At 39.9% G+C, this 288,358-nt stretch overlaps 6 protein-coding genes, 1 non-coding gene and 1 pseudogene across 26 annotated transcripts in view; 5 read left to right on the top strand and 3 right to left on the bottom strand.

Annotated features, from left to right (window-relative positions):
* LOC101969696 (5-hydroxytryptamine receptor 3C) overlaps positions 1–21,283 on the bottom strand; it is a 99,854-nt gene extending 78,571 nt beyond the window's left edge. Inside the window, 2 exon segments of the mRNA XM_078041165.1 lie at positions 9,501–9,648; positions 21,048–21,283. Coding sequence (XP_077897291.1) covers positions 9,501–9,648; positions 21,048–21,283 — 384 coding nt within the window.
* Abcc5 (ATP binding cassette subfamily C member 5) lies at positions 20,871–97,977 on the top strand. 7 transcript variants are annotated; one of them, XM_005331062.4, is made up of 30 exons: positions 20,871–21,018; positions 24,547–24,729; positions 45,939–46,096; positions 46,289–46,444; positions 47,087–47,234; positions 52,017–52,250; positions 52,377–52,550; positions 53,142–53,289; positions 55,730–55,878; positions 56,194–56,301; positions 60,275–60,631; positions 63,189–63,260; positions 65,602–65,726; positions 65,846–65,918; positions 67,366–67,569; positions 68,006–68,149; positions 70,793–70,895; positions 73,937–74,121; positions 74,924–75,070; positions 75,331–75,460; positions 76,784–76,937; positions 77,028–77,156; positions 79,063–79,249; positions 80,129–80,218; positions 82,152–82,341; positions 85,424–85,583; positions 92,471–92,549; positions 93,544–93,657; positions 94,322–94,486; positions 97,478–97,977. In XM_005331062.4, the coding sequence occupies exons 2-30, from the start codon at positions 24,601–24,603 to the stop codon at positions 97,577–97,579; spliced, it is 4,314 nt and encodes a 1,437-aa protein (XP_005331119.2). In that variant the 5' UTR covers positions 20,871–21,018; positions 24,547–24,600; the 3' UTR covers positions 97,580–97,977. The 7 variants fall into 7 exon arrangements, with proteins under 7 accessions (XP_005331119.2, XP_013216511.2, XP_021586023.2 ...); XM_021730348.3 differs by lacking the exon at positions 20,871–21,018 and adding an exon at positions 21,360–21,557; XM_078043788.1 differs by lacking the exon at positions 20,871–21,018 and adding an exon at positions 22,955–23,080.
* A 15,696-nt stretch (positions 97,978–113,673) lies between these two features.
* Positions 113,674–120,365, top strand: LOC101970264 (cytochrome P450 2J5). Its single transcript, XM_005331074.2, has 5 exons — positions 113,674–113,838; positions 114,426–114,567; positions 115,303–115,490; positions 119,885–120,026; positions 120,123–120,365. Exons 1-5 carry the CDS (start codon positions 113,674–113,676, stop codon positions 120,338–120,340), a joined length of 855 nt encoding a protein of 284 aa, XP_005331131.2. The 3' UTR covers positions 120,341–120,365.
* Positions 120,366–128,783: 8,418 nt separating this feature from the next.
* Parl (presenilin associated rhomboid like) lies at positions 128,784–176,149 on the top strand. 5 transcript variants are annotated; one of them, XM_013361060.4, is made up of 11 exons: positions 128,784–128,958; positions 138,490–138,690; positions 139,621–139,816; positions 140,456–140,596; positions 143,895–143,943; positions 161,471–161,566; positions 162,078–162,227; positions 163,487–163,557; positions 170,124–170,225; positions 170,359–170,456; positions 175,818–176,149. In XM_013361060.4, the coding sequence occupies exons 1-11, from the start codon at positions 128,834–128,836 to the stop codon at positions 175,927–175,929; spliced, it is 1,341 nt and encodes a 446-aa protein (XP_013216514.2). In that variant the 5' UTR covers positions 128,784–128,833; the 3' UTR covers positions 175,930–176,149. The 5 variants fall into 5 exon arrangements, with proteins under 5 accessions (XP_013216514.2, XP_005331120.1, XP_077899913.1 ...); XM_005331063.4 differs by lacking the exon at positions 138,490–138,690 and having other exon boundaries at positions 128,785–128,958; XM_078043785.1 differs by lacking the exons at positions 128,784–128,958; positions 138,490–138,690; positions 139,621–139,816; positions 140,456–140,596; positions 143,895–143,943 and adding exons at positions 150,464–150,740; positions 151,227–151,309.
* On the top strand, positions 160,243–160,315 carry Trnaa-ugc (transfer RNA alanine (anticodon UGC)). The gene has a single exon. It is a non-coding gene; the product is annotated as a tRNA-Ala (tRNA).
* Positions 171,061–172,400, bottom strand: LOC120884446 (small ubiquitin-related modifier 2 pseudogene; annotated as a pseudogene).
* Positions 176,150–178,590: 2,441 nt separating the features above from the next.
* Map6d1 (MAP6 domain containing 1) lies at positions 178,591–186,121 on the top strand. The gene is made up of 3 exons (XM_005331065.4): positions 178,591–179,050; positions 182,833–182,950; positions 183,573–186,121. The coding sequence occupies exons 1-3, from the start codon at positions 178,671–178,673 to the stop codon at positions 183,651–183,653; spliced, it is 579 nt and encodes a 192-aa protein (XP_005331122.1). The 5' UTR covers positions 178,591–178,670; the 3' UTR covers positions 183,654–186,121.
* Positions 186,122–187,396: 1,275 nt separating this feature from the next.
* On the bottom strand, positions 187,397–276,577 carry Yeats2 (YEATS domain containing 2). 10 transcript variants are annotated; one of them, XM_078043775.1, is made up of 32 exons: positions 276,371–276,573; positions 270,922–271,158; positions 258,382–258,500; positions 254,445–254,542; positions 253,786–253,878; positions 249,465–249,710; positions 247,328–247,443; positions 245,694–245,855; positions 241,390–241,501; positions 236,107–236,151; positions 232,498–232,678; positions 230,979–231,215; positions 229,156–229,314; positions 227,600–227,703; positions 226,911–227,018; positions 226,102–226,284; positions 220,878–221,136; positions 218,526–218,687; positions 216,229–216,413; positions 215,296–215,454; positions 209,693–209,869; positions 207,312–207,498; positions 202,968–203,096; positions 202,394–202,492; positions 198,616–198,718; positions 197,562–197,635; positions 195,859–195,938; positions 194,990–195,191; positions 193,120–193,346; positions 192,219–192,293; positions 190,894–190,967; positions 187,397–189,080 (listed from the first exon to the last, which is right to left on the bottom strand). In XM_078043775.1, the coding sequence occupies exons 3-32, from the start codon at positions 258,479–258,481 to the stop codon at positions 188,972–188,974; spliced, it is 4,245 nt and encodes a 1,414-aa protein (XP_077899901.1). In that variant the 5' UTR covers positions 258,482–258,500; positions 270,922–271,158; positions 276,371–276,573; the 3' UTR covers positions 187,397–188,971. The 10 variants fall into 10 exon arrangements, with proteins under 10 accessions (XP_077899901.1, XP_077899904.1, XP_077899900.1 ...); XM_078043778.1 differs by lacking the exon at positions 270,922–271,158 and having other exon boundaries at positions 190,871–190,967; XM_078043774.1 differs by lacking the exon at positions 270,922–271,158.
* Positions 276,578–288,358: the final 11,781 nt, after the last annotated feature.

The following is a 288,358-nucleotide window of genomic DNA, read 5'->3' as shown; positions in this document are numbered from 1 at the left end:
AAGAAGAGAAGGAAGAGAATAAATCTAGCTAGTGAGGTGAACAGAGCAAAAGGGAGGGAGAGAAGGACAAAGGGGAGTTGTTGGAAAACCTGTTCAAGTCATAGGGCTCCTTCGTGACTTGAAAGGGTTCACTCAGGAGGCAAGTTAGGATTTGGCAGCATAAGGAACTGGCAACAGGGGCAGCAGGGGCAGCCATCCAGACTGTAGATGCTTTCCTAAGCTGGGAAGCCAGGCAGCCTTACACACAGTGTACCTTTAAGGCTACCCACACGTGGGCTTGGGACAGATCTGGAAGGCCAGGTATGTCAGTGGCCAACCCAGGAAGTAGGTGAAAGCAAATGAGTTCTTAAGTCTGAGACAGCAGCAAACAAGATCCTAAGAGCTTGCGTTTGGGGACCAGAATACAAGGCAGAGATTTGGGGGACCAAAACCCTTAGGAAAATCGGCTATCATTCAGGATGGTTCTCTGCTTCAAGGAAAGGGGCTGATTATGACTGGACAATCAGGCAGAAATTGAGCACAGAGTTGAAGGACTTCCAAGGGAGAAATGCAGGAGGTGTCCACAGTTAGGCTGGGCTACCAGACCTTGGGTGCATGAAAGGAGGGTTAACTTTAAGTCCTCTGAGAGGGGCCTGAAGATAGTTGATGTATATCTTGCTTTCTTTTTTTATACTGAGGATTTACTCAGAGACACTTTACCACTGAGCTACTTTCCCCAGTCCTTTTTATTTTATTTTTTATTTTGAGAAAGGTTGCTGAGAGTCTTGCTAAATTGCTGAGGCTGGCCTCAAGCTTCCGATCCTTGTTGAGATTGGCTGAAAAGCTGGAGTGACCTAGATCTATACGTTGCACTCGACAATAGATTCAGTAGACAGGAAATGAAGATGATGGAGGCAGGAGAAATAAGGCAGCAAGGCCAGGTCTTATACCCTACCTGATTTCAGCTCTGGAAACCTCAGGTGGTATCGCTGTTGCTGGTGACAGCTGACATACTGAACCCTTATCTATATGCCAGACATTGTGATAAGTGTCTTACCTACTTTATTGTATTTAATCCTCCAAATAACCATACACTACAAATATTGGGTAAGTGTGTGTAGAAAAAGGAAATAGAACCAATTAAATGGAGAAAATGCAATTTGGCTCTGTGTTTTCTGACCACATTTTAGAAGACAGTAAGTTTGAGGAAAATAAAGATTTTGTCATTAACCAAAACAATTAGACACCCATAACTAACTATCATCATCAACAACAAAAACACCAAAACAAATGATAAATTAGAGATTACTTTCAAGTAAAACAAAAATGACAGGGCTTAAAATCACCTAAGTTGCAGATTTTACAATGCTATGGTTTATAACAAGCTATAAGAATCAAATAGTTTTTCAAAGGAAACCATTGACAGAAGGCAAGGCAACCTGCAGAATGGGAGAAAATATTTGCAGATTGTATATCTGATAAGGAATTAATATCCAGTATATATAAGGAACTCCTATAAATCAATAGCAAAAAGACCTCAAATAGCCCAATTTTAGAATGGGCAAAGGAATTGAACAGGCATTTCTCCAAGAAAAGACATATATAGATATAGAAAATGTTTCTCAGCATCACTAATCATCAGGGAAGTGCAAATTAATACTACAATGAGATATTACCTCACATTTGTTCAGGTGGCTATCATCAACACAAAAACAAAGAAAGATCATAGAGAATGTGAAGAAATTAGAATACTTGTACACTGTTAGTGGAAATATAAAATGATGCAACCACTCAGGAAAATAGTATGGCAGTTGCTCAGAAAATTAAAAATCAAATTACTTGATCTAGCAATCGCTTCATTCAAATTACTGTGATCTAGCAATCACAGTAATCACTTCATTTCTGGATATGTGTGTATATATATATATAAAATCAGGATCTCAAAGAGATATATGTACTCCCATGCTCATTGCAGTTCTAGAGTTCACTGTAGCTATTGTTGACAATACTGTATTGTCCAGAGGATAGATCTCATTTTAAGTATTTTTATCACAATAAAATTTAAAAAATTAAAAATCACACTAGGATTTTTTTTTTGCATGAACATCAGGTAGCTTCTACTTTAAAATCCTTAGGGTGGGCAGGGTACCCACAGAACACGTTACTGTCCAACAAATAAGCAAGTACTTTGGAATGCTTGCTTAGGAGGCATGCTTGCTTAGACTAGCTCTTATTTGGAGTTCATCCCAGGACTTTGAAGTTCATCCCAGGACTTTGGAGTTCATCCCAGGACAGAGTTCTTTTATACCATGATCTCAACAGGCTCTACTGGGTGAATCTGCCTCCTCCTTCCTTTTACCAGTGGGTTCGCAGAAGGGGGGGAAGTGGGTCAGCCCTATTTACACAGAGCTTTAGTAATTGGGGAATCATTTTCTAAGGCTATCAGGAGAAATTGACCCCTGCATTCTCTGGAATATCTTGGGGAGTTTCTAGGACTCCGCTTTTCACTCTTGGTCCATATCTCTCCTAAGGCAAACTATGGGATTTTGTGGTAGCTCCAAAACTCTTGGTGGGTTCAGAGTGTGGTTGCAGGAGGGTCAGGGACTTCCTCCACATTCTCTTCTTTTTCTGGGCACCACCGGGGCTTCCACCCGGGGTTTATATATCTTTCAGATTCTTGGTTCCTCAGCTAGGACATCTAGAAACAGAAGCTGTGAATCTGGGCTGTAACTGCCTCCTTGGGCAATTCTGGAACCAATTAGGATACTGGGAGCTTGCGGTTACCTAGAGTAGAGTTTCTCAGCACAGTACTGCTGACATGTTGAGCTGGACAATTCTTTATTCAAAGGGCTGTTCTATGCTTTGTAAATGTTTAGCAGTGTCTCTGACCTACCAGATGCCAGTCACATCCCCCCACCCTAATTATATCCCTTAATAATATTTCTAGATATTGCCAAAGTTCCCCTAGGGGGTAAAATTGGCCACAGTTGAAAACAAATGATGAGTCCGGCAACTTGGGATCCTAGGAATTTTACACTTCTTAAAATCCCAAATGTTAATAGAGTGGTTACCACATCCTTTCTTCTCACTGCCTGTTCTGACTGGCAGGATAATTTCTGGCCTCTCTCCATGGAATGTTCAGTTTATATAGTGAGTAGCCACTTGAGACTCCTTTTCAGAATTCTTAGGATTGGCATCTGTGGTCCTGTTGGCTGGCTCTCTGGTGGATCACTAATGGGAAGGTTGAACAATAGAATCCTTAAGGCTTCAGGATACCAACATGAAGCATATTCGGCAGGGCCAAGAGCACAGACACTGGGTTTAGGAGCCCAGGTGAGATACAGTGTTCAACTCAGAGGCAGGGCCCCAGCCTCCAGGTTTGACGGCAGGGTCTGTTTGAATAGGCTTCAGAACTTGCTATCCTCTGACATGAGGGCAACTGTCATCTTCTATCAGTTTTGTAAAACCTGTGGAGACACCAGGCAGGTGGTGGGTTGGCCCAGCACTCATAATTGGTTCTGGATGAGGGTTACCTTCAGTGTAAAGAGTCAGAGTCGGGGTATTCCAGGAAAGGTAGAGTCTGGGCATGGGAGCACTTGGACCTGCAGGGAGGGGCTAAGGGAAGACAGAGATGGTTTGAGTCTATGTTAAGGGCATGACTGGACTGGGTTCCAAAACCTTAAGGAGCAGGTCTGGATTTGTTGGAGGATACCATCAAGTGTGAGTTGTTTCTAGAAACCTTTGTTTTCCTTGGCAGTCCCTATACCTTGTAGCACCTCTGCCATAGCTATCCCCAAGTCACCTCAAAAATATTTCTTTCAGTCTTAGGTTGCCCATCCTCTAGGTGCCCCTTATTTGGAGAACTGTCAATCCTCCTTGGAGAGTAGAAAACCAAGGTGAAAAATCTCACTGGCAACTATGGTGCACTGTCCAAATCTAGTCACCTCTTTTGTGATCTCGCTTCTAGTTTGGCATTTTCTAGATTATCATCCACAGTGCCTGCAGCCTGTGTAGTTTACTTGAAATACAAATCTGACAATGTTTTTCTTATCCTTGAAAATTTTCACTGGCTCCCATTGTCTATAGCAGATATATTATGATTGCTGGACTCAAGAATTTGCATTTCCATCAAGCTTCCAGGTCATGCTCCTGCTCCCTGTCTTGGGACCACATTTGGAGAACCATAAACCTAACAGGATGAAATCTAGCTCCTTAGCCTGGTATAAAAGTCACTTTCTGATCATTCCCACCTATCTCTTATCATTTTTTTTTTGCCTTGGATTGTACATTCTAATTAGAGTTGTCCTTATCTTTCATGTGTATCAGAATTCCCACAAGTGCCCTAGCCCCACTCTTCTGGCCCTAAATCAGAATCTTAGCCCCAAGTCAGAATTGCAGGCAGTAGTTCTTTGGAATTTACATTTTAAACTAGATCCATAGATGATTCTAATATAGTTGGGCCTTGGACCACACATGAAGAAACATCACAAACTATTCAGCAGCCCAATCATGTAGTGTGATTTGGACAGGGTGGTGGTGGTTACTGGTGTTGGAACCCACTACATTCCCAGTCCTATCTTTTATTTTGAGACAGGGTCTTATTAAGTTGTCCAGGTTGATCTTGAACTTGCAATTCTCCTGTCTCAACCTCCTGAGTTGCTGGCATGAGCCACAGGGCCAGTCATGATTTTTCTTCTTTATAATTTCCTCAATCTTAAAATATAACCACCATTGTTCTCCTGACTTATTAGTAAATTTGTAAAGAAAGATTCAGCTTGACTTAAGCACCCATTCTATGAAGGCTTTCTTTCACAGTCACATGTGTGCACATGCTCACCCATAAACACACACAGATGCAAATAAACTCCTGTACTCTACCATGACCCTTAAATTTAAAACATCTTTATATGTACATCTCCCTCCAGCTCTGTAACCTTTTGGAGGGCAGGAAACTTATCATCTTCAGACCTCTAATATATGGTATACAAGAGTAGGCAGTAGAAATATTTTTTGAATACTTTAGTTCACCATGGGGAGAGGGGACACCAATGCTTTAGGCAGATATAGAAAGGTGATTAGGAAACTCATGGGAGTCCTGATACCATATCAGAGAATTTTTAAATTTACCTTTATTTTTTTTTTTTTGCAGTCCAACCTTGGGAATCCAGGATCCCACACATACTAGACAAGTGCTCTACCACTCAGCTGCATCCCCAGCCCCATATCAGAGAAATTAACTACTCGTCCCATGGTGTTTGTGTCATAGTTTGTGTCATCTGCCCTATACTTGTTAGGCACTTAAAGTATTCATGTCCTCATGACTGCTTTGAGAGATCATTTTATTGTTAAGAAAACAAAGGAGCAGAAAGGTTTAAAAACATTTTGTTCAGTAGATGTTGGCAGAATCCAGATTCAAAGCCAGATTAATCTGATTATGTTATTCTTTTCTCATTTTTTTCATTAATCCATAGCTAGAGAGTCTCGTGGACTGGGAAATTAGGCCCCTAGGTTTCCATCAGAGAAATCCCTGGGCTTAGACAGTGCTTAGAGCCAAAGGTGAACAGTGGAGACAGTACTATTTGCTGCAGTTGTGCAAACAATCACCAACACCTGTTTCCTCAGTTTATTCCAAGATATCACACTGTGTGGTCCGCCTGCTGGCCCAATTCATCTGGGACTCTGGGAGATTAGGTTTGGGATAATGCTGTAATTTGGGAGCATAGAATTTGATGCAGAAGGAGTTGGTAAGTGAGGGTCTCCATTCTGCAGCCCAGATGGAGGGCAGTCATATACAGAGGCCACTGGCCAGGCAAGAGAACCAAGAGTACAGAGGGTAGCTGAAGAACCCCCAGTACAGGATGGGCCACTTAGCTGGGAGCAGGCTTCTGTGCCGCTCAGGAACAAGAGAGCAATAATCCTGGGACTCCTGAGAAGCATCTGAGAAACAAGTACCATGGACAAGTCTTCGCCCGTGGCTGACGCCTTCACAGACTAGACTCTGACCCCAGGCTCTGTTGAATTGTGACAACCTGTACTTGTCACTTCATTTCTCCCTACTTAATTTTTCTCATCTAAAAACTGAGGGGGCTGAGCTAGAAAATCTGCAATTCTTTATGTCTCTTGCCTCCCGCCTACAAGTCTATTTTGTACTTTAGGTCTCAGCCTGCATGAAAAATGAGTGCTCTCTAATATTGCATATTTAGCTTTTTGGTTTCTATAAACCCCAAAATGATTTTTTTAAAAGGTCTATTTTTTTTCTCTCTCTCTCCCTCTCCCTCTTCTCTCTCTCTTTCTCTCCCCACACTAGGTATTAAACCAAGACCTTATACATGCTGGGCAAGTACTCTATCACTGAGCTATATCCTCCAGCCCATAAATAATTTTTCAAAAGCAATAAACTTAACCTGTGTTATTAGCTCTACTTTAGGCAGATACAAGTGGCTTAACTTTATAAGTTTAAATTTCTTCATTAGTTCCAAGGTTACCCTATCAAGTGATGGAGTCAGATTAAAACCCAGGGCTGTCAATTTCCAGTGTCTTTCTACTGTACCTTTTCCCCTTACTGTGGTAGAAGAATTCGTAGAGCCAACGAATGATTAAATAAGAGAGGATGTTCAAGGGAGAATCAGAAATTGGAGGTGAGAAAAAGAACATGCTTGAAACAGTCTGTGACTTCACATCCTATGGACCTGAAGGAAGGGAGAGTGGGAGGCAAAGGTGGTCATGAGGTAAAATATTCTAATGTCAGGCTAGTGTGGAACCAAAGGGAAATGTGGAAAACAGGAAGAAGTACTGCTTACAATGGTTTAGGGAACACGAAAGTGAACAAAAATAAGTGCAAAACCCACAGGACAGCACTATGCATGGATGGCCAAGGTGTTGGGCAGCTACTTGGCAGACAGGTCATCACAGGCCATCCCCTGCAAGATGACAGAGGACACAAATTGCCACAAATTGCCATAAATTGCCTTGCAGAACCTTTCAGGGATTTGCCTGATAACAAAAGGAGAGTTGTTAGCACAAAGTGTGCTGATCCTGATTCTCATGGGTGGAACAGAAAGGCAGCAACCACACCTATTAATTTTGTGGGAGAGCTCTAATTTCAAAGGCTCTGTGAGATTTGGAGTTATGTGTTAAGAGCGCATGTTCAGATTTTGCTTTCGGAAAAAATCAAATCACTAAATGACATTATGTCTTCTCTTACCAAAAGGAAATATAGAATCTTAACCCATGTGTCAAAGAAGGTGAACTGCAGATTTTTCTATTCAAATAAAACTTAAAGCAACATTTTGGAAGGAAGGGTAAGAAAAGAAGCAAAGAAATATGTAAATGAAAATAGGTGCAAGGCAAATGGTGTAAACTGATCTTAAATAATTTCAGAACCCCTCAAAAGCTGGATAGATGAGCCACTCAGCAAAGAGCCAAGGCTTAGTTTCTAGGGGAGATGGCAATCTCAGGACAAGGCATAGGAGTAGAAGATTCATACATGTCTGGCAGCAGAATATATGTCAACAGCAAAAAAAAAAAAAAAAAAAAGAAAAAAGAAAATCTTGATAGAGTACAGAGGAAAAATGCCCTGCCCAGATTAGATTTTGGAATATACGCTCTCTAGAAAAGAATGGTGAAAGTGTATGTTAGTCCGTTTTCTGTTGCTACGACAGAACACATGAGACTGAATAATTTATAAAGAAAGAGGTTTATTAACTCCATTTCAGAAATCCAAGAACATGGGACCAGTATCCATTTGGCTTCTAATGAGGGTCTCATGCTACTTCAAAAGCAAGAGAAAAGCAAGTAAATGCAAAAGAAAGGAGGGAGTAAAGGAGGACCAATGCTTTATAACAATCTGTTCTCATGGGAACTACATTAATCATTCCATGAGAGGGATCCCTTGTGACCCATGCTGCATCTTACAGGCCCCATTATCTCTCAACATGGTTACACTGGGGCCAAGCCTCAGTGTGAGTTTTGGTAGGGACAAACCACCTCCAGATCACATAGTCCATGCACAATTATTACCTTTTTAAGATCTGAAATATTTCAAATTCCAGAACACATTTGACAATATGGGTATTTGAATCTATAGTGTTACATAAGGATGAAATGTGCTAATTCACTGTGAGAGCAAGCTATGCCCTGCTCTGAGCTATTTTATGTTGTATGGAATAGCAGCTTTCAGGTAGTGCTCTGCGCTGAGTGACTCCATTTTATAAAGTGTCTGTTTGCCAAGAGCCACTCCAATCTGAGAACAAGTGCTATGGAAAAATGACCTGGTAGCTCTATTGGGCAACTAGATAACCACCAGATGGGACATACAGAATTTATTGAAACTCCCCGTTGCTCAGCATCATCACAAGGTACAAACTGAAAAATGAATCATGATAATAAAAGATGACCACAAACTTATCAAATTCAATTAGCAGCTCATGGATTCATGGACATATCAAACCTGTTTCAGAGGAACCAGTCCCTGAGCTTATCAGACACACTGGGCCATGGAATGAGTTAACCCTCTCACCTGAAGCACATAAAAGGAGGGCCACCTAAGACCTGGCACAGTACTGACCAGTCATCTTATCAGGCCACAAACCCTGACTCTGTCCTGGGCTTCAACTCAGTTCCTTGTGCCTGCTCCTCCCAAATTCCTGCTGGCTGCATTTTTGCTTTGAATAACTTCTGTGACCTGAATAGCTCTGCACCCTGAGTAAGTTCTTAGGTTGGTTCATAATCTTATCAGACCACCTGCAGTGACTCTTTTGCTTTTGCATTTGCATCTTCTCTCTGCCTTTGCTCTTAATAAAGTTTCTTGAAACCCTTTATCACTGTTTACCCTTTCTTACCTTATTTAGTAAGATACATACATATATACACATACATATGTATATATATATATATATATATATATATGAAGTATAACATGCTGATGAAAGTGATGTAGCATGTGGGGTTATTGTTAATAAATCCTGACCTTGTGGAAACACACAAATGTGTCTTGTCTGCGTTGATGGCATAATGCTCACTCATGACTTGTGTAGTGCATTTAGAAGAGAACCTGTTACATATCAGAACTTAATAAACACTGGTTATTGTTATTACTGACTCCTTTCTGACAACCCACCTTGTAGTATGTGGTAAGTCGAGGAACTGCTAGAGTAATAACAGATGCAATCATTTATTTAGTTGCACCAGGGCTCTGAGCCTAGGTTATATATGTAGCAGGTTTTGAATGTGTTTTGTTTATGCCTGGAGGACTGGTGATGGGGAGTGTCTGGCAGGATTCTGAAAACTGAGCAGCCAAAGATCTTGGGGAGGGGGATCCTAAAAGGAAAATGAAGGACATTGATTTAGTTTGAAGGTCATGAGAAAGGAGCAATTCAGAACATTATAGGGTATTTCTGACTCAATACTTCCAATTCCTGCAGACTTCTGAGTCCCAACAGAAGGACTTCAAGGAAAGAGCAAGTCACAGCTGGTCCTGTTGACTCAGCATCCAGCTGGGAGCATCTGCAACCACAGGATACAGCTTCCAGTGGCTTTGGCTCTGAGAGCAGAGGTTTAGAAGGGAACATGTGGATAGGACCTTTGGTAGCCTCTGGCAACCCCATCAGCAGCTCCTCAGGTAATCTTACTATTGCCAGCTCCTTGGCAATCTTACTACTCTTCAAGCATCTACAGTGACAGAAGGGGCAGAAGACTACAAGGAAAAGCAGTGGAAAGGATATATATATATATATATATATATATATATATATATATATATATATATAAAAAATCATTTTTTCCAGTGCTGGAGATTGAACTCAGGAGTGCTTTACCACTGAAATACATCCCCAGATTTTAAAACTTTTTTATTTTTACTTTTTGGTACCAGGGATTGAACCCAGAGATGCTTAACCACTGAGCCACATCCCCAGTTCTTTTTATTTTTTATATTGAGACAGGGTCTCACTAAGTTGTTTAGGGTCTCACTAGGTTACTGAGGCTGGCTTTGAACTTCTGATTCTTCTGCCTCAGTCCCTTGTGCTACTGGGATTACAGGCATGTGCCACTGTGCCTGGTGCTTTTTTTTTTAATTTTTGAGATAGGGTCTTGTTACATTGCCCAGGATGGAATGGAACTGCCTCAGCCTCCTGAGTCACTAGAATTACAGGCCTATGGCACTGCACATGGCTGAGAAATAATGTTTAATGAGTAATGTTGTGACTCTTTTTTACTACTGGACTATTCTGACCTAGAAAATATAGACTTCAAAAAGAAAGTAGTGGAAGTTGTTGGGCATGGCAGCATACACCCATAGCCCCACCTACCCAGGAGACTGAAATGCAAGGATGGCTTGAGCCCACAGGTTCGAGACCAGACTGAGCAATGTAGTGAGGCCCTGTCTCGGGGAGGAAAAGGCAGGGGGCTGGGATATAGCTCAGTGTCAAAGCACCCTTGGGTTCAACCTCCAATACCAAAACAAAACAAAGTAAAAGAACAAATGAAAGAAAGGGAAAGAAATAATTGCTAAAAATAAAAGATTATATTTGAGCTATAATTAAGTCATTCTCAAATCTCTTTTTTTCTGAACTTTGGGAGTCCAACAAATCATACCAGAGCTCTCCTATAGAATGATACATTGAGCTTCTGTATACCTGAGGCAGCTAATGGGAGAGATGGGCCAACAAAGATTTTCAAAATTGTAGGGCCAATGCTAGGAAAAGGAATTTTCCAGTTATGTATGGGGGCATTTATGTTTCTCCCAAGTAAATGCCACTTTCAAATGTGCTTCCCTAGGCTTAATGTTCTTTTCTTAGCATGAATAGAAAAGGTAGATCAACTCAAATTGCAGCACAGACACTGAATGGTAATACAGGATTATGTTAACACTCAAAGTGCTTAATGATGAATGAGTCATATGCCAGGCTGTGACAAAAGGCCTCACTCTTTAAGCAAGAGAGGCCCTGTTCTGGCACATTATTAATTTCTGAAGCTGAAATCCAGAGTAGATGGATTTAAGAGGTTAATCTCTATTTTATTATAATTCCTTCTAATAGATTTTAGCCCCTTCTTCTCCATGCCCCTACTTGAATACAATTTTTAAAAACACACAATAAAATTCTTGTTTTGATAATTGGAAGTTTATGCAAGAGGATTCTCAACTCTAAGTTTTTTGACTGTAATATAAAAAAAAGGAAGAACTGACACCTTCTTCAAGGGTTTTTTTTTTGGGGGGGTGATTGCTTCAGGAAGTATTCTGGGAACCCGAATCCTGAGGATGTAAGATTATAGGACTTGGGGGAGGGCTGAGTGGAGCTGATAGCATACAGGAGCTATTGAAGGGCATAGGAAAATATCCAGGTGGGTTCTGAAAATGCACAGAAGAATAGGGTTGAAAACCACATGGTTGCCAGGCCAGTGAGGCTGAAATCTGGATAGGCTTGAGAGTTGGCTGGCTTTTGAACACAAGAAAAGCTCATCAGCCTAGGTGTTCCAGAGGACATTGACTGTAGTGATGAGGGAGGCCATGAAGAGCAGGTAGAAGTAGAAGATCAGAAAAAGGTGGAAGAGCAGGGTGTCCACCAGGTGGCTGAAGTTCACCCACAGTTCCACCAGGTGCTGCTTCTAGCCTTTCAGTTCCCACTGGGCTCTTGCTGATTCAGAGCTCCCATTTGATTCTGTCCCTCTGGTATTTGATACCTTCCCCACCAAGTCTCCTGGCTCCTTCAGCCCTGTGGGGAGGACAGAAAGTCAGCCATGGAGTGCAAAGTTCACCTGGGCAGGAAGGAAGTCAGAGGAGGAAAAAGGATTAGAGAAGTGAAGGAATGGGAAAAGAAAGTGGGCAGTCTGGCTTCCTCACCAGGCAGGTGGGTGGGCCTGAAGTCCTGACCCTTTTTCCCCTTCTGGGTCCCACAGGGGCAGCACCTCCTTGAGCTGATGCAGTGCCTCAGCTGGGAGTGGAGCCACCCAGGCATGGGTAGGGGCTGGTCAGGTACAGGTGATGAGGATGGGCTCCAGTAGGCTGGCTATCATCAGGGACAGACACGGAGTGAAGTAACATCTGAGGGCAATAAGTCATTCATCATAAGAAGAAATAAGCTGTAGCCCAAATCACACCCTCAGCCCCATTTTGTATTTTATTTAGAGACAGGGTCTCACTGAGTTGCTTAGTGCCTTGCTTTTGCTGAGGCTGGCTTTGAACTTGCGACCTTCCTGCCTCAGTCTCCTGAGCTGCCTGGCCAGAAAGGTCATCTTGAATGGGGCACAGTTCTGTTTTTCTGCCTTCAGGCAGAAGCTGAGGGCATCAGTGGCCACCAGAAAGCCCCTGGGCATTATCACATAGAGCCTGGGCTTGGCTCAAGTGAGGGGTGACTGGGAAGCTGCCAAGTCAGATAAGAGCAACCGCTGGGATTTATCCCAGGCCTGACTATCTAGTGAGGAAACGGCACCTCATGTCTCTTTTGGTGTCCCCTCTCTCCATCCAAAGGCATCACAGGGTTTGATTTTGCCATGCTGCTTACCATCAAATGCATCTGACTCCTTCTTGACCCTGTCAACTTTCTCCACTACCAATGTGTTCTCAGCAAGACTGTGGGAACACATGCTTTGGAATCACATGCATTTCATCTTTTATTTCTGCTTGTTCCCACTGGTAGACTCTCAAGACCAGTGGGAGGAAAACTAGACAGTGGAGATACTGAGAGTTTTTCAGGATATAGAATCATAATATTCCTAAGACTGTGCTTATAACTCTTCCCACCATATTCTGTAAAACAATAAACATGAAGATTCCTGCCCTCCAAAAATGTTCTGATAGTCCTTAAGGGAAGGGAGGTTCACCCTACTTTAAATCACTGACACAGAGACTTTGTTTTTTTCCTCAAGGGAAAAATTACTTAATGAATATTATCTGAAAATCAGATATTATTCTAGCACTAGTGATATACCAGTAAAAAATGTGACAAACCCCCTCCCCCCACAGAGTTTACATTATAATAGAGGACATAAGCTATAAATTATATAAGACCAAAACCAGGGCCCCTAAGCTCATGCAGAAAATGCATACTGGTTGGTGCCCACCATTATCTGCATTGATCTTTGATGGATCGCCAGAAGCATCCACTCCCCCTTATTCCAAATGAGATTCTGTGAGGTGTTGGAAAGCACCCTGCACTTCTTCACCATGCCAGTTCTATGTCTTGCAAAGAAGACCCAGCACAAATGCTCCCAAGCTTCTTGCCTACATTGTTGAATTCCTCAACGCTCAGCTTCCAGACCCCTTTCAGAGATTCTTTCACTGTACCCTCTCCTCACTCAAAGCCCCATTTCTGCCTCTCTACAGTCTACTTTAATGAGCCTCCCTTACTTGTGTAGACGTCAGAGCCAAAGGTGAGTTGCAGTTCTGTTCATCAGAGGGGAAAGAGATGTCCAAGTAACAGATGCCAGCCTCCAGCACTGACCTTCTATATTTGATGCAATCTTTACTGTGAACATAAACCACAAGACCTGTAGATTTCTAATCCATGTCCAGGCTGCATGTGAGACAGACAGGGAGGTGGATGCTGTGAAGTTCCCAGCAGACTTGACCTTTCTCTCTCAGGTCACCCCAATTCCTGGACTCCATCTCCACTCATCTGACTTCTCCCTTCTATCACCAAAGTCTGAGGTTTATAAGCTATTCAGTTCAGATTCTGCTCTTTTCTAAGTTGAGACTTCGAATAGCCACAACTTGTTACCGGTGCCCTTCTGTGGTTTCCTTCTTTTTTTTTTTTTTTTTTCCCCAGATCTGACACTTACAGCTCCTCAATGAAGGTATCTGGAAGCCATGGTTTCTCAGAAGCTATGATGAGCTTCTTCTTGATACCATATATTCATCTGGGTTTCACCCATTGAATGGGTTGTACCAGATCTAGAGGAAACCCCAGCATCAGATAAACACGGGTATGGGAACTGATTTTAGCCCGGCTCTTCCTCCTGCACTTACATTTCCTTTTACCATGATTTCTCACTCTCTCACTTCCTTCGCTGGTGACCGCTTGCCATGATATCACTAGCAAGTCTCACTTGATTTCTTTGGCTCTGAATCCCCTGAGATGGACCCACTTAAGTACTGGCTCCCATGAGCTTGGTTTAATGTCACCTTCTTCCTGTGCTTCATCTCTTTTCTCTTAAACCAGCAAAATAATCAGCAACTTTCTGTGTTCATTATTGGTCTGTTCAAACTTATCTATGGTATTCTTAGTGCTATTGAATTAATCTGCAAATCTGGACCTGGAATAGAAAAGGAGAGGTACCATAGTAAAATAAATAGGGAAGAAGTCCTATTTTAAAATTTAAAAATTGAAAAAACAGGGGCTGGGCCTGGGGCTCAGCATGCATGGGGCACTGGGTTCAATCCTCAGCACCACATAAATATAAAATAAAGATATTGTGTTCACCTATGACTAAAATATAAATATAAAAAAATTGAAAAAACAATTTTTATCCAGGATCATTAACTCCAAGAAGGCAGGTTTATTGCCACCATCTGCTCCTTATTCATTTCCAAGGCTGTATAATGTAGCAATTATGAGTTTTAATCAGAAACTACTGAAAACTGTACTTTAAACCAATCCAGGGTTCATCCAGTGAAAAAAACCCACTAGAAGGGTCCATTGGGAATATGTTTCTGGTGGAATATTCCAAAAGGGAACAGACTTTGCCTGCAGTGATATTAGGGCAACATTCCCTGTCATGTCTCCTTACTCATACAATGAGCCTCAAATTTTTTAAAAAAGCTTTTTTAAAAATAATATTTCCAAATTTGTATTATAATAAAATACATATAACATAAAATTCACTGTTGTAACCATTTTTAAGTGCATGGTCCAGTAGCATTAAGTATATTCTTATTGTACAAGCATCACCACCATCCATTGCCAGAACTCTTTCTGTCTTGCTTAACAGAAACTCTATACCCATTAAATAAGAACTCCCTATTCCTCCCCCCCCCCAGTCCCTGGAGACCAGTATTATGCTTTCTGTCTCCATGATTTTGACTATTCTAAGTACCTCATGTGCATGGATTCATATAGTCCCTGTCTTTTTTGTAACTGTCTTATTTCACTCAGCTTAATGTCCTATTGAACATTAATGTCCATGTTGCAGTGTGTCAGAATTTCCTTCCTTTTTAGAGCTGAATAATTTTGTCAAGAATTTCCTTCCTTTTCAGAGCTGAAAAATTTTCCATTGTCGTATATGCCACCTGTACATATATGTCTATCCACTTATCTGTCAATGGACACGTGGGTTGCTTCCATGTTTTAACTCTTGTGAATAATTCTGCTTTGAACACAAGTATATAAATATCTATTTGAAACCCTCTGTTCTTTTCTTTTGACTATATACCCAGAAGTGGGATTATTGAGTTATATGGTAATTTTATTTTCAACTTTTTGAAGAACCACCAAGTTTTTTCCTACAGCAGCTGTGTCATTTTACATCTTTACCAACAGTGCACAAGGGTTTCAATCCTCCATATCCCCATCAACATTTATTTTCAGTGTTTCCTTTCCTTTAAATAGTAGCCATCTCATCTTAATGAGTATGAGATTTTATCTCATTGTAGTTTTGATCTATATTTCTATAATGATTAGTGAAACCCAGAATCTTTACATATGCTTATTGGCTATTCATATACATTTGGTGAAATGTCTGTTCAAATCCTTTTTTGTGAGTCTCTAATTTTACAAAATCCAGAGTACCCACTGCTCACTACTAGACCATTGCAATGTGGGATCAGGACTTATCTCTTCTAGTATGATATCGCTTTCATGTGGATGCCAAATGAAAAGACTTTGGTCAAACAAATACTTCTTGGAAGCCAGAAGAGCCCACCCCATGCTAGCCTGAGAAATTGTTGGTAAAAGTTTTCTCTCTCCCTCTACAGAGCAGAGACCCTGGGAGAGGAATGCCAAGGCTGGGACCTGAGGAGTGTTTCTGCAGAGAGAAAACAAGGGACACTGGGAGAAGTGTGAGCTCCACGTTCCTGGGCCAGGGAGAGTGAAAGGTGGTGAAAGTTGACAATGTGAGCTGAATCAGAGATTTGTCCCCAAATTTTAATTTCTGTGTTCATGCAAAACTTGCTTAAATGTGTATGCAAACTCAGCCCTGTCCACAACTTTACAGTGTCTGCTATGTCCTTAATTTCACAACAGTTTTTTTCCACCTTCACGGAATGTCCTTCTATTGCTTACCTCTGTCCCTGAAACATTTGGGTGATGTCCGTAACAAATTTTGCAATCACAGTTCTCCTCACTGAATTAATAAGGCATAGATGGTCATAAATTAATGCTAAGGAAAGTAACCAGGTAGGTAGGTAGTAGGTATCTATAGGATCTTAAGGAACTCATTTTTTTTTAATTTAGTGAGTATATACTGTGTCTCAATTATGTGCTGTGATTGTTTTCTTCTGAAACTCAGTAGTCTCCATCACTGAGATGATCATAAAGAGAGTTCATTGATATTCATCTCATATCCCCTTTCTAATACTTTTGTGGTACATTATGTGCTAACATTTCTAGTTGAGTCCATTTTTATCTATCTCTGATGTTGTACTATTCCTCATTGCTCATTTTCTATAATATAAAAGAAAAATACCCAAGACTGGGAAAATTATACTGGAAAAGTTTTTATTTTTCATGAAAGATTGTCTCATCCACCTCCATCTCCTTAGCATTTCCATTGGGCCCATTTCATTTGACCTCAAGAGTGCTAAGAAAGATGATTTTTCCCCTTAACATCAATTGATACTCAGAAACCATGAAGATAGATTATATGCCTGGAAGAGGAAAGACATGTGGAGGGGAGAAGAGCCACAGAAGCATGTGGAGTGAAGCCACCACAGAAGTGCCAACTCTTAGGATCCTAGGAAGATACGAAGCTGTTAGCGTCATGGTTTCCCATGTTTATCAAAATGAACATCCAGTTGTTGAGTAGGAATAATAAAAAGTAGCCTAGCTATGTACTCTTTCCCAGTAGTTCTGTGTTTGCTTGGCTCTTGCTCTTATCCCATCTTATCTTGCAGTAGCAGCTGAAGGATGAGGCAGAAGAGGAATCCTTCTCCCTGGATGGTGACAAGAGAATGTCCTGTAGGATAAGCCACGCTTTACTCTAACTAGGTCTAAATAGAGTCTCCAAAAGTACCTGGAAAATAAATTTGGAGAGAAGGAAACAAAAATATGAGGTCACTGGAGCATTGCAAACCACCTCCCCATACTTTAAAATCACTCTGGCATATAATGCATCACCCAAAAGGCATGTACCATTTGCCACTGCTTTCAGGTGGCACAAGCAACTTTTTGACCCTGCTGCCATCTTTAAAAAAAATGAGGCTACCCTTTTTTATAATCAACTTCAGACTCTGAGGTTTTACATATGGCTTCAGTAGTATCAAATCTTAACACTTTTTAATGTGTCAGAAGCAATTTGGATCTAGGTTTACTGAATGAAGGGAGTGATTAGGGGTGTGGGGGAGGTGGGAGAGGTACTCCACTGCTACAAGAAATTAAATGCTGTTTCCAAAAAATTATTTTTTATTTCATGTTCAAATAAGGCTGAGAAATGCTGAATAATATAAACTAAATAGGATTTTAGAAATTCTGTTTTCTCAGAACATCAGGGATAGCATTCCATAGCTTGTTTCGAAGTAAACACTGTTTTAGGTAAACAATAAATTTAGAAGAAAAAAAAAGACTTGACAAAATAATTTCAGGTAGAATAGAGAATATAGAATGCAAGTAGTATGGTGTGAATAAATCAAGAAATTAAAAACATCAACTAGATAAGTTCTTTAAACTTGAAGTTTGATTAGAACTTTAAGAAGCTACAAGCAAGTAGAACATAAAATAGATATAAAATTCAAACTGTCTCTAAATCTCCAAACAATATAAACTCAGACTGTCTCAAGAAGGAATTTTTTAAAGTTTTTTCTTTTCTTTTCCTTTATATTAACGACTTTCCAACTGCAGGCTACATGTATCCACCTAGTTCTAATTTGGGGGATGAGGGTCTAAAAGAATGCTTTGGTATTGGTACTTTTCAAATATGCCCACAGAGTAACATTAGTAGTTGAAAGGTATGCTGATTTTCTCCATTGGTGGTCTCTTCTAATAAATAAAGCATATAATTTATGATTTACACACATACACTTATCTTAAAATTATTTCAATCAAAAAAGTTCAATTATTGACACACATTTATCCTAATGGGTGTCAATAATTAAACTATTTTGGTTGAAAAGTAAATGCAGTCTGTATACATTTTTAAAATTTTTCTCAAGCTGATATTCAGGGTAAACAATGGTTATTATTACTAATGTAGACCACAGTTGTTTATCTCTTCTGATCAAAAGCCCCTTTTTATAGAAAAACACTTAAGAAGTTTTGAGGAATGTCTGGGAAGTTTGCTCTATACTAAGTCTGCCTAAGAAGGCTTCTGGCCTAAGAAGGCTCTATCTAGGCTAGATTATTTGATTTGTCTGTGGTGTTTTGTGGGACCAGATCACAGAAGGACTTGTACCAAGCTAAAGTTTGGTTGATCTGTTGTCCAGTGTTCCCCAAACTAGACTAAGGCTCAGACCTCTTTTGAGAAACAATTCTCTTAAATACCTGAGGCTGACTTAAGTCACTTTCATTATAATATTACTTAAATATGTACATTAATAAAACCGTGTACAAAGTGCTTATGCTTATAGCTCATATATCACTATAAAATTAAATTTGCAAATTGTATATCAAGACTACAAATAACATTAGTTTATTATAGTGGATGATTTTTTTTTTTTTGCTAAAACAAGATCATTGCTGTCATTTCCCGCCCCCCTTTTTAGCAAGCAACTAGTGTTCGAACACCAGTCATTTTTTTTTTTAAATTTTGAATGCCAGTTATTTTTTGAGGGGGCAATTTCCTCTTTTCTTGAAGTTTAGGGAATATTACCCCCCAAAATATGTCACAACCCAGACACGTTTCAAGAAGGGCATATATTATTGTCAATATCATGTAAAGAAGTATAGTTTCTTAGACAGACCAAGACAGGGCTACAGTTTTTTGAAGCCAGGCACCAATGCTGTATAGTACATATCCATTGTTTTTCAAAGAAACTATAATAAGTATATTTGAAGCATTTCAGGGACATCTTGGTAGTTTTAAAAAATTTTATACAAAGGTATCAGATTTGCAGCTGTTGGGTGCTACAGTATTTGAGGCATGGATGGATTCTTTAGGAGGTGGGATCTCATTGCTACTTTAATTTTCATTTTCCTGATGATTAGTGATATTGGGTGTCTTCATATTTGAGAAGTTGCTCAGGTTTCTTTTTCTGTGAGCTGTTTTTCATAGCACTTTCCTTTTCTTATTGAGTTGTAGAAATTACTTGAATATTTTGTATTTTAAGTATCAGTTTTAATTTTGTGGTTTATCTTTCATTTTATGGCATCTTATACATGTTTTAATTTTAATATAGTAAAAAATTATCAACCTTCCCTTTATTTTTTAATCTCAAGAGTTTTCTCTTACTCCTAAGTTCATAAAGATGTTTCCTACTTTTTTCTAAAAGTTTTTAAGTTTTCTCATACCTGAGTCTTTGATCTACCCCAGATTTTTCTGTGCAGTATGAAGTAGTAAGTTTTTCTTTTATATGGACAATTAACTCTTCCAGTGTTATTTGTTTAATGTCTTTATTTCCCCACAGATGTTGAAGGTTGTCTCTGTCACTGATCAAATTTACACATATGTGTCTGTTTCTAGGTTCTCTATTCTACTGCATTGGTCTATTAATTTATCTGTGTTCAAGAATACACTGTAATCCCAGTGGCTGGAGAGGCTGAGGCAGGAGGATTGTGAGTTGAAAGCCAGTCTAAGCAATGGCAAAGTGCTAAGCAACATAGTGAGACTCTGTCTCTAAATAGAATACAAAATAGATCTGGGGATGTGGCTCAGTGATTGAGTGCCCCTGAGTTCAATCCCGGGTATCTATCCCCATCAAAAACAAAACAAAACAAAACAAAAAACAAACAAACAAAAAACCTACACTGGTGTCAGTAACTTCAGCTTTATGTTAGTGTCTTCACACTAGCTAATTAGTTGTTTGAAAAGGGACAAGTCACTTTACCTACTTTCAAAATCTCATAATACCTACCTACAAATAGGTTTAAGGAAAGTAAAAGCAAGAAAGTTGTTATGTAAAACACTCAATAGAGCAATCTTCATATTATGATGCTGCTGAAGGAACAGATAAAATAAAATAAAATAAAAAGGAAATGGTTGGTCTGAGAGTCCCATATCTATCTATCTATCTATCTATCTATCTATCTATCTATCTATCTATCTATCTATTTATAAAAGGTGAGTTTGCATACCACTTCTAAGGCTCTTGCCACTTTTAAAACTGTGATCTAGGCAGCACATTATGTGATGGACAGTTTGGACAAAAGTGAGAAAGGTGGACTATGCAGAATGTAGTAGGGTCGAATCAGGAGCCAGCAAACGTAAACCGGTGGTAAGTGCCACAAGAGATAATGAGGTCTGTGGCTGGGGGGCCCGGGAAGGCTCTTCTTCAAGCAGAAGCAAGCAACGATGACCTTCACAGTATTTTCTGGCACATGAAGGGCCACGCATGGTTTGACAGCTCTGCCTACGAACATCAGGTTGCTTGCGAATGAAGAGCCACCGGCTACCCTACAGGATACCCATGGGGACACACGACCTCAAAGAAGATTCCAGGCAGGCTCCCAAAGATAAGGGAAGGATGGGGCAGTACCCGGAGCGCGGTGGAAAGAGGAGTAGCTCCCACCCCATCCCGGGTGTGTGCGGTGCTTCTGGGAAATGCAGTCCTTTGCTGCATGAGGAGCCAGGGGCTCCTGGAAGGGGGACTACAATTCCCTTCAGTCTTCCGAACGATTTGTGCAGCGCGCTTGCGCGATGTGGCAGCCGATGCCGCTATAAAGGCTTGTTTTGCTCCGGTGCAGATGCTCCGGAGCGTGGTTGAGTGGCCAACGCTCCTATCTGGGAGCTGGGGTGCAGGTAGGTGACGGCTTCAACCTTACCCCTACCGTGTCCTTTGATTGTCAGGAGGATCACCCCCTTGCCTTTCCTTGTGGTGCTGCGGGCTGTGATCGGGGTTCCAGCAGTTCGCGGGAAGCTGGAGACTTGAGAAGCGAGGCCTGGCCTCCTTCTGTTCTCCCACTGTCCTCTTCTTGTGTCGCGCCCTCAGGGGGCTTTCGATGGGGTCTTTGCGTCTGAAAGCAGGCAGATAGGGTTGGAGTGAGTGGTCGGGTGCCGGCTCCATCCCCGGGTGCGGCCACCAGGGGGTGCTGCGTTCCCGGGCGGTGGGTGTGGGTAGCAATCGCACCGCCTCGCCTAGCCTCGCCAGGCCCTTACTGGCGGTGGGAACGCCCTAAGGCAGGGGCTCCTCCAGCGAAGCTGGCCTGAGAAAAGACTCTACCTCAATGGTTGTGGGCGGGAGGCCTGGGCACCGGTCTCAAGCCGCGGACCGGAGATCGCGCTATCAGCCACCTCCAAAGTCGGTGATTCCCTTCGTTTTTGCAAACGGGTAAATGGAGGTACGTGACATAAGCAAGAACAGCAAGCCCGTGGCAGAGCCGGGAATGGAACCCATTTCTCTTGACTGTCATCGGGTGCCCTTTTCACCTCTACCACACCGAGCTGTGCGTTGCTTTGTATTTACCACACAGGGTCATTTGGTTCGGCACAAACGTGGGAAGCTGGAGACAGGTAGGCGCAGGAACGATTGGGAAAGTTTCTGAAGGTTTTGAAGGAGGAGATGGATAGCTTATACAGTGGTCTTTAGCGTAAATGAAAGGCTGGAAGCTTGGAGGCACAAGTGGATTGCAGGGGGCGTGGTAAATATGTATCCTTTTAGCTTCAGGGTTTCCTTGTGCCAGCTTCAGGGCCTGGCCTCTGAGGTACTGGAAACTACTCAGGAATGTTGTGATAAGGCACTTGGAAACACCAGTCTGCCTGGTTACTGTTCTTGTAAACCTGCGCAGCCCCCCTCCCTCTTGCAATTGCGTCTGTGTCGCTGTGCAGGGAGAGTGTCTACCCTTTTATCACTGGCAGGAGACTTCTTGATATAAAAGGCAGCTAGCTGACCAGCTGGCCTCAACCCAGTCAATTTTGAGTCTAAGCACTTCATTGGGGTTCCCCCACATTCATTATTATTGTTCTGCCCTTACCCAGCTCTGCCGCTACCTTTAAAATCCCCTTCTTTTCATTTACCCTTTATAGCTGAGACAAGTTAGCTTTTGAAAGACTTTCCAACAACTTCAAGGTAGAACAGGAGGAAAAAAAATATAAATAGTATATATTTTAAAAAAAAGTCTGATCTATCCTTAGCTGCTTCAGAGTAGGGTCTTGTTTCCCTCCTAAATCTATTTGGCTTCCTTTTGCTTAGCTGACCTCCACGTGGAGTGCCCTGTCATATCCCGGAAATACAGAAGATGGTGTCCTCCGTATGTTCAAGGCCAAGAGGAGTAAATTTGTGCCTACTCAGAGCCTATCTACTCTCATGACTAGCCCTTTTTCCAGGAAATTTTGAGATATGGAGGTGTTAAAGATAATGGAAACAGTTCCTCATACCTTTCATATTTAGAATAACTTGGTTCCTTAGAACAGGATAGTTTAGGATAGGTCCCTTAGGGTAGCTCACTAGGGTCCCTATCTTACACCAGTCACAATAGATACAACAAAACAATAATTATTTCTATCATAACAGAAATAATTTCATCCCTGCCACTATCTACTCAAGAGTTCTGCTGATTCTGCTCTTCCTTTGAAATAAAGTAGTTGAAAGCATTTAGCTATCCTGGATTCTTAGGTTATTGAGCTGCTCTTAATGTGGGATTTGATATTGTGAATGAGTTGGTTATCTTGGCCCAGCCTTTTTCAAGCTCCCTACCTGTCTCCATTCCTGACTATTTAAAAAGTAGCACTAATCCTCTTCAGATAATCTGCTTGTGTAGGGAACCTATGGAGGGGAAGGTTGGACTTCTGTGATCATGGTAACAAGAAGGGTTCCTCTGATCTGCAGCTACAGCTGGACAGTGGGGACACTGGCAGATGCCAGGTCTGTTTATAGTTTATCCTTAATGAGGTCTCAATGACGTGATCGCTGTGCTCTTGCTTAGTAAGCTGGTGTTCTTTATGGTGCACTTTGTCATTGGACAAGGTGATTTTTTTTTTTAAAGATAAATAACTTAGCAATATCAATTTAAGGTACTTGAATCCGGATTTTGAAAAGAAGAAATCAAGTTTTCTTTGTGCTGGTAACCTGTCTCTGTGGAGTAGATTTAGTCCTCTTTAGGTAGAGGATTAGTAAGTGTTTTTCTCTTTTTTTCTGATACACTTAAAATGAGTTATAATTGTCAGAATTTTGTGCTGCTTGGAGGAGTTGTACTTCTAAGTCACAGGGAGAGCCCTGGATTTGTGCTACATTGTAATTTCTAGTGAGACTGCTGTGGAAGATGTTTTCTCAGCTTCTATCTGGGAACTTGCAAACCTTCAGAGTGGGAGAATGTTTTAGAGAGGCTCTTATGTGTTTATTTTTTAAAAAGTGACCAGAGTTGATAGAGGAGTATTGATTAGAGTTAACCAAGCAAGCGGTGGTTTAGAACAGAGGTTCAGGTGGAAATTAGGTAAGAATGGGGAATTTATTGTTTTTAAATAACAACTTTACTGAGATTTAACTTATTATAAAATTCATCCTTTTAAAGTATACAATTTAATGTTGTTGGAGATATATATGACATTTTTAATATCCCAAGGGGAAATTTATGTTTAAAATTTTATCCTATTATTTTGTATTTTAGCTGTGTAATTGCATGGAGCTTAAAAACAATATGAGCTAATCTATTAGCTAATTATAAAACTAAGGAGATAGGATTTATCATTGTAGGATAAGTGTTTTATAAGTTTTTATTTAATAAAATTTGGTAGAAGAAATATCTTTTAAAATTATTGAGTTTATAATGTTTAGAACAAATAGATTTTTCCTAGAAAGTCTGAAAAAGAAAAAAATTATCTAACTGTTCCATCTATTGCATTTGAATGTAGTTGAAATGGGTGGATATTTCTTTAGTAGTGTGTTTATTATGTTTTTAAAAATTTTTCCCTTGGGGGTGGGAGAAGTTAATTTTTCTTGATTCTGTTATGCTGATTTTTTTTTGTTTAAAAAAATGAAATGATAGTTCTGAAATTTTGAAAAATCACTTTTATAGCTTAATACCTTTTATGGCTGTTTTCTTTTCTTTTTTTTCCCGGGGGTGGGGGGGGGTGGTACTGAGGATTGAACTCAGGGGCACTCTCTCACTGAGACACATCTCCAGCCCTATTTTTGTATTTTATTTAGAGACAGGGTCTCACTGAGTTGCAATCCTCTTGCCTCAGCCTCCAAGTAGTTGGGATTACAGGTGTGTGCCACCGTGCCCAGCTTTTTATAGGTTTAATACTTTTGCCCTTTTTTCCAAAAGTATTTTAGAACATGTTTAAACACAGTGTAGGAAATATCTGTTCTTGTTGAATTTTTAATTTCAGAAATTCTGAGTGAAACCAAGAGTCTGTGAACCCTGGCACCTCCACTCAGCAAAGATGAAGGATATTGACATAGGAAAAGAGTACATCATCCCCAGTCCCGGCTATAGAAATGTCAGGGAGAGAAGCAGCACTTCTGGGCCGCACAGAGACCATGAGGACTCCAAGTTCAAGAGAATTCGACCGGTCAGTGTTTCTTTTCCTAGGTGTCCCTTTTCCTTCTGCTTGTTGATTTAGACCACACCTATTTTTTTTTTTGTATGGTGCATAATTTAAACATCTATTTTTCTTTATTGGCTTTAGGTCATTGTTAAGAATTTATGTTTATGGTTACTTGGGGCAGGGAGTGTAGCTTGGTGTAGAGCAAGCACTTAGCCTCTAAGATGTCCTGGGCTCAATCTCCAAACTAACAACAAAAACAACACCCAAAAGCAAAAGCCAAAAAAACAAGAACTTATAATTACTTGTGAAGGAGTCGCTGGTTCATAGTAAACACTTAATAAGTGGAAGGAGAGTGTCCTGCAGGCTCTTATCTATTTCTTCCTTAGTGTTCTCTTTCATTTATTCCATTTTTGATGTCTTCTGAAGAACTTTAGCTTAAGAGAAGCTAACTCATAAGGGGGCAGGGGACAGAATGAATTTGAACCATTAATCTTTATTCATTGTAATTTGGGGATTTTTTTCTTTTACCTGTGTTTTTGTGTTTAAAATATGAATCATTTGGAGAGATTTGCTGAGGGTGATTGGAATAATTCTAGATATTTGAAGGATAATCTGTAAGTCTTTCAGGTGAATTCATGAATGTAAAGAAGTCTTTAATAATTATCTCTTTCCTCCAATAGAAATAATGAAAATATATTTCACTGGAGGACATATGTATGTGTATATATATATTGTCTGAGAAAAAGCATTATACCTTTTCTTGAATTGCTAAAGAAACTAATAGGTCAGAGTAGGGGTGACTAGGTTTAGGCAGTTGATGTTTATGTTCATGTATTTGTTATGTGAAAACCTAAGAAAGATTTGGACTTTGCAGTTGATGGTGGGTGTTTCATTAGCCTGACATTACTGTTCCTCTTTGGTGCATGAAAGCCTTTGCTTTCTTAATCAACATTGTCTCACTCATAGGTCTCTATCTCAGTTACTTAACTAGTGTAGAATACATTCCCATTAGGCTTATCTTTGGAAAAACAATTGCAATGTAAGCGTGTCAAATACTTCTTTGGTGCCTATTTTGTAACTTCTTTGGGTCCTTTGTCTAGACCTTATGTTAACTAAACATTTATTGAATATATTCTGACAACATCAGTGTGGCACATGAAATCACAAAGATAACCTTGGAGTAGGGCTTTGGAGGGTGATTAGGTGGGAAGGTTTTTGAGGTAATAAAGACCCAGAGGCATAGAAAAAGTACATGGCATGTTGAAACCTTGGATAAACTGCATCATCATGCCTTAGTCGTTTATATATAAAATGGTGTCAACAGTGATATTTAGGGCTGTGATTGTGGCTCAGTGAAGGAGCACTTGCCTAGCACATGTGAGGCACTGGGTTTGAACCTCAGCACCACATATAAATAAAATAAAGGTATTGTGTTCACCTAAAACTAAAAAAAAAAAAAAAAAAGAAAAAGAAAACAGTAAATTTAACTCCTGGGATCATTGAGAATTAAGTGAAATAATATACACAAAATAATTAGGATTATGCCTGGCATATCCAGTGATCAGTAAATGTGAGCTCTTAGATCTAGTTGTCTAGAATGTAGGATGTGTAAAGGGGGTATAGGTCAAGAAAAACTGAGCATGCTGTGCTAAGGAATCTTTTACTGTGGACATTGCAGAACTATTGGAAATTAATGAGGTTTCTTTTAACTCTTATTTTGAGATAAGTGTAAATTCACATGCAGTTGTAAAAAAAAAATACAGAGTGATCTTTTATATTCTTTATCCTGTTTCCCCCCACCAAAGTAACATCTTGCATAATTTTAATATAGTATCTCAACAGGATAGTGATTGGCCTTGATCCAATCATTTGACTCCATTAAGTATAGTTTTACATGTAGTAGTTGGTTATGTATGCACATGCATTCTATGCAGTTTTTACCACAGTCAAAATACCAAAGTTCTATCACAAGCATCTCTCATGCTGCCTTTTATAACTACCTCGCCCTACCCACCGGAAACCACTACTCTTTTTTTTTTTTTCTAAAAGCTTTAAAAAGTTAAAGTTTTAATGTTCAAGAGAATTTCTAAAGATGTAAATCAAATTGTAATGCAGTAAAAACTAACACTTATAGACCAGTAAGCTAAAAATATTCTCTGGTTCTAAAAAGTCTCCTAAAGTAGTTTAAAGATTTTTTTTCTCATTGAAATGGACATGATCAAATATTTATTTGAAATAAATATAAATTGTTTTAAATAAAATATAGAAACATAATAAAAGTTATTTCACTGAAAGAGGGTTTAGTGCCACTTGAACTCTTGTAAATATGTATCACTGACTAACATTAGGATCAACTGGACTGAAAGATAGTTCACCCAATTAGAATTTAGCAATACTCTCACATTTCCCTAATAACACAAACCCCAATATTTTAAAAACCCTATTAATTTTAGAAGCACAAATGCTAGTAAAATGATCACCAACTTACAATGGTTTGACTTAATAATTTTCAGCTTACAACAAAGTGAAAACAGTACACATTCAGTAGAAACTGTACTGCAGATTTTGAATTTTGTTCTTTCTCAGACTAACAGTATGATCTGATGATCTCTTATGCTGGGCAGTGGCAGCAAGCTATAGTTTACTACCAGTCTCATAGTAACAAGGGAAAAACTAAGACTATAATGTAACTGTGTTGCTAAGCTAGGATGTGCATGCAGTAGGTTAGGTGTATTCAATGCATTTCTTATTTAAAATATTTTCAACTCACAATGTGTTTATAAGGATATTTATCAGCAAGTCAAAGAGCATCTATTCAGGAAGTATTAGTTTTAATAGGTGTCTCACAGTGTGATTTAGATTAATTGAAAAAGAGAATTATAAATTATTGTAGACTTCATTTTAAAAGAGTGTTATACTTATTGCAATATCATCTGTGCACACAATAAATATGATCAGGAGAATACAAAAAGCATAGGGGCTAGGCCCTCATTAAAGTCATACTCCTCTCTGGACCCTGGCAAATATCATATTTGTTGAGCAACAGCCAGGCTAGTGCATCTCTAAGGTTTCAGGAGTCCATATGAATTTTATTTTCATTACTCTTGACCGTTTTCCTAAACTTTTAAATTTGAGTACTGTTTTCTTGAAACCACTACTTTTTTCTTTGGGAAACCTCTACTCTTTTCTTCATCTCTATGATTTTGTCATTTTAAGAATGCTATATATTGGGGCTGGGATTGTGGCTCAGCAGTAGAGCGCTTGTCTAGCACGTGCAAGGCCCTGGGTTTGATCCTCAGCACCACATAAAAAAATAAAATAAATAAAATAAAGGTATTATGTCCAACTACTTCTAAAAAATAAATGTTTTTTTTAAAAAAGAATGCTATATAAATGGAATCATATAGTGTAACTTTTGTTTTGATGGGTACTGAGGACTGAACTCAGGTGCACTCAACCACTGAGCCACATCACATCCCCAGCCCTTTTTTGTATTCTATTTAGAGACAGAGTCTCACTGAGTTGCTTGGTGCCTCTCTTGGAACTCTAGATCCTCCTGCCTCAGCCTCCTGAGCCGCTGGGATCTCAGGCACGCACCACTGTGTTCAGCTTAATGTAACCTTTGAGATTGCTTTTTTCACTCAGCCTAATTCCACTACAAGACTACCTCTTGTAGTGGGCCTTAGTAGTTCTTTTGTTTTTAATGCTGGATAGTATTCTGTGTTATAGAAAAACCAATTTGTTGAACCAATTATCACTGAAGGACATTTGAGTTATTTCTGGTTTGTAACAATGATAAATAAAGGTATTTTAAACATTTGTGAGCTGGATTTTGTGTGAACATAAGCTTACATTTCTTGGATGAATGTCTAGGACTCTAAATTACTGGGTCATACGGGTAAGAGCATATTTATTTTTATAACAAACTGCAATACTCTTTCCCAGAGTGGCTGTATCATTTCACATTCACACCAGCAATGATCCAGTTTTTCCGCATTCTTGCCAGTATTTGGAGTTACCATTATTTTTGTTGTAGACATTCCGATTGGTATTTCTGATATCTCATTGTGGTTTTTATTTGCATTTCTCCAATGACTTTAGATTCTGAAATGAGAACAGATTTTTAAGACTAGATTTTATTTTAGATTAGTCTTGAAACAGTGCAGAAAAACCTTATATTGGAGAGAGAGACAAAATACAGGAGCCATCAGGAGGCTGCTGTGTCAGTTCCTGTCAGAACGTCCAGGGTGTAAAAGTGAGGCTGCAGGAGGTGGAAGAGGTGAGGGATATTTCTGGAAGGGGAAGGAGGCCTGGAGTGTCTGGGATTGGTGGTAAGGATTTAAAACTGTTAGTGGACATAGGGCAAGAGAAGGAGAAGATTTGGTAGAAAAGAATGAGTGGTTTTGTTTGCTTCTTGGTCTAAGATCCAAATGAGTGATTTTGAACATGTTGAATTTGAAGTGCATCCTGGTAAAATTATCAGTTAGGTAGAGCACGGACCAGAAGTAAAGAAGAATTTTGGACTCATTAGTGTGCCCATGTGGATGAAGCCATGGATGTGGGCAAGCTTGCCCAGGGTGGCTCGTAGAGCAAGGAAAGGTAGAACCTGTGCAGCTAAGGTGTGGACATGTGAAATTCCTGGGGACAGGAGCCTGTCCAGTTTGTTGAGGTTGAATTGACATTGGGATATGCAAAGGCAGCAGCAGATTCCCTCCACAGGTGGAAGAAGTGCAAACAGAGTCAGCCATTGTGATAGCTGGCTTCCCCCTGTGACGAAACCTGATGTTGAGCAACAGCAAGGCTTGTGCATCTATAAGGTTTCAGGAGTCCATATGAATTTTATTTTCATTACTCTTGCCTACTTTCTAAACTTTTAAATTTTCTTGATTTTTATCATATCATTTACCCTCTGAACAGTTTTTACTTAAAGTATTTCTTTTAGTCTACTTTCTCTCTTTTTCTTAGCCTTGACCTAAGCAGTAAAATCAAACAAAAAAATAGGTTTATTCATCCTATTTTTGTATATACATTAAATGAGCTACTAAGTGATTTTAGAAGTTCACATATCATCTAGAATCCTCTCAAATACCACCATCAAAAAACACAATTTCTCAGATACATTTATCTTGAGCTTGGCTCATATGTTAATAAATTTACTCACAGAAGGAACCAGCAAGATGATAAAAACTTTCTAGCCTGAAATTGTATAAAAGTAGATCATTCAAGTTGTTAGGAAGCAGGACACCTGCATAAGAATATTGAGTTTTTTAAAAAAGTAAACAGCTAATTGGGCAGAGATTGTAATTTCATGTCACATCACCATCATAACAATCATTTCTATAATAGCTGTTAGAGAGGTGATCTGGGACAGGACCTCCCAGATGCTAGGTATGCCTGCTGTCAATCAGAAATTAAAAAAAAAAAAAAAAAAAAAACAGTACCTTTCAGTAACAAAAGATAAGGACACATCTCATTTTCTGAATTGGAAAACAAAGTTTCTTTCACCATTTCGCCTTTGATAGGTCCAAGTAATTGGAAGCACAAAACTGTATCAAACAGATGTCAGAAGCAAAGGACCAAAGAAAAAGTTCTGATTTTAAATAGGTCAGTGCTGTAAACAAATATTCTGTGTACATAGTGTGGTCATTTCTTAAGTATTGTGACCAAATCTTTCTTTTGGAATATTCTGGGAAATTTTTCTGATCAGTCATGTCTTTAAATATTTGTAGTTTCCTACATCTGCTTAGAGATAATAAGGACAAATTTGGATGCATTTGCACACCTACCCTTTCTTTAGAATAAAGTTAATTTCTGTGGCACAACCAATCTTTTGCTTGGCTGACACCCTTTAACCCTGATTGTTAATAGTGGTGCTTTCTGTTGTTGTTAGTTCTTTGAACTAAGAACTAGCTTTGACCAGCATTCTTTCAACTTACTTAAAGATTTATATCTAGACCACTACTGAACACTGTTATGGTACCTGAGGTCTCATTTTTCAGGTATTAGCTCCCTTCCTTATAATTATATTCATATCTGCACATGTAGATCATATGACTCCATAAACTTATATACATATATAATTTTTTTTTTTTTGCGGGTGCGGGGGGGGGGGGCTCTTCCTAATGGTACCAGGGATTGGACTCTGGGCCTTGCACATGCTAGGCAAATTTTGTACCCACTGACCTACATCTCCAGCCCTTTAAAAAAATATATTATTTTTCTTTGAGACAGGGTCTTGCTAAGTTGTCCAGGCTGTCCTGGAACTTGTGATCCTTCTGTTCCAGCTTCCTGAGTAGCTGGGATTATTGGCATATGTCATGGCCCTGATTTTTTTCCCCCTTTTTAAGGTACAGTGTTGATCATTTTATAATTCAGCAAACATTTGTGCACTCTTCAGGATGTAGACACAGTGCTTGTCCTTTAGTAGATGCTTAAACTCATAAACATGAACTTTTATTACTATAATTTGGGTGCTATGGAAATTGACAAAAAAAGAGAAATGCTTCTCTCTTAGGGAAGACTAAAAGAGGAGCATTTGACTGGAGGCTTGATGAATAGGTAGCATTTGGAGATATCAAGAAAAAGCCAGGCAGAAGAAAGTGTTATGGGTAGGGACCACTAGGCCCCTTTGGGATTAAGCATGAAGTATGTGGATCACAAATAGGGATAAGTCAGTGGGCTTCAGATTATAATGTTCTTGAATAATAAGTAAAGGAGTTTGGGATTTTGTTGCTTTAATGTTTAGAAAAAATAATATTTAAGCCAAAGCAAGACAAAGCTAGAGACGTTTTGATAAGCTTTGATTGTGATGGTCCTTTTTCCTAGTGCTCTCAGGCCAAAGCTAAAGATGACGTGTTTTTTACTGGCATGTCTAATCTAAAGATGGAGGAAGGATGAAGAATGAGTAGGAGTCAACGAAAGTTCATGTGCCATTATTACCGCACTATTTTTTTTTCTTTACCCAGAAGTACTGTTGGTGGAATTTTCCTCCAAGTTAGAATATTCTGCATCTAGGAAAAGTAACAAAGCACAAGTGATCAGAAAATCCAGGAATCTTCACTGAGCAATTTTAAAGTTCTGTGTGGGGCTGATTCTTTAACCTTGCTCGGAGTTTTTATGATTAGTTATTTGAAATATTTTGGTGAATTGAAATTTTATCTTAGGATAAAGGATTAAGGATGTGGGTCTAATCTTACCAAAAATAATTCTATATTAGGAAAGAAATGGGGGCTCACAATGGAAAATGTGCAATGTGTGTAAGATTAGAACAGAAAAAATATATCACCCTAACTCTTCTACTCACAGACACTGTTGTTTTCATAAAATAGTTTTGCCAAGTAATGTAACACTTTTAGAGAATTTGACCCTGAAAGCTTTTCTTTTCAGATTAAGGGTATATGAGGTTTTTTATAAATGCCTTCATATTGTCAGAGTCAAGAATATTACCTGTGTTTGTACTTGCTCTTAGGAAGGAGAGCAAGATGAAGGAGATAGTTTTTTTGGTTTTTTTTTTTTTTTCCAGTTCTGCATTATTTTTCTCTGGACTGGTGCTCAGTGACTTAGCAGATTTTCTGGATAGTGTTAAGACCAGTAAGAACACTTCCCCCCCACCCCGCCCCTGTTCCCTCCTCCCTTTGCTTTCCCTCCCTATAGGCATCCGTAGAGCTTTGTAAGGCTCAGTAGTCTGTGGGTGCTGCTGGGTGCGATATGGTATCTGGCCTATGGCCAGGTGTTGGTCTCCAGTAGCAGCCTAGAGCTCTCTGGAGGAGATGACAACAGCGCTGCTATTGGTGCAGAGCCCAGGTGACTGTGCCGCTGGGGACAACATGATAGCTCCCCCTCGAAGAGGCTCCTGAGGCTGGCCTGCTGCCTGGATCCTGACCTCACACTGCCAACTGCAGCAAGACTGCTGCTGCCTTCCCAGGGAACACTCCTACAGGGAAATAAACACAGCTACTGGCCAGAGTTTAAAGAGCTTTCTGTCAAAAGGGAAGAAAAGTGTTGAAACTGGCTTCCTGTTTTCAAAGCAGTTTTAAGTGCCCAAGTCTTTATTTTGTTAACTTTGTTAACTTATAAATGGCCAATGAAAACTTTCAAGGAAACCTTGTTTCTATTTTTAGGTAACTTCTGCTAATGCTTTCTTTAGTGTCTTGGCATTTTCTCCACTCTCTTAACCAAAAATAAAAATATCAATGTCAAGAACAAGAAACAGGGTCTCCAAAAGCTTTTGCAATGGTTGAACCAGACAGCTTTCAAACTTACTAACATGAAGTTTATTTGATACGTTGACACTCACAAATGAGCAGAATTACCCTCCTTTTAAGGAGTTAACCATCTGTTAAATGTGTTTTAATTATTTAAGATTATTTTCTGAAATATCTGTTCAAAGAATCAACTTAATTTTGTTAATCGATATCAGATGAAAACTTACATTTAACAAAGCCTGCTCATAGAGACAGAAAGGAAGATTGATTTATAAATGTGTGTACTTTAAAAGAGAGATGGGATCATAAAGGCTATCCTGATCAGCTCCCATTTTATCTCACTGGTTTGTGAGTAAGAAGTAAAAGAGAGAAGTTTGCTGGGCAGATTGGGCCAGACTGTGTGCTCCTCTCAGTGGTATTATTTCTGCAAAAAACAGAGCTCTCTGTTTCTCTTCATCATTAATTTCTGCGGCCTGCTCTCCTGGGCCAGTGTGTTGGAATGCTGAAAGGAGCATGAAACAGCAGCCAATGCCAAAGTACTGATAACTGTACCTAACTTTGGAGTTCAGGAAATGTTTGTTTTTGAAAGCAAATATTGACAAAAAGGATTCATTTGTTGATCTATGTCATAGAAATAGATATATTCAGGTTTTTAGAGACAAACTGCACAGAATGGATTTCAATAAATGACTATAGTTGGTTGCCTTTTTAAGAATCTCATGAACTTTGTAAACTTCTTTATATTTTTAGTTGGCATTGAACGTTTACTCAGTTTTCTTGAATGTGGTATCTCATGGTAGAAAGAACAGCTCAGTTATCCATGAGAGTCAGGAACTTTTGTGTTTCTTCCCATCGTGCTCTATAGTTCTAGCCTGCTCTACAGTATTGCGGTCACATATGGAACCCCTGGCTCCTGTATTAAGCATTTGACATTTAACATGCTGTATTAGGCATTGAAAGAAGTTTTATTTGCAAATTCTATTCAAATTTTTTTTTTCCTTTAAGCTAAATCCTGAAAATCTGGTTGAAGGGATTTTGTCAAGTGCAACAGACCAGCATTCTCAAGTTCTTCTATCTAAAGCAATGGTTTTTAGGTCAGGCTGCATATTAAAATCCTTTAAAGAATGTTTTTTTTTTTTTTTTTTTTAATACTGATACACCCTATCCCAGACCTGTTAAGTGAGTCTCTGGGGTAGAATATAGAACACAGGTACTGATATGATTTTAAAGTTCCTCAGTGATCCTAATGTGTAGCTAATGCTGGGAACCTCTGCTCTAGATCTCCTGGAATAAAGACTGTTTGTTTTATCCCCTCAACCGATGGTCTTCAAGTGTTTCCCCACCCCATGCATGATTCATTTTCATTTTAATCCTCTGAAACATTATCATGGTATTAACAAGGTTAATCTCCAACCCCAATGTAATAGGAACTTTGAGTAAAGTTGCTTAGAATTAAGCTTATGAAACAACGGAAAGCCCTCAAATGCCTACTGATTATGGAGTAATGCAAGATTATGATCTGCAGAAAAATACCTGTTTTACCATGGTGGTAGTTTTAAGTTATATCCATTGGCTTCGTATATTTACCCTGTGAATTGTGTTAATAGCTGGTCTTTGGAATGAGAGTTATAAATGACTGAGATGATGCCCAAGTTAATTCATTTTTCCCAGCATGGCTCAGCTGCCAAGTGGTAGTGCTGAGATTAGCAGGTCCCCTGACTTTGAATAGTATGCTCTTGCTATTATATTCTGCATCTTCCTACCATGAAGGCTAGTTCTAGAATTTTGCTGACCCTCTCGTCTGAAGTGGCTGCTCTTTGGAAGTTCTTTTAAAAAAATATTTTTTAGTTATAGTTGGACACAATATCTTTATTTTAATTATTTATTTTTATGTGATGATGAGGATCTAATCCAGGGCCTCACATGTGCTAGGCGAGTACTCTACTGCTGAGCCACAATCCCAGCCCCTCTTTGGAAGTTCTTAAGGGAAAAGCTTGAGATGATTAGGATCATGTTAACAACCCACTGAGAAGGAAAGGTGTGAGATTTAGGAGAAGAAGTATCCCAGGGTGGAAAGCCTGAAGTTAGCTACTCTTGGGAGGATACCAACTTTAAAAATTTTTTTTTAAAGAGAGAGAGAGAGAGAGAGAGAGAGAGAGAGAGAGAGAGAGAGAGAGAGAGAGAGAGAATCTTTTAATATTTATTTTTTAGTTTTCGGCGGATACAACATCTTTGTTTGTATGTGGTGCTGAGGATTGAACCCGGGTCACATGCATGCCAGGCAAGTGCGTTACTGCTTGAGCCACATCCCCAGCCCAAATTTATTTTTAAATTTAAAAGAAAATTTTAAGTTCTCATTTTTTAAACAGTTTTATTACCTTTGATTTTTTAAGGCCCTGAGAGGCCATCTTTTATATATATAAAATAAATAAATACATAAAAAAATATATATATATGTATTTATTTATTTTTATGTGGTGCTGAGAATCGAACCCAACACCTCATGCATGCTAGGTGAGCGCGCTACCATTTGAGCCATATCCCCAGCCCTAAGTTCTCATTTTTAATTTAATTTTTAATATTCTGAATCTCTTGAGCACTGTATTTGGTGGTACGACAATTCCCCTTAACCAAGTTTGTGTTTCTGAATGTTTGTAATAAAGGTAGCCATGGGCTGGGATATCCGCAGAAAGACTTTTCTGGGCTGGAAGGCTGTGTAAAAGGAGGTCGCTCGTTGTGTTTTTAAGATCTTGTGATTTATGGAGAGGAGAGGAGGACTGTACTACAGGACCTGAGGCCTGTGGATTGTGATCATACTCCAGGAAAACTTTTCTTTGAGGTGTGTGCAGATAGAAGTGCCAGATAGAAGTGCCGAGGCCCCTAATCCTCTCAGAAGCCTCCATGTAGCCCCTGGAAGTCTGCATTCAAGAACAACTTGGATGAGTCTTCAGCCCTAAGGCATAGGAAGGCTTTCCGGCTGTTGTGCTGCTGTCAGGATTGTCCAGCCTGGGGAATGATTGCTGGCCTCTGGTATCATGTCCCAGGGGCCTCATTGCAGGGAAAACCACATGGTTGCCCTGTCAGCGAACATTCTGCTCTGGCATCCTAAAATAAGATGGACATAAACGGTGGCCATGTGGCATGATAAATGCATTAATTATTACAGATACATAGATGACATTAGTGTCCTCAGAGGAGAGGAAGTCTCTTGTGTAAGCAACTCTATTTGATTGTGCATTGAATATTCCTTCTTCCCTCTCAGATGGGCATATATGTGCACATGTGATTACCTGACCTTTGAGTCTTGGCACAGTCTGAACTTCATTGTCTCTTTTTAGCTCTGCAGTGTCTCCACTGCTTCCCTATCATCATCACTTTGGTAGGGAAAAAATGCTCAGTGTCTCATAGCCACATAGTGACAGGGAAGATACAGATGGCACTAGTATTTCATTCTGTGTTCTCAACTCCTGGATCAAGCAGCGTTTTCCCCCTGGAATGAATCACCTGCTGTGAAGCCTCTCTATGTGGTTGGGCCATCTGGTCACCAAGAGCCCCACTGTTGTGCTCCTTACCAGCTGTAAAGAAAACAGGTGCCCTCATCCAAGGAGAAGTTTTAGAAAGTCATTTCAGAAAAGGATTTAAAGCATCATAATGTTTTTTTAAAAAAAACATAAAGTATTTTTCCCTAGATCAGCATATATCAAGAATATATTTAGCTGCCTAGAGCCACCTCACTACTCCTGACACTTTGGGGCCAGATAATTCTTTAGTGTAGGATTGTCCTTTGCATTATAGGATGTTCAGCACCAGCCCTGGTCCCTGTCTCTTAGAGCTGTTAGCACTCTTCCAGTAGTGACAACCACAAGTGTCTCCATATGTCCCCTGGCAAGCAAAAACATCCTCATTTGAGAACTACTGACTACACTGCCCAACACAGTCAATACAGTAGGAACTAGCCACACATGGTTATTTAGCATTTGAAATGTGGCCAGTCTGAGTTGAGTTGTGCTTTAAGTACAGAACATATACCATATTTCAAAAACAAATATAAAATTTATAAAATACCTCATTAATAATTGTATATTGAGTATGTTAAAAAGTAATGCCTTTTATATAATGTTAAATATTATTAAATATATATTTTATTGCATTAAAATGTATTAGTAAAATTAATTATATCTTTTACTTTTAAATATGGCTATTAAAAATATTAAATTGCATTTTGTGGCTTATATTTGTGGCTTGCATTTTTTTCTGTTGGACAGCACTTGAGCTAGTGTTCATGTACCATAGTTGAGCTATTATTCTTGTATTAGGCATTTAGATCCCTAAAAACAGTAGAGTTTAAATTATTTTTTTTTCCCTTTGGAAATTTTTCATTCATACAGTAAAATTATGCAGACACAGCATATGTAAAGTGTTACATGTTGCCAGTTTTTTCTCTTGAGTATCTGCGATGCCATATTAAAAATTGGTTTGGTGTTCAGATAGTGTATGTTTCTCTCTTTTTCCTCTTTCCCATGTTGGATTTTATCTCCTTTTATAAAGATGTACAGTTGTAAATTAAAATTCAGTTTCTGTTTCTTTCTTTTTTTATTGGTGACATTGGTCTATTTATTCTCTCCTGTATTCCTAGCATCTAGAACAGTACCTGAACATAGTCGGCTCTCAGTAAGTACATGCTGAATGAATGGACCAAGAAATATTATTCAGAGACTGGGGTTGTATCTCAGTGGTAGAACGCTTGCCTAGCACATTCAAGGCCCTGAGTTCAATCCCTAGTGCTAATGAGGGGAGAAAAGAGAATTATTATTCAGTAAAAGCTCACCATTTTACATATATTATTGTATCAGTTACCTGGTCATTTTTTTGTTTTGTTCTCTTCCTTCAGTAGTAATTTATGCAGAAAGTTTTCCTTTTTACATTTAAACCCATCCATTCTACCTTTGATAGGATTTTGACATTGGGGGTGGAGGGGAATGGAGACTTTTGTCCTCCTTTCCATAGCTAGTATACTATTTAATTTTCTTCTCTCTCTCTCTTTTTTTTTTTTTTTTTTTTTTTTTGAGACAGGGTTGCTGAGTTTCCCAGGCTGGCCTTCCTCTGCCACCATGCTCAACTTTATTTTGTCATTTTTATGTACCTTTTTAGGGTTAATCCCAGATGGATTAATGTACTGTGTGAAACCTGGATCTCTTAATTCATCTGCAATCTGGTATTTATTTGTCCCAGCAGTATTTCACTGACTCATGATTCTCAATCCTGCTATATTATTTATGCTTTCACATAGAAAGCTCTTATAACTTGAATATATTAAGTTTTTTCTCTTGGTTCATTTCCATTTCAGTCCATTCAACCTTAGAATGTTGATAACTTACTTTATAGAATTTTGACTCTGGTAGGATATATTTATTTTTGTCTTGAAACAGCCTTTTTTAGGGAGCCTAGAGAGGAGGAGAAGTTAGACATGCAGGCTTATAGATATAGGTATTGAGACATCTGTGCAGTTTCTGGCAGGTTGGTATAAAGTTGCTTTTTTAAAATTTTAAAAAATATTTTTGAGTTGTTGATAAACCTTTATATTATTTATTTGTATGTGGTGCTAAGAATCCAACCGAGTGCTTCATGCATGCTAGACAAGTGTGCTACCTCTGAGCCACAACCCCAGCCCCATAAAATTGCTTTTATTTTATTTTTAAATATAAGTCTGTAATGTGTCTGTCTTCTATCATCTGCTCATCTTTGGTTTGAAAATAATTAGGAATGTGCCTTTTTGCAATAAAGTAAAATAGTTTTACATTCTAGTATTCTGTCTGTGTAATTAAATTGACTTGGCAAACTACCATTTGCTTATAACGAGGTTAGGGTCATAGTTTATTTATCTGGTACTTAGCGTGGAAAAGAAAGAGGAACTGTTTGTGAAGGTATATTAAGATCATCTTGTACAGCTAATGATTTATTTGCTTGCTTTTCCTTTGAAAGGCACATGCAGAGTGATTCAAGGCAACTTGAGCCCGGCTTCAAACCCCTGCTCCTATATATGCCTCTGTTTTCTTGGCCGTAAAGTAGGGATTATAGTTCCTACACTATAGGGTTGTTATGAGGATTAGTGAGTTAATATTAGTAAATCATTCACAACAGTGTTTGCTATGTTGGTTTGTTTTAAATTAATTTGTACACATTTTCTTGTCACTTTCAAGTAAACAGTTTGCCTTCATAGTAGACACATGCTAGTCATGAGATTTGGCTATAAAATTGCCCTAGCTTCCTATTTCTGGCCAGTATCCCAGGGTAGATGGAATAGAGGTAGCCTCAGGTCAGCAAAATAGAACTGAAAGTTCTGAAGGTAGTAGCACTTCTCTTTTGCAATAATACTAGACTACATATTCTAATATTCTATAATAAAATAAGTTGGGTCACATTGGTTAGGAATCTACTAGGAGCTATACTCTTTAATCTAATAATTCAGAAAGAGAAAAATAAACTATAATTGTTTATTATACTATTAATAATAAGCAAAACAGAGACTCTAAATCAATGTGGAATGGGTAAGATCCTCAGTGGCATGTCATACAGCATTAAATGATAATTATGCTGCTTGTGAGGCAACCTAAAGGTATTTTAGTTGACATGTGACTAATAGGTGATAAACTCAACTGTGCCAGGGCCAGGGATGTAGACAAGAACAAGACAGCTTGCCTTCCAGGCACTCTCTTTGGACTCCCATCCTCTTGTGGTGCTCTAGGTTCCAGAAAAACTCAAGGGGTTGCTGGTCCTGGTGGTACACACCTGTAATCCCAGTGGCTTGGGAGGCTGAGGCAGGAGGATTGCAAGTTCAAAGCCAGCCTCAGCAATTTAGGAGGCTGCCTCAAGAAAGGGCTGGGATGTGGCTTAGTGGTAAAGTGCCCTTGGGTTCAATCCCTAGTATTAAAACAAACACCCAATCTAGACTCAAAAGGGTGGGAGAAGAAAATTTCCTGACCTTGAGGGTGGATGGTCAGGGAAGCTAAAGGAAAGAGGAAATAGTTGAGATAGGACCCAAGATTTATCAATTGATAAATTGTGGTAATATAGTTAATATGTATTAAATATTTATTAAATGCTCTTCCTTATCCTGTTAATTCCTCTCAATTTTGTGTGATAGGTGTATACACTGTGGTAAAATTGAGTAAACTGAAGTTTAAAGCGGCCCCATAACATGGTGAAGACTGGTGGAAGAATTAGAATTCAAATCCATATCTGTCTTCTAAAATTTGTGTCTGAAATCTGTGCACTTTATTATGGCCTCCAACTATGGGAAAATTCTTCCTACAAAGATGTTAATACTTTAAAGCCATTAAGAGAAAATGGTTTTCTTGGAGTAAGAATTCTATTTACTTGGGTTTTTGTTTTGTTTTGTTTTAACGTTAGCATTTGAGGGTTCTTGTCACTAGCTACATGGAAAGAGAGGATCCTTCATCAGCTCCTCTTAGCATCAGAGATTTCATTTCCCTGACATAGGCAGTGAGAAAGGTCACGACAAGGTTGACAATTGGAAAGCTGTTTAGGAAGGAATAGCAGAAATGGGGTATGACTTGGAAAGTGTGCTGTACAGAGGGGCACATTTTTATTTCCTTAACTCAACAATGTAGTCTTCTCCACACTCTTACTGTGGGGATTCCTACTCCATGTTTTGTTATTACATGAGATTTTTGAGGATTAGTGCCATTTTGGTTACTTTTATGGGGGCTAAACTTTATCAGGATAGGACAAGGTTCACTGAGTACCTATTCTAAAATCAATATATATAAGAGCCCTCAGTCTCTGTCACATTACAGGTATTTACTAATGTTGCCACTGTACCTACAATAAACCTGGGGAAATGAAGCCTCGATTGTCATTGAGTTCTTTCAAGAAGGCTTTGATTTTGGCTTCCTCCAGTATAGGACATAACTTAACACTCTGGAGGTAGTATACCGTGATATTGTTATATATGGTCAAAGGAAGAAACCCCTTGCAATCAGAGGATTGTTTAGTTAAGTCCATTCACTTTCAGTTAATATTTTTGATGAAAACTGTTACTAGGCATTCTAGATAAAGAAAGTGAGATTAGCGTGCTATACAAAGAGGCATTTTCACATTCTTTTCCCCACCATCCAGAACAGTCTTGTACATAGGAGATGCTCAGTAACTTATTTGTTGGAAGAATGAGTGAAAGAAGATTCTAGTTTCTTCTTCAACATAACATGCCATTCTCACGAAAGCATACTAACGGAGGGCATACCATGTTTTCCTTTTCTGATGTTTTTCGATGTGAAAAGATGTTTATTAAACTCTCTTAATTCTTGAACTTGGTTCAACTGGAAAAACAGGAGAACTAGAATAGCTAAAACAATTTTGAAAAGGAAGAATGGTATTATACTTACTTTCCATTTAGAGTTGTCACACTACACTATTTTAAGACTTACTTTATAGCTCCAGTAATTGAGTCAGTTCTATCAGTGGAGGGATAAACAAATAGTCCAGAATGGAAGAGAATCCAGAAGTAGACTCACACATGTATGGCTAACTTTTTGACATAGGTACAGAAGCAATTTAATGGAGAAATGAAGTGTTGGAACAATTAGACATCCATAAACAATGAAGAAATAAACTTTAACCTGAGCCTTACACTTTATATAGAAATTAACTCAAAATGAATCATAGTTCTAAATGTACAATGTGAAACTATCAAACTTTTAGAAGAAAACATAGAAGATCTTAATGATCTGGGGTTGGATGAAGAGTTCGCAGACATGACACAAAATGCACAATGTATAAAAGAAAAAAAATCAATAAATTAGACTTCATCAAAATTATAAACTTTTTGCTGTGAATGGCATTATTAAGAGGATAAAAACTTGCCATAAAATGGGGGGGTTGCAAATCTCATATTTGACAAAGAATTTAAATCCAGAATATTTAAAGAACTTTCTAAATTCAAATCAAACAATCTATTTAAAAATGGTTAAAAGGGAGCTGGGATTGTGGCTCAGCAGTAGAGCACTAGTATAGCATGCGCGGGGCCCTGGGTTTGATTCCCAGCACCACATAAAAATAAATGAATGAAATAAAGGTATTTTGTCCAACTACAATTAAAAAAAATAAATATTTTTTTAAAAATGGTTAAAAGACTTGAACAGATATTTCACCAAAAAAGATGTGTTGATGGAAAGTAAGTATTACACCATTCACCATTAGAGTGAATAATAAGTTAACATCCTTCACCATTAGAGAAGTGCAAATTAAAATTATGGGGAGATCCATCACATGCCTGCTAGAATGCCTAAAATAAAAAAAAAATATGCTAATACCAAGTGCTGGTGAGGATGTGGTGAAACTGGATCTGTCATACATTGCTAATAGGAATGTAAAATGATATGAAGTAATTATGATAACAACTAATGTTTGAATCACAGATAAAACAAACCTACCTCATACTTCTCATGCTGTTCAAAGTTAAAACTCCATTCCATTACACATTTCAAGTGGGTGTATTTTCTGAGCTCAAATTATGGTTCCAAAGGTGCTTTTGGGACCTATCGAAGTACAAAAAAATACCATGTATCCTATCCATTGGGCTTGGAGTGTAGTTCAGTGGTAGAGTATGTGTTTTCCATACACAGGCCCTGGATTTGCTCCCCAGTACCATAGATGATAAGAAAGATCTGTGTATTTTGTAAATAGACAGTGGCAGTGGTTGTACAACACTGTGAATGTAATTAATGGCCCTGAGCTGTACAATTAAAAATGTCTAAAATGGCAAATTTTATGTTATATATATTTTGCCACAATAAAAATTATCTATTTAACTCTGCCATTTAGTAGTTTCTACTCAGCTTTCAAATGGAAGTGCTTAATCTTCAATACAATGATACAATGAAGGCAAATGTCAAGAGAAACACCTAATAGAATTCTGAAATGACTTCCAAGAGACAAATATGATCAATTAGAATCACATTTAGATTGATTTCAGTATTTGGCAGAACCCATCTTTGTGAAGACATTTTAAAAATAAAATTGTAAAACTTCATGACCAGTCACCATTAAGAAATGAAGATTTACAATTGATTTTGATGAAAGGGAGAACTATTTTAAGCCCCAGTTAAGTCAAATGCTACTTCCACCTAAAATAATTCCATTCTTCTGTATTACAAAAAATTGTACTCTTATTTGAATTTTGTCAATAAACATTTTGTGGGAATTTTTCTTCTCATAATAGAAATACCTATATAATATCCTTGGTTTATTTTTTTTCTCTTGGTCCACAAGACCTAAAATATTCATTTTATGGCCTTTTACAAAAAATGTTTGTGGACCTCTAGCTTTATTTTTTTTAAATATTGTTGTTGTTGTTTTCAGATTTTTTTTCCACATTTTTTTAGTGTATCATAGTTGTCTATAATGGTGGGGTTTGTTGTTACATATTTATCCATTTATGCAATATACCAATATAATTTGGCCAATTTCACTCCCCAGCACTTCTCCCCTTCTTTCTCTCTTCCCTGCTGGTCCCTTTCCTCTATTCTATTAGTCTCCTCTTGATTTTCATAAGATCCCTACCACTTTCTTTATCTTTTTCCTAACTTCCACATATGAAAGAAAACATATGACTTTTGACCTTCTGAGTTTGTCTTATTTTGCTTAACATAATGGTCTTTAGTTCCATTCATTTTCCTGTAAATGGAAAATTTCATTTTTCTTTATGACTGAATAAAACTCCATTGTGCATATATACCACAGTTTCTTTATCCATTCATCTGTTGATGGACACCGAGGCTGGTTCCATAATTTGACTTTTGTAAATTGTGCTACTATAAACGTGGGTATGCAGGCATCATATAGATGATGACTTTAATTCTTTAGGATAAGTACGAAGGAGTGACATAGTTTTGACCCCTACCTTTTAAAGCGATCAAAATTCCACTGTGGGCTCTGTTTTAGTTGCATCCCATAAATGTTGATGTATTACAGTTTCTTATCATTTAGTTCAAAATATTTTCTAGTTTGCATTTGATATTTTCCTTAACTCATATGATTTAAAAGTGTATTGCATAATTTCTGAACATATGGAGAATTTCTTGTAATCTGCTTTGAGTTCTAACTGAATTCCAAAGTAGTCAGAGTAGATACATTATATGTTGTCAGTCTTTTGAAATTTGTTGAGATTTGCTATATGGCAGTATATAGTCCATTTTGGCAGATACCCCATGTGTACTTGAAGTGGTGGGATTCTTTCAACTGTCTCCTGAAGCCGTGAATATCCAAATCAGCCTGGTCTCTGTAACTTTTTGTACAGAGTCCTGGTTTCTACTCACTTATACTAGGTGTGCTTGTATTTTTAGGGTATCTTTCTTGTTTCTTGGTCCAATTTTTCCCCTTTCCCTTGTGTTATTTGCAGCTTAAAGGTAAGAAAAACCTTTGTTGTTATGTTTGAATCTTAACAGGCTTCAATTAATTTTCCATATCATAGTCTCTAACCACTAAATTAGGTGTTCACTTATACATAAGAACATTTTATATGCTTTTTTTTTTTTTGGAGTTGACTCATTTGCCATGTTGTATTATTATTCTCTAGAAACCGAGTCTGTCTTGCCTTTGACAAAGGAAATGACTGTGCTTCCTTGGTCTGTGTACTTTCCTGCTACCAAATGGTTATCTTATCTAAAGATACTTAACTATGCTGTGAACTAAAGCTAAAACTATTCTATTTGATTAGCCCAGGCATACAGGTTACCCCTATGCACAAATTCTACCCTTCACTTCTGCTAATATTTGCTTGTGTGTGTGTGTGTGTGTGTGTGTGTAAAAGAGGTGATATTTAAAAATAGAGATCCCAGGAGCCAGGCATGTGATCCCAGTGTCTCAGGAAGGACCACAATTTTGAGGACAGCCGAGGCAACTTAATGAGATCTTGGACAACTTAGCAAGACTTTGTCTCAAAATTTAAAAAATAAATATGGGATTGGGAATGTAACTCAGTGGCAGTGTCCTTGGTTTCAAAACCCAGTACCAAAAACAAATAAAGAAGAGTCTCATCTTTGTGTGAGGTCTGTTGTGTTAGGTGCTGTACCACTTAACTTTTTCTTGATTAGGGATCTGTTGTTTGTTATTATGTCACTATAATTGCTGGAAAGATTTATGAGCTTCACTGCTCAGAGAGAAGAAGAAGAAAATAAGGAAATTGAAGAAAGGAAGGCTTGTGCCACAGTAAAGCATAAGTTTTCACCTGTAAATTCTTGGTCCACCCTTTTATTAAGTTCAGTTTTTCAACAATTATAAACTGTATAGTAAACTTTGTATTTCATCCCATGAGCCCTCCTGCAGCATGCTGCAGGAATGTGAGTATTGGGACTCCTTAGCTGGGCAGCCAGCTGAGAACCCATGATCTGCTCTCCCTGTTGCTGATGAGACAGGAGGCATGAGTATATTCTTGCTCTTTCTATATGTTTGCTTGGGGATGATTGTGGAGTTTTTGTCATAGAAAATGAACACTAGAATTGGAAGTTAGTAGTGAAGTGACTGACTTTCAATACCTATTGCAAAATAGAAGATGAAAGATTTTGGTGAACAAAATATATAAATTTTTAGTGTGTACAACACAAAGAGGGAACCTACAGACATTAGTTAATAATAATGTGTCAGTCTTAGCTTATCAGTTCTAACAAGCATACAGCCTAATGGAAAGGTGTTCATAATAGGATAAAGAGATGGAGAGGGGATAAGAGGTATATATAGGAATGCTGGACTCTTTGCTCAGTTTTGTAAACCTGAAAGTGCTTCGACCATCACCACAAGGGTCTGTTCACTTAACAATTTTAATAGCTGGTTTAAAAATGTCCTTCATAGATTCATATCACACAATTAGTGTTTAACTGCCTCACCCTTGGAATTTCTCTTGGGACAAGTGATGTGCAGTTTGAGCTGATGTCAGATGGATTTGCTGCTCTTGTCTTTATCTCATGTTCATGAACTGCTCTTGTGTCTCTCTCTCCCTGTTGGGTGGAACAGTTGGAATGCCAAGATGCCTTGGAAACAGCAGCCCGAGCGGAGGGCCTTTCCCTGGATGTCTCTATGCATTCTCAACTCAGAATTCTAGATGAGGAACATCCCAAGGGAAAGTACCATCATGGCTTGAATACTCTGAAGCCCATCCGGACCACTTCCAAGTAAGAAGCTCTGCTGGTTCATGACTTATCCGCAAAGCACCAAAATCATTTTTGAAAAATAGGTTAGGATTAGGGCAGTTGGGGAGACCCTGTTTTTAGTCAAGGGTTTCATTTACTGAATAGTGTATTTTAGATAGTGACTGACTTCTCAGTGCATGTTGACAGTTTTGTGATTTGGGTTTCTCGCCATAGACACCAGCACCCAGTGGATAATGCTGGGCTCTTCTCCTACATGACTTTTTCATGGCTTTCTTCTCTGGCCCGTGTGGCCCACAAGAAGGGGGAGCTCTTAATGGAAGATGTGTGGTCTTTGTCCAAGTTCGATTCTTCAGATGTGAACTACAGAAGGTAGGCATCTGTGGTGCACCCTTTTCTCCTACTTCTCCTGGGTGCTAGGGCCTGAGCTAGGAGGGTGGCTGCAGAATTGTGAAATCCACATCTCTGTGTCCTTTAAGGAGCTGAGCTGTCCTGGGGAGGGTGGGTAACCCGGGGATGGCTCTCCCTTTGCTCTTCTGCTTTGTCTCCTATTTTAATCAAATCCTGTTTTAACCTCGGGCTTTCTTTCTCTCTCTCAGCCCCGCTTCTCTTCCTGAGTCTGCAGGGAGATTATGTCGCTGCCTTGTGACAGAATACATTTTTGTGGTAGCTGAATGTACCATTAAAATCTAGTTTGCAGCTTTGCATTTTACCACAGGATCCTTCAGAAAGGGTTGGGACCCTCAAGAAAGGAAATTCTTATGCACAAACAAATTTTATTCAGGGGTAGACCTTTTTGATGGGGGTGGAAGGAAAGGGGTTTGCTCTCATCATTTTCTTTGTTTATCCAGAAAGGGTATTTTTCTCCAGAGGTGAAGACTATGTGAATAGTTTTAAAGAAGAGGCTTGTGTGTGCAGTGACAGGCTGGAGACCAAAGCATTGGCAGGAGGGAAGCTAGGGTGTGTCTCTTCCCCTGGGGAGGTTTGTAACAGAGGACATGTGCCCTTGTTAAGACTAGAGAGACTGTGGCAAGAAGAGCTGAATGAAGTTGGGCCAGACGCTGCCTCCCTGCGAAGGGTTGTGTGGATCTTCTGCCGCACCAGGCTCATCCTGTCCATCGTGTGCCTGATGATCACACAGCTGGGCGCCTTCAGTGGACCAGTAAGTTCTAACCATCTTTTTTGACCGTCTCCAGGGGCCCGGCCACGGCCAGCTCTAACTCTCTCGTTCTGTTGCAGGGGTTGTGCTCACCTTTGGGCTAGTTAGCAGCTTTAGAGATGCCTCCAGACCTGTTGAAAGGGTTCAGTGGATTTGGGAGGAATGGAGGTGTGTCATCAGCTAGGAGGATGGAGGGGCATGATTGTGAAGAGCTGGCTTGCTTTCCTGGGGTTGGGTAACACTGAACTGATCCTGGTTCTACACAGGACAAGGCTTCTTGGTTGTATGTTGATATGAAGTGACAGTCTCGGTCTGGGCAGATGTGTCTTGGCAGTGCTGTGAGTGGGTGAGCGCAGTGTTGTGTGGCATGGGCTGGTGAGCCAGTGTTGGTGACATTCTGAGTACTTGGAGGTGGAGTTATCACATCTGACAGTCCTTTGGCAAATGAACCCTGAAGAAGTTGGAGGACTGTCGAGGTTTTTAGAGTCTAACCTGGAGTCTGTTTCAAGTGTCGGTATATAGTGGAAACCATGGCAAGTATTGGGGTGGCAGCCATGTTTTTTTTCCTAGTCTGTTTGAACACAGAGTAGGTAAGGGAGCCTTTGACAATCACGGTTTCCTGGGCGCCTGTTTCTTACACCTGCTGTGCTGCCTTACACTTGAGATTTTGATTAAATCTATTCTCTACATATTTGCCTTGAGGCATCGGAGCAGTTATACTGCTTATACTGTGCATTTTCCGTGTGTGGGTAAGCTGGAGGTTCATGGTTTTGGTAAGTATGTGCCTAAAATGCATGGTGATTAGGTAACACTAATTTACAGTTTTATTTTCATTTTGTTTTTTAAAATGTTTGATGTCTTTTTTTAAAGTTTTGATCTCGTTTTCTGAAGCAGAGGACACTACTTTTCTGGTATTATGTTTCTATATTAATTGACCAACTAACACACTTTTATGTAAGTTTTAAATAAAAGGGATCATGTAACGAAAATGTTATGTTGTTATGTTATTGACCAAAATGGCAAACATTTCCATAGAGCCAGCTTCCCCCAAGAAGAGCTTCTGTCATTGTTTCACTACAGGGCTGGTGGCTACTCTGATCCTTCATAGAATCCTTTCATCTGAGCAGCATAGTGTCCAGGCTTTCTTGATAAAGCTACAGTGGGTTTTCTTGATTCCACTCTCTTCTAAAAATGAACAAACAAACAAACAAAAAATTCCATGGATTGCTGGGATTTTAATTTTTTACTTGGGGAAAAAAGTTACCTGTGCATGTTCAGCTTGGTGTCTTTAAGGTCACTCCCTCAAGCAATCTGTGTATTCCTTAATCTCTTATTTATAATGTAGCACACTGGGATGCTAATCTCTAGAAAATTCTTTTAGATGCCAGGGAAAGCAGAGCACCTTCCTTTAACAGGAAAACTCAGCACGCTTCTCTTCTTGCCCTCTCGGGAAGAGCAGCTCAAGGCCAGTGTTCTCTCATGGGCTTCCGTCCTGGAACACCTGAGAAAGCAATGGACCCATCCATCATCTCATTGAGAAAAAGATTTAAAAGTCTAAACAATCTAGACTTTGTTTTTGGAGCTCCAGTTCTGATCCATTTCTTTCTAAATGGAAATTGAAGAACCAGGCTGGTTTTGAGATCAGTACTAGCAGTGAGCAGACCTCTGCTTGTGGGCTTCAGTCCTTTTGAGGAAGATGCATTTTAAATTTTTGCACATTTTCTAATCTGGCATGATTTTCTAACTGGCTTCATCTGTTCTTACAGAAATCTACACAAGAACAGACACCCTAAATTCTCTAGCCCCTCACCCCCAAAAACAACATCATTATTTCTTGTTCTCCCTTAGACCTCACTGAATTTTTGTAGTCATACACAGAACAAATGAAACACAATCAAGTTGTGTTTTTTTATGTGTGTGTGTTTTAAGTTGCTGGCCAGCTCATACTAGATATGCGTGCATCAAGATGATCCAAGGTTCCTGATACCAGGGGACCAGCACTCTGTGCGGGGTGCTTAAGGATCACAGTAATGTTAAACTGAGTGCCAGAATCCCTAGGGTATGGTTATGGCCCAAGATGAGGAACCATATCACTAAAGTTACAGAGATGCTTTCGGGCCTTCTTAAACCAAGGTAATTTTAAAAGACTTGGCCTGACCTAGGATCTGTGTGTAAAGAGTTAGCATCTGCCCATAGACCTGCAAGAGAAGGCTGCCTCCACAGCGCCCTCTCTTGGTGTTGCTAGCTCTGCCCCAGGGCCTGGGGGAAAGGACAGTGAAAAACCTTTAGAGAGGTAAGTTCCCACCCCTCCAACCTCTCTCCAGCTGCAGCTCGCTTGGTGCTGTCAGGATCTGGACTTGGGGGGAGTCTCTCTGTAGTGGAACCAGTGACAGAAGCTGTTCTTTAGAATTTTCAGGATGGCTGTATTCTGCGGTCAGAATGAGAGAGTCAAGCTGGGCAGAGTCTCTCGCCAAGAGTTCAGGTAAGGTAATGTTTATTCACTGGGAATGCTTTCCACAGCCAGACAGCTATGCTGACAATCTCGAGTTTTCTCCCAGTTTGTTTAGATTTAAATGACAAATGTGTAACTTTTTAAAAACTGAATTTTGTTTGGATTTTTCATGAAAACCTTCTTTTCTTCCATATGAAATAGTTTGAAATGTCGTTGCTTTTTAAAAACCCTGTGTGTTGGAACCTCTTTAATCTGCTTGTTTCCTCTTTTCCCCCCTCTGCAAGTTTTACATAGTGTAAACATTTGTTGTCTTTTACCTTCCCTGTTCCTCCCCTCTGGGAGGTGCTGATGCTCTTACCCTGTGCTGAAAAATGGCACTCTAAAGGTATGGGAAGGAAAGAACCCCAAACAACAATCTGCTGTCCTTTCACGCCTTCCTTTGGAGACTGTTCCTTCAGTGCCGCAGAATGTGAGAAAGTGCGTCACTGCACGCCATCGTACTGAGTTGCTTCACGGAAGGAGAAGGGGCTTTGGCCCTGTGACTCAGTTCTGCATTTTGGATGCATACTGGAAAAGAAGCCAATCTTCTTGCTAGTAAATCAACAGCCCAGCTGTATGCAATGGGGACCCAAACACTGGATATAAACCCAAAAATATCTGAGGGAGGGAGAGGTGGAATTCAATAGTTCTTAGAATCTGAAATCTTCTATTTGATCAGGTTATTTTCTGGGACTCGATATAAATCTGATTGGTGGGGATCTCCTACAGCCTAGTGAATATCTGGTATTGAGTTACTTTCAGGAAAAATGAGAGACACACATTCACCCAGGGAGAGTCTGTGTTCTGAAATCAGCGTTAGCTACCTCAGGACTATCATGCCTGGTCTCCATTTTTTCTGTTGCTCAGTGCTGGCTCATAGGTGTGCTGACCTTTACTAAAGGAACCAGGGTAGATGGGTGGATGGGTTTTAAGTTAATTCTTTTTCTTCCTTTAGGGTGGGGGATTGGTTTGGTCTTCTTTTGTTGTAGTTTGTTTGGTTTTATTTTTTGCCACGATCAATTTTAGCTACAAGGACTTGAAAAGACTCCGAAGGATGCCAGCAGTTTTTCCTCGAGGCTTAGAATTTTGTGTTCTATCCTGAGCAGAGGTAATTCCTCACGGCCTAATGCACCAATTGCATTAGCCATTTCAAGCAGAGTACCTCTTTAAGGAGTTTTTTGTTTGTTTTGTTTTTAAGTTCTCTTTCCTTAGCAGCAAGGTCTTTATTTCTAGAGAATCTCCTCCATTGCAGAATCATTGCAACTTCAGGAGCCCTAACCAATTAAATGCTGTCAGCCTGATGTACTACTTCGGACTCTGGAAGCAGATATTGGTTCTGTTCTGTATTTCTATTGTGTGTAGTTGAAACAACAGTCAGAGGCCAGATGACCTGTTAGATGGCCAGCCCTGTGTAACTCAACTCTGTATGTTCTCACTGTATGTTACTGCAATGCTCCAGCTCTTGTACAGTGTTTGTGAGATGCTCTTTGAAGATGGTACCTTTATATTTTTTCATTTTCAATAAAAGCACATTACTTCCCATTTCCTGGTATTTAATACTGTCGCTGAATGTGCCTGTGTGAGTGTGTGCCCCGGCGTTGCAGGACCTCAGAGCTGGAGGTGGCACTCGGTGGTTCTTGGGGGCTGGCCGCCTTCCCTCCCTGCAGGTGGTGTTAGACATATGCTACCTGAGGTAACATATTTTTGTTTTTGGGAGGGAGTGGGGCGTGGGGGGAGGGACCATGGGAGGGTCTCTGGATTTTTGATAGTCTGCTTTGTTTGCTTTCTTCTATACTATTAAACTGCTGATGTTTATTTTCAGGAATGTTTTGCAAATGCACTTCTCACTCTTCCCCAGTACAACTGTAGGTACACTGTTCCTTTTTATCAAATAAGCACGTTTGAAACAATACAAAGAAAGGTCTTAATTTCATTTAAAGAAATATATCCATGTGTGGAGATACTGGCATAAGGTCAATATATACTTTTGAAGGACCATGTGTTTAGAATTAATTTCAGCTCATGGACAGGGTTTTTGTTACATTAGAAAGAGTAATGGTTTTGACGGAGTCCTTAAGGAAAAAAGTCTCGAATTAGACCTGCCTCCTGCAAAATGCCCTGAGTAAATGACCGTAGGCAGGTTTCAGTAATATTCAGTCCTCTGAGATGGTTTTGCTTTGCACACGGATCACTGTGCCATGGATCAGCCTACTCTTTCTAACTTAACATAACCCTATGACATTGTGTGTGGGTGCCGTGGGGATGTTGACAGTGGTGTATGTTTCTCCCTGTAGGCCTTTATGGTGAAACACCTCTTGGAGTACACCCAGGCAACAGAGTCTAATCTTCAGTACAGCTTGCTGTTGGTCCTGGGCCTCCTTCTGACAGAAATTGTGCGGTCCTGGTCGCTTGCACTGACTTGGGCATTGAATTACCGAACTAGTGTCCGCTTGCGGGGGGCCATCCTAACCATGGCATTTAAGAAGATCCTTAAGTTAAAGAACATTAAAGAGAAGTCCCTGGGCGAGGTGAGTGCACTTTCCCAGTTTGAGCTCCTTCTTTTTCCTGGGGCCCTGCTTTGTCCTTCATCTTCCTCCTGAAGTGAGTGACCCATGTCCTTGCAGGCTCCCCTCACTGCTCTTTGCATCTTGCAGCTCATCAATATTTGCTCCAACGACGGGCAGAGGATGTTCGAGGCAGCTGCTGTTGGCAGCTTGTTGGCTGGAGGACCCGTTGTTGCCATCTTGGGCATGATTTATAATGTCATCATTCTGGGACCAACAGGCTTCCTGGGATCAGCTGTTTTTATCCTCTTTTATCCAACAATGGTGAGTAAGTCTCCTCGCTGTATCTTGGCAGCTACTCCTTAGGAGACAAATTATTTCCATTGGATTATAGTAGGCATCACCCTGCATTTGGAATTTTCCTCAAAGCAGGTATCTGGTTTGGAAAAGTCTGGAGCTGTATAGTGCTCAGTCCATACAGACAGGATTTTGACTAGACAGGAAGCAAGGTGTCACTTGTATAAAGGCTCCCAGTGACATTGAAAAAGAGTCTGAATGAAAGTCAGCAGGTAGACCCTACCCCAGGTAACACAGGGTTGAATTACTCCATCTTCAGTTGATGCTCACTGATAGGGTGCTCCTGCTTCTGCTTGGGTAGCACTCGGTACCTATGAGCACTATGAGAATAAATAGTTATTTGTCCTCACTGCCATACAAAAAGATATGAATTGAATAATATTTGATTATAATTCAATAAATCACTTCTATTTAAAAAAATAGCATAACTAACTACATGAAATCCGGTCTGTCCCAGAAAACAGGATTACTTGCTTCATTTAAAATGACCTTAAGCAGATATGCAATTCTTCACTTTGAATGAGCTCTAACTTGGCATGGCATTGCTTGTCCTCTCAGATGTTCATGTCACGGCTCACTGCGTATTTCAGGAGAAAGTGTGTGGCCGCCACTGATGACCGTGTCCAGAAGATGAATGAAGTTCTCACCTACATTAAATTTATTAAAATGTATGCCTGGGTCAAAGCATTTTCTCAGAGCGTTCAAAGTGAGTTTAAAGATTTTCTGTGTGCATGGGGAAGAAGGATTTTGTATTCTTTGGGTCTGATCATTCACACTTTGCTTCCTGAGCACATTAGATGCTAGGACTTCTAATGTCTCTAATCATAATGTCCTAGGACTTCTAATATCTATGATCGTGATGTCCTAGAACCTTGATGTTTAAAAGGGGTTTTAGAGATTTGAACCCATAACCTCATCCCACAGACAGGAAATTGAGACCTGGAGAAATTGTGATTTTTCTTAAGATACCACAACTAGTTAGAATAATTTTGGTTCCAAAGCTCCTATATTCTCTCATTCTGCCCTTGTTTTTCCAACTTGGCTGTGAGAATATCACAGGAGATAATACTGAATGATGGCTAAGAGTTCCACTTTTGTCCCCTCTACACTGGTTGTGAATGTACCAAAGTTAGTTGTGGGACCCTGAGGTTTGGCTGGGTATCAGGGTGCCTGGCTCTGCCACTTACCAGGGGCTTTTTAAATTTTTTTAAATAATTGTTTATATTGAATCACAAGGTCCTCAGGGCCTGGCCCCATCCTGATCTGTAAATTCAATGCAGGCATAAACACGTCAAATATGTAAGTGCCACAAAGCTGGGAGGGATCATGATGATTAATACACATTGGGCTTTTAGAACCATCTTAAAAGTTGGAATGATGGATCTTAAAGCTGGTGAAATTTAAGAAGAATATTTAAAGGCACTTTCAAATTTAAAAAAAGAATACTTAGGTACACTTAACCTTAATATAAATGAAAACTGCATGAGCCTTTAATGGACATAATCTCATGTTGAGCTGACTGAATACAGTGATGTTCAACAGCTACTATAATTTTAGGTGGAATAAACATGCCCTGTTCAGATCAAGGCAGCTGGTGTAGTTTCATTAATTAAACCTTCAGAAACTTGTTTTCCAACTCTGGACTCTATACTTTTTTCATGAGGGCTGTTAAGCTAAGCAGCATCTAGAGGTGACTCTCTGAAGTACCCAGCAATGGATTAGGCTGCTTTGTAAAGTAGTAGTTTTGTTTCCACCAGAGTGGAACAAATGGCTTCTAAGTGGACGTGCCAGGCATGTCGGTGGCAGGATGACTGCTGATGGTCCCTGCAGGCTCTCATTCTGTCATTTTATGATCTTTCTGAGATTTCACTTATCCTTCAGTCCTCTATTTTGTATCATAATCTGTTTTTTGTCAGTTTGAAGAGGATTCTCGCTTATTATGCTTGTGGCTAAGATGTATGATCAATGTTAAAGCAATGAGTTGAGTGGATTTTTTGTTTGTTTGTTTGTTTTGGTGGTATTTTGTGGGAATCAAGTTTTATGACTTACACAGTAGGTGTGAAGATACTGTGGGCAGTGGTAATACCTTTAGGGTCAGTGCATAGCTACAAAAAAATCACTTTTGTGTTTAAAATAACTTGCCATTGTGGGAGCCCTGGCGTGTGTGTGTGTGTGTGTGTGTGCGCGCGCGCGCGCGCACGTTTTCTTGATGTTTTGGTATCGTGGATTGAACCTATGGGTGCTTTACCACTGAGCCACATCCCCAACTTGCTAAGTTGCTGAGGCTGGCCTCAAACTTGCAATTTTCTTGCTTCAGCCTCTGAGTTGCTGGGATTATAGGTGTGTCCACTGCACTGGGTTGATACCTTGCCATTTATTGCCCTACTTTCCACACCATGGTTCTAGTGTTTCATGATTGCTTTGTTAATAAAGTATCTGTTTTGTAAATACTTAAGAAAATTATATTCTGCCTATAGAAATTGTATTTCACCCATGTTCCATTTTCTGACTGCTTTTTTTGTGTGGAATTTATCTCATTGCCAACATACACCAGACATTTTAAGAAATCTAATTCTTTTTAATTCTCCAGTGCTGTTGAACAGTCTTTCTATGATTCCTGAGGCAAAAAATAAGCAACAGCCAGATAAGCAAACAAAACTGCCAGTTGTAGATACAATTAATGTATTCATTTCTTATAAACCCAAGGACTCATAAGAAAAAGATAGAAGATGATCCCTGTACTCATTTGTAGCAACTGCTCTCCATTAGATTCTTTTCAGTGACTTGATCCATTTCAAACTTCAGCTCAAATAGTAGAGTCAATAAGTCATTAGACTAATGTTTGCACTGTAGGTATTAAAGGGTCATTTATAAACTTGTTTGTGGGGCTGGGATTGTGGCTCAGTGGTAGAGTGCTTGCCTAGCATGGGCGGGACCCGGGTTCGATCCTCAGCACCACATAGAAATAAAGGCATTGTGTTGTGTCCATCTACACCTAAAAAAATAATAATAAATATTAAAACAATAAAAATAAAAAAATAAAATCCTGTTTGTGGGTGAGGACTGAGTCTTGTTTGGTTTTGGAGGAAAAAAATCCCAATGTTTCTTTTGACTTGGTTTAAAGCTGTCTTCTTTTTTATTCATAGAAATCCGAGAGGAGGAGCGTCGGATATTGGAAAAAGCTGGGTACTTTCAGAGCATCACTGTCGGTGTGGCTCCCATTGTGGTGGTGATTGCCAGTGTGGTGACGTTCTCTGTTCACATGATCCTGGGCTTCGATCTGACAGCAGCACAGGTCAGGGACCCCCCAGGGATGGGGAGCATTGTCGAGTGAGGAGCCAGCCCTTGCAGATAGTGTACAGGTTATTTTTAGTCAGCCTAGGGCTTGGGTTTCATTCTGAAGATACCAGTCAACCTATGGTTCAGATTTACTGAGATTTTAACTGAAGGTCTCATGAAAACCTTATCTTTAAAAAAAAAAATGTGACTCGTAGTAACATTTGACAGCCAAGCTGAGCCTTCCTACCACCTGAAAGGAAGTCGGTGATGTCTTCTCATTGTAGTTGCCTCTCGTGATCATGCTCAGTTTCTCCTCCTTTCCCATTTTAAGGCTTTCACAGTGGTGACTGTCTTCAATTCCATGACTTTTGCTTTGAAAGTAACACCATTCTCAGTAAAGTCCCTCTCGGAAGCATCGGTTGCTGTTGACAGGTTTAAGGTAAGTGACTCCTTGCCCCTCCTCTGTGTCAGGAGCTGCCCCTGGCACAACTCCCTGCTGCCTGTGCTCTAGGGGGCCACACAGATTAACCATACTTGGTTTTGATTTTCTTTGAGCATTTTGGCAAGTTGTTAAGAAGGAGGCATGGAAGACACTGAATTAAGGGATAGACTTTTACCCTTCCTGGATGGCTTGGTCCTGGGCTCAGCATTCCCTCCAGAGCAAGACCCTTCCTCCTAGGCCTGACCTGGATTTATGTCATAACTCACTGGGCTTTTAAGTGATTTAAACCTAGAAGACCAGAATTGCCGTGACTGTCAGGTTTTCCTCCCCTTTATCGTCGCTACTGTCAGTTTGATTGGTTGATATACTAAGTCCTTTTTTGGTACTTTCTTTCTCCTGCCCTGTGATTGCCATTCATGATGCAGTGACATGGAACTAGTCATAAATCTAGATCATGTTGGGAAGTGCAGTTAAGTAAGTACCAGTTTTTTTCCTTGCAGGTGGTTAGTTGATCATACTTTGGCAGTGTTCTTTGTGCCATCAGAATAATAGAAATACATGAAATATAAGAGGAAGATATATTTGGGAGGGTGGAGGGAGATAGATTTTGAAAGTGGTTAACACTCATTTTAAAAAGTTAAAAAAAAAAAAAAAAGCAGCACCATGTGGACTGGAATTCCTTGATGGTGACACTCTTGTGCTCCTGCTCATCTTTCTTGGCCAGTGAGAACACTATAAAAGTGATTTTGGTCCATGAACACTCGAAGCTGAGGTGTTTTAGGGATGAATATCACCCACTTAGAACTCAGTAGAAACAAATTTGGTTTTCCTGTTAAGACTAAAACATACCTTCCCAGAATGTATTTATTTATATTATCTACTTATTCGTAGTTAATCAGGTGAATTTTGTGGATCAAGAAAGCTAGCCCTCCAGAATGCACCCCCATCCCCATTTCCTTCTCCTTCCCCAGCCTGGCTGCTAGAAGGACAAGAGCCAGAGTCACATGAGAAGCAGTGGTCTGACAGCCGTCAGATGCTTCCTGCTTTGTGAACCCACAGTAGCCAGTCATGGAAGAAAGCAGATGTTTTGACCAGAAGTCTTCCCTCCCGTTTGTTTCTATATCTTTGTTAGTAGATGGGATTTGGTTGGATTTTGGATGAAGAAACAGAGTGTATAATATAGTCTTGTTCTCCCCTTGTTTTTCAGGGGTTCACTTCTCTTCACTTATTAGTGAGGACTTGGATTAGCAGGTGGCATTTCATCTCATAGTTCCTTCCTCTGTCCAGGAAGCATCAGAGTTAATAATAGCAAAATCACCCACAGCTCTCTTTTATGTCCCGTGAGACTTCAGTCCAATTCTATCCTCTGCCTCTTGGCAGGGTTTTTCCTTTCTTAAGGTAGATGCGCGGCCCAAGATAATGAGTATTTAATGCTTAATCCTTCCCCAACTCTAAGCTGTTTCTTTCTTATTATCTTCATGTGCTTATTAATTAGAATTATGTTCACTTCATTAGGATTGGGGAGAAGTAGCTGGTTTTTAGGTGTAATTCACTAGAGGAAATCTGCTTCAATCCCGGGAGACCACCTGAGGCCATCTTTTTTTAAAATTTTTTTAAAAATTTTTTAGTTGTAATGGACACAATGCCTTTATTTTGTTTATTTTTATTTATATGTGGTGCTGAGGATTGAATCCAGTACCTCACACATGCTAGGCAAGTGCTCTATCACTGAGCTACCACCCCAGCCCTGAGGCAGTCTTTTGAAATAAGACTGTTCTTGGGATTATATCTCTCCCATCATCTTCTAGGAAATGGATATGAGAATAATCAGGATGGGACTTGCCTGTTTGGTTTATTTTCTGCATATTAAAATTCAGTGATGGTGCTGCAAAAGTGCTTTCACCCTCTGTCTTCTTTTTTTTTTTTTAAGAATTTTTTTAGTTGTAGATGGTCACAATTTATTTTATTTGTTCATATTTATGTGATGCTGAGGATCAAATCCAGTGCCTCACACATGTGAGGCAAGTGCTCTGCCACTGAGCCACAACCCCAGGCTTCACCCTCTGCCTTCTTATTTTGCATCGTCACCTTTCTCTTTTTAAATGGACTTAGGGTTCTGATGGGTAAGCAAGTGTGGTATTTGCTCTATTTGATCTGCCTTGGAAGTGCATCCTGCACAAGAGCTCATTGCTTCCTGTTGAGTAGTGTGGATAAAGGATAGACAAAGGGATAAAATTTCTAGGAGAAATAACTTGTTGAAGGGCAGTTGTTTGCTTGTCACTACTGTAGCGTGGTTACGTTTTATAAATAAAAATACAGGATGCCCAATTAAATACTGCATGGGATATACTTATACTGAAAATTGTTTATTATTTATCTGGAATCCAAATTTAACCGGGTGTTTTGTATTTTATCTGATGTCTTGCATTTTATTTGTAACCCCTCTTCTGCTCAACTGATACATTCTGGTTTTTGTCTTTTGGCAAATGAAAGTAGCGTTTTGATGATCAGTGTTTCATGGTAAAGTTGAGGTTTACAGTTTGTGACCTCTGAGATTCTGTTGTCATCCTGGCAAGTGCAAATCCAAGTAGATATAAATTCAAGAGTTGTAAGACCCCCATCTGCCTCACCCTGTCAGGGTAGGGCGACCTGAACTGAAATCCTCCTGGGACAGGGCAGAGCTAATAATAAGGAAAAGTAGAGGAAGAACTGTACACATGATTAGGCACCAACATATTTCTTAGTAGTTCATTAAGGCCTAAACTCTCTTCATCCTCTTAATAACTCCAGGGGAGAGAATGATGGAAATTCTGTCAGCCTGTGGTTTTACTCAATGACGGTGATCAAAATATTTATGTTATTTTTAGCTCAATTTCTCAGGAAGGCTCTGAACAAATGAAACCAAACAGCTGTTTTCAGAAAGCAGGGACTAAACCCAAGATTGATCAAGAGTGAATATTATCTAGGAAATTTAGAATCGTGATACTTCTAGGAAGACTGGGGATTAAAAATGAGTAAAAGGTGATGATATAAGGGGGGAAGAAAGCAAGCTTAGAAGTTTAGGACCCAAGAGAATGAGAAAGGGAATATGTATTATATGCAATAGCACAAATTCTTAATTATTGGAATCTAAGTGGGGTGGCATTCTATAGAAATGACAGATTTAAGAGGATGGTCAGAAGAGGACTCAAGTCTTATGGGAAGGTCCCAGGCTGTGGTTTACTGTGGTGGTGTTTCTGGTTAATTTCAGAGACTCTTCCCGCTTCAAGCATCCCATTTTCCTTCCCTTTAATTTAACTGAGGGTATCTCTGGAAGCAGACTGGAGGAAAGGGGTCTTGTTCTCCTTCCAAGGGGTCTTTCTAGGGGAGATACCCTTTGCTTCCATGTAGGCCTGTCTTTTGTTTTGTTGAATTCTCCCAAGTTCTAAGGCAGGGCTTTGAAGACATGAGGATTTCTTATCAGGAGGAGTATACGGGAGATAGAACCTTAGACCCTCTATTCAGTTCATCCTCTTCCAACAGGTGTCAGGTTGCAGGTGAGGGAGGTGGGCAGGCTTTGTGATCTGCAGGAGTGTTCTGGAGGGAAAACAAGATGGTGAGGGTCTGTATAGGGGATCAGAGTGCCTTTAGGGTGTCCTACCTGCTCCTGAGTTAGAACAAGGGACTGCATAGCAGTTCATTGTCCTTTTGGCCCATATTAGGCCAGCAGAAAAGCAATGAGTGGCCTAGCTTAGTGTAGAGGGTTGGGTCAATGGACAAGGTCCCTGTACCTTCTGTGGTTGTCCCCATGCTCTTGAGACCCCCTTGGCGGGCCTGAGGCGAGGCTACACTAATGAGCTGCCTTTTGCCCTTCAGCTTCCTTCTACTGTATAGCCTGATGTGTTTTGCTACGTGAGTGTGCACCCTAGGCTTGTCTCCCTGGTCTTGATCCAGTGTCTCATCTTTGCACCTCTCTCACAACTCCTATCAGAGTTTGTTTCTAATGGAAGAGGTTCACATGATAAAGAACAAACCAGCCAGTCCTCACATCAAGATAGAGATGAAAAATGCCACCTTGGCATGGGACTCCTCCCACTCCAGTATCCAGAACTCGCCCAAGCTGACCCCCAAAATGAAAAAAGACAAGAGGGCTGCCAAGGGCAAGAAAGAGAAGGTGAGGCAGCTGCAGCGCACTGAGCATCAGGCGGTGCTGGCAGAGCAGAAAGGCCACCTCCTCCTGGATAGTGACGAGCGGCCCAGTCCTGAAGAGGAAGAAGGCAAGCACATCCACCTGGGGAACCTCCGCCTGCAGAGGACGCTGTACAGCATCGACCTGGAAATTGAAGAGGTGAGCTGTCCACCTCCACTCCCACCCCCTTCGCACCCACACCGTGTCTGGCATGCCTCCCCTTCTGATCTGGGAAGAAAAGGCAGGTGCAGTTCCTTTTAGCAAGGTTCTCTGTGGCTATAAATGATTTTGAACCAAAAAGCAGATTGGATCAGCTGTAATTTCAAAGGGAATATTTAAGCATTTAACAGCAGAGTTAATAACAACTGATCTCATGAGATGTTCATTTTATAAACAAGGAAATGAAGCATTCAAGTGGATTTTCCAAAATTTTGCCCTGAATCAGTTTCTGGCTATCATAGCTCTATGTGAGCTGCAGTAATTATTTCTGGTGTTATAACTTTGTGTGGGCTCCCTGTTCCCGGTAGGCTGTGCATTGCACAAGACCTGGCACAGGGTAAGTATTCTTGGTGCTTTTTACCAATGGTTATATTGTAATCATTTATTTTAAATGGAAGTGAAGCATCATTTTGGTATATGATGTCACAGTACAGGTGGTACAGGTCAGGCAGGAGAGGGGCTGGTGCAGGTTCAAAGCTTTTAAGATACAGACTAATTAGGAACCAGCACCATGTTTAAAGGGCTGTAACATTCAGAGGACACAGTCATATGCATATTCATTTCTTCAACAGCCATTTTTTGAGTGCCACCTATATGTCAGGCAATGTTATAGGACTGGGAATATAGCAGCAAAAATCCCTGCTCTCCTAAAGTGTACATTCCAGTGGCACAGACAAACAATAAACAAGTCTAATATATCCTGTGTCAGATTGTGATAAGGGCTGTGAAAAATGAGGTGGAAAGTGCTGGGGTAGGGACAGTTGGGATTGCAGTTTTAGTGGGTTACCAGAGAGAAGGTTTCATTTATTTTATTTTTTTATTTTTAAAATTAATTTAATTGATATATTATAATTACATGTAATAGTGGGATTCATTGTGACATATTTACACAAGCACGTATCATAATTTGGTCAATTTCATCCCCCATTTTCACCCCCTTTCTTTCCCTCTTTCCTTCCCTCAGGTCCCCTTCCTCTACTGGTGGGAAGACCTCATTTAAGAAGTAGACTTTTTTGTGGGGTGGGGGTACTGGGGATTGAACCCCACTGAACTACATCCCAACCTTTTTTATATTTATTTTGAGACACAATCTTGTTAAGTTGCTGAGGGTCTTACTAAGTTGCTTAGGTTGGCCTCAAACTTGTGATCCTCCTCCCTCAGCCTCCTGAGTCTGAGGGATTACAAAACAGGGAGGGGAAGGGACAGTGACACTTGCCAGATGTCTTCTCTGCACCAGGCACTTGCTTCTTTGTTGCTGTCATACTTAGTCACCAGAAAATTTGCGTTTTTCTCTGTGTAAACCTACCTGGCCTGAGCAGAGCTTGAACTGTGACTTGATCTCTCATTACCACCAGGCAGTGATCTTTCAGACTTACAGACCATGTCAAACTGTTGTTTGCTCAACATGCTTTTATTACATCCCAGACACTAGGTTTTATAGAGTAACTCCTTTCCTTGGGTGCTCAGAGTCCAGTGAGGGAGGCAGACACAGTGTTGTTTTAGGTAACAAGGGTCACATGATTAGCAGGTGCTGGTGGTTTTGGGATTCTAGTCCCCCCCTGCCCCTCCAGTGTCTGTGCTCCTTCCATACCACCCAGTCTTCCTTCCTTCCTTCCTTGGGCCGTCTGTCCTTGAAAACTTGTAAAGTCATCTGTCTATCCTTGACAACTTTCAGCACTACCTATTGGGAATTCATTTGCTTATCTGAGGATAGTCAGCCCTCTGTATTCATGCATTCCAACAAGCTGCAGATAAAAAGTATTTATTTGGTGGAAAAAAAATCAATCTATATTGAACACGTGGACTTTTTTCCTTGTCCATTATTCCCTAAACAAAACAGTATTACAACTATTTGCCTATATTAGGTATTCTATGTTATCTAGAGATGGTTTAAAGCATACTAGAGGATGTGTGGAGGTTATATGCAAATACTGTGCTTTTTTAAACATCCATAGATTTTGGTATCCTCAGGAGTCCTTGAACCAGTCCCCATGGATCCTGAGTTAATCGCAGGCTTTAGTTTCCACTTTTATTTGAAATTGATGATGTAAATATTCCTCAGATTTTTGGAAATATCTTTCAGAAAAACATATGCAACGATGCACCTACTTTCCATTGACAATGCAAACCCTAGAGAAAAATTATAATTTACAAGAGTCCCACCTTCTCTTCTAAAAAATTTAAAAAAAAACAAACATGGGTTACCAATAAAGTTGGAAAGAAGCTTTTTCTAAAAGTGGAATACCATGATGTATGTGGAATGTTTAGTCTTTTCAAAGGCTTTTCTCTGTTACCTCAGCGTATCCCCACACAATCCCTGTGAAGTAGGCTGCTAATGAGTGAGAAAACAGGTACACAATGTGTTGACTCATCAGGATGACAGTTACTGTGTTGATGAATTAAAGTTAATGCATTTTTCCTTAAAGAAGTTGCACGCCTTAGATGAGTGGTTGGTGGTTTCTTAATGATCTTCCTTTCTTGTGTGTGCTTTGTCCAGGGTAAATTGGTTGGAATCTGTGGCAGTGTGGGAAGTGGAAAAACGTCTCTCATTTCGGCCATTTTAGGACAGGTAAGATTTCTGTTATTGCCCTTGACATGTTCTGTTTCTTTCTTAGGACTCTACTTAGCAAACATCTCAGGAAAAATGAGTTCATTTGCTGAAGAGTCAGGAGAGGTGGAAACAAAGGAACCTTGGTCTGTTTCCTACCCTTCTCTTCCTCCCAACAGCCTGTTTCTGGAAGGGCACAGTTGACACCTGATGAGTGACTAATCTGTGCCCTAGCTGGCATCATTTTTTCTCTGTGCCTTCTTTTATTCAACACATATTTATTGAATGCCGTAGATATGTCAGATAGCATGTTGCGAAGTGGGAAAGAGAGGAGCAAATGCCCACACTGTAGCAAAGGGTCAACCCGCCAGGCTCCAAAGCTGGGGTGGCGCATGCCTGAACTCCCAACTATTCAGGGGCTGAGGCAGGAGGATCAAAGTTCAAGACCAGATGGGGCAACTTAAGTGAGACCATGTGTCACAATAGAAGAAAAAGAGCTGGGGGTGTAGCTCAATGGTAGAGCACCCCTGGGTTCAGTCCTTGGTACTACAAAAAAACAAAGCAAAACAAAAAAACTGGGCTGCCAGGATTTGATTGAGAATCATGGCAGCACTCAGTGTTCAGCCTAACCACCAAGGGAGTTGTCTCCTCAAGGAGTTCATGTCCAGTGGGAGGCTAGGCCAGCCAGCTAGATACACAAGCACATCACAAGGCCATGAGTGAAGAGTACACAAGCTGCCCAATGGACAGCTGTCAGCACTGAGAGAGGGGGACAAAAGGACAAGGACCCTCTGCTGAGACAAATTGTCTTTAATGTTTTTGAACCAAATAATGAGAAGAGTCCAAGGTACCTGTGTGCTTTTAAACTTGGATTCATCTACAGGTTGAGGTGGGAATGAACAAAGGACCATTCCTAGCTTTTGATAACGAGATCTTCTGAATCGCACATTCTTATTGAGGACATGAGACAAATGGGAGTGGGGGAGGGTGTTTCTGTGGCCTCCAGGTTAGGGACTATTTCCTTGTCTGTTTGGTATCAGCTGTCACAGTTGGTGACCTGTGACTCTTCTGGAGGGCAGTGTTGCCCTAGGCAGTCCAAGGAGGCTACATTCTGCTTTAGGACACTCTCCAGTCCTTGGGCCCAGCTGGAGGTCTTTGTAAAAAACTTCCTAGATGATTTCTGAAAATCAGCCAGATTTGAGTGCCAATGGTGAGGTACAGAGATGAGGGTACTGAAGGGAGTAGGAAAAGCACCATTTCTAAGTTCTGCTCAATAGTCTAACAGTGCAGTGTTTGATGCACTTTTGGGGTGCACTGGACAGTGTTAGGTCGAAACTCAGGAGGGCTTGATCCTCCTGGATCAAGTGCTGGAGGCCCTCTCTCTGACAGGGAGGCTGAAGATGTTGGTCAGCCCTGCTTCTTTCAGATTTAACTCTTCATTGACATTACTGCTGTGTGGGGTCTGTGTAGCTGCAGCCAGGAGAAGTGGGTTCCTAAACACTTTGACATGCACATCCTGAGTGTTTGCCTGTCTCTGGGTGGTTAGGTGTTATGGTCTGTGGCATACACCTGTGTATGTACTGTGAGTGTGTGTTTGAGGTGTTTGAGAGGACAAGCTTTATGTGCAAGAACTACCTGTCTGGTTAATGACACTTTGTTTCAAAGCTATAGCATCTCTAACCCAAGACAGATGTCTACTGTAGGTCTCAAAAAGAGCCATGATAAAATTGGTAAATCAATTCACACCAGGCATCGTGACTGAAAACATTTCAGAGCATATGGCTCATTGTGCAGTCCCTTCCCATTGGAGGGGAAGGTCTGTCGTCCTTACATGGGTGCCGTATAATACAAGCTTATGTCTAACCTGGAATTTTCCCCCCTTTGGTCCTCATTTTACAGAAGCAGCTGATCTAGGCAATGTTCTGGATGAATTCTGTAGATGAGTTGGTTTGCCCCCCCCCCTTGAGGCAGACATTGGCTATAAATCCTTACAACATTCCCTCCAGGGGATGTCAAGTGCAGTCCAAGGATTCCCTGGAGTCCCTCCTGGCTTATTAAAACATAGTTAAAACAGTTTACAGATAGGAAGAGTACAACTTGGCCCATGGCAATAGGCTGAGTGAAGTGTTTACTCAGTCAAGTTGTGGTTATACTGGGTTTCCATCTCACGTAAGCAAGGAGAACTTCAATTTTCTTTGCTGCTGAAACTCTTTAGAACAAATGTAGGGTCTAGACTTGGGTCCAAAAAGCATCCAAGAAAGTTGCCAAAACTTTAGATTCCATTGAGGAATGTATGGGGGTCTGTTGGCTTAGGGTGATGGTTTCAAGTTATGATGCCTTTGTATGGTGTTTGTCTCCCTAGATGACACTTCTAGAGGGCAGCATTGCCATCAGTGGAACCTTCGCTTATGTGGCCCAGCAGGCCTGGATCCTCAATGCCACTCTGAGAGACAACATCCTCTTTGGGAAGGAATTTGATGAAGAAAGGCAAGGAGTGTTTGGTTTCTGTCATGCTTTCCATCTTGGCCACGTGAAATGCGAGGCAGCCTTTCAGCAGGCTCTGCTCCAACCGTGTCCTTGACACTATGTCACTTTGTGTCCTTCAGATACAACTCAGTGCTGAACAGCTGCTGCCTGAGGCCTGACCTGGCCATTCTTCCCAACAGTGACCTGACTGAGGTACAGGCCTTTTGTATGGGATGTACACATTTAGCACATTTAGCAGGAGGGGCTCTCTCTAGGAGAGGTGGAGGGTTGGGCCAGAGCCCCCTCCTAGGATGCATCCTAAATGCTTGGGAGAAGAACCACAAGGGGAGTTTTGCTTTCATTGAGCCTTTCTGTTAAGAAAGCATTTATTCATTAGCAGAGGGATATTAACCCTGTTTTAAGTATCTAAGTTTTCCATATGTCAATTTTAAACAAAATCCTATTGTTGATTTAATGTTTTTTACTCTATTCAGATGTTTTTAAAGCCAAAAGTCAAGCATGTTTATTACAAACTTCTTCCCTGGAATTATTTTGCCAACTGCCTTATTCAGTCTATAGAGTCCTCTTCCATTAGAAAGAGACCTTAGAACAAATCCATTTTTCTCTGGTTCTCTGCACTGGAGCAGTTTCCAGAGGCATATCTCAGGAACTAGTTTTTGTTCTTCAGTGTTAAAACTTATATCCCTGAGCTGCCCTGGAGGCCCCGGGAACTGGCATTTTTATTCAGCTTTCTTAATTTAAATCGCTCAAGCCAGATTTGGCAAATGTTAGTTCAGAGTTCTCAACTCATGGTCTCCAGACCAGCAGCATCAGAATCACCTGGGAATTTAATAGAAATGTAAATTGTCAGCCCATACTCCAGACCTACTGAATCAGACATTGGCCATGGGGCCCAGTAGTCTGTTCTAACAAGCCCTGCAAGTAATTCTGATGCAAGTCAGGTTTGAAAACGTTTAAATTAATTGAATGGTTTTTTAAGGACAAGATTCCAAACAAGCTAATTACCATATGACAATAGATTTCCTTGTTTGTTCATATGGTAACATTTAGAAGATACATTGTATGCCAGTAACAGGTGCAGCACCTGCTTGACACTGGGGATATAAAGGATTAAGACAACCCTCTGCATCCTCACAAAGCTTATAGTTAAGGACATGACATACCCAAAGATGTAGGCACAAAATAATCTGATGAAAGAGAGTAAAGAGGTTAAATGGCTCTGATCCCAGGGTGTGGGAGGGGGGTGTGCAGTGGCTCTGAGAGCTGCTAGGCAGCCAAGGGCAAAGGTTCTGCTTCATATGTCCTATTTGGGTGTTAAGATTCTATTAGGGCTGTTCATTTTTAAGCAGTGGTGAAGCATGGTCAACTTTGTGTTTTGGAAAGATCTTTCTGCCATGTGGAGAACGGATTGGAGGGGTGCCCAGGGGCAGTGGCAAGGCCAAGTATAGGACTGATTGGTACCAGGTGATTCTGAGCCAACTCCCCAAGTTCCTGGAAGGATCATAGTGGCAGTTTATTCAGGCAGAGAATTCAAGAGAAGGTGCCAACTTGAGAGGACAGGTGACTGTTGACTGTTGTGGCCACAAAGCACTGTTTCAGACTTGACCTGAGGGCTTTGCTGTGCTTCCGGGCCCTGTAGATCGGTGAACGAGGAGCCAACCTAAGTGGTGGACAGCGCCAGAGGATCAGCCTTGCCCGGGCATTGTACAGCGACAGGAGCATTTACATCCTAGATGACCCCCTCAGTGCCTTAGACGCCCATGTGGGCAACCACATCTTTAACAGTGCTATCCGGAAGCACCTCAAGTCCAAGACGGTTCTGTTTGTTACCCACCAGTTACAGGTATGGTGTGCTTTTCTCTAGGCTGCTCGCCTTGGCTTGGGAAATTAGACATGGGATGGTGGGAGGAAACTTTGTGGGGCACCTGGAGATTCCTGGAATTAAGAATTTTCATTTCCTCAGCAAATTACCTCCAGTCCCATCATACCATTGAAGCTCATTATACCAGCATCTCAGTTGGCCATGTGAGTCAGAGATCCTTGGAGCATATTAGGTTTTGCATATGGGTCAGCAAGTGAAAGGGCTGAGAGATGTGACTGAAAATAGAGTTTGGGTATAAGTGAGTGGGGAAAGCAGTGTGTCCAAAACTGTCTCCAGATATCACCAGATGTCTCATGGTTGACCTAGGTCACTTCCAGTTGAGACTTGCTGAGCTGAGGTTTGGGTATTGATCTGTATTTGCACAAACACGAGCAATCATCCCTGCTTTTGTCTGCAGTACCTCGTTGATTGTGATGAAGTGATTTTCATGAAAGAGGGCTGCATCACGGAAAGAGGCACTCATGAGGAGCTGATGAATTTAAGTGGGGATTACGCTACCATTTTTAATAACCTGTTGCTTGGAGAGACACCCCCAGTTGAGGTAAGGTTTGCATGTGTCTCCTTTTTGTGCAGGGAAGTCATGGCTGCAGTGGGTACTTGGGAGAGCTTAGCTGAGTTCCATGTCTGTCTGATCTGCTGTGTGTTCCTAAGACCAGACTGCTGTGAGTTCCTTTACATACTGGATCTACTCTAGGAGAGCAGGGTGGGGAGTGGTGAGCTAGGCTTTCTGCTGCTGAGAACTTAAGAAGATGTGTGCTGTTGTGTGGTCATAGCTTAGCTTCCTAAACTCCATCAACCTTGACTGAAGCAGTGGGAAGTCCCCCCCCCTTTTTTTTTAATGGGTGAATAAGTTGCCTGGGAAAGGAAATTAAATGTGTACGTTGGGAAACAGTCCAATGGTGTCTTGGTTGCTGACTTTGCACCTATCACTAATACCTACTGTTTGCCAGTTATTGGATTAGGCACTTTATAAATACCATTTTCTATTTAGTCATTTTATGGGCACTATGTGGTCAAATAAGATTATCTCCCACTTGAAGAGGGAATTAAAGCTCAGAAAAGTGAAGCAGCCTGCTGATCAAGGGGGTTTTGACCCAGAAGTGCTGTTTGTACCCCTCCTCCTGTGCAACCCTCAGAGGTGGTGGCTTTGCACACCCTCCCTCTGGCTCCAAATTGGATGCAATCAAGGGCATGCTCAGAAGTGGTGAAGGAGACAATGTTTTCTTCTTGCCATGTGCTGTCTGACCTGGTAACCTCAGGTGACTTAGGCTGGACTGAAAACTGCTTTCTTGGCTACCAGGATATTCTGATGTCAGAGTGGGACAAAAGCAGAAAGTTATTGGGACCTTTTCTGGGAGTCTTAGCTCAGTGTTTGGGTTTCACCTCTTTTGACTTCAGGTACAGCACAGCTGACTCTTCCTGATTGATGTTTTTAGGCTTCTGACATAACTCACACCTCCAGGGTTCATCAGTAACTTCCATAGAGACCCCTGATCCAGATTTACATGTCTGATCTCTGTGATTCTTAGAGCACTCTGGACTCCTCAGGTCATTTCCTCATCACTATAGATATGGGGGGCAAAATATGAGAGAAAGAAGCAAACATGAAAATGTCCAAGGAGTAAAAGAATACTGAGTCAGCGTGTGGTGGTGGAGGGAACATCCTTTCAGCACGTTTAACTTTTTTGAGCTTTGGTTTCTTCAATTTAAAAAGCCAGTAGCATTTGCCTATAATCCCCAAAACTTGGGAGGCCAAGGCAGGAGGATTGCAAATTCAAAGCCAGCCTCAGCAACTTAGTGAGACCTGTCACAAAAAGAGCTGGGGATGTACTCAGTATTTCCTCCTAGAATTGTTGCATTGATTAAATAATATGTAACGTTCTTCTTCTGGTAAGTATTCTACAAATGTCGGTATCTTTTTAGACAAAACATATATTCAGGCACTGCAGTAAATATAAAATTTGGGGCCCTAACTTGTATTTCACATAGAGCTCTAAATTTTATACTTTTTAAGTTTTTTCACTGTCAACTTAAAGTTTAGTTTAAAAGCCTGCTGGGGACATGAGGCTGACAATATGACATAGAGTAAAATGCAGGGGACTAACTATATTAAGGGAATTTCCTAGATAATAATGTGGTAGGAACTTGGCAAAGAAGGCATTAACCCATGAAGTCCCGAGTTTTAATTCTGCAAACATAGTAATTATTTCAGAATTACCGTAAATGATATTTATTACATGATCTAAATTTTTCAAGATGTTTCACATGTAGGACAAGGAGACAAAATGGGTTAAGTAACTTCTGTTGTCTCAGGTTCAGTTTGATGAGTGTTTACTGAGTCCCGCCATGTCTTATAATGGGCACTTCTCAGTAGTAGGCCCTGTGAGGTATAAGCCTGTAAGAGATGGCCTCTGTCTCTGAGGGACTCATAGCATTCTGTAGAAGACCAGTGCTTGCATGCTTTTACAGGCAGCTATGACACCAGGTCACATAGATAGTAGCAATATTGATAACATGCTAAGGGAGAGAAGGGCAAGGATGAACTTTAGAGGAGTCAAAGTCACCTCACATTTTAATCCTTCTGAAATGGGACAACTGTGATGGAGATTGGGATGAGAGGAGGGGCATTCCAAGTGAAGGAACCAGCCTGGACAGGGTACACAAATGGGAAATTGTGATTTGGTTTCCTTAAAATCCAGTGTAGCTAGAGAGTAGGAGCATGGGAAGCAGTGAGATAGGAGAGGAACGTGGAGAACTGCCTCAGACCAGAACATGGAGGTCCTGTAAAGCAAGGCTGAGAGATTTGGGTTTCCCCTGTGGTAGCAGTAGGAAATTATCTGATTTGGGGATCTGATTTAGTAATATGGTAACTCAGATTGAAGGAATAGAAATGAGTCCAACTGTAATACTCTGGACACGTTAGAGAGGATAGCATAGGATTAAAAAGTCTTCTCTTTGGAATTCAGGTCTTGGATAACTTTGGGGAGAGAAAATGTCAGTAGGAACCCCAATCTCAAAGATTTAAGGAGTTGAGGAAATATGAGATGCGTACAGGTGCCCTTGTAACAAGTCATATATCTCTCTTCTTCTTAGTAGCCTGAGAAATGATTTGTTAATATGTATCTGGTGGACATTGATCTGGATGGCCATAACATGACTGGAGAATTTTTTTTTAACCTATTAGATTAATTCAAAAAAGGAAACCAATGGTTCACAGAAGAAATCACAAGACAAGGGTCCTAAAACAGGATCAGTAAAGAAGGAGAAAGCAGTGAAGCCAGAAGAAGGTAATGACCTTTTTGAGATTTTTTTTTTTTATATTTGTCATGAAAGTTTATCATGAGGGCTGAGGATATAGCTCAGTTGGTAGAGTGTTTTCCTCGCATGCACAAAGCTCTTGGTTCAATCCCCAGCACCACAAAAAAAAAAAAAAAAAAGAGAGAGAGAGAGAGAGAGAGAGAAGAAAGATTATCAGGAATAACTCCATATGGTAGTTCATGATGTTTGATAGCGTTGTGTGTTACATGGCCTTATATTTTTTAATAACAAAATTTGTAGAGAAGTTGGGAGACTGTGAGGCACCTTCTGTTTACCTAAACAGAAAAGGTGATGAGAAGGACCTTTGGTCCCATACCTTCCCCTTCTTATGCAGGGTAAGGTCAGGTGTAGCAGTTACAGCTGAGTCATCCTGAAGGAGGACTATTTAGTGCTGGGTGGAGGTATGCCTTTCCTTCCTGCCATTCACCTCTGCACTTTTAAAAGTCAGTCCTAGCTAAAATAGAGGGGTCCCAGTCTAAGAATGCCGTGTTCTCAGAGGCACTGTTTTGAAACAGGGTGCACTCATTGCCTAGTCCTAACAATATTGCATCAGGGCTATGGAGAAGACTTATAGTTAGCAGTTTTTCCGACTTAACTTTCCCTATCCTTGATCCTGGTTTTTAAACTTTTCTCTTAACAGCAGGTGTGGTGGCACATGCCTGTAATCCTAGCAGCTTGGGAGGCTGAGGCAGGAGGATCACAAGTTCAAAGCCAGCCTCAGCAACTTAGCAAGGCTCTAAGCAACTCAGTGAGACCCTGTCTCTAAATAAAATACAAAAAAGGGCTGGGTATGTGGTTCAGTGGTTAAGTGCCCCTGAGTTCAAACCCTAATACCAAGTAAATAAATTAATTAATAAGCTTTTCTCTTAGCAACTGAGGTAAATCTTGAGAATTAAAGTTATTTGAAATCACATGACTATTTTCATTTTGTGAATTTTAAACTGCATATCAACTTCCAAATTTAAAAAGCAGTTGTATTTTAAAACTCTTTTCTTAGAGAGTCACCTCCTAACCTGACCCTTTTGAATCCAGGGACCTCCCTGCTTGGGGCAATGGCAAACCCGCTGTCCTTGTCCTTAAAACTGAAGCAGACATTTGATGTTCGGAGTTGACATGCTGATTGATCACTCTCTGACTCTTTCTTTGAAAGGAACAAGCCTAAGTTCTTCAATTCAGGCATGATTTAAAATCCTTTATTGACACACCCATAAAGCAAACAGCACAGAAAGCTGAGACATCTGTTAGTTCCTGCCATAAACCAGAATATCACTAGGGAGCATTTGTTCTCATCTACCCAGCCACCAACCTGGCTACTCACAACTCTCTTAAGTCCCAAGTCATGGCAGGCCTATTTGAGATGACTAAACATATGGCCTTTCTCTGTATTCTCATGTCAGCAGCAATCATCTAGCCACACCTGGGAGATGTCCGTGAACCTTTTCTCTCCAAGTCAGTCAGTCACCACATTCTACTGGATTTACCTCCTGACACTCTATCCTCATAGCCTCCACCATGATTTGGACCCTTACTATTTCCTCCCTAGAGTTTTACCGCTGCCTCCTTTTAAATCTATGTTCCACGTAGACAGCTGAGTCACCCAGTTGAAAGCAAGAGACCAAAGTTGGGTATGGTAGCACGCTCCTATAGTCTTAGCACTCGGGAGGCTAAGCTGGAGGATCACTTAAGCCCAGGAATTCAACATCTGGGTAACATGGCAAGACTCCATGTCCAAGTAAATAAAATAAAATAAAAACAGACCAGTCAGCGTACTCGCCTGCATGAAGCCTTAGAGTAACTTCTCATTTTCAAAACAGTGGGGTTTTTTTCTTGGCACAGCACATGGAAAATGCTTGTTTAAAAAAGAAAAGAGAATAAAGAAAGAAAAAGAAAATGCTTTCCTCTTTAGGGGACACTGGGAGGCATAGAAGAGGAGGCTCACCACTGAGGCAGCTGGTCTCATAATGTGGCCATCCTGGGTCCACCTAGCCCAGGAGGAATTAGGAGTCAGATCTCCACATACCTACAACCCCTTCTCTCAAGATGGCCTGTCCACAGGAGAAGGCTCAGATGCCTTTGTTCCCTGGCCAGAGCCTACTTAACCAGCCTCATCTTCCCTCACACTCTTTAGGTGACCTTCGTTCCAGCTGTGCTGACTTGCCCTCTCTGTGCCTGTGCTCATGTTATTTTCTTTGCTGAATCTCTCCCCACCTGGTTGATTCTGCTTTACTTTTCAAGAAGCAATACAGATGACACAGAAAGTCTTCCTTGTGCTTGCCTGCTAACCACCCACACCCCTCCCGGGATTAGGTACCCTCCCTGGATGTGCCCATGCTGCCCTGCATACAGCCCAGTGGTCGCATTGTGCACATTTTTATCATGTGCTTTTTTATCTGCCTGATCTCCAGACTATGATAAGATCCTCAGGCAGACCCTCAATGATGGGGGCCTTGCTTCAAGCCTCTTCATTGGCCTGCTTTATCGTAGATGATTAGTAAGTGTTAAATAGATGAATGAATACTTCTGGTCAAGAGGAAATGATTCTAATGCAGAGTCCTGTGAAACTGGGCTGTGTTTGATCCTACTGCCCTCTAGGTGACTTAGTTATGGGGGAGTAGCTCGTGTTAAAAAGAAATACCTTGGACAACTAAATTGAGTAGAGTTTATTTGTGTAAAACAAAGATGATTCACCAGTCAGGTGGGTCCCAGAACCAGAGCAGGTTCTGAAAACTCCCGCCAACAATGTGGTCTGACAGTAAGAAGTTCAGCATAGTAAACAACTGTATTGGCTACAGCTCAACCAGTCAGTTGGTTACAGGTTAACTAATTATTTACAGCAAAAAGCTAATTGGCCACAGGTCCTCCTACAGCCCACCAAAGCTTAGTTATTGTTATTACTCTATGTTGGTTTGGTCTGTTTGATCCAGTGCAGGTGTCCACTTCAAATCCGAGGCCTCTGACAAAATGTAATTCACACTCTTCCCAAGTTCATGTTTCTTTCTCACTTACCTAGGGCAGCTCGTGCAGCTGGAAGAGAAGGGGCAGGGTTCAGTGCCCTGGTCAGTGTATGGTGTCTACATCCAGGCTGCAGGGGGACCCTTGGCATTCCTGGTCATCATGGCCCTTTTCATGCTGAACGTGGGCAGCACTGCCTTCAGCACCTGGTGGCTGAGTTACTGGATCAAACAAGGAAGTGGGGTAAGGTTACTCATCAGCAGAAGATCCTGTGTCTAAGAATGTGACTATCTTTCCATAGTCCCTGGCTATTCTCAGGGAAACTTCTAGTTGTCATTTAAAAGATGCAACAGAAACACAACATGGTACTGCATTAATATGTACAATTTTAGCCTGGAATGGTGGCACAATCTATAATCCTAGCTACTCTGAGGCTGTGGCAAGAGATGCTCAGTTCCAGGTGAGCCTGGGAAACTTAGCAAAACTTTCTCACAAAACTCTCTAAAAGGTTAGGGAGGGCTGGGGTTGTGTCTCAGTGGTAGAGCACTTGCCTAGCCTGTGAGGCACTGGGTTTGATTCTCAGCAGCACATTATCAATAAAGAAAGGTCCATCAATAAAAAATAAAAATATTTTTTAAAAAAGGATAGGGATATGGCTCAGTAGTAGAGCACTTGCCTCATGTGCAGGGCCCTGGGTTCAGTCCCCCACTATTATAAAAATAAAAAAAAAATGTGTGTGTGTGTATATATATACACACAATCTTTTTATTTTATATATCAATTTAAAATTTTTTAAAAAGCAGCAATTTTGATTTTCTAGGATGAAAAAGATGGGTTCCTAATGTAATCTCACAAGACATGAAAAAAATTGTTGACCAACCCGCAGAACACTGCCAGGCTGTCAGCTCTATCTTTAGAAAACAGAGGGAGAAGCAAAGCCTGCCTTGTGTTTGTGTGACCATGTCCCAGCGTCATGCCCTCTACCTAAAGGGGGACACCTGGTAGGCTTTAGAGCCTTGCCTCATAGAGCCTTGCCTCCAAACAGAATACCACAGTAACTCGAGGGAACAGGAGCTCTGTGAGCGACAGCATGAAGGACAATCCCCACATGCAGTACTATGCCAGCATCTACGCCCTCTCCATGGCAGTCATGCTGATCCTGAAAGCCATTCGCGGAGTTGCCTTTGTCAAGGTATGCCATGGTGGGCAGCCTCTGCATCTCCTCTTCCTGGTGACTGTGTGGCCATGCTCTGGCGTGGCATCTCTTGGGTTTATTCTGAGTACAGCAGGATGACCTTAGCTGAAATGACCTGCATCCCAATGTCCTCAGCCTTTGCACATTCATCACCTGTTCCACCTGACCATTTGTTCTTCCATGCCTTTAGGAATGGATATCCTGCAAAATAGCACCCTGAGTCCCTAGGTCCTGATCATCTTGTGTCTACTCTTCAGGGCACACTGCGAGCTTCCTCCCGGCTCCATGACGAGCTTTTCCGAAGAATTCTTCGGAGCCCTATGAAGTTTTTTGACACTACCCCCACGGGGAGGATTCTCAACCGGTTTTCCAAAGACATGGATGAAGGTATGTTCTCACTGCTTCTTTCTTTTATGCTCTAGAGCACAAACCAGAGCCCACTGTGCTTATAGCCTTCCCAGATGATCCCCCAGATGTGCATCTCTAACCTGAGATGCTGGTATTTTCACTAGGAACCCTTCATCTAAGTTCTCATTCTGCTTTATCTGACCTGAGAGCAAGTTCAGAGGATTGAGTTAGCAGACAGACTTTGGACAGTGACATCTGAGATTCCAGGGTTCATGTTTACTTTGAGGTAATCCATTGATTCCTAGACACCTCTATATTCTGTAAGGTTTTCTAGGTGCTGCATGGTCTGTACCTGCAGTAGAACTTCATTCTACCCATAACCCAGAAGAGTAGTGGTGCCTTCTGACCTTCACTAAGAGCTTGCTGTGCGAAAAGCAGAGTGCTAAAGTGTTTTGTACCTTATCCTAATCTACATAGTAGCCAGTGAGGTGGGCATTGTTTCTGCCATTGAATACATGAGAAGGCTGATCTCCAGAAAAGTTAAAGTAGCTTACCTAGGGTCATAGAGCTGTCAGGTGACCAAGCTGGGAAATAAGCCCAGATCATTTTTTACCCCAAACCTAGTGTTTTTAACTACTGCATCATGGCGGTCTCCACAACTGAAGTTTGTCTCAGGTCTATAGGCCAGTATAAAACCGTGGCCAAAGGTAATGAATCAAACCATCCCTGATAACTGAACTGGTGCGTAACATGTTTCCACTTGTATTACACACAGACACATACGTATGTGCACACATGCACAATTGAAAAGCAGGGGAAACAAATCAGTGCTATCAATATGTCTAGGATTTCCATGAAAATACTTAAACTAAAAAGAAAAAAAAAAGGAGGGGGGACGAATAGGGTGGGGAAACTGCCAAGAAGAATTGAAAAAATATTGATACCTATTAAAGGTTCTGTACAAATACTTCAACTTTTGTATATGTTTAAAAATTTCCATGATGAAAAATGTCTTAAATGTTAGCAGCAGTCCATTGATATTGGTAAGAATACAGATTATTTTTTCTTTTTTTTTTTTTCCAAAAATCATATAGTACTTTGTAAAGGCAGGAGATGTTTCAAAGGGTTAGGCAGACCAGTGGAAAAAAAAGCAGGGGTAGAAGATCACACCTAATTTTTCTAGTCTCAAGATAATTTAAAGCAACCAGGTTTCTAGCTTTTTCTTTGAAAGAGTTTTGAAAAGCAGCATCACAAACTTCAGATTTGGTCGAGCCTCATTTTTTCTTTTTTAAACGTTTAGCTCCATTTCTCTTCTTTATGGGTCCCAAGAGTCTGACACTTGTTCCCTTGTGGTTTTCCCAGTCGACGTGCGTCTGCCATTCCAGGCTGAGATGTTCATCCAGAACGTTATCCTGGTGTTCTTCTGTGTCGGAATGATTGCAGGAGTTTTCCCATGGTTTCTTGTGGCTGTGGGGCCCCTGGTCATCCTCTTTTCAGTTCTGCACATTGTCTCCAGGTAAATCGGAGGTGTTCATGTCTGCCAGAGCAGGGAGGAAGCCAGAGTTGCTAGTCCACCCCTGTGACACCGAATCCATTCTCTTTTCAGGGTCCTGATCCGGGAGCTGAAGCGTCTGGACAATATCACACAGTCACCTTTCCTCTCCCACATCACATCCAGCATACAGGGCCTTGCCACCATTCATGCCTACAATAAAGGACAAGAGTTTCTGCACAGGTTAGTGCTGATGGGGGCTTTGAAGGGGGAGCCAGGATCCAAGCATTTAACAAGAATCTAAGGGACCCTTCAAGGCCACAGCTGGGGATTATAAAATTTTTACTAAAGGTATTAGTGATTTTAATGGAACAATCTCTGATTAAAATTGAATTACTTGGGTGAGACTCCTTTGAGCAAATGAGAAGACAAAAGCAGATTTGGAGTCTCTAGGCTTTTTTCCCTAAAAAGCTGTATTTGGTAGTTTTGCTTTTTTTTTTTTTAATAGTAAAAGGGAGTCATTGATGTTACATTTGCATTTTATTAAGCCATCAAATATTTTTATGAAATTTATGTGCATAAGTAGTTATTCTGGAGATCTGTATTAAGAGATTGGAGCAAATTTAATTGTCCTTCAGTAGAAGGCTGGTGAACTAAGCTATAGTGTGCCCATACAGTGTATTATTCCGTGGTCCTTGGAAAGAATGAGGCAGCTCTGTGGGTACTGAGATAATATTGAAAGAGAAGGATCCAGGTGTATGTATGGTGTGTTGTCTTTTGAGAATATATTTGCAACTTTCGTGCAACATTTAGAATATCTCTGAAAGGATACACAAGAAACTATTGTGTACACTTAGGAAGCAGGTAGCTGGAGGATGGGTAGGAGAAAAATTGACTTATGGTAAACATTTTGTAAGCTTTAAACTTATTGCCTATTTGAAAAATCAAGTTTTTTAAAATTACAGTAGCAAGGTTAAAAAATCATTTTCAAAACATTAAATGCCTCAGAAAAATACTTCCTAACTTTTAAAAAAGTGGAATATACTAAATTTATATGTGTGTGTAGACATACACACAGTAAATTTAATTGAAAAAGTTCTGAGAGGAAGAAATGCAGCAAAATGTTAACTCTTGTTTTTTTTTTTTTTAACTGGGTGATAACTGGAATTTACATTTTTCTCTTTTTTGTTGCATTTTCTAAATTTTATCTGGAGAATATGTGTTTTATTGTAAGGGAGAAAAACGATTTTTTTTTTAAGGCAAAGTAGACGTGCCCAGCCAAACCCCCTGCTGGGGAGATGCGGTAGTCTATGGTACCCTGAGCCCTCAGATGGGTCTGGTCTTTCCAGCCCTGCTGACTGACGCAGCACTCCTCTGTGGGCAGAGTTATCTAAGTTCCTCTTGCTATGGTTTGGCTCACTTCTACTTCTTAGCTCTGTGGCCTTGGAAAGCATGTGCCTTCTGCCCACTGGTAGTGGGTCAGCACACTCATGCAGCTTTCCCACGTTCACTCGGAGAGTCCCTGGCCTTAGCCTGTTTCTCCTGCTTACCTTTATAACCTCTCTTTGAGAAAAGAACCTTAACCTAAGATGTCTTTCTAAAGCTTAGCACAACCCTCTTTATGCTCTCCTCTCCTGTGCTTTTCCTGGGCCATTCAGGTAGATATTTCTCCCTAATATGTTTAATGTGACACTTTTATTTTTTTATTTTTTTGGTGGTACTGGGGAGAACCCAGGGCCTTGTACATGCTAGGTAAGCACTCTACCGACTGAGCTACATGTCCAGCCCCACTTTTTTTGTTGTTGTTTTTTTGGAGGAAACTAACATTAGAAAATTCCATGTCCTCCTATGCAGAAGGCCTAGAATAACCTGCCCCCCTGAAGTTTCCATGTCATTCTCTCAGAAACAGGAAGTAGGTAATTATTTACCCTGCATTCTGTGATTCACTCAAGCTTTGATTTCATCCATGATCAGGCTTGCATGGTACTTTTTAAAAAAATTTTTTTTTAGTTAATATAGATACAATATCTTCATTTATTTATTTTTATGTGGTGCTGAGGATCTAACCCAGTGCCTCATGCATGTAAGGCAAGTGCTCTACCACTGAGCTCTAACCCCAGCCCTTGCATGGTACTTTATCTGCTCACAGGTACCAAGAGCTACTGGATGACAACCAGGCTACTTTCTTCTTGTTCACATGTGCAATGAGGTGGCTGGCTGTGCGACTAGACCTCATCAGCATTGCCCTGGTCACCACCACTGGGTTGATGATAGTTCTCATGCACGGGCAGATTCCCCCAGCCTATGCGGGTCTTGCCATTGCTTATGCTGTCCAGGTCAGTATCTGGGTTGGGGGCATCAGCTTTGCAACTTCCTATGTTAGCACTGAAGAGACATGATTGGGGTGGGGATGGGGCCGCACCCTAAGCCATTGTTTTACTACTAGACCCTCAGAGCATCTCCTGGTCTGGCCTGACAATAATAATCTGGACTTGGCTGGGACATGTCAGAATAGGAAAGAGGGATAGAATTTATGAATAAAAGGATTTAACTCCTTGAGCCCAGGTGTTCATTTTATTACTCCTTGTACTCTTGTATACATTTGACATTTTTCCATACTGGAAAGAAAAAGTAAATAAGTAGCCAAAGGAACTCCAGAAAAAGTGTGTCTTCATAGATACCCAAAGATGTCTATCCAGACACTCTAGATGATTGGTTGGGGAAGAGAGTGTGTTATATCCACTGTGCTCAGAATCCCCAGTCTGTGATGCACAAGAGCTCTGTGTTCACTTTTTTCTCAGCCTTTTATCTTTTATCTTACTTCCCTGAGAGCTTTCTTACTAGTGGCTCACAGGTTACAATTTCTGTTTGTTGTGACTACCACAAACAGGCTTAGATACCAGTCAGATACAGAAATCTTGTAGCTGCATGTGTGTTATCAGAAACATAAAGTTGACTAGAAGGCCTCAGGGTACAAGAACATAGTGCCAGCAGGACCCCAGTGCCACCTGCATTCACGGAGCAGCACAGTTGATGAGGGATGGTAGGCATGCTCTTAAATGTGAGAGAATAACAGGTCCCTGAACCAGCTGCTACCTGTGCTCAGGTAGTTCTGACAACTGAGTCACAGTCCGCTGGATAAAAGAAGTTCTCTCACATTGCCAGGCACATATCTATAACAAATTCTCTGTTGGATTTTTGTTTTCCATTATCAGTTAACGGGACTGTTCCAGTTTACGGTCAGACTGGCATCCGAGACAGAAGCACGATTCACCTCAGTGGAGAGGATCAATCACTACATTAAGGTCAGACTGCTGCAGGCCTTTTGCTGTGGTCTGACTCCTCCCTTATTTCCACAGATGGTGTGCAAGCAGGAGAATTGTTTTCTCTGCTTCACCAGCATGCTTGGAATAGAGAATAAACTACCTTAAGAGCTTCTAAATATATTGATAAATTATGTCCAGCAGAGAGCTTAGGTTCATTGGCTAATTCCCAAAATGTTCAGAATCTTCTTATTTCAGTTTAACTGACTGATGTAACATTTTCTTTGTACTGTTTGAAACCATGTATCATTGAAATCTCTAGTCTAGTCCAGTCATTCTTGGCCAGGGATGGCCATCAGTATCCTCTGTTGAACTTTTGGCAAAGACTAACATGGGCCTCATCTGGAGATTCTGATGTCATGAGTCTGGAGTGAGACACAGGTTTCTGTGGTTTTAAAAGCTCTATAGATCATTCTAAACCACATTCACAGTTTAAGAAACAAGTAAATTTAGGCAACATGAGAGTATCTAGTCTTTCCACCTTCCCCTAAGACCCCCTTCAATCTTGCCCTGAGGTGACATCTTGCTGATGCCCCAGTTGGAACTCTAAAAGCAATTTTCTGTGGAAGGAAGCAGAGTCATGAGTAGTTAGGATTCTCAAATTTAACTCATTTCTCGAGAGTCACCTGTTTTATGAATTTCCTATTGTTGACAGGAAAGAATACATTCTGAATTCCAAATAATTAAACTTAAAAACATAGTTTCAAAAAACCACCCTTGCAGTTGAGATCTGAGGGTTTGTAAACTGCACTTCTATGGGAGATGATGTGCTTCCTCACTGAATTGTTTTGACAGTGAATTTCACTTGTTATCAGGTATTTCTTAAATTTCCAAATGAATATTCTCATAAAGAGAGCCAGACAACTCTCTAATGTATCTGGCAACAGCTATTCTTTATGTTTTGAGCTTGCTGCTTTGCCCTGTGTTGTGGTCCATAGAAGACACATGTAGGCACATGTGGATATGGAGGGCTGAGTTAATATTGCTGGTAGGGACAGTCTCAAGCTGAAGAGGACAGGATGTTGGTCAGTAGGGGTGTACACTGGACCCATTTCTGATGACTGCTTTCCCACTGCCAGTCCCTAACCTGAATACCTCTCCCAACAGTCTTTCCAACTTGGAGTTTTAGGCTTCCATTTCCACTGCCCCTGACCACTAGTCTTTGGCCCTGATTTCCCTATAAGGCTATGAGCCCCATATGTAATTGCCTGAGAGTTTTGCCAGGTCATTGTGAAGTGTAGCTGTTGGTGACCAAATTACCCAGATAGTTATAGAACAGCCTCTTAAAGCTGACATGGATTCCCAAGGTCATCTAACCTAGTCCCCACAATTTGCAGATGAGAACTCAAGACCTGGAGAGGAAAAGTAGCATGTCTAAGTTATACAGCTGTTAGTGGCAAAATTAAATTTGGAATCTGTCTCCTGGATTCACCAAGAGGTGTCAAAATACCAGAATCTGATCAGATATTCAGAAAATGTTGGTTTCCTTACTTTGGGATTAACTTAGGCTAGTGGTGTTCAAATGGTAGGATTCTATATCAAGTGGGATCATTTAAAAGAATTCTGATAAAACTGTTGTTGAAGAGGGGTGAAAGACTTTGTGACCCCCCCAGTTAGGTTCTCCCTCAGCCCCCAAAGGCAGTATTGTAAAGAATTCCTTAAGAGAGAAGGCAGTTTGAAAACCAAGGCCATCTCCCGGCTGCTGCATGGTGGCCATTAGCACAGTAGTCAGGTCCTCTCTGCCTAGTTTAGTGTTGGTGAGCATTTACTGCCAAGGTGTTCTTTTGTAGCAGGGGGTCAGGGTGGTGGCTGCCTATGTATGGCTGTTGTTGTTGTTCTGTTTTTATGTCTCTGTGACAAAGCTGCTCTCCAAATATCTGCAGTCAGTTTGAACTGGCCACTTCTGTCTCCCTAGACTCTCTCCTTGGAAGCCCCTGCCAGAATTAAGAACAAAGCTCCTCCCCCTGACTGGCCCCAGGAGGGAGAAGTAACCTTTGAAAATGCAGAGATGAGGTACCGAGAAAATCTCCCCCTAGTCCTAAAGAAAGTGTCCTTCACCGTCAAACCCAAGGAGAAGATTGGCATTGTGGGGCGGACAGGATCAGGTAAGGATCAAAAAGTCCTCTCCAGAGAAACATTTAAACATTTAAAGAAACATTTAATCATTTAAAGAATCTAGTTTCCAGTTAGCATTTAATAATTTATTGAATATTGCTTTGATCACTGAAAACTGGATCCCTGTTGGATAAGCGATTAATTTCTCAGGCCTCCAAATCCAGCTTTCTAGGTTGGTTTTTCTCTTTTCTTCATTTTATTGTTTTATGACATTTTGGGCTTTCTCCAATTGTCAAAGTCTACCTTCTCAGAGCAGAACACTGTGAACATGTAGCAAAAGCACCTGAGACTCACCTACCCAGAGATAATACTGGTGACATCTTGGTGAATATCTTGTTTTTTTTTTCCTACTAACACATATGTTTACAAGAAAATGAGGTCATTTTATACCATTTTATGAACTTATTTTAAAACTATCACTATTTACCCCTGCTCCTTAATGATCACTCTGTAACGTAATGCACAGTTCTCTTCTATCGAGTACTATAATGTATATTTAACTAACCCCCAATCAATAGGGAATTGAGCCTATTGTCAATTTTTCAGCTGTGAATAGCACTGCAGTGCACAACCCTATTTTTATGAAGTCAGAGCATGTGAAGAATTTTAAGGACTGTGTGATATATTACTTGTATAGCCTCATATTTGTCAGAAGCTTGAACAACTCTAAATAAAGAACCTGTGTTCCTTGAAGACAGAAATTATTTTCTTGATCTGACGTCAATTGTGAAGAAATAGAGAAGCAGGCTTCATTTTAAATGTTTTACTTCACTCTATTCTTAGAAACGTGTTACTACCTACCCTGTAGATTTCTAGGGTCATTTCCTTCCTTAGTGACATTTTCAAAGACTGAGTCTTATCTTCTTTTACTGATGTGTCTGTCCTTGTATAAGAGGTGTCTTTGGTTCAATTATCATTAATTTCTGGGTTCCATGCTTTCTTGGCATCAAAATCATTTCAGCACTTTTTCTTGCCATGAGAAAATAAAAAAATAAAAAGAGACCTTTTGTCTTTTCTGGCCAATTTACTTTAAAGAGCCTTCTTAGGAAAGAAAAAGGCATTACCTACTTTCTGTTGGAGGGAATTATTTCATGTCAAAACAAGACACTGCCTCCAGGTGTTTCAGACTAAAAAGAAAATCCTCAGCCAAGGACATGTCTATCCCAAAGCTCTTATTTGTCCTCCCATAATGTCTCCTCTGCTATATTGGCCCCAGGGGTACATGCCTCTCCTCAAAACTGACTCATGTCCTTCCCTGTGATTTCCCTTTAACACAAGCAAGACAAACAAAAAATACTCAATAGGACGTCACTGAAAAGTAAGCAATGACAAAGAATAAACAAGAAAAATAGTAGTAAATAGTCTGAGTTACTGTTTCAACTCCAATCCTAACATGTCTTCTTCCAAGGCCCAGAGATGTGGCTCTGCCATGGTCACAGTCAGGAACACCTCTGTAGGGGTTTATTTCCCCTCCAGTCCAGATAGTCCAAATCCAGCACCTTTGGTTTAAGGGAGACAACTTGGCCATTTGTAGGAGCCCTGTTCCTTCCTTCTTACATCTTAAAGCACTGCCTCAGCCTGAGTGAGGTCTCCCTCCCCTTCTCATATCCGGGAAAGGGGCCAATAACCAAGTCCCCTGGTTCTGAATAGAGTCATTCATTTCTAGGAAGGGAACTGTCATGCTGTGTGGACCAGGTTTCCCAGCTGGTTTCTGGTAGTGCCTGTGAGGATTGCTGCTTTAGGAAGCATTAGGATGCTTGTTGTTCCTATTAGGTCATTGACAGGATTCGGCTCAGGAGACAAATCCCAACTGTAGGGATGTGGCTGCAGACATGGGGGTAAGGTAGGTGCTTTGTACCCTTGGTGACCACTGCAGAAACAGAGTCCTAGTGAGTCATTGAGGTTCTCATGAGGGGTCTTAGGAGGCAGGAGAAGGTTGTGAGGGTCAGAAAATGGGCCAAGGAAAAGTAGAGCCTGGGTTGAAACACCCTAGCTCTAGATCTAAACTAGGGTTGAATTACAGAAAGCTTTGTGGGATTTTTTTGGGTGGTTGTTTTTTTGTTCTGTTTTCATTTTTGGCATCATATGGAGAGACTTTTACATGGTTACTTGACTTAGTAATTTCAGTTCTAAGAATGTAACCCAAGGAAATTGATACATGGGAAAGTTTGAGCACTGAGATCTGTGCCACAACATTATTATAAAAAATTTACATAAACTAACTGTCCGGCCTCAGAGAAGACTAGATTAATTCATCATTGTGAATATGTTGGAACCACTCAAATTTTATCTGGTAAAGGTTGGATGAGTGCTTATTAAACAAGAGTCAGTGAATGAAACAGGGATAATATTGTATCTCTGGGATGATCTCAATTCCAAGGAAGAAACTTAAAGGAACTGTGTCAGTTGTGAGTTTATGGGAGGTGGACATTGTCTTCCTATATTGCATAGCTTTTCAAATGCAGATCAATTAAAAACTTCTGCCAGTCTTTAGAATACTGACCTCATTATTTCATCCACAGACCTACTTCTCTGCCACAGTTCCCTGTTTCAGGAAAGTCATCCACAGCCACACCTTTGCTCAAGCCAAAGCCTCCTGGCCTGGTGCATTTACCCCAGAACTTCTTCCTCTCCCCACTGCTCTGGCAATGAGAAGCCTTATCTTAGTTTCTTTCTCAGCCACAGTAAGGGGATGGAGAGAGGCAGGACCTCTTGTCCTCTGGTTTGCCCCCAGCCACTTGCTGTAGGACTGTGTTCCCCTCACTCTGCAGTCCACCCTGTGTGCCTGTTCCTGAGGGAGAACAGGCCTATTTCCACTTGACTCTCATGAACAGGAACCCATCTTTCTCGTGCCTCAGGCTGCAGCTGTGGATTTAAATGACTGCTTTGTAGCTTGGGAGCATTAAATGCTTTCTTCTGTCTCCACTGTTATTTATTCATTATCTCAGTCAATCAGTCAAAAGAATGATTGACTAGGAAGAGAAAAAGATGATTTTGCCCTGGGGATAAACCAGTTTTGTCTTCCCAGAAGTTGCTAATAGAGCTACTTTTCTGCCTGTCTTCGATCACCAGGGAAGTCCTCTCTAGGGATGGCCCTTTTCCGTCTGGTGGAGTTATCTGGAGGCTGCATCAAGATTGATGGAGTGAGAATCAGTGATATTGGCCTTGCTGACCTCCGAAGCAAACTCTCCATCATTCCTCAAGAACCAGTGCTGTTCAGTGGCACTGTCAGGTAAGGACCTGGGCACCTGCATGCTTCCTGCCTCACTTAGAGGCTGGGTGGATACGTACACTGTGCCAGAGCTGGCACCTGGGACAAGATCCCGTGACCTCAGTCCAGTGATTTCCCCTCCACGCTGTGTGTTTTATTTATTTGTTTATTCATTTTTCTGTTACTAGAGATTGAACCCAGGAGCACTTAACCACTGAGCCATATCCCCAGCCCTTTTTATGTTTTGTTTTTGAGACAGGGTCTCACTAAGTTGCTTCAGGCTTAAGTTGCTAAGGCTGGCTTTGAACTTACGATGCTCCTGCCTCAGACTCTTATGCTACCTGGATTACAGGCATGCACCACCATGCTCAGCATATACTGTATACTTTCTGTTGCAGAGACAAGAGGCAACTCTGCTGCATGAACCACTTTAACTAAGTAGGGCAGAGTGGTCCTGCAATGGATGAGAGAGATCAGAGAGATTTGGGCCAGAGTTCTTCCCCATGAATAGATAAATTACCAATCCTAAACCTGTTTCCTCACCCCTAAAATAGGGATACTTTTGTTGTTGTAAATTGAATAAATTCATACAAACAATACAAGCCCAGAGCCTGGTCAATGACAGACAAGTCAATAAATGGTGGCTGCTACCATCAGTCTCATTACCATTGCCCTGCATCTGCCTCCCAGTCCAAAGTTACAACCCAAAGGATAGTTTTCAGGCATTATTACCCCTCAGATTTTTTTTTCATTTTCTAGTGTCTCCTTGCTCTGGACCCTTTTCTTCCCTTTTATTTATTTATTTATTTATTTATTTATTTATGCCAAAGATGGAACCCAGGGCCTCCCACAGGCTAAACAGGCACTCTACAACTGAGCTGCACCCTCAACCCACTTCCCCCATCTTTGGTACTTACTCTGGAATGATGTTTCTTTCTGAAATCTAACAGAATGCCAAAGATAAAGTTCCTCTTCTTAAAATAGTAATTTTATTAAATTTATTAAAATAGTAATCAAGAAGAAAGTCATCTTTCCTTTTTGTTACCCTAAACTCTATCCTTCAGTTTCTGTCTCCTATGTGTGTGTCTATAATTTGTGTCCATTTCAATTCAAACTGTCTCTTTTTGGAAATAAAAACAGTTTTGACGATATAGTTGCCCTAGATTGGACTTCTTTAAAATCATTCTGAAAGTAATATTGCCATTCCTCTTTAATTTTTAGCAGCTCAAAAAATTAGATACCAACTTAATTTTCAATAACAATAGCCAATGTTCAGACTTGTCTTTAAAGCTAAGTGATTCCCTTCTTCAGAAATGGCATTTGAACTAATTTTTTTTTTTTAAGAAGGCTTGGTAGATACTTTGATTTGCTTAGACCACTGTACTAAAATACTGTAGGCTAGTACAATTTATTGTTCACAGTTCTAAGAACTCCAAGACTGCATCTGGTAAGGGCCCTCTTCCTATCTTATTATATTCTCATGTGGCCTTTGCTTGGTGTATACATGCAGACAGAGCAGAGCAAGAAAGTTTTTGTGTTCCTTCCTCTTCTTAGAAGGGCACTAATCCTATCACAAGGACCCCATCTTCATGACCTCATCTAAACCTACTTACCTCCAGAAGATCCCATCTCCAAATACTGTCACATTGTTAGATAAGTTGGGGGGTATACAAACATCCAGTTTATACTAGTCAATAAACTGAACTTATACCCATTTTCATGTAGAGTCAGCACTCTGGGAGTGTTTATTTTGGCATTTCTCTCATTGAACTTGGACAGTGTGTTCTGGATCCTTTGATGATAATGAGTCATTTCCTTTGGATATTGAGGTAACAAGGTCATTTAAGCAATGTCAGAAGAGAATTAGAAATCATTGAAAGGTCAGGTTTAAACTTAAGACATTGGAACGTGTTGCCGAGTCTTCTCTTCTCATAAAACTTTCTATTTTTGGATACCATAGGAACACTTTGGAGGGAAAAATGGCCTTTTATTATTTGGCCCTAGACAAAAGCACTGTATTTTTTTTTTTACTGTTGCTTTTTCATCATCATTTACAAGAGAATTAAGAAAGCATGGAAAACTTCAGACTGAACTTGAAAATGTTGCTACCAAAAAGCCTTAATTTTCTTTTTTCTTTTCTTTCTTCCTTTTTTTTTTTTTTTTTTTTTTTGGTGCTAAAGATTGAATGCAAGGGTGCTTAAACATACTTAGCCCTTTTTAAATTTTTTTATTTTGAGATAGGTTCTTGCTTAGTTGCTTAGGGCCTCCCTAAGTTGCTGAGGCTGGCTTTGAACTTGAGATCCTTCTGCTTCAGCTTCCCAAGTCGCTGGCACAAACCTGTGCCACCACACCCAACTAAAAAACCTTAACTTTAATAGCACTTTGTTTGGATTTGTGAATTGGGGGCTTCGAGAGTTTATGATTTAGAATTGACCATAGTGTGTACAACTCTGTTCGTGGAATGTGTGAGGGGCGTTGTGTGCAACTTTAGTGGAATTGGGACCATTTGGTATCATATCCAGAGAGATGTTTGTAGCCTTGTAGACAAACTGAGGAGGTGGTGTTATTGCATTCACAGTGCTATTTGGGCAGGTAGCTCTGCAAACTCAGAAAATTTTGTAAACATAATTTCTGCTGTTCTAGTTTTGGCTTGTTCAGTCAGTAGATAACTAAAAAGGTCGAATTTGAGAGCATCTATTCTCCTCCTTTTATCTACCCCTTGTGCCCCCCTGGTTTCTTATAGATTCCCAAAGAATATTTTAGTTTGTCACATTCATTTGCTTTTCTTAGTAGGAAGCCTGAAATGAGCTTCCCAAGCAAGGGCAGACTAGATAAGCTATTTCCTCATCTGCCTCCTAGAGGCTTTGAATCTGGAAATCTCATTTCCACCACCATTAACCAATGTTGAGGGCAGGTGCATCTTGAGATACCAGCAAGCAATTAAAGCTTGAAAGGAGCTCTTAGAGGGAAAGCAAAATGAAAAACAAGATCAAGCAAACTCAGAAAATCCTGAGGTCTAAATTCCTGAATTGGTCTGCATATGTATATAATCAAAATCATAGACCAGATGATTTGCAGCCACACCCCTCCTTAGATTTAACCAGAATCTCAGTCCATCCCCCATATCTGCATCCCAGTCCTCCCTCATGCTGGGCTTGGGTTCTCAGGCCTACGTTTCTGTTGCTGTTCCTTTCCTTGCCTTTTGCCCTGATATTTGTCTCCACGAGAAAAGGCCCCAAGCCAGGGCCTTAAGTGCTTTTCTAGCCTCTCCCTCCCATGGCCTGGGCAGTGCTCTGCTTTCCTCCCCCTTTCCCAGAGGTCCCTGTGCCCAGCTCTGGCCTCTGCACTTTCACCCCAGCTAATGTACTTTCTGTCCTTTGGGCTGTTTGCTGCCTGGCTGGGCTGGTGGCTATTGCTCTGAAGTGAGATTGATTGTCCCCAGCTGTCACTCTAGTCTGTCCTGAGTCTTGTTCCCCTGTGAGTGATGGTGGCCTCCTCATCTGAACAGTTCTACTCAGCATCCATCCATTCATTAGCAAGGTAGCTATGTTCTCATTTTTCTATCCAGGTGCCCTCTGACTCGTTTGATCTGTTCATTAAGTTTTCGTACTTTTAAGAAATATCTGTAGCTTTCAGCTCACAATCACAGCAAAAACAACTGGAACCATAACTGGCTCATTCCATTTTGGCTCATCCTGGGCGAGCAACTGGTACAGGAGCATCTGGGACTTGAGATGGCTTAGAAGTTGCTCCAGATTGGCTAAAGCACAGCTTTAGAATCTCAGGGCTTTTAGTTGTCTCTAAATTCTTTTCTGGCTTTAAGGAACCTCCTTTTCCTCTTTTTGATAGTCTTCTTGTCAAATTTGGGAACCCCTCTCCCCACTCCAAAAAAAAAAAATTTAGTCTCTCTATCAGAAAGAAACAGTCCACTAGATAGTATCTAACATTTGTTGAAAAGTCATTCTATACTGGGCACTGCTGCTCTTACAGTAACACAGCAAGAGTGATAGTGGCAGCTAAGCTTAGTGAGGACTCAGGATGAATTAGTTGTGCTAATTCATCAAATACTCAAAACTCCATGAGGTAGGTACTATTATTATTCCTGTTTTATAGACAGAAGAAATGAAACCCAGAGAAGTTAAGTAATTAACTAAAGAGAGCTGAAAGTGGCAGAGCTAGAATTTGAACCTAGGCCAGCTGGCTGCAGTGTCTCACTGATGCCTCCTGAAGGATGTGTTGTGACACTGCTCATAATTACAACTTTGAGGGAGAGTCCATCCCTCTAAAAAGCAGAGGCAAGCTTACCTCCCCAGGGGTCTTGACCTTTAGTGACCTTTTACAGCATCTTCAAAGTCTCCTGGTTTACCTCCCCCGCCTTGAGAAAAATTTCCACACAGTCTGCTGCTTTCTTTAGTCTTTGTCATTTACTCTGCGTTCACTTCCTTCATCACCTAATTTTACCCTTAACAACCAACAGCCAGGATCAGCCCATGTTTCTGAATAACTGTTTTGAGCTTTCCTGAAGAGGTATGTGAGTTCCAGCGCCTCCTGCTGAGGACCAAGTCTTCTCAGGAGCCCCCACCCCAGATGGTAGGACAGGGTGTTTAGTACCAGGTCTTCCACTGGATCTTTTACATGATCTCACACCCTGGGAGGTGTTCTTGGCTTCATTTAACAGTGGCCAGTAGGCAGCTTAGAAGATGCTTAAAATGTAGAAAACCAAAGATGGAAATGCACTTTTGGCAACATCAGGACCCCCAGGAGTTCAGATTATTAAAAATAAGCACCCTCATGTTTAGGGTTCTTTTTTTTTTTCTCCTGTCCATCTGCCCATCTGAGTACTTCTGATGCACTATATGCATAACTTGCTTTCCTTGCTGTCTGAGGGTCAGACCCAGGACCATCTGGCTTCTCTAAATGAGGGGGTATTTTTTCTATTCCTGATTAGCTCCCTGGTGAGAATGGTCTGGTCTGCCTTAATGTGCATATAGACCACCCACTGGTGCAAGTAAGTATTCTTTATGTGAAACCCATGGATTAGTCCTCCGAGGTTCCTTCAGCTGCTGTGATGGGCCCAGGGTTTTGGGGTCAACCCTGTCAACGTGTCTGCCAAGCTTTCACCCATTGAAAATCTGGTGGGCAGGCTGCTTAGTGAGCAGGCAGCTGTCCTCCTGTATGCTATTTGTCTGATAAGAAGTATTTGATGAATTTAGTAGGTTTGCTTCCTTCCTAGAGTTTCATAACAAAGTTCAGTCAGCCATTTGTATCCACGGGTTCCCCATCCATGAATTCAACCAACTTCAGATTGAAAATGCCCCCCCCCTCCATTGTATCTATACTAAATTGTACACTTTTTTTTGTCATTATTCCTTGAACAATGTAATATGAAACTATTTATATGACATTTACATTGCATTAGGTATTATAAGTAGTCTAGAGATGATTTAAAGTATATGGGAGGATGCGTGCAGGTTCTATGGAAATTCTGTGCCATTTTACATAAAGTGCTTAAGCATCCATGGATTCTGGTGTCATTGAGGGTCCTGAAGCTGATCCCCTATGGATACCAAAGAACAACTGTACCACAAACTAGGTGGAGTAAAACAACAGAAATGTATGGTCTGAGAGTTCTGGAGGCCAGAAATCTGAAATCAAGGTATTTCAGGCCTCCCTCTGACACTCATAGGGGAGTCCCTCTCTTTCTTTGCCTCTTCTGGCTTCTGGCCGTTGGCTTATAGATGTGTCCCTCTGGCCTCTGCCTCCACTGTCAATATGATGTTCAGAAATGTCCAGTCCTATTCCTTTGGTATCATTTGATTTCTTTGAGGTAGAAACAATCAGTACATTAAACATCAGTAATCCCCAAACTAGTAATCTGTACCAAAAAAAATCCCTTCCTTCTGAGTCACCCTTTTCCCTCTCTCCTTTCCACTCTGCCCTTCATTTTCTTTTCCTGATTGGGCCGGGCTGTCATTGGGCTGCCTGCTCAGTGATAGGGCTCTCAGCTGGGTGCATTGAGAAAGACAGCAGGGGTTGCGGTGTGGCTGAGTGGCAGAGTGCTTGCCTAGCATGCATTAGGCTCTGGGTTAGATCCCCAGTGCTACAAAAAGAAAAGACATTTTTCTATCCTTCTAAGCTTATACATATTAAGAGATGTATTTTTTAACACATTGACACAGGAAAAAATCTGAAAGGATATCTGCCAAAATACTAACAGTGTTTGTTTCGAGGGGTATCATTAGAGGTGTTTAAAACATGCTCATTTTTGTTCTGTGTTTTGCATATCTGTATTTTTAAAAAATTTCCTCGGCTTGGGAAGCTGAAGCAGGAGCATGGTAAATTCAAAGCCAGCCTCAGCAATTTAGCAAGGCCCTAAGCAACTCATCGAGACCCTATTTCTAAATAAAATATTTAAAAGGGCTGGGGATGTGGCTCAGTGAGTGGTTCAGTACCCCTGGATTTAATCCCTAGTACCAAAAAAAGTAAAAGAAAAAAGACAGAAAAATATTTGTATGACTAGTATTATTATTTTTTTTAATATTTTATTTTTTAGTTGGACACAATATATTTATTTATTTATTTATTTATTTTTGTGGTGCTGAGGATCGAACCCAGGGCCTCGCATGTGCTAATCGAGCGCTCTACCACTGAGCCACAACCCCAGCCCCTGACTAGTATTATTTACACAGTAAAAAGTTAAAGTTGAATCAAGTTTTATAAAGAAGAAAGGGAGGCCCAGTCTGCTCTCAGACTTCTTTGTGGCTGCTTGTGGAATGAGCCATCTGTGACTTTCAGGGCTAGAATCCTCTGTTCTGTGTGTGCATGTTAAACTTTCACTACTGTCAATACTTGGAGTTTGATTGCTTAAACTCTGACCTCTGAAAATTTCTTACTTCATTTCTCTCTAGATCAAATTTGGACCCCTTCAACCAGTACACTGAAGACCAGATATGGGATGCCCTAGAAAGGACACACATGAAAGAATGTGTAAGTGAAGAGCCCAACATGAGCTGTGCTGGAATTGTAAGGGGAGAAACCCAGGGGTGCTGCCCTCACTCCCCAGCCTGCTCTGGCTCCCCCTGCCAGCAGCCACCTTTCCCCCAAAGCCAAGATGTTGTGAAAGAGTGCTTTGGAGAAGAGCTTCCCAGGCATTTCAGATATATCCTAAGGGTTGGTTCCTCCTAGCCTCATTTCCCACACCACCCATGGTCATATTGCCTCATACTATCCATTGACTGTAAAGATATTAATGACAACTCAGAATTTATTAATGCTTTTAAATTAATTTTCATTAATCATAACAGTGTAATACTTTTGCAGCAACTATGTATGTGTAAAAGTCATATAATTTACTGAGTCTGCAGAAAACATGTAGTATGCATGTGAATCACAGATCTCTTAGGGCAACTCAGCAGGCCCCTACCAGGAGCCACATCCTGAAGATGGGTACCACTGGCCTGGAGTCGGGCTCTAGTTTGCCCAAGTTGAGTCAGGCTCAGTATCCCCTACCTCGATTCAAATAGATAAGCCCTGCTTTCGTCTTTCTCACTGGGCTTTCTCCAACAGTTTCATTTGAAGAATATGTTCCACGGCTTACAAAAATAAGAGTTTGACAGCCACAGGCCTGCAGCCTTGGCCTTTAGGAGTGGACTTTTGTTTACTCCATTTCCTTTTATATGATCATAATTTCAGAACCAAAAATGAGGGGCCACAATCTGACAAGATTTGTGGGACATATAAATATTGGAACTTCTGGGATGTTTTGATGGTGTGGAACTAACAGAATCCTATATTCAAAACGTAGGCTGTCATAGAAAACGTGGATTCTAGTACACGTGATCATATGTCCCTTCTTTCAGATGAGCCAAGAATTGCCTGGTAATTCTTTGAGAAGTTTCAGAATCATTTCTTTTTGCCTCTGGAAGTTGAAAAGGTTGAATTTGGATTTTTACTCTTCCAATCTTTGCTTCCCCACCCCTAGATTGCTCAGCTACCTCTGAAACTTGAATCTGAAGTGATGGAGAACGGGGACAACTTCTCTGTGGGGGAGCGGCAGCTCTTGTGCATAGCACGGGCCCTGCTTCGTCACTGTAAGGTGAGAGCACAGTGAGGTGAGGCACTGGGCTGGTGGTGGGAACAAAGAGCAGCAAAGAAGAGCTGGAGTGGGGAATGCAACCTTGCTTACGGCCATGGGTCCCAGGCTCCTATCTCCAAGCCCAGGAGCACTATCCAAAAGCATGGCCAGCGTTGCTTCTAAATTAGCCTTAACACAATTTAGTATATGGGTTTGGGGAGGTGTCTTTTATTATGTTTTTGAACCTCCCTAAGCCTTCAGAATCCAAGGACACTGTTATTTCTGGCCAGGGAATAGTTATAGCCCTGTAGACTGTAGACAGAAGATTGAACGGCTTCAGGAGACTTCCAGGTCATCAAATGGAACCCCTCTTCATTTTACAAATAGGAAAAAGGAGGTTCAGAAAAGTTAAGGTGTACATCAAAATCCACACAGCAAGTAGGATCAAGTATTTAATTAACAGTATTATGTGTGTGTCCTGTTTGTGGAAATCAAGGCAAATGTGGGTTTTTTTCAGTTCTAAGCCAAAACATATTTTTATACATGTATATCTACTTAGAAAAAAAACAATGTATAGCATAGAATTTAAATAATGAAATACATTTTAGTGAAACTGAGATTAACCAGAATGGAATTAAGGAATTAAGCATTCTGGATCCCTTTTTCTTCTCTGCTTTGCTGGCAGATTCTGATTTTAGATGAAGCCACAGCTGCCATGGATACGGAGACAGACTTACTGATTCAAGAGACCATCCGAGAAGCATTCGCAGACTGCACCATGCTGACGATTGCCCATCGCCTGCATACAGTTTTAGGCTCTGATAGGATTATGGTGCTGGCCCAGGGACAGGTACTGAGCCCTTCAGGGACTTTGGCTTGGCATGTGGCTTTTTCTGGGAGGAAAGCTGCCCTCTGCTAGTGATGGGCTGATTGCCATCTTCATGTGGTCCTAGGCATTCAGATAAGCAGCCATAGCAACACTATTCTGGTTGCCCTTGGGAGGGAAATAATCTAGAGATGGAATCAGGTGGACTCCTACTACACTTTCATTTTGTTTTAATAGTTCTTTTGTTGATTGTAATCAATGTCACTTTGAGGTAGGGCAGAGAGCACATGTACTTAGTGATTCATTCACCTATATAAGAACCACCTAAGGCATATTTGACCAGCCACTTGTGTTCGCTTTTTGCAATAATATAGTGGTGTCAAACTTCTTACCCTGTTGCTCCAGACGTCCCCACAGTCTGGTTCTAGCTTAGCCTTCTTCGTTTCCCACCTTTCTTTGCAGGCATCATTGGCTGTAGACAATCTTGCATCCTCTAAGCCTTGTCCACTCTCTGTCTTCACTCTGAGAGCTCTACTACCTGCTTATAGCCTGCCTGTCCCTGAAGAAGGACAGGGCTCAAATGCAAAGCTTTCATGAGACTCCCTAGTTGCCTCAGCCTTCTTAAACTTTATCTGTCCCTTTTTTTGTAGTCCTGTACTTCATCTGTAGTGATTCTGAGATGTTCTGTCTCCCTGGAGAGCCCCCTGTAAGCTCTCTGAAGGAGGGGTCCCACCTCCCCTTCTCTGGGTCCCCAGCAGCACTGTGTTCCACAGTTCTTCTTACGAGCAGTTGTCAAGTAAATTTATGTTGGACAAATACCTCCTCTGTGTGCCCCGGGATAGAAATAAATTAATAATTTGGTAGAAATAGGCCATTCATAATGGCTTGTCTTCTGTTATTAATGATAATGGCACCACAACAGCCACTTTTATTAAAGGTTTATTGTGTGTCATCACTGTGCTTAGAGCTTTACAAGTCATCTCGCAATGTGACTCCATTGTTACAACAGCCAGAACCAGGCAGGAGCGCTAACTCTGCTTCACAGATGAGGGAACGCGGGCTCAGGGGCCTCAGGGCCCCAGGAAGTGAACTCAGGCCCTGAAACCCAAGCCAGTGCTTTTAACCACCACTCCTCACTACTGGGGGGGTGGGCACATTGAGAAAAGCATTCTGTAGGACCGATTCAGCCAGGACTCAAAAACTAAGTTGAGAAAATGTAGGGAGAGATGATTTTTTTCCTTTTCCTGAAATTATTTTAATATTAGTATTTTTTTGTGACTGTCCTTTACATGATCCTAAATGTTTAGATTCTTTTTAATATATTAGTTATGCAGCACTACTACTGTGTTTGTAGGTATTAAATAGAACTTAATAAAATAAGGTAAAAGGAAGAAAAATTTTAAAAATAATATATGTGTGTGTGTATATTTTTTTTTTAAAGGAACACACACACCAACTGGTTGCTGTGTCTCACTCTTGAGATTGCTTGCCCCATTCTCCCTTGAATATGTGTCTACTTTCCCAGATAAACCTCTTTGAAAAAAAGGATAATAATAAAAAATAAAATAAAACAAAGTAGAACACCTTCTAGGAATTTTTTGTAGGGGGAGGGTAATGAGGGATTGAATTTAGGGGCACTAAACCACTGAGCCACATCCCCAGCTCAGTTTGTATTTTATTTAAAGACAGGGTCTCACTGAGTTATTTATTAGAGCCTCAGTTTTGCTAAAACTGGCTTTGAACTCATGATCCTCCTATCTCAGCCTCCAAAGCTGCTGGGATTACAAGAGTGTGCCACCATACCTGGCTAGGAAAAAGACAGCAATCCAGGCCTGTTTGTTTCTAGGGATAACTCAATGTGTTTTGGAGTTGGAGAACAATTGACTCTTTATGAGCACTCTGACCTTCTCTCCCCTTAATTTTTTTTCTTATTAAATAATCCTTCTACTTCCTTCTACCCTGGTCAAAGTCCCTGAGCCTGAAAAGCGAAGTTAACCTTTCTCTTTCTCAACTGTTGTGAGGATTGATTACATGTTGAGAGATGGCACATAAATCACTAAGCATAATGCTGACACATAATAAACTTTAATAAAAGAAGTTATTGTGGGCTGGGAGCAGAGGCACACACCCATAATCCCAGTGACTCTGGAGGCTGAATCAAGAGGATTGCATGTTTTAGGCCAGTCTTGGCAATTCAGCAAAGCTCGAAGCAACTTGGTGAGGCCCTGTCTCAAAAAACAGGTGGGGGTTGGGGAGTCTGGGGATGTAGCTCAGTGGTAAAGCACCCTAGGTTCAATCCACAGTACTCCCCACCAAAAAAAGTAGTCACTGTGGTACCATTATTATCAGTAATAGATTACAAGTTTCTCATGATATATAAGTTGTTCTTTCTGCAAGACATTAATTTTAGTAAAACCTAAAACACACAAAAAGGCAAAAACAAGATCACAAGTTGTTTATCCTCACACCCCCAAGATAAGCACTGTGATACATCGAGTCTCCCCTGACAGCACTTTTCAAACATCACAGACTCCCACATGTGGGATGCCCTCTGCCTTATACACATGGTGGCTTCTGCCTGGAAGTCCATCTCCAGGATGGATGGTTGACTAAGTCAATCCCTTCCTTTTTTTTCCCTGCCAATTAGGCATCCTGAGCTCTTCCTTTACCGTCTGTAGGGTTTGATTAGTTTACACAGCAAAATGGCACATGTCTGTGTGTCCTTGACTTAAGCCATAGTCGTTCCCCTGCAGTGTTAGAACCTGTTGATCGATTCCTTCATTCCCAAGGCTAGAAGAAATGGGATTTATACACAGAGAGTCTAGAGGTCTCTCTCCCTGAACTTTTCTTTACTCCCTGGGTATTTGGGAAAATGGATGCAGCAAGACTAGTTGTCTCCCTGGCTTCATCCTATTGGGAAGTTTTGGGGTGTGCCTCTCTTCCTTAGCAGTAGGTCCTGTGAGTCACCCCGACTGTCCCACAGTCACATTCTGACAGCATCTCCTCTTCTTGCAGGTGGTGGAGTTTGACACCCCATCAGTCCTTCTGTCCAATGACAGCTCCCGGTTCTACGCCATGTTTGCTGCTGCAGAGAACAAGGTGGCTGTCAAGGGCTAACTCCTCCCACTGACGAAGTCCTTTCTTCAGAGCATCGCCATTCCCTGCCTGGGGCGGGCCCCTCGTGTCCTCCTGCCGACCTTGCCTTTCCCGATTTTATCTTTCGCACAGCACTTCAGGATCGGCTTGTGTGTTTCACTTTTAGGGAGAATCATATTTTGATTATTGTATTTATTCCATATTCATGTAAACAAAATTTAGTTTTTGTTCTTAATTTCACTCTAAAAGGTTCAGGGAACCGTTACTATAAATGTATCAGAGGCCTATAATGAAGCTTTATACGTGTAGCTATATCTATATATAATTCTGTATATAGCCTATATTTACAGTGAAAATGTAAGCTGTTTATTTTATATTAAAATAAGCACTGTGCTAATAACAGTGCATATTCCTTTCTATCATTTTTGTACAGTTTGCTGCACTAGAGATCTGGTTTTGCTATTAGACTGTAGGAAGGGTAGCATTTTGTTGTTCTCTAGCTGGATGTCTCATGGTGCTGGGCTTTCTGGGTGTCCCAAGGAAGACGTGTGGCAATAGCAGGCCCTCCACGGCCCCCTCTGCTGACTTCCCGCAGCCACTCCAGGGACGGGATGGGGCTGCTGGAGGCCTGGCAGAGCGCTGTGAATTCTCAGGGCTCCTGCTTTCTGTCCTGGTGTCACTTACTGTTTCTGTCAGGAGAGCAGTGGGGCATAGCCCCAGACCCCTTTCCCCCCCTCCAGCAGGAATGAGAGTCGCAGACACATTCCTCATGGGGGGTGGGGGGGTGGTGTCTTTCCTGCCTTCCTCTTTTTGCTGTTGTTTCTAAACTGGAATCAGTCCATTCACAGAGAGTCCCACTGCCTCAGGTTCCTAAAGCTGCCCACTGCACGGGGCTGTCCAGCTCCGAGACCTGTTGGCTCCCAGCCCCGGCGCCAACTGCTGCTTTTTTTAGGTGGTACTTTTCATTTGCCTGTTCCCACACCTCCACAGTTCAGTGACAGGGTTCAGGATCATGTGGGTGTGTTTTCCTTCCTCACTGCAGCTGTCGCACAGTCTCCTTCTCTCCAAAGTCTGCAACTTTCAGCAGCTCTTGCTAATCAGTGTCTCACACTGGCGTAGAAGTTTTTTTTTTTTTTTTGTACTGTAAAGAGACCTACCTCAGGTTGCTGATTGCCGTGTGGTTCGGTGTGTTCCTGCAGACCCCCTTTGTGCTCTGGGGCCGGGTAGCTCAGGTGAGCGTGGTCGCTGCTGTCATCAGTTGTATGGTCCGTGTTGCATGTCGTGACCAACTAGACATTCTGTCGCCTTAGCATGTTTGCTGAACACCTTGTGGAAGCAAAAATCTGAAAAAGTGAATAAAATTATTTTGGATTTTGTAAAAAAAAAAAAAAAAGAAAAAAAGAAAAGAAAATCCTGGTGCATAAAATAGTTCTCTGGGAAGGGAGTAAGATGGCTTTGAATGACTTTGCAGCCTTGGATCTGAATGTCCAATGATGGAGTTAAATCTGGGAAAGGCTGGTAGCAAAGCCGGTTACTTGCAAGGGACATGGGACCCATAATGCCTGAAGTTATTGCTGCTAGGCCTTGCTCCCTGAAGACTGGATTCCTGTATATGGTCACCAAATGAAGGTCCCGTGCTGCTGACAGGAGGGCAGGGAGTGGGGAAATGAGTGGTTGTAATGAGGTGGGTTGTCGTGGTGAAACGTGTTCTTAGCATCTCAAATAATATGATTGCCCTTTCTACCAAATCATTCAAATTAACCCACTAAGAATAAGTTGCCTATGAAAAGACTAAAGTTTCTGACTATTTTCTGTTGTATGCAGACAAAAAAAGCATTTCCAGTGATGGGCAGTCAAGTCTAGCCTTTTTTGCAAACTGCTATCTTGAAAATTCAGGGACTTGATTCTAAAGTTAAAAATTTAGTTCCTCAAAAAATAAATTAAAAAATATCAGTTCCTCAGTTGTCATGTGCCATGTGCCTAGCCATATACGGCCTATGACTACTGTCACACAGTGTAGATACAGAACATTTCCACTACTGCAACGGCCCTGCTGGGCAGCACTAGTCTGGACTATAACTGCTTCTTCTCATGCCCTGGATTTGTCTTCCAAGGAGAGTAACGGGCAGCAGAGCCAGCCCTTGTGATCTCCCCACCCAAGCTTGCTGTTGCCCATAACACTGTCCTCTCTTCTTCCTATTCATTCTGTTCTTTCTTATCCCTTGCTTCTCCTCCCACCTCTCAACCTGCATCTGCCCTCAAAAAAAAAGTACTTCCCTGACTTCTGCCCACTCCCCTTTCTCTCCCTGCATGGTGACTTTCACTCCGACAGTGCAGTGACAAACTTTCATTTGTGACCAGATCCTCCTGCCTGCAGAGTGTCTCCACGGGGTGTCCCCAGGCACCAAAAACAGCATTCCTTGACTTTGTTGGTAGTGCCACTAAACTCCTGGTCTCTTGGGCAACTGTCCTGTCCTTCTCTCAAGAGGGTTTTTTGTTTTGTTTTGTTTTTCTTTTGTATTGCTGGGGAAGGACCTGGGACTTTTCATGTGCTAGGCAAGTGCTCCACCACTGAGCAACACTCCCAGCCCCCTCCTCTCCAGATTCAGCCACTTCCAGGTCCTGTGCATCACCACCACCACCACCACCCTTTCACTTTACCTCTGCCCTAACTAAGGCTCACCTCCCTTCCTTTTGATATTGTGGTTAGAGTCTTTCCTAACCAGCCTTTCTGCCTTAATTTCCCTTTCTGCACCATTGGATACTACTCTCTCAGACTAAAAATGCAAATTGGTCAAATAATTCACCCTCCAGGTACCTTTAGGCACAGATGCCTAGAGAATGGCCTGTATCAATTACCTGCACGGTCAAGGGTGTCCATTCTAGCTCCAGCCCTCCTTCAGGCCTATTATCATACCTTTAAGTCTTCACTATTTTCTCAGCCTGGAATTCCTTGATCCTGCCTCATCAAACAGCTATGATTTTTTTTTTAAAATCTCTCACACATAGACATCTCTTCAAACCAGTTTCTCTAGGTTCTTAAAACACTTTGCTGACACGTAGATTTTAAGAGTTATTTATTTTGCATATTATAATTATTTTCTTACGTTTCTGCCCATGAATATAAGCTTCTCAGAGGCAATAAATCAGCTTATTTTTGTATTCCTTATAATTCCTGGCTTAAATATTATGTTTTACACATACATAGACTTAGTAGATATCACACTATTAAGCTCACTCAAAGAGTACCTGAGATGTGGATTCTTAGTGAATATTTATTATTATGAATCCATGCTGTAGAGTTTCACTGTGGTCATGACAAAAAGAAGATTGATTGCTTCAAAGAGATAAATTTTTTTAAAAAATCTCATTGAAGGATAGAGTCCTTTATATGGAATAAATTAGGAAAGCTGGTAAATAAGAATGCCCAGCAACTGGGGAATGCCTTCATGATGTGACACTCCCTTTCCTACCCACCTTCTGATTGACCACCTAGGAGCAGGGCATAGTATTGAAAGTGTTGAGCCACAGAGACTCATATAACAGCTAGTGTGATGACTGTCTACACTGTTCTGTGCCATGATTCTTTTAATATAATTTTTTTTCTGCTTATAAGTTTTACATGCTCATTATACAAAATTTGGAAAATACAAAAAAGTGCAGTGAAGAAACAAGAGGTAACATCACCTGTAGCCCTGTTGTGGTTGGTTATATTTTCCAAAGATGACTCTCACAGTATCTCCCATGTCACATGCTATCCTGCAGTCCGACCTTGCCACTGTTCCACCAAGAGCTGGGAGTCTGTTTCTCTACCTGTTAGAGCTGGGTGGGTCCTGAGACCACCTCAACCAGTAGAATATGGTAGAGGTGATATTGTGCCAGCGCTGCACAAAGCCCTTGTGTGGCCTAGCAGCTCACACTTCCTGCCTGTTAGAAGCCAGCCGCCATGTAACAGTGCAGCTCTCCTGAGACTACTACATACTGTGAAACACATAAGCCACACAGAGAACCCGGCTCTCTGGAGACTGATACCATGTAGAAAGTAAAGCCACAGAGTATGGAGACAACAGACAGTGTGAGTAAAGAAACCATTTTGGAAAGGGAATGTCATGTCCAGCCCTAACAGCTGATGCCACTTGGATCACAGATGGACCACCCAGCTGAGCCCTTCCCAAATCCCTGAGCAAAATAAACATTCTTTAAAGCCACTGCATTTGGGATAGTTGTACAGCATTACTGAAGCTCCTATCACCAAGGAATAGCCAATGTTATATTGCTATATTCTTTACAGCTTTTTCTAAACATGTATGTTTTGCTTTTTTTTTGATTATCAAAAATATTATGCATGCTTGTTATAAATCCAATAGTCTATAAATGTAGGAAATAGGAATACATCTTTTTAAGTTTTTTTCCAATACTGTTGATTGAATCTGGGGATAAATTACCTCTTAGCTATGGTTCCCAGACCTTTTTTCTTTTTACTGTTTTTTTCCTTTTTTGGGGGTGGGGTGGGGCTGAGGGTTAAGGAATATTGGGGATGGAATTCATGGTACTTTACCACTGAGCTACACCTCCCCCAACACTTTTTGTTTTTTGAGATAGGGTCTTGCTAAGTTGCTGAGGCTGTGATTCTCCTACCTTAGCCTCCCAAGTTGCTGGGGTTACAGGTGTGCTTCACCATGCCCATGCAAAATACATCTTAATAACATCCTACAAAGGAGATAAACTTGTTAACAATTTGATCTATATTTTTCCAGGCTTTTCTTCTGAGTACAAAATAATTATTTCTAGATCAATTTTTAAAAACAAAATTGGGATAACTTACCAATCTAATTCGTATGATTTTGACATACTATAAACATTTTTCATGTCATGAAATATTTGTAAGAAACATTTTAATTATAACATTTCCTTGTAGAGATCCATGTATTTGTTTCATTCAACAAGTATTTATTGAGTATCTGGTATATGACAGGCATTTTTCTAGAAACTGACAGTACAGTAGCGAATCCAACAAAATCATCCTATATCATAGAGTTTACATTCTGTTGGGAGAACTAGCAATAAGTAAGATACATGGCACATTGGATGATGATAGGGACAAGAAGAATAACTAAAGCAGAGAAAGAGATGCGAAATGTCAGGTCTAGAGGATAAAATTTTAGAGGCTGGGCAGGAAAAGTTTAAGAAAGTACATAATTTACATGACCAGTCCACTTTTAATGGTTATTAAAGTTGTTTCAGCTTTTCATTTTTGCATGTTTTCAGTTTGATATAAAAATTTTTTTTTGTTAATAGAACTTTATTTTTATTTATTTATATGTGGTCCTGAGAATCAAACCTAGTGCCTTACACATGCTAGTCAAGTGCTCCACCGCTGAGCTACAACCCCAGCCCCCTCAGTTTGATTTTTAATGCAATTTCCATATCACCATTGTGTGCTTTCCCAGCCCATAACTGTTTCTGAGTAGAAAGATTGGACAGCAGCTATCACAACAGGCCCAAACTCTCAGCAGATCTGCAGAGGGATGGAGTAAGGATTCCACTCATGTGGCCATTCATAAACCCAGGCTCCCTCCATCTGGTCACTCTCCCAGCCTCTAAACCTGAAGTTCTCAGCTGGTTCCACCATGCTGGGTTGGTGGATCTAGGAAGAGCAAATGTGGAATATTGAGTGGAAAGCATTCATGAGCCAGGCCTGAAGGTGGTAGACTTCTCCTCCATTACCTCCATTAGTTGGAACTCAGGAGTACCTGTGTGCTGTGCACCATCCAGGCACTTTCAACACAACCGTATTTAATTTTCTCAACCATTTTACAAAGTTGATATTATTAAACACATTTTGCTATTGAAGAAAGTTTGTTGCCTCAGGCTTCCTATAGAGAGTGAATCACATGGAATTCAAGCCTAGACAGCCTAACTCCAGAGTTCAAGCTGTTCCTCTCACATCGCATGACCTTGGCTTCGTTTTCTCAGAAATAAGTGCAGAGACCAGATGGTCTCTCAGGTTTCTTCCAGCTTTAATTCTGTGGCTAATGTGAGTCAATCAATATGATCCAAAAAGCCTGGATCTTGCTAACCTCCTTTCCAAACAGCTCCAGAACTATGCCTAGTCCTTCTAGTTCCCCGTAGGGAGAAAAATGGTGCACACTGGGGGAGGATTGCTCCTTCCCTGCAATCTTCCCTGGCTCAGCATTTTCCTTGACTAAGGCAAGCTCCCTTCCACCTGATCAGGTCCCTGCCTAAGTGAGAGGTGGTTTCCCACTGTCCCGACATAGTCATCTTCCTGAAAGGGAGCCCTGTCACCCAGCTGGAACTGGCCCAGTGTCTTCCAGATACAGCTGCAAGAACAAAGTAACTTGGGCAAAGACACTGATCTGGCCTGGAACAGTTGGTTCCCAGGATTGGGGACTGGGGGCAGGGGACAATGCTCTCATTTTTTTGTTTGTTCTTGATGGAGAATCTGATGGGCGGAAGTTCTGGGATCATTCACTGGTGAAAAGCAATGTGCTAGCCCCACCCCCAGGTGTCCTTTTCCAACCTCATCCCCACAGGCCCATGAGGATGGCCTCCCTCTAGCCCTCCAGGAGTTTCAGCTACCCATTTCTCCTTCCAGGCTTATGGGTTCAATTTCTGTTCCTCATGGCTTCCCTAATACCTGTTCTCTGGTCTCCTCCATATTTTTTTTCTTTTTCCCCCAAAATATTTATTGAGCATCTATTAAAATGCCAGGTACTATGCTAGGCACTAAAACCCCCAAAACAGACACATGGAGCTTACAGCCCAAAGAAGGGAGTTTAGATAATTTATCTCTGCCTCTTTTTCTCATCCCTTCCTCCTAAATGTCTTTCTCTCTTTTATGTAACTGAGCACTCAAGGTCTTTCACCTGTGCTAGTTCCATTCCAAGTCCTATGCACTCCCTTTCCTCTTGCCTTGGGTTTTTACAGCACTCCCAATACCACCGCCCTGTACCCCACCGCCCTGGGTGGTAAAACCCAAAGGTCCAATACAAGGATAGGAACCGAGGGGCTATCAAAGTGGCCTCTGGGAAGCACCAGCCTGTGCAGACCAGCCTCCTTGACTGCCTCGTGGGGCATGGCCACAGCATGGAAGGGATCAGCAGAAGGTTCTGCCCAGAACAGCCTCTGGGAACAGCAGCAGCACAGGCTGTGCTTCAGGTAAAATAAAATTAATGAGTATAACTGAGACATCATTCTGGTTTGATGAATAATTCCACTGCCCCTGAACCTCTTTGAAGGCAGAATGCATTGGGCTGCGGGTGTGTCTGTGTGCATGTTAGGGCTTCAGGGCAGGGAGGTTTGTGGCTGCCCTTTGCCACGCCCTGCAAATACTAAGCCTCCATGAGCTCAGATTCCTTGGATCACAGCAAAGACAGGTGTGCCTTGTACTGCTGTGTCCTTTTCTTCAAACCTGAGATTGAAACTCCACTGGAACACACAGAAGAACTCCAGAAGTTTGTCAGAGGTCAACACACTTGGGACTGTTGAGCAGGCATATTTCCCACGGGAGTCACAGGTTTCTCTGTCTTCAAGAAAAGGCTTCAAATGCCATAAATGAATTCTAGATGGCAAACCATTAGGAGTTACATCCTTGTTTCCCCACCACCTGGAGACTCAGAGTCTGTGTTCACAGTGTTCGGGAGGCATAGTCAAATGCGGATACTTTTCTTAAAAAATTGTGGGGGGGCATACCAAGGATTGAACTCAGGGCACTTAACCACTGAGCCACAACCCCAGCCCTATTTTGTATTTGATTTAGAGACAGAGTCTCACTGAGTTGCTTAGCATCTTGTTTTTTCTAAGGCTGGCTTTGAACTCACAATCCTCCTGCCTCAGCCTCCTGGGCCGCTGGGATTACAGACATGTAATCCCACCGTGTTTGCCACCATGCCTGGCAAACGGGGATACTTTTTTTTTTAATATTATTTTTTAGTTATAGGTGGACACAATATATTTATTTATTTAGTTATTTTGCGTGGTGCTGAGGATCGAACCTAGTGCCTCATGCAAGCGCTCTGCCTCTGAGCTACAACCCCAGCCCAATGGGATACTTCTGAGAGTAAAATTAGACATTAATAATAAAAAGTGCAAGCCAGACCCAGGTCCTTCAGCACTGACCCTGGCTCTGGCTGCCTGAATGTGGTCTCTGAGCCTGCCGCTCCTTTGGTGAGGGATTTCTGGAACTCCAAACTGTTACTGTCTTTTGGAGACACCATGTAATATTCAGAGGGAGTCAGGCCAACCCATGTTTGTCCTCATCCCTTCTGTGCGGTGCTGGGAGAGATTGTGTAAATTTAACAAAAACATAAGATATAAAAAGCCTACTCTTCGTTCAGAGGTGTGGAGATAAGTTTGGGGTCTCTCCTGCCTCCGCTCTCCTTGTTTCTCCCATCTCCAGTGATCTCTGGGTCTCCACAGTGTTTCTGTCTCCCCTTCATGGTGGCAGGGTGGGGTCTGAGGGCCCATATGGCGAGGGGTGATCTGTTAAGGGAAGTGACCTCTGCTCTGGCTGAGGCTGTGAAACATACCCCTTATCCACTGTTTCTGCAAGAGTGTGGAAGGGGCTCTTCCCTTGAGCTGGGGTTGTGGCTCAGAGGTAGAGCGCTTGCCTACCATGCGTGAGGCACTGGGTTCAATTCTCAGCACCAATATAAATAAATAAAATAAAGGTATTGTGTCCACCACCTATAACTAAAAAATAAATATTAAAAAAGTATCCCCATTTGCCAGGCATGGTGGCACAGGCCTGAAGGGATCTGCTGACAGAGAAGAAGAAAAAGGGGGGAATTTGTCAGTTCTGAGGAGTTTTCTGGGTGCAGCATCAGACAGGAGGCAGATAGCAGGCCTGGCAGCAGTCTGAGCCCTGGAAAGGAGGCCTCTGTAGCTGGATCAGAATCTCTGGAATCATCAAGAGCTCTGGGCTCCTCACATGTGTAATCTTCCTTTTGAGAGTGCTGGCCTGTGTCAGCTGGGAGGGAGCTGTGGAGAGAAAATTGAGACAGGAGTGGGTTCTCACACAAATGGCTTCACCCTTCTGAACTTTGCATCCTTCATCTGTAAGGCAGAAGCAAAAACTTCCTTCGTGGGATTATAGAGAGAAGTAGCTTTGAAATTCCATGTGACAATACCCTGTACAAGGAAGGGGCTCTGTCAAGGCATCTTAGTTGAATGGGGTTATTCTTAGAGAAACAGAGAAGACGTGTCGTGACCTGAGCTGTCGTTAATTCAGAAACCATTGAGGCGTGATGAGGGATTACAAAAAACACACAAAGATTTAGAAAGAAAAGTGGAATCAGGTGGGAAACTGATCTCTGGTTGAGAACAGTGATCCAGAGCTGGGTCCATACATTTATTATGTAGGTTTTATCATCTACAGATTATTTGTGGGAAAGTTTCTGTAAACTCCTCAGGCTTGAAGGTCATACCACTGACAGGCATTATGGGTATCTTGCTATGCTCAGAATCCTCTATTCCTGGGAGCGACTGTGTGAGTTTCAAGGTTAAGACTGATAACTGACTGCATGAATGGTATGGCTCTACATCATGTACAACTAGAGAAATAAAAAGTTGTGCTCCATTTGTGTAAAAAATAAAATTAAAAGTTAAAAGATTGATAATTCTGAGGCTTTGCCCAGAGTTTCCTCAGGCTGGTGTTGCCATTGCAACTGGTCCATCTTAACCTGTACTTTTGAACAGGGGATTCCAGCATAAGCACGCCACAACCACAAGGCAATCAGATAGCAGAGAGGGGCCTGAGTTTTGTCTATTCCTTGGCTCAGAATATAAAGGAAACATGGGAACCCCATGGCCCAATAATACCTGGAATCATAAGAAGACCACCAAAGAGGCAGATGTAACTCACAGCTGGCTACTCTAGAGTCAGCCATTCGATGCATGGGGTATTTCCTCTAAGAGGGAAACCTGTGGCTACTGCCACCCTGTCACTGAGGAGGCCACACCTCAGTCAGACACTGAGGGCCTTGGTTAAGCAATGAGGGGGCTGGTCACTGAGACTTCCATGTCCCTGTCATGTGCCACTCCTGAAATCTGACTGCCCTATGGCCCATTGTGCCAGGAGTGTCTGTGTCCCACCCTCAGCAGCCAGAACACTGTGACCATTGGACAAGGGAGCAGGGGGAGGAAGTTTATCAGAGGTCAATACACTTGGGACTGTTGAGCAGGCACATTTCCCACAAAGGTCACAGATTTCTCTGTCTTCAAGAGAAGGCCTCAAATGCCATATATGATTTGGGTGAGACTCTGAGAAATAAGCCTGCCCAAAATAGCCAGATGAAAGCTAGAACCCAAAGGGAATATAGTCAATGGTCATGGGAAGATGATAGGCCCATCTGTCTATCCCACCTCCATCTCCAGAATCTCAGACATCATCCACACTGAAGCCCCCACTGTAAGCAGCCCCACCCATCACAGCTACCCCCAAATGGCTAGCATCAAATGCCAAAATTAACTGAATCCAGATGAACACTTAAACTATGCACCAGGGTATAGGGACGACGTTCCAGTTGAGAAAAGTCCCTGGCCTCAAGTAGCTCTCATTTCAGTAGGGACAGGAGGTGGCCAAATGAGCTTCTGGTCATTCATTAGAGGAGCATCCATGGAGGAACATTGCACACGATAGGACGGGGACTCATGAGCCACCAGATTCTTCCATCAGTGAGTCACATCACTCAATGGCAACTCACAGCAACCATTGACACTGTCAGAGAAACCCAAAGAAAGAGAGACATGGCATCTGCCTTTGAGCTGCCATACTGTAGAAAAGATGGGGTGGACACACAGGGTAGTTAGCAGAGGCAGGGACTGGACCTGGGACAAGACCAGGGGCACTGTGGGAGATGTGGGTGTGTTGGGAGGTGGAGGTTAGAGACTGGTGGAATTGGCTAGGGAAGGTTTCAGAGACTTGTAATCTCAATGTTTTGAGGAGGGAGGAACATGACTTGTCAGAGAGAAAGGCAACTTATAAAGGAAGAAGGCAGCAGTTAGTGGAAGCTGCAGCAGCAACACTACTGTGCAGTCCCTGCTGCAACCTCCCAGCTCACCTCCCAGCAGCCTGGGGAGTGGAGCTCTGCTCTCACCTCATCCAGGCCATTTGTCCCTAGAGCTGGACAGAGCTCACAGAGCAGGAGGCGCTGCAGCGAGGGGTTCCAGCTTCCTCCTAATCTCTGCCTCTTGACTTTTTAAAAGTTACAGTAAAACACTGTATACCTAACACATGATTTACCATTTTAAGCACTTTTAAGTGTACAGTTTGTGGCCTTAAGTGCATTTACATTGTCACCACTGTCCTTTACCAGAGTTTTTTTGTCTTCCCAAACTGAAGCTCTGTGCCCCTTAAACATATCCCTTGACGCTGAGAGTTTCTGGTAGAAAGGGCTCCCTGCTGTGGTTAACTTTGTAGATTCCCTGCCCAAACATCTTTTTGTTTGTTTGTTTATTTTGTTTTGTTTTTGATACCAGGGATTGAACCTAGGGGTGCTCACTGAACCACATCCCCAATCCTTTTTATATTTTTAATTCAGACAAGGTCTTGGTAAGCTGCTTAGGGCCTCACTAAATTGCTGAGGCTGTCTTTGATCCTCCTGTCTCAGCCTCCTGAGCGCTGGAATTATAGTGTGTGTGCCAGGCTACCCAAACACCTTTTCCAATAGTCTCTTGATTAAAGTATCATCAATTTACCAATTGGAGTGTGGTATCTTTCTGCTACTGGACTAGTATCACAGCTCTATAAGATAGTTGGTTATAATCATTGTGTCTTATCTCCATTGTAGAGGTTAAATAATCTGTCTAAGGTCAACTAGTAAGGGCTAGATCTGGGTTTAGATTCCAGGAATCTGCTTCCAAGCTGAAACATAAGGGCTATCAAACTTAACCGGGCTGGGGATGTGGCTCAAGTGGTAGCTCGCTCCTCTGGCATGCGTGCGGCCCAGGTTCGATCCTCAGCACCACATACAAACAACGATGTTGTGTCTGCCGAAAAACTAAAAAATAAATATTAAAAAAATTCTCTCTCTCTCTCTCCCCCTCTATCACTCTTTCTTTTAAAAAACAAAAACAAAACCAAAAAAACTTAACCACTGATAAACATGGCCCAGGGCAGATGAAAAATCTGAGCTTACCAGAAGTTGGAACAGGTGGAGACTAGGAGGCTGGAGAGCCCTCAGGAGAGGCTGCTGTGTACCAGAGTGGGAGAGAGCAGGCACAGGAGTCCAGCTTTAATCATGTCCAGCCAGAAGAGGGTATCCCCAGAGGAGACTTCACCATTCCAGTGGCCACCCCTGTCCCCTACTCAACTGAGCCATGTGGTCAGCTAAAACTGCTTGGGCAGAAGCTGAGAGGAGCTTCCCCAAGGTGAAGCTCCATGGGCCAGAGGTGAAGCCAATGCTGATGTATGAATAAGGGTGTCCCAACTTGTCCCAGGCTGGAGCCCTACAGCCCTGTTGAGCAGCATGGCTCAGGTGTGTCAAGTGTGACCAAATGGATTTACTCCACTGGGAAAAGACCCCTAGGGGTTGCCTTCCTCCATCACACTGCCTGAGAGCACCAGCATAAAAGTCAGGGCAGGCAGTGGGGAGAGGAGGGCGGCCAGATAGGTTGCTGGAAGCCTTGGGAGGCAAAGGGAAGGAGAGGAGACACAAGCCCACAGAGATGTTCTCCTTGCTCAGTGGGCTGGCTTTTCTGGTTGGCTCTTTCCTGTTCCTGAAACTTGGTACCTTCTGCTGGGAAAGGATTCACCTTCCTCCTGGCCCTTTCCCCATACCCCTGCTTGGAAACCTTTGGCAACTAAGCTTTCGACTGCACCCAGAGACACTGATCCAGGTAGGGAACTGGTCCCCAAGCTGGAGAAAGGGGTAGGCAGAGGAACCCCTCCTGTCCTCAGCCCAGGGACTAGAGGTAGAAGGAAGAAGTTGGAATCAGAAACATATGGAGGTGAATCCTAGTCCTGTTACTCATCAGCTCTGAGAACTTAAGCAAAAATGGAATGTAAAGACTTTGTGCAGAGTGTACTGAAAAGGATTCCAAGGGCAGTAGAAGTCTACTGCAAATGTGACATAAAGGGTGAGGGGAACTAGGACCGAATCTTACTCCAGGGGAGAGCACTGTTGTGAATTGAAGGCATTTTCTGAAAAGCCACTTGAGATAGGAACAAGGAGAAATGGAACTCCATGGGCACACTCCAGTACTCAAATGATCTCTGCAGAAAGACACCTTCCAGGGTAGATAGTTTCGGTGGTCAGAGGGCTCCCATTATACTGAGTAGAGTATGGAATCTGGGCTGGGGCTGAATTTCTGTTGAGACCTATGGTCGGAGGGAGACACTACCCTTCCCCATGGCAGTACTCAGCTCTCCTCTCAATCCGTGCTGCATAAGGATGTTTTCAGCATCTGGTTGAGGATGCCAGGTAATTGGGATCCCCAGGCTCCTCCTGCAGTAGAAAGAGCACTACACCAGTAATTGGAAGACCTGGTTCACATTCCTGGTCTTTTGGTCTGTCTTTTGGCCTTTGATTTCTTACCTACCTCACATGCTTACACTGAAGGTGGACTCAAATAATACATGTGAAGTCCACCCAGGGCACCAAGCCCTCAAGAAATGCTAGCTGTTATTTGTATGATCTATAAAGTGGTAGAAGATGCCCACCTCTAGGACTGATGGGACATAAGTGCTGGTCACTGACTACTCTATGTCCTGGGAGTCTGTGACCTGGGTTTGCCTGAGGAAGGGGGTGGAGTGCTCTGGGAAGGTTCATCTGACATGAGTGTTGGGAGTAAGAAGGTGGAAAATTCATGTGAAGAGGTAGGTCTCAGGAAATGGGGTTCACAGGCTTTGTCTACAGTCCTAGGTTGCCCTATCTCTCTGCAGCTGGCTCAGACGCATGGCAACGTGTTCACAGTGTGGGTGGGCCCCACACCCGTTGTGGTGCTGAATGGCTTCCAGGCAGTGAAGGAAGCTTTGATCTCCAATTCAGAGCAGTTCTCAGGCAGGCCCCTCACCCCGCTCTTCCAGGACCTGTTTGGAGAAAGAGGTAAGATTGATCCTCTTACTGGGAAGGGAAGGTGGCTGGATGGTCACTCAAAGTTAGGATTGACCCAGAACTGTGAACGGAGAGGGACCTACTAGGAGGACTTAGGTCTCCTCCAAACCTCCATGTGAGTGGAGGGCAGGGTGTGGAAGGAGCAGCACTGAGGATCAACAAGACCTGCATTCAAATCTCATTCAGCTCCTTGCTGGACTGGGTTCTTATCTATTAGATGGAGATCATGAGTGCCCTCTCCTTCTGAGGATGGGGGGGGGGGGAGACTAAGCAAGCCCAAATACCTGAGAAGGCCCATTCCAGCACCTGGTTCAACAAATGACCCTGCCCTTTCCTTTTCTTTACCTCTTCTTCTGTGTCTTGTGAGGACTCTTAAAGGCAAAATCAGGTGGGGGGACTAGGGGAAGCCATAGCGGGGCCCACCATCTGGTCAGAGTACCACCACAGAGCTGATTAGGAAGTTTGTTTTGGATCTGACTCTGGGTCTGGTGAGAGCCAGGTGATGTTGACCAGGGAGCAGGCTGGGAGGGGCTGGTGACTGTCCATCCCACCCCTTCCTCACCTTGGCTAGGAGTCATCTGCAGCAATGGGCACACATGGCGGCAACAGAGACGCTTCTGCCTGACGACGCTTCGTGGGTTGGGCCTAGGCAAGCCGGCGCTGGAGGCACAGCTTCGGGAAGAGGCAGTAGAGCTGGCTGAGGCCTTCCACAGAGAGAGGGGTAAGGACTGGGGAGGAGCTGGCTTATCCTAAGCTCTGTATGCTTCCACACAGGTGCATATCCCTGCAGAGGAAGCTGAGCCTTGCCACATGCGAGTGGGCGCCCATGAAGCCCAGGAACATTAACAATGATTTTGAACTGCATCAATAGAGGGGAGTTTCTCCAACATGGATGGACAGAGGCCCAGTGGGAAGCCAGAAGCCCTCCTTCTCTATAGCTAGGGACATGTCCTCTATCAACACCCAAGACCTCTCGCACCTCCAACATTTGCACACCCCTCAAGCTGAGTCCTGGCCCGCACCCCTTCCCTCACTGTAATAAGCCACTGCTCCACTTTCAGACCTGGCCAAAGTCTCCTGCCTTAAGAAGTCTTCCCTGAATCTCAGGCAAAGGTAGTCCTCTCCCACCCTCCCTTGTTCCCAGCTGTGACATGCCTGTCCTGCATTCTGTTGTCATTTAAACACTGTCTCTCATACTTCTCTCTGCAAGCCCAGTGCATTTCACAGAGCCTGGCTCATAGAAAGTGGTCAGCAAGCCCTGGGATGGGGAGTGACTGAGGAATGAGAATGGGTGACTGAAGAGGTAAATGAACGACTCTATTCAAGCCTGGAAGAGTGCTCAGGGCAGCTCTTTTTGTGCCTCTTTGCCCTGAGCTCTGCCTCTCTACTCTTAGGTAGACCCTTCAACCCTCAGGTCCCCATTATCAGGTCCACAGCCAGAGTCATTGGGGCCCTGGTATTTGGCCACCGCTTCCTTTCGGAGGAGCCCATCTTCCAGGAACTCATTCAAGCCATCAACTTTGGCCTGGCCTTTGTCAGCACCACGTGGCGACGGGTAATTGACATTTGGGAGGCAGACATGCAGGCTCTGGGATGGCTGGGGCCCAAGGCAGGCAGGGGCCTTGGCTAGGGCCTCGTAGGGAGGGTACCAAGCAGGCAGGAGGGGAGGCTGTGGGGCCTGATGCTGGGTTCCTTAGGAAGTTTCTTCTCAGCAAGCTGAAGCTCATGGCACCAAACCTTTGTGTAGACTCTTAGCATGGATGTCGGGCAGGGTTAAGAGGCAGGTTATAGCCTCAAAAATGCAGCTTTTTAGACCTGCAGTGTCCTAGCTAAGTTTTGAACACAATCACGCTACCGCTGCTCTTATTTCTGTCTAGATTATTCTGGGGTCTCCAAAGAAAAGGCAGCCCTGGGTCGCCCATGTCACCAGAGACTTTGGAATCTACTTTGGAGCCCCTAGTTCAGCTCTCAGCTGCCCTGAGTCGGGAGCTTGGGCCTAAGTGGGCCCTGGGTGGGATTCTTTCCCCACAGCTCTACGACATGTTTCCCTGGGCCCTTCGCCACCTCCCAGGACCTCATCAGGAGATATTTAGGTACCAAGAAGCTCTGCAGGGCTTCATCCGCCATGAGATCATCAGGTACAAGCTCAGGACACCTGAGGCTCCCAAGAACTTTATCAGCTGCTACCTGACCCAGATCACCAAGGTGAGCCTGAAAGAGCTGCAGAGAAAGCAAGGGGCTGTGTTTCTGGGCTGCTATGCCATGGTCTCAGTTCCTCATCATTGACCCAAGCACCCTGGAAGCTTACATTAAAAAGGCATTTTCTCCTTATATTTTCCCATGCCAAGAACTGGCTTCTGCAGACAGAGGTGGGCTGCAAAACAGGACCTGGATGATATCAGGGCCATAACCCCAGGGCAGTCCCCCATCAAAAATCAATGCAGTCTTGGCTCTCAGATCCTCCTGATGGATCTGACCCCCAGTGAGTTTTGGTTGCAGAAGTCTTGAGAAAAGTCAGGCCTTAAGGAGGGCAGGGCAGTACATGCCTATAATAGCAGCTACTCAGGAGTTTGAGGTAAGTGGATTGCAAGTTCAAGGCCAGCCTCAGAAACTTAGCAAGGACCTGTCTCAAAATAAAATAAAAAGGGCTAGGAATATGTCTCAGTGGTAGAGGCCTTTTGGTTCAACCCATAGTACCACTAAAAAAAAAAAAAAGGGGGGGGTTGTGGGGAGACACCAGGAGACTGTTGGGGGAGACTCCAGACCCAGAGCTGCTCCCCCCTGCTCACCAGGCTGTGGACGATCCTGTCTCCACATTCAACGAGGAGAACCTGATCCAGGTGGTGATCGACCTGTTTCTGGGAGGCATTGACACTACGGCCACCACCCTGCACTGGGCACTCATCTACATGGTCCAGCACAGAGCTGTCCAGGGTAAGGAGCTCTTGGTTATACCTGCTTGACTGCTCTGTGCCTGCCAATCCCACATGGGGTTTTTGGGCTTTGGGTATTGCCCCCATCGCTTTGCCCTGTGGCCCCAGGAGTAGGTTCTGCTGTCACCCCTGTGGTAAAGGGAGCACTGATAGCTTTGAGTCAGACGGGAGGGGCTTCAATGCCCAGCCTGCCGTATGGCTTTGGGCAAGTCATTCCAGCTCTCAGAACCAGAGTAAATGGGACAGCATGATTTCACTCATTCAGTAATAATCCAGCATCTGCCAAGTGCCAGGCCCTATGTCCACCTGAAGGTCATAGTTGTAGAGGAGCAAAAGTGGCTGCAGTTCTCTCAGGGACAAATTGGCTATGACCTAAGTTCAACTCCTGGCTCCAGTTTTGTCACTTTGGGCAAAAGGACCCACTCTGTTGGAGCCTTAGTTTTCTCATGTGTAGAGACAACAGTTCCTGTGACACAAGGCTCTTTGTGTATAGAGTACCTGGCACATAGTAGGGGCTCAATTCTGGGTCTTCTCCTTTCCCATAAGTGCCCCTGTGGGTGCAAACCCTGCAAATTCCTGTTTACAAGAAGTAGGCTCTGTCTCTGTGGGACCAGAGGCAGCAGGGTGGGGCAGTTTGATCCAGGGACCGTGAGCCTCAGTGGCTCTGGGTGGGGAAGACTGCATTGGGGTAGGATAAGGAGGCCAGGCCATCCTGGTCATTCTGAGCCACCCACAGAGAAGGTGCAGCAGGAGCTGGACACAGTGCTGGGCACTGCCCCAGTTGTCTGCTATGAAGACCGACAGCGACTACCCTACACCCGTGCCGTCCTCCATGAGGTGCAGCGCCTCAGCAGTGTTGTGGCAGTGGGCGCTGTGCGCCAGTGCGTGACATCCACCCGGGTGCATGGTTACTACATATCCAAGGTAGGTGGCCCTGCATGGCCCCATGCCCACCCCAGTGCCTGCAGACAGCACTCTTCCTGCCCAGCACAGCCATCTGCTGTAGCTTCTACCAACCTGCCAGTTCTCTACGAGTTATCCATCAGTCAGTCATCTATTATCTATCTATGGCATTGGGATAGGGGGTTATAAAAGAATGCACATACGATGGATATTTTAAAAGTTTCCTATTGTTCAGGGATAACCCTTGCATGTTCCTCTTTGCAATCTTTGTTACATATAAGTATTTCATATAGCTGTGATTGTGCTGAATATATCACTCTGAATTTTTCATTTCACTTAACACGTTTTTCAGATTCTTCTAAAACAGTGGTTCTCAAACCCCCAGATACATCAGAATCACCTGGAGGATCTGTTAAGACACATTGCTGGCTCTAGCCTCAACGTCTGGATGGGTCCTGAGCATTTGCCTTTGCAACAGGTTCCCAGGTGGCGCTGTTGCTGTGGGTCCAGAGAACACACTTTGGAAACCACTGTTCTACACCATTTAATGTCTGCACAGTGTTCCACCAAATAAGTGTTCTTTGTTTTTGTTTGGTTTGGTGCTGGGGATTGATTACAGGGCCATTTTACCACTGAGCTACACACCCAGTCCTTTTGGTTTTTATTTGGAGACATGAGTCTCACTGAGTTGCTGAGGCAACTTAAATGTGTGATCCTCCTGTCCCAGCTTTCTGAGTCACTGGAATTATAGGCATGTGTAATGGCGCCCAGCCAAATGGGTGAATTTGTGATTTTTTTTGAGCTCTCATTGGTGAACATTTAGGCTACTTACAATTTATTGTATGTTTTAAGCTTGGTCTGTATTTTGTATTATTTCCTTAGAATTGATTTCTAGCAGAAATGTCATTCTTGTTTCTTATTTCATGGCTAAAAGAATAAGTGCCAAATAAGGAGAGATAGAGGAAAAGAGTTATATATAAATATTTAGGTTAGTACAGCTATTGCACTATACAGAAAACTTGTGTCTGAGTTTCCTTAGAGTCAAGGCAAAAAAAAAAGAAAATCACAGTTATGCCTCTCATTGTGTAATGAAAGGAAGTGTGCCTATCAGGAAAGCTTTATCTTATGACACTCCAAGGAGTTTTGATGATCATCATTCATAATAGCCTGTCAACGGCCAGTGGAAAATATATTGGATAGTACCTTAAGTAGGATTTTTTTTTAATGTGGAGATAGTCTTCAAAATGGCAACTGCTTCTTGTCTCAACTCCTTTATTACTCAAAATATTTTTTATTGTCCAAAACTGATCAATTCTCTTAGAAGGGACACAGAAGCACATAGAAAATTCTTTTAAAGTTAAATTACTTTGCAAGTTAAAATGAAGGTGTTTTAGTAGTGAATGTGTACACACCTGTAATTCCAGCAGCTCAGGAGGCTGAGACAGGAGGATCTCAAATTCAAAGCCAGCCTTAGCCTTTTAGCAAGGCCCTAAGCAACTTAGGAAGACCCTTTCTCAAAATAAAAAAATAAAAAGGGCTGAGGATGTAGGTCAGTGGTTAAGCACCCCTGGGTTCAATTCCTGGTATAAAACAAACAAACAAACAAACAAAAAAACAACTTTTACTCATTAAAGACTAACGATTTTACAACAAGCTTATGTTCAAATATGTAGATGGGACTAATTACAGAATCAGACAGGATGGGGCTTCCTATTGCTTGAGATACATGTCTGAATTGTCCATAACCAAGCAGGCATTTTCCCTTCAGAAATAATTTATATTGTATCACTTCATGTTCTATTAACACAATGAAGTCCAGAGTTGAAGCTATAAGAGAATACTGTTTCTCATATATTTGGAGCTCACTCTAATAAACTATTGGTTACAGTTTAAATGTCTGCACAACTGGCGCAGTGGCACATGCCTGTAATCCAGCATCTCAGGAGGCTGAGACAGAAGGATTGCAAGTTTGAGGCCTATCTCAGTGATTTAATGAGACCCTGGGCAACGTAGCAAGACCTTGTCTAAAAATAAAAAATAAAAAGGTTTGGGGATGTAGCTCAGTGGTGAAGCACCCTGGAATTAAATCCCCAGTACCAAAAAATAAATAATAAAATAAATATAATAAAAAATACATGTATGCATAGATTTTTAAAAATCAGATAGTTAGAATACAGGGGCTACATTTGATCTTCCCACTTTTAAAAAGCTTTTTTTTTACTGGCAGGGAAATTTTAGCTTAGAAAGCCCAAATATTAACCTCTAAACACATAGCTAGTATATGACTTAACTCAGTAATTGTCTTATGAATTCAAAGATTATGTTCTTTCCAACACACACCCTGCTATCTGTGTTGCTCCAAAAGTGTGCCTCTTGGTGAATAAACGAACCGGCGAACCGACATGTTAAACAGATGTTTTACATCATCCATCTATTGATCAGCCTGGTTGGCTGATACTGAGCTGTTCTTAGCATTCATTGGCCACCAAGTTCATGGGTTTATCAAGTTTGAGGACAGGACAGAGGCATCCTGCTGCTGGCATAGCAGGAGGGCCTGGGCCCAGGTTTTCTAAAAACTATACTAAATTAGGTCAAGTTAAAAAAGAGAGAACCAGGGCTTAGATGTTCTATGCCATTTGGGATTAGAAGTTTCCTTATTAAGAGCCGGCTCTTGACAATTTGATTCTAGGAATTGCTCTGTAATAAAGACTCCAGGGGGCCATTAAAAACCTGGAATCAATATCGAGCTTTTACAACTTGAGGCAGGGATGTCTGCTGAAAGTGGAATCAAAGCTTGACAATAGATCATTAAATGTTACAGATACTTCTACACTGTTCTCATCCGTTGAGTGGTGGTGACAATAGTAGTGGTCCCTAACACAATGGTGCACTTCATGCCCATCTCTGCTCAGGCATTCTATTTGATTGTGAGCTTCAAACTGCCACTTACTAGGGAGAAACTGGCATAGTGTCCCCAGGAAACATCCAGCAGGAAGATAGTTCTATAAACTGGGGTAGGGGGGTTACATTTTGTGTGTGAATAGGTGATACTCTGAACCTGTTCCATGAGCTCATATCAGTCAGTTGCCTTGCAAGGAAGCCAGAATATTACCCAGAACAGGATATAAATAGTTCTAGAAGGAATAGAGCATCTTCCCAAGAGCCCCTTCATCTAAAGGCAATTAGATGAAGAATTGTAGAGAAGGCTGGGGGGTGTGGCTCTGTAGTAGACTGTGTGCTTATGATGTACAAGACTCTGGGTTCAATTCCCAGCATCATACACACACACACACACACACACACACACACACATTTTTGCAATGCCAAAGGTTACTTAATCCCCGGTAAAGAAAACAGGGAGAAATTCCCAGGACTATAATGGGAAAATGTGTAGAGCTCATAAAGGCAGCAGTGAGAAAACATGCCTCCCCAACTGTATGCTTAAAGCCACAGAGTGACCAGGTCTAGGTGTCCTATTGGTCCAGAAGGATAGGGCCTGGTCCCTCCCTTAGTGTACAAACTTCAACAACAACAAAGAAAAGTGCCCAGAAGTATAATATGTCAAAATACACTACGCTGTCATATATATCTAAAAAGAACAAATAAAATAAAAATAAGGAAACAAAAAAAAGAAGTGCCTTCAGGAAGTTTTACATCAGCTCGATTTCTGCTTTCTTCATTGGCTTCTGCTTTGGATGCAGGCTTCAATTTTTGCTGAGGTTTTATTACTTGGTTTTTGTTTTAAATTTCTAGAATCTTGGAGTCAGTCTCCTAGACCTCACAGAGTGGCTGATTTAATTCTATGGTGTTGAGCCATGGGGTAGGAAGCTTTATGGAGAATTCTGGAACTGACTGTGGGTTCTGGGACCATAACCAACCCCACCCTGTTCCACGCTGGCCTCCTTATGTCATCTCAGCGTCCACATGGGAAGGAGCAGACCTGCCTGCAATCTTTGACTCCTTTCTGTTCCCTCCCATCTGAGCAGTCTGATTCTGTTTTTAATCCATCAGTTACTTCTTTGAGACACAGTGAAGATTAGGATTAGGGTGACAGTGAGGGCAAGAGTTAGGGTGGTCAGGATGAAGGTGAGGATGGGTCATGCTCTCCCCGCAACCCTAAAAACTCAAGCTTTACCTTTCTCAGACATTTTTTTTTTCTCTGTGAGCCTGTCTTCTCTTTGTCATTCCTTTCTCTTCATCTCTTTTTCTATGGGTCTCTCAAATGCGGGTTGCCAGTAGCCCAGAGGGTGTAATGCTCAGGCCCCGCACTCCTGTGGGTCTGGAGGGAGGACTCCCTGAGAGCCCCCTGCCACTCCCTTCTGCACACTGCTCATCTTGAAGCTCACTTTGACCAAGTCAGGACTGGGTATTGGGTCCTCTGAGGCTCCCTGAGCCACACCAGCTCCTTTCTACAGGGCACCATCATCTTGCCCAACTTGGCCTCTGTACTCTACGACCCTGAGTTCTGGGAGACCCCGCGGCAATTCAACCCCAGCCACTTCCTGGACAAAGATGGAAACTTCGTGGTCAATGAAGCCTTCCTGCCATTTTCTGCAGGTACCAGGCCCAGTGCTGGGTTCAGGGTGGTAGGTGTGATGATGATGGGACAAACATAGGCAGCTGCCACCCTCTGACCTTCTTCTCTGTTTCCAGGGCATCGAGTGTGTCCAGGAGACCAGTTAGCCCGAATGGAACTCTTCCTGATGTTTGCCACCCTCCTCAGGACCTTTCGGTTCCAACTACCGGATGGGAGCCAGGGACTCAGGCTGGAATACATCTTTGGAGGCACTCTGCAGCCCCAGCCTCAGGAGATCTGTGCAGTGCCCCGCCTGAGCAGCCCCAGCCCAGGTCCTAGGGAAGAGGGCCTGTAGTCAGCTGGGCGTTTGAAGGCCTGTCCCCCACAAAAATCTTCCTCAGTTTCTCTTGGCCCTTGCAAAGTTAGAAAATGGGAAGAATAGGGGATCATTGAGCTCAGCTGCTTGTAGTTCCCCCAACACAAGCTCTATAGGTCACAGTGGAGAGTGAACTTATCAAGGACTCTACAAAGGTAGCTTGATTTGGTTAGCTTAGTTCTTGGGTTAGGTTAGTTATGCTTCAGCAGGGAAGGATTTTGCAAGGTTAATTAAGGTTTGACAATAAGTCAGTTCAATCATGATATAAAATGGTTCATTTGTTTTACAAAGTAGCAGCCAAGTAGTTTCAGAGGGAAAGGCTTTTAGGCAAAACTATAAATATAATAATGAATGCAAATGTTATGAATACCAGAGACTGATGAGCTGGAAAAAAAAAAGGGAGGAAAAAAAAAAAAAAAAAAAAACCCAGAAGCCTATTTTCTGCCTTCTCCTGCCCTCTTCTGACCACTGGGAAGAAATGCAGGTCCCTGATGAACCAGGATAGGGAAAGAGCTCCCCTAATTCACCAGGCAAAACCAGCAGTCGCCTGTTTCCAGAAAATTCTTCACCAAGGACCCCTTCTGCTTGCACCACAAGGTCTCCAAGCTTTGAAATATTATGCCTTCAGAAAAGATTTCTTTGTTAAAAGAGAATTATTTACATTAGGAAAATGTAGATTAAAACTAAAGTGGGCTGGGGATAGAGCTCAGTTGGTAGACTGCTTGCTGTGCATGCACAAGGCCCTGGGTTCAATCCCCAGCACCACACACACACACACACACACACACACACACACACACACAAATAAATAAATAAAAATAAACAAAAACCTAAAGTGAGATACCACTACATATCTGTTAGAATTGCTAAAAACAAAACCCTGACAACCTCAGGAACTGGGAAAGATGTCCAGCAACTGTAACTCTCATACTCTGCTGGTTAGAATGTAAATTGATACAACTATGATGGAAAACAGTTTGGTAATTTCTTGTAAGAGCAAGCATTGTGCCATACAATCCAGCCATCCCAGTCCTAGGTATTTGTTACCCCAAAACAGGTGAAAATATGTGTTCATATTATATGATTCCACTTCTATGATATTCTTGAGAAGGTAAAACTGGAGGAACAGAAAACAGTTAAATAATTGCCAAGTTGCCAAGGTCTGGGGTAGGGTTGAATGTAGACAGACAGACACAGGGAACTTTCTAGGGAAATGGAAATATTCTATGTCTCCATTGTGGTGATGGTTATATGACAAAATGTGTTTGTCAAAACTCATACAAGTATGGGGCGAGGCTGTAGCTCAGTGGCAGAGCGCGCTTGCCTAGCATGTGTGAGGCACTGGGTTCAATCCTCAGCACGACATAAAAACAAACAAACAAACAAATCTCCCTGTTCCCTCCTGACTTGAGGTCGACTGGCTGCCCACACCCAGCCCTCCCTTGCAGGAGGACAATCAGACACACCGGGGAGAATAGTCAAAGCAGGATCTCGGTTAATGAGAAAACACACAGAGCTAATATCATGTACAGGAACCAATCAGGGTAAAGGTCAGCAGGGTGGGGAGAATTTACATCTACACCCATCTTACAGGCAGTAATGGGAGACCTGAGCTGTTTCTGAGGGCAGAAGGTTTCTGAGCCTATCCTAGAGGTGGTCTGATTCTTCATCACAACCCACGGCACTGCCTTCTGGCTAACTGCTAGGTGCTCTCTTAGCCACGTGTGGCCCCAGGACTGGGAAGTGAGTAGCAGCCAGCAAGTTAAGTTTCCTCTTTTCTGATGCAACATGTCCCACGTTACATCATGCCCTACAACCTCATACAACTGAACATTTAAAGTGCTATTGTATATGTATTTTATCTCAATAAACCTGACTTGTAAAAAAAGAAATGCTTTTGGGCTGGGGATGTGGCTCAAGCGGTATCGTGCTCGCCTGGCATGCGTGCGGCCCAGGTTCGATTCTCAGCACCACATACAAACAAAGATGTTGTGTCCGCCGATAACTAAAAAATAAATATTAAAATTCTCTCTCTCTCTCTCTCTCTCTCTCTCTCTCTCTCTCTCTCTCTCTTAAAAAAAAAAGAAATGCTTTATATTTCTCTATTGTATTATTTAAAGCAGGGGGAATGTGGCTCAGTGCTAGAGCACTTGCCTGATATTCACAAGGCCCTGGATTTGATCCCCAGCAATAATAATAATAATAATAATAATAATTTTAAAATAATAAGAGAGATGAATACAAATGAAGCAATGTTTCCCACTAGTAGGCTATGGATCATTATTGCTACACTGGAAGGACTCCTAACAGAAATAAGGAAATGTGATCTATTAATTCATGACTGACCTTTCTGTAGGTAAACATAGAAGTTATCCTAGGCTTTTTGAAATTTTGAAACTTTCCAACAGACATTCTATTTTTGTGTGGAAACGTACACAAAGCCTGGGGAATCCAGATTGGGACACATTAGAGAAGTGGGGTCCCCAAAAGTAGTAGAAAGTTTGGGTTCTTATATGAGGACATTCCTGTCCTGAGCTGGAAGCTGTGACCCAGGCAGGATCTGGGGCAGAGGTAACAAAACTTGGCCCTAATTCAACTGGTTCTAGCCTTGCTTTGTGAATCCTCTGTCAGCCTCTTCCTATTAGAGACCCTGCCTGGAGCTTATAGCACCTTGAACATCCTTCACCCCCACCATCCAGCCTCCCGTCTTTGCTTCTTCCTGCCTCTATGTTATTCTATTGAAAGTTCAACTCCTTTGGAAGCTTTCCTTATGTGGGTTTTGATTTTGGTTGAAGTTGTAGTTTTGCTCTCAATACCCAACTCCTAGCAGCTTGCCTAGCATGTGTGAGGCATTGAGTTCAGTCCTTAACACCACATAAAAACAAACAGAAAACCTCATACAACTGTACATTTAAAGTACTCAGTTTCTTCCTGTGTCAAATGGAGCTGTCCCTTAGAATTATTTTGAGTATGAGCTGAGGTTGTGGCTCAATGGGAGAGCGCTTGCCTCACACATGTGAGGCACTGGGTTCGATCCTCTGCACCACAATAAATGAATAAACAAAATAAAATTTTAAAAAAAGAATCATTTTGAGTGACAGTACTCAGCATAGAGTCTGGAGTATAATTAATGTTGGTAGGATCGCTTTCTCCCATATAACACCCGTAAGGCTCTATGTATCTTTGTTTATGACCCTAAAATAATGTAATGATGATGAGAGGAGCTCTTCTCCTTGGATGAGTTTCCCTCTTGGTTTCCAAGTGATCTGTCACAGTTTGAGTGCCATGTGTGCTAGTGAGTTAACCAGGTAGCCAATATATACAAAGTCATTTAATCATTGAAGTTATCTAGACTTATAGAAATAAGAGCCAGGATCTTGCCCATGAACAAAAAAAAAAAGTGTCAGAATATCAAAAAGCCTCAGTTTCCTCATCTGCAAAGTGGAATAATAATGATACCTCATTTACTTGATATTAAGACTGAATTAAATAATATACTGAATGCAAAATACCTAGTACAATACTTGATAATACTAAGTGCTCATTAAATGGCAATGAAAATCATAAGTACTCCTTGCCAGGATCACAGTTAGATCCCTCTTCCACCAGATTCTTCCACTCATCTTCTCAGCTGAATGACCCCTAGATATCCCCTGAGGACATTGCTTCTCCTGCAGACTGAATGAAGGCTGCTCATTTTCCTATGTCAGTTCAGGTTCTGGCAGGGAACAGCACCGTCATTCACTCAAATTGAGCAACAAGGAAGAGTTTAGTAACAGAAGACAGAAACCAATGCATGTGGCTTGAGGAGGAAAGGAGTGGGAGGAATAAGTGCTCTACCTCATTCTCTGAACTCCTATTCCTGCCTGTAATTGGCAAACCCATTTGGAAGCCAAAGTGCAAGAGAATCCATTGATGTGGCCCATAAAGCTTCATATGAGAGTGATCTGGAAGAGGAAGCAAAGAATATTTAGCACAACCCAGGACCACATCCATTTGGTTCTGGAGGTAGACCACATCCTCATTGTACCCTAATGAGTCTTCCTGCGTGATTACTTGTCACTTTTTATCAATTCAGTAGTTTTGGTGGTTTCCATCAGAATCAGATAAAGGTACAACTGCTAAGAAACAAGACTTTTTATATTGGAACTTCTTGCTGGAGCAGAAGGGAGACACAGCACTGACCAAGAGAGTGTCAATACGCTCTTTGGACAAAGAGATAGCTGGTATTATTCATGTAAAAGGATGGTGGTAGGAGTGGCCTAGAGTTTTGGAATTGGATTTAGGGGCATTTCTGAAGGTGTTTTCTTTTCTTTGGTTTTTCAGCCTGGAGGGAGGGGTAGTGTGCCAGATGTTGCATCTCTCATGTTGAAGCCTCGTCCTGCATAAACATCTTTGCCCTGTTATAAGAATGAGTTGCTGTAACTGTTAAGAGAACATACAGATGGGGTGTAGAAGAAAACACAAATTGTTTGAGTAACAAGGTAAGGGTACTGGGAAATTGCTATTTCAATGACTGCTCAACATTTTTATCTTTAGGTTGTTTATCCTGGGAGAGTAGAAAAAGGCACCTATGTTCTTTTAAATTTATTTCATTTGTTCTTTTTAGTTTTACACAACAGTAGAATGTATTTTTGAGATATCATATATAAATGAAGTGTAACTTCCCATTTTTGTGGTTGAACATGATGTGGAGTTAAACTGGTTATATAATCATATATAAACATTTATGTCTGATTCATTTCTACTGTCTTTCCCAATCCTATACCCACTTTCTTCCCCCCAATCCCCACTGTCCAATCTGGTGAACTTTCTCTCTCCCCACTCATCAAGAATCAGCATTTGTATATCAAAGAGAACATTTGGCCTTTGTTTTTTGGGAATTTGCTTATTTTACTTAGCATGATAGTCTCTAGCTTCATCCATTTATAGCAAATGCCATCATTTTATTCTTCTTTATGGCTGAGTAATGTTCCATTATGTATATATACCACATTTTCTTTATCCATTCATCTGTTGAAGGGCACCTAGGTTGGTTCATAGCTTAGCTATTGTGAATTGAGCTGCTACAAACATTGATGTGGCTGCCTCTTCTATAATATGCTGATTTAAGTCCTTTGAATATAAACTGAGGAGTGAGATAACTGGGTCAAATGGTGGTTCCATAATGCTTTCCAGAGTGGTTGCACCAATTTGCAGTCCTACCACCAATGTATGAGTGTACCTTTTCCCTCACATCCTCACCAACATTTATTGTTACTAGTATTCTTTTTTTTTTAAAGAGAGAGTGAGAGAGGAGAGAGAGAGAGAGAGAGAGAGAGAGAGAGAGAGAGAGAGAGAGAGAGAGAATTTTTAATATTTATTTTTTAGTTCTCGGCAGACACAACATCTTTGTTGGTATGTGGTGCTGAGGATCGAACCCGGGCCGCACGCATGCCAGGCGAGTGCGCTACCGCTTGAGCCACATCCCCAGCCCCACTAGTATTCTTGATAGTAAGGCACCTAGGCTTTTAAGAGCTAACAAATCATAAGTTAAGGTGGGGGAGCAGGGAAAACACATACTCTTTTAATAGCTAACAAGCTATAAGTTAAGGTACCTAAAGTGCATTTGCCCTTTTTGGGGGGCTGGCTCTCATTTCCCCCTCCAAGTTTTCATTCTCTTAATCTTAAGGAGTGCTGCTTTTCATGGAAGTTCCTGACTATCTTACACTGAAAGCCTTGAATACATATTTTTCCTCTAATTAAGACTCTGCCTTTTATCTCTAACACCATTTAGCACCATTAGTTAGCACTAATGACTATCTCACCACTGCCTCTCCTTCAGTAAAACCTTAGGATTCCATTCTAAGTCCTGGTGACCTCAAATTCATGTGAATCAGTCAACATCTAACACTTAGTTTCTGGACTTCCTCACCTTCAGTGACTTCTAGTTTCTTTTGTTTTCAGTCATCAGTCCTATAGCCACACCCAAGTTCTTGACAGAAACTATAGAAGGCCCCTCTCCACTGAAATTGAGAATCCACAGACTCTTGTCAAGAACTGTGAAGGGTCTGATATTATGTCCTCCCCGAAACAGGATGATGGCCTGTTACAGTTTTAGTTGTGCTGGTGAAAAACAATAACAACAACAGCAAAACACAAAAGTCCTGGATCAGAGATTAAAGGTAATTTGTTATTCCTACCAAAAGCATTAGAAAGATTATTCAAAAATTTCTGCTGTTTTTTTTTTTTTTTTTTGAGTCCCAATCCCCATGAGCAATGCCCATGGGGCTAGATGACACCTGCAAACTCAGAGAGTGGAATTATAGGAAAGGAATGCTGAGTTTAGGAACCAGAATATTTTATAATGAGTAGTACCTATCCCTGTGCTCCATGATGTAATGCTCTTTTTCTTCCAATATTATACACAAACTTTCCCTTTGCTTTGGAGGAAAACATTATGTCTACCTTCTAAGGTTGTTAGCTGGTTTAGATTAAAAACTTAATATAAAATAGTAGATTCCTCAAGCTCACTGTTCTTCAGTCGAGATGCAAATCCATAACATGTTAACATATATCTGGGCCACGGTATTATCAGGGTGGGACTTGAAAAGAACAAGGGAAACACAGGCAAAATCGAGGGTTATGATGCTTGCTGTGTTGTGATGATAAAGTCTTTTGACTTTGACCCAGGAGTCTCCAGTCTTTGGCTGGCATCCAACCTTTTAGCTGGCAAATAAGGTAAAATCAAACCCTTGATATCTATGACATACCAAAAGTGAATTTATTTTGGTTTTTCAAACAAGTCATGCCCTAGGAGACATCACATATGTTATTCTCTCTGCCCAAAATGTTTCAGTCCTTTTCTTGTTGATCTCTGTCAGTTTCTCTGGGAAGCCTTTTTCTGCAGCCTCCCGTTCCCCATCATTTGACTGAGTTATATCCCCGTCTTCTGAATTTCACAGAGCCTTGTGTTTCTCTAATCATAGCACTTATCACAATGTATTGTAATTGTTTATTTACTTGTTCCTTTCTTCCCCAACACTGTAGGAACTTTGTGATGTTAAAGGTAGTATCTTCTAAATTATATTCCCAGATTTAGCAGTATCCTGATATATGTAGGGGCTAAGTAAGTTATTTACAGAACTAATGAGGTGTTATAGAAAATGCATAAAGCAGTATACAAGTACAAAGAAAGAACACTGAAATCAGAGTGGAGGTCTGGGAAAGGTCTCCAATCCATGACATTTGAGGCTGATCTAAAGGATGAGTTGGTTAGGTTGAAAAGCCTGCAAAGAGAAAGGTGTTCAGGCACTGAGAATGATATAAGAATGCACAGAAGTGGAAATAGTGCCTTTGAGAGACTGCCAATGACTTAGTGTGGCTGCAACTAGGGTCAGAGTGATAGGGAGGCAGGAAATAAACCGGACTGAGGAGCAGGCAATCTGGATTTTCATTTCATCTCAAGCTTGGACTTTTGGTTAAAAATAAAAGGCACATCCTTCCACGTATATTGTGACAATATAATATTAAATGGTAAGAAATAATTGCCGGGCTGGGGATGTGGCTCAAGCGGTAGCGCGCTCGCCTGGCATGCGTGGGACCCGGGTTCCATCCTCAGCACCACACCACAAAGATGTTGTGTCCGCAGAGAACTAAAAAATAAATATTAAAAATTTCTCTCTCTCTCTCTCTCTCTCTCTCTCTCCTCTCACTCTCTCTTTAAAAAAAACAAGAAAGAATTGCCATTTAAGATAACTTGGGTTTGGTGGATTGGGGAATGTAGCTAAGTGTTACAGTGCTTGCCTAGCACACATGAGGTCCTGGGTTCAATCTCTAGTACTAAACAGGACAAATAATACAAATGAAAACTTGGTTTGCAATGTTGGTTCCGAGGTTCACCCCCCCCTTTTTTTTTTTCCTTTTTTGGTACTGGAGACTGAACCCAGAGGAGCTTTACCACTGAGGCGTATCCCCAGACCTTTTTAAAAAAATTTTGAGACAGGGTCTCGCTTAATTGCTGAGGCTGGCCTCAGCCTCCTGAGCCGTCGGGATTACAGGTGTGCGCCACTATCAGGGACCAGTTTGGTATAACTTGGGGCACTTCGCTGAGCCACTGAAGCAGTGAGGAATGTATCTACTTCAAGAAGTGTTTTGTAAAGATTAAATGTGATAAAATGCCTGGTACACGGCAATACTCAATAATGTTAGTTTTCCCTTTTATTTTCCTTCCAGGCCTCGTCTTCGTCTTCCTCATCCGCAGACGACAGACGCCAAGCCGCTCTTCAGGAGGTGCTGAGACCCCGGCTTAGCAGAGGGAGAACCACGCAGCACCAGTCAGGTACGGGTACTTCGGGCCAATCCCGCCTCCGCTGCGCCGCGTGGGGGCGCTCTAGGATGTTCTTCGGCGCTCTATGGTTCTTCCTTCGCCCCGGAAGTGGTTACGCGTAGGGGTTAGTAAGGTCGGGCCATGGTGGGACAGAGGTTGGGAAGATGGCGTGGCGAGGCTGGGCACAGAGAGGCTGGGGCTGCGGCCAGGCGTGGGCTCCGCCGGGGGGTGGCCTCAGCTGCAATGAGCTCATTACCGCCCTGGCCCCGCCGCGGCTGTTTGGACGCAGGTAATGGCTTCTCCAGGCTTGTAGCATCTGGGTCCCTGAACTGTGGCCGCGCATCCTCAGGGGCAGAGGCCATCCGGGGCGTTCATCCCTTTCTTACTTACTTTCTCCTCCTCCTCTACTACTTTGGCCTTCGTTCAGTTCCTTGGTGTGCGTCGTGAGCTGCCCCGGCTTAATTCCCCGCTGAGTCCGGGCTTTCCACATTCCCATTAGAAGAGAAATGATGGGAAGAGAAGCTATCAGTTGAGGGCTAATTGCTGCCACACTTAATAATCCTGAGAGGAAAATATTGAACCTAGTTTTTAAGTTGTTTTTTAACAAGCAGTTGTATAGTTGGTAGAACAGTAAAGCTGAGATTTTATATTCCATCAGTTGGGGTATTAAGCCTGTGTTTCACTACAGCCAATTACCTTCTTTAGCGTTTAGACAGCTGAGAGGACGGAGTCAGAGGAAAACATCACTGTGCCTCTTGCAAAGTCCTAAGAGAGTCTTTTCTGCTCAATTGAGACAGCGAAGGAAAGCCACCTAACGTGCCTGAGTAGAAGCTGTGAAGAGTATGGTCTATCAGTAATTGCTGGTTTTGCATTAAGATAAATTCTAAATTGAGATGATAAATCCCTCAACAGTCCAAGAATCTAATATGTATTGACTTTGATGTTTCATCCAGTTTTTTTTTTTTTTTTGGTACTGGGGATTGAACTCAGGGGCATCAACCACTGAGCCATATCCCCAGCCCTATTTTGTATTTTATTTAGAGACAGTGTCTCACTGAGTTGCTTAGCACCTCGGAGTTGCTGAGGCTGGTTTTGAATTCTATACTCCCATGTGGCTGGGATTAGCGCCTGCCTCATCCAGATTTTTAATCCTCTTAATTTCTGACTTGGTTAGATGGTTGTCTCAAATCCACCTGATTGATGGGAGCAAGGACCTTGAGGTGTTCATCAACTTCTGAGCTCACCAGTGGTAAATAATTAAAGCTTCTATACGTTGGAGCTATTGTGTAATCTTTTTTTTTTAATATTTAATTTTTAGTTTTCGGGGGACACAACATTTCTTTATATGTGGTGCTGAGGATGGAACCCAGGCTGCACGCATGCCAGGCGAGCGCACTACCACTTGAGCCACATCCGCCAGCCAGCTATTGTGTAATCTTGAGCATTGCCTGGAGGGTTTGCAGAGTTTGTCATTTCCCAGGCTTCACCCTAAACATATAAAATCAGAATCTGGAGAGGGATAGGAAGAATGGAAGAACTAGTATTAAGTACAAGCACTCCAGCTGAATTTTATTAGGCATTTGTGAAAAACTTTCATACATTGTATTTTAGCTTAATGATACTGTATCCTGGAGCTGAGGAGATCAAGTGGAGGTAATGAGATTAAAGTAGTCCTGATACTATTTAATCTGATACTGTTTAACTCCCTTTTGAAATTCCATGATTTGAGGGCTAAGAAAGAATGAAAGAATAAGAGGCTGAGCGTGAGCTGAGGCAGGATGACTGAAAGTTCAAAGTCAGCCTTAGCAATTTAGTGAGACCCTAAGCAATTTAATGAGACTCTGTCTCAAAATATTTAAAAAGGCCTGGCTGGGGTTGTGGTTCAGTGCTTAAGTGCCCCAGCATTAAAAAAAAAAAATTAGGAAAAAATGTTTAGGAAGAATTCTAACTTGATTAATGAGGAGCCTCCAATAAAAACTGGCTTTAAAGACCATTTGGAACAACAATGAGCAAGAAATGTGTGATGATGAAGATTAACACCTGATTTTTTTAAAAGTTTGCTACTTATGTGGAAAGTTTGAAGGTGACATTTTTGTGGTTGTATATAAAAATGTGCTTTACTTGAAAATGTGAGTAAGCCTGAAATAGCATTTGCTCCTTGTCTCTGGAAACAGGCACTTAAAGTTAATAGGGAATGAATTACCTTCTATATAACCTTTATTAGGTCTGCTTTGAGTTCTTCTGGTTCTAAAATCAATGTGCAGAATAATGATCCAGTCCATGTGACTGATGTAATGGGCCTGAAGAGGGGGCCAGGCATTTGCATTTTACAAGCATTGTAGGTGGTGATACAAGAATCTACAAACTTATGCAGATCCAGGGTGCCCACCAAGAATGATTTCTACATTTTTAAAGGGTAAAACAAAAACAGTAAGATGTAACAGATTTCAGTCCAAAAAGACTAAAACATTTACTATCTAACCTTTTCAGAAAAAACTTCACGCTCTTCAAAAATTCTGTTATCAAGCTTCTGGCAGAACTTCTGAAAAACATTACTAAGGTTTGAAAATAGACCTGCATAATTTGCTGATTGTATGAAACTAAGAGAAGAAAAAAGTTGACTGTAGCACCTACATAAGGATTAATTTCTTTTTAGATTGAGGTGACAGTCTTAAATATATTTAGGTAAGACACTTGGCAAATTAGTAAATCAGGTGTGTTTCCCTGCTTAACCCATCATTATTTGAGGCTTTTTTTTTTTTTCTTATTTTCCTCACAACTGGGGATATAACTTATGGTAGAATGCTTGCTTACGTTTTCTTACCCTGGGTTCAATCCCTAGTACCCCCACCAAAAGATCAGTTTTAAGAAAATTTAGGATTTCCTCCTCAGACCAAATATATTTATTTTGTTTTAAGTGGAATGAATTTGATCTGTGTGCTTGGATACATCTTGTCTATTTTCAATATTAGGCCTTTCCTACTTAGTTTTGTTCATATAGAATTTTAGTAACAGATATTATCAACTTCTGAGCTCACCAGTGGTAAATAATTAAAGCTTTATTATCACATTATCTTCATCTTCAAACTTGTAAAAACAATTCATAGTGAAACTATTATCTCACCAGTAAGCCAAATATATGGATTTTTTTATTATATGGATATTTTCAAATATATGGACTTTTTCTATTTAAAAGTTATGGGATCATATTAAGAACAGAACCATAACAATTGTGTGGCTACTAGAAACTCAAGAGTCCAGAGCTCTGGTGGTAAAGTGCCCTGAGCTCAATCCCCAGTACAAAAAAGTAGGAACCGCTCTTACCTGGAGGATCAAATTCACCCTGCTGCAGGCCATAGTTTGTCAACCTCTAATTTAAAACTTCAGAAATGTATACTCTCATGTGTATCCTACCCCAAGACTACTAAATTGGAATGTGAGTTTAATGAGATCCCCAGGTGATTTGTATGTAGACTAAAGTTTTCCCCAAGCCCTGGCAGCACATGAGAACTACCGGAAGACCTTGAGAAAAACCACCGAGGGCCTGCCCCCACTCCTAGAGGTTCCAGTTTAATTAATTCAAGCTCGGACCATGGTATGGCATTTTTAAAGAGAAATTCTAATGTGTGATTAACATTGAAAATTACTGCTCTAGACTAAATCTTCAGAATCTTAAATGCCACTACTGGTATGTGGATTAAAAAACAAGGTAAATAGTGTAAGCAAAAGATCTGACTTTGCTTCTAGATTCCCACCCTAGTCTCTGTTTCTTTCCAAACATTGTGCTTCAAAATATCTTTTAATATTTATTTATTTAGTTTTAGATGGACACAATATCTTTATTTTATTTTTATGTGGTGCTGAGGATCGAACCCAGTGCCTCAATGCATGCCAGGGGATCGCGCTACCACTTGAGCCACATCCCAAGACCCTGTGCTTCAAAATTTTAAGTGAATGAGATGTGGAAGAAGTAATCTTTCACTAGATTTGGTTGATTAATTTAAGCTGTTGGCCATATAAGAGATTCATATTCTTTGTATTTCTTGGTATAGTAAGAGAAATGAAAGGAACCACCAGTACAACTTGTCTCTATAGTAAACATGTTCTGATTACTTTGTCAGGCCCTGTTTTGGTCCCTAGTGGCATTTTGTTTTGATTACTTCTTTATTTACCAGATCTAAGTTACTTTGGAATATTTTTTTTAGTTTTCAGTGGACACAACATCTTTATTTTTATGTGGTGCTGAAGATCAAACCTAGCGCCCCTCACATGCCAGGTGCACGCTACCGATTGAGCCACATCCCCAGAATATTTAATAGAAATCAAATCAGTTGCAAAGACTTAACATCTACTATTTGAAATATCAGTTGGGATTTCATTTGGCTGAAAGTAAACTGATGGTTTGTTTAGATAAGTTATTTTAAGTATTATGAGATTATTGTAGTTAAGTGACTGTTGTTGCTTAGTAGCTCAAAAATGTCAAGATTAATATCTAAATCCTTGGGTCTTTCTCTTGATTAAGATAACTGCTCAGCTTAAGGCATTATTCAAGGCAGAAAAAAGGGAGTGGTTGTGTTTGATAGAGACAGACATCAGTGATATGTCTTTATCAGGTAAGCAAAACCTTTCCAAGAGGTTCTTGAAAAATCCCTAAGTCTCAGTTAGCCAGAGTTTTGTGTGATTTGGCCACACCTAACTTCAGGAGAGGCTGAAAAACTGAAGATATTTATCTTTCCTGGTCACTACAGAAAAAGCAGGCAAGGAGAGAGGATTGGAAATAATTTGAATTTAGCCATTCAACAGTGTTTGCTAAAGGATATTCTTTCACAAGACTTTTAACAGGATTTCAGAAGCATTTAGATTTAGAGCAACGTTACCATTGTTTGAATAAGTTCTTAACTTTCTATAATAGATTTATTTGAAAGAAATATCACTTATTTGAGAATAAATTCTGAATTATATAAACTTTCCAGTGAAATTACTTTATCACTGTACTCCAGCCTTGCTACGTGATTTCTGAGATGAACTGAGTGGGCTCAGTGTTGAGGAGAGAGGGTAGTCTACACATGTGATAGTATAGTGGACATACCATTTTTGAGTATAATTGCTTCCAAGATACCTCCACCCAGATATCCTACAAGCATATTTTTTATGCTGAAAATATTTTGAGACATACTTTACATATTGTACAATATATAAGTATTAACTTTAGAGCCAGTGAAGTCTGATAAATGTGTATACCTGTGCTACCATTCATCTAAATCAGGGCAAAGAACAATTTCCATCACCCTAGAAAGTTCGCTCACCCCTTTTTAGTCAAGTCACACCTACTCCAGACAGCCATTCTGATTTTTAGTGCAACATGTTAATTAGTATGCCTGTTTTTCAACTTCATATGCCTGTTTTTCAACTTCATATGTAAATCACAGACCAAAATATATTTTGTATATTTTATATTTTGAATATTCTTTTGTTTGACTTCTTTTGCTCAATTTTTTTTTGGTGGGGTCAGGGTCCAGGAATTGAATCCAAGGACATTTAACAAAACACCCTGGAGTCACATCCCAGTCCTTTTTTATTTTTTGAGACAGAGTCTTGCTAAGTTGCTGAGATTGGTTTTGAACTTGTGAACCTCCTACCTGGGCCTCCCTAGCTGCTGAGAGTTCTCCCTGAGGTATGATCATCTGGTGAAGGTTTTCTTTTAGCCAAGTATAGTACTTAATTATATGAATCTATCACAGATTATTCAATCCCTTGTTCATAGAAATGTAAATTCCAGTTTTTAGCAGTAAGAAGTTCCATGACCTCAGCATCTTCTAGTCTCCTCTTTTGAAGCTGTTAGCTTTTCTTATCTTAGTAAATAGTCCCACCTTCCTTTCAGATAGTCAAAGTAAGACTAACAGACTTTGTGTGTGTGTGTGTGTGTGTGTGTGTGTGACACACACACATACACACACACACACACACACACACACAAATGAACATGCATAAGAGCCAACACTACTCCTCTCATCGCATCCAATGCCTCATGCAAGTGAGGCAAGTGTTCAACCCGGAGCTACATTCCAGACCCAACTATCATTTTAACTCCTTTCTTCTAATGGATTGTTACTAACTTATTTATTAGGAGCTATGCTTGGTGGTAAAGATACAAGGACTACAACACTATAATCTAGTAGGGTTAGAGGCAGTGATTGAGATAAATATTATAATCGATTTAGAACTCTGGAAGGACACAGGAGAGATCCTTGAAGCTTGGGGGAGTTAAGGAAGACTTACTGGAGGAGGTCATATTCTGAAAGGCACAAAAAACTTGGCTGGACAGAGTAGGTAACTAGAATAAGGAAGTAGTGTTGTCATAGGCAGATGAAGGGAACAACAAAGAATTCAATATAATTCATATAATTAAGTACTACACAATATAGTGGGAGTAAAAATGGTTTTGGGTGGTAAAGAATTGCTGAGAGGAGGGCGAACATATAAGGGATGTGCTGAAAAAGTATTTTGGGGTTTATTTTTTGTAAGCCATCACATATGAGTTGCAGTAGAGGGTATATTGTGGGGTTTAAAGCAGGGGAACATTATGTTTGTGGGTAATACAATGTGAAGAATGAATTTGGAGTGTGGAATATTAAAAGGGATATTAGCTAGGAAATGGTACAGTGTTTTAGACAGAAGTGATGGGCTAAGAAGTTGTATTGGAATTAGGGAGAGATTTTTAGTCCTGTGAGAGGCCCTATTTGAGGAACTATTGAATGAAGAACAGTGATGTGAAGAAAGAACATGGGACATGTTAAGTGTGTAAGTTCAGTAAGCTTTTGGTGTACTTTAGGCACAAAGTAAGGGACCAGACTAGGAATGAAAAGTATTTTTGTTGACAGAGTTGGTTCTTAATTGGATGTTAAAAGTAAAAGTGAATTCCAAATGACATATTTTAATCTCTGTGACTGATAGAACTGAGAGATAAGTCAGAAAATGGAACTGTTTGTAGAAGCCAGTGAGTTAGTTTCCATGTGAATATATTGGTTTTAAAGTAAGGGAGTGCTATAAGAAGCTGGCCGGTTGGCCTGGCTTCCCTCCCCTGCCTATAGGTATGGGTGGGCTGGCAGGCTGCCCTGAAGAGGTGGGGAGGTGAGGTACTTCTGTGAAACTACTCTGTTCCAGACTGCAGACTGCACATGGAAGAAAACTCTTACATGCAATCCTTTTGGGTCCTTGTTTAGGTTCCTGTGGAATCAGGCCAGGTGCCAGAATTGGGAGAATTGTAGGAAAGCTGACATGAAAGATAAAAACACCTGATTTGTTGAGAGCCACAGTTTAGACGGAATGACACCTGCCATTTTTGCCAGAGGGAATGGTTGAAAGGTGACCCTGCTCCCGGATTAGGGTAGATCCTGCTGCCTTGGGAGCAGGCTACTTTTGAGTTCTCTCCGGGTTCTGAGAGAATTCCCGGTGGAGGGAGTGTGTTCCCGGAAAGTGTGTGTAGAGTGCCGGTGAGAGTTCGGGAATAAAGAGTTGCTGTTTGAACCTAAAAGGCTTTGTGGCGGCTCGGTTATTTTGTGCCCAGCCAGACTGCGGCACTGATTAGCTAAGTAGTTTTCAATTATGTGCCAAAACACTTTGAGACTTCTGATTTATAGAACTATGCATTTTACAGAGGCATCAGAAAACTAAATGATTGGGTTATTTTCTTTCTCAAAATTAATTGAAGCATGGGGGTGGGGTGCCTCAGATGTACAAGGCCCTGGGTTCAATCCCAGCACCATATTATAAATTTAAAAAATTAATTGAAGCAGATACTTGGGAGAGTCCTTATAGGACAGTTTTTTTTTTTTTTAGATAATGCAATACTAGCAATATTTGATCTAACCAGTCATTTGAGCAATTCACATAGTAGACACAGAAAACAATAAAAGAATTGAGTGATAAAACCAGGACACCAAAACAAAACAAAAAAATGATGAAACTTGTGAGCAAAGAACAAAAACATAAACAATAGCAATGCTCAGAACTCCAGTGCAGAAGAAGGGGGTGATAAGCAGGCTGAAGACATTTTGCCTTTAGTCCTTAAAGAGGTAAACAAAAGTCTTTATTTGAAATTTTGATTCTTATGAGAAAACAAAACATACCTCTAGATGGGCATAAGGCTGATGAAATCCCAGAAAGTCTCTTCACTCCTCATAACATTTAGCCACTGCAGGAGTACCAAATAAATTGTAGCGACGAGGTCCTGAGAAAGCACTTTGAGACTACTATGATTAACACATTGTTATGTTCAAAAATAGCAGAAACACATGTTAAAGATCTGTAAGCAGCATTCGAGAAGTAACCCTCCGGGATTTTTTCTAGTTTTTTCCATTATGAGGTGTGGATGTAGGAGGGGAAGAGCACCTTCCTGTGTTGGTAAGGTCTGTAGATAAATCTCATAAAATGAATGGAATTTGTGGTCTTACTGCCTTAGGAAGTTAATGAAGAAATTTTGGCTGTGAAATTTCACACTATGATAACTGAGAAGTGGGGACTACATATGGAGTATTGTCATGGCCAGGCTTACATTGTTTCTAGCAAATTCTATTCCAAAATGAAAGTTGCTGCTTCAAGACTTTTCGAGAAATATCCCCAAGCTATCTACACACTCTGCTCTTAAACATGTGGTTTGTAAAATCAGTGCCCCTGGGGCTATCTATTGCATTAGGAATAATGAAGAAAAGTCTTTTTCTCATCCACAACTCTTTTAGAACTTGACAATGCAATTTCTGTTCTTTTTCAGAATAGTGAGGAAACTGGTAAAGAATTGAAGGAAATTTGCCATTCTCAGTGGACAGGCTGGTGTGATGTTTTTGAAATTTTTGGGGGGCTACTGGAGATTAAACCTAGGGGTGCCTAATCCTTTTATATATATATATATATTTTAAATATTTATTTTTTAGTTGTAGTTGAATTTTAGAGATAAGGTCTCACTGAGTTGCTTAGGGCCTTACCAAGTTGCTGAGACTGGCTTTGGCATTGTGATTCTCCTTGCCTCAGCCACCCAAGCCACTGAGATTATAGGTGTGTGCCACTGTGCCTGGCCCTTTTGCAATTTTAGTGGGCCTTGGGTAAGTGGGTTTTTTTTTTGGTAGTTGTAAATGGACAGAATGCCTTTATTTGTTTATTTTTATGTAGTGCTGAGGCTTGAACCCAGTACCCCACACTTGCTAGGCAAGCACTCTGCTACTGAGCTACAGCTACAGCCACAGCCCCAACCTGCAAATGTTTGTTTTATGTTTAGATGTTGTCTATGTAGTAACACAAATATTAGGTGGAATAACTGTATAGCTGGCTGAGCATCTGTACTCTGTTGTGTAGTAAGAGATTTTTATTTCATTGTTACCATTTGCTGTTTTAAAAAAAATGTTTTATCTTTTACAAGAGCCTTTGGGGAAAAACCTCCAGGGACAAACCTCTGATATAGTCTTTGCTCCCAGCTTGAATACAATGCTACATTGACTCAGGAAGTCATGGAAAATATTGAAGTTTATCATAGTTTTGGTTTGAGGAAGCAACAAATTTGGCAACCAAACAATATTCAAATGAAACTCCCTGGGAAATTTTGTAGGTGTTGGCAGGGTAACTTGGAAACTTAACTAACCTCTGAAAGTTACTATAAAGAAACTGTAATGTTCCAACAGTGGAGCACATCATTCAGGAACTTAAAAGAGATCTTTTCAGAAGAGTGCCTTATCTCTGGTACCTTCAGTAATGGGATAGCTTAAATTCAATACATCAGAGGAGCTTATGTATACAAAAATGACTTGCCTTATCCTGACATGCTCTTCAGCCAAACTTCACTGTTGAAGAATCAAATGGAAACACAGAAGGAAGATATAAAGCTTCCATCTACCGTTTATGAGGCCCTCCATCGCCTGATGTCATGTTTCTTCCTAGTACATATGCCTGCAATGAAGGTTGAGAATGAGCACTATGAAAATGTACAAAAGCATCTCAAAACATATTTGAAGAACGCTTTGACAGATCAAAGGTCAAGTAACTTGGCTTTGCTTATCATAAATTTTGATGTAAAATATGACCTGGATTTAATGGTAGACCATATCAAACATTTAAGAGCTTCCTATAGATAATTCAGAAACTATTGAAAATATTTAAGAGACTTTTAAAATGGACTTTCTCTTATATTTGGAAGAAAAGCTATATGGTATATGTAGGTCCCTTAATCACTGAATATCTTTGCCTACAGGCCTCCACTGTTAAAAAAAAAAAAAAACTCCTAATAGTCAAAAGTCAACACTAGGCTTTATTGTAACATTTCATAAGATGCATTTTCTCCTATATCTCTTCAAAATTTATTTCTTCAGTGCTGGGGTTGTGGCTCAGTGGTAGAGTACTTGCTTAGCATGTGTGAGGCACTAGATTCGATTCTCAGCACTGTATATAAAATAAGATAAAGATCCATCAACAACTAAAAAATGTTTATTAAAAATTTATTTATTCAGAACTGATAATACTTGACAACTGATAATACCTGATCCACGATGACAATAAATGTTATATCTAAAAGACTTAACTAAAACAATTCCAGAGTGCTACTTTTTTTAGCAGATGTCATGCAGAAGTGAAGTACAGTACTTCCAATGCTGTCTTCTGGAGAACTTGTCTGAAGAACAGACAAGTCTTCAAAGCATGTAAAATCAAACAGATGCTATGTATATGGGGAAATTACCAATGACTAATGTAGGTTTTGTTGATTGATGGAAGTACCCTCTAAAGTTGCTGTAGTTTGTATCTCTTCTATTCCAAAAAAGGTAAATGTTATGATTTTGATTTCTACCTGAGTTAGGAGTCCTGACAGTGGAGTGAGGATAAACTGAAGTGGTAATAATGCAGGCCAAGTAGAAGCTTGTATATGTTTGCTAGATCCCACTCTGTTTCTAATATGATATTTCCCTCACAGGTTTAACTTCTTTATTCAGCAAAAATGTGGATTCAGAAAAGCTCCCAGGAAGGTTGAACCTCGAAGATCTGACACAGGATCAAGTGGTGAAGCATACAAGAGAAGTGCTTTGATCCCTCCAGTAGAAGAAACAGTCTTTTATCCTTCTCCCTATCCTATAAGGACTCTCATAAAACCTTTTTTTTTCACTGTTGGGGTAAGAGTTCATATCACTGGAAGTTTCTTACATAGCTTATTTCCAGTGTAATGTTCAAGTACTATCAATCTGGTTGAGTTCCTTTAGAGTAAGAACATATTGTGTGTGGGGAGGACGATATCAAAAGGATCTGGGTAGCTGGGCTCATGAATTCTGATTACAGAATGGATTTAATAATTGCTTTTTAAAAATTTGTTTTTAGTTATACATGGACACAATACCTTTTATTTACATATTTTTATATGATGCTGAGGATTGAACCCAGGGCCTCACATGTGCTAGGCGAGCCCTCTGCCACTGAGCCACAACCCCAGCCCCCTAATAATTGCTTTTAGGATCTGCCTCAGTCAGTATATAAGTTTTAGAGAAGAAATTTATGGGCCTTCCTATTTGGCATAGCATTTCAAAAGATACAATGTGAATTTTTGAATTCATCTGGAGATTTGTTACTGGAAACAGGCCTTAAGGTCTTACGAAGTTAACAAAATGGAAAACAGTAAAATGTTCTTGTCACCTGATAGTTTTTTACTGTGCCAGATGTTCCTTCTATTGGTTTGTAAAAGCAAAATATTTTCCTTGGAATTATATAGAGACCTATTTCCCTATTAGTTATTTTGTATTACATTTAATTTTATATAGTTTACAGGCTGTGCATTTGGATCAGCTGCTATTTGGCAATATGAATCACTGAAGTCCAGAGTCCAGAGTTATTTCGATGGTATAAAAGCTGATTGGTTGGATAGTATAAGACCACAAAAAGAAGGAGACCTCAGAAAGGAGGTAAATATAAACTTTACTTTCTTTGTTATAGTTAACCACAATTTTTGAAGTCTGGTTATTTATGAAGTCTTTTTTAGATAATGGTTATATTCTATCCATAGATGTTAAGACAGTGTACTTAACATTCTTCTTTAAAGTCCTTTTACCACAGTAAGTATTATTAATGTGTTGTCTGTCTGGCAGTGTTGTATTTGATAGTGTTCCAAGAATTTTTTCCTTCTACTCATATGCATCAAATTCACCACAGATAGTTGTTAAAAATTAATGTATTGGGGCCTCATCTCAGCCCTACTACAGTATAAGGCCCATTATTTTACTTGTATCACCTTGCTGGATGACTTCAGTGTGTGTATCAAAATCAGAGGAGTTATTCAAAATATACATGCCTTAGGGGTAGAGTCACCAACTAACTGGATTTTGAAGAGCTTTCTAAGGTAAAATCCCCACTGTTGAGTGTTTCTGACTCTACTTAGTATGGGATACAACACAGAGGTGCAACTATAGAACTTACAGAGATTTCTATTTATTTATTTGGGGAAGGGAGTGCCAGGGATTGAACTTAGAGGCACTTGACCACTGAACCACATCCCCAGCCCTATTTTGTGAGACAGGGTTTCACTGAGTTGCTTAGTGCTTCCTCATTTCTGAGGCTGGTTCTGAACTTGCGATCATCCTGCCTCAGCCCCGCCAGCCGCTGAGATTATAGGTATGCACCCCATATCTGGCTTCTATTTATTTTTTAATATGCACATGGTGGCCCCTCAGTCCTCTGAATGATTTGTTTCTCTCTGTTTTTTTTTTGTTTTTTTTTTTGGCAGTACTGATGATTGAACACAGGGGCACTTTACCACTGAGCTACATCCCCAGTCTTTTTAAATTTTGTTTTATTTTTTTTAATTTGAGACAATCTGATGCTGGTTGATGAGAGCCTGAGAAGAAAAATCTTGGATTTTCTTTTTACTAATGACAGTTTGAGGTTTTCATATTTAGGGAGAAGGAATCATTTCTCTGTTTCTCCATAGGTTCAGAGAGGCTTTATGGCAGAACAGTGATAATATTTGCAGGTGAAAACAATAACTAGCAGATTTTTATTCAGTATAATATTCAAGAGGATTGTAAAACAGACATTACATAACCCCAGATCCCTTCAAAAGCTAGAGGTTTCCCACATGTCTCTGTGTGTGAAGTTTTAATGTCCAAGTGTACTTCAATTTTTTTTTTTTTTAATATTAGTTGTTGATGGTCCTTTATTTATATGTGGTGCTGAGAATTGAACCCAGTGCCTCACATGTGCTAGGCAAGTGCTCTAGCACTGAGCCACAACCCCAGCCCCCAAATGTTTCTTTAAAATGGTGAAAAATAGGGGCTGGAGTTGTGGCTCAGTGGTAGAGCACTTACCTAGCATGTGTGAGGCACTGGGTTTGATTCTCGGCACCACATTAAAAAAAAATTAAATAATTTTTGAAAGGTATTTAATTTAAAAAAAAGATTCACTATGATGGAAATATTTCATGGAAAAAAAGGTGAAAAATAGCATAAGCAATATATATATAATCTTAGTCCAAAATAGATTTTTATAATAGCTAAATGATAGGTTGTGATACATAAAATTCATGCCCATTAAAGAAAACTGTTACAATACATGAATTTAAGATGGAAAATAAAAGTTTTAGACAGCCTGGGCAGCAAAGCAAGATTCTGGGACCCCATTCACACCACTGCCTGTGCAGTGAATAAGGTCTGGGAACTCATGCACAAATTTATTATAATTACAGAAATGGAATCACATACATACTGAACAGTAATTTTTTTTATCCTGAGTTTTTTTCTATAACAAAATCTAGTTCAATTTTATAATTAGAATGTGTTTTCTTATTTTAAAACTTTAATCATGGAAAATTATACACATATACAAAAATAGAAAAGTATTACATACCACCATTGTCCAACTTCAGTGGTTACTAACAGTGCCAATTTTGTTATACATCTATTTCCCTTTCATTTCCTCTCCCTCACTGCATTATTATTTTTTCATTTGTTTTGCAGTACTGGAGATTGAACACAGGGGAGTGCTGCTATTGAACTAACTTCTCAGCCCATTTTATTTTTTATTTTGAGACAGGGTCTTGCTAGGTTGCCAAGAGGGCCCTCAAATTTGGAATCCTTCTGCCTTAAGCTCCTGAGTTGCTGGGAACACAGGCATGCACCACTGCCCCTGGCAAGTCTTAGGCATATTTCAACAATAAAAATTTCAGTGTATATCTTTAAAAATTTAGGATTCTTATATCTTTTTCTGAACTTCAATGCCATTATTATATCTTTTAAGAAAAATAGCAATTTTGCCACAAAATATTCTCAGGATTTTATTTTTATCTTATTTATTTATTTATTTGAGACCAGATCTCAATGTATGTTTCAGGCTGGCCCCAAGCTCTTGGTCTCAAGTATTCCTCTTTCCTCAGCGTGGTACATACCACCCTGCCTAAATAGATTTTTTTTTTTTTTTTTTCTGATGGTACTAGGGTGGAACCCAGGGGAGTTTACCACTGGACTATATTCCCAGTTCTTTTTATTTAAAGGCAGGATCTTACTAAGTTGCTGAAGTTCTCAGTTAATTGCTGAGACTGACTTTGAACTTATGATCCTCCTGAGTCTCTGGAATTACAGGCATGTGTCACTAGAATTTTAAAACTGGCCTCAGCTGGAATTTTAAAACTCAATAGGCCCTTGGTGAATAATCACTCAGTGCCTGTCTATATCTGATAGTGTAGCTAGTTGCTTCACATTATTGATATTCCTCCTGGCAATGCTGCTTGATATCTATTATTGTCCCATGTATATATCAGGAAACCAAAGCTAAGAAGTAAAATGTCTGGTCAGTGACTGTGTTGAGAATGTAATCTGACTAAAACACATGCTTTTTCCATTGTATTACATTGTGATTATTTTGCAAATGAGTAGTCCCTCTTTTTTTTTTTAACTTTGTTTTGTAGTAGTAGATGGACAACATGCCTTATTTATTTATTTATTTTGTAGTGTGTGTTGTCATTATATTTTATTTATTTTTATGTGGTGCTGAGTATCGAGCCCAGTGCCTCACACATGATAGGAAAGTGCTCTGCCACTGAGCGATCGAGCCCAGTGCCTCACACATGATAGGAAAGTGCTCTGCCACTGAGCGATAGCCCCAGCCTCAAGAATCCCTCTTTCATACACAGGCATTTCCTTTCTGGATTTTCATTTTCGTAGCCTAAAAGTGTTTCACGTGCGGTGATATGCAATTTTCCTTCTGTTTTAGATTAACAAGTGGTGGAATAACCTAAGTGATGGCCAACGGACTGTGACAGGTTTGTGTTAGCTTACACGTTTTAGCCATTCAAGGGAAGAGAAATCAAATCAAAAGGTACAGTATGTCACAGGCAATGGCTTTCATACATGCTCACCAGTGGTTTAGAAGACATTCAGAGTCTGTACCTATAGGCAGATGTAAGAGCGCAAAAAACTAGTTTGCATGAGGGTTTTCATGACTTTCTGGGTCACGTATTTTTGAATTTTGTCTAATATGATACTGACAAAATGATTAGTTTGTTATAGAATCTTTCCTTGTAGCATAGCTCATGAGTAATTATTACTTCCCCTATTTAATAAGTTAAAGTAGACATTGATAAAAGTACCTTCTATATATTGTGTGCTTTATGCATATTATCTCCTTATCTTGCAGGGTTGCTTATAGGGTAGTTGTCTCCATTTTTATAGAAAGGAAACCAACTTTCAGAGAAGGAACTGTTTGAAAGTCAAACTGTTAATAAATAGTAGGGCTGAGTTTCAGAATGCAGTGTCTCATTCTAAAGCCAATTTTCAATCTATTCCACCTTTGCTATTTATAAGACCCTCTTTAAATGTAAACACGCAATGCATGTCATTATGATTATTTAATTTTTCTTCTTTGTAAATTTTTATGGAAAGATAGATCTAGCTCTTTAACATTTGTACAATATTTTTTAGCCCTATGTGACTAATTTGGGAAAGTGGATTTGTAAGTTATTTCAGAGGAGATAGGAAAAAAAATATTGTAGAGAATAGCAAAATATTGCCTTTAGTCACTTATTAGTATCTACCTAAGTAGAGAAAGTATGTTTATCTTCCTTTTTTCAGACTATTTTCTCTATCTGGAAGCCTTAATTTTTGCTTTCTCTTTTCCTGAACTCATTGCAGTTTTTGTCATTTTTAACACCTCCTGCCTTATACATGTAACAACCTTGAGAGAAATGTAAGGATATTGAGGACAAGTGATTTGATTTTTCCATTTTGTTATAGCACTTAGCACATATATTACACTAGAGGCAATCAATTAAAATCTGTTTGAATGTTGAATGGTATCTTTGTTTTTTATTTTTTAAATTTTAATTTGTTATATATGACAGCAGAATGCATTACAATTCATATTACACATATAGAGCACAATTTGTTTTGAGAGAGAATTTTTAATATTTATTTTTTAGTTTTCGGTGGACACAACATCTTTATTTTTATGTGGTGCTGAGGGTCGAACCCAGCGCCCTGCGTATGCCAGGCGAGCGCGCTACAGCTTGAGCCATATCCCCATCCCAAAAGCACAATATCTCTAGTTGTACACAAAGTAGAATCATACTATTTGTGTCTTCATACATATACTTAGGATAACAATGTCTATCTCATTCCACCGTTTTTTCCTACCCCTAAGCCCCCTTCCTTCCCCTCCCTCCACTTTTCCCCTTTGCTCTATCTAGAGTTCATCTAATCTTCCCATGCCTCCCCTACCACATTAAGAATCAGTAGCCTTAAATCAAAGAAAACATTTGGCATTTGTTTTTTTTGGGATTGGCTACCTTCACTTAGTATTATATTCTCTAACTCCACCCATTTATCTGCAAATGCCATGATTTTATTCTCTTTTAATGCTGAATAATATTCCATTGTGTATATATACCATGTTTTCTTTATCCATTCATCTACTGAAGGGCATTTAGCTTGGTTCCAGTTTAGCTATTGTGAATTGTGCTACTACAAACATTGATGTGGCTGTGTCCCTGTAGCATGCTGTTTTTAAGTCCTTTGGGTGTAGACCGAGGAGTGGGATAGCTGGGTCAAATGGTGGTTCCATTCCTAGTTTTCCATGGATTCTCCATGCTGCTTTTCCATATTGGCTGCACCAAATTTGCAGTCCCACCAGCAGTGTATGAGTGTGACTTTTCCCCACATCCTCGCCAATACTTGTTGTTCATCTTAATAGCTGCCATTCTGACTGGAGATGAAATCTTTGCATTTCTGTGGTTGCTAGAGATGTTGAACATTTTTTCATATATTTGTTGATTGATTGTATATCACCTTCTGAGAAGTATCTGTTCCGGTCCTTGGCCCATTTATTGATTGGGTTATTTGGGTTTTGGTGTTAAGATTTTTGAGTTCTTTATATATCCTAGAGATTAGTGTTCTATCTGATGTGTGTGTGATAAAAATTTGTTCCCACATTGTAGGCTTTCAGTTCACCTCACTGATTGTTTCTTTTGCTGAGAAGAAGCTCTTTAGTTTGAATCCATTTCATTTATTGATTCTGGATTTTAATTCTTGCACTATATGAGTTTATTAAGGAAATCGGGGCCTCTGACATGATGGAGAATTTGGGCCTACTTTTTCTTCTAATTGACACAGTGTCTCTGGTTTAATTTCTAGATCCTTGATGCACTCTGAGTTTTGTGCATGGTGAGAGATAGGGGTTTAATTTCTTAATTTCATTTTGTTGCATATGGATTTCCAATTTTCCTAGTACCATTTGTTGAAGAGGCTATCTTTTCTCCAATGTATGTTTTTGGTGCCTTTGTCTAATGTAAGATAATTGTAATTATGTGGGTTAGTCTCTGTGTCCTCTACCATTGGTCTACCAGTCTATTTTGGTGCCAATACCGTGCTGTTTTTGTTACTGTTGCTCTGTAGTAAGTTTAAGGTCTGGTATAGTGATGCCATCTGCTTCACTTTTCTTGCTAAGGATTGCTTTAACTATTCTGGGTCTCTTATTTTTTCAGATGAATTTCATGACTGCTTTTTCTATTTCTTTGAGGAATATCATTGGGATTTTGATTGGAATTACATTAAATCTAGATAGTGCTTTTGGTAGTATGGTCATTTTGGCAATATTAATTCTGCCTATTCAAGAACAAAGGAGATTTTTTCCATCTTCTAAGTTCTTCTTTCTTTCTTTAGCATTCTGCATTTTTGTTGTGGAGGTTTTTCACCTCTTTTGTTGATTCCCAAGTATTTTATTTTAATTTTTTGAGGATATTGTAAATGGGGTAGTTTCCTCGTTTCCCTTTCAGAGGATTTGTCATTGATATACAGAAATGCCTTTGATTTATGGTTCTTGATTTTTGTATCCTCCTACTTTCCTGAATTCATTTACTAGTTCCAGAAGTTTTCTGGTGGAATTTTTTGGGTCTTCTAGGTATAGAATCATATTGACGGCAAATAGTGCTAATTTGAGTTCTTCTTTACCTATCTGTGTCCCTTTAATTTCTTTCATCTAATTGCTCTAGCCAGTGTTTCAAGAACTATGTTAAATAGAAATGGTAAAGAGGGCATCCCTGTCTTGTTCCAGTTTTTAGATGGAATGCCTTCAGTTTTTCTCTATTTAGAGTGTTATTGGCCTGGAGCTTAGCATAGATAGCTTTTACAATCTTGAGATATGTTCCTGTTATCCCTAGTTTTTCTAGAGTTTTGAACATGAAGGGGTGGTGTATTTTGTCAAATGCTTTTTCTGCATCTATTGAGATGATCATGTGGTTCTTCTCTTTAAGTCTATTGATGTGATGGATTACATTTATTGATTTCTGTATGTTGAACCAACCTTGCATCCCTGGGATGAAGCTCACTTGATCGTGGTGTCTGTCTTTTTGATATGTTTTTGTATTTGATTTGCCAGAATTTTATTGAGAATTTTTTCATCTATGTTCATTAGAGATGTTGGTTTGAAGTTTTCTCTCTTTGATGTATCTTTGCCTGGTTTTGGAATCAGGGTGATATTGGCCTCATAGAATGAGTTTGGAAGTATACTCTCTTTATCTATTTCTTGAAATAAATTGAAGAGTATCGGTGTTAGTTCTTCATTAAAGGTCTTGTATCCATCCGGTGCTGGGCTTTTCTTGGTTGGTAGGCTTCTGATGGTGTCTTCTCTTTTATCTTGAAATTGATCTGTTTAAATTGTATATATCATCCTGATTCAATTTGGGCAAATCATATGACTCTAGAAATTTGTTTATGCCTTTGATATTTTCTATTTTATTTCAAAATAATTTCTAATTATCTTTTGTATATCTGTAGGGTCTGCTGATATTTCCTTTTTTATCATGTATGTTAGTAATTTGAGTTTTCTCTCTCCTTCTCTTCATTAACATGGCTAAGGGTACGTCAATTTAATTTATTTTTTCAAAGAACCAGCTTTTTGTTTTGCCAATTTTTTTAGTTGTTTCTTTTTTTTCAATTTCATTGATTTCAGCTCTGATTTTAATAACTTCTTGTCTTCTGCTTTTGGTGTTCATTTGTTCTTTTTCTAGGTCTTTGAGATATAATGTTAAGTAATGTATTTGTTGATTTTTTTTCTTCTTTGAAGGAATGAACTCCATGCAATGAAGTTTCCTCTTAGTACTGCCTTCATGGTATCCCAGAGATTTCAATATGTCCTATGTGTGTTCTCATTTACCTCCAAGAATTTTTTGATCTCCTTGATGTCTTTTGCAACCCATTGTTCATTCAGTAACAAATTATTTAGTTTCCAGGTGTTGGAATAGCTCTTATTTTTTATTTTATCATTGATTCCATTATGATCTGATAGAATGCAGGGTAGTATCTCTACTTTATTTGCTAAGAGTTGCTTTGTGGCATAATATATGGTCTGTTTTAGATGTGCTGCTGAAAAGAAAGTATATTTGCTTGTTGAAAGATAAAATATTCTATATATGTCAGTTAAGTCTAAGTTGTTGATTGTACTATTGAGTTCTACAGTTTCTTTATTCAGCTTTTGTTTGGAAGATCTATCCAATGGTGAAAGAGGTGTGTTAAAAGTCACCCAGAATTATTGTGTTGTGGTCTATTTGACTCTTGAACCTAAGAGGAGTTTGTTTGAATGCAGATGCTCCATTGTTGGGACATAGATATTTATAATTGTATGTCTTGTTGATGAATAGTTCCCTCAAGCAGTATGAAATATTCTTCTTTTTTTTTTTTTTTTTTTTTTTTTTTTTTTTTTTTTAAAGAGAGAGTGAGAGAATTTTTAATATTTATTTTTTAGTTCTCGGCGGACACAACATCTTTGTTGGTATGTGGTGCTGAGGATCGAACCCGGGCCGCACGCATGCCAGGCGAGCGCGCTACCGCTTGAGCCACATCCCCAGCCCTGAAATATTCTTCTTTATCTCTTTTGATTAACTTTGGCTTGAAGTCTATTTTATTTGATATGAAAACCCCTGCTTATTTCCGCAGTCCATGAGAGTGGTATGATTTTTCCCAACTTTTCACCTTCAGTCTGTGGATGTCTTTTCCTGTGAGATGAGTCTCTTGGAGGCAGCATATCCTTGGGTCTTTTTTTTTTTTTTTTTTAATCTAATCTGCCAGTCTATGTCTTTTGATTGGTGAATTTAACATTAACATTAACATTCAGGGTTATTATTGAGACATGATTTGTATTCCCAGCCATTTTTGTTTATTTATTTTTTAGTTGTAGTTGGACACAATGCCTTTGTTTTATTTATTTTTATTCGGTGCTGAGGATAGAACCCAGGGCCTCACTTGTTGTGCTAGGCAAGCACTCTACCTCTGAGCTACAACCCCAGCCCAGCATCCATTTTCTTTCAGGGTGTGGTATATGTTATTCCAGGATCTCCTGGTTTTGAGGGTCTGGGTTGTAAAATCAGCTGAGATACAAATTGGTCTAGGATCTCCTGGCTTTGAGGGTCTGGGTTGTAAAATCTGCTGAGAAAGGAATTGGTATCCCCTATATGTTATCTGATCCTCTCTCTGGTGGCCTTTAAGATTCTATCCTTATTCTGTATGCTAGATATTTTCATTATAATGTCCCTTGGTATAGATCTGTTGTAATTTTGTATATTTGGTGTCCTATAAGCCTCTAGTATTTGATTTTCCAATTCATTCTTCATGTTTGGGAAATTTTCTGATATTATCTCATTGAAGAGATTGTGTATTCCTTTGGTTTGAATCTCTGTGCCTTCCTCTATCCCAATAACTCTTAGATTTGCTCTTTTGATGCTATCCCATAATTCTTGGATGTTCTGCTCATGGTTCCTTACCATCTTCACTATGTGGTCAACTTTATTTTACAGATTGTATACTTTGTCTTCATTATCTGACAATCTCTCTTTCAGGTGATCTAGTCTATTGGTGATGCTTTCTATTGTTTTTTCTTTTTAATATTTTTTAGTTTTAGGTGGACACAATATCTTTATTTTACATTTATGTGGTGCTGAGGATCGAACCCAATGCCTCATGCATGTTAGGCGAGCACTCTACCACTGAGCCACAATTCCAGCCCTCTATTGTTTTTTGTTTGGTTTATTGTTTCCTTTATTTCAAGGATTTCTGATTTTTTTTCTCAGAATCTCTCTTTCTTGAAGTAATCTTTTGCTACTTGTATTTGCTTCCTTATCTCTTTGTTAGAGTGATCAATGGATGCCAGTATTTGTTCCTTTATCTGTTTATTGGTGTTGTCAGTAGTTGCCTGTATTTGCGCTCTTATCTCTTTGTTGGAGTGATCAATTTTTGCCTGTATTTGCTCATTTAGGTCATTCTTTAATTCATAGATCATTTTAATTATGAACATTCTGAATTCTTTCTCTGACATTTCATCAACTGGACTGCCCATGGGTTCTGTTATTGTGTCCTAATTGGTTTGGGGCATTTTCCTCCCTTGTTTTTTCATGTTGTCTATGTGATTTCCTTTCTTGCAGTGTGGATGTGAGGTATTACAGTTTCTACCCTATAATCTTGTAGTATCTGTACAGATTATCTGTACCTCACCTTGGCGTTGGGCTTCCAGACTCTGCCGGTGTCCCAGGATGGATGCTACTGCAACTATAGGTCGTCATGGCAATAGCAGGAGGTAACTCCAGATACCAGTGGAGGTGCCCCAAGATGGATGCAACAGAGATGGGGCTGAAAGGGTGGGCCTTACACTGGCTTTGGGATGCCTGCTCCAAGATGCAGCTGCTTCTAGGCTCTGTCTGTTGTCCCAAGGTAGAGGCTACTACATGGGGAAGGCTATGAGGATGGCTGCAGAATCTCAAATTAGATTTGGGCTCCCAGGTGGTGGTGGTGGTGGGGGGGGGCCCAAGCTTACCCTGGGCCCTGCTCATAGGTCAGCGAGTAGAGTCTGGGCCCTGCCTGAGCTCTGGCAGGTCTCTGGCAGGTGTCTGCCAATGATGGGAGGGACTCGGGCCTACCTTGGGCCCCAGCTTTCGCGCAGGTCAGTGAGGCGGAGCTGGGCTGAGCCTGACTTCGGTGGGTGTCTGCTGGTGGGCGGAGTCGGTCTTATTTTTATTTTTGATTGGATACATTTTGTAGTCCTGAAAGTTTCCTTCACTTTCAGAGCCTCGAGGCCACGTGACTTCTCTTAGCCAGAAGGTGAACGTCATCTGGTGGTTCCTTCCAGCCGATTCGGATGATAGGATGGTGGGTCAGCATCTTCTTCTCTACTACAAGGGAGTGATCAGTGTCTTCAAGGTGTCCTAGGATGCAGCCCTTGAATGGCATTTTGAACCAATAGATTGAGATGTTTCAAAGTATATTGCCACACCTTCACAGAGTATGGACTCCAGAGTGTCAATAGTTACTTCACAGAAATCTCTCTCTCTTGACTGAGATTCATATATTTGTTTCCAAGTTTTCTGGAAGTAACAGAATTTTCTTAGGATAACAAAATTTTGATTTCCTTCAGTATTTTCAAAGCATTTTGTAATATCTTGAAATTAATACCTTTTATTCTTTGAGGGCACTTGTAAAGGTTTTCTGCCATTTCACATGAAGAAACATGGACTCAGGGATGGGGTTGTGGCTCAAGCCGTAGGTAGTCCGCTTGCCTAGCATGTGTGCAGTCCGGGTTCGATCCTCAGCACCACATACAAAGATGTTGTGTCTGCTGAAAACTAAAAAAAAAAAAAGAAACATGGACTCAGAATTTAAAGTCTTTGTCATGCCAGTAAATAGTTATTCAAAGAAGCCAATTGGGAGGTTTTTGAAAATCAGAGTTCTACCCTCTAGCCTTATGGGTTTTTTTTTTTTTTTTTAAAGCAATTTGTCGTCAGGAATATAGTATAGTTGTGATAAAACTAGCAACTTGAGTATAAAGTGCTTTGAATAACATAAATGTGAATGGTCTGCTAAAGATCTTGAATTGACACATTATTCAAGAGACATTTAAAAGATGAGGAAACAATTTGAGCTGTTTCACATTGCCTCATACTTCTCTAGTAGTAGTGTAGCTTTACAACATCTGTTAACTATAGACTACAATTCTCAAGGATAAACTGGTGCTTTAATAATATGTTGTCTCCATTAGAGGTGACAGTCCAGCTTTCCTTGCTTAGCTTTCTCAGTTGCTACTCAGACTGATCCTAAGTGAGGCTGACTCAGCTCATCACTGAGTAAGGAGTGATAGATTTACTCTGTTCAGTTTTTTCCCTAGGATTATAGATGGTAATGTGCATGTTCTTCTTTTTGTATTTTTTAAAATTTTTTTTAGTTGTAGATGGACACAATATCTTTTATTTATTTATTTTTATGTGATACTGAGGATCGAACTCAGTGCCTCACACAAGGCAGGCACTCTACCACTGAGCTACAGCCCTAGCCCATTCTTCCGGTCATTTTTAAAGAACCAAAATTCTTACCTAGAACTTTCAATATCTGAGACCAGAACTTTGCTCCATAATATTTATCTCTAGACAGTTGGCAGCATGAAAGACCTAGTAGGTTATTAAAGATTTCTGTGATGACACCAAGCACTTCACATAAGGATTTCTTGCAATCTGAATCTCTTGGGCTTCTGAATTTGGACAGCAAGATTTTGGGATCTAGTAGGTTCAGACAGCAAAGCATTTTGTCCAAATGTATTTGGTTCTGGAGTTTTGATAGTAAGGCGTGACTCTAAATTTATCAATTTTCTTTTTTTTAGTTCTAAATTTAGATAATTTATTCTGATAGTGAGGGATACTTGTAATTTATTTCATTGATAAAGTGGAGTCCATGGTACAGTGAAAAACCTCCCTTGTATATCATGTTAGGTTTGGAGTCTTTAGTGTTCTATTTTGTCTGTCCTTGAGATTTCACTTTTTAAAGATGTGGTTTTAATTCTTTTTTATTTGGTTATGGGATTTTTTTTCATGGTCTTAATTGTTATACAGAACTATGCCCCCAAACTTTGTATTAATTAGAAAGAAGATTTTGTAAGCTCTTGGTATTTTTAGGGTCAAGAGCACAAGGTAGCAGTTTTCAAAGTGAGACTTGTCTGTGCTTTTGTATTTCACTGGTTGCCTGTTCTGACCTGATCTGTAAAGTCCCCAGGCAGCCTCCAAGGAGAATATTTTGTCCAGCCTTTCTGGTTTTCAGAGTTGCCTTTGAGGGCCTTGCTAGGTTCCTGTTCTTTCAGCAGAATGCTGCCTATTTTGGAATTCAGGAGAAAGATTCAGTTCAGGTATTGTTTTTGATCAAAGTGGGCACAATGAGGAGAAGTCCATATCTTTTGTCAACTCCAAAGTTTAGGCACTGCTTGCCTTAAGGCCCTCAACCCCTCAACCCCCTCTGCCCCAGTCTCTGAAGTCTCTTTATTTTTTCTTTGCTATGCTTTTTTCCATCAAATTATTGGGTTTTAGTTCAATTTTCTTTCTCCTTTTACCTTTTTAAGGTTTTTAAGTTCCCAGGCCAAAATCTCTTTCTTATTAATGAGATTGCTGGTGAGGTAGTGTTTTCCTTGATCTTCTAGTTCTTCTTAACTTTTTCATCAGTTACTACTTTTCTGTAATTCCCGGCTCCCTAGTCTTCAGACAAGTTATCTCTGGGAAAGAAAGGACACAACTAATACTGAGTGCCTCCTATTGCTTCCAGTACTATCCTAGGTGCTTTATGTGCTGTAAAGTGTTATGGTTATGAATCATCATAAGAACCTTGTTAATAGTATCCTCATTTTTCAGGTAGACTAACTGAGGCTCAGATGGGTTAAATAACAGTCTGAGTTCACAGACTTCTTAGAAGGGGGTGGATATGGGGAAGCTGGGGATATAACTCAGTTGGTAGAGTGCTTGCCTTGCATGCACAAGACCCTGGGTTCAATTCCCCAGCACCACAAAAAAAAAAGAAAAGAAAACCTTTGTTCTTTCATCTTCTTAACCAGGAGTTTTAAAAGAATAAAATTTATTATTTAGGTGAGGAAAAAAAAAAGAAGGGTGGATATGGGAATCAAACATACTTCATAATTCAAATAATGTGCTTTTTATTACAACCTATCACTTTCTACTATAACAAATCACAGTTGTTGTAATTACTACAGTTTCGCCCCATCCCAGGTATCTGGGTACTGATTAAAAGCCCAAATTTCAATAGTGTTCCAAGTCATCAAGCTGGTACCCAGGGGGGAAAGGGAGCCCTTCTTGACTTCCTGGGTTTGATTTGTCATTATAAGATGAATAGGTATACATAGTAACAGATGAAAACAGTTTCCTTCTCATAATAATCACCACCTCATTAATTGCTTTTGTATTCTCACAAATAATGTTTTTATATGTAAGCATTTATATCTATCTGAAGTTCAAAACATAAATTGTGATATATAATGCATCTTTTCTACTTTGATTTTTTTCACTTAATACTTTAAAGAACATTTCATATCAAAACAAATAGATCTGTTGCATTCTTTTGTATATTTTATTGAAGATTAATGTACATAGAGTTGTGTACAAATATATTGAATTATAATTTTCATAAACTGAACATGTCCATAATAACCAGCATCCAAATCAAGAAATGGAAATTATACTCCAGCCTTATTCTTTTTTAATGTCATTGTAGCATTCCATATGGATGAATATTATTTAACATTTTTTTTATTAATGTATACTTAGGTTGTTTTTAATCTTTGCTTTTATAAGTAATACTACAGTGGATATGCTTCATATCCTTTGCAGCCTTGTGCAGGTGTATTTTTAGGATGAGTTACTGAAGATAGAATGCTGAGTCAAAAGTACTCAGTATATACATTCAAAATTTTGTATTTTAAAAGAAGTTCTACGCCAATTTGAATGTCCAACAATGTATAGAGTATATATAGGTCAGATTAATTTCTTAAAGTTGCTCACAGGGATTGATTAGATATGCTCATCTACAGGGAGAATGCAGAGAAATGATAACTCCTTTTATGGTTAGCAATATGGGGTCTTTGCCTATATATGTGTGTGTGTGTGTGTGTGTGTGTGTGTGTGTGTGTGTGTGTGAGAGAGGGGGGGGGGAATTTGTCCCATATTAGTTTCTGTTTTCCCATATTAGTTTTGAACTTTGTCTTCATCCCATGGGAGGATGGAATATGGATAGTCCGAGTTTCCTCTTGATTCCAAGTAACTATGGGCCTTGACCTTATTCAGTTAAACCAGTAATTGAGTCCTCTAGTTTTGTGGATGCTGCCTAGAAAGAGAAATTGTAGCCACTAAGTGAAGCTAACAAGTTGACTCCTGTACTTGCCTGATTCCTGTGAATTGGATTTGGGGGTTGCTTAAGCTCATTCTTTGGCTGCTATGGATATTCATACTTGTCACTTTCTGGATGGCAGATCTGGGGTCAGTTAGCAGCCTCCTCAGGTTGCGGAGCTGTGGAGGGGTGAATTGGCTCACCCCAGAAACAGAAGGTATCCTGTGCTTAGCTATTGGACTTCAAGTGGGATAGTAAGTTTTTTTTGTTTTTTTTTTTAAAGGAAAAGAAAAGAGGTTGCACTGCTTTCTCTGGGCCACAAGACTAGAGGTTGCTGAACCAAGTGTTTCCCAGATCAGTGTGTCACTTTTTTAAAAATTGAAATATAACTCTTATATCTTTAATTCACCAACAAGTATGGTCTTTATTACAGTCACAAGGTTGTATATCTCTCTAATCCCAAAACATTTTCATTATCCCAAACATTTTCCTTATCCATTATCAGTCATTCCTCATTCTCCTCAGCTCTAGGCAACCACTAATCTGTTTTTCTATGGATTTGCCTGTTCTGGACATTTCATATAAACGGAATCACATAATATGTGGCTTAATTGTGAATTGGCTTAATTCAAGGCCACAAAGATTCATAACCTATATTTTCTGCTAAGATTTACAGTTTTCCCTCTTATATTTAGGTCTTTGATACATTTTGAGTTAGTTTGTATTTGCTGTAAGGTCGAAGTCCAGATTCAGTCTTTTATTTATGAATATCCACTTGCCTCATCAACATTTATTGAAAAAACTATACTTTCCCCATGAGTTACCTTTGAACATTAGTCAAAAACCAATTGGCCATGATTGTGTGGGTTTATTTCTGGTGTGTCGATTCTATTTCGTTTTCTGTATGTCTGTCCTTACACTAGTATTACACTGTCTTGATTACTGTTAAGTTTGTGTTGTAAGTTTTGAAGCCAGTAATTGAGTCCTCTAACTTTGTTAATATGAAGTATTACATTGATTGATTTTTCACACGTTGAAGCAGCTTTCCATTCCTGTGACAAATTCCATTTGATCATGATTTATATGTTGCTGGATTTGTTAACATTTCCTCTAGAATTTTAGTATAAATATTCATGAAGCAATGTTGATAGTTTTCTTGTGATATCTTTGGTTTTGATATCAATGTAATACTGGCTGCATAGAATGACTCAGAAGACGTTCTTTCCCCCTTTTTTTTTTAAGGAGGGTTTGAGAATGGTTGGTGTTAATTTCACCTTTCTTTGATATTCATCTATTGTAAATTGAATAGTGTCTCCCCACACCTCCAAAAAGTCTTGTCCACCCAGAACCACAGAATGTTACCTTGTTTGAGATAAGGGCTTTGTAGGTATAGTTACAATGAGATCATATTAGAGTGGACTCCAAAACTAATGACTCATGTCCTTAGAAGAGTGTAAAGACTTTAAAAAAAAAATCCCTTGTGAAGAGATGGAGGCAGGGATCAGATTTTTGCACCTATAAGCCAAGCAATGCTAAGAATTTTAGGAGCCACTAGAAGCTGAAAGAAAGAAAGAAAGGATTCTTCCCTAAAGCATTCAGAAGGAAACATGACTGTTGACATCTTGTTACCTTGACTTCAGACTTTTGGTCTCCAGAAATATAAGAGAATAAATTTCTGTATGTTAAGCCCCTGAGCTTGTGATAATTTGTCATAGCAGCCCTGGGAAACTCAATATCAATGAAGCCATTTAGTTCTGGCTTATTTTTTTGTGGTAAGTTTTGATTACTAATTCAATTTTTTTTCTTGTTTTCTAGCTATTTAGATTTTCTGTTTCTTTTTGAATCAATTTTAGTAGTTGTGTATTTTTGGGAATTTTTCAGTTTCATCTAATCTCATTTGTTGGTATATACTTATTCATAGTATTCTGTTAAAGTCTTGTATATGTGTCTGTTGGGATTGAACTAAGGCCTAATACATGCTAAGCACTCACTCTACCACTGAGCTACATACATCTCTAACCCATATGATCCTCATTTCTATAAGGTCAATAGTAGGATTCTCCTTTCATTCTGGATTTTGGTAATTTGAGTTTTTAAATTTTTTTTTTTAACTACAGCTGAAAGCTTATTTTGCTTATTAGGGTTTCAGAGAACCAACTTTTGGATTCATTGATTTTTTTTTTTGTTTTCTATTCTTTATAATATCCTTTGTCTCTAGTAACAAACTTTATCTTCCTGTATTTTGTCGTTTTTTTGCATGTGGGCTTTTAGATTCCAGGAATATGTTGGAGGTTTTTAAAGATCCTATGGAAATCTCATCCCTCTGCTTTTCATTTAAGATTTTTGGTCTCTTATTTGCTCTGAATGTTATTTACCATCTCAGGCAACCTTTAACTTAAATCATTTACATGTAATTATTTTTGATAAATGCCCTCTGGGAAAAGGAGGTTTGTACTTGGACAGTTCCATTCTTTTTTTTAGAATTTTTTTCTAATATTTATTTTTTAGTTATCGGCGGACACAACATCTTTGTTTTGTACGTGGTGCTGAGGATCGAACCCGGGCCTCACGCATGCCAGGCGAGCGCGCTACCGCTTGAGCCACATCCCCAGCCCCAGTTCCATTCATTTTTAAAGTCAGACAGCCTTGAAAGTAGGGTCTTCCAGGGAATCAGCAGGCAGGTCAAATTATGATTATTCTTTGAGATTAAGGCTTGGAAAGAGCTCCAGCTTGGTCTCTCAGCTTCCTTTTGTGTTTGTTGGGCTGTACTGGGAATATGGGTTGTTTTCAAGGCTTTCTGTAGCTAAAAAGCCAGAGGTGGGACTAGGCAAATTGCTGCAAAGCTAGTTCTGAGAATCAAATAAATGGCCCCTGGGTTTGCTGCAAGTCTTTGGTTAGTTTCCAGAGTTCTGAAATGTTGATTCTGACAGTTTTTGCCACAATTTTTTATAACTTATGAAGGAGAGAATTTTTAGAAAAAATACTTGGCTGTTTTCACTTATATATATGATATAATTGAGTACATCACTCTTGGTAAGGGTAGACTCTGGAAAGTAGCAACCTTCCTGAATCAGTAGTGTAACTTGTCCAAGAAGTTACTGAGTCAGGAGGAAGCAGATAACACCCCTTCTAAGCGGAGACACAGGGACTTTAAACTGTCCTGTTTCTCAAAAGAGGAGGAGGGGAAAGGAACCATTGCTCCTTGGGCATTTAATGCTATGCTCAGTAGCTTATTTCAGCCTTACTATAGTCTTTCTGCTGGGAATTGAACCCAGAGCCTTGTGCATGCTAGGTGAGTGAGTTACTATGTAACTATGGTCCTCACTATAGCCTTTATGAGGTAGGATGTATTAGTCTCTTTTTACAGATGAGGGACTAAAGTGAAAGGGATGAAAATGCCACCAGTCAATAGAGCTACTAAATGGCATACCTAGGATTCAGACCTGCAAAGACCATTCTCTTTCTACTGTATTTTCCATTTATTGTGTTGTCACTGTGTGACTGTTATATTTAATCATACTTTCTCATTTTATCATAATCTAACCTTTTAAGGTAGATTTTACTGTTCTCATCTTACAGAATAGGGAACAGCCTCAGAGGTTAGACCTCTTGCCCAATTTATAGTGTAAGTAGGCCAGAGTTGGTTCTGCTGGATTCCCCTAACTCTTAGCCAATGTGCCCTCAGTAGGTCCTGCCTTAACCACACATCTCTGGTGCTTACCTGATTCTGGGAACCAGGCCATGTATTACCCACCTTGAGGACCCTTTGTCTGGTGTCAGAAGCCCTCTGGTGGCCAAGATTGAAATAAATAAATCACAATGGAAAGTGGAAAGGGTACTAGATGGAAAGGGTACTAGAATGCAGTTTACAATGAAGAAAATACTTGCATTTTACTTTTCTCATTTCTTCTTAGTGTGTCTGTTTTACAATGAATTATATTGGTTCATGTACATAATTTGTAATTAAATATAGATATATTAGGTGTGTATATTCAACTGTTTATTGTTAGTGTTCCTAATCAAAGAAGTTTAGTGATCACTGGTCTTCATGAGAGATTTTGACTATGGTGCCAGTACTATATTGTAACTTGTCAGAAAGGATTTTTGCAGTTATATTTGCAGTATTAACTCTGATGACTGTTAACCTTCATATTAGTAGTTATCTTTCCGTTGTTATAATCACTTCATCCAGAGATGCATCCTGCTTTACTACGTGCTATGGTTTCCAGAAGTTGTGTGTGCTCTGTCACTGGTTTGAGGAAGTAGCTTATGGAACTGACAGAGTAGATAGAGTAGTGGTTGCCATTTTTTAGGCTGGCAGGTGGGATCAGGGGACTCATGTTGCTCTCTTGCATTGAATTGTAGAGTAAATGCCTAATCCCTGGATGCCTAACATTATGATCATGGAAACTTCCTGCATTTTTATGGTCATGGCTAAATTATTCTCAGGTTTTCTTTACCCAAAATATCAGTCACTATGATTATCTAGACCTAAGGGAGGGCTCTCAAAACAAACTAAAAAAAACTAGGCAACACTGGGCTCACTTCCCATAGGACACTCCTCTGGGATTCCATTTCTCCATCTGTGGAGAATCTGCTCACTTCCTCATCCCAGATAGCAGGTTCCTCATTAGGAGATACACACTTGCTCTTCCTTGACTTGCTCAGGACTCCTTTTTCCCATTTTTTCACAAACACTACTCCTCTCACCATCTTTGAGAATTCTAGTTAGTTATTTACCAAAGATGGCATTACAGCTATTGCAGTGCCTATTAGTGAGACATCTGGTACAATGGATGGAATCAATTCAATTGAATGCAATTTAATGTACTATTGAAGAGAAAAAAAATTCAACTAATTAAACTATAATGGTCCTGATTTCAGATATTTACATGGTAAATGATGTCTTAAAATATATGAAAAATGGGGCTGGGGATATAGCTCAGTTGGTAGAGTGTTTGTCTTGCATGCACAAGGCCCTGGGTTCAATCCCCAGCACCACCAAAAAAAAAAAAAATCTATGAAAAATTATATCTTCCTTTCTACCTAACTCAAGAGGGAGAGCAGAAACCATAATACCAGGTGGTAACCCAGAGCCTCACAGAATGAGCAAGTGTGGAAGCCAACAGTGACTCCAAAATATAGAGCTGCTGGCAAGGACCCTAAAAAGAGTATCTTTTAAAGAAAATTTCTTATCAGAATGTTGCTGTAGTCCTTACCATTGAAGAAGTTGAAGTGCTACTTGCCTGTTGCCTAGAGATTAGAGGAATGAGCAATGTTTAAGTCCTTTAACGAAATCAACAAGTAGATGATAGTATACTTTGTGCAAGGAGTGTGGCAATTTAAAAAATAAATGCATTTTTAAAGTGTATAATTTTCAAGAATAACTTGATTTTGACCCTAATTAATGACTAATCATTAATTTTATAGTTAAACCTACTCAATTTATTGATCTAACACTATAAGTTCTTGCACAAAAAGTCAGCCAAGTTTCCATATGTAAACATTGCAAATAAGCAGTTGCAAAATTCTTCTAGATTATCCCTGAATTCTCTTTTTCTTTTTTTATTTCTGAATTTTTACCATAAGTTTAAGAAGTATGCCATCCCTATGGGAAAAGATGAGATGTTAGCTTTTCTACTCTTGGCCAGATAACCTAATTCTGTACATTACTTGTCTCTGAATTGTCCATTATCAAACAATAATTATAGATCTCATTATTTATTGAAAAAAGTAAACTGTTGTGAAGAAGTGAAATATGGATTTAGGTGAAGGAAGTTAACTCCTAGAGCATTTGCAGTTTTTCAGGAATCTCTGACTTAACCAGGATACTTTATAGACATTGATTTCATTTGCTTTCCTTAGCTCACTGTATTCGGGTGAACTTTAGATCTGATTTTCTTTCCTATTTATTTATTTTTGGTGCCAGGGATTGAACCTAGGGGCTCTTAACAACTGAGTCACATCCCTAACCCTTCTTATTTTTTGAGACAGGGTCTTGCCGAGTTGCTTAGGGCTTTGCTAAGTTGCTGAGGCTGGCCTTGAACTTGTGATCCTCCTGCCTCAGCTTCCTGATTCGCTGGGATTACTGGCATGTGCTGTCACACCTGGCCTCTTTTCTCTTATTTTTAACCTCCTTAAATTGTATTTGTTTTGCAGGTATTATAGCTGCAAATGTCCTTGTATTCTGTTTGTGGAGAGTACCTTCTCTGCAGCGGACAATGATGAGATACTTCACATCCAATCCGGCCTCAAGTAAGTCTAATTTGTGATTTTGAGGTAGAGATAATATGAAATAAATATGCTTTGTTAATTGAAATCCTACAAATAAAAAATATGAGATACTGTCAACGGTTATAAACAAAATCTGGAGGGTGGACTATCAGCTTCTAGAGCACAAAGACCTTGTCTCTTTCATTGCTGAATCCCAGGTGACTAAAACATAGACAGTGAATATTTTTTAATGAATTAAGATCTATGATCACTGCAAGTTTATATCTAAAATTAAAATAATTTGCTCCTTCTATTTGTAACTTTTGCCTCTGTTGAACTGAGAATTTTTATTGGTTGCTTACTAAGTAGAAAAGGGATTAAGATAGCTTTTTATCACTTTGAAAAGTACTGTCTTACATCATCTTATTAAAACTAACTGGCTCTGTTTTTGCTTCCTGTGTTTATTTGATAATACTGAGAACTCTAAACTAGATAATTTTTACTGGCTTTGTGTTCTTCAATTACCAGACTCTGTTTTTTCTTTCTCTTGTAGAGGTCCTTTGTTCTCCAATGTTGTTGTCAACATTCAGTCATTTCTCCTTATTTCACATGGCAGCAAATATGTATGTTTTGTGGAGCTTTTCTTCCAGCATAGTGAATATTCTGGGTCAAGAGCAGTTCATGGCAGTGTACCTATCTGCAGGTAATGAATTTTAATCTCAGGACCTTTACATGTCATTTTTATCTTAACCAGGCCTTGATTTTTTTTTTTTTTTTCCCTAGCTCAGGCTCACCATTATATCGAGTAATGGCTCCTAGGCTTTCCAGCTGTCTTAGTCATCTGAGTTTGTGTTAAATAATCTTAAGCAGGCTCACTTCCCCCATTGTGCTCAGTTTGCATAAAGCTTGATCAGAATGATCCAATGTTATTGATTGCCAAGAGGAGTGAGTGTGTTTTTTTGCCAGACTATATGTAGGACAACACTTCCTAGTTGTGGTTCTGGAGATGGCATCATTTCTAAAATATTTTAATTAGGAAATGGTAGCCTGTGATTCCAGTTTACTAATTGCTGCTAAGTGGTTAGTTGATCAACTTTTGCTCACCTGTTTGCAAAATTTATATAAGTAAAACAAAAAACTCATTTCTAAAGTCCCAGCATTTAAAAATTTTATATCTGCCAATTGTGCTGTAGTGAAAAAAGCACTGAGTTTTGAGACAGAAGACCTAGGTTCAGAGCCCATTTCTGCTACCAGCTGTGTGATTTGGCAGAAATAACTATGCCTTTCTGGGGGTAATGATACGTATCTTTTCAAGACAGGGCCTTGTAGAAAAGATTAAATAAAAGCATCTACTACATGATCCAAAGTGACTCCTAAATTAATATCAATTGAACACTCAGGTATATGTGTCTAGTCCATCAAAAGTAGAAGCTGAACATTTTTTTTTTCTTTTTTAGCCTCTAAGGTAGTATATATATAATTATTTCCCCAAGTACTAGTTGTGGGGGTAGTTGTTGTACAAAGGGTGTTTCAGATGCCATTAATTCCTGTTCCATAGGAAGTTGTTTTTTAAAATGAGCCACACTGAGCTCAACTGTCATTGAAGCAAAAGGAACCTAATGGATCATTTAGTTTAGTGTCCCACCAGAGATTATGATTTAGCATGTCTGCCCAGGGGGTTCTGAGATAGATGGTGAATTTGAGAACTAGCCTCCTTTTCTTTAAATTATATATGAGGAAAATGGTAACTGAGAGGTAAAGTCAATGGCAAGTCATGATGTGGGTCAGATTTTTCTTTCCCTAAAACTGTTTGAAATGATTGGCAGATTAAGTATTTGTGCTGGCACCCTTGGAGTGATACAGGTACAAACCTGACACTATTAATCTGTGGACGGTAGAGATAAAAAATAGAAGTCATTTTTAAACCTTATTCAAACTGTTGAACTATGACTTATTTCTCAGGTGTTATTTCCAACTTTGTCAGTTATATGTGTAAAGTTGCCACAGGAAGATATGGACCTTCACTTGGTGCAGTAAGTATTTCTAATTTAAAAATTTCTAATTTTAAAATTAATTTTGAAATGTATACTTAAAGTTGCAAAATTAATATAGTTTTCACATGTTCTTCATCCTAATTAACCACATCCTACAGAACCACAGAACAATTATCAAAACCAGGAAATCAACATTGAAAAATAATTTTGGTTGATCTAAATGTAATTTACAACTTAAATATTTTTAAAATTTTAAGTTTCAGGTTAAAGCTTTTAACCATTTGTTATTTACATATACTTCATGGAATAGTATACATGGCAAGAATATTGTCAGAACAGTGAGGATCCAATCCTCATAAACCAGAGAGCCTCATCAGGCATTGGAGAATTTTTGACTAATTACAGATTTGAACTGGGTTCTATGTCCTCCTGGTTGAGTCAGTATTAGAGTGTTTACTGGGTAAACTGCGGAGCATTATGCTAGATTCTAGAGATAGAGCCAGTGAGCAAGATGATCATGGTTCCTGCCCTCAGGAACTTAATTCTTAATGCTTAAAAAAAGGTGTTTTTTTTTTTTTTTTTTTTTGTTTTTAAACATGTTTTCTTTTGAGTTCAATGGCAGAATTCTAGGCATATGGAAATTTTTATGTGATGTGTTTTTAAAGACTACACATTCACTTTGTGTATATTTAAATTCTAAAAGCCAGCTGTGGTGGTAAGTGCCTATAATCCCAGTGGCTTGGGAGGCTAATGCAGGAGGATTGCAAGTGCAAAACCAGCTTTAGCAACTTAGTGAAGCCCTGTCTCAAAATACATAAAAGGACTGGGGATGTGGCTTAGTGGTTAAGCACATCTGAGTTCAATTCCTGGTACCAAAGAATAAATAAATAAATATTAATGCATTTAAATGCATTCTAATAGAAGATTTCATATTTAAAGGTACTCTTTCTTAAAAAGAGTTATGAGAAAAAATTCTTATGTAAAATAATCATTCCCTACTTTGTGTATATTTAATTTTCTTAAGAGGTCTATATCTTATTATTTACATGCTTTATTTCTTAAACTCTGCACTCAACACCACCCTTTTTTCTTCATGGAAAGTTTTTTTTGTATAAAATTTGGTTCTGGTATAATTTATAAATTTTAATCATTCTCTACCTTACTCAGCAACTAAGCATCTTGTTATATGAAGACAATGAAGATCACTACTAGAATGAATCAGAAGTGGACTCAGATTTTAAGTTATTTGGAGAAAATATAATCACATCTAATAAATACTGAAAGGGATGAGAATTTTGAGGACTTTGTGGTTTCTGAGGATGGAGAGACTTAGTAGCTAGCAGGATCTGGGAGGGCATTTTGATGTGCCCTTAGACAGTTGTTATTCTTGTTTTATAAATAAGAAACTGAAGTCTAGTTAGTAGATTATAGCAGCGTGGTATTTGGAAGTAGAGTGTGTTGGAATCTTGGCTCTGCCGCTTACCTGTGATTTCCAGGACTTATGACTGAGCATCTCTGAGCCTGTTTTTCCACATAAAGTGGGAATAAAACCAGTTATTTTTCTTTTGCTTAATTTTTAAAATACCAGCTATTTCTGATTTGCAGTGCAAATATGTTTAGAGTCTGTAGCACAGTAAGGAGCATATAGGGTGAAATGTGCAAAAAATAGTTCCTATTCCTTCATTAAAATCCTATACAGCTGGGGTTGGGGTTGTGGCTCAGTGGTAGAATGCTTGACTAGCACTTAAGAGGCACTGGGTTTGATCCTCAGCACTATTTTTTAAAAATAAATAAATAATAAACTTTTTAAAAGTAGGTGTATGAGGGGAGAGATGTCATTTAAAAAAAATCCTATAGAACCATGGCAACCATAAAATTATTTATCCCCAAATACTTTTAATTCATCCTTGGTGATAATAAAAGTTAAGTCAATAGGTACAATGGAGATATAATGGCATTCTTGATGAGAAATCAGTAAGAAAATACTATTGACAATTGTGTTTAAAATATTGGTCTTGGGCTGGGGCTATAGCTCAGTGGCAGAATGCTTGCCTAGCATGTGTGAGGCACTGGATTGGATCCTTAGCACAGCATTAAAAAAAATAAATATATATACACACACACATACACTAAGCAAATAAAGGCATGCTGTCCACTTACAACTATAAAAATTCTTTTTTAAATAAAATATTGGTCTTAATGGTTTAGTCATAATCTTTTGTTAAAGACTATTAAAGTATATTTGTCAATTACCATATTGGCTACTAGGGGTCAAGGATACTGGTTAGTTTTGGTGTCAGCTGTGTATATTCTAAATCTCATCAAAATTAATTTCTTATTAGTTATTGGCCTGAAGCTTATCTCCAATATTCTGCTTTTCAGAAGTTATTTTTTATATAGATGGCTAACAATTGAACCCAGTTCCTTACACATATTGAGGCAAATGCTCTACCACTGAGCCACAACCACAGCCCTAGAAGTTTTTTTTTTTTTTTTTTTAAAGAGAGAGAGAGAGAGAAAGAATCTTAATATTTATTTTGTAAGTTTTTTGGCGGACACAACATCTTTGTATGTGGTGCTGAGGATCGAACCCAGGCCGCACACATGCCAGGCGAGCGCGCTACCGCTTGAGCCACATCCCCAGCCCCCTTAGAAGTTTATTTTCTGTGAAATGTAACCCTCATCTCAAGGTAGCACAGAACATGTGTTATTTGTTGTAAGAAACAACATTTATTAAAATATTTGTTAGAGAAAATAATTGTTCACTTGAAATTTATAAAGTTTATCATAGGCTAAATTTGGTCACTAAATGATAATCTGCCCACTATGACTTCATTGATTTAACTGCTATTGACCTAACCTGTGCACAGTGGAATTCTTTTGTTTATTCATTACAAAATTACAAGTAAAATGGTCACTAGAACAGATTTGTTTATAATTTCATTTTGATTTATCTGTAGTGCTTTCTGCAACTTTTTTTCTGGCTGTTCTATTTATTATACATCTTTTATCACAATTTGGTGCTAGTGTCATTTTATTAGGGTAAGTGGAGAAGCCTACCACCTTTCTTATATTTCTGTACCTCCTCAAATTTTTTCTACAGTAATAATATCACTGTTAGAATTTTTGCTTCAAATATTAAAACATAATTTAGAAAATTCAAAGGGAAAAAACAAATCTATTGTATATAAGGTATATTACTGTTTCATTGTTTTTACTTTTTGTTTAGAGAACTTTTTTAGGAGGGGACTGAACCCAAGGGTTTTTAACCACTGAATCATATCCCCAGCCCTTTTCTTTTTTACTTTTTTTTTTTTTAATGAAATTATGAGATAGGGTCTTGCCAAGTTGCTGAGGCTATCCTTGAATTTGTGATCCTCCTGCCTCAGCTTCCCTGAGCTGCTGAGATTGCAGGTGTGCACCACCATACCTGGCTTGCTTTTTTTTTTTTTTTTCCTTTGATACTGGGGACTGAACTCAGAGCACTTTGTTACTGAGCTCTTTTGATTTTTCATTTTGAGACAGGTTCTCACTGAATTGCTTAGGATCTTCCTAAATTCCTGAGGCTGGCCTTGAACTTTCAGTCTTCCTGCTGTGGCCTCCCAAATTACTGGGATTACAGGCGTGCATCATGCCCAGCTTGATATGTTCACATATTGTTGGATCTTTTTTTTAATCCAGTCTACTAGTCTATGTCTTTTGATTGGTGAGTTTAAGCCATTAACATTTAGGGTTACTATTGAGATATGGTTTGTACTTCCAGCCATGTTTGTTTATTTTTGTTATATAACTTGATTTGTTTTTCCTTTTTGATTAGTTTTTCTCCTTACTGTACTACTTCCCACTGTTGATTTTCATTTCCTTTTCATGTAATGTTTTGCCCAAGATGCTTTGCAGAGCCGGTTTTTTAGCTGCAAATTCTTTTAACTTTTGTTTATTGTGGAAGGTTTTTATTTCATTGTCAAACCTGAAGCTTAGTTTTGCTGGATACAAGATTCTTGGTTGTAACCCATTATCTTTCAGCGTTTGAAATAAGTTGTTCCAGGATCTTCTAGCTTTCAGCATCTGTGATGAAAAATCAGCCATTAACCAAATTGGTTTACCCCTAAATGTAATCTGCCTCCTTTCTCTTGTAGCTTTTAAAATTCTCTCCTTGTTCTCTATGTTGTACATTTTCATTATAATGTGTCTTGGCATGGGTCTCTTGTGGTTTTGTACATTTGGCGTCCTGTAGGCTTCTAGGATTTGGATTTCTGTTTCATTCTTCATGTCTGGAACGTTTTCTAAAATCATTTCATTGAACAGATTGCTTATTCCTTTGGTTTGGACCTCTATACCTTCCTCTATCCCAATAACTCTTAAATTTGGTCTTTTTATGGTATCCCAGATTTCTTGAGTGTTCTGCTCATGGTTTCTTATCAGCTTTTCTGAGTTGTTTAGGCCCTTTTCAAGATGATATATTTTGTCTTTGTTGTCTGATGTTCTGACTTCTAATTGGTCTACTCTACTGATGATACTCATTTGAGTTTTTATTTGGTTTATAATTTTCTTCATTTCCAGGATTTCTGTTTGGTTTTTTTTTATAACCTCTATGTCCCTGTAGAGTTGATCTATTGCTTCTTGGATTTGTTTATGTAATTCATTGTCAAAGTGAATTTTTATTGTCTGCATTTAATGTCTTCCTTAAGATTCCAGATCATCTGAACCATGTATATCCTGAAATCTTTATCTGACATTCCTTCTGCTGCAGATGTTACCTCTTCTAATGTTGACTTGTCCTGGATTGTTTGTGGTTCTTTGTTTCCTTGTCTTTTCATATTACTCACGTTTCTTTCCAGCTCTTTGTGACTGTTTTGTTAATATTTTCCCCCTATCTATTTATATTGCACTTATATAGTTCCCAAATCTCTCTTTTGTGGAGAAAACCAATGTTAACAGTTCCCAATATCAATAATACATCATCTATGAGCAAGTTTTCATTATTATTACATTTATAGTTAGACTCTATGTCTACAGATGTTGGCCTCAATTATTATTTATCTATTTATTTTTTAAAGAGAGAGAGAGAATTTTTTTAATATTTATTTTTTAGTTTTCAGCGGACACAACATCTTTGTTTGTATGTGGTGCTGGGGATCGAACCCAGGCCGCACGCATGCCAGGCGAGCGCGCCACCGCTTGAGCCACATCCCCAGCCCCTTCAATTATTATTTAGAATATAGTCATTCGTTTCATAAAAGGCATACCATTTCTGGTGGCATATAGAGAACCTGAAGGTCAGGCATAGGACATCATTATAAGGGGGAAAGGAGTGAGGGTAGGGGATTACTCCAACTTAGCAACTTTAGAGGAGAACTCCAATGAATAGACAGGGATAGTTTACGGAAGAATGTATAACTTCAAACTCCTTATCTGTATTAAAGAAAATTACCCTATGTATAAACAGTAAAAGATAGGAGGTTGAAAGTGGGATAGAGAGAGGAAGAAAAAAGAAGAGAAAAAATAACAAGGAAAGAGAGAGAGGGAGAAAGAAAATAAGAAAAAAATAAAGGGGTGGGTGAGGTAGGGCCTATGCAATTCCTCTGTATTATATTATTCTGGTGATTCAGTTCTTAAAATCTAATTTCATGCAAAGTTCTTGGATTCACATAGTTGAGGTTGTGAGGATCAGAGGGGGAAGGGAAGAGGAGATTGGATGAGAAGAGCTAGAAAAGAAAAGAAAGAAAAAAAAAGTCTCAGGACTCTGTTTTCTTTTCTTCCAGTAGATGGAGTTGTCTATTCCTAGCTTGAGTCTCTGCGTTCAGGGTGGTGGAGGTAGCTGGTGTGATAGGGTTTGAGTTTCTACCTGGAGCCTCCCTACTCTTAGTCTCTGAGTTGGAAACCAGGTGCCTGTACAGTTGCTATTCTGTGTTGATAGCTACGCCCCGCAAAAGTTTGTGAGAAAAATTTTGAGTTATCACTGCTGGGGGTGGGGGAGTTGGAACCGGGTACCTGATCAGCCACAGAATTGTGCTGGTAGCCACGCCCACCGATAGATTTCGAGGAAGGTTTTCCAAGATGGATTCCATCTGTTACCCACATAGGGTGTTTGGTGAGGTGGGGCGTGCTGGGGTAACCTTGTGCTGTGCCTAGAGCTTGGTCTGGTGACCTGCAAGCAAAGCCTCTGTTCTGCGCCACCTTCCCTTTGCGCCGATCCGAGTGAGCCACATATGAGTTTCTTTGGACAGAGTTATGATCATTTTCTTTGGTTTGGCGAGCTTTTTAGAGAGGTTTGAGAAGTTCTTTTTTAGGCATTAATGAATGATGCTTATGGCATGTTTAACACTGTTCATTAAGTGCTAACACAGTGGTTTTTATACATCTTAGTAACCTGTAATGAAAGTTCAGGCTTTACCCAGTGATTACTATGTATGTGACAAACCTGAAGCCTCTCTGCTTGGTACAGTGCACATTAGCAACTGAAAGCTTTTAAGCTCTGTGCTCACCTACAGCTAAGCATATAAGCCTTTTGGGAAAAGTTTTGCTACTTTAGACATGTAGACACTGTGTTCAAGAGGTTGTGTGCAGAGTTCTGTTCCTAACCAGCATTTTCCATTCTTTTGCAGTCAGGTGCGATCATGAGTGTGTTGGCAGCTGTCTGCACTAAGATCCCAGAAGGGAGGCTCGCCATCATCTTCCTCCCAATGTTCACATTCACAGCAGGGAATGTAAGTACCTGGATGAAGTTCTGAGGACATTAGTGATGTTTTTACAATGACTGAAGTCTTGCTCTTAAATTAGGAATGTCAATGCTGGAGGAATCAAAGTGTATCACTTCTGTTCTCACTTGCCATCTTTTAGGCCCTAAAAGCCATTATTGCCATGGATACAGCTGGAATGATCCTGGGATGGAAATTTTTTGATCATGCAGCACATCTTGGGGGAGCTCTCTTTGGCATGTAAGTTGAGTGTAGCTGATGCTAAACTGCTTCCTCAGTTGCTTCCCTGTCCTCCCTGAGGAAGACAGAGTGAGGCAACTGAGCTATGTGATACAGGCAGGAGGATACTATTGGGAGGGGAGAGATCCTCAGCATGGTTTGCTTTGGTCTAAACCAGTTTCACCAAGAGAGATGGGATTTGAGAATGTCAGCCCTGCCCCTGCCTTGATCATTGTAGAGTGACTGTGTGCTTTTATTGATCCCTTAAACTCAACTCCATTTCCTAACCTGTCGTCATTCCCAGCCCCTCTCATACTGCTCCCAGCCCCCAAGTCTTTGATGTTTCTATTTCCCACTCTTGGGCTTTCTTGCCCTCCTCCCTCTTCTGTGGGCGCCATCTCACCAGTGCTGCACAGACACTGGGCTGGAAGAGCTTTTTTTTTTTTTCCCCTGTAGTGATTGTGAGGAGGGGGAGTGTTGTGTGTCTGCATAAAGGAAGCAAGCCAGCATGGACACTTACTGCGTCATATGTAGGCACTGAGCTAGTCACCTTACATTGTACTTTATTATTCCTGTTTTATTTATTTATTTATAAACAAGAAGTTTATTTAAACAACAAGACGCTTGACTTGAAGGGAAAACTAAACATTAAAATTCTCCAATTGAACAAGGTATGCAAGAATTTTTATGTTGTTCAGGTTTTTTTTTTGTTGTTGTTAAAACAGTGAGAGAAAAATAACTTACTGGAATATAAAGATAAGGGCTGAATGAGCATGCCACTAATGGAGAAAGGGGATATTTTCACAGAACCAGTATTTTTCCCCATCCCATCTCCATTTGTTGACAATCAAAACATATCATTGGCCATTTAGTTTAAAAAAAAAATGCAGTATGCTTGTGCACATACTCCAGTTACTTTATGTACAATAAAGGAATGGGGAAGGGGAAAATGAAAGAATAAAGTAAACTGTAGTGGTCAGAAGGTGGTGGAACCAAATTTCAGTTTTCTAATTGAGAATGTATTCTTGATCTGTAAGAACAGAGTTCTGGAGTAAAGTAGCAGGTTCCCTTTTTAGTAGACACCTCCTGTCTGCTGCTGGAACGCATCAATTGTATCTTCATCCTCCATTTCCAACTGTGCAAGTGTGTCTGTTTCATTAATTGGCTGCCCTTCAAATCGGAATCTGATCTGCTTCATCGACAAACTCTGTCGTTCACAATATGCTTTCATTAGTTACTAAGTGGTGTCTTAATCTTAAACTGCACCACAGAACCATCCTGCCCTGCCACCTTCAAGTTAATATGATCGTTGTTCTCAGTCTTTACTCCTTCCTTGGGCTTTTCGTTGGCCATGTCAAGCACCAGAGTCTCCTCAGCTGCTGCTTCACAAAAGAGGTACCAGGTCCTCATGAGCACACAAGCAGCTCCAGGAGCAGCAGAAGAAGGAGGCAGCAGCGATGGACGAGGAAGAGGGCATCTATTATTCCCATTTTACTAATGGGAAACTGAAGTACAGAAGTGGTCTTCTTAGGACAGAGAGCTCTGAAGTAGCAGAGCAGAATTTAAACCCAGATCTCCTTTGCTTTCCAGCCACATCACACCACATCTAGTACGCCTGGCATATGGTCAGAAAGTGTTTCCATTTGTGTTTCAACAATGGTATTTTAGCATTTTTTGTTTATTTGCTTTTCTTTTTTGCCTAAAATGTAATAAACTTCCTTTGGACTCCTGGAGCCCATCTGACTTTGGGAGTCCCTTCAGCACAGTTGTCTGATGATGCCATCCCTGAATGGCCTGTCTTTTCTTGCAAGTTAGTTGTCTTTTGCCCTTATTTCATTTTTGCTTTGTTTCATGACAATGGAAACTTCTTAAAATTTTTTTTAGAAAAATCTAAGTGACGCAGTTTTGCCAAGTAGGTGGTGGAACTAAATGCCATTATGCCATTTATAATTTTCAGTGATGATTAAAGAATAGCATATGTGAATTCTAGCTTTAACAGCAGCACAAATATAAATAGTAGAAGCTGACCTGCTATTACAGTATGAGAAACAAAAAACATGAAAAGGGATTCTATTTTATGAACTCTAAATTTACCTGGTGCTTTTTACATGTCTGTAAAGGGTCGTCTTTCCAGCAGGTTTTTATTCTTCCAAAATATAATTAGATGGCCTTTTTCCATTCTGAAAATAATTGGATTAAAGGCATTTTAAATCCTAGGATCTGGAAGGCAGAGGAATCCTTTCTCTTATAATCCTTTCAGCTTATTTTCACTTACTAGATCTCAGTCATAACATCTTTGAAATGGATTTAGAAATGTGAAAATCTTTTTTTTTTTCACTGATTTTTTGCTATTCACTTGCACATTTCCTTGGTTTTGTGTCCCTGACCAGCTCTCACAGTCTTTACATTGTACTATTGCAATAATAGCTAATAATTTATTGAATAGTTGTTGTGTGCATAAGCTGTGACTTTAAATCATGTAGAATTCTATGAGCTAAGGGCTAATTTAAGACTCAAAAGTGCTGGGAGCTATTCCACTTTACATAGAGGAAGTAACTTGACCAAAGATTCACAGCTCATAATTGCAGAGATGGAGTTTCAGACTACTAGACTGTTACGCAGCTGCAGCAAGAAAGGTTTAGTGATCTGGGGTCTGGGGGTGTAGCTCAGTGGTAGAGCACATGTTTAGAATGTGCAAGGCCCTAGGTTTAATCCTCAACACAAAAAAGAAAATAGTTAAATATTTTTCTAATTTGAGTTTATCCAAATGACTAGTTAGTTACATTTGGTTTTTATGAGTATAATCAGAACAGTGTACCTGTAAGATTAAAAGTATTTGACTCTGCTTGAAATAAGCAGGCTCAGAAAGATTTAATGGAGAATCCCTAAAAGGTTTTTGTTTCTTGCAAGAATCTTTAAAATTGCACTTTAGGGTGGTCCATTTTTTCTTGTTCTGAATTCACCAGAAATTTTTATATTACAAAAGAATTTTGTTACATACATATTAATATGCATTCCCTTTTAAATGCTTTTTTCTTTCTTAAATATACAGATTATTTTTCAAAAATTTAATGTTGGGGACTGAGGTTGTGGCTCAGTGGCAGAGCACTTGCCTTGTACATGGAGGCACTTGGGTTCGATCCTCAGTACCACATAAAAATGAATAAACAAAGTAGGGATGTTGTGTCCATCTACAACTAAAAAAGAATTAATGTTAACAAAATAATGTAATTCTATAAAATCAGGTTTTAACTACATTTAGCGAATATTTTAAGATTCGGGTACAAATCAAGCCTTTTATAAGAAGAAAATGTTCAGAGCTGGTTGTGGGCTACTTGGTAGGGTAAGCAGGAGCCTTCCTAGTTTGAGGCCAGCAAACTGAGACCCTATCTCAAACAAAAATTAAAATAAAAATGCTGGGCACACTGATGCATGCCTGTTATCTCAGTAGCTAGGGAGACTGAGACAGGAGAATTGTGAGTTCAAAGCCAGCCTCAGCAATAGTAAGGTGCCAAGCAACTCAGTGAGACCCTGTTTCTAAATAAAGTAAAAAATAGGGCTGGGGATGTGACTCAGTGGTTGAGTGCCCCTGAGTTCAATTCCTGGTACTCCAAAAAATAATAATTGCCAGGTTTCTGTTCTCATGACTAAAAGGCTCAGGGGTCACTCCAGGAAAACTGGGCTAACTGGGCTGCACAAAATAACCACACAAGAGATACAAATACCTTTTTCTTTGGGGTTGCTGTGATGGCTCCTCTGACCTTAAGGGTCTGCAGGAAGAGAGAGAGCGAGAGCATGTGCTGACCCCTTTTATTGAGAAGCTATTCAAATGAGGCAAGGGGTCAGGTTTCAGGAGGCTGAGTCTATCTTCATGATGTCCACTGTCAGCAGGTTTACTGACATCTGGGTAGGCCACATCCAAGGGCACAGTAAGAGAAGGGGACACACACAAGACACTTCCATGGAACATTCTATCCTAATCAGGGCAAGGGGTTATATTACAAAGGAACAGGTAAGCATAGCTCCACCCATGGGGCTGTAGGAAGCCACGTCCATGCATGAGACACCATCCCTTGAACCCAAGAAGGGTGGGGAAAGCCCTGCCACATTTCTGTTTCTGAGCACCTCAGCATGTAGCCCCAGCCGGGGAGTCTGACTCGGTCACCTGCAAGGTTGGTCTCCCACAGATAATAGGGCTGGGGATTAGCTCAATGGTAGTGTGCCCCTGGGTTCAGTCCCCACTTCTGAAAAACAAAGTTTAGGGCATTTAAAAAATGTTAAAAACATTAAATTGCTGTTCTGATAAGCTAAACAGTATCTGGGAGATGTGAATCTCAACAAAACCTGATCTCTGCCTCAGGGAACTTTGCTCTGTTTGGGGGAGCAAAAGGAGTTCAAGATGAAAGTTTTCCTTAATTCCCAGCCCCATGTGCTCCAGGAAGTCTTCCTCTACTCCCAAGGGTGACAGGTGCCATCATGAGGCAATTCCACCATTTCTTAATAGGAGCCTGGAGTTAGTCAGTCTGACCTAGGGTCAGACCTCAGTTGACTGTGTAGAAGCTATTGGCACTTTGGACAAGTTATTTTCTTCTTGGACTTGGTTTGAGTCCATAATGAGAAATGGTGTTTAACTTGCAGGGCAAAGGTGAATCAGAAGTAGTGGGTGTGGGGCTGGGGCTCAAGTGGTAGCGCGCTCACCTGACGTGTGCGGCCCAGGTTCGATCCTCAGCACCACATACAAAGATGTGTCCACAAAAAAAACTAAAAGAGGGGCTGGGGATGTGGCTCAAGCGGTAGCGCGCTTGCCTGGCATGCGTGCGGCCCGGGTTCGATCCTCAGGACCACATACCAACAAAGATGTTGTGTCCGCCAATAACTAAAAAATAAATATTAAAAAAAAAAATTCTCTCTCTCTCTCTCTCTCCTCTCTCACTCTCTCTTTAAAAAAAAAAAAAAAAAAAGGGCTGGGGATGTGGCTCAAGCGGTAGCGCGCTCGCCTGGCATGCGTGTGACCCGGGTTCGATCCTCAGCACCACATACCAACAAAGATGTCGTGTCCGCCGAGAACTAAAAAATAGTGAAATTCTCTCTCTCTCTTTAAAAAAAAAAAAAAAACTAAAAGATAAATATTAAAATTCTCTCTTAAAAAAAAAAAAAGTAGTGGGTGTGAAGTACTCAACACATTCCAGAGCATTCACCCCACACTACTATGACCTTTTTTATGCTCTGTATATTAAAGCTAAACCATTTATCTACAGCAAATAGCCATTTTCATTAGCTACATAGTGAAGCACAGTAGCATTTGATTTTTTAAAATGCTGGCTTGATTAAATGTGTGTGTCATATTATTGGAATGTCAAACCTGGTTTTTCTCTTTTCCAGATGGTATATTACTTATGGTCATGAACTCATTTGGAAGAACAGGGAGCCTCTAGTGAAAATGTGGCATGAAATGAGGACTGATGGTCCCAAAAAAGGAGGTGGCTCTAAATAAAACTGGGGTTGGACATTACTGGTGCATCTGATCTGTGCTGCCTGGAAGCTCCAAGAGTGCATTGGCCCTGGAGGGACCACAGCTGTGCTCCTGCCTGGAAGACACTCAGCAAGCAGCTAGCCTCCCCAGCATTTTAAACTCTGTCCCCCAGTACTTGTCTCCTTAGAAAGTGAATTATGACAAAGTTGTGAAATAAAGATTTATATCTCTAGTTTGTAAACAGGAGGTGTGGTCTCTTTGAGAGCATCAGTGCTGCTCTGGCATCTTTGTTTTGACATTGTTTGGCCAGTGAACCTGGTCAGGGGGCCCCTTGAAAGGGATGATAGAAAGAAACTTGATGGCCTTGGTTTTGGCCTTGACCTTCTGGCATCTCTGCTTAGCACAGACTGACCCATCCCTTTCCTTGGTTGACAGAAGTTAAGAGCATCTTCTCTTTGCCATAGTCTGAAATAACAGCTGCAGATACTTTCTAAATGTTCCCAAGAAAGGTGGAGTTTCCTGGCAGTGAGAGGCACATACATAAAGCTATTTTTAGGTTTTGCTTTCTAGGTTAAAATTGTAGCTAAATTAAGAGTAAAAGGAAGTGACTTGGATAAATTCAGACTTGAATCTGAGCCCAACTGCATCTTATGTTTGAAAAGGTACATTCTAATGGAAACGTCTTCCTGAAATAGTTGCTGTCGTCATTTTGGCCTCACTGCAGTGGGGTTCACATTGCCTCATGGTGGAGAATCACATCGAGGAAATGCAATTTGAGGATTTTTCTTGAAAGCATTACAGGAGAGGTTTTAGTTTTTTGGTAGCCTTAAAAGAGTGAGAGAGGAAGGAGAGAGAGCAAGAGAGAATTTTTAATATTTTTTAGTTCTCGGCGGACACAACATCTTTGTTGGTATGTGGTGCTGAGGATCAAACTCGGGCCATATGCATACCAGGCGAGCGCACTACCGCTTGAGCCACATCCCCAGCCCACTTGGTAATTCTTAACTCTTCCACCAGCGTGGTTGGCTCCACTGTGAAGTACCCAGTTATTTTCAGTAGGCAGAGGATTGTAAACTAGCATCCCTTCTAGAATTGTCTTAACCCAGCCCTCATTTTGCCAGTAAGGAAATGACTGGTGGAGGGTAGGGTGACTGCACTGCTCTGCCATTTCTGAATCTGCTAATAACCCTATGACAAATGAGACAAGATATTTTCTGTAGTTGGGATGAGAGGCTGAGCTCACACAAAATTTTGTCTATTTGAAGGCAAATCAGGAAAAGAGGCAGTGAAGACCTCTCTCCTGTCTCTGCTGTGTCAGAGAAGTAGTGTTGAGAAGTCTCTGGAGCACTTACCTGTCTATAAAGTCCTTCAGCTTAGGAGCCTTTGAACAATGGAGGACCTTGTTCCCTGTGAATGAGTGGCCATGGGAGGCCCAGCCCCCTGAAGCCTGCCCAAGCTCTCCTCTTGGCCACTAGGGAATTTAGCTTCCCCTCATCAAGGCTTTGCTGACCCTTGACCACACCTCCTTGGCCATACTCTCCCTGGGCCTGGGCCATGGGCCTGCCTCTAAAGTGTGGGGTTCCTCCAAATGCACCCTGGCCATCCTGCCTCTCTCTGCTCACACTGCTATGGGAGCTTCTGCAGCTTCAGTTGTTTGTGTCAGGTCTGCTGAGCTCCTGGCCCTCTAGATAACTCTGATGTAGTGAATGTAAACTCAGTACCACGGCTCTGCTCCTGTTGTCTACTGGGCCACAGTCTGGCCTGCTCAGTTGGCCAATGTAATGTCATGGTGCTGTGACTTCCAACTAAGGCAGTGTTTGAGGCAATGAGACTCTGGCCAGTGCAGCACTGCAGTCATCTCGGAGGTGCAGACTGGACACCTTCCGAGTACAGTCTGGAGAAGGAGCTCCAGCTCATCAATGCTGTTTTGACAGTGTTTGGTCTGCAATGAATACTGAAGGCATGTATCAAATACTCAGCCTTTGAATGTGTCCAAGGAGTTGTTCTGATACACTGTCCTACCTGAAATTGACCTTTACCCTGCAGAATTATCCCAATTTAGCTATATGTTCAAACAATTTGCATGCACAGTAGGGAAAGGAACTATAGAGCATAACTGGCCAAAGTTTTGTATCCCTGTCGCGAATGAGCATAGTAAAAGCAAAGAAGCTGGGGACTCTGCCTGATTCTAACACGTGCTTTCTGGGAAGCACGCCCCCACGTGTTCCCCACCATGACCTCACTGCTGCCCCTCCCGCTGCCCATTTAGACCCTGTGGTGCAGCCTTGTACAAGTACTGGGAGTGCCTTAGCTAGCTATCCGGGTCCACAAGACCGAATAGAGACCCTCCTGGCCAATTTAACTGCCCAGCTGACCCGCGAGGTAGCCATCCCCGCCCTCGACCTCGGCTCATCGGATTTATTTGGGGAACTTGGGATTCAATTTTGAAATATTAAGTTGGACACAAGTAAATGACCGCAAGCGGTTTCAGGTGCCCCCTGGCGACTGTACAGTCTTTCTCTGGTCGCCGCTCTCTCCTAGCCGGCGCCCCAATCCAACCGAGCGCACTCTGGTGGAGGCCACGCCGGGCTGTCGCCGAGCCCTCTCACTCGCGGACACCCACCCCCAGGCCGGGGGGCGGCGCTGCGGTAGCTTGGGGAGGGCTGCGGGGGCGGGGACGCCGGGCGGGGGCGGCGCGGCTGGGAGCTCCAGGAGCGGAGCGCCTGGACCGGGACCCGGGCAGGGGCCGGGGTTGGGCGGGCATGGCGTGGCCCTGCATCAGCCGCCTGTGCTGCTTGGCGCGGCGCTGGAACCAGCTGGACCGCTCCGACGTGGCGGTGCCGCTGACCCTGCACGGCTACTCGGACCTCGAGAGCGAGGACCCGGGCCTGGGAGGCACAGCCTCGCGGAGGATCCCGACCCCCGCCGGCGGCCGGGACTCTGGCCGGGACGTGCCACTCACTCAGTACCAGCGCGACTTTGGTGTGTGGACCGCGCCTGCGGGAACCCGAGATGCGGCGCAGGGACGCGGTCCGGGGGCGGGCGGCCGCAGGAGCAAGTCCTCGGCGCCCGGCGCCAGGGGGGTCTACGTGCTGCCCATTGGCGATACGGACACGGGTGCAGCAGCGACCACGTCGTACAGGTATTGGGCTGGGGTAGGGACACCCTCCAAATTCACACCCCGTGGTGGAAGGAAACACCCGGAGCCAGGAGGATGGGGGTGGGTGGGATGAGAGGCGGCTCCTGGATTCCACAAGACCTCGACAGCAGCTGGTGGCTAGAGGTCACCGTCTTGGTTCCCTGGCACTGCAGATGCCACCTTTGCTGCTCCCTTCCCTATCCAGACCCAAAATGAATGATCACTTCCATGGACCAGAATCTCACCCCCTCACAGCCGTCTCCCTGCCCCCAGCAGCCAGGTCAGAAAGGCCAGCCTTCGCCGAGTTGAAATCTGCTTCCTTTAACTTCAACCGGGTGGGCCTCGCCACAGCGGGGGGTGTACACAGGCCAACTGGTCTGGCTCCCTCTGCCCTGGGCCCTCTGTGGGAGCATTGGGCGGTCACAGAGTCCCTTAACATCCAAACTGCCCTTTCGCTGAGGTCAAGTCTACAGGTCCTTACCGTCTCCCTGCCCTGGACAACTTAGGACTTCATTGTTACTACAAAAATAATTCACATTCGCTCACAGAAGAAAAATTGGAAATGACAGAAATTACTAAAGGGGAAAAAAATCCATTAGCCCCTTCCCAAACCGAGGTTCTAATTCTTAATGTGCATTTCAATGCATAGAAGCTGACACATTCCTTCATGGTTCCATTTGTACTGTACACATTTTCCCACCTACTTTGTAAGTCTGGTCATGTTACTAGATGTTCTTATACAACATGAATTTTAATAAATGTGCAGTGCATTATCCTATGGGTTCTACATCTATATATCCCAATATTATCTGCCTACTCCCTTATTAAATATTTAGGGTATCTCTGGTTATGAGGTTATTGGAAACACTACTATTCTGATGGTGCAGCTATTTCAATACTTTAGGAATTTTCCCTTCAGGTTTCCTGATGATGAGGTGGGAGTATAAAATACATGGAAACGTTTTGCCAGTAGTAACAGCCCCCTTAGTCCTAATATGGGGGATTGGCTAATTATGGCATTGCCATGGGGCAGGATACCCAGAAGCCTGCATGCAGTGATAACCCAAGACCTTAAACGTGTCTAAGAACAGGTTCCTTCATAGGTGTGCACTGTTCAAGGGATCTGATGGGGGCTGTGGTTGCAGGGTGGGTTTTGTGCTCACTGACACATGCTCAAGCTGAACTGCTGAAACTCAGGTACCCCTGTTGATGGCAAGTCAGACACCATGACCATAGCTGGGTCTTGCACAGGTCTGACTACTGGCCAATGGGGAGGTGAGCTAGCTGGCAGGGCCAGAATGGTGAGAGGCCCTAGGGTGCAGCATCTTGGAATGGTTGAGGCTCTAGAAACAAGAACAAGGAGTGGGGGCCTGCCAGGGAGAGGGTTCCAGCGCAGGGGAGGAGTTCCTTTCCAATAAGCAGAACTGTCTGACAGTAAGCTGTTCCTTACTGGAGATGTTCAAGCAAAGTCTGGGCTATTTGAAGCAGTTCTTCCCCCTAATCCACAGTTCTGTACTGCCTGTGGATTAGCTCCCCAAGCCCTTAGTTATCACTGTCCCCATTCCACAGATGAAGGACTGGTGCATAGTCACACAGCTCTGAAGGACAGAAAAGAGAATAAACCAGTTTATCTTGCCTCAGACCAAATTTGTGACCCCCAGAGGTTATTATTACTTGTCTAGGCCACCGCCTCTGAATCAGTGTCCCAAAGCCAGCAGTGAAAAGAATTGACAATGGGATCAGGGACTCAGTGGCACTCCCATTTTCTGCTGTATAAACTAGGCCTCCTGGACCCTCATATGGAGAGTAGGAACAGTGAGAGCAGACCCAGACCCCTGCTCCCCACTGAATTTGGCTCCCCCAGCACCACACCAGCTGGTCTCTGAAATGTTCCACCTTCCAGCTCTAGAACCTGGCTCCAGCAACTGCATCCTGCCTTCCATCTTGCAAGATGCACCTCATCTAAAAGCAAACTGCTAAAGAAATTTAGAAAACAAAGAAAATGAACAAATCCAGTGATTCCACAGGTATCACAGCAGATGTGTGGTCACTCCTAACCCAGAAGTGTTGAGCTGGTATCCACCTCTTGACTTGCCTGGCTGCTGATTTCCATGTGAGGACTGACCTGCTTTGTTTGCCTGGTCACGTGGGCAAACAAGGAGGTCTGATCCCCAGCCATTCTGGGACTCTACCCAACCAGCTCCTTTCAGAGCCTCTTCCTCAAAATTCTCTGGGTTGTTCAGTGCCTTTGATCCAGGGTCTAGCTGAGACTTGCAAGAGGTGGCTGATGCAGAAACACGCCAGAAACAGTCAGGCCTGGTACACAGTAGGCACAGCTAGGCTTATAGTTTTCACTAATCCTCTTGGTCAGAGCCATCCATTTGTCTTCCTCTTCTCTTGGGCAGTCCCCCTAATTCCCTCTGATGTTTCTCTATCCTCTCTGTCTGGGCTCCTCCTCTGAGCCCTTTCTTCTCTGAGACCCCTGTAGCCATCCCAGGGCAATGGACTCAGGTTGCCAGACCCAAGGCTCAGCATAAGAGGCAGTTGGGAACAGAAGGACACACCCAGGGGTGGACCTGCTTCCCTAGGAGAAACAGGGCAGCAGATGGTTTGGACAGCTGGGCTTTAGAACCTGGCAGCTTCAGAAGCAAAGATTACTGACAGGCCCTGGCTCAGCTTACCTCCTGACACACCAAGGCTCCCTGAGTGCAGACCACCGACAGACACTGCTCTCCCTGCCCAGCCTGCCTGCCCCAGCTGTGCCACTGCCTAGGAGAAAAGGCGCCTTTGTTGACTCAGGGCCTGAAGCCCAGCCAGGACTACGGGTGGAGCAAGAGTGGCCCCAGGCACACGAGGGGGTTGGTACCGGCCAGCTGGACTCTTCTTACAGAACGTCCTTGGACCAGGTGCTCCCAACAGACACAAGGGACCTTGGCCTTCCTGAGCTCACCATCTAGCAGGGACATGGACAGAATTAAAAGGTCTCCTTTGCTCAGAGGGATAGGATGAAGTCCCACTCCCAGGACACGAAGCTGGGCTGTGCCAGCACTGTCATTTCCCTCCAAGGAGCTGGCTTTGTCCACAGAGACCACCCCTGCCCTCCCTGCAGCCTCACACTGGCTCATGGATTGGCTCCTCAATGCTCAGAGCCGTGCAAATGCCAGACCATCTAGTTTAAGGTCATTCAGAATCATTCTTTGCATAAGCTGAAAAGACAGCTTATGTACACAGGATACTGAGTGTTACTTTTCTTTCTCAATCATAACCAGATATGGAGGACCTTCATTGTGTTGAGCATTGTCCAGGCTGGTACTTCCTGTGGACATAAGAGGCCACCACTGACCTGAGCAGGAGGTGACTGGCCTTCACTGGCTCTCAGCCTGTGAGACCCCTCTAAGTAGCCTGCCTGTTGGAGGGGCAGCCGCAGGAGGATTTTAGGGGCCCTGGAGGCTAAACACAGAGAGTGCTGAAGGCCCAGTGCACACCAGCTGCTGATGGAGCTCTACCCTGAGCCTGTCACTCACCTGCATAAGTTTCTGCTGCTACTTTTAGGGAACAGGATGAGCCCAGGTTTCCAGTGGAGCACCCAGAGGTGAAGGGCAGAGTGGGTGCCTGTCTCGGGTACCTACCTTCTCTGCTAGTTCTGCCCACCTAAGGGGGATAAAGGACCACCTGGGGCTAAAGCAGGATCCCAATAGTGGACAGGCCCTGACATTCCAAGCAGCATAGGGGAGTGGCCCAGTGGCTGAGCCTGTGTAAGGCTATGATTCTATGCTCTGTTCCAGACAAGAATTTCAGGCTTGGACTGGAGTGAAACCCTCAAGACCCCCAAAAGCAAAACCAGCCAGAGTTATCACAACCCACACCTCCGGATGGGACGGCGGCACTGGGGCCAGCTTCCAGGTCAGGTGCTCCGGGGACCCTGGCCACAGAAGCCTTCCTTCCTGTGTGGGGATTAGGAGAGATTTTAGTGGATTTAAATGTTATGATCAGGGAGAGCAGTGCCCAGGAAGTTGTTCCTAACAGAAAACTAAGGTAACTGTCGTTAGCCAGATGGGTACCCCTCCAGTGCTGGCTTCTCTGGTGAGCAGGGGTCTCTCTGCCTCCTAAATCCCAACCTTAACCTCAACTACTAAGTTCCAGTGACATTCCTTCCAAATATGTGGCACTGGCCTGGGGGGCTGCTCAGTGTGGAGCACCTGCCTAGCCTGAGTAAAGTGTTGGGTTCCATCTCCAGCAACCCAATATGTGGGCCTCCATATAAAATGCAAGAGAAAATGGAAGGGACACGAGGATTGTTTCCTGATCCCACCCAAAAGAGGCTTCAGGGAGCAGAAAGGAAGGTTCACAGGCTGTGTCTAACCTGCTGCTGCAGCGACACTGCTCACAGTTGGCAGCAGTCCCCTTCTGACCTTCAGGTAGTAGTTCCAACTTCTGGACAATGCAAGGAATTCTTTTCCTGGAGCCAGGGGTGGGAGGGAGTTGAGAAAAACGCCCACTGATGTGGCCACATTTCATTTTTCAGGTCCCTGAAGTGAGGAAGAAGTTCACTCCTAACCCCTCAGCCATCTTTCAGGCGTCAGCTCCCCGAATTCTCAACGTGTGACTGTGTCAGCATGGAACGATGGCTGCTGGAATACTGCTGAGAAAGGAGCCTGGCTCTGTCCTCTGCTTTCAAGAGGAGTGTGACTGCCCGGGCTGAGGGCCTGGTGTGGAGCACAGGTGCAGATGGATGCAGCATCACCAACTCCTCGTCCTCCCACAAAGTGTGTGGGAGGCTTCACATCTGTTTTTAATTGCCATTTGGCCACTCTTCAGTTTTTAAATTTGAGGAACCTGAGAACCAATTCAGTTGTGAACTCAGCTGTCCATGGGGCTGAGGAATATGGACGCAGCAGCTTCTTGGCAGAGCCAGTGATGTCCACTTTGGGTGGTTTTCCCAGGATGCATGAGAATTTTATTAATTTTATAACCTATAGTAATCCCAGGTGATATCCTTGGGTCTTTCTCTGATGGCCCATGTTTCAGAACTCAGGTTCCCACCTGCATGTGATTCATGAGATGCTGAATAGCTAAAAGAGGTTTCCAAAAGAAAATAGTACCAATCACAGGGTTTTGATGTCAAAAACATAATTTCTTTATAGCCAAGGTGGCCTTCATGCTTCAACAAAACATCTTGGGGTGAGTGAAATATTTAAAGACTAACAATGACCCTGCGGTAGTTTTCTACAGGCATAGCCCCCTATTGTGTTTCAATTTCCCCTAACACAGGGATGACTAAACAGAACAGCTGCACACACTGAGCAGGAATTGGTGGCATTTGCCTCACATCATTAAGAACCTTAGAACATGATCTCTACAGGGGCCCCTGCCCTCAGGCCTACTCTGCACACTTAGTGACAGGAGGCTCATCACTGCTGCAGGGAAAGCTGCTCCCATCTTTGAAAGGCTCTCCTGTCTCCATAAATTCTAGCCAGTGTGGCTGCATGGAACAAGCAGGGTCTCTTCTTTGCACAGCAGCCTTTCAAACACTTGAAGGGGTCTTGTATCCCTTCTTGAAAAATAGAGGCACAAGCTTGGGACAGTTTTGGTAAGGAAATTTGAGCATTTCCCGTGGCTCTTCTTCCTCTTCAGCAGTGGCTCTGGTCTGCTTAACGTTAAGGCCTGCGGTGGAACTGGTTTCAGATCACAGCAGGCTCAGAAGGGCCATTTCCAGCTCAGGCTGCCTGCCAGTGTCCCCTCAGAGGTGCTAGCTCTGGCAGGCAGGGCCCTCCCTCACTCCAGCTAAGGCAATGCTTGGATGACAGTCATTTTAAAGGGAGAACAAACCATATGCTTACACAAAGGGTTCTACTGCTTTAGACTTTACTGGTTTGCATGTTCGATGTTTCTGGGCGGAGGAGACTGCCTGCTGGGCATTCTGTGGGGGCCGAGCAGCTTAACTGTACAATCTGACTTTACTAAAATGCAAAAATGCACGCTTTCAATTTCTTATTTTTTTAAATTATAAACATGAGTCTCTCTTCACATATATTGTCCCATCTCCAAGTAATGACTTTAATGTGGCTCCTTCTAGTGTCCCTTGGAGGCTTATAAAAGCTGAGCTCTTCTTGCTGTGGGCTGCAAGTGACACTGGTGTTGGTGGCACACAGAACCCACTAGCCTCCCTGCTATACTTCAGTCCTTCCCATTGCCATTCTGGAATCCAGGGACATGGACCCATGATGCTAGTCTCAGGCTCAAACCCTGTTTCTTCATGACCAGCTGGGATTGGAGGGTGCTTCCATTTCTTCATGTGGACAGTTAGCTGCCACCACTTCCCCTGCGCTGGCTGGCCAAGAGCCCTCATGTTTGTGCACAGGGTGTTGGGGGTGGGGTGAGCTCCATATGGTAACACCAAGCACAGCTGCTAGAATAATTCTTTCCAACCTAAGCCCCCCTTCCCTGGGCACCTCTATTCCTGCCTGTAGCCATTAACACCCTGTGCCCCATGCTGCACCCTGCCTGAGGTCACACTGTGCACCTGGCAGTGCTCTTTCCATCCCAGAGCCAGCCTGGGAGGTCCATGATTCTTTGACCGTAAGGGACACATCAGCTCTGTTGCACCTTGGCTGGGAAAAAGCAGGCCTTCCTGCACCACAGGAGCTTGAACTCTGCCAGGCCAACTGCATGCCAAGAACCTTCCTGCGATGCGCTACCCCACGCAATGCCACAAACATCCCACCTTCTCAGCCTTCCCCAGGAGACTTCCCAGGTGCCTGAAGGAAGTCCCTCCCACTCACTCTAGGTCTGAGTAAATCCTCACATACCAAGTGCATGACCCAAGAATTGCCTGAATCAAGTCTCAGCTCTGTGCTTCCAACCTGTATCTATCTACCTACACGGACAATGCCCGGGAACAGGGAGAATGCATTATACTAGTAACAGATTATCATCTCTAAGAGGGGAGTCATGGGGAACATTTTACACTTTATTATACTTGCTAAAATTTAATTAACCATTTTTGTATTCTGTACAGAAAGTTTTTAAAAATAAATGCAATTCAGTCTGTTCAGCTAATTTTAGCAACTCAAAGAGTGTTCAGCATTAATTATTCCATTACCAAGAGACCACTGTGGGAGGAGCCTCTGTCAGCTATAGAGTGCACTACAAGGTCCTTCCACATGTCCAGGAGTCTTGAAACTGTGAGATCAGTGCCCCACCTCTCTGTACTTCAGGGAACAGAACTCCAGGACCTTCGGTGAAACCCTAACACTGCTTTTGAGAAATGCTAGATCTTACCAGGGAATGCCCTGCAACCCACCCCAGGCAGATGAGCTGGGGTTGTAGCTTAGTGGTAGAGTACTTGCCTACTATGTGTGAGGCCCTAGATTCAATTCCTAGTACCAAAACAAACAAAATAAAAGCAATCAGGCAGATGGAGGAACTGTTGGCCTCACTCACAGTGGGTTCCTTCAGTCAGTAGCAGGGAGTCCCCAGTTAAGCACTGTCTATGACATGGATCTGTGCTCTGCAGCTCCTGTCCCAAACCCTGAGACAATTAACATTTGGGCCTGAGCATGCCCCATCCTTACTCCACCAGTCCACTCAACTTTTTTTTTTTGGTTCTGGGAATTGAACACAGGGGCACTCTACCACTGAATCACATCCCCGGCCATATTTTGTATTTTATTTAGAGACAGGGTCTCACTGAGTTGCTTCGCCATTGCTGAGGCTGGCTTTGAACTCTTGATCCTCCTGCCTCAGCCTCCCAAGCTATTGGGATTAGGCGTGAGCCACCATGTATGGCCTAGTCAACTTTCTTGACTTTGACCCTACACAAAGTCCACCACCAGCAAGTGACCTCTCTGCACTGTGTCACAATGTCTCCTGCAGAAATTACCACCTTCAGAGACCTAAGCTCTCAGTTTTTTAGCTCTAGCATTTCTGTTTTAGCTCATGATAATAGCAGACGGTAGGGCTGCAAAAGGAGAAACTTCTTTTAGACCCCAGCACATACCAATTTTACTTTGCCAGATAAACTGGTGTGTTCCTGTGCTGGACAACAGGAGCTGCCTGCCTCTCTACCTTGGCTTTCAGGAAACTCTGGAGCTCACCCATACAGTCCTCTTCCTCTGAGCCATCAGAAACAATTATGTCCATGGTCAAACATGTACCTTCCAATTTTTTTTTTAGACTATTATTTAAGTGTAATCCTTTATCTTGCATGGTTGCAAATTCTTCTTGGAAAGAAGTAGAGGAATTCATTTTAAATACACAAATAAAAGGCTATACCTCTCCTCATTTCAGTGCTTTCTGACCTACCCCAAGAAACAGCCTTGGTATAATACTTCCAACTCAGAAAAACCATTATAAATACTAAAAGATTTATTGTAGGCATTTTTGTTATACAATGTGTTACACATTATGACACAAATACATTTAACACACGAGACTATTAAATCATTTAATACTTCTTTTGCAAAAAGAAATTTCCTTAGGCTTTCATATCTATAATAAATGGATCTCTTCCCACTGGGAAGAGAACACACCCTCAGGTCTCACTCGCAATCTACTTGCTAAATGCATCTGGGCCTAATGTACTCAACTACATTTTTAAGGGCATGCCCTTTGCCCTACTGAGTGGATTTCCTTTTGCATTTGCAACTCTCAGATGCTGAATTTAGAAAGGCAGATTTTATTCAGCCACCACTCTGCTTTCTTTTCCTGACACAAATATCTGTGAGACCCATGAAAATATGAATTATGTTGCTTGGATACGTTTCTTTGACTCAGAGGTTTCAGATTTTCTTTGAATAGAGTAAGAGCAGGTTTCTGAGAATTAAGTTCTTTCCTTTGCCCTCCACACAGACCGCGTTAGTAACCCTGGAGCGGATCCCTCCAGTGGGCTGGATACCTGGCAGTGGCACTGCCACACTTCCTTCTCCTGTCTGCTCTTCCTTCCCACTGAGGAGGCTTCCCTGATGGATACAAGTCACTCTCTCTGCTTCTGAGCACTGGCATCCCTGTATCTGGGCCTGAGCAGTTATTTCTCCAACTTTAAGGCACTCACAGGTATTTCTTTTGAACCCTTCTCTTCTTGGGGAAAATTTCTTGACCGAGAAGAACAGGACAATAGGTTCAGCATTAGGACAACGATCCCAGCAGAGCCTGTCCAGGAGCTGCTCCCTGGCCACTTGACATCTGAGCTCCTGTGTAGAACCCAGATCTGCCTGGCAAACATATGACAAATTGGTACACTCATGCCAGGGACCCAGGGTTGTGGATGTTGTCTACTGTAACACCTTCTCTGGAACCCCACTGGGACCCATCCATTCCTTGACACTGTGCTGCAGTGATGTTCCTGTGTTCCACAGTAAAGGATCCTGCCCAGTCTACAGTCCAGGCCTCTGTGGCTTCTGTAAGGCGCCACTTCTTCCTTTAGCTGACTCATCTGGTCTACGAGGGCAGGCCCTCCTCACACCATGGCCAGGCAGGAACAGAAAACCACTCATTGAGAGTGAAACACAATCCCTTCTCAGGATGACCCCAGCTCACAGAGGGGGTAACCTCGGGCCTGCCAGACTTGTTTCCCTTCTCCTGGGGATCAGGCCCAAGGTGCCCCCAGGAACACAAAAGGAAGGGAGGGCCTGGTACTCTCAGAGGCCTCCTGGAGCTGGTAGAGAGGGTGAGGAAACCCAAGGTGACAAAGCACCCATCCAGCTTGGCTTCTCTCCAGATTCAGGGAATAGACTTCTGTCCTAAGAGGGCTCCAACTGGAACCCAAGGCTCTGGTGTCATGTTCGGGCAGAGGCAATGGTTTGGTAGCCATGATATTTCAGGCACACAGAAAACAACCTCCTTTCCAGAACAGGAGAGTCGCCATAGTCGCGCACTTCAGCTCCATCTTCAAGTCCTGATCTGCTAGCGGCAACGTCACTGTGCTCACTGATCCTCGTTCGAGACACCCATGTGCTTGTTGGTGAGGAAGTCCAGGAAAGGAATGCTGCAAATGGCCTGGTGAATGTTGCTCACTGTAATTTCTTTGGGAATCCTGGTCAAAAACATCCAAAGGGTGTTATTACATGTAATTCTCCCAAACATATCTAATAATAATCTACTTGATTAACTTACCCAGGACCAACCCCTGCACAGGCCCTATGGAAGGGGATAATGAGTGACAAGCTACAGCTCAGAGGTTAGGGAGAGCCAGGCGCATTCTCTCTCTGACCCCCTTTCCACCCTGATGAACAATCTGGCCTGTCTCCAACCACAGTCCTACTCAGGCCTCAAATCACAACTCCCAATCATAGGAAGTAAATGGGCTTCAAGTTGGCTGCATGATTAGGAATAAACCCTATTAAGGACTAAGAAAAGAGAGAGGAAGTAAAATGAAGAGCAGAAGAGGATGACATGCTTGTCATTCAATCTTGGCAGACAAAAGGCTGAGTCAATGCCTCGTAGCGCTCCAGAGCCACATTCCCCATCTCTCAGGAAGACAGGAGAGGGAGTCATGCCAAACCAAGTGTGAGGTTAAATGTTCTTGTTCAAAACACTCAAGTCTCTGTATCTCCAGTGTCAGACCCTGGAGGTGAACTGGGCCTCAGAAGGCACATGTTTCGCTCCCAGGTTTCAATCAAACAATGAGCATGAATGAAACTCTGTCTCCCTTTTTTTCCCCCCTTAAAACGTCTATGCTCTCTGATGTATGATAATCCTAGGTTTTATATAATATTCTTCTGATTTATGACTCTTCATGTCCTCAGGCCCTTTGTTACAATACTATGAATTCACAACAGCCTTTGGTATAACAGGATAAAATAATATTCACTTCCTTAGAAAGGAAAGCAGGATGTGGCTTATCTATCATTCCCACATGATCTTGGAAAAAAGCTATATTCAATGACCCAAAGAAAAATAGTCAGCAGAGCAGAGAGATGAGACTGGGGGCTACACAGCCAGCAAAATTTGTGTCTGGATTTATGTTTATCATCTATTTGCTGTGAAGGCCAGGGAAGATTGCCTTCCAAAGCCTAGTTTTCCTAAAAGGGGAAGAATAGGCCTGCAGTAAAAAATAAATTAGGCAATAACCACCACCACAACAACATATAATGCTTGGCCCTAAGGTCTGACCCATATTGTCTTTAATTGCAAAGAGCTATTAGTGTTCTACCCTGCAGAACAGAAAAGTGTCCTGGGTGGCTGTGGAGTAATGGCCAGGAGGGTATAGACTCTCTGGCAAGTGAGCACAACCAAGAGGTTCTCTCAAAACAACAGAGTAGACCCTTTAGTCTATCTGGCTCTAAGAAAGTTCCAAGCATTGACAACCCTATCTCCTAGAGGGCTGACTTAAGTATTATTATGGTTTGGATATGAGGTGTCCCCCAAAAGCTCCTTGTTCATGCAAGGATGTTCAGAGGTGAAATGATTAGACATGTAAGAGCTGTGACCTCATCAGTCCATTCTAGTTTGAAGGAACTGACTGGGTGGTAACTGTAGGTGGGTGGGGCATGGCTGGAGGTGGGTCACTGGGGGCATGCCATTGGAAGGGTGCATCTTTCCTGTGTCCTCTTCCTCCACACCTTCACTCCTTCCCTCTCTTGATCTCCCTCTCTGCTTCCTAACCCTACCATGAACTGAGCAGCTTTCCTTCTGCCATGATGGGTTGCCTCACCTTGGGCCTAGAGCAAAGGGTTGATCGTATGAACTGAGATCTGAAACAGAGCCCTGAATAAACTTTCCCTCCTCTAACTTGTTCTTGTCAGGTATATTAATCACAGTGAAAAAAGTTAACTAAAGCAACATCTTCGTGGGCAAAGAAATGGTTAGGAAATGTTTACATACTTCACATCACCAACCAGAGATACCTGTTGTGTGATGCTGTCTGGTATCCAACAGCCAGGGCCTGTCTCAAGATATCATTCACCAGCTGTTCTGTGGCCTGCAACAGAAGATGCTGTTATTCTCAAAATGGCCACCTGCCTTCTGACAAGAAGGGATGCATCTGACCCCACCCTTTACCCCAACTTTTGAAACAACTGTAATTAAAGATTAAAAAATCCTCAAGGAAAACTTAAAAGTCTGAGTAATAGACCATAAATGTAGAGTTCATGATTCTGAAAAATTATCAACTAGGATTGTTTTCATTAATCAGACATTATTTTTAAGGAAAATAAGTGAGGGCTGCTACTGAGGCATTTATTGTTGGAGGAGATCCATCAGGGAAGAGGATCAGGGTGGGTATGGAAATTGTGGCTTTTCCATCCTCTTGTCCAGGGACAGTTGTAGCTGTTTTGCTATGGTCCCATGCAGAAAAAACCCCCAGGGCTCTGTCTTTGCTATTTTCCAAACAATAAGAGCACTGACTCTCACCCCAGGATACTTTCTTTTTGGTACCAGGGAGTGAATCCAGGGGTGCTTATCCACTGAGACACATCCCCTTTTTATATTTTGTTTAGAGCCAGGGTCTCACTAAGTTACTTAAGGCCTTGCTAAGTTGCTGAGGTTGGCTTTGAACTTGCAATCCTACTGCTTCAGCCTTCCAAGACCCTGGAATTACAGGTGTAAGTCACCATGACCAACTTTCACCCCAGAATACTTCTTAAGAAGTATCTGAAATGACACAAAAATATCTGTAGAGCTGGGGTGTAGCTCAGTGGCAGAGTACCTGCCTAGCTTGTGTGAGGCCCAGCACCACAACAAAAATAAAAACAATGGCTGGGGATATAGCTCAGTTGGTTGAGTGCTTGCCTTGCATGCATAAGTTCCTGAGTTCAATCCCCAGCACCAAAAAAACCACAAACAAACAAACAAACAAAAACCTCCAGTCTGGAATAGACCATCCTGCCTGGTGGCCCCTCAGTGCCAGCAAGATCTGTATCTGGATTTACGTTTATCATCTATTTGCTGTGAAGGCCAGGGAAGATTGCCTTCCAAAGCCTAATTTTCTGTTTCTAAAAGGGGAAAAATAGGCCTGCAGTAAAAAATAAATTAGGCAATAACCACCACCACAACAACATATAATGTTTGGCCCTAAGGTATGACACATATTGTCTTTAATTGCAAAGAGCTGTTAGTGTTCTACCCTGCAGAACTGAAAAGTGTCCTGGGTGGCTGTGGGGTAATGGCTATACCCCAGCTCTACAGGCCACAGCTGCAGTTCCTAGTCCCTCTGCCACCAGCAAGCACCCACCTTTAAGATCATGTCTTCTATGACGGACGCATACACATTCTTGTGCAATGCCACAGGCTGCAGGGTGATCCCAATCTGGAAAAGCAGAAGAAAATAATTTGTTCCCATTTCTACATTAAAAATAGCATCTTTCCAAAAGCAGACTTTTCTAACACCCTGAGATGCCTGGCTGGAAGAAGGGTTCCACAAATATTCAGACAAAACTTAATCCTGTTTTTACTTCTAAATCTCTTTCATGGGGGAACATGGCTGGGATTTGTCATGAATTCTGAGTGGAAACCCTAGAATCGACTCAATGGCCCTGTTTGCAAGAGGTAAAGATGTACTTGGAATCTGTACATCTTTACTTGGTCCCATTTTTCATCCTTTCCTATAATGGAGACAAACACTGTCTTTTACTTTGGATCCTGAGCAGCTGACAGGCGACAGATGCTAAGAACTGCTAAGTTTCATCAGGTGGACAAACAGCTCTCTTCTGTATCACAAGGGTAATATGCATCATGTCTATATGACAGGCAGGCACTCGGGAGCCATAAAAACATTAGTTAAAGATTACCCACTGAAGTATAAGTGAAATCATGACATGCTTCATGAAGAAAAGGTTCTTGTCCTGAGGCAGGAGACTAAAGGAGAAGACAAGTAATAAACTGTCTACATCTAGCCATCTTTACTTCAAGTCCACGTTCAACCATCAACCTTTTCATGTGTAATTTTCTTGCCCAAGAACTCTGAGGTAGGAAGTGGGAAGTGCGGCAAGCATACCTGAGTTACTAGGCAGAAGTAGATCAGACATTTACATCGACATCACCAGGCAAGTCTGAGGTCTGAGTTTATGAGGCTGAACCTGCATATCTCATACCTGCTCTGTTATCTATCAACACCAGAGGCCACAGGCCCCTACCTTCTGTGTGACTTCACCAACAAATTCAGACCCTGGAGTTGGTGGCAGGTAGAATTTCATTTCTTCTTGTTTCTCTTCCTGCTCCTTTTTGATGTTTATCTTTAATGGCTCTGGGAGGTTGAGGATGTCCACCTCCTCCTCATTTTCTGGTTCTCTCTTCTGAAACTGCTGCAGGTCCTCCAGTTTCCGGCAGAGGTTGTCAGCAGAGGAGAAAGATGACGGGCATTCTAAATGAGAGGTAATCAGTCTTATGACAGCTGTGGTGACAACAGAAAAGGGCTTTCAATCTACATGGACCAACAGTTTGAGGAAGGCAGATAAGTCTCAAGGGAGCTGACCTTCTTTCCAGTTCTAAAGTTCCATAAATCTATCAAGATGAGAACTAGTATTTCATGAGGTGGATGAGAAGACAGGACCCATATAATTGCTATCTAAGACCAGAAAGTGCATAATTCTGACTTCTACCACCAAAAAAACAAAACAAAACAAAAAAACAGGCCATCCCTAGACCCCTGAGTATTAAGGATTGAACTGTTTTTCTTTATCTTTTATTTATTTTAGCTGGGGGAGGTGGTACAGAAGGAGTGGTACCAGGGATTGAACCCAGAAGCGCTTAACCACTGAACCACATCTCCAACCAGTTTTATATTTTATTTTGAGACAGGATCTTGTTAAGTTCCTGAGAGCTTTGCTAAGTTGCTGAGGTTGGGTTTGAACTTGTGATTCTCCTGCCTCAGCCTCCCAAGCTACTGCGGTTATAGGCATGCACCACCACGCCCAGCTTTTCTTCACCTTTTAAATCTGGGAAATTCAGCAATGCACAGTGAAGAATATAAAAAACTACCCACATCTTCTCTGCTCAGACAGCAGTACTGCTGATATTTAGTATGCACCACGCCCCTGGTTTTAATAAGCTTTTATAAAAAAGCCTGAGTGTGAAGACAGTAAAGTCAGTTCCAGGACACTTCTTTCACTTCATAGATGAGTAGGTGAGGTTCAGATGAGTATAAGGTGAGGTTATGAAACCCAGCAAGATGGTGGCAGGGCATTTGGCTCCTGGCCTTTTGTTTTATTGACTGGATTCTAACAAATCAGCAAACCATGCTAACAGAAAGCCTAGCACATGGAAAAACCTGTGCTTTCCCTAATGCACCAGTGAAACACTGTGGCAATCAATGCAGTGTCTGCCCATCAAAGAGTTTAGAGGCGGAATCAGACAGCCCCTCATGGTGTCAAGTGCTTCAGAAGATCAAAGAAAGGAAAGGTCAACTTGCACAGGGTTCTCACAAAGTTTCCTGGAGAAAATGAGACTTATGCTAAGTCTTAAAGGGGCCATGCCTCTGTGCTCCACATTCCCTCAGTCCCTACTTGAAAGTAAGACTCAAAATGCTCCTCCTCACCAGTTACCTTTTATGGGCTGCCCCGACCATAATATAGCAGTTGTTTCTTTATTCTGTCATCTACATTATTATTCACATCCTATTGGGTGGTGTAATTCCTAGGTAGGTGTGGAGATAAAGTAACAGATAAGCCATAGGCCCCAAGGAAACAGGAAGACTTGTCAATGGGGGTTGAGGGTGGGGTCCTACAGTTCCAAAGGAAGTAGAAATCATTTCTATTTGGAGGGAGGAGGTGGATTAGGAATCTTCAAAGAAGAGATGATACTGAGGTGGGGACTCCCCAAAAGAGCATGCCTGCCAGATGGCACAGCTGAACACTCTTGGCTAGCAGGCAACATTTGTCCAGGGGGCATGACAGGGGGCAGGCAAAGGCTGCTGCCATCTCTTAGATGAAGGATGAAGCACTGAACTTGGCCAGGGCCGAGGGTGGCAGAGCCCTGAGGCTGGCAGAACCCTTGGGAGAGGCTTACCTGGTTCGCTATCAATCTGGGTCAGCACATCCTCAATGGAGTCCCCATCATTTCTCAGGCTCTCGGGATCTGGAGGGGTGTAGCCATGGCAGCGGCACCAGTGAGCAATGTGCTTAGTTTTAAGGGGAGTGAGGTGGTGAAATCTTGGATTTTTCTCCAGTATCTCCTGTAAGACTTTTCGCATTGTCATTGCTCTTTGCCACTTAAAAAAAAAAAAAAAATTGAAACATAATTAAATCCTTCAACCTAGTAGTTGTGTATTGAAATAAGTCATGCAATTAAAAATCACTGTACTAACTTCTAATATTAGAATCATTTTTGTCTAAGGAAAAAAATGGACTCTATAACTTTCCAGTCTGGGGGACAAAAAAGGGAAAAGAACCTCCATTGGTTCCCTAATGCTTATAAAATAAAACAGAAACTCCAAGGATTGGCATGTAAAGCTTTTCACCCATCTCAACCTGAGAGTCCCCATGTCCCATCCCCAAACCAACCGCACTGACCTTCCTCCACCACTTCCTAACCAGGTCTCTGTTTACTTATAGCCCCACTGTCTCTGTCACAGGAGCTGCCACATTTTAAGTACTCAAAATATTTGAATTCATTTTTATACTCTGATATTCATAAAAAACTTTTTAGAAATGTGAGAGATGTTTCCATACCAAGGCAGGAAAAAAAAGCAGGCCTTTCAAAGGCAAGCTATATGTCTTTGAGGAATAAGATTTTTAACTGAGGAAAACATTTTAACATCAAATATTTTAGCAAAATATGCTGCAAATTTTACCACTGTTCCGTGACAGTCAGAAGGCATGGTGTTTTGCACAATTGGCTTTCAGTGGCTGCATATGAAGAGGCAGACAACAGCTTACCTCAGCGGCTCTTCTTTTCCCAATGTTCCAGCCATAATACTGCTCCACAGACTTGGCAGAGAAGCAGCTGGCATCTTCACCTAGAACGCACACACCCCACAACTGAATAAAGCTGTTGTGATTCAGACCAACCCTCATTTGCTGGAGGCATGTCCCAGAGTTTCTTCAGGTCTTTTTACGGGACATACATTCCTAATTGAGCAAAACTGAAGTGTAGCACAAAACAGAAGGGTTCTCCTGATGAGAGAAGGCCTCCTTGTACTCAAAGTAACTCCCGCCCTGGGAAACTGACTTCTTGATACAGACAAGTAATCTACCACCATGAAGCTATTAAAATAAGTGCTAATCACACTCCCCTAGGAGCTCTGGCCTTGCTATCAACTCTGGCAACAAACCATAGCTCTTCACAGTTTCAGTTTTGTTTTTATTTTTTGAGAGAGAGCCTTGCTAGATTGCTCTGCCTGGTCTCAAACTCGGGATCGCCTGCCCAGGCTCCTGAATAGTTAGGATTCCAGGTATGCACCACTGGGCCTCTTACCCATAAAATGGGAAAGCTGAGAAAGCTGATTTTTTAACTGCCTAATATTATTTATCTGTAACTAATTTTTTTAAAAAGAGATTTTGAATTTTCTTCTGCTGGACCGAGAAACTGTCACTGAAAATTTATTTATTTAAAAAAAGATTTTTTTTAGTTACAGGTGGACACAATGTTTTTGTTTTACATTATGTCGTGCTGAAGTTCAAACCCAGTGCCTCACGCATGCTAGGTGAGCACTTTACCTGAGCCACAAGCCCAGCCCTGAAAATTTATTTTGAGCTACCTCAGAATAAACCCTCAAACGTCCCCAAACTTTAACTAGGGCGGGGGGGGGGGAGTGTAATTTCTTTGTCTATTCAGTTAGAGGAAAAAAATTGTAAGGTGGTCTGAACCAGCCTATCATTTTAAATCATACAAAATTAAGTGGCTGGAGGACACTCGGCTGCATGCCTGCCCCCAGAGATGCTCAGGATGATCTCACCCCAGCAAACACCTACATAGCCATCAGAGATCTAGCCCTCAACCAGGACTGTAGATTCTGTCAGAATAATGGGGGCTAAGATGGAAATCATTCAATCTGAACAACAGGAAAGACTTCATTTCGGAGGTCTTGAAAATTGTGTGTGTTTGTACCAGGTGAGTGAATTGAGTTTAGAGGAAGGATGAATAGTCTTAAAGTCACACAGAACTGGTCTGCACGCGGCCTCAACACCCAGAGCCAAGTGCTTGAGTAAGTTACCTAATGTCTTCACCCCAGCTTCCTCATTTGTGAAGGGAATATGCCACCACCTGTCACATAGGAGATGGTGGCTAAGACAGCAAATGTCATGAGCGCCTGTGGGGTCTGGCACGCTGTAGGCAAATGTTATTTTTTCCCCTTTCTAATAAATAGTAAAAAGCTAATGCACAGTTAAATATTTTATAATTTACATTAGAAATGTAATAAATTTATTCTACAATGAAAATGGTTAAAGACTAGCTGGATGACTAGGACACTGTGAATTTTCAGATCCTGCAAAGCAGCCATTTCTAGCTAAAGCCTCTTAAGATAATAATTGCCATACAGTATTAACTTACAATACCAAGTGACTTAAGTGGACTCAATATCCCAAGCAGTTCAAAACTTTAAAAAAATGCATTCATATACTCAGTACAAATGTCTTACTTTTTGCAGTAATTAATGGAATCTTCTTTACTACCGCTGTTAACAGTTGCTGGATAGTCTCCAAATGGTCTATCCTGAGAAGGATAAAAGAAAATAACTGGATAAATACACATAGCAGTTTCTAACCACACACACATATAATTATATACACAATTTCTCTTTTACATACACAATTTCTCTTTTTAAAATTAAAACCATTATGTGGGTATATTTTTCTTTCTATAGATAGCCTTCTTCATAAAGGAAGAGTGTTCTATGCTTAGAAAGAAACTATCAAGAATAAACAGATTTTAGTTATACAAATGTACACATTTTAAAAATAAATAGTAACATGATCTTTTTGCAAGGTGATCAGAAAAATTCTACCATACAAATGCAGGTCACAGGGTTACAAGGTGATGCCGCTATCTGTCATGTTAAAGTGGCTAAGCATCGATTGTCCTAGAAATTTGAGATACTCCAAAGTATGTGGTCAGAGTTAGGTTCCTGATGTCAAAATCAGAAAACCTCAGAACCTGGGTGCAATGGCTCACGTCTGTAATCTCAGCTACTCTGGAGGCTGAAGCAAGAGGATCACAAGTTTGAGGCCAGCCTCAGAAATTTTAAAATTTACAAGGCTTAAAAATAAAATGAAAAAGGCTGGGGATATAGCTCAATGGTAGAGTGCCCCTGGCTTCTATCCCCAGTACCAAAACAAACCAAAAAAACAAGAAAGCCTCAAGCAGCACTTTTAGACCAAAGTGTGCACAGCTCACCGAGAAGCAACTCTGTAAGAACAGGGTGGAGCCAGTACAAAATTTGAACACACTGGAGTGATTTTAGCCTGAAAAACTTTGTCCATTTATCAGATAAGCACCTCTGGCAAGCTTGATGAAGGGAGTTCTGTAACCCTACCTGCTGTAAATCAAGTGTATCACTGTATAAACGAAGGCTCTTCAGCTGTGCAGGGGCTTAGCCCTGTGCACACATACTCAACTGTCACAGGCATGATTTTAAAAAAGCATCATAAAAATACCCATTGCAGAACTCCTTTAGAAAATATTAGAATATTTACTTAATGACATAGTTTCCCAGTTCAGAACTTTCTTCCGTTTTCACTGCTGTCTGACCCTCCTGAGAGAGGCAGCTTGGCCCGGGAGTCTCTGGTTCAGTCTTCACTACAAGAACAACAAAGAAAGAGCTGTCGGGTCAGGCAGTGCAGGGACACGTGCAGGCAGACAAAGCTCTTCCACTGGAGCTCAGTGAGGAAACTGCCCCTCCAGCTGCTGTGGGGACGCAGCCAGAAGACTGAGATGGCTTCTGTCACCGCAGGGCCAGCACACAAGGGAAGAACTGTTAGCTTGGGTCTTGGGGGAGCAGCTCCAGGCTCATGACAAGGTGAGGGCAATAAAATGGCTTTTTAGATATTTCTTAAAGGGCCACAAACACTGTTAGGTAAGATCTCTCTCTCATAGTCACACACACTCACAACAATGAACAATGCCACATGAAAATATAGCTAGCTGGCCTATTATTATTACTTTTTCAACATCATCTCTTCATTAACTTTTGGCATTTTCCTAGAGTTCTGAGATACAAGGCAGAAAGCAAAAATCAGATCAATTGTGCTTAGAAACTTCCAAGCTAATCATATTAGGCTTTCAATATTACAAGTTGAGCATACTTAATTCAAAATCCAAAATTTTTTGAGTACCAATTTGATGCCAAAGTGGAAAATCCCATCCCACAAAACTGTTTCATGTATCAAATTATTAAAAATACTGTATAAGCTGGGTGTGGTAGTGCACCCCTGTAATCTCAGTGACTTGGGGGGCTGAGACAGGAGGATTACAAGTTTAAAACCAGCCTCAACAACTTAGCAGCCCTAAGCAACTTAGTGAGACCCTGTCTCAAAAAATAAATTAATTAATAAAAGGTTGGGGATGTGGCTCAGTGGGCAAGCACTCCTGGGTTCAATCCTCAGTATCAAAACCAAACCAAACCAAACCAAAAAACTGTATAAAATTACCTTCAGGCTATATGAATAATGTATACATGAAACATAAATCAACTTCTTGTTTAGACTTAGTCCCAAGGTATTTCTCATTTCATTATGTAAATATTGTATTCCAAAATCTGAAATCTGAAACACTTCTGGTCTCAAGTATTTTGGATAAGGGATACCCAGATTGCACTAAATCTACTGATAGAAGACAGCAATGGCTCAGGAGCATGTGCCTTCCTTTCTTTCTACTGTCTAATTTGATTTGAAAAATCATGATTATACAGCTACTGCTTCTGTCCCAGCTACCCTGCCTCCATTCTCTTTCCTTGACAACCCACTCGGAACATCAACATTAGGTAACTTTCCAAAAAAGACTTCAGTGTCATCAGCCCACTCAATATTCTTCAGTAATTCCCTTTAACAACAGGGATCTACAACTGAGATATACATCTTTTTTCTTCTTCACTGATGCATAGCAAGCATTCAATAAACAAACCCTGAGTTCAAAAAATTTTAGTATACATACACCTGGGTACCCACCATTCAAATCAAGATGTATCCTTCCTGCCTCTGGCAGCCTACCTTATGCTTCTGGCAGTTCATTTCAGACAAAGATGTCTACCTTTTGCCCATTTAAAAATCTGTAGTTCTGGAATCATATTGTGCATGCTTTTTTTGTGTGTGTCAACACCATTTTAGCTATTATGAGTAGCAATGCATGCCTTTTGGTTGACATATGCATTCATTTCCTAGAAGTGGATTTGCTGGAACTGGAACATAGGATGGGTATTTAACTTTATTAGAAACTGCCAAACTGGTTTTTAAAGCAATTGTTTCAATTTAGAAACCACCAGCAGTGTATCCAAGTTCCAGCTGCTTTACATCCTTGCCAACACTTGATATTGTGAATCCTTTTATTTTAGAGATTCTGGTCTATTACTATGCTTTTATTTACTTTTCCTTGATAACTACTGAGGGTGAATACTTTTTCCTTATGAGCTATTTGGATATCCTCTTTTGTGAAGCAACTGTCCATATTTTTTTTGCTCATTAAAAAAAATTAGTTTCAGCTGGGCGTGGTGGCACATGCTTATAAATGATGATAAGCATGGTTCTACTTACAAAAACAGGAAGTAGATCTCAGTCAGCCAACCCTGTGTTAGGTGAGTACTTAGTAAGTTACAAATACATCTCTTTCTGAGAGTCTCATGACATCCTGGCATGTTTGAAAGCAGCCCAGAATAGTGGTAGACACATATTATTTCAAATTCTAACTTCACTGCTTTCTAGATTCAAGAAATATATACTTAATATCTCCAAACTTGCTTCCCATCTGCAAAATAGGCATAGAGTGGGCAACAGCTACGCTGAAGTATTGGAATAAGAGCCTGCGATGGCCATGAAGCAGCTAGAATGGTGCTTGGCACACTGCAGGCTCTGAACACAAGTAGCTATCATTACTGGACACATTATACATGGCAAGTGTGTTGCTGAAATTCATATTATTGCTTTTTATTGTTGTTGTGACTTTGGGGACTGAACCCAGGGATGCTTTTACACTGAGCTATATCCCCAGTCCTTTTTATTTTTTATTCTCAAGTCTCCATCCTTCTTGTCACTATACTGAGCAGCTGGGATTACTGGTGAACACACAGTGCCTGGCTACTGCCTTATTCTTGTCGTCAGGAAAGTACCCCTGCAAGATCACCAGTCTTGTCCCTCCTTTACTATAACTGGCTCCCTAAATGAATCTCTTATTGGTCTACTTCCCCCCTCCAAAATCCTCTGAGTCCCTGTCTCCACTGTTTCTGCACCCCTATTGACCTCTCCACAGGTAAAACGCTCTGAAGCATATGGAAAATAACATCCCCCCCAAAAAGGGAAATGATGGCTCCCAGGGAGAAAAGGAGGACAGTGTGATGCAGGAGGGGAGGAGGGGAAGGCAAACAATTGGCCCCAATCTTCCATCCTTTCCCAGTAACATGGAGTCCTGAAGGAAAAAGCAAACAAATGGGCTCTGGATTTTTATCCTGGTAACAATGAGTTTTAAGCTTTTACAACTGTTTCCCTGAATTTTGTTTCCAGCTTTTATAGCTGTTTTCCTGAGTTAGATTTTTAACCCGCACAACTAGTTTCCTGACTGCCAGCCAGCACATCCCAAGTCTCCAATGATTAATTCACCCCCATTGTAACCTATAAAACACAGACCCTTCTGTAACCAGTTGCCATTTTCTACCCTGAAAATGTGCCACGTGCCATTCCACCACTGCTTAATAAAAACAGCTTGTTGATCTGTTTGAGGTCTACTCCCGTTTTCAGTTATGTTGCTTACAAGCTCTATTCTCCTTTTTTTTTTTATTATTTATTTTTTAGTTTTTGGCGGACACAACATCTTTGTTTGTATGTGGTGCTGAAGATCGAACCTGGGCCGCACGCATGCCAGGCGAGCGCACTACCGCTTGAGCCACATCCCCAGCCCCTACAAGCTCTAATCTTTAAAGTCCAATTTATAATCCATGCCCCACACAAAGTCTTGTCCCCTCCACATCCCAACAACCCTGATTGGACATACTCGACTGCAATATTTCAGCAATCATTTTCTAGACCACTTATCTTTAATTTGTCAATCATTGCTTGCTGTTAATTACAGCTCTCTTCAACCTGAATATAAAGTCTTAGAGGGCAGAAATGATGCTTTACAGATCTATATTCACTCAATGTCAAGTCTACTAGATAAATAGTCACTAACTATTTGCCAAGTGACAGATGCTAAAAATTCAAAGAACCCAGACTGAAGTAATGTCATGCATAAAATTTCAGGACAAAAACACCATGAGATCCTACATACCTTTTGTAACAGCTGCTGGAGCAGAGCTGGGGACAGCTGGAGTTGGGGCAGCTATAGGCAGAATGGTAGGTGATTTGCTGGTAGAAAATGATTGAACCACTAAAAGGCAAAAGGAAGGGGATATAACAGAGATGGAAATTATTTTTAATAAGGGTGATCTAACTTCCATGTGGCAGCCCCATATTAGACTAATAGCACAGTCTCAGGACAATGGGAATGGTAAGGTCCTCATTCAGTGATCCAACAAGTTGGGCTGTTTATTATTAGTACCAGGATAAATGAACTAAATCCTCAACTGGAAATTGTGGCTTGTCAGGAAACTAAAAAACAAAAAGCCAATTAGCCTAAATTCCCACAAATACTTAACAACATTCTCCCTTGACTCAACTTTAGAAATGGGCAGCTATTTAGAAGCTGGTGGATTGTTTGGGTTTTACTTTCAGCCCCAAAGTTAGTACCCGTAGGCCAGGATGTGTCACAGCTAATGGGAAGGGTATACAGGGCAAGCCATCACCAAATAGTAGAACCTTCCCCAAGGTGGACCTGTGTGACAAAACCAGGGGTGAGGTCATACCTTTATTCACAGGCATCAGTATGGTCTGCACACCTCCAGAGGTGTTTACACTGAGTGGTTTGAGCTGGCTGGGAATCGTGAGGACAGCCTGCTGGGGATTGGACTGACTGGAGTGAATCTTTAACAATCCTAAAATAAGTTGGAAAATAAAGCCAAGCTCAAGATTAGATGTTTCCTTTAAGCCTTGTGCCTTTTCTGCTACTCATGTTTTCTCCCAAGAGAAGTTTCCAGGACATTCACTTTTCAGGAAATAAAGGGCTGGTGGGGCTGGGGATGTGGCTCAAGCGGTAGCGCGCTTGCCTGGCATGCGTGTGACCCGGGTTCGATCCTCAGCACCACATACCAACAAAGATGTTGTGTCTGCCGAAAACTAAAAAATAAATATTAAAATTCTCCATCTCTCACTCTCTCTTAAAAAAAAAAAAAGAGGGCTGGGGATGTGGCTCAAGCGGTAGCGCGCTCGCCTGGCATGCGTGCGGCCCGGGTTCGATCCTCAGCACCACATACAAACAAAGATGTTGTGTCCGCCGAGAACTAAAAAAAATAAATATTAAAAAAAAAAAAATTCTCTCTCTCTCCTCTCTCACTCTGTCTTAAAAAAAAAAAGAAATAAAGGGCTGGAAGCAAGCAGCAAAGGAAGCTGCAAAATTCACAATCTATCACTGATGTGATAATAATGATTTATTTTTTTTAAAGTGTCCTTGCCCAATCACAGAGTAATACAGAAAATTTTGCAAATAAATGCAGGACTAATAGAAAGGATAAAAGGCCTCCCAAAGTCCTACTGCAAAGATGACTGGAATCAACATTTTAAGACATTTCCTTTCCATGTCTGTTTTCTATGACCATTTATTTGCTTTGTATATAGCAATGATGCATGCACAATGAACACAAATTTTGTATTTTGATGTAGAAAACTGTCATTCTCCTATTTAAAAACTTATTCTGGGGCTGGGGTTGTGGCTCAGAGGGAGTATGCATGAGGCACTGGGTTCGATCCTCAGCACCAGGGAGTAAAATAAAGACACTGTATCCACCTGTAACTAAAAAATAAATATTTTTTTTAAAAAAACCTTATTCTGGCTAAAGAACGTCTCCAAAATTAGCTTCAAATTATTTGGGGTCCATTTTAATCAGGTCCCTCTGTATCTGCATCTTCTTCCATAGTCCCTTCATATCTTTTTTGGGGAGGAGTGGGACGGTTAATCATGGGGTGCTTAACCATTGAGTCATACCCCCAATCCTTTTTATTTTTAAAATTTTTTAAAGTTGTAGATGGACACAATACCTTTATTTTATTTATTTATATGTGGTGCTGAGGATTAAACCCAGGGCCTCACACATGCTAGGCAAGTGCTCTACCACTGAGCCACTACCCAGCCCCTTTTTATTTTTTATTTTGCATTAGGGTCTTGCTGAGTTGCTTAGGGCCTTGCTAAGTTGCTGAGGCTGGCTTTGAATTTGCAATCATCCTGCATCAGCTCCCGAATGGCTAGGATTACAGGAGTGCACCACCATGCCTAGTTATACTTTTTTTTTAGCGCCACCAAATTTATTCAGTAAAAGGAAAACGCACCCTTTGCACCTATACTTTAATCAGTCTGTATATCTTGATTTATATTTCCTATCTTTATGCAGCCTCTATTTTTCAAACATCAAATGTTCTCTATCATTTTAGAAGGGTCATCCTCTTATTTATCATAAAGGTAATTTCCATAGCTGTCTCTGCATCAAATTGCTCCAAGTGTTTCAGAAGGGGTGGGGCTGGGGGGTTGGAATAACAAAGAAGTTTTACTGGAAGAGCACAGCAGACACAAACATATGACAACATCTACTAAAAACAGCACTGGAGGCTATGGGTATATTATGGCCTACAAGGACTGTAGCTGGTTTGAACCAAGGGAAAAAAAAAAAACTTAATTTTTTTTTTTTTTTTTGACCAGAGATTGAACCCAGGAGCACTTAACCACTGAGCCACAACCCCACCCCTACTCCCTTTTTTTAAAATTTTGAAACAGGGTCTCTTGCTAAATTGCCATGGCTGGCTTTGAACCTATGGTCCTCCTGCCTCAGCCTTCTGAACTGCTGGAATTAAAGGTGTGTGCCACCACACCTGATGGAAAGAAATCCTTTTAAATTCTTTCTAAAACAAGGCCTTCAATGAACAGAAAAATTTTCCTTTGAAACAGAGAAATGTTAAATCAGTTAAGTAGTAGTATTTATTGAGATACGTACTCCCTTGGGGAGTACAATTATGGTCTGGTGTTTCTATACTTCTAAAATTCTTACTTTTATCAAATTATTATGTGGTTCACAGTTTAAAAGTTAAAAAAAAGGATACAAAGCCTTAAAACTAAAACCTGTCACCCCTTGTTCCACTCCCTAATTCTCATCTAGTTCCAGTAGGATCCTTTTTTTTTTTTTTTTTTTTTTGTACAGAGGATTGAACTCAAGAGGCACTGAGCCACATCTCCAGCGCTATTTTGTATTTATTTACAGACAGGGTCTCACTGCCTCACTTTTGCTGGCTCTGAACTCTCAATCCTCCTGCTTCAGCCTCTCAAGCAGCTGGGGAGCATCCACTTTTTAACGCTTTTGGTTCTTCCTTTTAATATGTACCTCAGCAATTTTAAAAGAATGTGTATGGTATAGGCTTTGATTCACTGATTTTTCATGTGACCACCTGACTAATGAGGTTGGCCTTGAGGCACTTTCACTCACTCCTCCCCATACTCCAATACTACTTTTTGATTATCCAGATGAGTATACTCTGATATCATAATTCCATTTATTTTCTGATGTTAACAATTTCCTCCCTTATCATTTGAAAATTTAGTTTTCTTCTAACCTTTTCCCAAGTCTTTCCATCTCCTTCCAGAGCGCCTTAAGCTACCCCTTAATAGAATTCTGCATATGTCAAACCCCCTCCACAGTCTACAGTTCCACTTCTCAGAAGACAAGCCCTTCCAGGAGCTCTGATCTGCTCCACTTTGGCCTGGTGCTTCCTAGAGCTGCCACACAGCTCTTGGTCATGTACTATCTCTGCACTATTACACTTTACCTTTCTTAAACTGGATCTTCTATTTTCTCTCCTCTTTTTTGGTTTATATGTCTTCATTCTGCATATGTTTAAGTAATGTCTTTGGCAGTGTATAGAAAATATATTAGAAACTTTGTCAGAAAATAATTCTACCTTTACTCAAAAATGATCTTGCTGCCTAAAGAATTCTAGAATGAAAGTTATTTTCCCTAGAATTGTGAAAAGCAGTTAAGTTAGATTCCAGAACTGCTATGGAACTTAATGAAGATATAATGCAATTCCTGAAATTTTTATTTCTTTTTCTTTCAAGAAGGACACAGTGGTGTATGCCTATAATCCCAGCAACTTGGGAGGCTGAGGCAAGAGGATCACAAATTCAAAGATAGCCACAGCAACTTAGTGAGGCCCTGTCTCAAAATAAAAAAAAAGGTTTGGGAATGTGGTTCAATGGTTAAGTACTTCTAGGTTTAATCCTTGGAGTGCTCGTGCACACACACAAATTTTGCCCTACATAAAGAATTAAAAGAAACATTTTTATGAGGCCATTTAGTGCCGGCACAAAGGTATCATACATTTTGCCAAATCTCAAGCATATCTATCCAATATAATAACTAATGTCAAAAATTATGAGTTAGAGTTAGTGAAACTTTATATATATATATATATATATATATATATATATATATATATATATATATATATTGTTCATAAGAGGAAATAAAAGTATGCTATTTTATAATGAATTCCAGTCAAAATTGATAATTTATAAAAAAGAAATGGGTTCTTTAAGGAGAGCAAACTGTTAGTTCTCCATAAATTACATTATGAAGACAAAATTTCAGGTGGCTACAATTTTATTAAATCATTTAAAAATGATTATTCATCAAGGTGTGGTGGCACACACCTGTAATCCCAGCTACTTAAGGTGAGGCAGGAGGATGGCAAGTTTGAGGCCATCCTTAGCAACTGAGTGAAACCCTATCTCAAAATAAAAAGTAAAAAGGCCTGGGGATGTGCCTCAGTGGTAGAGCATCCCTGGGTGCAAACCCCATACCACAAAAAAAAAAAAAAAAAAGTTTAATCTGTAAACTGAATAATTATTTTTAAATGATAAATTTTAAGTCTTGGACTTGGAAATTTATATATACATTTTAATATAAGAATAATTTATCTAAAAAGCAAGTATCTGTAAAATATTTCTGCATTATATTTTAGTAACTTATTAAACAAAATATTAAGACTTTCCAAAAATATTCTAGCCCCAGGTGAAAAACTGAGAGAAATAACATCATGACACAACTGACCTGATACTGTGGCTTTCCCTGAGATGGGGTTTGGTGTGGACACCAGGGAGGTGGCATTGACGACAGTGGGAGCTGCAGCCTTGCAGGTTCCCACGGCGGCCTGGCTCACACACACTTGCGGCTGCCCAGTAGTTTTCATTACAGAACCAAGGGTAGAGGATGAGCCAGGGACTGCTCCTTCAGACTGCTTACCCACAGGGCCAGAAATGAAGAAATTAAGAAGAAAGCAGTGTGACTTACTTGGAGCAGTGACTGCCAGACAGCACACTCAGCAAATACGAACTATTAGTTGTTATTATTTATTAAATGTCATGCCATTAAAAAAAAAGTATGGCTTCTCTAATCAGTGATTTCTATGCTTTTAGATTTCATAGACCAGAAAATGAGAGTGTATCGTAGTGTTACATTAAAAAATAACTCACCATCTATTATTTCAACACCAGAAAAACAGAAAGAAATATTCTCAGAATGTAAAAATGAAATAAAATGGGCTTTATTAACAACTTAACTAGAGTTTTAAAATCTGTCACTTCATTCAAGAGACATCTAGATATCTACTACATGGCAGGCACAGTATCAAATGTTAGAGCTCAGAGCTAAAAGTCCCCAAGGAAGAGTGGTCACCAGAATGATGAGTGCCACTGCAGGCATAGGTGCACAGCACACAACTGAGAGGGAAATCACTGCTTTTGACTAGGGATGCAAAAGAGAGGGTACTGGAGAATGCTTCAGGTAAGATACAGAGTACTTTAAAGGACTCTTCAATATTCAAGTCAAAGATGAGAGAGGAAGGAACATTCTTGGCAGAAGAAAGCAGGTGGAAAGTCAGAAAGTGTATGCTAAGGAGCTTGAAAAGCAGAGAAGCACAGAAGAAGCAGCAGCTATGGAGTGTGAAGTCAGATGGTAAAAGTGCTTTGGAGTCCCAAGGCAATTCATAGGAGAAATGTCTTTTCAACAAATGTTGCTGGGCCAAGTGGATATTTACATATGAAAGAATGCAATTTGGTTTCCAACTCACACAATACATGACACCTCAAAATTAATCAGAATTAAATATAAAATAGAAGAAAAGTAAGCTTAAATTTTGTGACTTTGGATTAGGCAATGGTTTATTATGATGTGACACCAAAAGAACAAGAAAAGAAAAATAGATCAATCAGATTTCATCAAAACCAAAAACTTTTGTGGTTCAAAGGATACCATTAAGAAAAAAAGCTCAGGGTGGGAGACATTTTTTACAAACATGTAAGAGAGTTAACATAATAACTTTATGTTATTAAATTGTTGAATATTTCATGTAGTTGACTACATGAAATATTCAACAATTTAATAACATAAAGTTAAGCCAACTAAGAAATGGACAAACGATTTGATATTTCTCCAAAGCTAAATAAATGGCCCATAAGTTCATAAAAATATACTCTATATTACTACCTATCAAAGAATTTCAAATCAAAACCACAATGAGATACAACTACACATCCATGAAGATGGTGATGATTTTTTAAAAAAGGATAACAAGTATCAATCAGGATGTAGATATTGGAACTCTCATACATTGCTAGAATGACTATAAAATGGTCAGCTCTTGGGAAACAGTCTGCCAGGTCTTCAAAATGTTAAACACTACTTTTCATATGAGCCAGCAATTCCATTCCTAGACATACTAACTAGAGAAATATTTGTTTATGCAAAAGCTGGTATATAACTGTTCACAGTAGCGTTATTCATAATTGTTAAAAAGCAGAAAACAACCCAGATGTCTGTCAAATGATGAATGGACAAAAATGTGATATGTCCATAAAACTGAGCATTATTTAGCTACAGAATGGAATGGAGTATTGACACATGCTATAACATGATGAACCCTGAAAATGCTATGCTAAGCAAAAGAAGCCAGACACAGAAGGTCACATGTTGTATGGCTACATTTATATGAAATGTCCAAAATAGGACTATCCACAAAGAAAGAAGGGTTAGTGATTATGTAGGGATAGGGTAAGGCCAGGGGAGTGACTGCTAATGGGTATTCGGTTTCTTTGGGGGGACAATAAGAATGTTCTGGAATTAGATGATGATAAGTACAACCCAGTGAATATAATAAGAATCAATGAATTGCACACTATAAAAATGGGAAATTTTATAGTATGTGAATTATATCAATTTTTTTAAGAAAGAACAACATTATGACTGAAATTGATTTCCATGCATCTGTGAGTTTGTTGGGATGAATCCAACTACTATGTATAACTATAAAGCACTAACTAAAAAAAAAAAATTCCAATTAAAAAAAGGCACAATGCTGTGCCTCTTGGGAATCTATCTTCCTTATGTTCCTCCTTTTTCATGTTTCATGATTTTCTACTGCAATGCTAACTCACCTGTTGTGCAGGACCATTGGCTGAGAGGGTCACAGCAGGGGAAGTAGCAGTTGTGATAACTCCTCCTGCTACCCTCAGCATTGTGGTTCCAGGCTTTGAGAGTTGTGAAGTGGCTGGCACAGACTTCAAGGTGCTATCAGATATTTTCATTAGAGATGCCTGTCCCCCAGCTGCTGCCTGCAGAAACAAAAGGGACAGAGTAATAAGGTAACACTAAGAGACACAATTTATTGTTTATTTACATGTGAGAGCACATCCAAGGAAGTCTTGCTAATTGAGATTAGATGAAGTTTTTATGAACCTAAGAAGTCTAAATTTAATGACCTTTGACTTATAAATGCACTAATACAGAACAAGTAAATGGATTAGTTTACAAATTACCATGAAACTCAAACTCGGGGCCAGACTCAAATGGGTAAGTTCAGGGGCTCTAGGCTCTATACTGGCTTAGCATTTTAGCACTGGAGAACCACTCAGCAAATATTGTCTCAGTGGTCTAAGTCAAGGCTCAGTAAACTTTTTTTTTTTTTCCTGTAAAGGGAATAAACAAACATTTCTGGCTTTGTAGACTACAGAAATCTCTGTTGCAATTCCTCAATTCTACAATGACAACATGACACAAGTGTGGCTGTGTTTCAATAAAATGTTATTTACAAAAACAGAAAGTCTTGGGTGTAGTTTGCGGGCCCCTATCTATTACTTAGTGCCCAAAATTTATGCCACTAACAAGCAGATACCATTTTTTTCAGTTTCTGAGAGCTTACTGCCTGCCGGAATGTTAGAAAACACTTACATGTATCTTATGTCATTCATAAATTGTTATTCTCATTAAATAGATAGGGCTGATTTTAGTTCTGTCTTAGAGGAGATTATGCTCAGTGACTTTATCAGGGTCATATAGCTAGCTAGTAATTGAAGAAGACCTGATTAGAATCCAGAAGTACCAGCCATAGCATAATTTGCAATGGAGTCTTATACAAATTAAAACCACAATAACATATCACTTCACGGTCACAAAAATGCTAAAATTAAAAACGACAATTCTGTGGTTGTGGCTCAGTAGTAGAGCACTTGTTTAGAATGTGTGAGGCACTGGGTTCGATTCTCAGCACATATATAAGTAGATAAATGAAATAAATGCCTACCAACTAAAAAAAAATATTAAAAAATAGTATCTTTAAAAAAAAAAGAAAAAAGACAATCCTCTGTGTTGGTGAGGATATGGAGCAACTCTGATGTTATTTATGGGAGAATCAAATGGTACAACCACTCATAAACATACATTAGGCTATCTGAGTTGTTCTTCTGCACAAAAAGACCTGTGTAAGAATGTTTATAGTAGTTTAATTCATAAGACAAAAACTGGAAATAATCCATGTCTGTCAAGAGTTATGCAACAAAATATATTCAAAAATTAAAAAATATAAACTACTGATACACACATCCATCTCCTGCCCTTAGACATCAGAGCTCCTGGTTCCTGATCCTTCAAACTCAGGGACGTATACCATCATGTGCATGCCCCAACTCCAAAGAGCTCTCAGGCCTCTAGCCTCAGAATGAATTATACCATTAGCTTTCCTGGTTCTCCAGATTGCAGACCTGACATATCTGGGACTTGGTCTCCATAATCATGAGCCAATTTTTAGAATAAATCTCCATTTATATATCTATCTGTGTGTGTGTGTGCGTGTATGTGTATATATATATATCCCATTGAGATGAATCTCAAAGAATTATGTTGAGCAATAGATGCTAGACATAAAAAGAGCATATACTATGTAATTCCATTGAAGTGAAGTTCAAGAACACATAAAAACTGATCTCTGATGAGAGAAATAGAAAAGTGCAGAGAAATAGAAAAATGTTTTAGAGTGAAATATTCTATATATTGATTGGAACAGTGATTGTGTCTATTTATTTATGTATATATTTCAAAACTCACTGAGCAGTACATTTATAATCTGTGCATTATTTTATATGATTATACTTTAATCATGACTGATGAGAGCTAAAACTAAAAAAAAATTTAAAACTTAGTTTTGTTTTTTTTTTTAAGATATACATGGCAGTAGGGTGTATTTTGACATATCATACATACATGGAGTATAACTTATTCTAATTAGGATCCCATTTCTGTGGTTGTACATAATGTGATAAAACTCTGAATTTGGGCTGGGGTGCAGCTCAGTGGTAGAGCGCTTGCCTAGGCTATAAAAAAGTGCTGGGCTTGATCCTCAGTATCTCTTTCTCGCACACATACAAACATATACACGCTCATGTGTGCGCGCGCGTGCACACACACACACACACATACACACACACACACACAGAAGGAGTAAAGAAACAAAAGAAAAAGAAAAAAAGTCTGAATTCTCTTATACATGAAAATTGGGTTGCTTCCAAAAGATCTGAGTTGCTTCCATAGATTTTAATATAAAGTACTGTTGTGATGGTTAATTTTATATCAACTGAGTGAGTGGAAGGGATACCCAGATAGCTGGTAAACCATTAATTCCGGGTATTTTCAGAATAGATTAGCATCAGAGATGTGCCCTCACCAATGTAACATCCAATCTACTGAGGGCCTAACAACAAAAGGTAAATCAAAGGCAAATTCTTACTCTCACTCTTTGAGCTGGGGCATCCATCTCCTGCTCTTAGATATCAGAGCTCCTGGTTCCTGGTCCTTCAAAATCAGGGGCATATCCTATCATGTGCATGCCTCAACTCCAAAGAGCTCTCAGGCCTCTAGCCTCAGAATGAATATACCACTAGTTTTCCTGTTTCTCCAGACTGCAGACCTGACATATCTGGGATTTGGTCTTCATAATCATGAGCCAATTTTTAGAATCTCCATTTATATATCTATGTGCGTGCGTGTGTGTGTGTGTGTGTGTGTGTGTGTGTGTGTGTGTGTGTATATATATATATATATATATATATATATATATATATATATATCCTATGGTTCTGTTTCTCTAGGAAAGCTAATAAAATGTAATTTATAAATTACTTTTTAAAAAACATTTATTTATTTATTTAAATTGTAGATGGACATAATATCTTTCTTTATTTTTATGTGGTGCTGGGGATTGAACCCAGGGCCTCGGCATGTGCCAGGCACTCTACCTCTGAGCCATGACCCCAGCCCTTTTATTTCTTTTTGATGCAAGAATTTAGAATAATATATTTCAAAGTACTTCTAATTATTGTCATTGAGTTTTTTTTTTTAAACTAATCAAGAAAATTAGGTACAATGAATGCTACTTTTGGGATATGCTAAGATTTTTTTGGTGACCAACTGCATAATCAACTTATTAATGTTCCAAAGGCATAAAAGATTATATATATATATATATAGTGTTAGAAAGATACATAATTAAGCTTACCAACAATACACTATGGTATGGGTATGATTTGATTGTATATGTGCAGGAAGCTTGGTCCCCAGTATGGCAATGTGAATGGGCTGGAACCTTTACATGGTAGGTATTATTGGAAGGTGAATAGGTCAGGGATTAATGCTGGTTTCATGGAGAGGGCTAATTCTCACAAAATCAAGTTGTTACAAAAGAACAGGTCTGACCTCTGAATCCCTCTGGCTCCCTGTCTTGCCATGTCTTACATGTGCCTGTCTTACATGTGCTCCCACAAGCATGCCATCTACCATGTTATGATGATGATGCAGCCAAGGTGACTCTCAGCAGAGGCCAAAGAGATGTGGGCACCTAGTCATGGACTTTCAGTCTCCAAAACTGTGACCTAAATAAACTTCTTTCTTTACAAATTACTCAGCCTTGGATATTTTGATATAGCAACAGATAACAAACTAATATACTAATACAGTGTTATTCCAACTCAAATTCTTATCCAATTAGTTGAATTCTCAAATATATGCAAATAAAAACCTTTTTATTAAGTTTTCTTCATATGGTAATATTTTTTGTACCCTGTGTAATCACTGCTACACAGTTCAATGCATAAATAATCATACCATTTCATTTTTATTGTGGATCTTTTTTGAATTTTTTAGGCACTGGAGATTTAATGCAGGGACACTTTGTCATTCAGCTGCATCCCCAGTCCTTCTTATTTTATTTTTTTATTTATTTTAAGACAGGGTCTCACTAGGTTGCTGAGGGCCTTGCTAAGTTGCTGAGGCTGGCCTCAAACTTAGAATATTCCTGTCTCAGTCTGGTGTGCATCACCACACCCAGCTCATTGTGGATCTTAATTTTGATAATTAAAACTATTTTTCTGTTCCAGGTTGAGAATGGGGGATTGAACACAGACTACAATACTCCTCCCAGCATTAAATCCACAAAAAATGGTAGCAAAGATAAATAAGTTTATTATATTGACTGCTCAAAAGCTAGCTGAGGAACCCCATAGTGGATAAGCAATTATGGAAAACAAAAGTCTACAGAAAAAACAAGAAGAAATAATATCTGAACAGATCTTTGTCTATTAAATAAATTCAAGCTGCTAAAGTTAGTCAGACCAGATAGACATTACAAAGAAAACTACTGACCAATATATCCTTTGTAAAAAATTATAAACAAATTTCTTTTGTTAAAAAATATTTATTTTTTAGTTTTAGGTGGATACTATATCATTATTTTATTTTTATATGATGCTGAGGATTAAACCCAGTGCTTCACAGGTGCTAGGCAGGCACTATACCACTTGAGCCACAACCCCAGCCCCATATAAACCAATTTCATCAAACTAAATACAACAATATGTTAACAAAGGATAATATATAAAAACCAAGTGAGGTTTATCCCAGGAATACAGGTTGGTTTAACATTAAAAAAAATGAAAATAAAAACAAATCAATGTAATTAACAAACTAAAGAAAAGACATATAACCATGCTCAACAAAGAAAGTGTCCATTAGCAAAAAATCTAATATTTATTCCATTTTCTGAGAAATGCTGAAATATATAGTCACAGAAAATGCTGTTTTGGGATGAATGGTATGTATACAATCTATATTCTGTACTTTTGTCTGTAAAATCTGGTAAATTTTGGAGATTTAGTTATAGGATCTTCCTACAAATGATTATGATGTTCCTTACCTAGTAAAAATTTGGATGTTGTTCTTGGGTTTATACTAAACAATGCTGAAGAAACATACCCCAAACCCATTAGAGCACTAACTTACTATATTATATTGTGGCTAAATCATCTATTACACTATTCTAAATCTTTCATAAAATCTGTCCAGAGAAGGGATACAATTAAAGTATCAAAGAATTTTTGGTTCTTCTAAGGAAATATATATATATTTTTCTTTCTCATAGCAGTGATTTTATAATTCATCAAGGTTCTCATTTTACCTTTTCTGTCAAATTTACACTCATATTATTAACTATATAGGATCCTACTGTTTGTGTATCTGAATACCACTTGGTCTTATTTTCTCATTCCAGCTATATTTTCCCAACCCTCAAGACTTATTTTTAATTTTCTATACTATTTTATTGTTCATTTTCTCATGTAAACTTCTTATAGTTTGTGTAAAGAGAGAAGCTATAAAAAAGTAATTAAATGCCACAATCACCACATAATAGGAGTGTGTGCGGGTGCACCTTTACCTGTGTAAACAAAGTGGTTTTCTGTCCAGAGATAACTTTTAAGGTCTGCTGTCCCTGCGCAGAAGATGTGCTGACTCCCAGTGTTCCCTGGACCACTGACCCAGTAGTCAGTTGTTTTCCTGATGTCTGAGGTGATGGCTGGCCGACCAAAAATGTGCCCTAAGTTAGGGGGAGAAAAAGAATTAACCAGGAATTTGTTAAATTTAAACGGATAGCTCTAATCCTTTAAATCAAAAGAACCCAAGTGACAAGCTACAATGCTCTCCCCTTCATCCTTTGACTTAGTTAAAACATCTGAAAACTAAGTCAGCTCTAAGTATAACTAAGAATAACTCCACTTCTTAAACTTTGCCCAGTAGTTATACTGCTGGTTATTGGAAAGTTAAGTTCTGCAATCTAGTTTCCAAAGGTGGATTTAATCAGATTGATAACTATTCATCCTTTTCAATAGGAATGTCTAGAACCAAAATACTATTATGTTTCTTAGAAGAGAAAGAAGGATTTCTAGGACAAGGGTAAAGAAGGTGGAAACCTGTTTCTCACTGAATCTGACCCTACTCAAAATACCACTACTTGATACTCTCTCTCTGATTGCACTCTTCTAAGAGCAAAATTTCAACTGTATGTTAATACTGTTTATTACTTCACGGATTTTGGAATAAACAAAATGGCAAGCTTTCTTTGAGGCAGAAAGGTCTGGATTTAAATCCAAAGTCTACCATTAGCTTAGCAGAAAAGTCCTGTATAAATTACTTAAGTCTTTCTGAATCTATTTCCTCATGTCTCAAAAAAAGCCCCCCAAAATATAGATTTATAATATGGGTAAAATGTAAGTGTTACTGGTCCCAGAGTACTAAAGGCAAAGGAACTTTAAAAATTAAAGGCACTTATCAGATAGCTAAATAGTTTAAAAAAGAGGCACAAGTAACAGACCTGGGGAGTTTGCTTGAGGATGTAGGATGTGTAAGTCAGGTGCTGGGAGATCCCTCCAGGGCCAGTGGTGCCCTGGGATCCTCCTGTTCCTCCACTGCCACTGCCTCCAGTACTGCCACTGCTGCCTCCACCTCCACTTCCTCCTGCAGCGCCACTACCAGCAGCGGCTGACCCGGACTGGAGGTCTACAAATACAATGAGTGACAGTCATATCATAAAGAGTCAAGCAATGGTTTAACAGGAAAAAAAACAGGTGAGTCCAGAGATGCTTCCCCTGTAGCACCATTCCTCCTGCTTTCCATACTTTTCTTTCCTCTGTATTATGTCTACTCTGTGACAAGATTGAGGTGAACTTTCTAAAGTCTGAAGTTAAAACTAAAATCTACTTACAGGTATCTGTAATCTGAAATTTTGATATCCAAAATGTTTTGAGCACCGTGACACTGAAAAAGTTTGGGATTTTGAAGCTGACTTCAGATTTCAGATTTTCAAATTAAGGATACCTAATTGGTAAAGTCTTTGCAAATGTTGCAAAATCCCCGCGCCCCCCCCCCCAAAATCTGAAATACCTCTAGTCCCAAGCTTTGTTTTTGCAGTATTGGGGACTGAATCCAGGAGTGCTCTATCACTGAGCTACATTCCCAGCCCTTTTTTATTTTTCAGATTTCCCTTAAATTGCTGAGGCTGGCCTCAAATTTGCAATCCTCCTGCCTAGTCCCCCAAGTAGCTGAGATTACAGGTATGCACTGCAATGCTCGGATGGTCTCAAGCATTTTGGATGAGTAGTTTGTACATGTAGTTTGAATTTGAATGACAGCTAAGTATAATGAAAAACTTATCTTTGATAAGCATTTTGACTTAGTAACATTTTATTTTATTTTTAAAAAAATATTTATTTTTCACTTTTCGGCGGACACAACAACTTTGTTTGTATGTGGTGCTGAGGATCGAACCCGGGCTGCACGCATGCCAGGCAAGCGCGCTACCGCTTGAGCCGCATCCCCAGCCCACTTAGTAACATTTTAATCAAATCCCCTCATTTATTATGACTCAAGGACCCCCATTCTATTTTGCTTTTCAAATCCCACTTCGAAGCCTATGGGTTCGTTTTACTTCCATTTGTGTGAGATAATGTCTACAAGCTACCTAGATTACAAATATTTACTTAATAAATATTAGAGATCAGCTTCCTTCCCCACCTTAATTCTGGTGACTATTATAATTGGATTATAATAGATTCCTTCCCAATGGTACATTTTGATCCTGAGGACATTAGAAAAATCTAAGTAGCTTTCTGGGTTTTTTTCTGGGACTTGCACTGTCCTTTTCTTACGTAGCTAACTTTCTGACATTGCCCTGCTTAGGTATCAGGAAAAACATCAGGGTGAGAGTGGCAAAGACTCATTACAGAGAATAAACTACACACTGCACTTGCCAAAAATTTCCTCCTTTCCTTCCATCTGTCCTTCCTTCCTTCCTTTTTTTTTTTTTTTTTTTTTTTTTGCAGTCCTAGGGATTGAACCCAGGGGCACTCTTCTATATTCCCAGCTCTTTCTATTTTTTATTTTGAGAGAGGTTCTCACTAAGTTGTCCAGGCTAGCCTGGTATTCACAATGCTCCTGCCTCTGCCTCGTGAGTCACTGGGTTCACAGGGTGTGCCACCACATCCAGCTGGGTGGTTAACGAGTCTCACTGATGCACCATTCTACCTCTGATCAGAGGAAAATCATTCCTTTTACCCTTTCCTTTTCAACATGATCTAAACTGGTTTTCTCTAAAATTTTTTATAACTAGCTAATTTCCTTGGGGCCTTAATATATACAAATTTAGGGTGAGCTTGATTTCTCTTCCCATCTCCAAACTAGCAAATATAAGTACGTCTAAATAACAGCGGACAGAGATATTTAATACCAGTCCTGTTCATTCCCTTTAAAGTGAAAAGCAGAAAGACCTTCCCCAGGATTCACCAGATGATTTTCAGATACCACTCCAAAAGGAACTCTCCACTACAGGTCAGTTAGACATCCCCACACAACCTCAACAATCAAATCCTACCCCAGCATGATCTGTCACTCATCCCAAACTGAATAGGGAAGCCCAAAATAACCGTGTCACCTCCTAAGACTATGATTGATGATTTAAACAGCTTCTAGCTAAATTATGTGCACATTTATATCCATTTGGACAGAAACTACCACCACACCACCAAAGAGAATCACAAAAATGCTCCCTGGAGCAGGTGAGAACTGTCCCTCAGCTAGACCTGAGGAATGACCAAATGATTCAACAATACTGACTAGCACTGTTGGTAGCTCGCAGGATGGCTCCTTGAGGGATCAGCAACAGTTTTCCTTTCCCTGAAGGGTTCTTGCTGTTCGTGGTGAGGTACAGTTTAGTGCCTGGAGGCAAATTTGCCAGGTTGGCCAAATTAGTGGCTGGTAGCTGCAATGTTGCCATCACTAAAATGGTAAAGAGAGAAAAGGTGGAAAAACAGTCCGATTATTAGATCTATCAGCAATACTTTAAAATCAAAATACAGAGTAATAAAGTACGTAATTTTAAAACACTAACAAACAGCAAACTGAAGTTTGTTTCCTAGATGCTTCAGGTATTCTTAAATATCTTGCTAATTAAAAAATAATTAAGACACTAGTAGCACCTACCACAAACCAATTTATATTGTATATAAACAGGCTGATCAGTTGCTAGAACAGTTCTAGTTTACACCTATGTTCATTGTAATTATTTTTACTAATTCTGGATACTAAATCCAGGGCCTCACGCATGCTAAGCATGCTCTACTACTGAGCTACACTCCCAAGCCTCTCATTGTAATTATTAATATAGTGACTTTTTACTCTCAAAAATACTGTGGTTTACATAATTAATGAAATACTCACCCTATCTATGGATGAATACACATTTTCCTCCATTTGTTTAATGTTCCTTTAGTCAGTTTCTAGTAAGAGATGAATTTACTAATTTAAAACAAGACTTCCAGCCTCCCTTACTTTCCGAGAACTAAGAAATACTACGGTCAGTCAATGCTGGCACATTATTATGAAACCCTAATTCACCTTTTTAAAAGTCTGATCTAAGTCAAAGAGCTTTTACTTACTCCTTAAATTTTACTTATCTATGCACAATGGCTATAAAACCTCTACAGGAGTCTTAAAAGGGATTGAGATATAAAATTTTCTGTTGTTACTTTAAATCAATAAAATCTCCATGATGCAGTGTATAGAAACACATGGGTCAGTCATAGAGAAAGGCTTCCCCCAGCCTGCTGGAGTAGTTCTTATCCTCATTACCCTTGCTGTGAAGCTCCAGGATCCAGGATCTCTGGAAGCTGCCCCCAGATATTAGAGACCACAGCTAGCTCTAAAACCTTTCTATTATTAACAGAACTCAACAGGGACATCTCAATTTCAGTCACCAGAAGTCACCCAGCATGGCATGGCAGTTCCTGATCTGATTTCCTCTTCCCTCCTTCCTTCCTACCTCTTTGACCAAGTGGCCCTGGAATTCCTGCTGTGATCATAACCTTCCTCAACCTTTTTGTGGTAATTAAACATGTCAGCCTCTTTATCTAGGGGTTAGTCATCTTACCTTAACATGTGAAGAGTAGGCCCCTGGAGGGGAGCCTTTGTACTCTGTAGCTGGGCTTTCAGACCATTACCACCCCTCACTCCTGAAAAAGCCCCAGTTTTTTTGAGGCTTACTGCAGCTTCACCCACTGTTGCTATCATTTACCAAACTCCCAGTCACTCCCTAAAGACTAGCATTCTCAGTGAACACTAGGGATGACTTATTTATTCTCTGGCTTCTCATCTGCTTCATCTTCAACTTCAAAGGTCATTCCTTTCAATCTATCTCACGCATTCCCCCCAACCACTTGTTGGAGATTGAATCCCGGGCATTTGCACATGCTAGGCAAGTCATCTACCTACATCCCCAGTCCTTTTTGAGAAAGGATCTTCCTAACTTGCCCAGGCTAATCTTGAACGTATAATCCTCCTACCTCAGCCTTCTGAGTAGCTGGGATTAGAGACATGTGCCACCATGCTCAGCTCATGCACTTATTTTTAATGCCACTCTGTGAACATCAGCAGTGTACCACCTATGAAATTTCTATTTTGGATATGCATTACCTTCCAACCTCCCAATTGACTACAACAATTCTTTGGCCTCACCAAGACCTTATAACACATAAAAGGTTAACATGTGTTTGTGTTCAAACTTCTATTTGATAGATATCTGTTAAGTTGGGTATCTCAAAATGTTGCTGGATATAATCGGACCAGGATTTTAAGACTGAAACATAACCCAAAGTGAGGATGAGGACAGATGAAAATTGTCCTTTAGACCTGAAAGTAGTATCAAGAAATATCCTCTATTTTTATTCTTCTTCCATGTATATCATGCATATTATATATAAAAATATAAATAACAGATATAATAAAACTTAAAAGCAAACTACTTACAAACCTCTATATAAAAAGTTTCATTAAAAGGAACATTTTTATTCACTTCTTATAGTCTCAACCTGACAGAATTTCCCAGTCAGAATCAAACAACAAATAAAATCACTAGCAACAGAAATTTTGGACAGCGATGCTGCTGAAAGAGACCCAATTAGGATCAGTTACCTGAGCCCTGGGATCCACTCTTCGGAGGGCCAGCAGCAGTGACCTGAGCCTTGGTTAAGGTCTGGACCGGCTGAGCAACAATGGTTCCTCCACCTCCACTCACAATTGCTTTGGCAACTCCTTGGGTCACAACTTGCTTTGGTCCAACTGCTTTGGCGACAGAAGAGCTGGCCTTGGCTACAAGGATCTGGCCACCACTGATTGCCACAGCCTGCTTCACTGCTGAAGGTAAGGCAGACCCTACTGGCACCCCAACAACCTGTTCAAAACAGAGGAGAGTCCAGCAGTGCTTCTTCTCATAGCCCCTGCAAGAGCTCTGGGAACAGAGGAGCCACTCTGTTCTAGCAAAGAGCAAAGCAAAAGCCTGGATATGACACACAGAGTCTAATTCAGTCCTCCAGCAAGGCTGCTTGGACAGATATAAAACGACAACATTTCTTACATTTTGGATATTATAATAATAAAAGCTTACAGGCTGTTATCCTAACCTCAACTACTTTCTAGAACTTCCTCTGACTATAAAATAATACGAGATTTTTAATAGAAAATCTAGGAAGTAAAAAGAAAAAGTTCTACACAACCAGAAATAGTCTCTTAATATCTTTAATATATACTTCCAATTCCTCCTAATATATATTTTAAAAAACAGGATTGGGATCACACTATACATATAGTTTTATGTTATTATCCAACATTTTCCATTATTATAAGGATTTTCCAATGTTATATTTCAAGAACATTTTTATATTGAGCAAAATAATAACATTTGAATAATATACGACAATCTATGTAAACATTTCATTACTATTAGAAATTCAGGTAATTTTAAAATTCACATTATGAAAATTATATAAAGATTTTCATGTAGGAACTATAAACTCCACTAGATAGTTTTAAAAATCATTTTTTTTCCCCAGTGGCCTCTTCTATATTATCCCCATCTGAAATAACCATTTCTTCTTTCCATCTCTAGAATTCCTAACAACACATGTCATTTGTTATATGGCCTCTTCCAACTGAGCTGTAAGAAGAGTTACCTGTTTCTCTTTCTCTCCCATTGCTGGGATTAAACCCAGCGTCTCCTCCATGCTAGGCTCTACGACTCAATTACACTCCTAGCCCAGAAAAGTTATGTTTTTCTATGTCTCTTTCTAGTCTTTCTTCTCCTTAAAGTTACATTTGATTCAAAAGGAAAAAGCTTAAGCAAAAATAATATTTAATTGATTTTTTTTAAAAAAAGACCCTATGACCCAAATAATAAAGTTAAGAACTATCTGGTTTTCAAAGTAAAGTGAACTCTTTTAATTAAGAAAATATTACACAGGTAAACAAAGCAAACTGCAGGATGTTAAGTTAGAACAAACAATTTAATTGATGGCAAACTGAGTCAGGGTTTGCCATTCCCCAGCTCTGTATTTCATAAAAGAACTGATCAGAAACTAGATGAAAAGACTCATAAGGTTATAAGAAATGCAAACAATCTTCCTTCTAAAGGCAAAAAAGATAGTAGATAGTACTTTTCACCCATCAAACTGGTAGAGAAAAAGTAGTTCTTAAAAAGTCTTAACAACATCAAGAATTGCTAGAGAATATGATGAAATAGAACTTTTTGTTCACTGCTCACAGAAAGATAAATTTGTACAGCCATTCCAGAGAGACACTGGCTATCTACTAAAATTGAAAATTCGCATACTCTATGTAGGAAGAATTCTACTTTTAGGAATACAGAAACCTGAATATACAGAAATTTTAAACATGTGCTCAAGGAAACTTATACAGGATGTCCAAGGTAGTATTATTTGTAATTACAAAAAAACTATTGGCAACTTTAAGGTTTACAGCATATAAGAACATTCTTAATGTCTACAGACAGAAGAAGAGACAATGGAATATATATCACACACAATTAAAAACGGATCAATGAGACCTACATAGGTCTGCTTTAACAGACTTTAAATGATATACACTGAGTGAAAAGGCAGTTGCAAAAAACCACAAGTATCTCTTATGTAAATCTTCAAAACACAAACATCATGTTTTCCATGGCTATATATTTATGCAAGGAAAGTACGGATTAAAAGACTACATATCAAATTCATGATAGTATCATTTCTTGGAAGAACAAAGTGAACTTGACATCAATCATGTTCTATTTGGAAAAAAAAGATCTGAATATGAATATGCTAATTCAGAGGATATGCAAATGCTTACAGTACTTTGTATATTTATTGAAATTTTAGATCCTCTTTCAAAAATAAGATTATTTAAGAGGTAGAATAAAAGTATATACCATATATAACTGATGAATGGGATGATCTAATTAATTACTATATCACAATATAGTAATATGACATTATATAGTATATATTAATACATTATAATTGTATATACAGCATATTACTATGATTGTAATATATACTAATATATATGTGCCATGTGTCTGGATAATATGATTGATGTAAACAAAATGATCCCCTTAAACTAATTAAACCACAGTGTAGCAGAAGAAAGTGTATATAAGTTTCTGTAAGCAGAGAGACCTGGTTTCCTTGTTTAAGTCCATCAGCAGCTAGCTGGGTAAGTTATTTAACCACTTTGAGCTTTAGCACTAATCCTCTTATTTATAAAATATGGGTAATATTTGCCCCACAAAATCAGGAATGAGAATAAGTATAAAATGCCCAGCTAACATGAGAGCTGCTGCTAACATGAACTCTTGTTATTAACAGATATGACACATTTAATCTAAGAGCCTTATAAAATATGATATCCCAAATTGGCCATAGGAGGGCAGTCTTGACTAACAGCTTAGATGACCCCTCACCCCGACACCATTTGTTCTGGAAAACTGAGAATGGGAAAGTCTATATTATTTTGGGAAAAGTTCTATGCACAGCTGATGATAGACACTACAAAGGAGAAAGGGTCCTTAAGCGGTACATCATAATCTCAAGCTAGTTCTTCTGTTTTTAACAAAACAACATTTTAGCCTAGAACCTAAACTTACCTACCACTCTCCTCTTTCCCATTCCACAATACTTCTCTGGGTATTGCTAATTTCCTTCTAGCTTTACAAAACAACTAGAAGGAAATTACACCTTTGTTCTGTATTTGTTGTTATTCTATTTCTACCCTGTGAACATAACTTTGACAAGTGAGAATTTAGCATTCTAAAGGGGAAGATTTATCCAAGGTAATAATATTATTTGTAATTACCAAAAAAAAAAAAAAAAACTATTCGCATCTTTAAGGTCTATAGCATGTAAGAACATTCTTGTGTATGTGATTTTTGCCTCTAGATATTCAAAACTACAGCCAACTGTGCTCAATAATAATTGTTACCATGGCATTGTACATAAGTACACATGACATTTATATCAGATGTTATTTACTGAGCACTTGTTCTCTGCTAGGTCCTTTACATATGACACTCTCTCATTTTCCTAAGCTCTGAAAGGCAAGAGGTCTTTCACTAGATGAAGAAACCAGAGTTCACAGAGATTAACCATGTCACACAAGTAATGAGTAGTTAATAGTAATCTCAAAGCTCACGGTTTTTTTTACCACACCACACTGCTTTCTTCCCATGTGGAATTTACTTATCCCTCAGCTGTCACTTTTCATGTTGAAGGTAGCACCTCCCTTTTTTCTTTTTTTAATTGTTTCTTTTCAGTTACACATGACAGTAGAGTCCATTTTGATATCATTGACAAGCAAGGAATATATCTTATTCTAATTAGGATCCCACTCTTGGTGAAATTCACAGTGGCGTATTCATGTGTGTGCATTGGTAAGTTATGTCAGATTCATTCCACTATCTTTCCTATTCCTATCCCACCACTGTTCCCTTCATTCCCCTTTCTGTAATCCACTGATCTGTTTTTCTTCCCACTCCCCATCCTGCCATTGTGGACTTAGTTTCATCTATCACAGAAAACATGGTAAGAAAAGTTTCTATTGTGCCAAAATGATATGGAAGAACAATGATGACATTTTCCACCCTCCTGTTTTCAGGCACAGTTTCAAGGAATGTACATCAGCAATAACCAAGGATGGTATTACCTTGCAGACAGCTCATTATCTCCTAAATATCCTGGGTAAACAGTGGTGTCTTTTCTCATGCTCCCTTTCTTCTTTGCAATTCTTTCACTCTGCTGTGGCACTTCTTCCCAGGTGCCCTTAAGCCTTACTCAGGGCATTTTAGCACAAATCTGTTTTTTCTTAGTCTTATGTTACCATTAGGTACATAGCCATGTGACAAGACAGAATGTCTGCTCAGCATTACTGGATGAGTGGAATGGTCTGAAGTCAGCACACATGGATTTAAACCCCTGTCACTCACTAGCTGTATGCTCTTAGGAAGCTGCCATGCTTCTCAGTCATGATTTATTTCTGCATTTGTAAAATGAGGATGAAAATAGCCCAGCAAGTGGTGCACACCCATAATCCTAGTGACCTGGGAGGCTGATGTAAGAGGATTGAAAGTTTGAGGATAGCCTCAGCAACTAAGTAAGAATCAGTCTCAAAATAAAAAATGAAAAAGACTGAGGATGTGGGTCAGTGGTTAAGAGCCACACCCTGTTCTAATCCCCAGCAACATAAAAAAAAAAAAAAAAAAAAAGAGCCACACCCTGGGTTCAATCCCTGGTACTCCTTCCCCTAAAAAAAGAGCGGGGTGAAAATACCCACCTTGTAGGGTGGTGTAAAGATTACAGGTAATATATAAATATGAGCCTGACACAAAAAGCATTCAATAGATATTATTTCCAATCAATGTAGGAAAATATGGAACTGAGGGCCATTTTACATTTCTCCTGATTCATTAATTCCACCATATCTCCACACTGTAAGGAATATTAACACTTTAAAGAGCCAAGAAATCATCAAATAGATCAGTCTGGACATAGAGGTGTGATTAAAAACAAACCAGTAGTCCCATCTCAGATCTGAATAGGTAGAAAGCCGTGTATGTGAAGCCAGTCACCTCTGCTGCCAGAGAGAGGACACAGCTTTCCTTTGCCTCTTGGGCTATTCCTGGACCCTCTATAATACATGCCTCAACTTTAGTCATGGATACTAGTGGAGCAGATGGGATTATCATCAACTGACTTGTTTTGCAACTGGGCTGCTATTCAGATTCTTTTGGGATCAGCAACCCTGTCAATCTGAATCTTTTTGGCATTTATTAATTATGTTGACCTCCCAATCTCTACCCAACACAAACCTTGGAGGGTTGAATCTTTGGTGACTGAGTAGTCCCTTCTCCAGCAGTAATGACTTGTTTTTGGGGCGACACAGCTATCATGTGACCCCCTTTCACAGTCACATACTGAGGAAGTGGCGACTGGCTCGAAGCTCCTGTTGTGGGCACATGAGGGGCTTCACCAGGTTCCTGTTTGATGATCACCTTGTAACAAACATGACAATGACACTGAATTAATATCCCATGGGAAAAAACCTAGCATCTGAATAGATTCTGTTTGCAGGGATTAATGAATCAATGAAACTTGGTCTGGGTAGAAAGATTATTGAGAAGGGTAAAAAGACTGCTTAAATACAGTATACAAAAGCTACTAAAGGGACCAAAAGGCCAAGAGCAGTGGTACATGCATATAAACCCAGCTACTTGGGAGGTGGAGGCAGGAGGATCTCAAGTTTGAGGCCAGCCTGGTCTCAAAATGCTGTCTCAAAATAAAAAATAAAAAGGGTTGGGAGTATAGCTCAGCAGCACAGAAACTGCCTAGTACACTTGAGACCCTGAACTTGACCCTATGCTTCCGTCATTTGTTTTAGAGATTAGTAGAAAAATAGCACTAAAGAGAAACAACCTAGTTTGTGCTCTCTGAATTCCCTATCTTGCTGGACTCCAAGGAAGTGGGTATCAGTAAATAAATAGAAACATGTACCAGAACTAAGATCTGGTTTCAGAGTTGAAACATACTAGAAAGTAACATGTTGTAGAGGTAGTCTCAATTAACTCTAACATGCCACAAAAAGGATTATGTAATAAGACCATACAGACTCAATACTCACTTTTGTGAAAGCTCCAAGTCCTCCAGTAATAGGTTTGGGGCTCTGAACCTTAGGGTGACTCCCAATTGGGCACAGAGGTGGCATAGATGCGAATAAAGAATCCTCTTGCTGTGTGTATATAAATACATATTATGCAATCAAGTCAAAAAGAGTGATTTCAGAAATTCTAAGTCATCTACATTTAATACAAACCATGACGCTCTGTAGCAACATAAACAACCAAAAGACAAGACAAAAACAAACAAACAAAACCCCCAAATTCTTAGGGATTTTCCAAGCCTCTATATCTATATTTTAATCTTGTTTTAAAAACCAAATGCAAAGAAAAGCTACTCAGATGTGTCCTGCTGCTGCTGGGGAGACTCCTACGCTACAACCTTCAGCTTGCATGCCTAGCGCCCGCCAGAGAGTAAACTATTAAAGGACAGGCACTGCATTTTGTTCTTTTCTATTTAACCAATTCACTAAATAAATTAATGGTTGAAACAGGTAGTTGTTTTAATATATATTCTCTTAACATAACTTCACTTGATTTGTGAAATTCATTCAATACTTAGAATATAAGGGAAATTTTTTCAATAAGGACTTACTAAAAAAATGTAAAATCTGCATCATCAGCTAACACTCTTGCCAAGGCTGTGACACTGTCTTTACAAACTAGCAAAGTGTAATGCATACGAGAGCTTTACCTTGACTGTAGATGTTACAAAACTACTTCCATGAATTTTAGGAACAGGGGAACCTGTTCCTTGGGAGACCTGAGAAGCTGTGGAGAGCTTGTTTGTAGGACTTCCTGTAAGCAGGGCAGATTTAAAAATGAAATACAGGGTAAAATTTACAAAAGTAATTTTAAACCATTTTCTACCATCCTCCTCTCTTTGCCACTACTTATTTTTCATTTTTAAAAGTTGAATACTTATAACCCTGAAACTTTTAGGGGAAAAAGAGACTTAAGAATACAGAGACAAAGTTGACCACAAATTCAATCTGCAAAGAAATAAGAAGTTAGTAAGTACGAAGAGAAGAAAAAGTAAAGTACACATTATATACTCTACTCCTTACATAAGAAGAAACACAACAGCATAACGGTATTGGTCTTTTAACAAATGGTCCAGAAAACAAAAATTCAAGTAATGTCAGCTTCTACAAAGTAGTTTCATTAGAGATTATACCTAGTGGAACTACTTTGTAGAATGTCTTAGTCTACCCTAGAATCTGCCTACATTAAACATTTTATGCTTTTCCTGTGCAACTGTCTGCAACTATGTAAGTCTGATGAAATAAGTCACATTATTAACAGTCAACAAGTTGAGACCTAAAATGGTATTCAATCACCTACTCCATTTCCAAAGCTACCTCTAAAGATTTGTGGCTGATTCCCCAAACTAAGCATCCTGAAAATATATCTATTTAACATTCCTAAATATGTTCATAGGGTATTAGGTAAGCCCAGAAAGCAGTATTTTTTTTTTAAAGTTTTGCAATTAAAAATCATTATGGTACTTATTTAGCTTTTCAAAAAACAAACAAAACCATATAATAATGTGCATTAAATCCAAAAGATTAAATTTAAAAAAGCCTAATTACTTTATAATCATCCTTTTTTTATCTCATTTCTCTTTTCCTGTTTCCCTACATCAGTGAAATTTACAGATAGGAACATGTGTATTTATAGAGGGTAAGTGAAGGGAATAAATAAAACAATGTTAGTAAAAGAACATAAAAAAACTGAAAAGCACTATGCTGTCGTATGCCATTGTGAAGACAAATATGGTGACTCCAAAGACTTGCTCTTCCTACTAGTATTCTCTTTTTATAAGTACAGGTTTCAATTTTCCTCCCAAAGCAAAATGTGTCTTATTTGAAGATAAGTAAATATCAAGTTGCTTGGGAAGAAATGTGTATGGTACACAAAACTATCACTGTACTAAAAGTTTAACCTGGAAAAGTTTGGGGCACTTACTTGTATTCCCCCAAAAAAACTAGAATTTCATTTCTAAATTAAAAGAAAATCAACTATTTCTTTAAAGAAAATTAATGATGGCTCACTACTTTTCATTTCTAAAATGTACCTGTACAAAAAACAGATCTACCCTCAGAGACAGTATTGATGTTACTTTATATAGTCTTTTTTAATGGATGGAAATTTTATTTTCCTATCACTTGGCTATCAAGTCATGCTACGATTTAGTCTTTAATAAAAGATCAAATCCTCTGGATTGCAAAATATTGGCCATATACACACCTGTACTAGGAGTAGAGGCTCCAATCACCTGCCCAGGCTTATCCATGATAACGTAAGGATTATTTATAACAGAGCTGGCAGGGCCTTGCTTCACATGGACTGGTGTGGAGGTTGGGGTTCGAGGCAATGGTGATGGACTTGGCGTTGATATTGGAGAACCTTTATTAATGAAAAAGAGAAGAAAAGCAAAGTACGTTTAGTCAGTCTAAGGTAACAAGTCGGGATGAAAAAACGGGACTGTATGCTTGTGGTGCTGAGCAGCAGCAGTGATAGTATAGCTGAGGTCAGGAAGTACTGTGAAGTACCCTAATCTGCAAACCAGCAACTTCAGCATTATTGGAGAACTCATTAGAAAAAGATTTCAAGGTCTATCCCAGGCCTACTGGATATAAATCTGCATTTTAACAAGATCCTCTGGAATGCACATTAAAGTTCAAAAAGCAAGCTTTATGTGACAGTGGAACTGGAACTGCAATTATCTTGGCATGAAGATTCTCTCAATGTCACAGGTGGGTGTTATACTCAAAACACTAAAATCAGAGAGAAAACTAGGAAGTAGTTTTCTAGGAACCTGCTGTTTTAATTCACAATTCATTTTTAAAAGAAAAATATGAAATTCATCTGCTCCAGACAAAAATCTGTCAATACTATGTCAAAGCCACAATCCAAGACTCATGTTCCCACAGAGCACTCTCAAAGGGTAGTCATGAACAAACATCCTCAACTGCCTTGTTGATCAAATTTGCCACCTGCAAATTTCTCTAAACTTCAAATCAACTTCTGTGTTCAGTCTATTCCAACTTGGAAGCAGCAGGTTCCAAAATCCAAGCTGGAAGGTGAAATTTACCTTAAATCAATTCAAAGATTTTATCTATTTCAAAGATATGGACCATATTCTGCTTAGCTGTCCATGTATAGCAGTAGAGACTCCTGTTTTTCCTCTGTCATTTAAGCATTATATGTAAGTGCTCTCCCTGCTTGATGTTTTCAATCACCCCTTTCATGACTCTTTTTGGGGGTGGGGGGGGGCCAGTGAACCCAGGGATTGAACTCAGGGGCACTTGACATACTGAGCCACATCCCCAGCCCTATTTTATATTTTATTTAGAGACAGGGTTTCACTGAGTTGCTTAGTGACTCGCCATTGCTGAGACTGGCTTTGAACTCAGGATCCTTCTGCCTCAGCCTCCTGAGCCACTGAGATTACAGATATGCACCCCTCACATCCAGCTTTCCATGTCTTTTCTGAAGTGGTAGAGAGAAAGTCATAAAGTGTATTTCTACTAAAAGTTCATAACTTTTAACATAAATGTGAAACTTCCACAAGGCAAAAGACAATCAAAATTTAGTGAAAGGGAAGTCTCAGATACTACTGATAATAGGAATGAATAATTTGCTTGTGTGGTTATGGAGACAACAGAAGGTATCTCAATTCCAACACTTAAAGCTTAACCTCAAGCCAAAAGGCCTCTAAATTTTTTCTATTATTAGTTACTTTGGTTTCCACTTAGAATCCCCAAACTCAATTTCTACCTACCTTGATTTCAGCCAGGTTACTCTATCAAAATTTTACCTGTGCTAACGTTAGGAGACTAAAATTTGACCATTTTGAGTTTCATTTCTTCATCCCATTAAAGAATTCTTCTCATATAAATAAGTTGTGTGTATGGTTATTTATTTATTTATTTTGCTTTGTGGCAGCTGTGCTAATCAATAGTGAGATAGGAAAAGAAACACAAATACTACTTAGAAGAACTTCACTCCAACCCTTCTACCATCCAGCCAACTTTACATACATCGTCTTCAACACATCTCCTGTATACCTGAGACAATCTTGCAGCTCATGGTGATGGGCTGGAAGGATTTTCCAGGTGATTCAGGATTAGGAACCTGACTTTGTGGCACAATTTTGCAGCTTGATGCTATTGGCTGGAAAGCTGAATTGCCATGAGAACAAAAGGTAATTTTCTGGGATGTCACTTTGGTGGGTGTTCTTTCCAATGAAGATGGCAAAGAATAAAATGTAGTGTGTCTCTCAGCTTCAGTGTTGGATGGGAATCCTGTTTGAAATTTAGCAGGCAAATAATAAGTCATCAATCATTTTGAAATAGCAAAACCTTACCACTGTGGCAAAGAATTAAAAAGTCAGTATATTATTCAGTATATTTTAATACCTATTTATACAAATTACTGATGGTAAAATAAATATAATCAATTACCCATTTATACTTTTTATGGTGGAAGGTATCATGCTTAGAATCCTATTTAGTTAAAATGCTTCTGTTATGAAATTAGAAATTGAGGCTGTGGTTGTGGCTCAGTGGCAGAGCACTTGCCTATCATGTGAGGCACTGGGTCCTCAGCACCACATAAAAATGAATAGAAAAATAAAGGTATTGTGTCCTTCTACAACAAAAAAATTTTAAAAAATAGAAATCATTAACTTTAAACCACATATAAAAGCAAAAGTTTATGTTCTTGCATTTTTTAATATACGAAATTAAAAATTGTTTAAATTAGAAATGAGAAAAACTAAAAAAGAACCATTCATTTAATCTAATGATGTCTGATCTCATTAATGCTCATAAAGAGGATGCAATTAAAATCTAAAGAAAAAATAGGCCAACATTTTATAAAAGAATTAAAACGTTAACATCACATTAAAATACAGGCTTAGAGATAAAACTAACACCCTTTAGAATAAATTGTACCCCTTATATGGTTACATATGTGAACACTTAAAATATGGTAATTATGGGGCTGGGATTGTAGCTCATGGTAGAGCACTTGCCTCACACGAGTGAGGCCCTGGGTTCGATCCTCAGCACCACATAAAAATGAATAAATAAAAAATAAAGATACTGTAGCACCACATAAAAATGAATAAATAAAAAATAAAGATACTGTGTCCATCTACAACTAAAGAAATATTTTTTAAAACATGGTATTTGTATACTTACATATTTATTAAATAAAAATACCATGGATTTTTTTTGATTTTGGAACATTATTTTAACTAAGATTAAATATTTAATATTCAAGTATTCTGTTAAAACAATCAGAAGCTGAATCAGAGATTTTTAGTAAAGGATAAAAATCTAACTTTTTTGGTGACACCTGCTTTTTGTGTCAGTAGCACTTTATGGGGGAAAAATGCTTCTGAGGACCGGAAATTTTGATATTTCCTTGATAGAACTGTGTAATACTGGCAGCATGCCTATTTATGAAAATTTAATTTCCATATTCTCTTAAGTCACTAAAGGCAGAAGTTTTATATTGTGTTGTACAAATGAGAAAGAATGACCCCAGAGAGACCCCATATAAGGAAGACTGCAGCATTACCTTTCTCCACAGAGGTATCGGGTACTGGCTCGAGGGACTGCTTTATTGGTGAAGAAGCTTTTACTGGGGCTGGAATGGTCAAAGGCAAAGATGGAGGGGCATCGGAGATGTCAGACTCGGAGGACTGGGGGTAAACATAGTCTTCTCCAAGAGAATGCCGATGGAGTTCAACATCCACTACCTACACAATTAGACAACACCCTTTAGAATAAATTGTACATCTTATATGCTTACATATGTGAACACTTAAAATATAATAATTATGGGGCTGGGGTTGTAGCTCAGTGGTAGAATGCCTGAGCTACCATTGGGCTGATGAATCCACCATTGGGGTCACAGAATACTCCAGTCCTGTCCTAGAACATGGTACTCTTAAGAGATGTGACAAACAACTTTTACTTGCATCTCAAAGTCAATTTTCATTTCAAGACCTGAAGGATTTATCTTAGAATGTAATGTAGTCTGGCTTAACAGAATACCTTCAGTGAAAAGCCTTTCTATTTGCTGTTTCAAATCCTTAGAACCATACTTCCTCCAAATCTTTTGCATGGTTTTCTCATAAGTAGATCTCAATTAAATGTCACCTTTTCAGAGAGAACTTCCACAACCACCTTAGCATATGCAACTCTCTTGTCCCCCAGCTAACTCTCTTCTTCAAAGTACTTATTTGGAACTGAAATTGTTATTTGCTTTGTGTTTATTGCCTACTCTCCTCATTCTCCAAATTACAAAGAATGTAACTCCCTAAGAGTAAAAAACTATCTTGTTCATTTTTGTATTGCCAACACATGGACCAGTGCATAGGGTATAGTAGTTGCTCAATGTCTCCTGCTAATAATACAGTCCGTTTCTCTAGATAAAGATTTGACTACTAATTTTGATTATAATAGTTACTGTGGATATTATATAATAAAAACAAAAATGAAGAAGAAGGTAGAGAAAAAAGAGATCTCACACTTCCTGATTTTAAAATTTATTACAAAGTTATAGTAATCAAAACAGTATGTGCTGGCATACAGACAGACACATAGAACAACAGAATAGAACAAAACCTCACATGTATGACCAAATGATCTTCCACAAAGGTTCCAAGATCATTCAATAAGGGAAAGGACAAAGTCTTTCCAGAAAATAGTGCAAGAAAAGCTGGTTATTCACATGCAAATGTAGTACCTCACTTATATATATATATATATATATATATATAAAAATTAACCCAAAATGGATCAATGACCTAAAGACAAAAGCTAAGATAATAAAACTCTTAGAATAAAACAGGAAAAGCATCATGACACTGGATTTCACAGTGGTTTCTTGGATGTCACACCAAAATCACATGAAAAAAACCCAAGAAACAAACAACAAATAAAACACAACAAGTAAATGGGACATCAAACTAAAAACTTTTATAGAGAAATGAGTCACAGGATGGGCATCAATACTTGCAAATTGTGTGTTTGATAAGTGATTAATGTTCAGAATATATAAAGATAAAGAACTCCTACAGCTCAAAACAGCAAAAGCAATCTGGTAAAAAACAGATTGTCTACTTGAGTAGACATTTCTCTAAAGAAAATAAAATGGCTAAATACTGTATTTCACCACATAATTGTCACATCCTGTTTTTTTCAATGTAAAAACTGGTTTATAACCTTACATTGTGCAATTGTTACATGGAATTAATTTTGTTCTTCATTATGCTTAAAATGTAAACAGAGCAGCAAGGCAGTCACACCAGAGGCACAGGAATGCACATTTGTCTTCTTGCACACTGCCAGCCATGGGCCTGGGATTCTCAACGCACACTCACTGCCAGTGCCAAAAGTCCACTTGTATGGTTTGTTTAGAGAGCTGCAGTGCCAAAGGTAAACACACCTTATAGGTGGTACTAAAGACAGCTCATCAGATAACAAAACCAATGATAGAGGAACAGAATCTTTGGACAGAAGACTAAAATTTATACGTCCATACTTGACAACATTATAGTAAATTTTCTCAAGTGTAATATTTCGTCTATAATGCACAAATCAATAAAAACTAATGTTTAACTTTTTTTTTTCAGACTGGAAAATGTTACTAAACTGATGTATATCTATTTGGACTGTTCAATTTTAAGGTATATTCACAAATGTTCCCTGCATCCTAATCTTGCATCAAATACAGTTTAGCAATACATGATTTTAAGTAATAATGGCACAATTTTTTTTTTAAGTTTCACATAATGGTTACACCACACTCGTGCTCTACCACTGAGCTACAACCCCAGCCCCTGCACCATGCTATTTTGAAAAAGAAAAAAAAAAAGCATAAAATATGTGATGATTTTGCAGTGGAATAAGGTAAGCCCGTAAAAAAGATATTCAACATCACTAATCACTAGAGAAACACAGCTCAAAAACCACAAAATACCACTTCAAGACCATTAGAAAAGCTAAAGAAACTAAAAATCAGAAAACAACAAGTATTGATGAAGACATGGATAAAAACAAACTCCATACTTCTGGAGGAATATAAAACGATGCAGCTGCCATGGAAAATATAACACGGTGTTTCCTTAAAAACTAAAATAGCACTAGCAAATGATGCAGCAATTTCACATCTACGTATATCCCCAAAAGAACTGAAAAGGGGGATTCATCAATTTTTCTTTGTTGGTACTGGGACTAAACACTGGGATGCTTTACAATTGAGCTACAATCCTAGTCCTTTTTAAAATATTATTTGTTTTTATTAGTGCATTATAGTTTTACAGAGTTGTGGGGTTCATTTTGACATATTCACAAAGCAAATATCAATCCTCATTTGTTCCATTTAAATCCCCAGTTCTACTCCTGCCCTTGGTTTTTATTTTGAGACAGGGTCTCCTTAAATTAATGAGGCTGGCCTCAAACTTGTAATCCTCCTGCTTCAGCCTCCAGAGTCGCTAGGATTATAGGCATGGGATACCATGCCCAGTGAAAAAAGGGATTCAGTTATCTGTACATCCATGTTCATAAGAATATTAGTTATGATAATCAAAAGACAGAAGCACCCAAATGTCCGTTGATGAATGACTAAATAAACAAAAGGTCATATATAAATATGATAGAATATTCAGCCTTAAAAAGGAAGTAAGTTTTGACACTTGCTACAACATAGATGAACACTGAGGACATCATGCTAAGTACAATAAAGGCAACCACAAAAGACAAGTATTAAATGATTCCATTTATAAAGTACCTGGAGTAGCCAAATTCACAGAAAATAGAATGTATTGTTAGAGATGGGGCGAGGGAGGAAGGGGTAACTCTGCTCCACACACGTGGACTTCGCTGTTTGCAAGGTGGAAAGAGTTCAAGAGATGAGCTGTAGTGATGGGTTCACAACAGTGAGAATGCATTAATGCCACCAGACCATACAATAAAAATGGCTAAGATGGTAAATTTTATGAATTATTTAACTACAATTAAACAATTACAAAGAAAAGAAACACAAAGGGAGTGAGAGGGAAAAAAAACATTTTTCAGAAGGAAACCTAACACTCATTTTCCCCCTAATTAAAAATGAAGATCATCCCCAGCACCACCAAAAAAAAAAGGAAAGAAAGAAGACCATAAGAAAAACACCTACCGTCTCTGCTCCAAGTGTCTGCAGGCCAGTGTACGTTCTATCCAGCTATTGAAAGACAAAGGACAGAGTGTTCAATTTCACTATGCTCACTTACAGACCTTAGGCTAATCACAGGATCCATGTTCTCATAATGTAAACAAGCACATCACTGCTTCAATAAAAATCCTCAATTTTCTAGCAGAAATACTGGGTAAACACAAAAATAGTCACGACCTTACAGTTATTATATTTTTAATGTACGCCATTTACTTCTAAAAACTTATTCTAAGCACAATCCTAAAATGGAGGAAGTTTCACACCAGAAGTTTATTGTGACATCATCTATAACCACAAACTAAAAACATAGATGTCCAATAAAAGGAATGCTTAAGTGAACACAGAAAATCAACTTGTGAAGTATTATGTAGCTACTAAGATGAGTTCACAAAAGTTATGTAAATACATTTTAAATAACAGGCTATAAAAATATACGTGTAATATGATGACACAATTACATATTTAAATGTATGGTTATTAAGCATTCTTGAAAAAACTTTTCATTCTTGAAAATGTAGGCATTACAGGCAATGCTAACTATTTCAAATATATTAGCATCATGAAAGACTTATTTGGGGGCTGAGGATATAGCTTGGTGACAGAGCATCTGCCGACCATGTATAAGGCTATGGGTTCAATCCCTAGTACCCGCCCCCTGTCCATACACAAATAAGTTGAAAGATTTATTTTTGAGGAGAGAAAGAAGGCATAAACTGAGGGAATGTTAATAACATAAACCAAAGTTTACATTTACATAGGAAGGGGTTTACTTCTTTTTATGTTCCAATTTATATCCTGACTCTTAAAAAAAAAGAAATTTGTGACAGCTTATTCATATAAACATTGTACAGTAAGACTGACAGGAAAAACATGTTTATAAATTGGGTAGAAAGAAAGGAAAAACTAGCAAAGCCAGGGCAGGTTAGTAAACACAAGGTTTTAAAGGCTGATAAGAGGTAGAAATGAATAAAATAAAGGTCTGTGCTCATTTACAGATCTTAGGCTATTCACAAGATCCAAAAAAAAAAAAAAGGAGGCAGATATCAAGCCTGGCTGAGCTCATCCTCATAGCCGACACAGGGAAGGCAACTCAGTCAGTCAGTCAGTCAAGAGATTTTAGTGTCCAGAAGAAAACAAAGCAACATAGGGTTGATTAAGACAGGTTCCACAGATGAGATCTGGAGTCTTAATATTTTAACCTTAGCCAAGAGTAGGACTGCTAAACAGGTATGGGCAATTTTAGTGACATACATTTTCTTATCCCCTAGAAAACGAAAATAACAGTTTATCTATAATCTGAACAGGCATGTTTCATTCTTAGGACCAGATTTTAAGAGGGACATTGATAAAAACAGAACTATTATCAAAACAGCAAAAGGAACTAGAAAACACAGCATACAAGAAATGTTACAGAAACAAGTTTTGCCTAGAGAAAAAAATGATTTATGGAGAGACATGAAGGCTATTACTAAAATTTTTAAGTTCTTATAAATCACAATGTTGTACAGTATTATTTTAAAATCAAGCTATAACAATATGATCAAGGTTGTTTTGTTGTGCAAGAAGAATAGCAGTTTTAAGTAAACTATGAAAAAAATATTTCAAAATTTTATTTACTAAATAAATAAAACATTTATTTGGAAGTGCTGTGCTCCATGGTAATGCTGAAGAGAGGGTTAAGTGACTACCTGCTGAGGATGCAGGGAATTTCATATATTCTGCAAACTCTAACACTTAAGAATAGTTAGTATTTAATTCAGTATTTACAGTATCAAATACATGTAATTATGTACTCTGTAGAGTAAAATGCAGACACAGCTATGAGCTTAAATAGCCAGAAAAAGTTACACAGGAACTTGAAGAATGGAAAGAATTCAAATAAGTGCTTGAGGAGGAGGAGAGGATGAGAAAAAAAGGTACAAGGAAAGAAAAGCCAAGGACTTTCTATGACATGAAAAGAGTGAGATGACTAGAGAATGCTCGTGCAGAGGATTAATGCAAGATAATTTAGGGGAAGTATGTTGAATCAAAACAGGAAGAACCCTAAAAAGCAGGCGGGGAGTCTGAACTTGAACATCAAGAATTAAATTATGTTTTCCAAAAAAGGAACAGCATAATGGTTCTGCTGTTTTGGACAGACTGATCTGATGATGGTGTGTAGAACAGACAGAGGGAAATGTAGATAAACTAAAGAAGGCAGAACACAGACTAGCAAGAATGGGAATATAAGAAAGATTGTTTAGAAAGAATAATGGTCCTTGGCCCATTTGTTGATTGGGTTATTTGTTATCTTGTTGTCTAATTTTTTGAGTTCTTTGTATACTCTGGATATTAGGGCTCTATCTGAAGTGTGAGGAGTAAAGATTTGTTCCCAGGATGTAGGCTCACTTCTCAGAGGAGGACATACAATCAGTCAACAAGTACATGAAAAAATGCTCACCATCGCTAGCAGTCAGAGAAATGCAAATCAAAACCACCCTAAGATACCATCTCACTCCAGTAAGATTGGCAGCCATTATGAAGTCAAACAACAAGTGCTGGCGAGGATGTGGGGAAAAGGGTACACTTGTTCATTGTTGGTGGGACTGCAAACTGGTGCAGCCAATTTGGAAAGCAGTATGGAGATTTCTTGGAAAGCTGGGAATGGAACCACCATTTGACCCAGCTATTCCCCTTCTCCGTCTATTCCCTAAAGACCTAAAAAGAGCATGCTACAGGGACACTGCTACATCGATGTTCATAGCAGCACAATTCACAATAGCAAGACTGTGGAACCAACCTAGATGCCCTTCAATAGATGAATGGATAAAAAAAATGTGGCATTTATATACAATGGAGTATTACTCTGCATTAAAAAATGACAAAATCATAGAATTTGGAGGGAAATGGATGGCATTAGAGCAGATTATGCTAAGTGAAGCCAGCCAATCCCTAAAAAACAAATGCCAAATGTTTTCTTTGATATAAGGAGAGTAACTAAGAACAGAGTAGGGATGAAGAGTATGAGAAGAAGATTAACATTAAACAGGGATGAGAGGTGGGAGGGAAAGGGAGAGAGAAGGGAAATTGCATGGAAATGAAAGGAGACCCTCAGGGTTATACAAAATTACATACAAGAGGAAGTGAGGAGAAAGGGAAAAATAATACAAAGGGGAGAAATGAATTACAGTAGAGGGGGTAGAGAGAGAAGAGAAGAGGGGAGGGGAGGGGAGGGGAGGGGGGATAGTAGAGGATAGGAAAGGCAGCAGAATACAACAGACACTAGTATGGCAATATGTAAATCAATGGATGTGTAACCGATGTGATTCTGCAATCTGTATACGGGGTAAAAATGGGAGTTCATAACCCACTTGAATCAAAGTGTGAAATATGATATATCAAGAACTATGTAATGTTTTGAACAACCAACAATAATAAAAAGAAAGTAAAAAAAAAAAAGAATGGTCTTTAATTGAACAAATATTTAGAACAAAGAGGAAAGAATGAAAGATCTTTCATTCTAAGAACACAGAAAAAAACAGGGAAAATGCCAGGCGTGATAGCACACATACCTGTCATCCCAGCAGCTCTGCAGGCTGGGGCAGGAGGATTGCGAGTTCAAAACCAGCCTCAGCAAAAGCAAGGTGCTAAGCAACTCAGTGAGACCCTGTCTCTAAGTAAAACGCAAAATAGGGCTGGGATGTAGCTCAGTGGTCAAGTGCCCCTGAGTTCAATCCCTGGTGCCTCCCCCGACCCCTGCCCCCTCAAAAAAAAAACCAAACACGGAAAATGACAACTCCACTAAAAATAAAGATCCTGTGGCCAGAATATAGGTGTTTAAAGCTTTGAGGTCAATGTACAACAAAAATAGTAAAAATTATGTTTTCTAGAAAAACTGGTTAAGAAGTACTTCACTGTCATTTTATACTACTGTGTCTCAAATAATTTTCTACAGGGAACTCTAGGTGATATGCACAATAAAATATGTGAGAATCATGTAAACAATTCCCTTTATTTTAGAGACTAAATAAATTATGTTGCCTAGAGCAACATAATGTGCTATGTACAGTGATTAAAATAAGTTGAAAGAAAGCAGAACTATTTTAGACTTTCTTCAAATAGAAGAGTATTCTGTCCTTTTGAATGAAGTGCCTACACACTGTTTAATTGGTTTCTGTTCTTCTCTGAGGTTATAAGGGAATCTAGTCTTACAGTAATCTGTAGAAAATAACTTAAAAGTCAAGTTAAGCAGTACCATCTATCACTAATGGACAGAAAACTTTAGTATGCCTCAGGGTTTAAAGAGGTACATTTATAAAACAAAGGTAATGTAAAAGGAATTCTATAAATGTACTCAGCTTTATTGAGTTTAATTTTGGGAATTAGAATAATGTGATAAGCCACAAAGTAGGGATGCTTTGGGAGAAGTAAAATGTTAGCATTATATCACATATAGAGAAAATGAACAGATGATATTTTCTACTATACATTACAAAGAGTGTCTAGGGGGAGCACTAAAATGGTCTGTCTTCCAACTATAAAAGCTAAATATGTTTATTATATAAAACTGCAAAAATGTTAAAACAAACAGGAAAACAGAAAAAAGTATAGGGGAAATTGCCCACCAATTCATTACTTCAATAACACCAATAGTTGGTATATTGTTTTGTTTTTTCTACCTTTTAAAAATCATGGCTAACTTCATATACATAGTATTTTGTGCTCTGCTTTTCACTTACTATAATGGTAGTTTTTTTCTACAAACAGAAAACTCTTCATAAAATATAATTTATAATGGCTGCATAATAAATCATGTGAATACATCAATGAAGAATTTCTGACCATACAAACTAGATATTGCAACCCAGTACTTTACAATTGCCAAAATGTGTTTGTTTCCCTTAATCCTTGTGAAATAAACAAGCAATGCATTATTTGTCTCATTTTATAGAAAAGCTAACATTTTTTAAAAAATAAAGATTTCAATTACTTAGTCTCAAGTAACACATCAATGGTAAGATTTGATAAAAATTCAAATCTTCACATTATCTGAACAATTAGATCATCTTTTCAAAGAAAATACATTGTGCTAGAAAGTAACTTGTCTCCACAACCTTCAGAGGACAAAGAAGTGCTGTAACAGTAAGCATAACATGCTCAAATGATTATCCTGCTTCCACTGTCCATGACCACCTCCCTCACTACCATATGAAATAGATGATGGGAAAAAAATATCATTTCTGGGGAGCCAATGCTTTGTCACGATACCTTCAGATTATGTATGATATCTATCCGCTTGTTCTGGCTGTCCTTAAAGTGAACTTGAACTCTGACAGGAAACTCACCCCAGCCTCTTCTGGTCAGATGAAAAGGAGGCTCTCTAGGGAAAAGCAGATATTTATACATTCACCCATGTTCATGCTCTCATCCTAGAGAGGAAAGTTTTCTTATAACGGATAAGTCAGAAATTCACATCCTTCTTAGAATCACTTATGTTTCCTTATGTGAAGCTAAAGTTACATGCTGAATTTCACTAAAATACTAAGTTACAAAAATTCAAATCTACAATAAATATTCCATTTTTGAATGCTTAGAGTTAATAGGTCCAGATAGTAATCCAAAGTTATTTTCATAGATGAGGGACCAAAGTTAATTGATGAACGTTACACTATAGAGCCAGAACCTGTGATTGGCATATGACAGGCACAGGCTCTGAGGTTTGTGTTCCTACCCCAGGTCCTCAAAGACAAAAATAAAATAAATCATGAAAATGCTCAATCCGAAAGTGAAAATTTATTTGAAACTGCTAAAAAGACTTGATCTTCCCCATACAATAGCTGTGATTTTAGTGGGTACAGGAGAATGTGTATCAATATTAATTGGATTAAAGAATTTACAATCATAATGTAATTAATTAAGGGGGAAAAATGGAAATTAGCCAACAGTTCTGGGATTCATCTAAAATCTCAGCTACTTGGAAGGCTGAGGCAGGGGAGTCAGAAATTCAAAGACAGCCTGAGCAACTTAACAAGACCCTGTCTCAAAATAAATGTAAAAAGGGCTAGTGGATATAGCTCAGGGGTATAATGTTTCCCTAGCACATATAAGTCCCTGTTTTCAATCCCCAAAACTGCTCAAAAAAAGGGTATGTATAGAGATGGGTTAATGGAACAAGACTGGCAAACTATTATTAATTGCAATGGGTACAAGTTCATTATACCCTCTACTTTTGTATATATGTGAAACTTTCCATAATAAAAAAAATTAAAAATTTAATTGAGATCTTTAAGTGTTCAAAACAATATGGCTTAAGTTAATTGGGAAGAGAGGAATACCTTTAAAATAAAAATGTTTATGAATCCCTGGCTTACAATTATTGTAATAAGATAAAATGCTGATCTTGCAGGGAACGGGCACTTTCAAAACTAAGAGAAAGGCTTTCTAGAAGTGGAGAGTCCAAGGATAAAACCTGAGAGGACTCTTAACAGATCTGAATTAATAAGCACAAAGGCAGGAGCTACCAGAATGGTGAATTCTAGATATAACATTTGGAATCATCAAGAATAAATTTTTCCTTCACATTAAAGACCTTGAAAAACAGGAAAAATCTGAGTAGCAGTCTAAAAAGTGGACAAAACAATGCCCACGTTATAAGAGAGAAAAGAAAGTTAAAGAATTTTTTTTTTTAAAAAAAAAAAAAAAAAAAAAAGCAAAAGCAAAAGCAAAGTACATGCCCTGGATAGAAGAAGTCAGGAGAACACAAGATGAGGTCAGAGAAACAGCATGATGATGGTAGAGGAACAGGCTTCGGGTAAATGAGAAGGTAGACTTGAGGTAGCATAGAAAGGGATCCAAGGCCAAAAGTATGGTAAGGCCATGGTGGACCTAATAATAATAATCAATGGAAATTCTATAAATGGTAAATTTGGTAATTTAAATTCCAGTAAAGTTGAGAGGACAGTCTAAACTTATTTTGTAATATGTCTCAATTATACTGTTTGCATGGTCAATTGCTCTCACAATGGAAATCAGGCATGTTCTTAATTTATGTATGCAGGCTAACCTTCAGTGAATAGACAGGAAGGACTGTGGCCAGGAAAGACAGACAAATAGCGCAATTCAAGAAAAAGGGACAATGGTTTTTACAGGAAATTCTTCTATAATCATATTTTGAGAAGCAAAAAAAGGAATCTAAGAACTACTAACAAAGAAAACATTATTAAGAAAATGCTATAATTTTAAAAGTATATTATTCCATTCAAGAAAGAACTGCATAACCTGAACAGAATTATATATTTCTAGATTCCTAGAGAAGGTTAAAAAAAAAAAAAAAGAAAAGAAAAGAAAAAAGGTTCTACTGGAAACAAAATGAAGTACAACTCCTTGTTCAAATTATTAATTCAAACAACCAATTTGAATTCAAATGTCTTTTAGTATCACTCCTAATGACCCAGAATTCACCACTTACCGAATTCCTTGTTCCGTTTTGGAATACCTATTATAAAAATATTTACTCTACCTCCTGTATGATAGTTCTAGATATGTCACTTAGAATCACAAAGAATAAATTTTTCATTCACATGAAAGATCTTCAAAAGAATTAAAACATCTCTGTGAGTCTTTTCTCTTCAGGATGACCACCTCTTTTCCTTAGAACAGCAACAGCAAATGTCCATAGTATTTCCTTGACCCATTCTATTCTAAGTCCTTTGCATCTATTAACTTACGTAATCTTTACAACCACGCTATGAGCTATCTCCTCTGAGACACAGTGAGGTTGCATAACTAACTTGCCCAGGTCACAGACCAAATAAGTACTTGAACTAGGATTCAAACTCAAGCAATAGGCTGTAGGGACCATGCTTTTACCACTGTGGTAGTCTAGGTTCCTGTGGTAACAGAACTCTATACTGCCCAGACCACTCACCTCCAGATGTACAATAGTAAGGCTAGCTCTTTTCAGATTGGTATAGACAGCAAGTATCCCTGACTTCTAATAAGGCAGCTTAAAATTGCATTATTATGCTAAGTAATTTGTTTTTATCTTCTGGTTTTTAGAAAATCTGAAGTTATATGTGTGGCTCATAATATATTTCTATTGAACAGTGCTACTCTACATTCAACCTACATAAAACAGACACAAATGACTTAAAGACACTCACTAAGATCTGCTCTGGGGGCCTGATCCGCTCTGGTCAGGCAGTTGTACTATGCTCAACTTCTCTAACTCAGGGCCTGTTATGTTTCCATAACAGGCCCTGAGTTTAGCACACATTTAGCAACTGTCTTATGACTAAAAGCAAAGTTAACATGCACAATTTTTAGGAAGCTGGCTAAGAGTGGTTCATGACAACTGAAACAAATGAAAAAGATGCTTCTATAGGAGCACAATCTACCCATGTTCTTCCTACGTAATGTGCTGGGATGAGAAGATACAGCATGCACGAGAAACACATTTGTACTCTGACCCAAAAGTAAGATTAACCCCAAGTTTCAAGCCAGGTGCAAAAGCCATGCATCAAATTAATTTTGACACCAGACAAAAAACAAAACAAAAACAAAAACAAAAAAAAACCAGCTTTGAAGTCTTAAAAAAGGAACCCAGTTATAATTAAATCTAGGACATGTGTTAATAATAACAGCAAGAGTACAAATGATAGAAAGAAAAAAAATCAATAAACCACATGCTAAAACTATTTCTGATAGAGGAAAATAGTAGATAACTGCAATGGGAAATTAGTAGACAATGCAAGGAAGGAGGGAAGCAAACCACATGGCTTTACAATGGAAGTGAGGATTTTTTAGGTAGAAGGGGTAAAGGTGATCTTGGAATCATAAACATGACAAGTAAGACACCAATCCCATTTCCAGACCCAGCAGTACAATGTGTTTGAGAGGGAAAAAAAATAGCCACCACTTAAAAAAGAGTTCTCAAGAGAGCCAGGTTTTGTTTAAAAATCAGGAGTAAAAGGAATGTTCTGGTCAGAGTAGAGAGTATAGGAGATTTCACTAATTATAAGCCACCAGCACTTCCACAGCGCATTCAGTGAAGGTGTATGTGGTATCATCATATACAGATGGAAGAACACATGACAAATAATATGACAAGCAAATAAATGACAAGCAAGATTTCACAATAGTATACATATTATCATTCCATTTTTGTGAGGTAACCACAAACAACTAATAGTATATGCACAGGAAAAGTATCACTAGGGATTATTTTTGAGTGGGTGGGATCATCTCAATATTAAATATTTGTGTAACACCAGAATCCTGTATTTCATTCTATTATACATAAAAAATAGTAACATTTTAATTCACATCTGTATCCATATAAACAAATTAGCTACTATCAGCTGATGTAATTAGTATAGTAACATTCTGACATGGGGTGACAATGCCTGTTCAGTGAGACAGTAATCAGCAAAAGGAGAGAAACCACAGCTAAAACTACATTGTGACTAAAGAGCCAACTCTGAGTATGTCATAATAATACAAGAATTTCCAGAGAACATTCTAAAGTTAAACCACATTTCTGTTCTTAGGCTAAAGAACTTAAATATGCTCACCTAACTTCCACAAGGTCATTTGGTTTATAGCTGGGATGAAGGAAGAACCAAACTTTCTTGACAAAATGATTAATGCTGGGTTCTCTACGAGACCCTCGAACATATACCATCCACTTATGGGTTGATTGGTCATTTTCTTCCCTTTTATCTGGAGGTATATACCTAGAGAAGAAAAAGAAAAAAGAAATCTGAGTTTCTCTTTCCTTCAGAGACCTAATAACACAATTAACTACTCTTTAAAACAAGATTAATATTCCAGCAATATTAAACAGCTATGTCAATTAGCCAAAATATTTGTAGTGAGTTATTTTATTTTTTCTTTAAACATTTCTTTGGTCTAAGAGCCATCCCTTTAAAGTTTGTTTTGTTTTCTGATTAGCAGTCTGAGATTTTAAAATAAAACTTGTTTTTCCTACCAGGTGGGTACCTGAAGTGGAAATAACTTGACATATTTTTATTCCTGAGCTAGAGAACCCCTAGTCTTTAAGGTTTTCACTCAGATTCCAGGGTGCCAGAACTTCAGGACCTTTTGGAGCCAATCACTGCTGCCAAGGTTAGTTTCCTGCCTTTTGAAAGCTCAAACAAGCCACTGCAAGTCTTTTTGTTGTTGTTGTTTTATACTAGGGGTTGAAGCCAGGGGTGCTTTACCACTGGGCTATATCCCTAAGCCCTTTTATTTTGAGACAGGGTCTTACTAAGGTTGCTGAGGCTGACCTCAAACTTGCAACCCTTCAAGTCTTGATCATAGTAAAACTAGCATCTGAAGCCCTCCCCTTCATGGGTCCCATTTTCATTTCAATGTATAAGTGCTCCTTCTTAGATTCTGGAGGAGAATATGAACATGGCCTTCTATGTTATCTTAGTAATGCAGGGAGCCAAGCTGCCTAACAGTTCTTCAGGAGAATTCTTGTCTAGTCTTGGTGCTTTGCTCTTCCATGTATAATAACTAACTGGTGAATTTCATGAACCTTGTTGGGAATTTAGATTTTGAAGAAGAAGAAAAAAAAGTCAAAGAAACTTATCACACACAAATCTTTCCACTTCAAAACAGAAAAGAAAGAACAGTAAATGAGTTCCCAGGAATAAGAACCTGATTTCAGGATCAATAGTGCCAACCACAAATAAATGGCAAATGCCGAGATCATAAATGTATAGGGAAAAAAAGCAGATTTGAAAGTTAGGGTTGGAAGTAGTTCCTGAGAATTGACCACTCTCAATGCTTTCAAATGCCTCTTAATTGCATCTTCTACAAACGTCACACCAAAGTTTAAGAGGTTACTAAACTGCCTCTTCTCTAGTGACACTTTGGAGAGAATGTCTTCTTGCTTATCATCTCTGGATATTAGTGGATATGGTGCAAGGCAGAATGGCACTGTAAAGAGAGGATGTACACAGGAAAAAAACAATATCCAGTTGACAAACAGGAGGCTTAGAGTCAAACAGGACTGTGCTTACTAATGAGCAAGATCACCTAAAAGTGTTTTGGATCATGGTAAATTTTTGAAATAACTAAGAGCCTGGAAAAAAGAATTCCTCAGGCTTCATCTCACTGGAATATTACAGTAAAGGAGTATCAGTGCCAATGTATTAATAGAAATGATGGCTAAAAATGAGAAAAATCAGCTCGTACTCACTTGGACACATTGCCCACTACTATTGTTTTCTTTACAAAAAGTCGTGAAGTCTCATCTCCTGTGAGATCAGTATTCCGCTGTTCTGTTTTATGAGAGCCAGTAACACCAGAAGTATCCTGAAAATAATAAGCAATATTCATTTCATTTAGAACAATTTACAATAGCACAAAACTCAGAAAATCAAAAAAGTATAGGACCTCAAATATTTTTTTTAATTATAAAATTCTATGGCTTTGTGGCACCTTTGAGAGCATGAAAAAATAATTTGCTATAAATAACTGCACTATCTTACACTAAAAGTTTGTACACTATACTTCCACATGTATTTTTATTATTCACATACATCTGCTTTATATATGCAAAGAAGATGTGGAAGAATATGCAAGAAACTACTACAGTGGTTATCTCTGAAAAATGGCAATGGAAATGGAAAAATTTACTTTCTTTTTAATTTTCTGTATTATTAAAAATTTTTCAATGAGAAATAAATACAATGATTATGGCTAGGGTTGTAGCTCAGTGGTAGAGTGCTTGCCTTGCACACCTGAGGCCCTGGGTTCAATCCTCAGCACCACATAAAAATGAATAAAGATATTATATCCATCTACAATTAAAAACATTTAAAAAGAAAAGAAAAGAAAGAGGGGCTGCTGTGGCTCAGCAGTAGCACACTTGCCTGGCATGTGTGAGGCGCTGGGTTCAATTCTCAGCACCACATATAAATAAATAAATAAAATAAAGGTCTTTGAACAACTGAAAAAAAATTTTTTTAAAAAAGAAAGAAATATAATGATCAATTAAAAGTTGGACTATAGTGACAGAAAGTTACAGTTCAAATTCTAGTCCTTCCAGGTATTAAATTGTTATCTTGGGTAATTACTCTCTCTGCCCCATTTTTCTCAAAGGACATTAATAGTACCACTTTATGATTGTTTCGTATAGTTCTTACAAAAGTATTTGATTCACAGTAAGTACTAAATGTTTGTAATATATGCACATATATAAACCACCACATATTGTATAAAAGATGTTAAGTTTCTAAATTAAGACTAATATGACTTAAATTCTTGTTCTTAAAAAGAGAGAGAGAGAGAGAGAGAGAGAGAGAGAGAGAGAGAGAGAGAGAGAGAGAGAGAGATACAACAGACACAGTGGCATATGCCTATAATCAGCTACTTAGGAGGCTGAGGCAGGAGGATCTCAAGTTCAAGGTTAGCCTCGGCAACTTACCGAGTTATTGTCTTAAATAACTTATTACTGTCTTAAATAACAACAAAAATTGAAGATGTAGCTCCCCTGTAAAGTGCGCTGGGTTTAATACCCAGTATGGAGAACCAATCAGTAAAATATTTGATGTCTTACTACAGAAAGCAACTTGGAGATGCATGCTTGTAATCCCAGCGGCTTGGGAGGGACTGTGAGTTCAAAGTGAGCCTCAGCAACTTAGTGAGACCCTAAGCAACTCATCAAGATCCTGTCTCTAAATATAATATAATAAAGAGCTGGGGATGTGGCTCAGTGTTTATGTGCCCTTGGGTTCAATTCCCAGGACCAAAAACAAAAAAAGCAAGTAAGCAAGCAAGCTACTTTGGAAATTTCCTGTCACAGAACACCAGGCTGAGAAAAACCACTGGTCTAAACCAATAATGATGATAGCTGAATATTACATGAAGTTTAGAGTACCTTGAGCTGGCAATTCAAGCATTTAAGTTGGCAGGATCAAATTCCATTTATTTATTGTCAAATTTCCTTCAGCTAATATAACATCTTTGAACATAAAACCTCATACAGGAAAGTGCTTAAGAGTCACTAGAAAGAATAAACACAATAGTGGAAAGACCTTCGGTAAGGTCACTGAACAATCAACCTTTAAAGGTTTCTTTCGTATCTACATGAATGACATCTATCAGTTGTGCAATGCCCTGGATTCTTAATCTCTAAAATTAAAAAGACACAGGTTTAATTCTCAGTTCTGATACATCTGGGCAAATACAACCTTAACCTCATCAAGGCTAAGTTTCCTCACTTTAAAAGGAAAACAGGCTGTTTCCTAGAGTGCCTGTAGAAGATAATATGTGCACAGTTTATTAGTAAATATTCCTTCTCCTCTAGCTCCCTCTCATCCATTCAACTTTACCCTTCCAGTATTTCGGCTTGATCTCTGTTCCATGTTGTTTGAGACTCTTTCTTCCATATCCATATTGCTGTTATTATCTTTGTCAGATAAGAAGTCATTGTGCTGAGATAAAGAATCACTTTCTGAATGATTAGCTGAGGGTGTTTCTGATCTCTGATTGGTAGGAGATGAGGATCTAGATGGTGATTCCAAAAATTTCTTGATAGCAGGATGATTAAAGACCATTGGATCACATGTCTTTGATCCCTACAAAAGAATGACAGCATGAAAACTTTTAATCCAATCCACTGAAAGGAGGTAAAAATGTGATCTCTTCAAACTCTTAGCTATGACGATTACATTTAAAATCCTTCAAAATCTCTACTTATAAAATTAAGGACAAACTCCTTAACAAGGTCTGCATCAACAGAACAAAAATTAAGGTGACAACTACATAAAAGTTGTTAACACTAAAAGCTAAAGATAGAGGGTCTTCTAAAGATAAAATATGTTTAGAAGATATTTTATCTTATCTAGAAGATCTACTGCTCTTTATTTCTCTTTAGAAATAATAATACACAGAAAATAATATTTGACTTAAAAAAAAAAGGTAGAGATGTGGCTCAGTAGTGGAATGCCTGCCTGGCATATATGAGGCCCTGGGTTTGAATGCCTATACAGAAAAACAAAATGGGGGGTGGCATGTCATTTTACACAAACACATCAAAGGTTCTAAATATCCCTGTAAGAAATTTAAAAATTAAAAAAGTATATGGTATAGGGGCTGGGGTTGTGACTCAGCCGTAGAATGCTTGCCTAGCATGTGTGAGGCACTGAGTCTGATCCTCAGCACCACATACAAATAAATAAATAAATAAATAAATGAATAAAGGTATTGTGTCCAACTACAACTAAAAAAACCCAAAATATTTCTTTAAAAAGTATATGGTATAAAAATGACACCTGCATAGAAGTAAAATGTAATATTTATTAAATGTTTTAAGATAATTAACACTAATTTATAAAGTTAACCCTCAGTCTACAGGGTATTTTTCTGTATCTTAGTTACTTGTATACAAAATGTTATGTTTCATCATAATGTCATACACTGTAGTTATGTTCCTAGGAAGTCTAACTTTTAAAATGTATTATTTAAAAAAAAACTGTTATTAAAATAATTATTTTGGTGGGAGGAAATGAGCCAGAGAGTGCTTCTAAGTCAAAACAACAAAACTATTGAATCTCAATAATAAAGATTTCTCAGAACTATAAATATGTTGTTACCACAAACTAAAAATAATTAAATGGCTGATCATAATAGACAAAAGTGTATCTAAATAATTTTGACCCCTAATCAGAACATTACTGCATAAAATCAGTGAATTTTCTAGACTATGTCATGTCTACCCCAGAATCTGTGAATGTGACTTTATTAAGAAATAGGCTCAGTGCTGTGGTGCTAAGAGGCTTAACATGGATGAGGCCCTGGGTCCAATCCCCAGTACAAAAAAAAAAAAAAAGGCAAGGTGGTGGGGTGTCCTTGCAGATATAATCAAGTTAAAATGAAGTTGTGCTAGATTGTGAATAATTCTAATCCAAGACTAAATCCTTAAATGAAGAGGGGAAACTCAGACACACAGATTCAGAGGAGCCATACATAGAGGGAAAACATCCACATGAAGCTACAGGTAAAAACTGAAGCAATGCAGCTGCAAGCTAAGGAACATCAAGGACTGTGAGCAACCATCGGAAATGAGGAAGAAGCAAGGAAGGATTCTTCCCTGCAACCTTGACAGGTAACACTGCCCTGCTGACAACTTGATTTTGGACTACCAGCCTTCAAAACTGTGAGGTATAAATCCCTATTGTTTTAAGCCACCAAGCTGTAGTAATGTAATGCAAGTCCTAGAAAATGAACATAGAGGGGCTGGAGTTGTGCTCAGCGGTAGAGTGCTCTCCTAGCACAAGCAAGGCCCTGGGTTCGATCCTTAGCACCACATAAAAAGAAAATAAAGGTATTGTGCCCAGCTATAACTAAAAAACCAAAATATTAAAAAAAGAAGAAAATGAACATAGATTCTAATGTACATTATGGAAACTCCAGTAATAAATGAAATCTGCCTACTATCGAGGGTTAAATTCAAATAATGCTCTAGTTTCTAACAAGATAACATGAGGGGCAGCACCAATACCAGGCACCATAAAGCTCTGTGTGATAACACAAAAAAAGCCTAAACACGACACGGACCTCCCGCTGTTACCCTAGAGTCTAGCCCTCTCTCATTCCCATGGAGCCAGTGATGTACAAGAAGAGAATTAGCTGAGACTAATTCTAACAGACAAAATTTAAGAAAAGAATTTTTTAAACACCAGCCAGCATGGAGGCTCATAAAGGTCATTCCCAACTATTCAGGTTGAGATTGCAGGATCTCAAGGTCAAGACTGGCCTGGGCAACACAGCAAGACCCCATCTCAAAACAAAACAAAACCACCCCCCACAAAAGTTATGCTGAAATTAATAAAACACCAACAAAAAATATTTCTATTTTGGTTCAGTCCTAATTCTCTTGTCCCAAATTCAGACAGATTGCTAGAATAAAAGAGCTAGATATTGGAATGTAGTTCAGTGGTACAGTGTGTGCTTAGCACATATGAGGTCCTGGGCTGGACCCCAGGGACTGCCCACCAAAAAAAAAAAAAAAAAAAGAAAAAAGAAAGAAAAAGACTTTCATTTATAATTGGAGCAACCAAGGGATTATCACATTAACCAGTGATCAGACTTAAACTCTGATATTTTGTTCCTAAACACATACAGCATTACTTATAAGGTAATCTTGCCAAAATATTTAACCTACATCTAATTGTACCTTTAGACTTGACTTCCATTTATAGGAAGATAAAGCAAATAAAAGAAACCCACAGGAGGTTGCGGGGGATCCAAAATATAGAATACGCTATAAAAAAAGTGGCCTAGTCTCTTCAAATAATCAATTCTCATGGGAGAACAAAAGAAGGACTGTTTTAGAAGAAACCAAAGCTAGTCAATAAACCCTGATGAAGCCTAGTCTAAAAAATCCAGCTTAAGGGCTGGGGCTATAGCTCAGTGGCAAAGCACTTGCCTAGCATGTGTGAAGCACTGGATTTGATTCTCTGCACCACATAAAAATAAACAAATAAAATAAAAGCATTCTGTCCATCTACAACTATAAATCTTTTTTTTTTTTTTAAATCCAGCTTAAAAGGTTTTGGGGACATGGGCTAGGGTTGTGGCTCAGCAGTAAGCTCTTGCCTAGTATGTGTTTGGCACCGAGTTCGATCCTCAGCACCACATAAAAATAAATAAAATAAAATAAAGGTATTGTGTCCACTTATAACTAAAATATATATATATATATATATAAGGCTTTTGCTGTTTGCATTGTCAGTAATCCTGAATGGCATACTGAAGAAATCTGAAGTTGGATTAGTTATCAGATAATATTAGGAAATCATTTGCTTAGCTATCATGACGATAAAGGAATAATATCTTTTAAAAAATAAATGCTTCAAGCCAGGTGTGATGGTGCATGCCTGTAATCCCAGCAGCTCAGGAAGCCAAGGCATAAGGATCACAAGTTCAAAGCCAGACTCAGCAACTTAGTGAGGCCCTACGCCAAATAAAGGAAAAAGGGCTAGGGATGTGGGCTCAGAGGCTTCATATCCCTGAGTTCAATCCCTGGTACAAAAAAAAAAAAAAAAAAAGAAGAAGAAAGAAATGCTCAAGTAGTTAGGTATGAGATGCTGTAATGCCTAGAACTTACTTTTAAATGTTTTAGAAAAAAAATAAGACAGAGCAAATATGGATAAATATGAAAATCGCTGAATCCAAATGGTGTATAAATAGGTGCTTATTTTCCCCTCCATATATTTGCAATTTGACATAAAAAGTGTATGGAGAGAGGAGAAAACAGGGCTTGTTGAATGTGGTAAATCTTCTGAATTTACCTGAGTAAAAGGTAAGAGAAAACTCAGTCTATAATTTACTCCAAAACAGACATACTCAAATAAGGAAGAACTAGGGCATCTTTGGATGTCAAAACATAGCATATGCTAACAATTAGCAGGAAAAAGATTAAGTAAAAAGGAGAAAAAGCCCCCCAGGATTACTGACAATGCAAACAGCAATGACTAAAGGACTGTGGTTGAATATGTGTGTTTCCCCAGAAAGGTAGGCTAGAGGCCTCCCAAATCCTAAAGGTCAAAGAAATGTTTGAAAGGCAGGGAGGGATTATTCCACATTGACATAAGTTTTCCTCAGACAACTATTGTGGCTGGAAAACAACTGAATATGATAAATACTTACCTCAGAAACTTTCAGAAGACCTGCAGAAGCATAATAGTTTGCTACAATGCAGGCACGAAGTTTATCCATCATCCTTCTTGCTTCAATCAGTCGCTAAAAACAAGTGTTACTTCATTACTTTAAAATATGGCAATTATAACAGAAAACATAATTCACTAAATAAGAAAAGCAAATGACAAAAGAACTCACTTTTTCTGATAATCAAAGAAAAATATATAAAGATGACATTTCTCACCTGTCAGATTGGCAAAGAATTAAAGAATGAACCCCACCCCCCAAATGCAAGGTATGCAGATATATTAAAATGCATATTTATGAGCATATTCATTGAGAAATGTCAACAAAGATACTGAGTATAAGAACAAAGAGGAATTATCTTTGGGGATGGAATTTCAGGCAATATATTTTCTTTATCTTTTCTGGAATGTTATTTTTTTTAACATGGTATTTTCCCTCAAAACAAGAAAAATATTTTTCAAAAAAAGCAAAGGAAAACCATGACTCTATTTATATATATAGGAAAAAAATACATATATATATATAATATAACACATATATATTTTTTCTTCTTCTTCTTTCCCCAATTCATCCTATAGACTTTTTATCATAGCTTTGGAGTTTTTTGTAGGTTTTTTTTTTTCAACTTATGATCATTATACCTGGTCAATGACTTCAATTTCATGTTCCTTATTCTTCATTTCAAGAGCAAACTGCTCCTTGATAATAGTCTCAATCTTCTGCACAGCAGCATCTCGAGCTACACAAAGAACACAAAATACATCAAATCCTAATTAATCTGGAGAGATCTTAAGTCAGCAAACAACAAGAAACCTAAGGAATAACAGCTCCAAGGGATACACCTGGAGGGCATTACTTTAACCAGCAATAGAAAGTTAAAATCACTCATTTTGGGACAAAATGACCTCATGTGCTTTGTGATATGATGCACTAATAAGTACACCACTACATCTTTCTGAGATATTCCTGCCAAAAATACCCTGCTAACCATGAAACATCAGACAAAAATCAACCAAAAAAACAAAAACCGAAAGATATTCCACAAAACAACTGCCTTGTACCATTTAGATACTAAAGTAATGGTAAGGATGAGGAGACTGAAAGAGACTAGAAATGGGACAACTAAATTCCCTGCATACTCTGGATTGGATCCTGAAGGAGGAGAAATAGCTCTAAAAATACAACCTACTGATAAAACCAGAATACGGGCTACAGATTGGAACAATATAATGTAACAATGCTCAAATTTTCTGCTTTTGATAAATTTACTGTGGTTATATAAGAGACTGTCCTTTAAAAACACACCGAGGTGTTTCCAATTTATTCTCCAATGGTTTTGAAAAAACAAAAAATAATAATGTGCTTACCTACCTGCATGCATGCATATACATGTACGTGTGTGTGGAAATGGGAAAAAGGACAAATCCGTATCAAAACATCATTTACTATCTCATAAATGTAAACAATAATATGTTAATTAAAAGTTTTTTTAAAAGGACTGGGGTTGTGGCTCAGCTGTAGAGTGCTTGCCTAGCACAAAATGAAATTACCTAGCACTGGGTTCGATCCTCAGCACCACATAAAAATAAAATAAAGGTTATTGTCTCCACCTACACTAAAACAAATATTAAAAAACAACAACAAAAAAATGACTGCTGGGCAGTGACACACACCTGTAATCCCAGTGATTAGGAAGGCTAAGGCAGGAAGAACCCAAGTTTGAGGCTAGCCTCAGTAACTCAGTGAGATCCTGTCTCAAAATAAAATATTAAAAGGGCTGTGGATGTGTTAAAGAACCCAATACCTAAAATAAAGATAAGTCATATAAGGCAAAATGTAAATATCTGGTAAATTAATTTGGATAAGACATGAGTATTCCTTGCAATTTTTCTGTTTGAAATTATATAAAGAGAGATGAAGGAAAAGAATGAGGAAATACTAGGGAATGATACTGACCAGATTATATTGTTATATTGTGTGTATATATGAATATGCAGCAATGAACCCCACTATCATGTGCATCTATAATGCACCAATAAAAAAATAGGAAAATAATTACATCAAAATGAAATTAGCAAAAAAGGAAGAAGTAAAAAAAAAAAAAAATCAAGAAATTCTAAAATATTTGGTGGCCTGTGAAAAACCAGAGGTCCAAAGAAAAAGATAGTAAAGAGCTGAGGAAAAAGTAATCTGTGATACTAGAGCAATATATAACAGGAGAAGTTTCCTTCTGCAGAGAATGGGCTAATAGGCAGTTCAGCAATTTCTTATGATAAATACCTGAAAGAATGAGCAAAGAAAGAAATCAAAAGAAAACAAATCCTTTGAAGGCACTAGATCTCAGATGATGACTACTCAAAGCAATACACAACTCAGAGTTAAATATAACAAAACACACAGTGCGACTAGATAGAACACCAAAACAAAGAGCAGTGATATGATTGCTTAAAAAGTAAATCTGGGATTTAGCAAATATGATCCTTGTGTTTGTGACATGAAAAATTCAGCACCTATGCTTTGGAGTACAGCATATGAAAAAATAACAAAAAATTTTTTTGACTCTTTGATAAATCTGTGTCATTTTATCCACATAAAATATGTCAGGGAATTGGGAATTTAAAATTAGTAATGGGTGGGGCTGAGGAATTAGCTTAGTGGTACACTGCATGCTTATCATGCTCTAGGTCCTGGGTTCAAAATCACTACCATCATCAAAACAGTGCTCCTGTAGTAGGCCATGGTGGTGCGTACTTACAGACCCAGCTACTTGGGAAGCTGAGCATGAAGCTCACTTGAGCCAAGGAGTTAGAGGCCAGCCTGGGAAACACAGTGAGTTCCCTTCAAAACAAAACAAATAAACAAAAAAGCCCAAACCAAACCAAAACAAAAAAACTAGACCAACAAAAATTTGGTTAACATAGCACAACACACACACACAAAAAAAATTGGTTTAAATTACTGACATTATGTATTTGTCTGCATAGAGAGAAACAACTAGTATATTTCTCATATTTAAAAAATATTTTCAAGATCACTGGGTATTTTATAGGTAAAAAATAATACTTAAAATGATGTTACATATAATTAATTATAAAAATAACATAACTATTATTAAATATATAAAATATATATAAATTTTATGTATCTAAATTTATATGTAAAAGTATACATAAATGTTGTATACATAAACCAACAAATATTCTCAGATGCTGAGAATCAGGTACCACGCTCATTGTTTCATACCATAAATTCCTGACACTTAATATATTATATCTTTCTCAGAAGATTGAAAAGCAAAAGCAAGCCAAAACAAAATAACATAAGCAAAGGGAAATATATGACTAAATCTATACTGCAAAAAATTCTTAGGAAAAAAAAAGATTAGGATTAGGTAGAAGGAAACCAATAGAAACAGCAGCAAATGGTCCTTAGTAACAAAAAATTGTCCTTTCTTAAATAGGGTTTGGGAACTCACACTAGATTTAAACCAAAGACAGAGGGCTACAGTGATAAAACCACTTTTCTCTATTCTTTTTAGGGTGGGGGGGTGTGCATGTGAAGATTTTGAGCAATAGATGTATGTTAAATGATAACTCTATATTTATCTGGCTTGTTATTAAAAAGAAATGACATTTCCACATAAAATTACAACAAGAGGGGGAAGTTGAAGTGAAATGTTTTCATTATTTAGGATTGAATTTTACTATTTTCCTTCCAAAAAGACTTCTGAATATGTATGACTTGACTATACTTTTAGAGACAAGAATTTTTTTCACCATTTAAATTATAGGGGTCTTAATCTTTGTGAAACTGCAACACATGAGCTATAACTTTGATGCTTTCTGTGCACAAGTCAGGTATTTAAATAAACATAAATTTCAGCAATAATTTATTGCACAAATTTGCAATTTTTTTTTAGATAGCTTAAGACATTCTTGATCACTACAGACACACAGTTGATGATTTGCTCCTCAAGAAATTGTATAATGATGGGCAAATAATTAATGCCTCTGAACCCACTAAAAGCAGCTAGGTAAGTACAGGGATTGAACTAGATAAATGTTCCCCAAATTTCCATATATCATTCATATATCACTTTTAAGATAACTCCTAAAAATCTGAAAACAATGTGAAATGTTTTAACACAAATAATATTTTTAAATAATTTTAATTTTATCTAGAGAAATAGTAGCCATGGAACTACAAGTTTGATGAGTTCATTCTTTTTCTTTATGCACATTAAAACCTCAATCTATGTATCAACTATAAGAAATCTTCTCACCTGATACCCACTATTGTACACATAAGACTTCATGATTACTAATATACCATGATAGCTAAAATGTGTAGCCTGTCTCATTATTGCTACGTTCAATATCTACTTGATCATGATACTGCCAGATGGTCTACCTTTTATGCAACAAATGGTATATTATCATTATACAGAGCACTTTGCTCACAAACCCCTTCAAATTATATGTAAATTGGAAATTCATTTCATTTTAGGTATTATTCATTTTAAAGTGGAGGCAAATATTAACAAAGCAGTAATAGTTTCCTAAGGTAGCCCATTTTTACCTGAATTCTCAATTGCTTTATGCCGCTTATTTGGAAGGGCCACAGATACATCCTCGTAATCAGGGTCGGTTTCTTTGATTGTTCGCTTGATGCCTGACATGATGACATTCAGTTCTTCACTGTAAAAATAATTAATTAATTAATTAATATTATACAATTCTAACACTTACAAATGCATATGTACACACAAAGAGAATAAAGAAATCAATATTACATAATACTGCACTTATGAATCAGTATACAAGTTGTCCCTGATCTAAAATACTGGGACAAGAAATGCTTCAGATTTTAGATTTCTTCAGATTGTGGAATTCTTGCACAAGACTTTTCAGGATGAATATCCCTAATTCAAAAATCTGAAATTCGCCGGGTGCGGTGGTGCACACCTATAATCCCAGGGGCTTTGGAGTCTGAGACAGTAAGATCATGAGTTCAAAGCCACCCTCATCATCATCAAGGCACTAAGCAACTCAGTAAGACTCTGCCTCTAAATAAAATACAAAATAGGGCTGAGGATGTGGCTCAATGGTTGAGTGCCCCTGAGTTCAATCCCTGGTACCAATAAATAAATAAATAAATAAATAAGTCTGAAATTCAAAACTTTTTGAGTATCATATCAGCATTCAAAAGTTTCAGATTTCAGAGCATTTCAAATTTTGGATTTTCAAGTTAGGGACACCCAACTTGGATATGTACATTATTATTAATTAATTTATTTATTTAGAACTGGGGTTTCAATACAGGGATATTTTGCCACTGAGCTACATCCCCAGCCCTTTCTATTTTTTATTTCAAGATAAGTGCTTAGGTTGATGAGGCTGGTCTCAAATTTGTGATCCTTCTGCCTTAACTTTCTGAGCTGCTTGGTTTACAGGCATGCACCACTGTGCCTGGCTCTACATACCCCTTTTAGAACCAAAAGCATAAACTTAACTTCAAAAGTTTCCCCAAATTTTTCATCCTCAGTCATCTGTTAAAAGCATGGGTTTCCCTTTCAAGAGAAAAATCCTTTAACAATATAACACATTGCTTGCTTTTTATGAGGAGCCCAGTTTTCACAAAAGGATCCACATGAGAAAAATAAAGATACCAGACTTTGAGGAAAACTTGTTAAGCCCACAAAGTATCTTGGAACTAACAATGCATATTACAAAATGCAGAAATGCAGTTAGGAACTTAATAAATAATTTGTAGTTCTTACATAGTGCTTGTTATACAAGAGGAACTCAAAAAATTATAAAATTATTACTAATCATTTACTGTTACTCATAATAAACACAAACTGTGCACACATTAAACTATTTAACAAGTTGGAAATATGGTAACAAGGCCTAGAAATAAATCTTTTAACTAAAAGAATCCCATAAATCCTCTGGATTTACCCTGTCCTAATACATTGTGGCACTAAGCAACTCAGTAAGACTCTGCCTCTAAATAAAATACAAAATAGGGCTGAGGATGTGGCTCAATGGTTGAGTGCCCCTGAGTTCAATCCCTGGTACCAATAAATAAATAAATAAATAAATAAATAAATAAGTCTGAAATTCAAAACTTTTTGAGTATCATATCAGCATTCAAAAGTTTCAGATTTCAGAGCATTTCAAATTTTGGATTTAATCACTAAACATTTAATTAATATAAATTAATTAAAATGAAATACAATTTAAAATTCAATCCTGTTTTTCCACACTGTAATTTTTCACATTTCACATTTAAAATTTCACATTTAATAGCTCAAAGCTACTATACTGGACAGCACAGATACGGAATATTTGTAACACTGCAGAAAGTTTCATTGGTCAGTGTCTCTCTTCTAAACTGGGTTTCACTGACCACATAAACATTTCATGAATCGGTTTAGAACATACTGTCCAAACTAGCACCGTTGAATAGAAATGTGAGCCACACAGAGAATTTTAAAATTTCTAGCAGCATTTTAAAAATATTGGGAAGGGCTTGGGTTGTGGCTCAGCAGTACAGCGCTCACCTAGCACATGTGAGCCTCTGGGTTCCATCCTCAGCACCACATAAAGATAAAGATAAATAAATAAATTAAAAGTATTGTGTCCAACTACAACTAAAAAAATTTTTTTTAAGTAAAGGGAAATGGGAAAAATGAACTTTAATAGTATATTTTGCCTAATATAAATTATTAAATAATATACAATAACTAAATTATTATTCCAACAATGCAATCAATATATACAAATGAGATTCTGCATTATTACATTTTCCCCTAACTCTTTAAAATCTACCATGTATTTTACACATACAGCACATCTTAATTTGGACTAACCACATTTTAAAATCTTAATAACCTCATACCACTAGCAGCATGGTTGGTAGAGTGCTTGCCCATCATGCTTGAGGATCTGGGTTCAAACCCCAGCACTACAATAAATAAATCAATGCTCCTCCTTTCTAAGTTAAGTTCTTTCACTAAGACAGGACATAAATAAACAAGAAACAAGAACTCAATCTATTCAACATCAATATCAGTTAGAGAAATGCAAATTAAAACTACACTGAAATTTCATCTCACTCTAGTCAGAATGCCAATTTATGAAGAAAACAAGAAACAATAAATATTGGTGAGCATTGTGGGGAAAAAGGCACACTGCCAGTGGGACTGCAAGTTGGTACAAACCACTTTAGTTTGTATCTTCTGCACATATTTCTATTGGATTGTGAATTTCTTATTGATTTAGATAAATAACATGTATAATTTAAAAAAACTTAATCCAACTTGGAGATATACTCACTTGATTCAAGCAGGAGATTCAACATGTAATGATATATACGTATATCCTCTGAGACAACATTTTTCCTGTAACTTATTTTGTATTATATTACTGAGCTTAAAAATATTCCCAAAGCATGCAGCATTTATATAAACATCCCAAATCAAGCCACTTAACATTTGTTCATAATCATTAGTTACCTGCTATAATTTAGAATATAAAGATTTTTGGAGAGGCCTGGAATCTAATTATCTATTTTTAAAGTTTATAAAAAGTAAAAATAAAGTCTTTATTTCTTCTTTGGTCTGTAACTCATTTTAGAAAATCTTGTGCAGTTATAAAAAGAACACACTCTTGGGGGAAAAAAAAATCAATAAACCTCATTTCTTCTTCTCTAACAAAGACAGGAGTAAACAAAACAAAATAAAAAACTAACCGAAAACTACTTGCAGATAAACCCAGAAGCAGAGATTGATACATCCCAGAAAATGTTCAAATTTTTTCCTGTACCATACTACTTCCTCTATGGCCACCTACTTCTACAGTTTGCCAAATCTTATGACATTATCTATATAGATAAATGCAAGTCCAGCATCATCTTCACCTCTCCATTCTGTGGAATTCATTATTTGCAGTTTCCTGCCAATTCACAAACAAGCTCAAGAATAACAATGGCTCCAACCTAGAAAGGCTTGGGATCCTTGAAGAAAAAATAAAGTATTTGTCTTATTCTCACTTAAGAGAGAAGGTAAAACTCTTCTGACATCTGCTCTAAAACTAGGGAACCAGAAAAATTTGGGGGTGGGGTGGTAAGGAAGAAACCACCAATGAGTTAACTTGCCCTGCCAAGGTAATTCATTTCTCATGAAGTCCTTGAAATAGAACTTTTCTGATCATCCTTGGGAACATTTAAGCTGAAAAACATCCTGAAGGAAGATTTAGCTTTTACAGAACATTTTTTAATAATTCAAGTCTGCTTGTGTCTTTAAGGAATACTAAAGTTTGCCACATTCAAACAAAATGCTTGCTAAAGCTAGGCATGTCTATGAAGGCATACTCTCCTCACCATGTAATAAATAACTGAATGGAATGTGGAACAAATGACCCACGATAATATTAAGTTGAGTTCTTCTTGTGTGACTTGTATTTATATAAAGAAAACGTGAGCAGTTGTTAGATATCATCAATTCCTCTTTGAAACAAAATGTCCTACATTAATCCTCTTAGGTTTTCAGTTGAAATTTAAAAGAATAATAATGTGAACTAGTTAAAAAAAAAAGTTACCACTTACAATTTGTCTGTGAGAATGGATTTATGAGATCAAAATCAAATACAGAAGCAAATGAAAATAAGGACTACTATTGTCATTCATTCCCTCAACTTAAAATTTTATCTAACAAAACAGCCTAATTATAAAAAGCAAATATTGTCATTTTAAACTTGGAAAATAAATGTTTTTATCCCTGTAACCAACACAAGAAAACAAAATCTTACAGAAATGCTATATTTAAATATCACATCATTTACCGTATTCATTCAAATAACACATGCAAGTCTGTTTCTGACAAAGGTTTAAAGACCAAAAACATAACAAAATTTATTAATGTTTTATAGTATAAATAAAACCCAAGAGAAAAACAATTTTAAAAAAGAAAATTATATAATTAAGAACAAAAATTAGGGGTGGGGGTGGGGCTGGGGCACAGCGGTAGAGTACTTGTCTAGCACATGCAAGGCCCTGGGTTCGATCCTCAGCACCACATAAAAATAAATAAATAAAATAAAGGTATTTAAAAAAATTGGGGCTGGGGATGTGGCTCAAGCGGTAGCACGCTCGCCTGGCATGCGTGCGGCCCGGGTTCGATCCTCAGCACCACATACAAACAAAGATGTTGTGTCCGCCGAGAACTAAAAAATAAATATTAAAAATTCTCTCTCTCCTCTCTCACTCTCTAAAAAAAAAAAAAAAAAAAATATATATATATATATATATATATATATATATATGATGTGAGAATCACTGAAAATTCGTATTAAAAGATCTAATTTATGGCCTGGGGTTATAGCTCAGTGGTAGAGTGCTTGCCTTGCACACATGAGGCACTGGGTTTGATCCTCAGCACCATAAAAAATAAATAAAGATATTGTGTCCATCTACAACAACAACAACAAAAAAGATCTTATTTCCTAACCTGGTTCAGTAGTGCACACCTGTAATTCCAGCTACTTCAAAGGCCAAGGCAGGAGGATTGTAAGTTGGAGACCAGCCTTTGCAACTTAGGAAGACCATGTCTCAAAACTAAAAATAAAAAGGGCCTGCAATATAGCTCAGTAGTAGAGCACTTGCCTAGCTTGCATGAGGCCCTGGGTTCAATCCCTAGAACTGCCAAAAACAAACAAACAAAAAAAATTAGTCTTAGTTTTCATGTCAGGGAAGAGCTAAAACATAGTCTTTTATTCCATATTTTGCAAATACCACATTGATTGTACAAGACTTGACCAATTCTTGAGGGGAAAGAGTGAAATCTGATAAATGAGGCCTCTGAAAAATCTGCCAAAAACTTCTCAATAATTCTATGCTCCTCATGGAATCTGAACCTCATTAGAACCTCTGAACTTTGAAGTCTCACTCAATACTTTCCCATTAGCTGGGCACGGTGGCTGATGCCTGTAATCCTGGTGGCTTGAGAGGCTGAAGAGGCTGAGGCAGGCAGATGGTGAGTTCAAGGCCAGCCTCAGCAACTTAGCAAGGCCCTAAGCAATTCAGTGAGAGCCTGTTTCTAAGTAAAATATTTTAAAAAGGGCTGGAGATATTGCTCAGTGGGTTTAATTCCCCCCCCCAAAAAAATACTTTCTCCTCTAGCTTATACGGGTGAAGGGAATTAGCCCAATCACAATCATTTTCCCATCTGCTTCCAGACTGACATTCCTAAAATTCTGGCAATGATTTTATAGTTCTTTGGCCCTGCCTCTTCTATATTTTTCACTTTAAATAATTTCTCCCTTGTAAATAATATAACCAGTATTCTTTTATTAAATACATGAATAAGAGAACATGTAATCCATTCCTTCTATTAGCCAAAGAGATGCTTCAAAAATTGTTGACAGCCACAGCCAGTCTGAATGCATTTGCCAGAGGGAATGTTTGAATGGTGAACCATTGAGATGATGATTTGGGTTAAGCTATATATAATTGCTGTGATGCTGGATTGATTGTATTGTATATTTGACCTTTACTGATGGGCAATGGGGCAACGGCTACCTTGGATGCCGGGAGAGTTCCCATTGGTTGGTGAAGTGCTGGAGGAGGGATTTCAGGTGTGGGGGTTTTCTGGAAGGGCCACGTGGGTGGCGTTGGCGGAAAAGCATTCATGCAGTGCGGGTGAGAGTTGAAATAAAGTAGTTGCTGTTTGAACCTACTAGGCTTTGCGGTGGCTTGGTTATCCGTGCCCAGCCAGACTGCGGCAAAAAATGTCTACAAAAACCTGAACACGGGCTGGGGATATAGCTCACTTGGTAGAGCATTTGCCTTGCATGTACAAAGCCCTGGGTTCAATCCCTTGCACCACCAAAAAAACAAAAACGAAAACCAAATAGGGGAATGGAAAATTGTGGTATATGAAATTCTGATTCAAGCAACCATAGGGATGAATCTTAAAATCATTATGTTAAGCAAAGAAACCAAAACATATTCACAAGGGAACTGGGGCTGTGGCTCAGTGGAAGAGCAGTTTACCTAGCATGCTAGAAGTCTAGATTCAATCCCCAGCTTTGGAAGAAAAACTAAAGGGGAGTAGGGAAGAACACACACACTAAATGAAATGGTATTATTTACATGAAGTCCTAGAAATGATAAATTAATGGTGAAAGAAATGGAAAGTCTAGTTGAGGGTGCTGGTGACTTATTAAGAGGAGGAATAAAGGTTCCTTCTGGGTTGACAAATGTTTTATAGCTTAATAAAGGGTTTAAGTTACTCAGACATATGCAATCACAAAAACTCTCCCAACTGGACCCTTAAGATCTGCCTATTTTACTATATATAAACTATACCTCAATTTAGAAATGAACTATAAAAATATATTTTCTGTCATCACCTGATTACAACCTAATGGAATCCCATAATAGAGTAATTCACATTCCTCAGTATGACCTGTAAGACCCTACAAGAACTGGGCTCTGGCTCCCTCTCCATTCTTGATCTTTAAGATCTCACATGTTGGTTCTTTCTGTTCTTCAAATACAGTTCAATTTTTCATTACAACTTTTGGGCTTATAGTTCTTTTTTCCGGGAATGCTTTTCCTCTAGATTAACTTTATCAGATCCCAACTCAAACATTTACTTTGTCAGAGGATTCCCTGACCACCCTATCCAACGGAGCTCTTCCCACATACCCCATCCAAAGTTCCTAGAAATAGTCAATAAGTTTGCTGAATAAATGAATAAAGGGTTAACATATTTGCCAAGTACAAATACCCACAGGGAACATAACTAGCTTGCACTAGGTTTCATCATTCCTTTCACAATACTTGCAAATCTATTTTTTAATATTTTTACACCTTCAAAGGCACCATAGCCGAATGTTTAAAATAGATATACAAAACTATTAGACATATTGGTTTAAAAAAAAAAGATAGTACACATGGCAATATTAATAGAACAATTCAAAGCAAAAATATTTAATATGATAAAAATTAGGATACTATTAAAAAATTATCAAAAAGGTATGTCATAAACCATTCAGCAAACAGCATAGTATTAAAATACACACAAAAACCCTGAAAATGTAAATACAAGGAGAATTTAAGAAATTATAATTGTAGGAAAATCTAAACATATCTCTCAAAATATTTAAAAGAATCAAGATGACAGATAAAAATAAAGATACAAATAATGCAATTAACAAGCCAGACTTAACACAATTCTAAACCCAACAGAGGAAAAATCCAGTTAAAATATTTATAAAAATGCATTAAATTTAAATCAGATACAGTGTTAGTCCACTGCACCATCAGGTTCTACAACCAGAGATTCAACCAACTGTGGAACAAAAAAATAACCAGGGGAAAAAAATTGTGTCTGTACTACACATGTACAGACTTTTGACATCATTCCCTAAATGATTCAGTAAAATAACTACCTATATAGCTTTTATATTGTATTAAGTATTACAAGTAATCTAGTGAGAATTTAAAGTATACGGAAGGATATGCATAAATTATATGCAAATACTATACCATTTTATGTAAGGGCCTCAAGCATCCTTGGATTTTGGTATCAACTCCCCAAGCACACTGAAGGATGATTATAACAGGAAATGAAGAAAGTCTAAACTACTGCAAAAAATGTGGAAGTGTTATGACCATATTCTCTGATAATAATATTAAATTATTAACTCACTATATAGAAGATACTATGCAATAACTAACTCATGGCTCAAAGAGGAAATTATAATTAAGCAAAATAAAAACTGACAACAATGAAAAAAACATAATATACCCAAACTAATGGAAATATGGACACAGACATTTTCACAAGAAAATGACAGAACAGTTTTTATTTGCAAATACAGATATAAATCTAATCCAGCAGGGTATTAAAAGACTAATACAGCGGGGCGGGGGGGATAAAAGTCTAATACATCATAACTGGAAAGTTTCCTTAAAATTTTTTAGCTGTAGATGGACACAATATCTTTATTTTTATGTGGTGCTGAGAATCGAACCCAGTGCCTCATGCATGCGAGGCAAGCACTCTTACCACTTGAGCTACAACCGCAGCCCATAACTAGAAGGTTTTGATGCCAATTATAGTAAAAGAAACAGACTAAACAAAGGCTAAATCCTAAAATGGTACTAAAGGAGCTAGAAGGAAGGTGATCTGCATGGCACATGTCTAATGCTGGACTTTTAAGAACATTTTAATGCCATTGACTTTTAGTAATTCAAATATATAAGATCCTTTCATGAATTATATTTTTTAAAATATTTTATTTTTTAGTTGTACACAATCCTTATTTTATTTATTTTTATGTGGTGCTGAGGACCGAACCCAGGGCCTTGCACGTGCTAGGTGAGCGCTCCACCACTAAGCCACAACACCAGCCCCTCATGAATTATGGTTTGCAAACTAAAAATAGCAGCAATTATGACCCAAATACCATCCAGGATTCCCAAAGAATCCAATGTAAACTCTAGGAATATATTCCCATTTTAATATTTTACTGAGAAAAATTATTAGGTAAATAGAATCAAAAGAATCAAAATATATTTCAATGTCAATTTAAATTTATCTTTAAATAAGATTGTCATTTCTCACTGACATAGAAACTGAAAAAAAATTCATCTAATTTTCTCCCCCAAATTATGGTTATCCTAGAAGTAATCTGAAATAATCTATTACAGGAAAGTTAGACCAAGGGAAATTAATGAGAAAACAGATTTTGTTCTGATTTTCCTTAGAGTTGGTACTGACAAAAATTATGCTAATTATTCTTATACACAAAACTTTTTGAATATGTTCTAAATTGTTGGCCAACAATCACTGTTTTTTTTCTTTCTGTGTGTCTGTGTTCGGGGCAGAAGGTACTGGGATTCAACTCACAGTTTCACACATGCAAGGCAAGTGCTCTACTAGTGGACCACATACCAAACCCATTTTATTTTGCTTGAGAGAGTCTCACTAAGTTGCCCAGGCTCACCTGGAACTTGATTCTCCTGCCTCCATTTCCCCAAGCAGCATGATAGCTATTTATTCTTTCTTTTTTTCATTTCTTCTCCCCACCCCTGCCCCATCCCCATACTGGGGATTGAGTCTAGAAGCACTTTACCACTGATCTACATTCCAGCTCTTTTTATTTTTTATTTTGAGACAGGGTCTCACTAAGTTACAGAGGTTTGCTCCAAACTTGCAACATTCCTGCCTCAGCCTCCTGAGATGCTGGGATTACAAGCATGTACCACTACACCTGGCAATCACTGTTTTTTCAACTCATCTGGTATAGAAACAAAACCAACTCTTTTATATACATACATATATATATATATATATATTTTTTTTTTTAGTTGTCAATGTACTTCATTTATATGTGGTGCTGAGAATCAAATGTAGTGCTTCACACATGCCTGGCAAGCGCTCCTACCACTGAGCCATAACCCCAGCCCAAAACAGGTCTTTTAAGAAAAAATAATCACAATTTTACACGATGAAAATGGTGGGAAGTTGAGAGAGGTCTCTGCTCTTAGTATCAAACTGATGTGGGCCTTTCCCAATGTGACATGAAAAGAGCTGAGCAAAACAGAAAAGCTAGAGATCTTAGCTCAAAAATATTGTTTCTTTATTAAGAATTATGTATCTTCAGCTCAAAAAAATAACCACTTTCCTATTACAAATAAAACTGTTTAAGACTATACAACTTTCTAATAAGACCCAGGATCAATTCAGGCCAGTACTCTATCTCCAACCTTGCCAACAAGCACATAGAAAAGTTAACTATAGAGCTGGGGTTGTGCCTCAATGGCAGAGTGCCTGCTTCCCACATGTAAGGCACTGGGTTCGATCCTCAGCATCACATAAAAATAAATAAACAAAATAAAGATATTTAGAAATAAAAGTTAAGGATAGGGGCTGGGGATGTGGCTCAAGTGGTAGCGCGCTCGCCTGGCATGCGTGCGACCCGGGTTCGATCCTCAGCACCACATACCAACAAAGATGTTGTGTCTGCCGAGAACTAAAAAATAAATATTAAAAATTCTCTCTCTCTCTCTCTTTAAAAAAAAAAAAGTTAAGGATAAAAAAATTATTCTAAATTATCCAAGTCACTGTTTTTACTTACTAATGCAACAACTCAAGAGCTGACCTTAGTTAAGTTTTACCATTCCTTTACTTCCCCAGTTAATTCAACATAATTTTTCTGGAAGAGTGAGCAACGTGGGACATTTAAGTGTTTTAGGAGATTTAAGATAAATTCTTAAGCTGACTTAAGGGAGGCCACATAACCCTCTAGTGACTTCCTTTAAGTCAGTTTCCAACAAAGACCACTGAATTGTCCAATAAAATGATGGTTCTAACTTACATGGTAATTGTGTGTTTCAGTTATGAAGCCATTAAAATTTTTTCTAGCAGAAATTTTTATAGCAGAAACAAAAAGGAAATAAAACTTACTTATCTACAAGTCCAGGTTAAAAATGGAGAAAAAGAACTAGACTAGATCAAGAATGTCAAATTTTTGCACACAATCACTGTGCATACATAACTGAGGCAAATCTTATACACTTTGTTAAGCAGGAACTTTTGCTGGAGCTTTCAAACAGAATTACTCCTATGGGCATAAGTTACATAGTTTTCTATCTGGAGGTGAGATTCCAGAAGGAAAACAAGTACCTTAAAACATATATATATTTTTTTAGAAAACTGCTTTATTCTTTAAAATAACAGTGCCTAAATCTACACACCTACAAAAATTTACCTGACGAAAATTTTCTAGAATTAGATGTGGTAATGGTTGTACACACACACACACACACACACACACACACACACACATCTGTGCAGATATGTATCTTTTTTTTTTTCTTTTTTAAACAATACTGGCAGAATTGGGGATTGAACTCAGGGGTCCTCTACTACTAAGCTACATCCCCAACTCTTCTTATTTTTTATTTTGAGAAGGGTTTCCTTAAGTTGCCAAGATTGGCCTTGAACTTGTTATCTTCCTGCCTCAGGCATTCAAGTATCTGGGATTACAGGCATGCATCATGAAGCATTTACCTTCAACAGCTAAATATATATTTACATATGTACAGGTTATCCTTCACTCAAGTATGCATGCACACTATCTGTATGCTTGCAGTAGGGCAGGCAGTTAGGGAATAAACATTATGAAGACCAGTTGTGCTGGGCGCAGCACATGCCTGTAATCCCAGCAGTTTGGGAGGGTGAGGCAGAAGGATGGTGAGTTCAAAGCCAGCCTCAGCAACAGCAAGCGAGGGGCTAAGCAACTCAGACCCTATCTCTAAATAAAATACAAAATAGGGCTGGAGATGTGGTTCAATCATTGAGTGCACCCGATTTCGATCCCTGGTACCACCCCCCAAAAATGAAGAGATATTAATACTTTAATACTTTCTAATTTTATTATTAGATATTTCAGATATTCAAAAAAATATAAAATGATCAGTGAGAGAGAATAAGGGAGATTCAAAGTATTCATAATTTCCCTTTTTGTTTTGGTACTAGGGCTTGAACCCAAAGGCACTTTCCACTGAGTTACATCCCCAGTCCTTTTGTTTTTTTATTTTGAGTTAACCTGCTAAGAGTCTAAGTCACTGAGGCTGGCCCTGAACTTGGGATCTTCCTGCCTCAGCTTCCCAAGTTGATGGGATTACAATGTGTGCCTCCATGACAAGCTATAATTTCCTATTTCTTACTAGGTGGTAGATAAAAAATAGCTATTTCCTGCCTTATTATTTATTACTTAAAAAGATACTTATGTGCTCTTTGGTATATATATTAATTCCTTAAAATAAAACTAAAAAATTATAAATTAAAGAAACAGGGTACATTCATTCTTTGGAACAAATCAGTTCTTCTATAATTTGATGTTATTCTTAAAAAATAACCTCACTATGTAAATCTGCATAATAAAACCACCTGGCTTATGGGGAAAATAGGATTGGACACAAAATTGAAAAACTTCACTTAGTGACATAAAAAGGGGAATCTAATAAAAATGGTAGCCTACTTCTCTATATGTTAGACGGTTAAGAAACACATAAATGCTATAATAAATGACATCTTACCTTGAAAAAGACCAAGTTTGCTTGTGGAAGTGGGCCTGAAAGATTGTAGCTTGTGTGTTACTGTGAAATAGCAGGAGGGTTATCTGAAGTTGACAAGACAGTTTTAACAGTAGATGTGGATGAGTGTGACTCTTAACAAGAGTAAGCTGAGATCCCCATAAGATGTTAGAGGTTGCAATTGTGTGGCTTGTGTATTCATTCAGCAGGGTGTAGTTTTCTGCATTCACCTAGTATTTTCTGCAGATGGAATCAAGCATAAACAAATGTGAAATTCACAATATGTTCAGAAAGTCCCCAAATATGAACACTGCTTGGGAACAAATCTGTGTTTTTCTTATAGCAAAACTGTTTTGCTCTAAGACTATGATTCAGTTATTCAAAAGAATGTGTAGCCAGCCTCAGCAACTTTGCAAGGCCCTGTCCCATATAAAAAGGGATAGTGATGTGGCTAAATAGTTAAATGTCCCTGGGTTCAATCCCTAGTACCAAAAAAAAAAAAAAAAAAAGAAAGAAAGAAAGAAAAATAATGGGCTGATATGGAAATATTTCTAAAATAAATTGTGAAGTGAAACATGGAGACACAAATCAGTGTGAATATTTTCATTCCTTCTGTATAAACTAGGGAAAAGTGAAGACAGAAAAAAGAAATACTGAAGTATGTTTTCTTTAAGCTTTCTGGGAGAAAAAAAATCAAAATGATTAATAATAGTTACCAGTGGGTAGTGGATTTGCTTTTTCATTTTATTCTTGTCTACCATGTTTGAACTTTCTAACCACACAGATGTGGTATTTGGGAGAGAAAAATGACAAAAGGATTAATCTGGGAGGCAGATTATAGATGTCTGCATGTCTCTATTTTATGCTTCTCTCTATGTTTAAAAAAAAAAAAAACTAGAGAACATGGAACAACTGGAACTCTCCTGTACTACTAGTAGGAATGTAAAATGGTACAGACACTTTGGAAATTTCACTCCTGGGTATTTATTCAAGAGAAATAAAAGTATATGTCCATGTAAGAACTTGGACATGGGGCTGGGAATGTGGCTCAAGCGGTAGCACGCTCTCCTGGCATGCATGTGGCCCAGGTTCGATCCTCAGCACCACATACAAACAAAGATGTTGTGTCCGCAGAAAACTAAAAAATAAATATTAAAAAATTCAGAAAAAAAAAAAGAACTTGGACATGAATGTTTACAGCAACTTTATTCGTAATAGTCAAAAACCAGAAACACCACTTGGCCAGCTGAAGTGGAAGGATGAATCACTTGAACACAGAAGTTTAAGACCAGCCAGGCAATATAACAAGACCTCATCCCCCTCCCCCCAAAAAAAGACGGAGAACACAGTGAGAGACTGGGGCTGGGAACATAGCTCAGTGGTACAACTTGTGTATAGCATGCACAAGGCCCTGGGTTCAATCCCCATAACCACACACATTCTTGGAAACAACCCCAAAATCCACTAATTGGTGAATGAATTAAATAAGTTGTAATATATTTGTATAATAAAATTTTATGCACCAAAAAAGGAATAAACTATTGATATACACAATAATGTGAATTAACATCAAAATGATGCTGGGTAAAAGAGGCCAGTTTTTGAAAAAATATAAAATACACTAAGCTGAATGTTGTGGCACATACCTGTAATTCCAGCTATTCAAGAGGCTGAGGCAGGAGAACTGCAAGCTGGGAAATCAGTCTCAACAACTTAATAAAAAAGGACTGGAGATATAGCTCAGTGGTAGAGTGCTTGCCTATCATGTGCAAGGCCCTGGGTTCTATCCTTGTTAATCCTCACGCCCAAAAAAGTACACACTACATTATTCCATTTACATAAAATGCAAAGAAGTCTAGTATGAAGGAAAAGGTGAGCAATGGCTGCCTGTTGGGGAGGGGTAAGGATAGGGAGAAAAGAGTTTTCAGAGGGGCATGAGGACACTTCAGAGAGATTGGATATTTACTATCTTGACTGTGGTGATAGGTTCACAGACAGATATCTACATCAAAACTTAAAAAGTTGTACATTCTATATATGTGCAGTTTGTGACCTGCCAACTGTACCTCAATAAAGCTGTTTGCACATACACAACACTATTAAACACAGTCTGCCAGAATGTGTAAGAACACATATTGGGAACCCTTATACATTTTTGGCAAAATAAAATGGTGCAGCCATAATGAAAAGTTTGGTGTTTTCTCAAAAATTAAAGACAGAATTACCATATGAACTAGCAACTCTACTCCTACATATGTCTTCAAGAAAAATGAAAACATATATCCTTGCAAACTTATATATGAATATTTTTACACATAATTTATAATAGCATTACTTACAATATCATTATTTATAATAGCAAAAAAATGCAAACAACCCAAATGCCAATCTATTGATGAATAGTAAACAAAATGTACATTCCTACAATGGAATATTATTGAGCAATCAGAAGGAAGTATTGATACAAGCTATAAAATAGATGAACACCGAAAAACCCTGTACTAAGTGAAAAAAGACACATGTTAGATTATACTTATAATGAAATGTTTAGAAACAGGCAAATGCACAGACATAGAAAGTGGTTGCCAGGGAAATGAGGGAAGGGGAGAATCAACACTGCTAATAGGCAAAGGGCTTCTTTTTTGGAGATACTGGTGATGGTTGTACAATCTCATAAATATAGTAAAATCTCAACAATTCTATACTTCAAAACAGTAATTAAATTTTATTTTGATTTAAAAGTATACCCATATGCTTGAATGAATAATACTTGAAAAAAATACAAAAACAATCCCCAATGTATCCACCACTATGAATGAAAAATATTACAAATAAAGCTGAATCCCCACCCCCACCCCTCTCCACCATCACATTAACAGTCCCCCCACATACAGCCCACTCTACATACAAGCAGATCAAACAACCCTTGCCTAGGAGAACTAGTTCTTCTACCTCTGTAGGTCTAGTCATCAAAGTTCGCATGCCTGAACATTTCACAATCATCTTCCAATGAGTTCCAATTTCACCTTGACCTTCTCTACTTACCAAAATGTTCTTCATCCTTCAAGAATGAAGTTAAATTCCAACTTATGTATAAAATAAACTCTAGCCTTTGAAACTTTTTTTTTTTTGGTACTGAGGATTGAACCCAGGGGTGCTTTACCAATAAGCTACATCCACAATCCTTTTTATATTTTTATTTTGAGAGGGTTGTTTGAGATAAGTTGCTGGGGGTCTAAGTTGCTGAGGCTGGTCTCCAACTTGTGATCCTACTGCCACAGCCTCCCAAGTCTCCTGGATTACAGGTGTGCGCCACCAGATCTGGCAACACACTCATTGTCTTTACTTCCTTACATCCCACTGGACTATTTTGTTCTCCACCTCCCCTGCTTTCAGAATTGTAGATAAACAATAGCCTCAGGTTGTCAAATCCAGCTGACAATCTTACTAAACATTTCAGAAGCACTGATATGAGGACCAATGCTAGCTTCCAGAAACTCCCTCTCTTGGCTTCCTAAGAGGAGAAAAACCTGCTTCTTCTCCATCGTTTGCTCAACCTTTTCCCTCTGGAAGTATCTGAGTGTCCAAGTTCTATTTGCTTCTCTCTCTACACTCTTTTCCTAAGTGACCTCACATAGTCCCATTTCTTTGATATATTCTGATCATTCCCAAATGTTCATCTCTAGTTCTAGAAGCTCCCTGAGTTCCAGACCTGTGCATCCAACTACTTTCTCAACATACCAATTTTATGACTAATATGCATCTCAAATTAAATCATCCAAAATAAAACTCATGTTTTTTTCCTCCTCAAATTTCTCTCTCCCAGCTGGGCACAGGGGTGCACACCCGAATGCTAGCTACTTGAAAGGCTGAGGCAGAAGGATCACAAACCTGAGGCCAGCCTGGGCAACTTAGTGAGATCCTCTCTCAAAAATAAAAAAGAGCTGGGATGTAGCTCAGTGGTACAGCATCCCAGGGTTCAATCCCCAGTAATTCAAAAACTTTTTTAAAACCTAAAAAAAATTACTCTCTTCTATTCTGCATCTTAATAAATGACACCATTATCTACTCAGTTGCTCAAAAAACAAAAGCAAAGATTCCTTTCTTTTCTCATCAATTCACTTTCAAGTTTTGTTCATTCTACCTCCAATTATTATTTTTTAAATATTTTTTAGTTGTCAACACGCCATTTATTTATTTATTTATTTATTTATTTATTTATTTATTTATTTATATGAGGTGTTGAGAATGGAACCCAGTGTCTCACACATCTTAGGCAAGCAGTCTGTCACTGAGCCACAACCCCAGCCCTCCAAATTATTTTTTAATCTTTTCACTCTTTGGCATCTCCACTGCCATGGGCCTAGACCAAGTTATTGTACACAGCATTGGAACTGATCACCTATCTCTCTTTATTGGCTTCTTCCTCCATGTAGCAGGCAGATTATGCTACTCCCCTTCTCAAAACCTTTTAAAATAAAACTAATCAGGGCATTGTCTGTCCCTATCTTTGAAAGTCTACACAATCAATGGTAATTATCTCTAGACAGTAAAGTACTTTTTCTAGTTTTGCGTCTATTTTTAAATTCTTCTACAATGAATACTTGCTACTTAACAGAATGATACTGCTGAATACATGTAATATTACATTGCATTTTTTTACATGAGGAAAAACAATGGAAAATATGGGTCAACTGTAACTGTTAAGAAACATGCTTAGATGAAAAATACAAGAAAACATACATCGAAGAATGATGTGTCGGGGCTGCAGTGATATTTTCCCTCCTCTACTTTCTATTTTTTAACCTAACTGCACACATAATGGGGGGTTATACTAAAAGCCTCATTGTCTTCTGCAATGTGGCCACAACCCATAGAGCCAGTCTTTCTTGGCAAGCCCTCACTTTCCGAGGCTCCACTCTAACGCCGCACTGTCTCACACCTCCGGTGCTTGACTCCGGCATCGCGCCTGGAGTATCCCACACCTTTTTCACTCTGCCCACCCTTCAGAGGCGAAGGGCCAGCGGTGATGGCGACAGGTTGGAGGTACATTCCAGAATCTTTTTGGTAAATCCACAACTTGCTGGTGCTGGGCCAATTTTTGTTTCCAATACCAACCACAGGCCACCACGCTGACCAAACTGAAAGCTTGACCACTGTGGCTCAGAGAGCCACTAACCTACGAAGCGCAGCGCCCCTTCGAAAAGGACCCCTGCACACGGACGTCCGAATTCCGGTTCCCGCACAGGCGGCTCGCGACCTCACTCCCCCAGCCTCCCCCGGTCCCCTCCCCTCCGAGGCCTCAGGCTCCCCCCAGCCCCGCCTCGGTCCGGCCTCCGCGCGGCCAGCGGGTGGAGGAGGGGCGCGCACGTGCCCGCGCCGCCCCCGCCCAGACAATGCCCGGGAGAGCGGGGCGCGCGCCGCCGTCCACCCCGCTCCCGCCAGCACTCACCGTTTCTCCGGTCTGTGGCTGCAGCGCGGCCCCGCCGGGCGAGGCGAGGGGGCAGGGGGAGGGGAGGGAGCGAGCGAAGCCCCGCAGAGCTGTCCTGCCACGAGGCCCAGCGACCCCGCAGCCCGCGGAAGCGCACGGCTCGGTGGAGCCCGCTCTACCCGCTCCGCACCGCACGTCAGCAGCAGGGGCGGGGCGCGCGCGGCGCTGGCGGCGGGGACGCGCGGGCGGGGGGCGGGGCGAGCGGGGCGGGGCGGGCCCGGGTCTGCGGGGGCTGGCCCAGGCGGGGAATCTGGCCGCGCGACCCAGCTGCCGGGACTGCGGGTGTGGGTGCTGCAGACGCCAGCTTCCTTCATTTTCCTGTCCAGAAGACGGCGACTTCTAGTCCCAAGTTTGACAGAATATTCATTCTTCCGGCGTTCATGAGCTTCCGTGGTACGATTATAACTGATTTCTGTGTGTGCCGTCTGGGGCCAACTTTTTTTTTTTTTCCTTTTTATTCATATGTGGTACTGAGAATCCAACCCAGCGCCTCATATATGCTAGGCAAGCGCACTTCCACTGAGCTACGCCCCAGCCCTTGTGCCAACTTCTATACTAGGTGATGGGGAGACGCATAACAGTGACTATAACAACCCATTTTATAGATACAAAAACAAGGCTCAAGCTGGCTCCGTGTGCCTACCTGTAGTCTGGGCTCCTTGGGATGCTGAGGCAAGAGGATCATTTGAGCCCACCCTGGGCAGCAAAGGGCAACCCCAGTAAAAAGAAAGAAAGACAAAGAGAGGAGAAAAAGAAAAAAAGGAAGAAAGAAAGGAAAGCTCAAAAATGTTGCGATTTAACATAGGTCACACTAGTGACTGTCAAGTCCACCTCTGAAGCCAGCCATCTCATTTCTTTTCCATGGACCATCCTACCCAACACCTCAACATTTCTGCCTAAGATGCAGTAGCCTCTGGCATTCTCAAGGCCCTGGGCTTGTTCCCCAACACTGAAGAAGATGGAGGGAGACTGTAATAAAGCCTCCCAACTGATCTTGAGGGTCTCCTTCTGGCCCCCTTCAGTCCTTTCTCTTCAATATGTAGATATTTACTATTGGAGTAAGGGGATGGACTTAGAGAGTTTGAATTCTTTGTTTTCATACTTTCTTTACATACATTATCAATTGTTTGATATATTTAATGCTTAATATGAATGTTTTAAAAGATACACTTCTATATCACCAATAACATGTCCAGTTCATTACACTTAGTATGTACTCAAAAAGTAATTAAGGCACGTGTGAAAAGTAGGGCCAGGAACTTACTCAAAAGCCGTAATGATGAGGAAATAGAGGAATTTATGTCACCTATGGCCTCCTGACCATAAGTTTATTAGGGGTAAAAACAGATTCACAATTTTTTTTTTTTTAAAGAGAGAGTGAGAGAGAGAATTTTTTTTTTTTTTTTTTTTTTTTTAGTTTTAGGCGGACACAACGTCTTTGTTTATATGTGGTGCTGAGGATCTAACCGGGGCGCAGGCGCGCTACCACTTGAGCCACATCCCCAGCCCAGATTCACAATATTTGCTATATATATTTGGAAGGGGGTACTGGGGATTGAACTCAGAAGCACTTAACCACTGAGACACATCCCCCCCTTTTTATTTTTTATTTCAAGGTAGGGTCTTACTGAGTTGCTCTGGCTTAAAAGCTAAGTTGCTAAGGTTGGCCTCAAACTTGCAATCCTCCTGCCTCAGCCTCCCAAACTGCTGGGATTACAGGTGTGTGCCACCATGCCCAGATGCTCAATAAATTTTTATATGTTTCTATTTTGTATTCAGACACTGTGTTCCAATCATTTATATTAGTTAGGCACTGAGGATATTAAAGTAGACAGAGCTCCTGCCCTTGTGAAATTTAGTTGGATTATCATTTGACAGAGAAATAATCTAATCTGAATCCTTTCTTGACAGAAAGGATTCTTTGAGCCTTAAGCTAAAACTCAAAGAGAATAGAAACTGGGGAGATAATTTTTTTTTTTTTTTTTTGAGGACTGGGGATATAGCTCAACGGTAGAGCACTTGCTTAGCATGTGCCAGGCCCAGGGTTCACATCTCAGCACTCAATAAATAAATTCCATGAGTAAAGAGGTAAAATGAGAGGTCACAGTGAGTGTGTTGGAGTTCCTTCACTCTTGAAGAATCCAGATCGTCCACTTTCCCTGCTCTAGCTTGGAAAGCTGCCCAGCTCTTGGAAAAGTCCCACACTGAGCAGGGCTCAAGAGCAGAAAGTGGCATTGGGTGGGAGAGGAATCCGAGATAATGCTTCTGGGCTCTGACGCTTGCAGATGGTGTGCCAGAAATCCATACCTCTCTCTATGTTCCCTGCCAGGCATGCAGAAAGTAGGCTGGCTGAGAGCCATGGGTGGACACAGTGTCGGGGGCCAATTATTCCTAAAGCAAAGAGGCCTTGTGGTATGGCTGGCTGGCTGGAGGATGTGACAAAACATCAAGAGCAAAGCTGAAGGTGCCAGCAAAGCTGAAGTACTCCTAAGTCAGCTGATGAGAGGAGCAAGGATAGAGTAGAGGGGATGAAAGATGAGATTTCAGATCCGAAGGCACTGAAGCAACAGGTCATAAGATGGCTGGCCAACCACTTCAGCAGCTTATGCCACAAGGCAGTGGTAACTAGGAGTGATAAGGCACATGGCAGAAGAAGCCAGTGAAGACCTAAAATGCACATCATAATTGTGCACAGATCAGAGACCCTTCCTGCTGTAGCCTTGAGGTTTCCCCTAGACCCCATCAGGGACCTTGGAAAGTCAAGAGGGGAAAGAGAAAAGGGGGAAAGTTTTGATAGAACTGAAACTTTAAATTATTTACCCAAATGTTTTTCCCCCAGATGAAACTGTTTTAGACCAGGAAGGACTCAGATAACTTCCATTAGCAAGTTAAAGGTGAGCTCAAGTTGAAGGTTCCAGGAAGATGGATGGGTGCTGCCGGCAACAATCTGTTATCAACCGGAAGCTCCTAAGAGCTGATGAGGTTGCCATGGAAGAGCAAACATCCCAATCAGGGATGAGAACCTATGAGAAAGCTTGTATCATTTAAAAAGAGCATAGCTATAGTTTTTTACACATTTGCATGCAGTGTGTACATTTCAAAAACAAAGACGGGCTATGTGAAGGAAATGAGCAGAGCCCTTAGAAAGCACAACACAAGGGAACACATTTAGTGTTAGAAAAGGGCTCTTGAAAAATATTCAGTGAGAGATGAAGAGGAGGAGCTGTTGGGGAGGATTAAGTCTCAGACAAGGTAGATGGAAGGAACTCGGGATTGTTTAAGCAAAAGTAGAGTGCAAGAGATGAGACCAGATATCCAGATATCCGCAGTAGCAAGAACACACAAATAGGTGTGGCAAGATTTTGATCTTTTCCATAAGAGCAAGAGGAAGTCATCAAAGGGTTTTGTTTGTCCCCACCCCATACCTCTGCCTTACCCGGGATTTAACCCAAGAATGCCCTACCACTGAGCTATACCCTAGCCCTTTTTTATTTTTATTTTGAGACAGATTCTAAATTCCTGAGTCTGGCCTTGAATTTGTAATTCTCCTGCCTCAGCCTCCTAAATTGCTGGGATAATAGCCATGTGTCACCTTCCCTGTAGCAAAAGGTTTTAAGCAGGAATGATGTATCCAATTCACCTTTTTAAAACTATCACCTGCAGCAGAAAATGCATGGGGAATGACTGGAGGGGTTTGTGAACAAAGAAGCAATGAAGGTATTGGAAAATTTTGTCCAAGTCATCTAGGTGAGAAGTGAGGTTGGCTTACCCTGGGCAGTGGAGATGGAGGGAGGTGAATGGATACAAGAACCGTAGACAAAATACCTAACGACTTGGTGAGGAAGAGACTGGAGAGGAGACGGGAGGAAAAGAAAAGGGACTGACCCCTGCTAAGGCAAAGGGACCTTTAGAAAGTTACCCCTTCCTCTAGGCAGATTTGGGAGCTTGACTGGTGGCTGGAGATTGGATTTCAGGGCCTCTGATTGGCAGTCTCTCCTGCAGTGCTTGCCTGCCACCATGAAGGTGGGCCTGGAGAAGAGGATTAGGAGGATAAGGGTGGCTCCCAGGTCTGTGGCTTTAAAAAATGGTGGATAGTAGAATCATTTACTAAGACAGGGTGGGGGAATCAAGAATTCCCTGTGTGGAGCTAGGGATGTAGCTTGGTGATAGAGAAGGCCCTGGGTTTAATCCTGATCACCAAAAAAAAGAAAAAAGAAAAAAAAAGAAAATTAAAAAATCCCTTTGGGACATTTTGGTTTGAGGTATCCATCTCAACATTAAACAGGTATCTGTGTATAGTATATGGCTCTGGGGCTCAGGGAAGAACTGATGGGTGATGCTGTCAACAATCTGTTGTCAACAGGTAACTGGTGAGAGCCGGAGAGGTTGCCATGGAAAAGAAAACAGTGCAGAGGTTGCACCATCACTACCTATAAATGTCACAATATGCATTAAACAAGCCACATTTTGAACATTGAGATACTTCACATAGTAACCTGGGTTTGGGCTTCTGTGAAAAATCAGGAGCTGTGGTAACCTGGCCCATGTTGCTATAATTAGGAATCAGCTAACACTGCTTCCTAGGCAGTGTTCCAAGCATTATACAAATTTAGTCTTCCTAACAACTTTATTACTATTATTCATATTTTAAGGAAGAGAAAAAGGAGGCAGAAAGGTTGAGGAACTTGTTACACAGCCTAGAAGTGGTGCAGTTGGGTTGTGGACACACACAGTTGCCTCAGGGTCTGAGAGTTTAGCTGTCCCTCCAGGAAGCAGTTAGAAACTTAATCCCATTTAGAGACCCTGTTGCCCTCAGGCCATAGTTCACCACTCCTGAGGCTTTTCTGACACATTGCCCATCCCAGGCTGAGTTACCATTTATTGTTTTATTAGCACTGCTGTCTTCTCACACTAGGGAATTATTTCTTTATACTCATGCCAAGTAGAATTTAAAATATTCAGTTGAGGACTGGGGATGCAGCTCAGTGCTAGAGTACTAGCCCTGCATGTATGAAGACTGGGTTTGATCTTCAGCACTGAAAAAACAAAACAAAACAATTGTTATTAGTTTATTTTGTGGTACTGGCTATTGAACCCAGAGACCCTTTGCCACTGAGCTACATCCTTAACACTTTTTAAGTTTTTATTCTGAGACAGAATAAAAATTGCCCAGGCCAGGTTCAGTGGTGCATGCCTGTAATTCCAGTGGCTCAGGAGACTGAGGCAGGAGGATTTCAAGTTCAAGTCCAGCTCAGCAATTTATAAAATCCCTAAGTAATTTAGTCATACTATCTCAAAATAAAAACAACAATACAAAAGGGTTGGGGATGTGGCTTAGTGGTTAAGTGCCCCTGGGTTCAATCCCTCCACCCAAATTGCCCAGACTGGCCTTGAACTTGTGATCATCCTGCCTCAGTTTCTCTAATTGTTGGGATTACAGGCAGGCACCACAATCCATGGCTCCTACAAGCTGGAAAGTTAAATAATTATCTACTCTTCCTGACAACCAGGAATGATCATCTGACTGAAACTTGATTCTTAATTCTGTTAGCTTCTGCTACCTTCTCTATTTAGATAAAATTGGTTTCATTTGCATGCAACAAGGAACTTTGGTCTTAGGCAAACAGTTTAGGTGGATTTTTCCACTTAGGAGATGCTGAAGGCCCGAACTAAGGCATTGGTAGAGGGGATGAAAAGATAGACAGACAGATGGATAGACAGACAGATATCAAAGAAGAAGAAGTCCTGGCACAAGGTAAATATTTGCATGTTTAAATAACAGAAAAAAAATCACTCCTATATTTCTGCCTTTGATAAGCAGTTAATATTGTTGCTATTAATGGAAGAGAAAATACAAGATAGACAAGTATTTGGAGAGAAAGAGGTTTTGAAGTTCCAGGTGCTAGTAGTTCAATATAAAGGACTCAGAAATTTATAGAAAATATTTGAACATATGAATCTTGGCAGAACATTTAGATTTTGGGGTTGTCAAATGCAGCCATAGGTGGTGCCATAAGAATGACTGACTAAAATTACTTAGGGTAGTTATCTGCATGGCAAAAAGAAAACCTGATGATTGAAGATTCAGGGCTGAGGTGGAAGAAGAGCTCTTTAACAACAACAAAAAAAAAAAAAAGAAAAAAAAAGGAAGAGTGGAAAAGAGTTCTGTGACTAGACAAAAACAGGAAAAATATAATTAATAGCATCAAAATTGTAGGAAGGTTAAGTTAAGATAAAGAATTCAGATTTGGGAACAAAGATGAAGCTGACAGTCTTGGCAAATGTGATTTCAATAAGGCTGTGGTCTTGAGTGCAGGATGAGAGCCAGATTGCTGTGTAAGAAGAAGCAAGGCAAAGTTGAAACTTTTAAGATATTTGATTAGGCATAAAAGAAAAACCAATGTGGAGTTAGAAGGGAACACAGGGTTATAGAAAGCATTTTAAAGATAGGAGAGGCCAGAGTGTGTTTGACTGCCCTGGAAACGTGCTTACAGAGAGGTTGAAAATGAGAGAGGGATAAGGGGACGTCCCTAAGAAGCTGAAAGAATGAGCTTCAATCCTCAATGGTGAAGAAGAAAGGAAATATCCAATCTTTTTTTAAAAAAATATTTATTTTTTAGTTGTAGTTGAACGCAATCTTTATTTTATTTATTTATTTTATGTGGTGCTAAGGATCAAACCCAGGGCCTCGCCCATGCTAGGCAAGTGCTCTACGGCTGAGCCACAACCCCAGCCCCTCCCCCCCAATATCCCATCTTTGAGAGGGCAAAATGTTGGGAGGGATTCTATCTTAAGTCCTTTATTTTCTCTTTGAATGAGAAGGCAAGATCAACTACTGAAAGCAAAAGTCAAGATTGTGGCTTACTCCAGGAGGATGGTAATTGAACTGTTACAGAGGAAGAGGAAAGAAGGAGAGAGTAGGCTTACATTGGCAGCCGTCAAGAATATCTTGTCCAGAGCCAGGTGTGGCCACACCTGTAAACCCAGCAACTCAGGAGCCTGAGGCAATAGAATTGCAAACTCGAGGCCAGTCTGGCAAATTGGCAAGACCCAGTCCTGAAATAAAAAGGGCTGGGCATGGAGCTCAATGGTACAGCATCCCTAAGGTTCAATCCCCAGTATTTGGGGGCAGGGGGGATCTTGTCCAGTTGAAGTTGGAGATCACATTTTAGAGGTGTAAATTTGCCACTAATTGACTCTCTACCTGTGGTCAATAGTTTGGGAGTAGGAAATGAAAGGGCTAACAATTAGATTGATACATATATAGGCAATAAGAGTAAGTAAGTGGAAATGGAAGATCAAAAGAGTGAGCAAATGTTGAAAGCTGGGGAAAGTGATTGTATGACACAATAATTATGGAGTGCAGGATGGTAAGGGGCAATGGTTAAACCAGTGCTTAGCAAAAAGGGAAGTTAAGAGACTGGAGATCTGGATGAGGCCTCAAGAAGAGTCATGGAATGAGAGTGATGAAAGGAAAGGAAAGCTGAGGTAAAAGGCAAAAAGGAAAATAACCAAAGTGGATCAAGGACCTAGGCATTAGGACTCTGCATCTACTAGAAGAAAAAGTGGGCCCAGCTATCCACCATATTGGCTTAGGAATTGATTTTCTCAATAAGATTCCCAAAGCACAAGAAGTAAAATCAAGAATCAATAAATGGGATGGTATAAAACTAAAAAGCTTCTTCACAGCAAAGAAACAATCAAGAATGTGAAGAGCCTACAGAACAGGAGAAAATCTTTACCACCTGCACCTCAGATAGAGCATTAATCTCCAGGATGTACAAAGAATTCAAAAAAACAACACCAAAACTCAAATAACACAATCAATAAATGGCAAAGGAACTGAATAGGCACTTTACAGAAGAAATATGAATGGTCAAAAAATATATGAAAAAATGTTTAATATCTCTAGCAAATTAAAGAAATTAGAGAAAGGCAAATTAAAACTATATTGAGATTCCATCTGTCTCCAGTCAGAATTGCAATTATCAAGAATACAAGTAACAATAAATGTTAGTATGTGGGGAAAGAGGTACACTCATACATTGCTGGTGGGACTGCAAATTGGTACAACAATTATTGTTGAGAGCCACAGTTTAGTTGGAATGACCACTGGCATTTTGCTAGAGAGAATGATTGAAAGGTGACCCTGCTCCTGGATTACGGCAGATCCTTGGGGGGGAGGGATAGGGCGGCTCCAGGATTAGGGTGGATCCTGCTGGGATTAGGGCGAATCCTGCTGCCTTGGGCGCCCGCCCGCTACTTTGGAGTTCCCCTTGAGTTCTCGCGGGGTTCTGAGAGAATTGGCGTGTGGAGCCCAGTGGAGGGAGTGTATTCCTGGGAAGCGTAGAGTTAAGGGAGTGTGTTCCCAGGAAGTATAGAGTGCCGGTGAGAGTTGGGGAATAAAGAGTTGCTGTTTGAACCTACAAGGCTTTGTGGCGGCTTGGTTATTTTGTGCCCAGACAGACTGCGGCATTTGGTGGCCTGTATGGGGAATGCTTGAAGCTTGGAGGTAAGTGAAATTGCTTGCCCCTGAAGGAGAGTAAAAGAATGGGTGACCATTTCAAAAAACAATGTGTTCTTGTTTTGATTTATTTTGTTTTTATTTCAAGCTGCCTTCCCTAGAACTTTCTCAGGCAAACTGGGGAAAATGGTTGGCTCAAGGTTTGAAGTTGTTCGCCCCTGAGGAACAGATAGAGATAGACCACAAATGCACATGTCAAGAAAATAGAAAAACTGATACAATGATTTTTTTGTACTATTTTTGTTTCATTCTGTTTCAGTTTTGTTTTGTGTTATTTTGTTGGGTTGCGTTATCTTTATAGTAGATCAGAAATTAGTAAAAAACAAACCGAAAGAATGTTAAGTAAATTGTTACAGGTTCAGACTATGGTAGATCAAGTAAAAGAGAAGGTCTCTTGAGTTAGTCAGACAGAAGAAGAAAATTTAAAGGAAAAGGGACTATCAGAAAAAAAGTTACAACAGGAGGCTGCTACTAACACCTTTCTATCACCAGAAGACGTAAGTGTCCAACCAACAGCTCCACCTATAGAGACAACATATGCTGTGGGGCCCCCAACTCCCGTAGTTTATAGATGGGATCCTGAGACAGGACCTCAAAGATTAGCATGCCCTGTATTTGATCATACAGGAGGGCAGTGAATTCACCATACTTTAGATTTCAAAACAGTGAAGCAGCTAAAAGAGGCTGTAACAACCTATGGTCCCAAGCACCCTTCACTCTAAGCATGGTCGAATCCATTACCAACTTGGACATGACGCCAGCAGATTGGGCTAGCATGTGTAAAGCTGTGCTAAATGGAGGGTAATATTTGTTATAGAAGGTTGCAAATCAGGAATTTTGCACAGAAACGGCTAGGCGAAATGCAGCAGCTGGTTATCCTTAGAGAAATCTAGATATGTTGTTAGGACAGGGACCTTATGAGGGTCAGTGGCAACAAATTGAATATGATCCTGTTATATATTCACAAATTGCTGCAAATGCGGTTAGGGCATGGAAGACTTTACAAGGACATAGAGATTTACAAGGACAATTATCTAAGGTTATACAAGGAGCTAATGAACCTTACGCTGAATTTGTAGATAGGCTTATTCAAGCAGCTACCAGAGTTTTGGGGATATAGAACAAGCAATGTCATTAATTAAACAGCTAGCCTTTGAGCAAGCAAATCGTTGGTGCAAGGAAGCCATTAGACTATGGAAACATGAAGATTTAAACACATATATTAAATTATGTACAGACATTAATCAACAAGGGTAAGTCTTGGCAGCTGCAGTACAATAGGCTTTAGATGCCAGGCCAAAAACATGCTACAATTGCGAACAAACAAGACTTTTAAAAGGAATTGCCCCATAGGAGGAGGGTTTAACAAAACTAGGTATCAAAGGGGTAGAATACTGGGTATTTGCCCACGATGCTGTAAAGGGAGACATTGGGCTAATGAATGCCATTCTCAAGCCACCATAGAGGGTACTCCATTATCAAAAAGCAGACAAGGACCAAGTGTTTACCCACGATGTCATGAAGAATAGCATTGGGCTCCATTGCCAAAAAACGGACAGGGAGGTCCAGTGCTCCAGGGCCCAAGACCACAAATATACGGGGCAATGGAGGAACCCAGCAACACCATCAGGGTAGTGCCCAGGACACATTATCCATTAGATCCCTCATCAGATAAACTAGAGGGAGTGCAGGGTTGGACATCTGTGCCTCTTCCAGAGCAGTACTAACTCCAGAGATGGAAGTTCAAGTCATTCCCACAGGGGTAAAAGGATCTCTTCCCCAAGGAACAGTAGGCTTATTATTGGGACGGAGTTCTTCTATTCTAAAAGGACTTATGATAAGTCCTGGGGTAATTGATCCCGATTATGAAGGTGAAATAAAAATTATAGCCAGTTCTCCAAGGGGTATATCACCAGGAGATAGAATAGCACAGTTATTAATAATACCCAGCCTGCATGATAAATTTTTCAAATTTATGTTAACAAAGCAATCCAGCCACTTAGAAATCAAAATCCTGAACTACAAATATTTCACTATATGGATGATGTATTGTTAGCACACAAAGATAAAAACATATTGCTAGAATGTTATGCCACACTTACAAATTTATTAAAAATTATAATTTAGAGATAGCAATAGATAAAGTACAATTACATTTTCCAATTAATTATTTAGGAATTCTATTATCCTCAACCATGGTCTGTCCACCTAAAATTCAAATACGAGTAGATCAACTCAAATCACTTAATGACTTTCAAAAGTTATTAGGAGACATAAATTGGATAAGGCCTTATCTAGGCATACCAACAGGAGAGTTAGGACCTTTATTTGATATCCTAAAAGGTCCATCAGATCCAAATTCACCCTGAATGTTAATGCCTGAAGCAAGAAAGGCATTAAAAATCATTGAAACACATATGGAAAATATGCATTTGGATAGAATTGATATAAGTTTACCTTTATTATTTATTGTACTACCAAGAAAAAATATTCCTACAGGAGTATTTTGGCAAGAAGGTCCATTATTGTGGATACATTTATCTTATCCTCCTAACACTATTCTTACTAGGTATCCTGAGGCTGTAGGACAATTAATACTCAAAGGAATAAAAGCAGCAAAGGGAGTGTTTGGAGTTTCTCCCAATAAAATTATTACTCCATATACTACGGATCAAATTGATGAGTTAGCTAATGAGTTAAATACTTGGGCAATATTCATGTGTAAATCTAATGTTTCATTTGATAACCACTTACCATCTAATCCTTTATTGTCTTTTTGGTCTTCACATCCTGTAGTTTTTCCAAAAATGACAAGAAAAACACCTATTATGAATGCTCCAAATATATTCACTGATGGGTCAAATAATGGTACAGCAGCAGTAGTTTCCCCTGTTCAAACTTTTACATTTTTAGTACCCAAACAATCAGCTCAAAAGGCAGAGCTTAATGCAGTACTATAAGCTTTTGTGATGTTTAAAGATTATGTTTTTAATTTATTTTCTGATAGTCAGTATATAGTTAATGCTATAATATCCCTTGAAGATGCTGGTAGGATTTCCCCTTCCTCTACTGTTTTCTCTTTGTTTTCCACTATACAAAGTCTAATCTGGGACAGAAAAGATCCATTCTTTATAGGACATATCAGAGCACATACAGGATTGCCTGGAGCCCTTAGTTTGGGCAATGATTTAGCAGATAAAACTACACATGACATACAAATTTTCTCTACGCTAGAAGAAGCTACAAATTTTCATAAAAAGTTCCATGTCAATGCTAATACTTTACAAAAGTGTTTTAAAATAACTAAGGAACAAGCTAGACAAATAATAAAACAATGTCAAAGTTGTGTGACCTTTTTACCACAAGTCAATCTTGGAGTCAATCCTAGAGGACTGATACCTAATCATATTTGGCAAATGGATGTC

The sequence above is a fragment of the Ictidomys tridecemlineatus genome, chromosome 3 (assembly GCF_052094955.1).
Source record: "Ictidomys tridecemlineatus isolate mIctTri1 chromosome 3, mIctTri1.hap1, whole genome shotgun sequence".
Classification (NCBI taxonomy): domain Eukaryota; kingdom Metazoa; phylum Chordata; class Mammalia; order Rodentia; family Sciuridae; genus Ictidomys; species Ictidomys tridecemlineatus.
This window is presented reverse-complemented; position numbering and strand designations above follow the sequence as displayed.

Bases quoted from the DNA above. Each gene is read 5' to 3' on its own strand.
- Abcc5 (XM_005331062.4), top strand. From the start codon at position 24,601: ATGAAGGATATTGACATAGGAAAAGAGTACATCATCCCCAGTCCCGGC. The intron at 52,251-52,376 runs GTGAGTGCACTT...TGCATCTTGCAG, and splicing joins AAGAGAAGTCCCTGGGCGAG to CTCATCAATATTTGCTCCAA. The intron at 65,919-67,365 runs GTACAGGCCTTT...CGGGCCCTGTAG, and splicing joins CCAACAGTGACCTGACTGAG to ATCGGTGAACGAGGAGCCAA.
- LOC101970264 (XM_005331074.2), top strand. From the start codon at position 113,674: ATGTTTCCCTGGGCCCTTCGCCACCTCCCAGGACCTCATCAGGAGATA. The intron at 113,839-114,425 runs GTGAGCCTGAAA...CCTGCTCACCAG, and splicing joins ACCTGACCCAGATCACCAAG to GCTGTGGACGATCCTGTCTC. The intron at 120,027-120,122 runs GTACCAGGCCCA...CTCTGTTTCCAG, and splicing joins CTTCCTGCCATTTTCTGCAG to GGCATCGAGTGTGTCCAGGA.
- Parl (XM_013361060.4), top strand. From the start codon at position 128,834: ATGGCGTGGCGAGGCTGGGCACAGAGAGGCTGGGGCTGCGGCCAGGCG. The intron at 140,597-143,894 runs GTAAATATAAAC...CTTCTGTTTTAG, and splicing joins AAGGAGACCTCAGAAAGGAG to ATTAACAAGTGGTGGAATAA. The intron at 170,457-175,817 runs GTAAGTTGAGTG...TCTCTTTTCCAG, and splicing joins GGGGGAGCTCTCTTTGGCAT to ATGGTATATTACTTATGGTC.
- Map6d1 (XM_005331065.4), top strand. From the start codon at position 178,671: ATGGCGTGGCCCTGCATCAGCCGCCTGTGCTGCTTGGCGCGGCGCTGG. The intron at 179,051-182,832 runs GTATTGGGCTGG...GCTCTGTTCCAG, and splicing joins GCAGCGACCACGTCGTACAG to ACAAGAATTTCAGGCTTGGA. The intron at 182,951-183,572 runs GTCAGGTGCTCC...TTCATTTTTCAG, and splicing joins GCACTGGGGCCAGCTTCCAG to GTCCCTGAAGTGAGGAAGAA.
- Yeats2 (XM_078043775.1), bottom strand. From the start codon at position 258,481: ATGTCAGGCATCAAGCGAACAATCAAAGAAACCGACCCTGATTACGAG. The intron at 241,502-245,693 runs GTGAGCATATTT...GCTTTTCCCTAG, and splicing joins AATGACCTTGTGGAAGTTAG to AGAGCCTCCTTTTCATCTGA. The intron at 226,285-226,910 runs GTGAGTATTGAG...GTTTGTTACAAG, and splicing joins GACTTGGAGCTTTCACAAAA to GTGATCATCAAACAGGAACC.